This window comes from Suncus etruscus, chromosome X (genome assembly GCF_024139225.1).
Source record: "Suncus etruscus isolate mSunEtr1 chromosome X, mSunEtr1.pri.cur, whole genome shotgun sequence".
Lineage (NCBI taxonomy): Eukaryota > Metazoa > Chordata > Mammalia > Eulipotyphla > Soricidae > Suncus > Suncus etruscus.
The window spans coordinates 40,534,586-40,822,943 of record NC_064868.1 but is presented as its reverse complement, the minus strand read 5'-3'; the positions used below and the strand labels follow the sequence as shown (position 1 = coordinate 40,822,943).

The 288,358-nt window shown below is 38.2% G+C and overlaps 1 protein-coding gene and 1 pseudogene across 1 annotated transcript; one reads left to right on the top strand and one right to left on the bottom strand.

Moving 5' to 3' along the window:
* Positions 1-30,894: 30,894 nt before the first annotated feature.
* Positions 30,895-31,698, top strand: LOC125999131 (NADH dehydrogenase [ubiquinone] flavoprotein 2, mitochondrial-like; annotated as a pseudogene).
* A 40,455-nt stretch (positions 31,699-72,153) lies between these two features.
* TSPAN7 (tetraspanin 7) lies at positions 72,154-207,727 on the bottom strand. Its single transcript, XM_049767119.1, has 8 exons — positions 207,609-207,727; positions 96,279-96,467; positions 93,460-93,534; positions 89,122-89,217; positions 87,219-87,374; positions 81,243-81,326; positions 73,350-73,420; positions 72,154-73,113 (listed from the first exon to the last, which is right to left on the bottom strand). The coding sequence occupies exons 1-7, from the start codon at positions 207,687-207,689 to the stop codon at positions 73,352-73,354; spliced, it is 750 nt and encodes a 249-aa protein (XP_049623076.1). The 5' UTR covers positions 207,690-207,727; the 3' UTR covers positions 72,154-73,113; positions 73,350-73,351.
* Between the last annotated feature and the right edge of the window lie 80,631 nt (positions 207,728-288,358).

Sequence of the window (288,358 nt, the reverse complement as noted above, 5' to 3'; positions counted from 1 at the left end):
ATTCCTTCCAAATAAACTTCTGCTCTCACATTTTTGTTTCAAGTCTTATTTTGAGAGAATCTGACTTTAGACTGTTGGCATAATCCTTAAGATCAACCTCACACCCACTGAATCGGTATCTCAGGGGGATTGAGACACAGGAAACTCATAACTGTAACGTCAACAAGTGGTTCTCATATGTTTCCCACTGAACCATCTCACCATAATCCCTGTCACCCAGCAGAATTCCATATTGACAAGGGGAGATAGAAATGACTTCTAAATAAAAAAGAAATGACTTCTAGAACATGGCAGTCATCAGTGAAGTGTATTGTACTCACAGTATTAAAATACGGCTTTTACCTTCTTTCTCCTGCTGGGAGTCCCTAAGAAACTCTGAGAAATTGTATATGAAGATTGGATCAGGGTAACTTTCTCTCATATTTCCTTTCAGATGATCATTCTATTTAGTTTCCACTTGGATGACAGATTAAAAAGATTCTGGGTTGCCTACAGACAAAAAGTACTGTGAAGTACTCAAAATCTTACTGCATATTTAAAATTAAGCTTGGTTTCATTTTCCAGTCACCCCTGAACCAGGGAAGCCATTTACGAAACATCCAAAGTTGTCTGTGACATCACCTGGAAGCAATCCTCTACCAGGGAAGACCCTACTGCTGCTCTGACATCGATTTACTCAAGAGTCTTTCCTTAACACTGAGAAGATTTAAACAACAACAACAACCTGCATACTGGACAGGGCTTTCTGCATTGTCCTTCAATTGTGAGTTGAAATTAGATGCCACTCCATACCATTCAATGTAGGATATACAGATTCCAGGATCTTCAGTATAGAAACATGATACCAACAACAGAGACTGTGAAAAATATAACTGTATGGGCACTACAGACAATCGGGATTGGACAAACTAGTTTGCCTGGAGCCTAGAAATGGTCTTATGTCAGGAAACTTCTGGGGTAGGGTCTCCGTGTACTTAGGCCGAACTTTTTCCTTTCCATGACCCCCATACATGGGGTGGGCCCATGCAAACAATAATTACCACTCTAACATTGTTTTTACAGAGCTCCTTTGACTCTAAACCTTTAAGAAACCACTAGTAAAAATATCTGGAACTGCATATATGCTTTTAGTTACACTAGCATTCTGGGGGATAAAAGAGGGAGATAAGGGACATATGCTTGGGAACAGGGATGAAGGGAGGACAACACTGGTGGTGAAAAGGCCCTCATTTATTGTCACTGTGTACCTTAAATATCACTGTGTAAGATTTGTGAAAAAAATAAAAATGCCTCTAATAATGTAAGCCATTATGATAAAAAATTGTGTTTTAATCAGAAATGTTCTTTGACTTACATGTATTATTATACTATATTAATTATATTATATGTTATGTTATGCTACTATATTGTTATGTTAGTTCACCTCAATATGTTAATCAATTTTGTCTCTTGAACAAATTCTTACAATAAAAAATTAAGCCTGGTTGATCTAAAGAAATGGAATCATTTTATAACATGATTTTCAAGATAAACGCTTTTAGTGCTTAAAAATGCAGGAAAATTTTAAGAACCTCATTTATTGTGTCTCTTATTATTTTTAGTAACTAGAAGAGAAAACAATATAAAATGCCACTCTGCCCTAGCCTGTGACAGATCAGGAGAATTAAAGCAACCATATTCTGAATTCACTGAGGCCATTTCTGACCTCTATAACTTAAAAAAATTAAAAAAACATTTCAAGGCTCAGAGTGATAATAACATAATAAGGCTTACCTTGCATATGGGTTTGATCTCCAGTACCATATATGGTCTCCCGAATCTGCCAGGAATGATCTCTGAGCTCAGAGCCAGGAGTAAACTCTGAGCACCACTGGATGTGGTCCACAAACAAAAAAATATACAATAATTTCATGGTCCAGAAATATAGGAGATATGGTTAAGGTATGTGCCTTTTTAAAGGACCACCCTGTGTGGTCCAAACAAAACAAAATAAAAAAAATCAATTTTAGATGTCTCAAACAAAACCACTTTGAAACCTCACATTTTTTGAGAAAATGGCTAGTAGGAACGGTTATTGAACCTGGAAAAGGTCTTTCTAATAGTGGATAGAAATCAGGAGGCTTGTTTTTTTAGCATGTATTGGAAATAGTCATTAATTTAATTCAGTCCGTGTCTTTGTGTTTTTAATGGGCCAGGTGCGATGCTAGGAGACAGGGGTTACAATGGTGAGTCAGGTGTGACCCTGGCTTTCAGAAGCTCTCTGTTTAATAGACAAAATGAATATTGGGGGGTGTTTTGGAATATGAACTGATAGTCTGCCAAATATATGTAATGAACAGAGTGCTAGATAACTACAGAAGAGAGTGGTTAATTAAGATAATATATGTAAGAAAAGGTGGGTAATTGCTTTTAAACTGTAAAGTACTACATAAATATTATTATTTTTGTTATTGAGAAACAGCTGTGCCTGGGAAAGAATGAGACAGGGGGTCAAGGAAGATTTCAGAGAGAAAATGATTAGGAGCTTGAAGGCTGAGGAGGCTTCTTACAAGCTGGGCAGCTGCAAACACAGTGGATGCAGTGGGCTTAGAATGCTTGGAAGCTCTTGCTTGGCACCTATTGTTGTCATCAAACTCTGAATGTCCTAATCATTTTCCATTCTTCCCAAGCCACCATTGTTGTGAACTGCAACTTAGCCTAAGCAGTCTGGGAGGGGTGGAAAGAGAGAGGAGAAGGGGAGAGAGAGAGAGAGAGAGAGAGAGAGAGAGAGAGAGAGAGAGAGAGAGAGAGAGAGAGAGAGAGAGATGGAGAGGGAGAGGGAGAGGGAGAGGGAGAGGGAGAGGGAGAGGAAGAGGGAGAGAGAGAGGGAGAGAGAGGGAGAGGGAGAGAGAGATGGAGAGGGAGAGGGAGAGAGAGGGAAAGAGAGAGGGAAAGAGAGAGAGGGAGGGAGGGAGGAAAAGAGAGGGAGAGAGAGAGAAGAGAACAATGTTGCCTTTATTGCTAAATATCTCCTGAATTTTTCAGGGAGGGGAGTGGGGGGAGTGTTGAGCTAGAGAGAGAAAAATCACTGGTGTGAGAGTGCGGGGTGGGGGGGGGAGGCTTTGTAGCTCAGGTTTTTGAGAGAAAGAAAGAGAGAATAGAGCAAGTTGCATCTTGCTGATGCTGCATATCATCACCTGGCCAGGGGTGGGGGACTGGACCTCTGGCCCAGATGGGTTGGCGGGCTCTGCTCTGGCATTAACCTGTGCACCCCCCACCCCGTCCTAACTGCCAGGTTTTACCTTTTTAATACTAAGGCAGTTGTCCATTACAGGGGGAAGTGTCCCATCCAATTGCCTTGGGAGGGCATTATCATCTGTTAAAGATACATCGATAGTAATCCCCTTGAATAAATAAATACACCATCATCTTCTTGTCTCCAATCTCTCACCTCAATTGCTCTCAAGCACACACACATCCATAGAAGTCGCTCTATTTCCTTTGTAACATCTCTGCATTTGTTACTTCCCCCTCCTCTCTTCAAGGGTCTTAAGATCTGGCATGCTTTTCCCATCTGCTGATAACTTTTTGCTAACATACCAGGTGCTGGGGCTCTCTCCTTTGTATCCCTGATCTCCCCCATCTTGTGTGATTGTTGAACTTCGTATTTAGCCTTCGCTGACCTCCTAGAGTTTTCCCACTGCAATTACTTTGGGGGATTTTTCTTGAATTGTGTATTCCAATGGATGCTCTCTACTTAAAAATGAGCATCCGCCAACATACCTTAGCCTTCACCCTCCTCTCCTATGTAATGCTAGCACATCTCCCCTTCTTCCCCAGTCCTGTAGAAAGCTTAATCTACACCTGCTGCCTGGGCTTCAATACCCGCTCACTGTAATTTCTTGTAACCTAATTCCCCTTCCTCATAACCAGTCCCTCTTTCATACCACCCAGCTGCACATGCTTCAAGGGGTTACCAGGGTCTCCTGTGAGTGTTTCAGTCCCCATATCAATTGGTATTGCAGACATCTTGCTGGTTTCCTCTGGTTGTTTTTTTCCCTCTGCATTCAGGGGTGGAATTTACTTCTTTTAGTATCCTTTGTCTAGCCAGCACCTTGCTGGGTGCCAGCACCTTGCATATACAAATGAGGCCTATTTTTCCCTTTAGGTGATCACCCTCAGATACCAAATCTCATAAAAATCTACCCTAAGAAAACCAGGCACCAGGGACCCCGTTGGGACACAGTTGATTCAATGAGTCGGGGCAAGAGGGGGAGGGTTTGAAGAAATTTGGGGGGCGGCCCACAGGGCAATTGGAATCTAAATGGCAATTCATATAGCCATGCTCCAAAAAGAAGTGTGTCAGGCAGAAGAAATTCTAGTCCTTGAATGAAGATTCAGCCAAACTGAATGGGAGCAGGCAAAGTCAAAAGGGGATAGGGGGTGCAGTACAAGATGCAGACTAAAGAGGTAGGTTTGCTAATCACCTGCAGGGGAGTGTGGGTAGGGGTTGGGGGTGGGAACAGGTAGGGAAGTGGGTGAGCAGCTGACACTAGGAGACAAAGTGTTGGGGGTGAGGGAAGAGAAGAGAAAGGGGACAAAGCCTGGTGGTGAAAGTGGCATCTTACCTCCTTCCACATTCCCCACCAGGACATCAGCAAAGTGACCTGATGAGAGTACATCTGTTTTGGTCACTTGGCTTAAAATACCCAAGTCTCTCTCACACTACCTACAAAGAAAACAAAAGAGGAAAGCACACACAAATCTCTCTCCCACAAAACCATTTTATTCTAGTTCTGCTGTACTACCCCTCTAGAGCCAGTGGGCCAAAAGCAACCCAGAAGTTCTTGACATCTGACTCACCTAGCAGGGGAGGGGCGGGCTTGTTAACACACAGAGCTCAGCCCCCCCTGAAGTATTTCTCCACTACCAGACTGAAGTCTGATATCATGTACATTTGTAACAGCTCCCTAAGGGTACTAAATTGTTGGGTGCTCCAAACTCAAGGACATCTAACCCGGGGAAATTCTCCAGATCAGGACAGACTTCTCTCCCTTGTGTCTTTACTGATGAAACTCTATGCCCATAATTCATCATTGCCCATGGAGAAGTTCTAGAAAAGAATTCTGCCTCAATTCTCCTGGCTGGCTCAACACCGTGATTCTTCCCTCCCTCCTGCTAATAGTGATTCTGCACCTCTGATAAGGCAGGGACTCTGCTAGATTTGATTTACCCAGGCAATTCAGAGAGCAGCACAGACTCAGCCCTGAGCCCCTGCTGGATGGAGCCAGTCTTGATATGTTGATGTGCTGCCTGCCCTGGTCAGGACCCTGGGTGGTCTCAAAGCCTGCAGAGTGGGGGAAGGGAGAAGGGAATCAGCAGCTCTAACTGAAAGGCCCTGGAGAAAGAATGTTTCAGAAGCTGATGGTTGACAGTATTGGTGCATTTGTCTTTTGTCCCCCTGTGGAACACAGATTTCTTCAACGCCAGAGTAAAACTCTTTGTGTTTCATATTACATATAACTGTCCTGTATATAGAGGAGCTTATTCTTAAATGAATGAAATGAGGTCCAGCAGTGAGTCCAATTTATCCTTTGCTTGGTAGTTTATTTAAACAGGAGAGGCCAGGACAAGTCGACATCTGTGCCATATACATTCGTCACATTTATGTTAACATGGAGCTTTTGAAAGTACATTTCATACTATCTCCATTATCTTCTGTTGTCCTCCTGTTTTTATCTGATCAATTAGGAGGTAGCTTTTGACCAGCTGGCCATTAGGCATAAAAGACATGTATTCACACATCTAATAGAGCCTCCAAGAGAGGAACAATTCAAAACAAGGCATTTCTAAACAATTATTTAAAAAATTAAGGCATGAACTTCCCATAGAACCATATTTTTCAAAAATAAATCATTTCTTTTAAAGGACAGCTTAGTGGATATGGATTTGTGGGAGGACTTTTTCCACCTGGCTTTTTTCAGATCAGAACACAGTAATGTAGCACCATTTTGCCATCTAGTGTTGCCACTTAGTATTACCTGCGAAGCACCAAGCTGCTTACTTTAGGCTTTAGAAAAAGGCCTTAGAAAAGCTTCCCAAGACATTTATGGGTAGAGGTTGGAGCGACCTTACAGCTGGTAAGATTTGCATGTGTCTAACCCGGGTTCAAAACCCAGCATCCCATTTGGTCTCCCAAGGATTTCCAGGAGTATTTCCTGAGTGCAGAGACAGGAGTAAGCCTGAGTACCGCCTGTTGAGCCAAAAAGTTAAATAAAATAAAATAATGCCTAAATATTTAATACCTGGATCTACATCTACGGGCATTAAATATATCTTAGATTAAGGTTCCTAGCTTCTAAGAAGTCAGTCTTCTTCCTACACCTTCACTTCTAAAAATCTTTGGTAAAAACAACAGAGCTGAGCTTAAAGTCAGACCATGTTGCAAGTGTGTCTTATGGAATCACTCACATGCATCTGCTGGGCACTTACCTCCTCGAGGAGTGTGGATGATGGAGAGGACAGCACAGAAGCACTCAGCTTGAAGCACTCAGCTGAAGTCAGGACAACTGAAGAAGTTCAGAGGCAAGCTTACAAAGATATCAAGTAGTGCAGTCATACCCAGGATTCAAATTCATGTTCTGCTGTTTTTAATTGTGAGGCTTTGGGTGGGTTTATTTATTATCTTTGCACTTCAATTCCATCGTCCACAAAATGGAATGATGATACCATCCACTCATATGATTGGAATTAGTAGTAAATGAATTCTAGTGCTTTCTGCTGGCTAGATACAATATTTATTTGGAGCCTTTTTCTATTTTTGTGAGTTAAAGCAAATATCTTCATCAGTCTGACCCTTAATTTCTTTGTCAGAATTATTTTGGTTCTAAGCAGTAGCATATCTAGTATATGACATCCACAGCATATAATCTCTACTCTAAACTCCCCCCAATTTAAAAGAAGTGCAGAATTGGGGCCACACTGGCAGTGCTTGGAGACTACACTTAGTTCTGTGCTCAGGGGTCACTGTTAGTGATATTGAGGGTCTGAAGTGGAGCTGGGGATTGAGCCAGATTAGCGACAGTAATTAGGTGAACTGTTAATCTCTGTACTCTCTCTCTGACCCACCCCTGCCACTTTACAGAATCTTTTCCAGTAATAACCATGAAAGGAAACACATTATTATATTGATTGGCAAAAAAGTGAAAACATTTTATTGAACTTTTATTGTAGTAAAATGTAAAATAAAAAGATTAATATGGTCCAAAAGAGAGGAAAAAATTGGATTAATATATTCATTTATACAAATGTATTTTTTTGTTTTTTTTTTTTGGGGGTGGTGGTGGTGTTCACACCTGGCAGTGCTCCTGGCCCTATGCTCAGAAATCACTCCTGGTAGGCTCAGGGGACCATATGGGATGCCGGATTCGAACCACTGTCCTTCTGCATGAAACGCATGCCTTACCTCCATGCTATCTCTCTGGCCCCACAAATGTACTTTTCTCAGGAGGAAGAACTCCATGAAGAGATGTGGCCAATGGAATGAATGCCACATGTTTCAAAGAGTGATTTGCACCTAGAATGACAGAAGGAAGCTTCTCAAATTCTGTTTCTTTGTTTTCATCGTCACTGTTCTATCATTGTGTTTCCACATCTACCGTTTGTGTACAGAAATGTGTAGTACAATAGCACTGGAGACAAGCTGTACCCAATGTGAGCTCAAAGAACTCTGGACTTCCTCTAGAATTGAATGCATGTGTTTGAGTCCACATGTGTGGGGGATGTATTATATATAATTAGAGATTCTCTGCACCATCTTCCATGCAGGAAACTATTTTTATTAAGAGATAATTGATTAAAATGTGCCCATTTGAAGACCTTATATCTATATTATTTAAAACTCAAAAAGAACTTTTGATGATTTTAGGACTTTAACCAATAAATTTAAGTTATTTAGGAATGGGTAAGGGGTATGAACATTACATTCTTTATAATTATTTGCACATTTTAAAAATAAAACATACTACTGGAACCAGGAAGGTGGCGCTAGAGGTAAGGTGTCTGCCTTGCAAGCGCTAGAGTAGGACAGACAGTGGTTTGATCCCCCGGCGTCCCATATGGTCCCCCCAAGCCAGGGGCAATTTCTGAGGCATAGCCAGGAGTAACCCCTGAGCGTCAAATGGGTGTGGCCCAAAAAAACAAAAAAAATTAAATTAAATAAAACATACTGAGTTTTAATAGATGTATATTTTTATTTTTCATATACCTATTTATTTTGTAGTTTTGGTGCTCAAACCTAATGTCTCACATATGTGATATATGTACATACTCTACCACTAAGTTACATTCTTAGAATGAGCAAAATTTTAAAAAATATCTCTGCAAATAGTTTAACCCTTCCTTGCCTGCACCTGGAGTTGACTACTTTCACCTCCTTGTCCTTGGTAACCATTGCCTGCAACACTGAAAAGAGAAAATCTACAAGGACAATATATTTAATTATGCCTATTTAACATGTTGAGAAGTCTTTTTCTCTGAGTTATCTCTCCTGATTTTCTTCTTTGTACTTATTCAAAGAAAGCCGACAATCATCACAAGTGTGAAGAGTGCCCTACACAAGCACATGCATGAAATATGATTGTGAGACTTTAGATAACTAGAAAATAAATAAGAAGCAAACCAATAAATTCAGTGTTTGGCATTGTTTTATGAGATACAGCAAATACTCTAGGTCTTCCTTAAAGAAACATACCCTCTTCTGGATTTCTTCTTGAGACATTTCTCAACACCAATTGGTAGAGTTGTTTCCAGTTGCCTTGGTAATCAGGGTATGTTGGCACCAATTCAGGATTTGCCTTATAAAGTTGCTATTGCCTCTTAGTTCTCACATATATTCCCATCCCGGGTATCTTCAACTCTGTAGCACACAGCACTCCATTACCCCAGCTTCTGACTAGGTTAAGAGAAGGCACAGAGATGAGAGGGGGAAAGGAGGGGCAAAGCTTAGTGATTTTCCCATCTCAGTCTCCAGCAGCGTCTTTGCACGACCTCTATCGCCTCCTCAGAGACAAATTTTCTGAAAAGTTAATGAAGCTTAAGCTCCAGGGTCTCTCACTTGCACAGGCCCTTTCCAATGCCCTGTGTGAATAATTTTAACAGTTTTATTGAAATATCATTTACAAACCATAAAACTCACCCATTGTATGTATATGGGTCAATGGTTCTTAGTAAATTTATTGAGTTGGGCAACCATCACCACAATCCAATCTTAGAGCATTTCTATTACTCCCCCACTATTTTCTATTTTTCTATCAATTCTAGCCCCCACTGCCAAACCCTGACTAGTATTAACATACAGTCTATCTATGGATTTGCCTTACCCAGGTATTTCATATAAACAGAATCATAGAATATGTGGTCTTTTGTGACTAACTTCCTTAACTTAGCATAACATTTTGAAGGCTCATCCATGTTGAAACAAGAATCAATAATTTATGCCATTGTATTGCCAAATATTTTTTCCTTTTTTAGATAGTTCCCATTTTGTTTATTCACGAGTTGCTGGTCTGGTGTGATTGGGCATGTGTCATACTGTATTCTTTGTCTTAGAAAAGTTTCTGAGAAAAATAAATGTGGGTGCCCCTTGCCTGTGGGGAACACCAGTCAAGGTGTAGGTTATTCTTTCTCGGAGGGAGATCACGCATACACATAGACACAATAACAGACACGGAGACGACAAGAATGGGAAAAGGATTCCAGATCCAAATCCAAATCCGTTTATTGAAACACAAGGCCCTGCTTATATTCTTTTTGTGGGCACAGTTCTGCACATACACATGTCGATAAGGGATAGATACATTGAACAGGCTAGAATACCTATATAACAGGACCCATTGGTAAGTGGGTCAGAATGTACAGATAATGGGACCTTCAGATAAATTATACTCAGTTTTCCAGGGCTAAAATTCTATGCCTTCATTTTCCCTATGCAAGCCTTAAATGTATACATTTATTTCTCAGGGCTCCCTGCTTGTTGCAAAGGCCTGCTTTTAGCAAAGTTCTGTGCTTGTCACAAGGGCCTGTTTTTAGCTCATTACAAGGCCCCCCAGCAAATAAAATAAAAAGTAGCATAAAAGAAAGGGTCCCCAGGATTTTGTAAACTTGAAGTCCTCCAAACTTGAGCAGCTCTCTATGAGCACCTGACTCCCATCAATGGTCCTGCAACCTAGTATTCATGACCTTTAACCCCTTCTCCTGTAGTGTGCTCTGAACTTAGTGGTTTCATTATAGACAATAAGATATGGCTAAAGGTTGAGAAAGTCTTTTCTTTTTTTTAATTATCTTTGTTTAAACACCGTGATTACAAATATGATTATAGTTGTATGATTACAGTCATGTAAAGAACACCCCCCTTCACCAGTGCAACATTCCCACCACCAATTTCCCAGATCTCACTCCTCCCCACCCCACCCACAACTGTATTAGAGACAAGCTTTCTACTTCCCTCATTCATTCATATTGTTATGATAGTTTTCAGTGTAGTTACTTCTCTAACTGCACTCATCACTCTATGTGGTGAGCTTCATGTCATGAGCTGCACCTACCAGCCCTCATCTCTCTTGTCTCTGAGATACTGTTAAATGTCTGAGAAAGTCTTTTCCAAAGAACAAAAAGATGAATTATGCCACGTCTCTCTCTTTCTCTTTCTCTCTCTCTCCTTTATATTTCTATTTGTCTATCCTTTCTCTATGGAAGAAAGCTGCCAGATTGTGAGTGGGACTATGGAGAGACCCACATAGCATGTAACTGATGTTTTTAACCAATAGCCAGGAAAGAAAGACTTGAGACCTACCAACATCCATATGTGTGATCTTGGAAGCAGAACTTTTCCTATTTGAGTCTTGAGATAACTGTAGCCCTAATTGACACTTTGATTGCAGCCTTTTATGGGGTCCTATAATAGAACAATTCAGTGAGCCTGCTCCTAGATTCCTGTTCCACAAATGCAAAACTGTCCCTAGTAATCCCTTCTCTATAGTAACAGTACACACTGATACCCTTCATCATCTCTCTAATTCCTATATTATGATGTTGAATTAATCAGCCTTTACCCTAAAGTGTTATGGCATATCAGACTTTACACTAAACTATTATGGCTTCCCTTTTTATATGTCAAAACACATCTGGGTAGGGAAAACCTTCGAGATAGGCTCTTCACCCTAACCTATTCTTCACCCAAAGGGGTAGTCCTATCTTCACCTTTCCCCTCTGAATGAGGAACTATTCACGTTATGACTCTAGCTTCTGGTCTTAGGTAACACCTTCTTCACATGTACTCTGATCTGTAGAACTTTTCTGTTATTGCTGATCTTTTTTTTTTTTTTTTTGGTCTCGGGCCACACCCGTTTGATGCTCAGGGGTTACTCCTGGCTAAGCTCTCAGAAATTGCCCCTGGCTTGGGAGGACCATATGGGACACCGGGGATCCAACTGCAGTCCTTTCTTGGCTAGCGCTTGCAAGGTAGACACCTAACCTCTAGCACCACCTCACTGGCCCCTGTTATGGCTAATCTTAGTGTTTTCTTACCAAGCCCTCTTTGACTTCATACTTTCCATGACCATTAGGTCTGGCTGCTGATATTAACCCCCTTCTGTTGGAAATACGTAGAGTGGTTTCTGTTCCTAGCATTGCAAGGAAAAACATTTAATCTTCTATGACATGCAGCCTCACTTGAGCCTTCATAAGTCTGTTTAGAGAAAGAAAAAATTGGTGTGGGACCAAGAGTCTTGTAGGTCCTAGAATCAGTCTTCACAAATGAAATAGGTTAAGACAGAAAGCCACCCGCTGAGCTACCAGATAGCACAGCAACAGTTCTGCAAGGTGATGACAGAGTGACTGAGCGGCCCTTCTCACTATTCCACTCCACAATGAACCTTTTGGAACAGGGAGCAAGGGTGTGTGAACAAAACTGTGTGCTATCCAATGACTGCACCAGATTTAGAGTCTGCCTTTGCAGTCTCCTGAAGGCTACAGCAAGGTAATGGGAGGTCTAGGGGCTGCACAAGTGATGGAAATGAACTTAATAATAGAGAACCATGTTCACCTGCTTTGGGGAACACTGGCATGGCCTGTATTCTCTGGGATTGGAACTAAGCCCCAACATATTGAACCAGTAAAGATTGTGCATCTTACCCCTGGGAACTGTCCTTTCGTCAACGAACCCAGTAAAAAAAGGACATAAAAGAAGCTTCTGGATTTGATTCCTCATTTTTCAATATCTAGCTTAGTGGGGGAGGGGTGGTTGGCTGGAGAACAGTTTTCTTCTAAAACTCTTTTGGCTCTCAGCCCCTCTCACTGGTATTTCCTGCTCTAGGTAGGGGCCCAGGAAAAAACCAATCTATATAGATGGCCCAAGGTATCTTTAGGGACTTGGTGTCCTGCTCAACAAGCAATCATTCTTCATTACTTCTTGTAACCCATGATTCTCTCTCTAATGCTTCTGGCAGCTTCTTCTCTTCTCTTGTGTTACTTCATGGACCAGCACCTTTAGATCCACCCCCTTGAGTGAGGAATTGGCAAGTTCTTCTGACACAAATGGGCTCAGCAGATCTCTCAGCTCAGCAAAGGTGATGAATTGCCATCATACTCCTCTTAGCAGTGCAGACACCCAGCTGACAGAGGAACAGACAGAATGTTGGCAATAGGCAAGTCTAATGTCAGAAACCCTATGTGTAGTTTGTATCCCACGGTAAAATCTGAACAGAAAGACAGAGGGCAGACAAAGAGAGAAATTAGGAATAAAACAGCTAGGAGGATTATAAGATTGATCCACTCTAGTGGCAACTGTCAGCTGTTCAAGAAATCTGAGCCAAAGCCTCAGCTAGAGCTGAAGAGAAGTTAAAGAACAATGGCTCATAAGAAAGACAGTCATGCTACATGCTACCTTCCTTCCCTTTAACAGACCATGCTGATTTCTCTTGATGGAATAGATTGCACTAAGCAATTTCATATCAACTCTCATCATTTAGATCTTCATTAAATATTAATTTGATATTCTATAATTGTTCATTACTTTTCAATCCAGGCTAGGTTCTGTGAGCTACCGTGCTGATATGCTCTCCTCCCACTTGGGCCCAGGATCTCTTTGGTATGTCATCACCAAAGACTATTGGGCCCAGGGCTTATGTCCAATGCAGAGTTCAAATATATAGCTAAGGATTTTCTCCATACCTATCAACATATTTGATGATTATGACTCATGTGATGATTGGGAGGAATGAACATTATGCAAATCATGTTGTCCTTTAGCCTGTTAGCACTTCCATGAATTACAACTCAGTTCAGTCAGAGCTATTATGAAAAAAAAAAATCACCATTTCTGCTGATTCCTGCTGTGCACTTTGGCACACGGGAAGAGACATTTTGAACAGCCTCTGCTCTGCTCTGTGAGGTGGCAGTAAGCCACTCCACACAGACCAGCTCCAGAAGGCAATTATCAGAGGTGAGTTGTCCCCACCCAAGAAGGGCAGAGCCAGAAGAGCTGTAGTAGCACACATGTTCTAGCAATGAACTCCAGGACAACACAGAAAATACCACACTACAAGCATGACAATGGGGAAAATTTTCAGGATAACACCATGCACAGGGAATGAAAATAGCAGCTCTGACGACCAAAATAGACCCAACCACTTAAATAACCTCTCAGATAAGGTGTTGAGAGAAGAAATATAGAGTATGTTCACAGAACTCAAAGAAAAAATGGATCGAGCTGAACAACCACAAATAAGAACCAAGAGGATATGAAAATAGAAATGAGAAAATTACAAACTAAAGTAACAGGGTTTAAAAATTTTGAAGGCAAAGTGAAAATATTACTTGAAAGTTTCTCCAACTTTGCAACAGCAGCTGAGGACCGAATCAGTGAGCTGGAAGATGGGATGCATAACAACTTCATACAACAGAAGAGACTGGAATCAGACAGTGAAAAAGACCCTCAAGGAATGTAAACAAACGAAAATAGAAATTTTTTATAAACTCAACAAAGACAACATAAGAGTCATTGGAGTTCCAGAGACCCAGAAAGAAAATCACCAGGAAGAATCAATAGTCAAGGACAGTACTGCAGAGAATTCCCAGAGCTAAAGACTGTATGCGACCAAGTCCTGCATGCCTGAAAAACACCAGCTAAAAAAAAACCTGAAGAAAAGCACCGAAGACCCATCCTAGTCACAATGAGGAATCCCACAGATATGGATAGATTACTGAAAGTAGCAAGATCAAAAAGGGAAATTACATTCAAAGGAGCATCCTTAAGATTTACAGCAGATCTGTCACAGAAACCCTCAAGGCCAGAAGACAGTTGTGGGATAGAGTGACAAAACTCAATGAAATGAATACTTCACCAAGTCTGACTCACATTCAGGTTTGATGTTCAGGAACCATACATAGTAAACAACAGTTCAGAAACTTTACAGACACAAAAGCATCCTTACAAAAAAACTGAAAGGTCTACTTTGAGAGAAGACAGACCAAGAAACATATGAATGTCCTATATAAGTAAGACACTAAATTCTATGATAATTATCTCTCTCAAAGTCAATAGACTAAGTACACCAGTTAAGGGACATAGAGTAAAAAAATGAATAAAAATGCTGAACCCAACATTATACTGCTTACAAAGAAACACGTCTGAATACCCAGAACAAGCATAAACTCAAAAGCAAAGGTTGGAGGACAATCATCTAAGCAAACAACTCCCTTAAAAAATTTGAAGTGGCCAGATAAATATCAGTTGAAACAAACTTTAGACTTGTATATTTATAAGCAGGGTCAGAGAGATAGCACAGCTGTAGGGCATTTGCTTTGCACACAGCCGATCCAGGAAAAATGGTACTTTGAATCTTGGCAACCTATGTTTACATCATACCTGCCAGGAGCGATTTCTGAGTGCAGAGCCAAGAGTAACTCCTGAGTACCACAGAATGAGACCCAGCCCCCAAAAAAGGAAAAGAAAAAGTTATTAGCTACAAAGATGGACATTTCATAATAATCAAGGGATATGTACAACAGGAAGAAATAACACTCCTAAACATATATGCAACCAGGGAGGGGCCACAAAGTATTTAATACAATTGTTGACAAATCTGAAAAAAAGAAAGCAATAGCAGAGCAATAATAGTGGAAGACCTCAACATTGCCTTGTCACCCCCTGATACATCAACCAGGCTGAAAGCCAATGAGAATATACTATCTTTGAAAGGAGAAATGGATGAAAGGGCCATGTGTATATGGCATTCCATTCCCCACAAAACTGGCTACACATTCGTCTTTAATGCACATGGGTTATTCTCCAGAATAGAACACATGCTGGCTCATAAAATATACCTCCTAAAATCAAGAGGATAGAAATTGTACAGACTAACTTCTCAGATTCAATGCATTGAAATTAAAAGTGAACTACAAAGAGACACAAAATAAAAACTTGAACACCTGAAAATTAAACAGCTCATCACTAAACAACCAGTGGATCAGAGATGAACTCAGAAAGGAAATCAAAAGATTCCTGAAAACAAATGTGAATGAAGACACAAATGATCAGAATTTGTGGGGCACAGCAAAAGCAGTACTAAGAGGAATATTTATAGCTTTGCAAGCACACATCAGGGAGAAAGAAGGAGCCTACATAAATAGCCTAATGACACAGCTTATAAAATTAGAAAATGATCAACAATATGAACCAAAAAGAGGTAGGCAGAGGAAATAAAGATTAGAGCAGAAATTAATGAAGTAGCAATACAAAAAATTCAAATGATCAATGAAAGCAAAAGTTGGTTCTTTGAAAAAATAAACAAATTGAAAAACCACTAGTGGAACTTACAAAGAAAGGGAGAAAGAGAAACTTAATAAACCGGATTGGAAATTAAATATAAATGAAGTATCACTACAGATATTACAGAGATCCAAAGAGTTATCAGAGACTACTTTGGGAAACTCTGGCACAAAACATTAGAACCTTTAAGAAATGGATAAATTCTTGGACTCTTACAATCTTCCATAGTTGAATCAGGATGATCTACTATATCTAAACAGGCCGATCACCACTGAGGAAATTAAAATGGTAATCAAAAGTCTTCTGAAAAACAAAAGCCAAGTTCCAGGAAAGTGAAGAAACACAGATACTCCCATATAGTTTTTATTAACCTAACATCACCCTGATACCAAAACCAGACAGATGCTGCAAAAAGAAAAAAAAAAAACAAAAGAAAAAGAAAACCACAGACCAATATCCCTGATCAACACAGATGCAATATCTTCAACAAAATCCTAGCAAATAGGATCCAATGCCTCATCAAGAAGGTCATACATCATGACCAAGTAAGTTTCATTGCAGAGAAGCAATAATGTTTAACATACATGAATCAATCAACATAATACACTATATCAAGAAAAAATAAAAGCCATATGATCATATCTATAGATGCAGAGAAAGCATTTGATATGGTCCAACACCCATTTGTGAATAAAAACTCTCAATAAAATGAGAATGGAAGGAGCCTTTCTAATATAGTCAATGCCATCTATCACAAGCCAATGGCAAGTATTATTCTCAGTGGAGATAAACTAAAAAGTCATTCCTCTAAAATCTGGTACAGGACTAGGCTGCCCCCTCTCACCACTCCTATTTAAAATAGTACTGGAAGTACTTGTCATAGCAATTAGGCAAGAAAAAGATATGAAGGGCATTCAGATAGTAAAGGAAGGAGTCAAACTCTTAATGTTTGCAGAAGACATGCTACTATCTTTAGAATATCCTAAAGATTTTTACCAAAAAGATTGTAGAAACAAGATTTATATAGCAAAGTGACAGGCCACAAAATTAGCACGCAAAAATCAACGACTTTCTTATACAAAAATAATGATAGAGAAGAAATGGATATTAATAAAACAAATTCACATCAAAAATTCCATTCACATCAGTGCCACAGAAACTCAACTACCTTGGAGTCAACTTAAATAAAGAAGTGAAGGACCTATACAAAGGTAAGTATACGTTGCTTGTTTCTCTACTCTTCTGTCTCCTGAGAGGGCCAAGAAGGGCCCAGCAAAATTGCTCTCCTAGAGGTGTCCAAGCTGAAAAGCCAAGAAAGACTGAGTGAGTGAGTGAGTGAGTGAGTGAGTGAGTGAGTGAGTAAAAACCGGCTATCAGTGGTGCCCTGGCAGAAAGTTATATACTTTGTCTGTGAAGGCAGGAGAAAGAAATATGCCCCTGCTGTGAGATTGCCAACTGGGAGAGACTGGGGGGTCAGTTGCCTGTGCGTGTTTCTCTACTCATCTGTCTCCTGAACCTCTCCTGAGAGGGCTGAGAAGGGGCCAGCAAAATTGCTCTCTTAGAGGCTCCAGAAGAGCATGGCCACTCCACTTCACTTTGCGGTCATGTACTCTTTCTAATTAATGAAGTCCACCATAACATGCAGAAAAATCACAATACATGTGTGGCAATGGGGAAACCTCGCAGGCAAACACCATGCACAGAGAATGAAGATGATAGCTCTGATGACCCAAAAAATACCAACTATCTGATTAATCTCTCAGATAATGAGTTTAGAATAGAAATATGGAGGATCCTCATAGAAATCAAAGAAAACATATTGCTAACTGAACAGAACACAAAAAAAGAAATCAGAAAAACTCCAAACTGATAACAGATCTGACAAACATGCTACCTGATCTGAAAACCTCAATGGAATGCTTCTGCAACTGGGTAACAGCAGCTAAAAACAGATTCAATGAACTAGAAGATGAAATGAAGAACAACTCTATACAGCAGAAGAATTTGAAAAAGAACCTTAAAGCAAATGATCATACAATGGAAAAAGTACTCCAACAATGTGAACAGATGAAAATAGAAGTCTTTGATAAACTCAACAGAAACAATGTAAGAATCATTGTAGTCACAGAGGCCCAGGAAGGAGACTCCCAGGAAGAATCAACAGTCAGACATAATCACAGAGATACTCCCAGAGCTAAAGACTGCAATCAAATCCTGCATGCCAGAAGAGTACCAGCTAAAATAAATCCAAGAAAAAGCACTCCAAGACACATACTAGTCACAATGACAAATCCCACAGGTAGAGATAGAATACTAGAAGCACCAAGATAAAAACGGGAAATTATGTTCAAAGGAACATCCATAAGATTTACAGCAGACATGTCACAAGAAACTCTCAGGGCCTGAAGACAGTGGTGGGATATTGTGACAAGACTGAATGAAATGGAGGCTTCACTTAGAATACTGTACCCAGCCCGACTTACTTTCAGGTTTGAAGGAAGGACACATAGATTCAAGGTTAAGCAACAGCTCAGAAATTTTAAAGATGTAAAACCAACCTTAAAGAAAAAACATAAAGGTCTATTTTAAGACAAGACAGACCAACAAACACACCAAACTTATACACAAAGATGACATTAAATCCCATAACAATCATCTCCTTCAATGTCAATGGACTAAATGCACCAATTAAGAGATACAGAGTGGCTAAATGGATCCAAAAGATGAATCCAACCTTCTGCTGCTTACAAGAAAAACACCTGAATAGTCAGGAGAAACATAAACTCAAAATCAAAGGCTGGAGGAAAATCATCCAAGCAAACAACACCCATAAAAAATCTGGGTAGCCATATTAATATCAGATGACACAAACTGTAGATGCCGAAAAGTTGTAAGGGACAAAGATGGACACTGAAGTAATCAAGGGATATGTGCAACAGGAAGAAATCACACTACTACACATATAAACACCCAAATGAGAGATCAGCAAAATATCTAATAAAAATTATTGACAAATTTGAAAGAGGACATCAATAGCAACACAATAATTGTGGGAGACCTTAACACGGCCCTGTCAACACTTGATAGATCAATCAGACTGAAACCCAACAAAAATATACTAGCCCTGAAAAAAGAAATGGAAGAAAGAGGCCTCATATATGTATATAGGACACTGCGTCCCTAGAAACCTGGATACACATTCTTCTCTAATGTATATGGGTCATTCTCTAGAATATACCACATGCTGGTACATAAAATCAAGAGGATAGACATTTTTCAGGCTACCTTCGCTGACCACAAAGCTCTGAAATTAGATGTGAACTACAAAGGGACACAGAAGAAACTTTAGATACATAGAAAGCATTTGATATGGTCCAACACCCATTCTTGATCAAAACTCTCAGCAAGATGGGAATGGAAGGAACCTTTCTCGATCTACTTGAAGCCATCTACCACAAGCCAATGGTAAATATTATCTTAAATGAAGAAAAACTAAACGTTTTTCCTCTAAAATCTGGTACATGACAAGGCTGTCCTCTCTCAACACTCCTATTCAACATAGTACTGGAAGTACTTGCTATTGTGATTAGGCAAGAAAAAGATATCAAGGGCATCCAGATAGGAAAGGAAGAATGAAGCTTTCACTGTTTGCAGATGACATGATACTCTACTTAAGAAACCCTAAAGACTCTACAAAAAAGCTTCTAGAAACAAACGTTTCATATAGCAATGTGCAGGCTACAAAATTAACACACAAAATTCAATGGCTTTTTTATACACCAAGAATTATAGGGAAGAAATCGACATTTTAAAAAAACCTCATTCACATTAGTGCCACACAAACTCAAATATCTTGGAGTCAACTTGACTAAAGACATGAAGGACCTATACAAAGAAAACTATAAAACCCTTCTCCAAGAAACAAAAGAGAACACATTGGTAACACATACCCTGCTCATGGATTGGCAGGATTAACATCATTAAAATGGCAATACTCCCCAAAGCATTATAGAGATTTAATGCAATTCCTCTGAAGATACCCATGACATTCTTCAAAGAAGTGGATCAAACACTTCTAAAATTCATTTGGAACAGTAAGCACCCTCGAATAGCTAAAACACTTCTTTGGAAAAGGAACATGGGAGGCATTACTTTCTGCAACATTAAAATGTATTACATAGCAATAGTTATCGAAAACAACATGCTATCATGCTATGAATAATGTTAGACCCTCAGATCAGTGGAATAGGCTTGAGTACTTAGAGATTGTTCCCCAGACATACCTAATTTTTGATAAAGGAGCAACAAATCCTAAATAGAGCAAGGAAAGCCTCTTCAGTAAGCGGTGTTGGCAGAACTGGTTAGCCACTTGCAAAAAAGAGAACTCAGACCCCTAGCTAACACCATGTATGAAGGCAGAATCCAAATGAATTAAAGACCTTGTCTTCAGACCTGAAATCATAAGAACAATACGTAGGTAAAACACTCCATGACATTGAAACTAAAGGCATCTTCAAAGAGGAAACAGCACTGTCCATACAGGTGGAAGCGGAGATAAACAAATAGAATTATATTAAGCTGAGAAGCTTCTGCATCTCAAAGGAAATAGTGATGATAATACAAAGGCCACCACAGAATGGGATAAACTATTCACCAACAACCCATTAGATAAGGGGCTAATATCTAAGATATCCAAGGTACTGACACAACTTAACAAGAAAAACATCTAACACCATCAATAATTGGGAGAAGAAATGAACAGACACTTTCTCAAAGAAGAAATACAAATGGCTAAAAAGCACATGAAAAAATGTTCCACATCACTAATCATGGGGGAAATGCAAATCAAAACGAGATATCATCTCATGCCGCAGAGACTGGCTCATATCACAAGCAAACACAAAACAGTCAAACAAAATACAACAAGAACAATCATTGTTGGCTGAGATGTGAGGAGAAAGGAATTCTCATTCACTGCTGGTGGGAATGCCATCTAGTCCAGCCTTTATGGAAAATAATGTGGAGATTTCTTTAAAAACCTGGAAATTGAGCTCCCATATGATCTAGCTATAGCACTACTAAAGATTAACCTCGGAACACAAAAATATAATACAAGAATGACTTATACATACCTCTATTCATTGCAGTGTTATTTATAATAACCAGAATCTGGAATCAAACCAGATGTTTTTCAAGAAATGAGTGGCTAAAGAAGCTGTGGTATATATACACAAGGGCAAACTATTCAGCCATGGACGGACATGGAGAGAGATAGACACAGAATAGTCTCACTCATCTGTGTGATTTGATAAAAATATAAGACTTTATTGTAATAATACCCAGAGACATTGAAGATGAAGGTTTGGAAGGACCAGCCCATGATATGAATCTGACCACAACGAGTGGTGAGTGCAGTTAGAGAACTAACTACACTAACAACTATCATGACAATGGTAGTGAGTGAGAGAAATAGAATGCCTATCTAGAATACAGATAGGGGATTGGGGAGAACAGAGATGTGGGCATTGGTGGTGGGAATGTTGCATTGGTGAAGGTAGGTGTTCTCTTTTATGACTGAAACACAACTACAAACATGTTTGTAGACATGGTACTTAAATTATGGTAATTTTTTTTTAAAAAAGAAAGAAAGAGCATTTCTAAAAATTTACTCTGGTGACTTTAATTTGGGGGGGCAATAACCAATTAGATTTTCAGTCATCAAAAATATGTAATGAAGATATTGCAGCCAGGGAAATAGTATAGAAGTTAATGTGCATGCCTTGTATGTGTCCAACACAGGTTTGATTCCCCAGCACCCCACATGGATTCTTGAGCCCACCAAGTGTGACATGATACCCTGAGCATAGAGCTTCCCAGGAATAAGCGCTGAGATCAGCCAGAGTATGACCCAAAACATAAACAAAAATCACACAGGAAATCTATATACAGGAATTAGTTTGATTTTCTGCATGAGAAAGATTTGAGGTGATTGTGGAGTGGTAACTTTTTGTTGCACACTTTGTCAGGCACATTAAAAGAAAACTGAATTTAGATTCTATCAAGATATTTAAAAATTCTATCAAGATATTTAAAAATATCTGGGGCCAGAGTGATAGCAGTTGTAGGGCATTTTCCTTGCAGGCAGATGACCTGGGATGGACCTGGGTTCAATCCCTGGCATCCCATATGGTACCCCGAGCCTCCCAGGAGAATTTCTGAGCACAGAGTTAGGAATAACCCCTGAGCATTGCAAGGTTTGGTCCCCAAACAAAACAAACAAAGGAGTTCTTTCAAAGTGTTAGTTATAATGTCTTTCATTTTATACAGCTCAATATCCAACTATAATGAGTTCAACATTAGGATATTTTACACTTAATATACAAAAATAAAATAAAAACAGATGAAAGATGTCAGGGCTCATTAAATGACTGCCCGAACACATCACCAGACTCCCTCAATTTTTTCTATAAACCTAGACTTTTCTATAAACCTAGACTTGTGCCCTAGTTGTTGCAAAATGGGTGTCATTGTCCCAAGAATTGACTGTAAACTCAACAAGATTTTACAATTGAAGATGTTTCCCTGCACAAAGTATTTATTCCTATGGGGAGAACTTTCCCTAGAAGTACATCTCCTCAGTTCTCATTTGTTGGAACTTGGTCATTTACCCATCTATGTCTTAAATAAAAAGGAGACTGGAAAGTGAAAAGCTGGCATGTTTAATCTCTGAGATCAAAGATTCTCTTCCATCAAGAAAGGTGGAAAAACTGCCTTCTTGCATAGAACAACACTATTTTGACACTTAGATTTTGTTTTCATTGTGTTTTAGTATGTGTCTAGCACTGCTTGAGATGCCTCTATGGGTGTTACATTTTTTACACAATTAAGCTGTCAGACACTTAAAGTGATCAATATATTCTCTACTGGGGTCTTAGAAGTTATGTGCTTTTTATTTCTTCGGTCCTCAAATTAAATAAGTGAACTGAAATATCAGTCTTAATAATGGGTGGTGGGAAATGTGCACTGATGAAAGTTGTTGTACATTATATGAAATTGTCTTTGAAAAAATTGTGAAAAAACTTGTAACTATGGTGTTTATATAAAGTTTTTTTTTCAAAAATTAATACTGTAAAACCCTACCAACATATATTTCAAACAATCTGATTACTTGTACTTGTATTTTCAGTTGTTACTAGAGAAATAACATAAGTCCACACTCAATTTCTAGATTAAAAGGTGCAGCCTAAAAGGCCTTAATTTGGTTTCCTTAGCTTGGCAGACATTTTGGGGCTTCCCCAGGCATCCCCTGACGGCTTGCCTCGGCTGAGGTGAGTGTTTGGGGGCCGCAGTTGCGGATCAGGCTGACTGCTGGACCCCTAGGCCCGGCAGACATTTTGGGACCTCCCCCAGCCTGCATCAACCTGGGAACTTTGATCTCCTCCAGCATTAATCTCTTCAAGGTGTGTCTCGGCTGAGGCGTGTGTTTTCTGTTGGAGTTGTGGACAAGAGAATTTTGCTGGTTTCCTTAGCTTGGCAGACATTTGGGGGCTTCCCCAGGCATCCCCTGACAGCTTGCCTCGGCTGAGGTGAGTGTTTGGGGGCCGGAGCGCGGCCGCTCCGCTGCGCTTCGCGGCCACGCACTCCACCTAGCCAATGAGTACCACCACAACACGTAGAAAAACCCACAGCATAAGCGTGACAATGGGGAGATTACACAGACCAACTTCAACCATAGAGAATGAAGATGGAAACTCTGATGACCCAACAATGGCCAACTACCTAAGCAGTCTTTCAGAAATGGAGTTTAGAGACGAAATATGGAGGTTGCTAACAGAAATCAAAGAAAGTATAAATCAGAACACTAATAAAAATCAAGAGAATATGAAGATAGAAATCAGAAAACTCCAAACTGAAATATCAGATCAGATAACAGGTCTGAAAAGCTCAGTAGACGAATTGAAGAACATAATGGATGAGCTTTCCAACAGGTTAACAGCAGCTGAGGATAGAATTAGTGCTTTAGAAGACGAGATGCATAACAACTTTACACAGCAGAAGAGATTGGAAAAAAGCCTCAAATCAAATGATCAGACAATGGAAAATTTACTCAAAGAATATGAGCAAATGAAAATAGAAGACTTTGATAAGCTCAACAGAAACAACTTTAGAATCATTGGAGTTCCAGAGACCCAAGAAGAAAATCTTAAGGAAGAATCAATGGTTAAGAACATCATCACAGAGAAACTACCAGAGCTAAAGAAAACATGTGACCAAATCCTGCATGCCCGAAGAGTACCAGCTAAAAAAGACCCCAGTAGAAACACCCCAAGACACATCCTAGTCACCATGATGAAACCCACCAATAGAGATAGAATACTGCAAGTAGCAAGATCGAAAAGGAAAATTACATTCCAGGGAGCATCCTTGAAATTTAGAGCAGACCTGTCACCAGAAACACTCAAGGCCAGAAGGCAGTGGTGGGATGTAGTGGCAAAACTCAATGAAATAAATGCTTCGCCAAGAATACTGCACCCAGCAAAACTAAGTTTCAGGTTTGAAGGATGTATACACGGCTTCACAGATAAACAACAGCTCAAAATCTTTGCAGACTCAAAACCAGCCTTAAAAGAAAAACTGAAAGATCTACTCTAAAAACAAGACAGAACAAAAAACACACCAAACTTCTACACAAAGATGGCAATAAATCCCATGACAATTATTTCTCTCAATGTCAATGGACTAAATGCACCAGTTAAGAGGCACAGAGTGGCGAAATGGATCAAAAAACTGAAGCCAACCTTCTGCTGTCTACAAGAAACACACCTGAATAGTCAGAATAAACATAGACTCAAAATCAAAGGCTGGAGGAAAATCATTCAAGCAAACAACACCCTTAAAAAAGCGGGGGTGGCCATATTAATATCAGATGACACAAACTTTATACTCAGAAAAGTTGTAAGGGACAAAGATGGATATTATGTACTAATCAAGGGATTTGTACAGCAAGAAGAAATCACTCTCCTAAACATATACGCACCGAATGAGGGTCCAGCAAAGTATTTAATACAATTGTTGACAAATCTGAAGAAGGATATCAATAATAACACAATAATTGTGGGAGACCTCAACACAGGCTTGTCAACACTTGATAGGGCAACCAAATGGAAACCCAACAAAAATATACTAGACCTGCAAAGAGAAATGGATGAAAGAGGCCTAGTAGATATATATAGGGCACTCTATCCTCAGAAACCTGGATACACATTCTTTTCCAGTGTACATGGATCATTCTCCAGGATAGATCACGTGCTGGCACATAAAACATACCTCCATAAAATAAAAAAGATAGACATTTTGCAGGTTGCCTTTGCTGACCACAAGGCTCTGAAATTAGATGTGAACTGCAAAGGGACACAGAAGAAAAAATTTAACACCTGGAAGTTAAACAGCCGCATACTCAATAACCAGTGGGTCTGAGATGAAATCAAGGAGGAAATCAAAAGGTTCCTGGAAACAAATGACAATAAAGACACAAACTATCAGAACTTATGGGACACAGCAAAAGCAGTACTGAGAGGAAAATTTATAGCTTTGCAAGCACACATCAGGAAGGAAGAAGGAGCTTACCTGAGTAGCTTAATGACACAGCTAATAGAACTAGAAAGTGCTCAACAAAAGGACCCAAAAATAGGGAGACAGAAGGAAATAACAAAGCTGAGAGCAGAAATCAACGAAGTGGAAACCCAAAAAACAATCCGAAAGATCAACGAAAGCAGAAGTTGGTTCTTTGAAAAAATAAACAAGATTGATAGACCATTGGCAAAACTCACAAAGCAAAAGAAAGAGAGAAACTTGATAACGCGTATTAGAAATGAAAAGGGGGAGATCACTACAGATACTGCAGAGATTCAAAAGATATTCAGAGAATACTTTGAGAAACTCTATGCCACTAAATATGAGAACCTGGAAGAAATGGATAAATTTCTGAACTCATATAACCTTCCACGGTTGAATAAAGAAGAGGTAGCACATCTAAACACCCCCATCACTATTGAGGAAATTAAAACTGTAATCAAAAATTTACCCAAAAACAAAAACCCAGGCCCTGATGGATTCACGAATGAATTCTTTCAAACCTTTCAAGAGGAACTACTACCAATTCTGGCCAGGCTCTTTTATGAAATCGAAAAAACAGGAATACTTCCAAATAGCTTTTATGAAGCCAACATCACCTTAATACCAAAACCTGATAGAGATGCTGCCAAAAAAGAAAATTACAGACCAATATCCCTGATGAACACAGATGCAAAGATCCTCAACAAAATCCTGGCGAACAGGATCCAGTGCCTCATCAAGAAGATCATTCACTTTGATCAAGTAGGTTTCATCCCAGGAATGCAAGGCTGGTTTAACATCCGTAAATCTATCAATATAATACACAACATAAACAACAACAAAAATAAAAATCACATGGTCATATCAATAGATGCAGAAAAAGCATTTGATAAGGTTCAACACCCATTCTTGATGAAAACTCTCAGCAAGATAGGAATAAAAGGAACCTTTCTCAATATAGTCAAAGCCATCTACCAGAAGCCAGTGGCAAATATTATCCTCAATGGAGAAAAACTAAAAGCCGTCCCTCTAAATTCTGGTACAAGACAAGGCTGTCCTCTCTCACCACTCCTATTCAACATAGCACTGGAAGTACTTGCTATAGCGATTAGGCAAGAAAAAGATATCAAGGGAATCCAGATAGGAAAGGAAGAAGTCAAGCTCTCACTGTTTGCAGATGACATGATACTCTACTTAGAAAACCCTAAAGACTCTACCAAAAAGCTTCTAGAAATAATAGATTTGTATAGCAAAGTGGCAGGCTACAAAATTAACACACAAAAATCAATGGCCTTTTTATACACTAATAATGATAGGGAAGAAATGGACATTAAGAGAACAATCCCATTCACATTAGTTCCACACAAACTCAAATATCTTGGAGTCAACCTGACTAAAGATGTGAAGGATCTATACAAAGAAAACTACAAAACTCTGCTCCAAGAAATAAGAGAGGACATGCGGAAATGGAAACATACCATACTCATGGATTGGCAGGATCAACATCATTAAAATGGCAATACTTCCAAAAGCATTGTACAGATTTAACGCGATTCCTCTGAAGATACCCATGACATTCTTCAAAGAAGTGGATCAAATACTTCTGAAATTCATCTGGAACAACAAACAACCTCGAATAGCTAAAGCACTCCTTGGGAAAAGGAATATGGGAGGTATTACTTTCCCCAATTTTAAGTTGTATTACAAAACAACAGTTATAAAAACAGCATGGTATTGGAATAAATACAGACACTCAGATCAGTGGAATAGGCTTGAGTACTCAGAGAAGGTTCCTCAGACATATAACCACCTTGTTTTTGATAAAGGAGCAAGAAATCCTAAATGGAGCAGGGAAAGCCTATTCAACAAGTGGTGTTGGCACAACTGGTTAGCCACTTGCAAAAAAGCGAACTCAGACCCACAGCTAACACCATGTACAAAGGTAAAATCCAAATGGATTAAAGACCTTGATATCAGAACTGAAACTATAAGGTATATAGAACAACATGTAGGTGAAACACTCCAGGACATTGAGACTAAAGGCATCTTTAAGGAGGAGACAGCACTTTCCAAGCAAGTGGAAGCAGAGATAACAGATGGGACTATATTAAGCTGAAAAGCTTCTGCATCTCAAAGGAAATAGTGCCCAGAATAAAAAGGCCACCCACTGAGTGGGAGAAATTATTCACCCAATACACATCAGATAAAGGGCTAATATCCAAAATTTACAAGGTACTGACAGAACTATACAAGAAAAAAACAACTAACCCCATCAAAAACTGGGGAGAAGAAATGAACAGACACTTTGAAAAAGAAGAAAGGCAAATGGCCAAAAGGCACATGAAAAGATGTTCAACATCACTAATCGTCAGGGAGATGCAAATCAAAACTACAATGAGGTACCACCTCACGCCACTGAGATTGGCACACATCACAAAAAGGAAAACAAGCAGTGCTGGTGGGGATGTGGAGAGAAAGGAACTCTTTTTCACTGCTGGTGGGAATGCCGTCTAGTACAACCTTTATGGAAAGTGATATGGAGATTCCTTCACAAACTGGAAATTGAGCTTCCATACGATCCAGCTATACCACTCCTAGGAATATACCCAAGAAACACAAAAATACAATACAAAAATCCCTTCCTTACTCCTATATTCATTGCAGCGCTATTTACAATAGCCAGACTCTGGAAACAACCAAGATGCCCTTCAACAGATGAGTCGCTGAAGAAACTGTGGTACATATATAATGGAATACTATGCAGCCATCAGGAGAGATGAAGTCATGAAATTTTCCTATACATGAATGTACATGGAATCTATTATGCTGAGTGAAGTAAGTCAGAGGGAGAGAGAAAGATGCAGAATGGTTTCACTCATCTATGGGCTTTAAGAAAAATGAAGGACATTTTTAACAGTATCTCAGAGACAAGAGAGATGAGGGCTGGTAGGTGCAGCTCAGGACATGCAGCTCATCACATAGAGTGATGAGTACAGTTGCAGAGATGACTACACTGAAAACTATCATAAAATGTGAATGAATGAGGGAAGTAGAAAGCCTGTCTCGAGTACAGGTGTAGGGGGGTGGGGAGGAGGGAGATCTGGGAAATTGGTGGTGGGAATGTTGCACCGGTGAAGGGGGGTGCTCTTTACATGACTGTAATCATACAACTATAATCATGTTTGTAATCACGGTGTTTAAATAAAGATAAAGAAAATAAAAAGGTCTTAATTTTTCTTGTCTTAAAAACTGAGTAAGAACCAAAACTAACCACATATATAAATGAACTGCTATGATACTGTGACTAGGAATGACTCAGAAAGAAAAGACACAAACACTGCTGTGTTACAATTTATTAGCTAAAGTTGATCCCAGTGGCTGGGCTTACACATTTGAGCCTAGTGAGAATACATTGCTGTTTACCTATGTTTTTCATTGGCATTTCTGTCAACAAGTAATCAAGTCTCTCCAGATGTTTCACTTGCTATAACAAAGCTACTGTCACAAACAATAACGTACAGATGTTCCCTTTGAAAAGCAGCATAACATGTTTTTGTTAATGTTTTCAAAATATCAAATGAATTGCTCAGACTATGGATGCAAAATTGGTTCTAGGGGTATCTTTTTGAAACTGGATTAAAGGAATTAATTAACCATAACCACTTTGGTTAAGATTAATCAAACTTCAACAAATTAGGTAAAAAAAATAACCTGTAGTTGCTTTATCAAGTAAAATTCAAGTGATTAGAGACTATAAAATTTGTTTTTTACAGAAAGATCTTGAATTTTTTTCTTTACATGTTGGGCCATACCTGGCAGTTCTCAGGCCTTACTCCATGCTTCTGGATCAGTCATGGGACTATATGCAATGTAGGAGATCAAACCCTGGTTGACCACATTCTCATCAATTGCCTCACTGGCATTTTTCTGTACTCTACCTTATTGTATACACATAAATATATTAAATCTTGTGTAACATTGTAGATTTTGTTTCTGAAATAAATTTTTTGCTAATTTTCTCCTAAAACTGAAAAGCTCTTTTCACACCTTTCTGTTGGTTAGCCATGCTATTTCAGAACTTTGGCATTTCTGATTTATACATTTTCATAACTTTAGCATTTTCTTATATTCTTATTTTGTATTATTACAAAATAGGTTACATTTGCTTCTTTGCCACATTTTTCTGCTGTTCCTACATTATCTATTGATATGTTATTTGTTTCATTCCTCTTTTTCCTTATAATATATTTGTAAAGGTTTTGATCACAAACTGTTTCTATTGTTCATGTTTAAATGAGGTGGGTGTTCCAGTGCTTTTAGGAGAAATATCCTGAATAGGGGAGTGGGCAGATAATAAATACAGTAGTTGCTTGTTGATAGGTTGATTGATTCTTGAAAACTGGGAATTAAAGCAAATAGCATATAGAAAAACCAAGTTTCATATAGGCTATTGATATAAACTAGCGCTAAGTTCCAATGGAATTTTTCTTCCTTATTTTTGTGGGGCCTAACAAAGAGTTCTCAGAGAATCTTGGGATTATTCCTGACAGTTCTCAGCTAAACTGGTTGATAACTCAACGCAAGGACCTGAGGTTGTCATGGTTCTTGGTCTTGACTTTCCAACAGTACTGAGGGGTGATAGAATTTGAGGACTATATCTCATGATGCTTTAGGACTGCTAGGGCCACACCCAGCTGGGGGTGCAGATAGGTATGTGGATAAGGGCATCAAATCAGGGTTTGTTGCTTGCTAGGCATGCACATTAACCCTTGTATATCTCTTTTACCTAGTATTTTTTCAAGTCACAAATATATCACCAATTTTCTAAATAAAGACCAAAAGGTTTCTAAAATTAAAGTCATTTGTATTTACTCATTAAATCATTTAAAATACAGGGTGATGAGTCATCCAACTCTATACTAGCAATTTAGGGTTCAACTTGAGAACCAGTCCTGGGCAGGGCACTTTCATTGTAGGGAGCACTCATACACACTGACTATCACTTACACACACAAACACATACACTCTTATTCAGACTTGGAACATCGAATTATACCAGTGGGCCTAATATGCATATATTAGGGATGTGTGAAGAAACCAGAGTACCTGGAGTAAACCAAAGTATTCATGCATGCAAATACATAAACGCCATTCAAATGCCTCAGAAGGGAATCATGCTCCTTTTCTTTTTATCAACTTCAAAAAATGCCTCCTTGAAATGACATTGTTCAAAGACCTGCTTTATACAGTTAGTAGAATCGTTGTAACTTTCAGATAAGGGGTATCTAGACAAGGGGCATAGAAAGGGGAAGTAGGGAAGGACAGAATAGAAAAAGAATGGTCCTAATGAAGAAATTACTAGCATGCATCAGGAAGCTAGATCCATGATGTACCCAAGAACCTGGACTAGAAAATAATATCAAAATCCTGCCACCTGAAAGGCTCCGGGGAAAGGAAAGGTTCGGGCTGCCATGTTCCTCTCCATGACGCTCCAGGCCCGCACTACTCGCCGCCCAGTGGGGGAAGGCACATAAGGAGCTTTCGTAAGACTACTGTGCAAATGGAGCTGGAGGAGCCTTATTTGTGCACAGAGATACTCGAGAATAACCCAGATACTCCATTTGATTTTACACCAGAAAACTATAAGAGGATAGAAGCAATTGTGAAAAACTATCCAGAAGGACATAAAACATCAGCTGTGCTTCCAGTCCTGGATTTAGCACAGAGGCAACATGGATGGCTGCCCATCTCTGCCATGAACAAGGTTGCAGAAGTTTTACAAGTACCTCCAATGAGAGTGTATGAAGTTGCAACTTTTTATACAATGTATAACCGAAAACCAGTTGGAAAGTATCACATTCAGGTCTGCACTACTACACCTTGTATGCTTCGAAACTCCGATAGCATCCTGGAGGCTATTCAGACAAAACTTGGAATAAAGGTTGGGGAGACTATACCTGACAAACTTTTTACTCTTATAGAGGTGGAATGTTTGGGATGTATAAATGCACCAATGGTTCAAATAAATGACAAGTACTATGAGGATCTGACACCTAAGGATATTGAAGAAATTATTGAGGAGCTGAAAGCTGGCAAAGTTCCAAAAACTAGTCCAAGGAGTGAACGTTTCTCTTGTGAGCCAGCTCGTGGTCTAACCTCTTTGAGTGAACCACCCAAAGTTCCTGGCTTTGGTGTACAAGCAGGCCTATAATTTATATTCAACTGTAAATATGTCACTGGAAAAAATAAAATGTGAATTGCCTATCTAAAAAAAATCCTGCCTCCTGCTTTACCTGTTCACCTGTTTTAGATTCAGTTAAAATTGCTCATCCATGTGCCTAGTTAATAAGGTATTGAAGGAGAAAGGTTTCCACCTGCTCAGAGGACTGCTTCTCACTGTGGGAGGCTTCTTGTTTGTTTCCTTCCTTTCTATTCTCTTAACTTACATATTTTCTGGATTTGTCCATTTCATGTTGTTTCCTGTCTCTAATCCTGTCTGTTTGAAGATAAGAACTTGCACATGCTGTAAAAGAGTAAAATGCTAAGTCACCAGCTAGGTAGTCATGGCAGTTAGTGTCCACCAACTAATCTGTCTCATATCTACATATGCATTTTGTGTACAGTCTACATATTTGAGGCATGATAACTTTTTTATTAATTTTTATTGTGACTGAAATTCATTACACAGAATTATTTATGGTACATAGTGACAATGAATGAAGGGCATTCCCAGCACCAATGTTGTTCTCCCTCCACTCCTGTTCCCAGCATGTCTCCCATATCTCCCTCCTTTACCCCCCCACCCCAGAATACTAGTATTATTGGTCTCCACTTTACAGCTTGTTGTAGGTTGGGTATGTATTCTGTTTGGTGATCCAGTCTGGTCATTTTTTATTTACACTACATGTTCATATGACTGGTCCTGGCATCATCCTTTTCCCCCCTCAAGTTATAAGGCTGAATGATTCAAGTTATGCTATTCTGTTGGAGATAAAAAGGTTAAGGAAAAGAGAAGAAAAAATTGGTATCAACTACTAAAAAAAGAAAAGAAAAGAAAAAAAATCGCCGAATAATATCCACTAGAGTGAAAAAAAAGAAAAAGTGGAAGAAAAAATAGAAGGAAAATAATATCAAAAACAGGCAAAAACAAAACAAAACAAGAAAAAGGAATGCTGGAGTGGCAAGGTTTGGTGTTACCCCACTCTTTTTTTTATATAGGCACAGTAAGTATTGGGGAAGGAAGAAAATTTCCATGGCCTAAGAGATTGAGGGTTTCTCCACTCTTGAAGCATATTGTCATCGGAACAACCAACAACCACTGGCTCCATACCTTCTCATTGCCATATCCCAGTTTGTTTGTTTGTTTGTTTGTGGTGTCAGGAAAATTTTCTCTCGGTGTGGATGAGAAAATCAGGCCACTGAAGATAGCTTTTTATTGAATAACATTTGCTTGGACATAAGGGGATAGATGAGTGGCAATACTTATTCAAGAGAGAATACAAACTTCTTGAGAATGGAAAAAAGCAGAAAGAAAAGATGGAAAAAGATGGGCCGGAAAGATCAAGCCACATTTTGTGTACAGTATAATCATGTACTTTGTGTACAAACTGTTTATATTTTGTGTACAATATATACATGTATTTTGTGCATGGTTTTGTGTATAATCATCTATACATGTGTTTTATGTATTATTGTAGGTTGTTATTCTTGTTATACTCTCAGCTCAGACCAATGTTACAGATTTACAAGTCCTAATGTGTATTGATATTGTAAGCACTACATTGATATTCTAAAATTGGCTCAGTGATCTCAAGTGTTTTGGGACAGATTTATAGAATCTTTATCTTTACCTTTACTTTTAAACTTTACCTTTACCTGAATCTTTATCTTTCTGTAACATAACAAGATCTTTGATCCCAACCTCCAGTAATCTACAATTAGAATATTGTTTGGAAACTGGAACATCTGAAACTTTTTATAAAGACAAGACTAATTCTTAAGCTTGTCATACATGCAAGGCAGTAATCATAGGCTTTAGAACTATAGAATGCTTTATTGAGCTTAATGTAAAAAGAAATGAAAACAAAAACGTCTTTCTATTATATCAATGGGACATCTAAACTCATGATTAGAGACTAAGGTCAGACTCAATTTGTTATTTGTTTGCCGTCATTCTGCCAACACAGGTTCTGGTATGATGCTATATTCACAGAAATAAGATTAGGAAAATGTTCAATAAAGCAAAGGGTTTCTCTATATGTCTGCAATTTTCTTGTAAGACTATAAGGCTATTAAGAATGCTTAAATATGTTGATAAGAAAGGTACAAATTATATTTTAAATACATTTTTTTTTGGTTTTTGGGTCACACCTGGTAGTGCTCAGTGGGTACTCCTGGCGCTACACTCAGAAATCACTCCTGGCAGGCTCGGAGGATCATGTGGGATGCAGGGATTCGAACCACCATCCTTCTGCTCGCAAGGCAAACACCCTACCTCTATGCTATCTCTCTGGCCCTTAAATAAATTATTTGATTAAATCACTATGAGATACAGTTGCAAAGTTGTTCATAATTGAACTTCAGTCATTCATTGTCCAACACCTTTCACCTGTTCATATTTCCTGCCACTAATGTCCCCAGTTTCCTCCCATGCTCCTTTTTGCTTGCCTCTGTGGCAGACATTTTTATTCTCTCTTCCTTTTTCTCTTTTAGACACTGTAGTTTTCAATATTGACAAACAATATTTTTAAGAACTCTTGTCTTTATTTTCTTTTCCTATGTTTTATCCTGGCCACCATATCTCAGGTTGAGTTCAAGCTGAGGGCAGACAAATTTCTTTCGTAGATGTAATGAACAAGGGTTCCTGACAAACACCTTCTGACTGACATCTTAATGACACAATCAAAAGAACAGCATCATAAGAGACAAAATATTAAGCAAATAGTAAGAACTTCATTTTTTGTACATGAAGCATATTTTCTTCTGCTAATTGGGCTGGAATGATAGCCCAGTTCATGAATATTGTATATCCAGTTATATTTTCCTTTAGTTACCATGTAACTAACTATTCAATATCCAACAATGTCCTTTTGCCCTAAAATGTTTTTCATTTGCGACAAAGAATGCATGATTTCTTGCTATTTTTGCTTGACATATGTCTATTCCTCCTCCCTTGACTTTCAAGCACTTTTGCATTATATTTAAATAATCTTTGAACAAAATGTGATAGTTTATTACTTTTAAGTTGATATATTTTATCTGCTTACTTTAAAATATTTTAACACTTGAGGAGAGGGTTGAACCACACACAGTGGTTTGCAAGGGCTATTTCTGGCTCTGAGTTCAGAAGAGACCCCTGGCAGTGCTTGGAGGACAATATGTGGTGCTGAGAACCAAACTGGGGCTGGTAACACAAAAAACAATGACCTTATCTCCAGTATCATCTCTTTGGCCTTATTTACAACATCCTGATTGATATTTTTGAAACATACCTTATCTTGGTTTCCTAATTTCTTTTGGTTGATTTTTATTACTCCTTTTTTATATATGATGATGATAATAGTTGTCTTTCTTGATTTTGAAGTAAAATTGGATTTTATTTGGAAATTCTTAGTAGAGGGGAAAGAGAGTGTGTGTGAGAGAGTAATGTGCTCAAGAGAGAACATGGGCTTCTCCAAAGGCAGAAAGTGCCCCAGTACACATGCTAGCATGAAAGTAGGAAAGTACATCTCTCAAAAGGAGAGGTGCTGGTGACATATTTATGCAGGCAACATGTGATTGAACCAACAACACACAATGCCCAGGCAGCAAGTTTGTAATTAAGGTTATCTTAGCTTTCTATTTTTATAACTTTTAGGCATGCTTAAAATGTACAGTTGGTCTAAAATTAGCAGATCTCCCTCCCTCTACAAAATAATTATTTCTAAATATCACATTCTACTTTTACTGAAATTTGGATGGTATTAGAGGATTATGATAAGTGAAGTAAGCCAACAGAGGAAGGACAGATGTAGGATGAGGCAATGTCAGGTACTAAACAGGGAAAACTCAATCAACCCTGATTCCAGAATGCAGAGAGAGAAAGAAATCAAGAGGATAGCAAGAAGCAGTAGGAGTGAAGTAATGGGAGTGAGGGGCCAAGGGTATCAGATACATTGGTGGTGTAGAAGTATGGTTTAACTATATATACAACAGCATAGTTAAGAACACTGAAGTTTGGAAATACAAACTATAAAATCAAACTTAAAAATGTGCCTGTGAAGGCCAGCTTGGGTAGTGGGGTGGTAGTAGAGAACTTGGAGACACTGATGGAGGGAAGTTGACATTGGTGGTAGGACTGGTGTTGGAACATACTAAACTTAAAATTTAACTATGTGGGGCCAGTGAGGTGGCGCTAGAGGTAAGGTGTCTGTCTTGCAAGCGCTAGACAAGGAAGGACCACGGTTCGATCCCCCAGCGTCCCATATGGTCCCCCCAAGCCAGGGGCAATTTCTGAGCGCTAAACCAGGAGTAACCTCTGAGCATCAAATGGGTGTGGCCCGAAAAACCAAAAAAAAATTTTAACTATGTACAACTTTGTAGATTACAGTGACTTAGTCAAAAATAAAATTAAAATAAATTGAATTTTTTAATTAAAAATCATATATTTCTGATGTCCCATATGTCTTGAATTGTAGGATCCCTACAGGCTGCATTTCCATTTCCATCAACAGTGTGGCTCAGAGATTTTATTGCTCAGGAACAAGTTCTTACATTGATTTCCCAATGTGGAGGTTATCTCACGTCAAGTGGGTAATGAAAATTCATACTCCATACCCTCTGTGCCACAAACCTGCAAGTTTCATTTTCCAACAAGAAACAAAAAACATTCACCTACAACTGTGGGCAGAGAAAAATTCTTTGTTAAATTATTGAGTCAATCAGAAGAATTTTTCTAGTACACCTTCACCAAGGGGACAACTTTGGAGTTCTGGTTTTATGAAATTAAATAAATTTTAAGTGCTTGTCTGGCATACATTCCCTTGGGCCCTAAGTCTCATCTCCTATCCCTATATGAGCATTAAATCTCAACAGTTGGCCAGAAAGATATGCATCTGTATCTGAGGCTATAACCTTTCCACACCCTAAATCCCTGGGTCATCTTTATTTTGTAGTAAACTATATATTTAAAAGTTATTGCTGATTTAATCTATTCCATATCTCACTGTGTATGTAGTGGAAATATCTATAGCAATTCAGTTAGTCATGGTTCTAGCAGTCTTCAATTCTTAAACAATTTTTTGAGATTAAAAAAGGAGAATAGCCTCGCTTGTGGCCAATCTGGGTTTGATTCCCAGCACCCCCATAGAGTCTCCTAAGAGTGCCACGAATGATCCCTGAGTGGAGAGCCAGGAGTAAGCCCTGGGTACTGCAGGATGTAGCCCTCAAAATAAAAGAAAGGGGGAACGGGGCTGGACTGGTAATAGATGATGTAGAATCCTGGCTTTGGCTTGACCTGGGTTTAATCCTTTGCATTCCATTTGGTTCCCCCAAGCCAGCCAGGAGTAATCCCAGAAAGCAGAGCCAGGAGTCATCCCTGAGTATTGCTGGGTGTGCCCCCGCAAAAAATATGTAGCATGAATGAGTGAATTTCAACCCTTGAAAGTAAATTTAAGAGAACATTATTAGTGGGCAGGAATGAATGTTTTTACTAGGGATATATCTTTTTTATTTTCTTATCAGTATCAAAATCAGACACCATTTAGCCATCCCCAAATAGCAGCTGAAAGATGTGTAGTCACTGGTTTTTGCCATCCAGCACAGCTATTCTTCTTCTTGTTGATTTGGCAGAGTAATCAATAGAACCCAAATGGCAATCAATTTATTGTGATTGCACTTGGTGTCCCATCGATTTCAGTGCTGACTCTATGGCAGAATAATGAGAAAAATCTGATGCCAATCATTGCCTGTGAATGCCACTGCACATCTTTCTAGATGACTGAATGGCATCAAAGAGAAAGATAGAGGACAGAGCAAACAACAGTAAAGATAAAGAAAAAGATGTTAATGAAGATGTGAAAAAGGAAGTTTGAATTATAGTACTCTTCTGATACAGAACACTGCTGCAAAACCTTTTGGGCATGGAACAGTGGAGAATAAAATTAGCCCTGGGACTACATAGCTTGAACAAGTTTCTGTGGTGTTTCCTTAACAATCATGGTATTTAATGGCTTGATCTTAGCGAAGTATTTTGGGTTGTAAATTTCTACTTGGAAATGATCATTCTAATCCTTCTTTGACAACCACATGCCATCTTCTTTAAGCTAAGAATCACATTTTTAATGCACAAAATGATTCAAGAATCCTCTATAGTTTGCATTCTTGATGAGCATCTGTTGGACCGATACACACATACATATATGTTGTACCTGCTATAAATGTGCTTTCTTAATATATGGATGTAATTATATATTACTAGTATTCTCTAGATTTCTGATGACAATAATTTGTTCTTTTAACATATGGTAGAAACATCATACCAAGTGAAGAGTCACAGTAGATCCTAGTAAGGAGTTTAGAATACAATATGGGAAAAGAATACAATGAGGGAGTTGGAGAGATAGTACAGCAAGTAGGGCAATTGCCTTGCATACAGCCAATCTGGATCCTATCTCTTTCATCCCATGTGGACCTTCATGCCCTACCGGAAGTGATATTTGAGTGCAGAGCCATGAATAAGCCAGCTAAGTGTGGTCCCCCCATTTTTTTAACTTTAAAAAAAAACACAATAAATTAAATTTAACTTGGGCTTCTTCTAAAGCATAAAATTTATTCCTTAGTATTACCTATCTTCTTGAAAAAAGTTTTATGTATATATTAATTCTGTATTTCTAGTTTAGTAGAAAGTTAAATTTATATGGATAATAGATATTAAGATATTGACCTCTATATATGTCTCCACCACTAGTTTTTCTCTTGTCCCTTTCAGACATGAGTCAAAACATTTTGTTTCCTTATAGAAACAAAAAATGTTTTAATAGCCTCCATTTCTTTTTTTTAATATATTTTTATTTAAGTATCATGATCATAGTTGGGTTACAGTCATAACCAGAACACCCCCCTTCACCAGTGTAACATTACCCCCTCCCCCTTCCCATCCCCTACATGTATTCAAGACAGGCATTCTACTACAGTTATTTGTTTTTAAGTTAAGTTAGTTGTATTTTTTTCCTTAAAGGATAAGTGTAAAAAAATATAGTAAAGGTGTAGTAGTGGTAATCGCCATTGTTTGCATAGGTCCAGAAAATGGGAAAATGGAAAAAAAATTCTTGATCTGATTACAAAAAGGCCTCACTCCAGAAGTTTATTAGCATAAGACCGACTCTGGGTTCCAGGCATACCAGTTCGTCCAACTCGAGTCATTCTCAAGGTCCCGGTGAAACTTTTTCACACTTTAGCTATTGTTGGTATCAGATTCTTATATTTAAAGACTCTGGATTCTGTGCATTTCTTTAATCGATGTCAGGCTGATGTGGAGCATCCTCTAGTTTCAGCATACCATTAAATGCGGAGCGATCTGCCTGCGTGTAGACTGTTGCTGAGTCGTCTGGGTGTTGGGAGCACTCTTTAGAGTAAGTCAATGCCAAAGCAGTGGTAGGTCTTCCCTGGTAGAGGCTTGGATCCTAGTAATGTTATAGACAATTGTGGTTGTTTCCATAGATGGTATCCATTGCTCAGGTGTGTGGGGGTGATGCCCATTCTTCTGAGGCCTAAGCCAAATCATTATGCCAATGTTCAGGGTAAAAGGCCTAATTACATTACCAAATATGTGTTCCCATGTCTATTAGATAAGAACTTGTTTGCATATGTATTATTTTTCCCATGTTAATGTGCCTATGCAAAAGAGAAGCAATGCCACAAGATATTGTTGGTGCATCTGGGAGCCGACAAATAAAGTTCAACATTCCCCGTAACTTGGTTCAAACATGAAATCTATACAGAGATACTCTTCTACCAGTATTGCTTATAAAACAAATATCAAAGGGGGAAAATCAAACAATCAAATAACAAACCCAGTGGGCAAAATTGTCACTATATGAGGATGTTCAAAAAGAGTTATAGATGTTAAGGGAATACATCTGAGATATACAAAGGAGATACACGTATCCCTTTTGTGTTTTAGAAATAGTCAAGAGGGAGGGGGGTATTTCCGAGACACCGCTTTGGTCTGTGATTTGGACAAGTGAAGAGCACATGGAGTCATCTCCTCCCATTCTTTCCTGCTGAAGCTTCCGACTCCCCGAGATAGCCTCCATTTCTTATGAAAATTTCTTATATACAATGCTGAGCATCCTTTTAACTAATTATGCCTTAGAATAGACAATGGGTTGTATTCAGTATTTTGTGTTAATAAATGGCACTATGATGAGTCATTATTAACATTGTTATTTCTTTTTATTTGTTTGTTTGTTTTTTGGGCCACACCTGGTGACGCTCAGCAGTTACTCCTGACTATGCGCTCAGAAATCGCTCCTGGCTTGGGGGACCATATGGGATACAGGGGAATGTTCTATTGAAATTTTTATTTGCTAGTCTTATTACTGAGGTTAGGCATAATTTTATAGTTTTAGGGTAAATTTACATATTCCCTGTGTTGTCTGTGTTTATCCATGTTTTTTGAAATTTTTTTTAGCTTCTCATCCTTTTCTTTTTACATTAAGTTACCAGTTCATTTAGAGATTGTTCTAGTTTACAACCATTCTTGAGGTACAGATTCAACTTTCTATTTTTAGACTAACTTAGTTGAAAATCCTCATGAGCCAACCAATTCAATTAGTGATATCATTTTTATCATATGTAGTGAACATCATGTGTCTAGCTTATTTATGAACTTTATATTCTCTTTCAGATGTATCATTCTTGATTCAAACTTCCTTTTTCATTCCTGTGATATATTTTCATGTTTTAATTTCTGGTAAAATAAGTGACCATGTATTGGTTTTTCTTCTTTAAAAAGCTCATTGTGACTACACTTGTTTCTTTTTTGTTTTTTTTTTTTTGCGCCACACTCAGCAGCGCTCAGGCATTACTCCTGGCTCTGCACTTAGAAATGGCTCCTGGCAGGCTTGGGGGACCATATGGGATGCTGGGGATCTAACCAGGGTCTGTTCCAGTTGGCTGGGTTGGCCATGTGCAAAGCAAGTGCCCTACTGTTGTGCTATTGCTCCGGCCCTGACTATCCTTGTTTCTTTATAGTGATTAGTTTTTTGTAGGTTTTTTGTGATCATTTTAACCATAGATATGAGGATATGAGGGAAGAAGAAAATTGCATATTTCAGAAGAATTATTAAGAGATGCTTTATTTCTCATTGTTTAAAATGCTTAAAGAAGAATAAATTTGGGGCCAGTGCAATAATAGATAGTAGAGCTGGTAGAACATTTGACATGCACACAAGTAACCCTGATTTTATCCTCAGCATCCCATATGGTCTCCAAGTTCACCAGGAATCATTCCTGAGCCCAGAGTCAGTAGTAAACCCAGAGCACCACCAGGTGTGTTCTAGAAACAGACAAAATCGAGTGGATTTCCCAAGTTTAGATGGAGAGTTGATCAACATAATGCAATAGAAACTTGCTCCAAAGAATTAACTCATCTCATCAAATGAAATAATGTAAATTTTCTCATAATAGTCAAACCCCATATTTTCTGGTTCTAGGATAAACTAAACCAATAAGCCTCTGGCTTCAGGTCTAACTGCTTTCAGGATAAGAGCTCAGGAGGCAGGTATTTTATTTTGAAGAATCAACACTGAGTAAAACCTACACTCAGACTGCAGAAGATGTCTCTCCACACCCTATATTACACCATACTTAAGCTACAAAATGGTGGCCCAACAAGTTATTGGGCCCAACAAGTAATTACTCACAAACATCAGCTGAACTGTGAACAACAATCCCATAAAATGTGCATGTGAACAGACTTATCCAGGGAGGAACTCAGGTTTGAGAGTATCAGGAAAGATATCCAGTAAAAGAGTACATTTGAACGAGATCTTGAAGCATGAGAGGGTATTTAATGATACATGAGTTTAGAAAGAGCTTTCTGAAGAGAGAAAATAGCATAAAAATACAGATATTCAGAGTTGCATTTAAGCCCCTTGGATGGGTTTGGATGGTGGTGGATGGTGATGGAGGGTTACAGGTCTTACTCCTCCAGCCCAGGCCATGTGTTTCCAACTCCCTGCAGCTGGCAGTCTGCAATTTCAGGTAGTGGCAGGTAGAAAACTCACAGGTAGTCTTCATGGTATATCATCTTTATTCAGGCCTGGCCAACATGTGTGGCTTATCCTAACCATTTACGCTGGATCCTTATTCAGCCCTGCATTCTAACTTATCTTTCAGCCATCTCTCCTCCTGCTTCCTTCTCCATCCTCCATCCATGCAAAATTCCCTTTGCCCCTCAGGCCAAACCTTTCTGTTACCTACCAAAGACCCCGCCCAGAAATGTGCAGGTCTTTCTTGTAGGTAAGGTTACACAGGAAGAATGGGGGATGGGGTTACAATTCAGGAATTTTTCAGTGCATTCGGAAATAGCAAGTAGTTTGGTGAGACACACAGGGGCAAAGGTGGTGAATATCCAGGGGTCTCAAACTCAATTTACCTGGGGGCCGCAGGAGGCAAAGTCGGGGTAATCCTTGAGTGCAATGTCAGTAGTAAGCCTTGAACATTGGGGGTGTGTGACTCAAGCAACTAAAACAAAACAAAACTAAAAAGATTCCTCTAGGGGAGGGCCACAAAATGTTGTATGGAAGGCCGCAAAGACATTCTGCAGTATACTTTATATAACAATACTTGAACCATAATTTTTTGTTTTTGTTTTTGGGCCACACCTGTTTGATGCTCAGGGGTTACTCCTGGCTATGCGCTCAGAAATCACTGCTGGCTTGGGGGGACCATATGGGACGCCAGGGGATCGAACTGATGTCCGTCCTACTCTAGCGCTTGCAAGGCAGACACCTTACCTCTAGCGCCACCTTCCCGGCCCTTGAACCCTAATTTTAACCCTTACTCTAGTGTGAGGAAAATAACTAATGGATACTTTACTGCTTTTTAGATACTACTTCCATTTTCACAGAGTAAAATTTTAAATAATGTGCAAAATTCATTTTTAAAGAAATGCCCACTATTTTGTACACTGCTCTATCACCTACCATCTACTCTCAAGTTTTTGCTTTTAGGCAACAATGAATCCTCTCTATATACACACTTCGAAGCTGATTTTTATTACAGACACAAACTTGTTTTCATAGTTTAATTGCTTAATTTTTCTACATATAAAATATTTAAGGGGTATTTATGATGGCATAGAGCACAATATAATTTTGTTCATGAGATTAATGTGAGTTGTGTTTGAAGAAGCATTTCTTCACTTTATGACTGGGTTTTTAGAAACAAGCCAGAGCCTTTAAAGGAAGGCATGGGGGGGGGGCGGAGAAGTGGTGCTATAGGTAAGGTGTCTGCCTTGTAAGTGCTAGCCAAGGAAGGACTGTGGTTTCATCCCCACGGCGTCCCATATGGTCCCCCCAAGCCAGGGACGATTTCTGAGCACTTAGCCAGGAGTAACCCCTGAGCATCAAACGGGTGTGCCCCCCCCAAAAAAAGGAAGGTATAGGGGATATCTAAAGGTATAGCTAGATTATAGCCAAGGACACAAAAGGACACTCTGATCTCATCATTGGGCTCAGTCTATTATCTCCATATATAATAATGGCTTTAACCAGATCCCCTTATGATGACCTAGAGAGGAAAAAGATCTTTGAGGGAAAAAAGAATAATAAGCAATAAAAATGCAGCAATGAAAATTCTTTCATACATATCTTGAAACACTTGTGCAAGAATATCTGTAGGAGAAATTTCCAGGGGTGAAACTGCTTGGTCAAGGAGTGCATGCTTTTTAATGTGAAAGCCAATGCCAAATTATCTTTTCCAGAAGATACACCAATTTACACTGCCATTGCCATTGGGTCAGAATGCATATACTCGCCAACAGAAGAAGTTAGCCAACATCTTAAAATGTGAAAAGAAGTGGTTTATCAGTTCTTATTTGCATTAGATTCATTTCAAATGAGTAAAAAACTGTGAAGAGGAGAATTTTTGTATACTTGTGGCTATTTTAATTGTATTTCTTTGAGCTGCCTTTTTGTGTTTTTTTAAACCTATTTTTATATTAACTTGTCAGCTTTTCTTTTGTTAAATTGGAGGACATAGGGTTTTAAATACAGATGAAATACAATCACATTTTAGAAGATATTTTTTCTCTATATACCATTTGGATATAACAGTTTATTAACAACTTGCCTAATATACAATTTTAGTGATTTTTGAAGACTCTGGGCATAGATTTCTCTAAGGGTCTCTGAAAGATAAAAACAATAAAAACATAAAGTTTATAGAATCTCTGCGGCTGAGTCTCAGTGAAGTAGTACTTTATTCTTTTTTTTTTAAATTTGAGTTAGGCAGAAAGTAATAGTAACCAGGAAATTTGACAACATAAAGTAGAGAAACACTACCTTGTGAAAATAAAATTAAAATTTGATTTGTCAGACTCTTTCAAAAGTGGAAATAAAGGATACCCCAGCATTGTATTAATTTTTTTAAAACACCGCTTTCATTTCTCTCGGAAGTTCGGAAACATTTCTTCTGATTCCTCTTTGGAGAATACAAACTTGCCGATCGCTGTTAATGAAAGCAATCCTTTTCCGGCTCTGAACTTTCCATTTCTCCTATACTGAACCTGAACTGTCCAGGCCAGATTTCACACCCCATCAGAGCTGGCTTTGAGCTATCTTTCCAGTAGGATCTATTTCCCCTTACAAGGTGAAGTGGTGGCTTCATCCACAGTCAACATTACATTGTCTACTTCCGGGCCTTTATTGTTGTGTCCCCTTTCCATGTACAAGCATATTTCCCTTATGGCCCATCTGGCCCTCAAGGTCAGTCAGGCTCTGCTTTTCTCTAAAATCTTCATGATTTCCTGACTCCCATAGGTACCTCTAGATTCCATCTTCTTCGGGTATTTGTCTTTTCTTCAGACTTTCATTTAACCTCTTTGATGAATGACTTTTGTTTTCTCAGTTAAGATAATAAGGCTCTTGAGGGCAAGATACCTAGGGCAGACTTCTTTAACTTTCTCCATGAAAACTATGTCAAAGCCCAGCATTCAAATACTTATTAATTAAATATTATGATAAAAACTTGAGTCACTTTTAACTTATAGTTTGAGGGCCCTCACAAACTATTTAGCACAAGACACTTGCTATTGAGCATGTCATATATATTCAGACTGGTGAACACGGGCTCTACCTCTTTGTTGCTGAAATTCTATGTTCTGTTTTCCTTTGGGGTGGGGCATGTCTAGGAGTACTCAGTACCTATTCCCAGTGTTGCAGAGATCACTCATGGTAGGCTTGGAGATCATATGTAGTGCAGGGGATGGAGCCCAGATCACCTATTTGCAAGGGAATCATCCTACTACTATGGCTTCTGTTGCAAAAATTTTTAATTTTTGACCTATGTTCTATCTATCTCTGGGAAAATATTATCTAGCATGTATTCTGCCACCAATCACTTGAGATATCTAGGGGTAAACTGCAGTTAATATGGCTGATATTTTTATGTCTGCCAACTATTTGTCCCAGATACCTCTGAGGCATCTTAAGCCCTTGTAAACCCAGACACATTGCTATTTCCAAACCTTGCTCTTGCAAGAGTTCCACATTCTGGTGGCCACACAAACCATCCTATCATCTGAACAAGAATGATCCTTGGTTCATCCATTATTCACACCTCTATATTTAATCAATTAACCAGACCTTGCTAATTTGGACAAAAAATGTAAACCTACTTTCCCCTCAACTACCAGAGCTGTAAATCTTTTCTAGATAACTGTGGTTATTCTCAATACCCCTTAAATCTTTTTTAAAACAATCCATCTCCATTGCTCAAAAATAGTTTCCCTTCCTTGCCTTTTTTTGGCATGCAGGGTGAAATCTCGAGTTTTGTGTCTAGTATCTAAGAGCCATAGAAATTTAACTTTGTTTACTCCTATTTACAACTCTTACTTAACTCAGCAGCAGTACAGAAATAATTAGGATATCTTTTCATCCATTCACACCACAACCTTATCTTGCTTTTTATATGAAATGTCTGCTTTTGCTTTAATGTCCTTTATGTTCCCTTTACCTGCCCATCTCTATTCACCCTTTAACACTAAACTCAGAATTCTTTTCCTTGAGAATCAAAGCATTTTCTTCTGTATCTGATCCCTCCCATTTCAGACCCCTGCTCCACTCCTAGTTACCTCCATTTAAGTCACTCTTCTTTCACATATATTTTCTACTGATCTATTTTCCCCTTTTCTATTGGGCTTTCACTCTTAAGCTTCATGAACTCTACTAGCTCATTTTACACACCTATAGCTTAACACATATTAAAAGCTGACTGAAAAACTATCAGAATTTATTTCTTATCAACATCTGTAAGTACAATGATAATAAAGATGAATGATAATAACTACTTCATAATCCAAATTTGATTATCTTTATAAAAGGCATGTTTCTATGTGGGGTGAAAATTTCAACAAGTGGCATGGATGATGTGGATGGCATAAATGTCATCATCCACATATATTTTATCTTTGTTTGGCCTTTGAAACTTTTTTCTGATAAACACAATGTTAGTGAACAGAAGAGGTTGAACTCAATGCCTGTTATAAAATGACTGATCTAGATTAAATGTGTTTGGCAATTGGATATTGCCTTAAAAATAAGATTTGTTTGAATATTGCTTCTGGAATCAGACTATAAATTGCCAAGTTATAAGGGGAACCTCAAGCCTAAGAAGCTTGAATAAACCTAGTGGCAGACAGGATAAGAGGATTACAAAACTAAGGTTGAAGAGGAACTGAAAACAAAACAATATTGCCCTATATGATATGTAACTGCTACATGGCTGCTGGGTTATTACCAAATGGGGGACTTAGACATCAGAATAGAGACAAATAAATTTAATAGTCAATTTATCTTGCTTTTATTCTTAGTAAGGAAATGTAACAAAAATAAAAATTAACATATAGATTAATATATCAATTGAATATAACAGTATAAGCAGTTTAGCTTTAGCCAATCAAATCTTAATCAATACAAATGAATCATTTAGTTACCTTTTTGCTCAGTTGTTTTCTACTTCTTCCCTTTACAGTGCATTTGGAATTTTTTAAATAAATTTTACAATATACTCCATGTATGTTATGAAGTTACAATGAAATATTTTAGAATTATGTAACAATTATATGCTTGTGACTACATCTCAGATATATAAACACATATGCGAATAAATGTGATGTGTTATTTTTAGTTACATTATTTAAACACCATAGTTACAAATTTGTTCATGATTGAGTTTCAATCATACAATATACAACATCCTTGTCTACTCATATTTCCCTCCACCAGTGTCCGCAGTTTCCCCACCATCTGCCTCTGGGAAAGACATTTCACTTCTCTCTCTCTTCCTTTCTTCCCATTAGACACTGTGGTTTGCAGTAGTGTTACTGAAGGGGTACCATGAATATCACTTTATTTCCTTTCAGCACCCAGTTATTTTCCAGAGTAATCATTTACAACTATCATTGTCATAATGGTTCGTTCTCTGACCTAACTGCATTCCTTCACTATTTGTGGCAAGCTTCCAATCATGGATTGGTTCTCCTGGCCCTTATCTCTATTATTTCTAAATATTATGACCATATTACCTTTTTTATATCTCACAAATGAGTGAGATTGTTTTATGTGTATCTCTCTCTCTGTGGCTCATTTTGCTCAACATAATACTTTCCATATCCATCCAAGTATAAACAATTTTTATAACTTCATTGGGGGGGTTGGGCCACACCCAGTTACTCTCAGGGGTTACTCCTGGCTGTGAGCTCAGAAATCACTCCTGGCTCAGGGACCATATGGAATGCCAGGATCGAACCCAGGTCCATCCTGGGTCAGCTGCGTGCAAGGCAAATGCCCTACCACTGTTCTATTGTTCCGGCCACTCATGACTTCATTTTTTAACTCACTTAACCTTGAATAGTTTTGGCCTTTAGTGTAGGGAAAAAGATGATTTCCCTAGAATTGAAGAAAAGAGAGTATTTTGCATACAGGTTTAAGTATTTTTATTGTATTTTTTATATTAATAATTTTTTATTTTGACCAAAGTGGATTACAAATAATTCACAGTAGTATTTCAGGTATTTCTTAAGGATTGGGGTGTTGAAAGACCTGGTTGTGCTCAGGACTTAGTCCTGGCTCTGTGTTCCAGAGTCATACCTAGTGATACTAAGGGGACCATATGACAGGGCCTTTAATTTTTAATTAAAAATTTATGAAATGTATTTTATTTAGTTTGCAACCATTCAGCACCTTAAGTACCACCACCTCCTTAAACATTAGGTTAATCAATTTTTTAAAACTATGTCAACTTTTATCTTATATAAGTCTGTACATGTTCTCAAAAATATTGTAGCTTTGATTCTTGTAGAATTATTGACATATTGAATTTATTACCTTCATCCTATCCAGAATTATTCTGCTTGATCTTCCTTCCCTGCTAATCTTTGTGGTTTGTAATCATCTTGTGTCCAGCATTCTCATTGTATTTTCCTTTATTTTTTATTAATCTAAAATGGAATGCTATTGGGTAAAATACCCCTTAGGAGCATAATGAAAAGGACCCATTAATGTTCAGGGCAAGAGGGCTAATTACACCTCCACATACATTTATATTAATTGATAATAACCTTTTTCATTTGTTTTTTTGGGGGGTCACACCCGGCAGCACTCAGTCATTACTCCTGGCTCCACGCTCAAAAATCACTCCTGGCATGCTTGGGGGACCATATGGGATGCCGGGTTTCGAACCAATGACCTTCTGCATAAAAGGCAAACACCTTGCCTCCATGCTATCTCCCCGGCCCCAATTGATAATAACTTTTTACAGAATTGAATACATGAAATTAATTTTTATTTCTTCTTTCTAATGTACAGACCATCTGAAATATTTGGCCTGAACAGGAAAAGGAGCACTAGAATGATGGGTGCTTAATAAATATATTTTGTGATACTACAGGTAGAGTGAAAATTGAAAGAAATTTGGGGTACCATGGGAGAATACTCATGCTTTTTAATTAAAGAGAACTGTAATTGGGAGGTGGACATTTTACAAATGCACACATGTGCAGTTCCTCAAGGAGACATTTTGTAGTATCATTACAGAAGATAAAAAATATAGTCACCACAGCCTAGTTGTTTGTTGATTTGGGTACTAGTGATATGATTGTTTTAATTTTGTGAGATTTCCTCCAATACTTATTTGTAAGCACACTTCTGTACATATTACACTTCAATAAAAAGTTGAGGAGCTGGAGCAATTGCATAGTGGGTAAGGCACTGTTTTGCATATAGCCAACCTGGGTTCAATCCCTGGCACCCCATATGGCCCTCTGAGTCCCACCAGAAGTGTTTCCCCAGTAGCCAAAAGTAAGCCCTAAACATTAACAGTGTTGCCCAAAAACAAAATTTTTGAGGGCCAGATAGAGAGTACATACGGTGCTTGCCTTGTATGTGGCAAACCCTGAAATAATCTCTGGCATTACAGTCCTCCAAGCACTGCTAGAAGAGAATCCTAGAACAGAGCTCTAGATGTAGTCCCAGAACTATCTAATACTGCCCAAATGTTGAAAAATGGCAAGAAGTGGATTGAAAAGCAAATATATTAAGATTTCTTCCTTCAGTGAATCAAGTTCATAGCTTCATAGTCAGGAAAAGCACAAAATTATTTATAGAAAAAATATTCAAAATATTAACATATATAGAAACAATTATTCTGAAGCAAGCAGGAATACTAAGAATTCATGAAATTCAAGTATACTTCATATAATGTTACAACTAAATTGACTTTACTTTTGCAGATGTGGCACAATGCAATAGAGAACTGGAATTCCTGTTAACCTTCAAAAAATTTTTAACTTTTCTTTTGAGCAACACCACTTAGGGGAAGAATCAGAAGAACTCAGTGATGCAAGATATACCTCTTAAGATAATTAAAAAACAAGAATTCACATGCATATTTTGTAAGACTTATTAAGATATAATTCATTTACCATACTATTAACTCATTTAAATGGTACAATTTAGTGACTTTATTCAAAGAGTTGTGCAACCATCACCATTATCAATTGTATATCTTTTTTTTTTGCTTTTTCAGCCACACCCATTTGATGCTCAGGGGTTACTCCTGGCTAAGCGCTCAGAAATTGCCCCTGGCTTGGGGGGAACATATGGGAGGCCGGGGGATCGAACCACGGTCCTTCCTTGGCTAGCGCTTGCAAGACAGACACCTTACCTCTAGCACCACCTCACCAGCCCCACATAGTTAAATTTTAAATTTAGTATGTTCCAACACCAGTCCTACCACCAATGTCAACTTTTCTCCATCAGTGTCTCCAAGTTCCCTACTACCACCCCACTACCCAAGCTGGCCTTCACAGGCACATTTTTAAGTTTGATTTTATAGCTTGTATTTCCCAACTTCAGTGTTCTTGACTATGCTGTTGTATATATAGTTAAACCATACTTCTACACTACCAATGTATCTGATACCCTTACCTCTAGCACCACCTCACCGGCCCCCAATTGTATATCATTTTTATCACCTCACCTTTAAATGTCACTCTCCATTTCTCCTTAATATCAGTGTTCCTGGATCACCCCTAGGCAACTACTAATTATTTTCTGTCTTATTATGCCTATTATTTTATTTCATAGAAATAGTCATGAAACATATGATCTCTAACTTCATATTTTTGAGGCTCATTTGTATTTAATTTAATTATACAATATCATACTGCATGAATATTCCACATTTTTATCTATCCTTCCATTAGCCAGAAAAAGAGACAATACCAAAGAATGTCTATTTTTCTGCTATTATAAGGAATACTGTTGTGAACCTAAACATAGAAGTCTTTGTGTAAATAGCTATTTTCTTGTTGATGTTTTGAGGCCACTGTTAGCAGTGCTCAGGACTTACTTTATGCTAACTTTACACTAACTTTATGCTTTACACTTTATACTAACTTTATGTTCAGGGATCACTCCTAGTCATGCTCAAGAAGTCATATGTGGTGCCAAATGGAACTTGGGTTAACTGCATGCAAGGAAGCACCCTATCTGCTGTACTGGCCCTGCTGTTTTCATTTTTAACTGAGTAGAATCAATGGTCACTGATTTTACAGACAGTAAATAGTACACACTCAAAATTTTCTTTGTTGTTTTGACATACGCATATGTCAATGAAGACATTAACACAATTATATAACTCAATTCCACCTTAAAATATCCTGGTACCTCAGTGTCCCTCATGTGTGCCCTTTCTAGAATTATACTTCTGTCACTAAAGAGTTTGCATTTTAATAATTTTACATAAATGTAATCATCACATAATACTTTTCTTGTCTGGCTTCTTTCACTAAGAACTTTGAAATTTGTCAATGTTCTTGTGTCTATCAGCAGTTTATTCCCTTCTGTTAGCTAATGTTTTATCCAATGTATTATCCAATGCAATTTATTAAGCCTTTTAGTATCTAGTGCTGCAATTTGTTTATCTTTTTGGCTGCTGATAAACATTTGCATCAACTACAATTTTTTGACCATTTCCAATAAAACTGTTATGAGATTCATGTACAAATATTTGTATGAACCCATGCTTTTATTTCCTTTTGGTAAATAAATACCTAACGTTTAATGGCTAGACATATGGTAGATATTTCTTTAACATCTGAAGAAATTGATGAGATATTTTCTGGTGACCGCAATCTTTTACATTTCTTCCTGTATTACAGGAGAATGCCAATTAGTATGGTAGATCAACAATTGGTATGGTAAATCATTTTAACTTTACACTCTAAAATAGGTAAGTAGGGATATCTCATTGTAGTTTTAATTTCCATTTTTCTGATGAATAATGATATTGGACATGTTTTTATGCACATATCTGTCATCTGTACACTATAGCTTCTTAAAAGAATTCTTAAAGTGTTTTTTTCTGTTTATATAGGAAATGTTTTCTTACTGAGTTTATTCAGTTTCTAATATATTTGGTAGACAAGTCCGTGACTGGTTTCATACTTTGTAAAGATTCACTTCCAGACCATATCTCATTTTTTAATGTGTTTTGGCCCTGCCTTTTATTGTTGTTGGGATGATTAGAGGTAACACACTCTGTTGTGGTGCTCACATATTTTTGTTGCAGTAGTCTTTTGGAGTCACACACTTTTATTGTGGTGTTCACATGCACCTCATGTGGGGTGCCAGAAAACAGACATTCTTTGTTGCTCTAGTTGCATTCAGAAAGTAGAGCGGAGGACAGAACTGATAGTACAGCAGGCAGCGCATTTGCCTTTCATGCTGTTGAGCTGGGTTTGATCCTCAGTATCTCATATGTTCCCCGAGTCTGCCAAAAGTGATTTCTGAGAATAGCTCCAGGAGTAACTCCTGAGTGATGCAGGATGTGGCCCCAAACTCCCCACCCCCACCCCCGCCAAATGGGGCCAAATGAGCACTGCACTCTCAATTTCATGCCTAGAGGTCAATCACTGCCACTGAGATGTCCCTTTTTTCTTTCCAAATTCTTCTCTTAAATTAATATTTTCTTAATTTTTAAACTTGTGATTAGGACTAGATATATAGCACAAGTGGTAGAGGCCATGCAATGCCAGGAGTCAAAACTGGGCCTTTCACATGCAGAAGATGTTTAGGTTGTTACCTAGAAAAGACATGGTTATAATAATTGGCATTTATAATTTTCATGTACACTGTACATTCACTACCACAGTAATGTTCAAAACCTTCCACTTTAGTTTTTAATGTCACTTTTAGTCTGCCTCATCCTTCCCCTCCCAACTCTCTTCCCCAGTTCCTTTGAAAATCCACATTTGTGAGCCAAGGTCAAGGGTGTATCATTAATAGATACTGTCTATTTATTTACTTTGCTTTTCTATATAACACTATATATGAGTTAGATAATCTGGTTTTCTTACTCTGACTTACTTCACTTAACAGAATACTCCCCAGTTCCACTCTAGTTACAGCACGCTGTAAGATTTCACCTTTTATTTATTTGCAAAAACAATTTTTTTGGTGATGTTGGGCCATATCCTGAATTTGTCTTGCAGCTCTGCACTCAAGGATTGCTCCTGATGGACTCTGGGGTACATACATATAGAGTGCCTGGATCAAGCTCCAGCTGCTGCATACAAAGCACCCTGCTTTCTCCAGCCTTATGTCACAGGCCTGAGCTGCATATTGTTTAATTGTGTGTATCACAACTTTTTAATGCTTTTCCCCCTACAACCAATGGCTTATTCCTGCCACTGTGCTCAAGTGTCACTCCCAACAGTGTTCAGGGGACCACAGGTGGTGCCTGGGTTTGAACCAGGGTTAGCCACATGAAAAGTGCATACATTAATCCCTGAACTATCTTTCCAGCCCTATAACACAGCTTCTTTATCCATTCATCTTTTGTTGAACATTTGTGTTATTTCCATCTCCTGGCTATTTTACTAAGCAACGGCACATATGTATTTTCAATATAATGTATTTTTATTCTGGAGGTAGATGTCAAGAAATGGAATGGGGTCATATCCCTTCTTTCTCTCTCTGTGTGTATTTGTTTCCAGGGATGGAACCCAGGTTATCACACTTGTAAAGCTACTGCTTTTCTGTGAGCTATACCCAAGGATCCAAAAATCTGTCACATTTCTCTATGCAAGTAATAAACTTGAATAAAAATAACTTGAAGATAAAGTTTTTGCTCCATTCAAAATAGTGTCCCAAAATGTTTTTCTCTAATGTCTGAACAATTATTTCCTTTGTTTTGAAAGACATTATCTGAGTAAAGATTGTAGATGAATATTTTTCCATCTAGGAACACTTTCATGGTATTAATCTTAAGATATTTCAACTTCTATAACAAAAATATCACATGTAAGCACATTCTGATATTTTCAGTTGTTTTGAACATTGGTTTTGAAGTTTTTTGACTCGTAAAAGTCCTAGTACTTTCACTTACCAAGTGAAAATAATATACCTTTTTCTAGGTATCAGAGTGGAGTTTTTGTATGTTTTCATTGGCAAGTTTGTGTACCCTTTTCCCAAAAATTCAGTGTAGTTTTTTGAGTAAGAAATATAACCTCACAAACACTGTCTCCTTACTCAGAACCATACACTTCTCTTAGAACCCATATGCCTCTGGGACCATAGATATTTAATATATTGGAGTTTTAAAAATAGAATTTGCACATATTTCCACAATACATATATTTTTGTTTGTTTGGGGGCCATACCTGGTGATGCTCAGGGGTTACTCCTGGCTATGTGCTCAGAAGTCGCTCCTGGCTTGGGGGACCATATGGGACACTGAGGATCGAGATCAGGTCAATCCTGGGTCAGCTGCATGCAAGACATCGTGCTACTGCTGTGCTATTGCTCTGACCCCACCACAATTCATATTTTATTTTAAAAAACAAAAAATGCCTTATGTAGATCAAAATTTCTGAATCAAATATCTGTGAGATGGAGGAGGTGAAAGAAGGAAAAAGTGTCTTCCAGTGTCCTTCAAATATTTAGTCACTTTATCTCTTCTCTCTACAACCCACTGTTTGCTTTATGATTTAACAAATGTATAAAATCATTGGATTTATTATCCTCAGCAGTGTGAACTATCCACGTGGCTTCCTCCTCTGAAGGAATTCTACAGATAAATTATTGTATACATTTATATAAAATTTAAATTGGAAAGGGTGAGTAGCAGGGGGGCTAGTCTCTTTTTTCATTGGTTAAAATATCCCTAGTGAAGATGGAAAATCATGGCATATAAATGAGATCTCACTGCTTTCTGAACCAGCTGATAAATGATACCATCTGCTAGGAAGGAACTCTCAATGCCTTCCACATTCTCTTCACCCTCCTACAGGAATAGTCACTGTCCACAATGTGGTAGTTTTTATGTGCAAGAGTAGGGTGAGGTGGGGTGGCTTGGAAGGTCTGCAACTTCCCCTGTTATAAAAGGTTCTAATTGATTAACTTGCATTATAAATCTGGTCCTTCAGGTGGCCAAAAAGCCTAAATTTTCAGGAAACTAATCATCCTCAGGACTCACTCTATGGCCTAAATCAGTATTCTCAAACTTGGCTGCACATCAGAAGCTCCTCTGTGGAGTTTTTACTCCCAGGTGATTATGAGACACAGCCAAGATTGGAAACCAGTGGCCTAAATAGGCACTTCTCAAATTTCTGAGACGATGAATTCCCTGGAGATCTTGTTAAAATTCAGATTCTGATTCAAATTCTGGTAGAGACTGAGATTCTGCACCAACAAGCTCTCAGGTAATGCCCACATTGCTCATCTAGGTCACATTTTGTTTGGTTCTGTTTTCTCTCAGGAGGGGTATAATCTACTCAATGATTTCCACGCCTCTTTCTTAAAACTATAAAGCTGGTTCTTTACATCTAAGCTTATGGGAAAGGCTTATATCTCTAGAATTGTCTGATTCCAACGGTGACAATTCAGAGTCAATCAGCAAATCCTATCAGCCATGATTAGAGTATGCTCATTCCTTAATAAGGTAGGAATTAAAAAAGAAAGAGAAGACATACAATGGAGTCATTTTTACTAAACCCAACTTCAGCTAGCTGGTACTTACTACTACCTAACTTAGTTGCAGTTTCATCTTTCCCAACAATGTAATCTTAAACCAGTCAATCTGGAATTTCCTGGTCAGCAGTGGTGAGGTAATTTGCCTGATAAACAAGTTTCATTCCCCTCCAAAGGAAGATGGTTTTTCCTGAAGCAATGATCTCTTTCCTTATCTTGGTCCCCTTTTGCTATCAAAACTTTCCACTTCGTACAGCTCTTCAGAGCTCTTTTCTAAATCTTAGGTCTGAATCACTGAAAAAAGTCAGCAAGATCTTTAAAATGTACAGTTAATATCTTTTAAAATATCCAATACCACAGAGTCAATAGTAATGCAATCATGAGACCCAAACTTGAACAACTAAACTTAAAAAGTTGCCTGTGAAGATGGCTGGCTGGGGCCAGGGAAAGAAGGGGCCAAAATTGGAATCACTGATGGAGAGAAGTTGATAATGGTAGTGGGATTACTAGCTCTAGTTGTGGTATGGTAGTGCTGGAGCATTGCATTTCTAAAACTGAACTATGAATGACTTTATAAATCATGGTGCTTTACATTTTTTAAGGAAAACTAAATTTCAAATGAATGTTGCTATGTTCTTCCACATTAATTTCTTTGTAAGGGACTGTACTTAGGTATTAATTTCACATCTTAAAGTGTCATCAAGATTTTTTGCCATGCTTATATAACCATAGGTGGTTGGCTTCCAGATGAATATTTACCCATGATAGTGAATATGTAAAAGATGGAAAATATATAGAACTGGTTTAAAGGTCTTTAATAAGTACCATAAAGGATAATTCAGTCCTGATAGGTGTAACAATGTTTAGGAATTTGTTTCCAAATTGACAGTGGGGAGGTTCAAATTTCCCTCCTAGAGCCTTAGTGCTGGGTTCTAGGCTGCTAACTTGGGAAGCTGACATGCTCTGGCTGGGCGGGGGGGGGGGGGGGGAGGAGAAGAATACAGAAAGAGGCACAGAAAGAGGCCAAGGTACAGAGACAAGAAGGCTCTATCTAGTGCTCCAATTTAAAAGCATGCATGTGCCAGTGATGTGGGACTACTGGGAAGGATGACAGAGAAAAATAACAGGTGGAGTTATGAATGAAAAAAAGAAGGGAGTTCTGTGAAAGTCTAATCATTTAGTTGCAAATTGGAATGAAAAAATAAACTGTATGGTCAAACTGGATTGATATTAGTAATCTCTAAATTACAAATGATCTACTGTTTTTGTACAGAGAAGTCTATGAAAAAGGAGCTTAAATGCTCTAGACTCATGTTACAGTGCTCCTAGAAAATGGAACCTTTAGAAATTACAGGAAATTAAGGTTTTCCAAGTGGGATTTAAAATTAAATGCATATGCATAATGGTTGTTCTTTGTGTTCTGTAAATGGGGAAACATTGTCTTTTCTTTTTTCTTGGCACCTTTAGTACTTTTTGATGCTTCATGGCACTATGTTGTTTTGCATAAATACAGATGAGAAGTTTTCCTATCTGTAGTGGGGATTATTCTTCATGCAGACAGAAAATTTTAAAAGTCAGCTAGGGGACCCCAGCGCCCTCTTCCAGGCAAACAGAGTTAAACGGGGTTGATGTTAAATGCCAAGTAAGTCCACTATTGTTAATAAGTACTCTGCTCACTTCAGGGAGACCACAGAGGAGGATTGACCAAGGGAAATTGGAAATAATCTAGGAATGTCTAGATTTGCACTGACTGGCCAAAGCCTGGGTCCTGCTTTCAGCATCCAGAAAAGTTCTGTAGATGAGAAGCTCTTTCAAATGTGGAGATGAATGGGACAGATTTTCTCCTACCAGGATATTCCTAGAGAAGATTAGAGGCCCAAGGCCATCTCCAGCTCATCACATGACCTTTGTGTCTTTAGATAAGCAAAGCTTAGGTGACCGTGCTGTGACAGGTAAGGTATTAATGTCCTTATTGGCAATCTACCTACACTGTCCTTGACAAATCCCCAGAAATTATCTATAAATAATGAGGTGCCCCTAAGGGAGATTTCTCCAGTCTTTCTGGATTTATACAAAGGAAGTAGCCAAGTTTATTCAGCCATCTGGTAAGGTTCAAGAAGAATGCTTTGAGAAAAAAAACTATTTTGCTGTAGCTGACTGAATTAAATGCCTTATAGTGGGCTTCATTTAATGCCTACTCTTCTTATATAACCCATATAGAAGTATATTTACTGGTTGTAATAAACTGGTCAGCAAGGAACTGAAAGCTGTACATGCTATCATTAGTTTGGCTAGAGTAGTAGTAGCTGGAACTTTAGCAGGGAGAACTTAGGCTAAGCAGTATAAAGGGGCAAGTATGTTACGGAACCTAGTGGGAGTCCTTGGCTTCCTTTCCTGGCAACATCTGTATAGGACCAGGAGAGCTTATCCTGAGGAGGATTGGCAGTGAGACCTCATACAGATGCCCCAGTGCTCAGGAAAACAGATATAGTGCTATGATGCTTTGGTTTCTGTTGCTTAACTTTGGTGTCATCATCTCAGAGTGAGCATATTCTACTGCTCTGTCCTCCCAAAGATAGAGAGGACAAGTTGCTGTCCTGGGGCCTGATTGATTTAAGTAATATCTCTCTGTCTAATTAATCTGATCTTTTTTTCAGATCTTGATAACTGCAAACTCAACCCAGTCAATTGCCTGCACCCTCAGTAAGAGTTAAGGTAGCATGAAAGTTCACCCCCTTCCTATAGGTAAAGCCAACAGTCCCTTTCCAGCCTGAAGAAGTTACAGAAGATGGACCTTCACCCACATTCCCCTATAATGATTTCTAAGGTGGTGAAATCTTTAGGGAAAATGTGAAACAGGAAGGTCAGCAGGAAAGCTGCCAGGATAATAAGGGCATAAGAGGCTGAAGGAATGCAACTGGCTAAGACCATTAACATCAATTAGAAATTACACTATGCCTATCTACCTGCGGTTGGGACAAATGAAAAGAATGAGCCAGACATTAACATTTAAAGAGGCTGGGTGATGGAAAGAAAGGAGAAAAGATTGTGGCTTCCACTAGTAATGCTAAGGGTAAAAAAAATTATCACCAGGTGTGGTAGGTATTTCTGTCTGACTCAGTGCAGGAAAGGCAACAAACTTCAGTTGTCTCTCCAGGCAATTGGATTTTATGGCCAATATTCTCTCCACCCCAACAGCTGTTTAAGTTGCAGTATTGAAGAAGACAAAGAAACTTCCTGTTCTTTGATGTGAAGAGATCTAATGAGATCACAGATCTAATGAGAAGGACCCCCCTGCAGATTCAGCTAACTCAGCTTCCAGAACCAGGACAGGATGCAAATCATCCTGGTGATCCTGCTGATGGAGGTGACTGCAGGACACCCAATTTGTTTGTGGACTATACTTGGACTTACCCAGACTGTGGATGGAGGATTTGTGGGCCAAACTGTCACCCCAGAGATCGTCCCCTAAACTTTCCCTTATGCAATTTGTCTGAAGTTTCTGATGATGCTCCACAAGCTCTCCCACTACTGAAGTGCATTTTAAAAAAGGAGTGGGTACTATCCCATGGGAGTGAGTTCCTGGATAGAGAAGTTCTTCTAGAGCATTCTCATTTATGACTGTCCAGAAGAGAGTCCTCCAAAATGTGGGGGAGAGGCTGACTTTCAATGCAGGGTATAGGAATGCTTCAGGGAAGCCACCTGGCAGCATACACTCATATTACAGAGGGAGCCAGATGCTGAGGCTAAGGCTGGATGTCTCATGTAAAGTTTGGGGAGTGCTGTTTACTTTGCAGAAAATCAGAGCTGACTCCACCCAGATAGGATCAGTAGGGCCTTTAAGAGAATGTACCCAGAATTACTTCGTAGTTGAGAAGCATAATTTAAGGCAAAGAATGAGCTATTCAGCAGTTCAACACTGCCTACAGTACCAGTGTAAGCTCCACCATCAAGCATGGAGTAGAAGAGTGACTAGGATCAGACTTCCTCAGAAGTTACCAAAGACTGTTGATTGTGCATACATCTAGAGCACTCTCTGGACCCCTTAACAGAATTTCTGGCCCACTGGAAGAATTTGGATTTAAAACAAGGTAGACTGTGTGTTACTCAAGGAAAACAGATCAGGGGTCGGTCATTGGGGGGATACTGCAGGCAGGTGAAGACCTGTTTGAAAGGTTCTGCCTCCTGGTATGAACAGTGTTTTTACTCAATCACCCTGAATAATAGTTCTCGCTAGGCTATTGTTTATTTTTGTTATGCTTTTAATAGCTTCTTACATAATTAATTTCCTCAGCCGATTTATTCATGCACACATAGGTACAGTTAAGATGTTTGTGCTAACTGCCAGAATCTATGGGACAAAGCAAAAGTGGTCCTGAGAGGAAAATCTATAGCTCTACAAGCACACATCAGGAAGGAAGAAGGGGCATACCTGAATAACTTAATGACGCAGCTCAAAAAACTAGAAAATGATCAACAAAAGGAACCAAACATAGGGAGACAGAAGGAAAAAACACAGCTGAAAGCAGAAATCAATGAAGTGAAAAACCAAAAAACAATTTTAAAGATCATAGAAAGCAGAAGTTGGTTCTTTGAAAAAATAAAAAAGATTGATAGACCATTGGCAAAACTCACAAAGAGAGAGAGAGAGAAATCTGATAACCCATATTAGAAATGAAAAGGGGGAGATCACGACAGATACTGCAGAAATCCAAATGGTAATCAGAGACTTCGTATGCTACGAAACATGAGAACCTAGAAGAAATGGAAAAATTCTTGGACACATAACCTTCCACATTTAAGGAGGATATAGCATATCTAAACACCCCCATCACTACTGAGGATATTGAAACTGTAATCAAACATCTGCCCCAAAAGAAAAGCCCAGGCCCAAATGGATTTCCTAATAAATTTTTTCAAATCTTTCAAGAGGAGCTACTACCAATCCTTGCCAGGCTCTTCCATGAAATTGAAAAAATGGGAACACTCCCAAACATCTTTTATCAAGCCAACATCACCTTGATACCAAAACCAGACAAAGATGCTGCCAAAAAAGAAAATTACAGACCAATATCCCTGATGAATGCTGATGCAAAGATCTTCAACAAAATCCTGGCAAATAGGATCCAATGCATCATCAAGAAGATTACACACTACGACCAAGTAGGTTTCATCCCAAGAAATGAAGGATTGTTTAACATCCATAAATCTATCAACATCATACACAACATCAACAAGAAGAAAAATAAAAATCACATGATCATATTAATAGATGCAGAGAAGCATTTGATAAGGTCCAACACCCATTCTTGATCAAAACTCTCAACAAGATGGGAATGGAAGAAACCTTTCTCAATCTAGTTGAAGCCATCTACCACAAGCCAATGGCAAATATTATCCTCAATGGAGAAAAACTAAAAGCCTTCCCTCTAAATTCTGGTACAAGACAAGGCTGTTTGCTCTCACCACTCCTCTTCAACATAGTACTGGAAGTTCTTGCTATAGCGATCAGGCAAGAAAAAGATATCAAGGGAATCCAGATAAGAAAGGAAGAAGTCAAGCTCTCATTGTTTGCAGATGACATGATACTCTACTAAGAAACCCTAAAGACTCTACCAAAAAACTTCTAAAAACAATAGACACATATAGCAAGGTGGCAGGCTACAAAATTAACACACAGAAATCAATGCCCTTTTTATACACCAATGATAGGGAAGAGAAGGAAGTCAAGAAAGCAATTCCATTCATATTAGTGCCACATAAACTCAAATATCTTGAAGTCAACTTGACCAAAGACGTGAAGAACCTATACAAAGAAAATTATAAAGCCCTGATCCAAGAAATAAGAGAGGACACACGGAAATGGAAACACATACCCTGCTCATGGATTGGCAGGATTAACATAATTAAAATGGCAATACTCCCCAAAGCATTGTACAGATTTAATGCGATCCCTCTAAAGATACACACGACATTCTTCAAAGAAGTGTATCAGGCACTTTTGAAATTCATTTGGAGCAATAAACACCCTAGAATAGCTAAAGCAATCATTGGGAAAAAGAATATGGGAAGCATTACTTTCCCCAACTTTAGACTGTAGTACAAAGCAATAGTTATCAAAACAGCATGGTATTGGAATAAAGACAGACCCTCAGATCAGTGGAATAGGCTTGAGTGTTCAGACAATGTTCCCCAGACATACAATTACCTAATTTTGACAAAGAAGCAAGAAATCCTAAGTGGAGCAGGGGAAACCTCTTCAACAATTGGTTGAACTGGTTAGCCACTTGCAAAAAAAAAAAAGCGAACATAGACCCACAGTTAACATCATGTATGAAAGTAAAATCCAAATGGATTAAAGACTTTGATATCAGACCTGACACCATAAGGTATATAGAACAACACGTGGGTAAAACACTCCATGACATTGAGACTAAAGGCATCTTCAAGGAGGAAACTGTACTTTCCCAACAAGTGGAAGCAGAGATCAACAGATGGGAATACATTAAGCTGAGAAGCTTCTGCACCTCAAAAGAGCCACCCACCGAGTGGGAGAAACTATTCACCCAACACCCATCAAATAAGGGGCTAATATCCAAAATATACAGGGCACTGATAGAACTTTACAAGTAAAAACATCTAATCCTATCAAAAAATGGGGAAAAGAAATGAACAGACGCTTTGATAAAAAAAGAAATACAAATGGCCAAAAGGCACATGAAAAAATGCTCCTCATCACTAATCATAAGGGAGACGCAAATCAGAAAAATGATGAGATACCATCTCACACCACAGGGATTGGCATACATCACAAAGAATGAGAACAATCAGTGATGGCAGGGATGTGGAGAGAAAGGAACTCTTATCTACTGCTGGTGGGAATGCTGTCTAGTCCAACCTTTATGGAAAGCGATATGGAGATTTCTCCAAAATCTGGAAATTGAGCTCCCATTCAACCCAGCTATTCCACTCTAGGGATATACCCTAAGAACACAAAATACAAAAATCCCTTCCTCACACCTATATTTATTTCAGCACTATTCATAATAGCCAGGCTCTGGAAACAACCAAGATGCCCTTCAACAGACGAATGGCTAAAGAAACTGTGGTACATATACACAATGGAATAATATTATGCAGCCGTCAGGAGAGATGAAGTCATGAAATTTTCCTATACATGGATATACATGGAATCTATCATGCTGAATGAAATAAGTCAGAGGGGGAGAAAGAGACTCAGAATAGTCTCACTCATCTATGGGTTTTAAGAAAAATAAAACTCCTTTTTGCAACAATCCTCAGAGACAATGAGAGGAGGGCCGGAACTTCCAGCTCACTTCATGAAGCTCACCACAAAGAGTTATGAGTGCAGTTATAGAAATAACTACACAGAGAACTACCATAATCATGTGAATGAATGAGGGAACTGGAAAGACTGTCTGGAGTACAGGTGGGGTTGGGGTGGGATGGAGGGAGATTTGGGACATTGGTGATGGGAATGTTGCACTGGTGAAGGGGGTGTTCTTTACATGACTGAAACCTAATCACAATCATATATGTAATCAATGTGTTTAAATAAAGGAAAAAATATAAAAAAATAAAAAAATGTTTGTGCTAAGTTCCCATAACCAGGGGAGTGGCCAATGAACCTCAAGGAGAGACAAGGATTTGACCATAAGAAGAGGAGGGAACATAGGGCGCTACATTCTGAACTAGGAGAGATGCCATTTTGTCAGGCTTCTCAGGTTTTGAACAAGGAGGGTTGCCATTTTCTAAAGGGCCATATGTTATAGACACTTTCGGATTCTCATTCTCAGGCCTAAGTTTCCATTAGATACCTGGCCCCAAGTTTCCCCAAGATATCTGGCCATACCAGGTAGCCTATCTGGAAAGGTCATAAGGGAGCAGTAGGAAGGTAACTTAGACAAAAGCCAATTGTCTTAAATATCATCAGAAGCAAATAAATGCCTCATCCCCTTCCTATATAAACTGGCTGTGAACTTTGCAGGAGTTGCTTCTTCTGGGAGACAGCCCTGCCTAGCCAATTTGGGGCTGTGACTGATGGAATAAAGTCTTGCTTTGCTTTATTTCAATTGTGCAGTCTCATCCTTTGACTCCAGACACTAACACATTTTAGGTAGATTTACCAGTTTATTAATGTCCTGTGGAAAATGTAATCTTTTTGCTGCACAAAAATGACATATAAAACAAATATCAACTGCAACACTACATTTGCTCACTGCACTAATCAATATTGAAAGCAATCATCCTAAAAAGTTAATGGAAGAAACAGGTAAAATATCAGGCAATTTTTTTTAATTTTTTGTGCCACACCAGGTGACACCCAGGGGTTACTCCTGGCTATGCGCTCAGAAATTGCTCCTAGTTTGGGGGACCATATGGGACGCCAGAGGATCAAACCATGGTTTGTCCTGGGTTAGCCCTGTGCAAGGCAAACGCCCTACTGCTGAGCCATCATTCCAGCCCTAGGCCATTTTTTTATTTTGATCAAAATGGCTTACATATCTTTCACAGTAATATTTTAGGTACATATCAACATTGAATCAGGGGAATACCCATCACCAAATTTGTCCTCCCCCCATCCCAGTTCCCCTTCTGAAACAATATACCCCACCATCACCCCCCGGACTGCTAGAGTAGGTGGTCCCCTCTTTGTCCAGCTCACTATTAGTGATCATATATCTGTTGGGTCCTGGTACTCTCCTCTGTTTCCCCCTTTATTTAAGAAGTGGAGCTAGGGGCCGGGCGGTGGCGCTAGAGGTAAGGTGCCTGCCTTGCCTGCATTAGCATTGGATGGACCGCGGTTCTATCCCACGGTGTCCCATATGGTCCCCCAAGCCAGGAGCAACTTCTGAGCGCATAGCCTGGAGTAACTCTTGAGCGTTACCGGGTGTGCCCCCCCCCCAAAAAAAAAGAAGTGGAGCTAGATAAATCGAGTTATGTGGCTTTGTTTGAAGGAAAGAGAAGCAATAGATTGGGGTACAAAATAAGAAAAAAAAAAAGAAGTCAAATATGCTGAAAATAGGCGGAGTCCTTCTAGAGGATTTCAACCTCAGTTTGAGAGAGGATGTGAAAAAGGCAATTGAAACACAACCACTATACAGAAAGAAATATCAAATTAAATATCCAGTGAGCACCACAGCAATAAAGACAAGCACCACACAACAGTCTCGGTTCTGAAATCAACTCATGCCGGAATGCAAAAAGAAAAAGATAAGATAAAATAAAATAAAATAATATTGGAGACATCAACTTCAATCTCTACACTAATATAAAGACGTCAAAAAATTGATCAATCGATAAATAAATATGTGGAAAATGATTGTTTTGTGCTTTTTTTTCTTTTTCCCCCTGCATAGGCACAGTAACTATTGGGGATATTATAGAGGGAATTCCCTTGCTAGGCCAATTTTTTTTAAATTATTTTTTTAAAGATTATTTTACCAATAGGTGTGTGATAGTACAATGTTAGTTTATTACATTCAAATGACTCCAAAGCTGCCGTGCCTATCTTAAGCAAGATGAAAGCTAAGTATGTAAGTAAGTATGTACAGGTTAGAGTGACCACATTTAGGGATAACCGATCACAAGCAGTCAACTGGGTTTTTTTTTTTGTTTTGTTTTGTTTTTTGGTTTTTGGGCCACACCCGGTGACGCTCAGGGGTTACTCCTGGCTATGCGCTCAGAAGTCGCTCCTGGCTTGGGGGACCATATGGGACGCCAGGGGATCGAACCGCGGTCCGTCTCCTAGGCTAGCGCAGGTAAGGCAGGCACCTTACCTCGAGCGCCACCGCCCGGCCCCCTCAACTGGGTTTTAGGCTATAGCCAACTAAAAGTTTTCCTACTTTGCTACTTGTCTTTTTCTTCTTAATTTATTTTGTGTTTATTGGGCTATACCTTGCTGTTATCAAGGCTTACTCCTGACTTTGCAATCATGTATCACTCATGGCAGGGTGGGCGGGCAATATAGGGTGCTGAGTACTGAACTCAGTCAGCTTTGTGCAAGGCAAGTGCCCTATCTTATGTGCTATCATTCTGACCCCACTTTGTTTTTTCTTTATAAAGGTTTTTCCCCCTAGTTCCTGTCAGTGGAACACCTATACTTACAGTTTAGTGCTGCCTGATTCCAATTAGCTTTTATCTAAATAAATTACTAAAATGTTGATAAGCTTCACTTTCTATTTTATCAACAGAAATTATATAATAGTTTTTGAGGGAAGGCATATAGAAATTTGATCTTCAAAGATAATGTACAAATGGGGCTGGAGTGATAGAGCAGCAGTAGTGCATTTGCCTTGCACGCAGCTGACCCAGGACAGACCTCGGTTCAATCTCTGGCATCCCAAATGGTCCCCCATGCCAGGAGCAATTTCTGAGCGAATAGCCAGGAGTGTCCCCTGAGTGCCAACAGGTGTGGCCACCCCCTCCGCCCCAAAAAGATAATGTACAAATGATGTTGGTAACTTTGAAAACTTATAGCACTCGATTTTGCTAATTATCAGGAATTTTAACTTCTAAAGAGAAATATTTGAGGCAGTAGAGACAAAAGAAGGCAAAATAAAAGTCAAACCAGCCTTGGCTAATTTACATACAAAATGGATAACACCTGGGAAGATCCACGAACATAGAGTGTATACTTCTTTGCCAAATAGGTCCCTTCCTTAGTTGATATTCCCTATTAACACTATTTGAAACATTCAATAAGTCCCAAGAGGAAGCAAATCAAGTATTGTAGCAGCAGACAACCTGTAAAGTGGCACATGGTGATCTAGTGGATATTTACCCTTTTGGGTAAAGTATTTCCCTTCTGCATAGGCTAGACAAAGTCACTGACTTCTAACAAAAAATTGCAGAAATACTAACACTGCACTTATACCATTAAATGAAGGACCAAGATCTGTAAACAAACACCTAAATGATTTCAGAAACTGATTTTCCTCCTTCAAGATGAACTTTCACAGAGGATGATAGCCTCAACCAATAGGTCAACTATAACTTCATCATGGGATATCTTGAGTTATATGCACACAGCTAAGTCACACCTGTACTCCCAATCCAAAGAAAATGTGATAGTAAATATTATCTTGATATGTTGGCAGTAGAATGTACCCCCGTAGCTTACACTCAATGTGGCTTAATTAACACAAATTGAAGCACTTATGTCAATATGTTAAATTAGCTGATGGCATAATTTGTTATAAAACAATTGATAACCAATGTGTTTGAGGACAGAAACTTTCAATGACACAAAAGTTCCAAAGACCTTTTCACAATCATCTATTCTAATCTGAACTATTTTAATAGAAACTTGCAACAGATGTTCACATAAAAATTAATAAATATTGAAGATAGATATTTATTTTATTTTTGTTTTTGGACCATACCCAGTGATGCTCAGCGGTTACTCCTGGCTATGCGCTCAGAAATCGCTCCTGGCTTGGGGGACCATATGGAATGCCAGGGGATTGAACTGTGGTCCATTCTGGGTCAGCCGCATGTAAGGCAAACACCCTACCACTGCGCCATCGCTCTGGCCCCGAAGATAGATACTTCTTAATCACATGGTTATGGTTTAAATCTGGTAAGTTTTCAACTAATCTACTTTGAGTGAAATCCTACCACTCCATAGAAATATCATACAATAGGTCAAAAGGATCTGATAACAGGTGCATGAGCTCCTATCTCTGCTAGCTTTCTACAATAAACCATATTGGTTAACTGGTCAAACTTTATAGTTATAAGAAAATGTCCAAATATTTGTTGTAGAGATTTTTTAGGCTCAAAGTTATTTATTCATTCTTGAATCATTTTAAGGTTTATTAACCTATTAATACAAATTATGTTATAAGCTTTATTAATAGAGGTCACCACCACATTTTCTCCTTCAAGAAAAAAATCAAGAATTCTTGCTATAGTTATAACAAGAATATAAGTTAGATTATACTAATATTGTTTAAGACATTATAGTTATTTATTTAGAGGCCAGTGTAAGAAATGGCATAGCCACAAGATAAAAATGATGATGTACTAAATGAAAAAGACACAAAACAAAATAGAATGCCACAACATTTTAGAGATATAGTGATTAGTAGGACTTCAAGTCTTACGTTGGATCTCCAGCACCACATGATCCTCCAGCACCACATGATCCCCAAGCACCACTAGGTATAGCCCTGATGGTCACTGAATACTTCTAGGTCTGAGCAGCATTGCATTGCTGTTCATTATTATAGAACCATAAGACCGACACAGTGCCAAGTATTGCTGGGTATAATCCTCAGGTATAGTTGGGGAGGCCATTATAAAAAATTGAAAATAGAAATACTATGTGATTCATCAGCCTTAAATATAAATATTTAACCAAAGGAAATTACAAAAAAATTTTGAAGAGATATCTGTATTCACATGTTTACTGCAGCATTACCCACAATTGCCAAGATATATAAAGAACAAATATCCATCATAGATGATATATCTATATGATACAGATATGTTACATATACTAGAGTATCATATATAAAAAATATTCAGCTAAGAGAAGGAAATTGTGCCATTTGCAACAATATGGATATTCCTTGAGAACTTCATGCTACATTAAATAAATTAGGAAAAAACCAAACTCTATATTCTATATCTTACATGGGAAATCTGAAAAAGATCCAACTCACTAAAACAGGTAGAAACATATTTATCAGGGATTAGGGACAGGAGAAATGGAATGATGTTAGTGAAAGGGTATAAAATTTCAGTTATTAAAACGAGGACAAGTTCCAGAGACCTAACATATATAATTCTGCTTATAGTTAACATTACTGTTATATATTTGAAAGTAGGTAAAAAAAATAGATATTGGGGCCGGAGAGATAGCATGGAGGTAAGGCATTTGCTTTGCATGCAGAAGGTTGGTGGTTCGAATTCCTGCATCCCATATGGTCCCCTGAGCCTGCCAAGAGTGATTTCTGAGCATAGATCCAGGAGTAACCTCTGAGCACTGCCAGGTGTGACCCAAAAACAAAACAAAACAAAAAAGAAAATAGATATTAATGTTCTTATCACACAAAAAGGAAATTATATGAGGTGATGAAAAAGTTAACTAACTCTACAGTGGTAATTATTTTCTAAGACATATGTGCATCAAGCCAATATTATTTCAGTAGTTGGAACATCTACCTGACTTGTTAAGTCACAAGGTATGGGAAAATATTTGTCATACAACTTTAAGAAGGATTTTTTATCTATAAAACTTTATAAAGTAATTTAAATCAGGAAATACAACTGTTTTTAATAAACAAAAACTTAAACAATTCCCAAGAGAATATCAAACTTACCAATGTCTAATGAGTGTTATCATTAATAAGGTGAAGGGAAATTAAAAGATAGTCACATAATGGCTCAATTAAAACATTCTAAGTAGGCCCTGAGTACTGCTGGGTGTATCCCCAAAACAAACAAATAAAAAACATTCTGAGAGTAGCAAGAATTGGTAAGGATGTGGGGAGATTAGGCATTTTTTTCACAATGCTGGTGGGAAAATGTGTTAGCATAATTTCCTTTGGAAAACATTAGGCAAATATATGTTTAAATTAATATAACTTATTTTCCACATCCAATCAAAGTGTATAAAAAGGTGTATATTTTACAAAGCACTGACAGAAATTTACAAGAAAAAAACATCTAATCCCATCAAAAAATGGGAAGAAATGGACAGACACTTTGACAAAGAAGAAATACAAATGGCCAAAAGACACATGAAAAAATGCTCCACATCACTAATCATCAGGGAAATGCAAATCAAAACAACTATGAGGTACCACCTCACACCACAGAGATTGGCACACATCACAAAGAATGAGAATAAACAGTGTTGGCGGGGATGTGGAGAGAAAGAAACTCTTATCCACTGCTGGTGGGAATGCCGTCTAGTTCAACCTTTATGTAAAGCGATATGGAGATTCCTCCAAAAACTGGAAATCGAGCTCCCATACAATCCAGCTATACCACTCCTAGCAATATACCCTAGGAACACAAAAATACAATACAAAAACCCCTTCCTTACACCTGTATTCATTGCAGCACTACTTACCATAGCAAGACTCTGGAAACAACCAAGATGCCCTTCAACAGACGAATGGCTCAAGAAACGTGGTACATATACACAATGGAATATTATGCAGCTGTCAGGAGAGATGAAGTCATGAAATTTTCCTATACATGGATGTACACAGAATCTATTATGCTGAGTGAAATAAGTCAGAGAGAGAAAAACGCAGAATGGTCTCACTCATCTATGGGTTTTAAGAAAAATGAAAGACATTCTTGCAATAATAATTTTCAGACACAAAAGAGAAAAGAGCTGAAAGTTCCAGCTCACCTCAGGAAGCTCACCACAAAGAGTGATGAGTTTAGTTAGAGAAATAACTACATTTTGAACTGTCCTAATAATGAGAATGTATGAGGGAAATGGAAAGCCTGTCTAGAGTACTGGTGGGGGTCGGGTGGGGAGATTTGGGACACTGGTGATGGGAAAGTTGCACTGGTGATGGGTGGTGTTCTTTACATGACTGAAACCCAAACACAATCATCTATGTAATCAAGGTGTTTAAATTAAAAAAAAATATATAAAAAGGTGTATATTTGCTCATTGCAATTCTTTTGTAGTAGTGCAAATGTGAAAACAAGTCTAGCAATAGAATTTATCAGTGTGCTATATTCATGGTTGTATCCTATACAATGTTGAGGATTAAATCTCCACGTGCCCTCTATCTCTTGCAGAATGTTGAAAGTACATGAAAAACCTTATGATTCTATTAATATTAAACCTAAATACAGAAAAACACTATAGGTATAGAAAAATGATAGCAATAGATTTCAGAGTAGTGGTTACTTTTCCTGTGGTGGAGGCAGTTATTGAGGGGTGAAGGAAGGAACCTTCAGAGACGCTGAAAATATTCTTAATTGTCTTGCTGTTATACTGGTGTATACAAATATAAAAGTTCAAGCTATATGCTTACATTTGCATAATTTACCATATGTAAATATTATGTCTTAAAAATAAAAACTACATATCTGTGCTTTTCATTTGAATGCAGAATATATATTTTTATGTCAAAATGAAAATAAAGTTGTAAACCCAAAACCAACTCAATCTGAATGGTTCACATAGAATGGTGAAATCTTAATCTAGAGAATGTATTTCCTAATAAAATAGACCAATATGAATATTAATAATACTACTCATTAGCACTTACAAAAATGAACCAAGACTGATAGATCTACCTGATATATCATATTTAACATATATATTTTATTTTCAGGTCTTACCTAGAGGTGGTTAGGGTTTATTCCTGGCTCTGGGAATCACTCCTGGTGGGGCACAGGGCATGACATGGGATGTTGGGGATAGAACATGCAAGGAAATGCCCCTCCTTGCTTGACCCTATAACATACAAATTTTAAAATTTCGAAAAGTTTTGAGAAACATGGTTCCATGAAAGAAATCTTCTAAATTAAGTGTTGACCTTTAGAAGAGAAACTATCTGAAGGTTTGGGATCATGCCCTTTATAAGCCTATTATAATTTAACCTCCAATAGAGTTGAGGCTAATAAATAATATAGTTGCAACACTATCTCTATAGTTTCTTCTATAAAGCTGCTTGGATTGCTACTTTGAGAATAAGTCCTTAGAAACTAGATAATAGATTTATGCTATTGCTAAAATACTCTAAATTAAGGGTAAGGCTTTATTTATTTTATTTATATATTTTGTAAAAACCAGGGAGCTAGGTGAATATGTGTTGTGATGCCATCTTCTCTATATATTGAATTTAGTCTATGCAGAAATGAAATGGAGGAATATACTTATTTCCTCACTCTTTCTTCTCCATTTTGATTTGTTTCTGAATCACAGCCTGGGTCACTCCTGGCAGTGCTTGGGGGATAATCCCAGGGATGCTGGGAATCAAGTACAGGTTGGCCAAGAGCAAGGCAAATGCGCTAACCACTGTATTGTCACTCTCACATTCCTTCTCCCTTCTTAAATGACTTTAAAACAGTGCTAAATTTATTCTGCTCCTGGCCCAAAATAATGCGAAGGTCCTATGTTTGCCATCAACAATATATTCTATTCATGAAAAGTAATGCAAATTGCTTATATGTCCATAAAATACCTTATTTTCCAGCGTATAAGGCGACCCCTAATTTTACAGTTAAAACATAGGTTTAGGCCTATATTTGCTGTATAAGACAGAATGTTCCTGTGCTGCAACTGTATCTTCTACAGTGAGCCAATCACAAGCAAAGGTCTAAAGGCTATACTGTACTAGACGTCCTGACTCTGGCCAATCTGAGCAGGCTTTTTACAGTATAGATTCTGGTACAAAACACTGTATAATTTGCATGCATAAAAAGCCTGCTTGGATTGGCTGAGTTAGAGAGGTGGTCCGAGCAGCCTGGCAGTGATTGGTGCAGGATTGAGTTGGAAAATACGTTTTGTGGCAATATTCAAACGATTTTTGTTTAGCGGTATATTGAAACATTTTTCGGGATATACTCTGCATATAAGATGACCCCCGATTTTCAGTTGACTTTTTTTTTGTTTCAAAAATCATCTTATATGCAAGAAAATACGGTAACCTAATCCTTCAGCTGTTACACTGGTCCAATTTGTATGGGATTGTGTTCAAGTGTAAGGCGATCCATTTTCCATTCCCTGTGGAACATGGAAATATGGGTTTATAAACTTACATAATAATGGGGCCGGGTAGGTGGCGCTGGAGGTAAGGTGTCTGCCTTGCAAGCGCTAGCCAAGGAAGGACCGCGGTTCGATCCCCCGGCGTCCCATATGGTCCCCCCAAGCCAGGGGCGATTTCTGAGCACATAGCCAGGAGTAACCCCTGAGTGTCAAACGGGTGTGGCCCAAAAACCAAAAAAAAAATTACATAATAATTGAAGAACAAAACAAGGACACTGCAATTTGTTATGATTCTATTTATTAATACATGTATCACAAATGTTCACAATATCAATGCATTCTTGTTGGCATGCTAGACAGAGGCAATAGTTTTACAGAGCTTTTGAAAATAACTTGACTTTTGTTTCCCCTTCATTCTCCATTTCAAAATTGACTTGACAAGACCCTCGATGTCTGTAGTGTCATTGCACAGAAAAAAATTACAGAAAGAAGTAAAATAACACTCTAGCAGTCAATTGGGAAAAATAGAATAGCATTGCCCTCACAGGAAGCAACAAAACAGATTTGTAACAATGATTATACATTTTCAACTTAGAGGCATAAGTACACTGAAGTGTCTATATGTAACCAACAAAGAACAATCAAATTTCCATCATGTGTGAAACATGCTTTTTTTTCTCCTCAGAACTATTATTGATGTACTTCTTTATATGTTCTAGGCAGCCTGAAGGCAGGAAAGAGAAAAGAGTAAAGGGAAAACCAAACCAAAGATAAAATGGAAAGAACAGAAAGCTATCTGCTTATCTACATCAAGGGGGGGGGCAGCATTTATCAATCTTGATGAAGGGCTAACAGGAGCCTCCCACACTACATGCAAGGCCCAGTGAGGCCAATGATGATGTGATAACCTGTCACCTACAATGAGCTGTAGTTGAACCAAATGCAGATGGAGGAGCTGGAACTCTCAAGGTCCTGGGTGGGATCCACTAGGACTAGATGCAGGGAACTGGCTACACTCTGGCACAGGGAAGTTTCACAAAATGTTAACGCTAACACATGATGTGGGCTGAAAGGTGGAGCAGAGACTTGTGGGACTGTCAGTTGCACTTAGGGAAGGGGGTTAAGGGGGAGCGGGAGAGAGTGGATTATGCACTGTGCTCTAATATTCTTTGGAAGTCTTTCAAGGATTGCTGCAGTTCCATTTTAAAACAGGTCTTTTACTCCGCCATTCCTGAAAGACTGAAAGAGAAACAAACATTTGTGATTCATCATTTGTAAGTACATAAACAAGGTAACAAGATGAAGAGAGCACTCATAAATTTTCCACAATAATGATGGCCACTTTTTCTCCCGGGGACCACAGAAGTGAGATTCCAACACCTAGAAAAGTGCCACCAAGGTCAGTGTCACTGGAGGGCACCATGTGTCAAAAGGTAAGAAACTCAATATGAAATGATCCCATTGCCACTCACCTTCTTCTTACACCATCTCATACTGGTTGGCTGTGATGAATCGGGACAGACAGCAAGCCAGCAGCATGCCAATCAGCTGTTCCCAGGAAAACAATAAAAAGAAGTGAGGAATGGACATGACAGAAAATAGCAAACCTGATTCCAAGCATGAGATTTAAGATTTAGGAGGTCTAACTGCTAAGATAGGACAAATGAGCTTTTTCAAACTGTATAAGGAACCAGAACAAACTTGCTTTACCCATTTTAACACAATATTTTAACACATTCTGTGCTGGTATATGTTGAAGGTAATGAAAAAAATAAGTACCACAGAATTAGCTAGTTCTTCTTTTTTTTTGGTGGATTTTGGGTCACACCTGGCAGTGCTCAGGGGTTATTCCTGGCTCCCTGCTGAGAAATTGCTCCTGGCAGGCACTAGGGACCATATGGGATGCCGGGATTCAAACCGATGACCTTCTGCATGAAAGGCAAATGCCCTACCTCCATGCTATCTCTCCGGCCCCAGAATTAGCTAGTTCTTAATACAAAGGCCAATATTGAGTTCAAACTGCAACCATTGGGAAGAAATCTCACCACAGTGTGATAACCTACTTATACCCAGGTGACAGATTGTTCCAGACAAGAAGACACTATTTTTGATATTTTTGGTGTCTTCCAATGAAGTAAGGATGTCATAGTTTGTCAAAGATTGGAAGGGGGAGTGGATAAGTAATGCTTGAATTTCTCTCATGGAGTTATCATAGACCTAAATGGGTCCATCTAGACATAAGGCTCAGGCTCTTGCTTTTGCAGTGGCCCTTATAACTAATGGTAGATTAGCTCTCATGTTCTCAGAAGTCATCTACCTTAATTCCTAGCATGGCTCAATCTGATAACATTTATTATAGCAATGCATTCTCATTTACATCAAGATATGCTCATTAGAATCTCAAACTCTCCTTTCCTGAGTCTGGTAGATTAGCATACTCTCTGGGTGGACAGAAAATGAGCTGTAGACTTGAGTCTAGAGATCTGCAACTCCTAGTCCCCACTGATATTCCTTCTTAAACTATTAGCTATGTTATACTGGCTCAGAGGAGGCAATGATCTTTAGATATTGTCTGGTGCAGGCCCCTACATGTCATCTGGGACATTGTTAGAAATGTAAATACTCAGACCCCATCTCAGACCTGTTCAATCACTCCGAGGTTGAGGCCATGTACTTAGTGTTTTAAAAAGTCATCCAAGTAAGATGACCACTCACCCAGTCCATCTGGTTATATTTGTATTAGGTGAAAGCCATATACCTAACTGGGGCCTTTATTGGTGTGGCAATATGTGATCTCTATTTACTCTATGCAGGTTCTAGTCCAACAAAAATGAAGGGAGAATTGCTCATCCTTATCTTCTTAAAATTAAAATTGAACGTGAATTAAGAAAACTCTAACCACTATCATGTAAGAAAAAAGATCACCCACCTTCTTGGACTTACCCTATCTCTAAATAAGGCTCTGGTAAAAAAATGAGACAATCATTATGTGCTACAAAATATATAGTTTCATGCATTTATCAAATAGCCTAAGGATCACAGCTATAATTTCCAAATGTGTGTGCCAAAGCAAAAGTTAAGTTCTTCCCCATAAAGACATTGACTACAAACCATGCCTATACTTCATTGCCAATTTCCAGATAAGCATCAGCCAAAACACAAGTGCTATTCTCAAAACTCTGGATTTAGCCTCAAATAAATATCAGAGGCATATAAAATATTTGGATACTTCAAATGACTTAATATGACATCCCTGAACAATATAACTCTCAATTTTGTTGTAAGAATTGGGTTCCGGGGCCTGGGCTGTGGCACTAGAGGTAAGGTGCCTGCCTTGCCTGCGCTAGCCTTGGACAGATTGCGGTTTGATCCCCCGGCGACCCATATGGTCCCCCAAGCCAGGAGCAATTTCTGAGTGCATAGCCAGGAGTAACCCCTGAGCATTACCGGGTGTGGCCCAAAGAACCAAAAAAAAAAAAAAAAAAAAGAAATGGGTTCGAGGAAGTTAAAGAATCTCTTCCAAACCACACAGGTAATCTACAGGTAAGGAGTTTCAGCTTCTACTCTCTGCCACAAGATCCAAATAGCCACCTTCTCTATGCCATCCCAGAGATAAAATTTTTCATGTACTGAAGATTCCCATTGTTTCACACTGTCAGGCAATCAATCCTTCCTGTGTCTTGTACTATAAACTTTATTTAGGGTAAGTGTTTTCACTGGGCATCTCTTTATTTGTATCTGACTTCCTACATTATCCTTCTTCTGTAAAGATTATCAATTTATTTTTTGTATTGACTTCAATATGTTTTAAGCACTTAGAATAGTAACTAATCCACTTTCTATTTTGCAATGCTCCTAGGCTCCATGGTATTTCAAGAGCTGCACAGAGAGTTTGATAGAACATGGAAACAGATCTTATATCTAAAGTCCCTGCTTTCCAGGAAATAATGCATACCTCCTTCTCTATCCTAAATAGGAGGCCCCACAACTCTTAACCATTGAACAAACCATCACAGGAATAGGAACATTTCAAAACATAGGTAAATATAAAGCTATTTGCTTTAAACTTTGTGTATCGCTGGCATGAGAACATGTATTCTATTTGCACACAGATGACAAAAATAAATATTTGAGTTACTATTACATTTGAAGGAACTTTATTTTCCTAATAACTTTCTGAAAAGAGGTCATATAAGGTATATGAAAATAATACATTACATCCATTGGCTTTCACTTCTTTCAAATATAACAACATTTGGGATGTGGTAGATGTTCTGAACTATACACAAGACTAAACTTTCAAATGTGATGCAATTTTTCCTCACATTTGAGATTTTCTCTCATGTCCCTAAGTACCAAGTCAAGGGAAAGTGAGGAAATCACCCTATAATTACACTGTTATCAGGTTGTTTTACATATATAACAGAAAAGGACAGATCAGACTAAAAACATTTTTCCTCAGTCTGAATCAGAACAATATACTCACCATTAGTCCCAATTAATCTGTAGACAGAAAAATCCATTTCTATTTAGACGAAACCTTTGTTCATGTTAAATATATGAAAAAGTGCCCCCCCCCCCAAAAAGAGCGGTATTTCTCTCTGATTCTGGGCACCCTTCAGAAGCTCACAGCTGATGTGTATTAAGGCACCAAGATTGAAGGCATTTGGATATTTTCCTGCTTTGAACTCCACAGAGACACAGGAGAGAGTTTGTCTCTGATGCTGAAAACCCCATAACCAGCACTCACCTTTCCCAGGTGGCTAGTTAATGCCTCATTCCAGATATATGGTACATTAGGTAAGTTATATTTGATTGATTAAGACTTTGCAATTAGCCTTCACCTGTATTTTGAAGCAGCACTTTATTTTTTTTTTTTACCACGCTTGTCTTGTCAGTAGTACACTACATTTTCTTTGTCATGAAAACCACTGGGAACAAGTGGAAAGCAAATAACACAGAGGGCAGAAAGGCTCTCTGCTTCCTAAAAACCCGCTCCAGGCTTTCTCAGGGCAGCCTCCATGAAAAGAATTGGAAGTCTGGGTAATCCAAACTCTGATAGCATGGCGTTCCTCATAGGGACTCTGAAAATTACCACCAAGAGACTCCAAGAGGTGTGGCCAAAGTCAGCAAAGACACAAAATATAAAAGAAGACAAAGAAAGCCTCTTATTCCCTACTCATGGTCCCAAGAGGCAAAGACGACCCAATCACCAATTCCTAAAGATCAGAGAGGACAGCAAGATGGTAAAGGGAATTTTCTTAACATGAAAGTGAAAATCAAGTCAAGAATTTAGTTCCATACCATGCTTGTGGGGACTATATGTTAAGGACCTCATTCAAAAAAATAAATTAAACTTCCCTATCTTTGGGGAAAGATCAAGAGTTTGCTGTTAAAATAAACCTGAATAAATGCTCTTAGGTAGAAAAGATTCTGCATCAGTCATGATTCATCTCAGCAGCCAGTAGGTCCTAGGGGTGTGGGTCAGGGGATGAATGAGTAGGAAGAAGATATGAATATTTATATGTGTTTTAACAGTACTGGGTATTGAATCTGGTGTCATGCAAACAAGATTATCTGATTTTCCACTAATTGACATCCCAAGGCCCCGAACTTTTTTTTTTACTAATACCTTTTATTCCTTCCAGTTCCACATTATTTAAATCCTTGTGTTATTCAGGAACAGGTTTTTCTTATTTAACATCTGAAGCAAGAATAGGGGTAGTCTTTGGCCTAAATGTTTAATATAGTAGCTCAGGAAAGGAGTTCACTATTGTATCCTGGATCTATGGTAGTTGCTCATACAGAAAGAAGCAACTCTAAAAATAGCTCTTCTCTTTCCACTCAAAGCTATAATATGTGGTGATGTGGAGGCTTATTTAAGATTAACAGGTAGTAAGTATAGCAAGGCCCTGTGTCTGTTTATATTTGAGATAGAAGTGCTATATACAATGGACCACAAAATATTCTCTATCTATGGTCCACACAGAGCAGAAGGCCAAGCAAGGTGAGAATTGGTACCACCAATAGAGCAATCAAAGTGTATAAACTGAATCATATCCTGAGTTTTGACTTCTATATCATGTTATGGACAGGGAAAGGTAATGCTTCAGTCTGTGTATGTCTCCATAAGCCATCTTGAGTAAAGCAGAGCTGCCATAATGCAGGAATGAGATATCCCATCAAAATACACTCCCTCAAACTCTTGCAATACATTTCTGGGGTAGCAGGACCTAGCCATCAAGCCCAGATAAGTAGACTTTTCTTTGTAGAGACAAAAACATGGAGAATTTATGGAGAGAAGCATTAAATGCTTACCCAAATTGTACTGTCCAAAAGCATAAGTCATCTACTTTAAATAGGCTAACAGAGGAGAAATTTCTTAGTCTATTGAAAAGCTAGACTTGGCTTAGTTTTCCTTGCACATTATACCTACTTCAATTTCTGAGACAACACATGTTGAAGATCAGTTTGTTCTATACAGATGACAGCACAGAGGTAACAAGAGTGGGGGGTTGGGTGGGCAAAGGCAAAGAGAAAGTGTACAGCAATATGGAAAGAAAGGGAGTTTTGTTCTTTCCTACCAACTACTTGGGTCTCAAAGTAGCCTCTACTTCAGAAAAGCCCGCTTTTATTAAAGTAAGACCAAGACATCTGTCAATATTATTGATTTATCAGTATCAGCAAACATTTGCTAACTTTTACGTGGACATTGGTCCAATAGTATTGAACATACAAAGGCTAATGCTTTGCTTGGTTCCAGGTCACTGACCCTGATCATTAGGGTTGGATCTTCTTGAACAGGCATCCCATCTTGTAAGTGGCCCCCATTATCCCAAGGAGGCCCTAATTCTACTGATATCTGGAAGTCAATCCCACCTTCCAGGGAGCTGCGATCGCTGCCAGTCCATGAAAAAGTTATTGCCGCTAAACACACAGTATACCTAGACAGTGTAGCAGCTACAATAACTTTTTTGCAGACTTGCAGGTAATTTCTGTGGTCTGGCCCAGGTCCAGGGATGATCAGTCGCGAACCTAGTGCATCTGGCTAGTGAAAACCCACCATGTCCACCCCTCTCCCTTTTCCCAGCTGAGCATGAAGGTCTCACATCTTGGTCCTACTATACCAGCCTGCTTATGTGAGTGAATGGACCCACCCATGGCATCACACTGATGCCGCCATGCTTTGTGCTTTGTTTACTTATTGCACCAATGCACTGATGAAAACTAAAATGTCTGAAGTTTGTTTGGCGGTCTGGGGGCAGGGCAGGGGAGTGGCTCAAGCTCCTTTGTCACTGTCCTGAAGTTCACAGAGCAGATTCAACATGCCCCAGTCAGAAGTTCTTTGAGGTAACAAGAAAGATTAGCATTTACTCTATTAGATATTCATGAGGAGAGAAGGACAGAGATATCAGATTCTTTCTGATTTGGTTCATCTCACCGATGAAAATAAGGCAGTGTTCTCACTCCCTAAAGGCCACATGGCTATATTCTTAGATGCTAAAATGTATCATCTATGCAAATTCAGGCTCTTTGCGGCTTGGCATAGTGTTTCTTTGAGGTTCTTGGATTGACATTTGGGGAAATATTCCTTCCTTCAAAAGGACAGCCTCCAAAAATGTCACCCACAAGTCTGGCTGGCCCATCAATGAGTATTTTACCTGATGTTGCACTTATGTAAAGTCAACTCTATGTACAGTCTGCCAAATGTATCCTGTACATTTGCATCAGACCTGAGGTCCAGGATCCTCTAAATGTCCCCTGACCATTACAGATATATCATGGCAGTGTTATTACTGAAATATGATAGCAACCAGAATAAAGTTCAGGGCAAACACTGTACTTGAAATGTCTCTGGATATTGAGTTAATTGGCACTGTTTTGATACCACTCTGGTTTGACCATGTGTTTGCATGTTGAGGGTTTAATTAAATTTATTAGCTGCAAAGAAAAAGCATAGTAAGAGTATTGAAACTGCCACCCAAAATATAGATACATGTTGACTGAGTTCACATACTCTTGTGAGAGGAAAAGTTATTGATTTCTGTATCTACTTGGAAAGAAAAAATTTTTATTTTCAACTATTTGCAAAATCTGCTGGGCCTATGTTGGTCTCTAAATGATGGCTATACAGGTATATTCATTTTGTGATAATCTATTAGGCTGTGATTATAATTTACACATTTGTCTACATATGTCATATTTAAATTCCAAAAGTTCCAGGGGAAAAATTGAATAATATTATAGTGCATCTGCATTGCTATGCTGGAAGGAAAGAGGTACAGAAAAAGAAGGAAAAGTAATTATAGTTCAAAAGAGCCAAAACAGAATCCAGGCAAGGTAACATAGAGGCACAGATATGTTACTGAGATAACATTGGACTTTGTTGGAAAACAACCTGTTGGTCTAAAAAACTCTGGGTTGAGCATAATTGTGAGAACTGCTAAGAATTCATGCCCATCCTTTTGCCCACACCAACATTATAGCCAAGCTATATAACTGACCAGGAGATCAAAGGCCTATAGATTATCTACTGCTTGTTGAGAGTAGGCAAAATTTCAGATTAAGCTGTTTACATTTCACTCTCGAAGGTGTGTTGGTCACTCAACTTGAAAAATTACCTCTCCCACATATTTTAAAGGTTAGGAGGAGATAGAGAAATATAAAATTTAAAATACTGGGGTCAAAGAGATACTACAGCTTGCTTTGCATGTGACTGACCAGGGTTTGATCTCCAGTGCCCCATATGGTTTCCCAAATCTACCAGAAGTGATTCCTGAGTGAAGAGCCAGGAGTAACCACTGAGCACTGACAAGTGTGGCACAAAGACAAAACAATACATAAATTTTAATATACAAAAATTCAGCTGTCTTTTAATACGAGTCACCTCTAGAGGTTAAAATAAAGATGACAAAGATGAAGTTTATTAAATTTAGGCTTCCTTTAAAGGGAAAGCTCTCTGGAATAATGCACAGAAACTAAGAACAAAAAAGGGGGACAGGTCAACCAAAAGGGACTCCCCCAAATCCCGATCAGCCATTTAATGTTGGGAGTTGTTTATGCTCCAATTAAGCCAGCACTTTGTTCAGTTAACCTCCATTTGACCTACAGAAGAAGCAAGTTGTTTTTCTGCAGCTAGTCATTAGTTGAACTGTAACCGATATTCCCTTGATGGCAAAACTTCATTTAAGTTGAAAAAGGAAAATCAATAAACAGATGACCTGAGGACTAATGAGCAAGGCGCTTTGACCCTCATATATCAGCCTTTCCTAAGGCACAAGAAGGCGGGCAGAAAAGCTGGAGACCAGGAAGGAAATAAGTGTAGGAGACAGGAAAAGGTTGGAGTAGAGCACACAATTACAGAGGTTACCTGGGAGAATGCAATTCCAAACGCCACTCCAGCGATGATTCCCATGTTAGTCTCCATGAAACTGGTCACCAGATCATAACAACCCTGGAAAAAGTTAGAGCTTGTTTGAGAGACATATATTACCCAGGTAAGAATGTGTTGTATTAATTTATAACATTCCCACATAAATTTCAATCTTAATAAATACAATTGTGGGCCAGAGCAGTGGCGTAGGCAGTAGGATGTTTGCCTTGCATGCGCTAACCAGGGACAGACCGAGGTTCAATCCCCGGCATCCCATATGATCCCCCAAGCCAGGGGTGATTTCTGAGTACATAGCCAGGAGTAACCCCTGAGTGTCACTGGGTGTGGCCCCAAAACCAAACCAAACAAATAAACAAATAAATGCAACTGTAACTCACCATAGGAATTTGCTAGCATTCTTTTTCAAACACTAAAATATTCACCAAAAAGGTATATAAGGAACCACAAAGTGGCACTTTCTTTAAGATAAAGCACCCAAATTTATTTGGACTACCATTTCCTTTTCAAGAAAAATAATCACTAAGTGACCATTCCCATCACACCCCCCCAGGACAATGTTCTAGCATCTAAATTAATCTATGCAAGATCTTGTTTCATTTCAATCTCCCCTACTCTCTTCTCACTGAATTAGTTTTAAAGCAATTCCCAAATATATACATTTATAGACAAATGGTTCAGTTGTAGGATTAAATATTGGAGAACGTAAAATCATTTTAGAAGAAGTTTGAATGCCTGACAACTTCATAGAATTTTAGGGCTCTTCCTAAGGAATCCATTCGTTTTTTGTTTTGGGATCATACCTGACAGTGCTCAGGGCTTACTCCTGACTCAGTGCTTGGGGAATCACACTTGGCAGGTTCAAGTGACTACAGTACTGAAGATCAAAACAGTTTGCCATGTACAAAGATAAGTGTCCTACACACTGAAGACATGAAACCATTAGATTTTTTTAAACTGAAGTAAAGTCATCTTTGCTACAAATTTACTATTTGATCTGGATAAGCTATGCTCCCTTCCTGAATATCAATGGCATGGGAATCCCCCCTCCCCAACAACAAAAACAACCAAGAATGTTTTATGTCCCTGGGTAAAATAATTTAGGTCTGAGAATGCAAAGTGTTTGCAAAAATACACCCAGGAAAGAGTAACATAGGAGGAAATAATAGAATAGGTAACAAATATATGCTGTCACAAAAATGCACCAAGTACATGCAGAATAAGACTGGTAGGTTCTTTGAGATGCAGGGACTATATGGACAAAAAATAGAATAGGGAACTGTTAGGACTTTAGTCTATATTTCAAGGGCCTGCTGATAGCTCTGATCTTCATGTATCTGCTGAATGTTGATGTGCATACTAACTGCCTTTAATGTCTTTGTCAACAATGGTTTACTTGTTGGGAACCTGGAGGAGTGTTAGGAGAGGACACTGTCATGAGCTGATGGCCTGCCTGTAGTGCCACTGGTAGCTGACCAGGTGATAGAATGAAATCTTGTACAGTCCATATGTGTTTATCTAACTTCTTATGTGCTTCCCTATCTTTTTTTTTTTTTGGTTTTTCGGGCCACACCTGTTTGATGCTCAGGGGTTACTCCTGGCTTAGCATTCAGAAATTGCCCCTGGCTTGGGGGGACCATATGGGACGCCAGGGGATTGAACCACGGTCCTTCCTTGGCTAGCGCTTGCAAGGCAGACACCTTACCTCTAGCGCCACCTCGCTGGCCCCAGTGTTTCCCGATCTTATTCTCTACAAATGACCCTTGCTAGATGGAGGTTGAAGGTGCCAATCCAATTGACTTTTGACAAGTGGGATATAACCTTATAACTTAATGTATAAAAGGAAGTAAAATTTCCTTTAGAATAATATGAAATCTCCAAATGCTAGGATTAAAACATATTTTTTTAATCAGAAACAATCAACATATTTAAATCTGTGAAAATTCCATCAGTACTATATATCCACAAAAAGTCATATCCTGTGCGTTCAGTAGAGTTGTAGAAATAAAAGCACATGTTTTCAATACTGTCGACACACTTTAGTACTTAGTTACCTGAGGCAAATATGAAAGTCAGAACAAGGGTAGGAAAGGAAATACATTATAGCTCTGAGAAAGTTTTGAAATTTGATTCTCTGTAGGTAATTTTGTTTTCTAATTTAATTTTTTACTTGTAATGCTACATATCCTACTATTATTTTTTTAAATTGGAAGAAAAGTTTGGATTAGGGAAAGAAGTGAGGAGAAGTGGATATTCTAACATATTCCAAATGATAGTAACTAAGATGTTCAGTTTCATGGTTGTAGCTTAGACATTCTAATGCCAAAGATAAAAATAAAGGGTAATTTTTTCACTCTCCTTGCATGTCAAATAGCATTGTCACCAATGAAAAACACCACTGTAAATGGTAAAATTTCAATAGCAGTAATATGTGACTTGCCCCATATTTGTTCTGTGAAGAAGTAACTCAACCAGAATATCTCTCTATTTCTTCTTTCCTTTCTTAAAAACGTATCAAGTTCTTAAGGAGTTGGCTATTAGCCATCCAAACCTCTAGAGAGGCCATCATTATGCAAGTAAAACCAAAATAAAATCTGTCTCAAAACAAAACTGTCAATATCCTGCTTGCTTAGTTTCACTTTCTCCTTTTTTCTTCCAGGTATTTGTACAAGTTGGTCTCCCAGGTTTCCAGGTAAGAGCCAAGATTCAACTTTTTGTGTTAGCAGAATATGGAATTCTACGTCTACAGAACATCTACAGAATGTATCTATTGTATGTATTATAATTCCATGTAGCTAGACTATGCCAGTAGTTATGCCTTTTGAGGAAGAAGTCATATGAGTGTCTGCTAATCTTATGAGCAATTACTATCTTCATCTCATTTCTGTCGGATTTATTCAAAAACAAGGCATCTGAGATGTAGATTCCAGAAATGATTTTTCTCAGAAGGTCACGTGGAAATTAACTCTGAATAGCTAATAATACTTAATATAAAATTTCACTTTTGGTTCACTTTTTCTTCTTTGAGGGAGCCATGTTAAAGAAGTGGGAAAGAAGTTAAGCACCTACAAGTATTTGACATATTGAAGAAATTGTGAAGAAGGATTGTGGGTGGAGGTGGGGCAGGAGGTCCACATAGTAAATTATCAACAAAACAACAAAGGTGACATTATCTTTCTTTCTGGCAATTACTGAGATTATAAATATGCTCTTTTAAATATGGCCACAAACTTGATTCTCTATACTAACAAAAGTTCCTATAAGGACCTGCTACATAATGTCTAATAAAAGACACTATTTGGTACAGAGAAAGATGAATTTACCAATATTTATCACATATTTATCATGTACCAGGAACTGTGCTTTGGAAATTTATCTCAATTAAACCTCACATCAATCAATCCAAATGACAGGGCCCTTTATTATTTCTATTTAACAGATAATAACACAGGACAGATAAAATAAAATAACTTAATGGCAATTAGATAACCAGAATGTAAACTATAGTCTGACTCTAAATCATGCACTGCTGACTTCTAGATTCTCAACTTACACAAAAGAGGAGTAAGTGTGGGTGTAAAAACAATAAAACTTTGTCAGAGGGTTGTAGCTTCTACAACTCAACTCCTGAGACTCAGTCAATATATACAGCTATAAAGCACTTGTTTTTACAAATAAATATATCCACCAAAAGCTAGGTATGCTTTACACTTCAAAAGTGGTAATGTAATGACTAGTATGGGAGCACTGGTGATGAAAGTTGATATTGTTGGTGGGATGGGTGTTGAAATATTAATACCTAAAACTCAACTATAGACAACTTTGTAAATTATAATTCTTTAAATTTTTTTAAAAATTAACCAGAAGCTGCATAATTACAGGCACACTCAATAGTATGTTTTATCTTTTTCATTTTAAAAACATATTTTCTATCTTGTACTTTTCTAAATATTTAAGAATATATATTATATTATATAATGACTTCTTGGTATTCATCATAGTTTTAATGAAGTAGAATACAGAATTAAAATTCCTTTCTCTGCTGAAATTTCATTCTATTGATTTCCACAATGTACTTTCTTTTTCATTTAAGCAATAATATCTTTATTTAAGCGCCATGATTATGGACATGTTTATAGTTGGGTTTTGGTCATAAAAAAGAACACTTCTTTCACCAGTGCAACATTCCCACCACCAATGCCCCCCATCTCCCTACTCTCCACTTCCCCTGCCTGTATTTGAAGCAGGCATTCAATTTCTCTCACTCACAACCATTGTCATGGTAGTTGTTAGTGTAGTTATTTCTCTTACTGAACTAACCACTCTTTGTGGTATGCTTCATATTATGAGTCAGTCCTTCCAACCCTCATCTCTATTTTCTCTGGTTATTATTACTATACTGTCTTTCATTTTTCTTAAATCCCACAGATGAATGAGATTATTCTGTGTCTATCTCCCTCTGACTTATTTCACCCAGCATAATAGTTTCCATGTCCATTCAGGTATAGGAAAATTTTATGACTTTACTTTTCCTGGAAGCTGCATAGTATTCCATTGTATATATGTACCACAATTCCTTCAGCTATTCATCTGTTGAAGGACATCTGGTTTGTTTCCAGATTCTGGCTATTGTAAATAGAGCAACAATGAGTATGGGTGTGCAGAAGGCATTTTTGTATTGAGTTTTTGTATTCCTTGGGTATATCCTAGGAGTGGTATAGTTGGATCCTATGGAATCTCAATTTTCCATGTTTCCGAGGAATCTACATATTGTTTACCATAAAGGCTGGACTACACAGCATTCTCACCGGCAATGAATGAGACTTCCTTTCTCTTCACATCCCCGCCAGCACTGACTGTTGTTCTTTGTGATGTGTGCCAGTCTCTGTGATGGGAGATGGCCCCTCATTGTTATTTAATTTGCATCTCCCTGATGATTAGTGAAGTGGATCACATTTTTATGTGCATCTTGGCCATTTGTATTTATTCTTTGAGGAAGTGTCTGTTCATTTCTTCTCCCCACTTTTTTTTTTTTGGTTTTTGGGCCACACCCAAGGTGCTCAGGGGTTACTCCTGGCTGTCTGCTCAGAAATAGCTCCTGGCAGGCAAGGGGGACCATATGGGACACCAGGATTTGAACCAACCACCTTTGGTTCTGGATCGGTTGCTTGCAAGGCAAACGCCGCTGTGCTATCTCTCCGGGCCCTCTCCCCACTTTTTGATGGGGTTAGCTGTACTTTTAAATTTCTCTTAGCCAATTCTTTTCTCTAATTTCTTTTGGAGACTGAGTGTTTCCAATGAGTTGAACTACTGATTTCTTTTCCGAAATCAATATATGCCCTAAACAGTAGTCCTCAAACTATGGCCCACGGGCCACATATTGTATTTGTATCTGTTTTGTTTCTTCATTGCAAAATAAGATATATGCAGTGTGCATAAGAATTCGTTCATAAGTTTTGTTTTTACTATAGTCAGACCCTCCAATGGTCTGAGGGACAGTGAACTGGCCCCCTGTTTAAAAAGTTTAAGGACCCCTGCCCTAAAATAAAGGCTGCTTTCTTAGCAGAAGCATGTGTCTGTCAACTCTACCTCCACTTCCTGCTAAAGACTGGCACCCAGCTGTGAACAATTTTATGATTAGAAAGTATGTGAAACAGCAGGCACACATCTAGAAAGAAGATCTAGAGTTTGCTGCCTGACCTCAGCATTGGTGTTAACAGAAACCACTTGCAGAACCTTTCTAACAGTGAATATGATAGAGAGATATGAAGTTTACTTGACTCACTGATGTCTCCAAAAGTGGGTTCCTTTATCACACAATTAGGACCCACAAAAGACAATTCTTGGGTCCCTCCAAGACTACCAGTTCCAAAAGACTTGTAAATTTCACAGAAACAAACAAAAAGGGGCCTCCAAACATTCACAATGATTTTGTCATGACTGAGAAGCCAGTACCTTCTGGTTAACCTTGGTGGCAGCCACAGTCAGATTGTGAAGATCCCGGGGATCACAATCAGTATCATTCATGCAGCAACTTGGTGGGATGCCATGCTCCAGGAAGTAAGGGCTGGTGCTCCAGTTGGTGTAGTTCTGCACGCCACAGCAGCTCAGCTGTTCACAGGAAAAGGAAAAGAACCAAAGTTTGGCAATCTAAGATATATGGTGTCCTCATTCAATTTTAAGGAGAAACTTGGGCCAAATCCCTAAGACAACATGCCTGGCATTGTTAAATAAAGAACTAAAGCATCACTAACATTTTTATTCACTGAGAATCTGATTCAAACTGAAAAAGGGTAGATCCTTAATTTTGTATTGTTTGACTATTTTTTGGTTTTGTTGTTTTGTTTTGGTTTGGTTTTAGGGTCACACACTCAGTGGTGTCAGGACTTACTCATAGCTCTGTGCACTGGTACCATTCCTGGTGTGCTCATGACTTATTCACCTGACAGTGTTCAGTTGACCATATGTGGTGCTGGTGACAGAACCGGGGTTGATCGCAGTTAAGGCAAGCATCTTACACCATTAATTCTTTCTTGTGTTCCTGTGCTAGCTTTCTTACATCTTGCCAAAACAAATCAGTGACTCTCTGATCTGACTAAGTACCAGAGTCACTTGTGTTCTTAATTTTTATTTTTTATATAACTAAAATCCAACTACAAACACACTTGTTGCTTAAATAAATAAATATATATATATAAAAGAATCACTTGTGTGAGTTGGGTGCTGTTGAAAATATAAATGCAGAGGTCAACTAAATTGAGACAGCCATTTTGGGAGCTGAAACAATACAGTGGTTTGGAGCCCACACCCAGTTGTGCTCAGGACTTAGCCTGGCTCTGCACTCAGGAATCACTCCTGGAAGACTCAGGAATCACTCCTGGAAGACACAGGAATCATATGCAGTGACCAGTATCAAATTCAGGTTGGTCATGTGCAAGGCAAGCTCCCTACTGCTGTTCTACTGCTCCAGATAGTAAATATGGTTTTAACATGATCTTCAAACAATCAATATTAATAAGTAAGTGAACTGTTTATTGATAAAATAGATACAGAGGAAGACAAAGCTAGTTTTGGCAACCTACATCCACCTGTTGTATGTTCTTGATCAAATTCAGAGATAGAACTATGTTTATGGTTTTATCTACTGTCTATAAATTTTCAAACTACCATGGTAGAATTTAATAGTTGTAACAGGTATTCTATGGCTTTCAAATCCTAAAATAGTTACTATTTGTATCCAAATAGCAAAGACTTGCTGGGTATTAATATAGAAATAATAAAATAAGATTAGTTGAAACAGAATGAATGAATTGCGGTAGAATGTATACATATCCTTGAACTAAAAACTTTTCGGTAAAAGTCTGGGATTTTCCAAAAATTGATTATCTCTTCTCCAAATACAATTTCTGAGGTAAATAAACTTTACTCAGATGCATTACCTGACCTATCCAGGAAGGAAATTTTTTTTACTCATAATCCTTTAAAAAGCTCGAGGCAGCCTTTGTAGTAGCCCAGATGCTACAGTTGGACAACTCTCAGTGAGGTTGTCATTCACTGCTCACCTCCTGTGCAACAGTTTAGATTTTAAAGGCAAACTAGCAATCCTTGGGATCTTGGGATGTTTATCCTCCTTACTGATGAATAGCACATCCCAGCCAGTGGTACTTCATGACACTGATTACCTAACTAGTACTGGGACAAGTACTGAAAAATCAACTCTTGAAAAAAGAAAACAGGCTGAGAGCATTCTCATGGGAAGCAGCAATAAATGCTCAGATCCCAACCTCACAGGCAGCCTACAGTCCTAAGGCCAGATGCTAAATGTAGTTGCCCATCCAACTCCTTCCCTGACACTTACACTGCGCTGCACATGATCCACAGCCCGGCTCTTCTCATCATTGCCATTGTAGTTCTGCATGGCATCAGTGTAGGTCCGCAGGAAGGTGTCCTTGATCTATGGGAGACAAAGAGAAATGGAATTCCATTCTATTTCAGCCCAAGTGATCCCTGACTCACAATAATATCTACCCCCAAGTAAATTCTTCTTAAAGGTCCTGTATCAATGCAGTCCAGGGTGGGAGCTTCTGGGTCTCTGTGATTAAAGTGACCTAAAACTTTGACAAGAATGTTAGCAGGAATTTAAAAAAAATGTCCCCTTTACACCCAATCCAGAGGAATTTTGCCTTGATTAATGCCCACTAAAGTGTCTTCCCTGTATCGGAAAGGATGAATATTGAGTTGCCAAATTTCAGGCTTAGATTATCTTGGCAATATTTTGAAAATGATTAATTCCCTTTTCATAATTTTTTTGGTTTTTGGGTCAAACCTAGTGGTGCTCAGGGGTTACTCCTGAAAGCACTCAGAAATCACACCTGGCAGGCATGGGGGACCATATGGGTTGCCAGAATTTGAACCATCGTCCATCCTGGATAGGCTGTGTGCAAGGCAAATGTTCTATCACTGTGCTATCTCTCTGCCCCCCACTTTATAATTGTATGTGCTTTTACGCAGGAGGATGTAGTTGGGAAATGAAAAAGCTGACCTAATTTTTGATCAGAAACAACTCACTGTTCAACTTTATAAGAGTGAGGTGAAACCAATGTAACTTACCAGTCTTTATTGAGAACTCCAAAAAGAAGCTAAAAGTCACCAACTTCTTATAATAAATAGTTAACAAGGCACTTTTTTTCTCCTTCTCTGTGAGTGAGACACTTGGTCTTAGGTTAACATTCAAGCTGTGGAAATCTGCTGCAGGAGGGAGTGTTAGGTGAGCTACCAGGCAATTCTGCTTATGCCAAAACTGTCCCTGATTAGTCAAATTCCTCAGAACTGGAAAGACAGCACAGAACATAAATTGGTGGGAAGCTTAGGGCTAACTGAGATGATTCTCCCAATATGGCATGCTCCTTGCTGAGAGACTAAGTGCTATGTTGATGAGATGGTGAAAATAAATTAAAAAAGCCATAAGAAGAATAAAACCAAGATGATGTCACTTATATGTGTTATCTAGAATAGCTGCTTAAAGGACTGCAATGGTCTAAATGGGGTTGTTTAGAATATTCTTGGATCCAGAGTATAGTGAGAATAAAGAGAGGGGGAGAAAGACATGTTAAATAATGGGGAACAAGGGTACAGGGGATTCAGGTGCATTGGTGGTATAAGAAAGGACAGAACTAATTATCCAAACCATGTAGTCAACAACAATGAAATCATGAAACCCAAACTTTAACAACCAAACTTAAAATGCTGTCTGTTAAGATGTCTGGCTGGTAGAAGTGTATGGGATGGATTTGGGGCACATGGTGGAAGGATGTTGACACTGGTGGCAGAATTGGTGGTGAAACATTGTATATCTAAAACTCAACAATGAATAACTTTGTAAATATGGTGCTTTAAATATTATATATGTATATGCTATTTACAGAATTTTCTAAGCCAAGGTGGGTGCCACACAAATCAAAGTGACCTCTTATTTCACCACACCTGTACTGTCTCTGCGTGGAGGGCAGGTAACATAGAATAGACCATGGACAACTGTGAGTACACTCACTAGAGAAACTAGGACCCCTGCTTCACTGTCAGGGATTTGCATTTTTTACTCTGTGTTTTGTAATGGATGATACCATGTCCGCTATATTGTCTTCATGTGTAGATGACCATTCCTTTTGTAAAATTTTGTTTTATTGCAACCATTATGATTTACAAAGCTCCTCATAGTTGGATTTCAACCATACAATATTTCAGGGCCAATCTCACCACCAGTGTGGATTTCCCTCAACCAATGTTCTCAGAGTGCATACCATGGCTCCCCCTACCCCAGCCTGTCAACATGACACGCCCACTTTAAGTTTTGATTGATAAAGTTTTGATCTCATGATTTCATTATTGTTGACTTCAGCTTGGATAATAGTCCTGTAACACCATCTGATACTATTTGGACCCTGGCCTCCATCCTTTCATATTTGTGTTTCTCTCCTCCATTCAATTTCTTTCCTTCTTGATAAACTCTGGGGCAAAGGAAGCATTCCCACCAGCAGTAAATGAGAGTTCCCTTCTCACTACATCCCATCAACAGAGATTGTTCCTTTTATTAGTTGTTTATTATTATTATTATTACTATTATTATTATTATTATTATTATTTGGTTTTTGGGTTACACCTGGTGATGCTCAGGGATTACTTCTGGCTCTGTGCTCAGAAATCACTCCTGGCAGGCACGGGGGACCAGATGGGATGCTGGGATTCAAACCATAGTCCAGCCTGGATCGGCTGCACGAGAGGCAAACACCCTACCCGCTGTGCTATCTCTCTGGCCCCATGTTCCCATTGTTTTTGATATGTGCCATCCTCACTGGTGTAAGATGATTATCTCATTGGATTTCTCTAATAATAAGTGATGATGAGCATTTTTTCATGGGCCATTGATCTTTCTCAGAGAAGTATCCATTTCCTCTCCCTAGTTTTGATGGGGTTTTTAGTTTTTGTGGAATTAACCTTTGTGAGTAACTAGAAAACAAAAATGTATCTGATGTGTTGAGTTCAAACACTCAGCTGTCTTCTAATTTTAGCCCGTGTTTCTTTTGCCATATAGAAACTTTTTTGTTTGATGTAGTTCCATTTATTCAGATTTGATTCTGTAGTCCTAACCATTGGCATTGGAGACTTATTTAAAGTCTAAATCTTAGAGTGTTCTGCCTATGTTCTCCTCAGTGAACTTTTTGGATTCATGTCCAATCTCTAGGTCTTTGATATACTTTGATATACTTTGAATTGACTTTTGTGTAAGGTGTGAGATATGGGTATCAATCTTTAATTTCTTATAGTGTAAGGTCAATTGAGGAGGTAGTCAAAGAATGGCAACCCCATCCACTGCTTGCCTAAGTGTCTAAGGAAAAGAGGTGAACTAGATGAGAACCTATCAGGAGCCATTAGGAGAAATCCCCCCTTACATGGAGTCAGACACATTAGAAAGTAAATGGAAATGGGTTCTAGGAGAAGAAAGCATGGATAATCCTGGAAGCAGTATCGAGGCCCCTTTGAGCTATTTAGGCTATGACCTCGAGTTTCATCCTCAGCTAAAAATAAGGAGAGGAGATGAATTCCAGATGTACTGCAGATATGCTCTAGAAGTCAGCCTTTGCATCTGCTATAAACCTCTGCAAAGGAAAATTTCTGGGCAATAGGGAAATGAGCAGCAAATTTTCTGGGAACTAAGCTTTGCCAAGTACAAACACAGGGCCTGGGAAAGATGAGACCACAGTAACAAATCTAAGAGTCATTGTAACACTGAACTTCACATAATTTCCCACCTATTCCTTATAATTTTTCCATTCTAACACATGTGTGTCTAGTACTGGCATTGTTGCTCTCTTTTGAGGTACAATAATAAATAGGTTTAGGGGTGACCATCTTAATTAGAATGTTATTAGTGAGTGCAGACTATTAGATCCTATTATCAACAAACAGCTGAAAAGTTACTGCCACAGCAGCTTCTAACAGCCTGATAGTTGCTGGTCTTTGTATTAGCATCTACCATTGTCTAAACAGAGAAACTATAAAGACAGTCCATCGGACAGCCACAAAGGCTACATGATAGTGATAGTATCTTCAAAATTAACAATTCCAATCAGAGACCATAATTAAAATTGGTCCTCCCCCTGCTTTCAGATAACTAAAACTTGTCATAGACATTTAAAATGAAGTAAGGTACTGATTTCAGATTATGATATTCTCCTCTTTTTCTCCCTCAATACCACCCAAAGCAGCAAGAGTCCTCATTATGAGAAGTTTTTTTTTTTAACTCTAGATGGCTAGGATGGCATGGATATGGGGGTAGGCTCCAGGGAGAGATAAGAGTAATACTGTGGGTGAAATTTAGCTTGCTGCCTTTGATGTTTCATAAATGCAGATATTTATTCCTGAAGCACATGTAAAGTCGTCCATTGACAAAGGTCATCACTTTAAAATAAGGTGAGTGATCCTTATATGCTCTGCAAGAAAAGAGACTGAGGGTCCTAGCTAAATTCCTGCCTTTGAGGTTTTATTGACATTCCAGCTTATAGTACATGAGCTGTAGAAAATGTCAATTCCACTACAGTGGCCAATTGGTCACTAATGCCTCCTTTCTACATTTTAAGTGAGTTTTCTAAAATTGACCCCCAAGACCTTTTGAGTTATCTACTTGGTATGTACTCACCTCATGGCGAAACACAAACCCAGAAATGCCAGCTACAAGCTCAGCCAGGAATACCAAGGACAGAAACATGGCATACTGAAAACCAAAGGGAAAAAAACAAAGTCAGATACATCAAGGTTAAACAGAATGTGTCTTTGGGGCAGGTCACTTTTTTAAGGAAGAACTGAATACACCTTCATAGTTGCTAGAAAGAGTTTAGAAAAGAACTTCAAATTATGACCCCAGTTTTGTCTCCCAGCCTCAGTTCAGGGATGAATCTGTTTCACATGGTAAGCAACGTGGAACACCATGCTGAATAACTTCATTGAAAGACTCACATTGTATATGTCAATCCTATTCAACCAAAAAAAACTGGGAAGGGATTTTCCCAACTAAGATATCTGTTATTTTTTTTACATGAAGACCCCAAACTTAAGAGGATCTGGGAGGACCTAGGCACAATTACGTTATAGCTAGGAATCTTTCTTGATGCCTTATTCAGGATGGTCATCTCGCTTCTGTGTGACCACTCACTCCATCCTCTTCTCTTTGAAGCTCATTCAATTTTCAAATGAGTCCAATTATCAGGTAGGATTCATTTCCTTTCCCTTGCTCACCATTTGTCCCCTTATACTTTCCCTTCTCCAGTGTTGAATTTGCTTTCAGAAAACATAAGAAGTAGCCAGTGGGTTCTTTATGTGTGTGGAAATAATCATGGTTGAGAATCTGCTCCTTTTCTTTACCCTGGTAACTCCCCTTCAGTCTCCTTAAGAATTTCCCATATGCAACAAATTCACAAGATCTTCATTTGGAACTCTAGTCTTCTCCATTCTGGTAGTAAAAACTAGAATGAACTAGAATGTATGCAAGAAATTATTCGGGTTTTTTTTTTTTTTTGGATTTTGGGTCACACATGGTGGCACTCAGGGGGTTACTCCTGGCTCTGCACTAAGAAATCACCCTTGGCAGGCTCGGGGACCATAAGAGATGCCGGGATTCGAACCACTGTTTGTCCTGGGTTGGCTGTGTGCAAGAAAAATGCCCTACCACTGTAACAAGCAATTATTCTCACAGCGTGGAGGTCAGGCTTTGAAGTGGCAGTCAGATCAGTGACCATTTCTGCCTCTAAGAAAAATTTACTGCTTTTGGACGGGTGAGAGTTTGTCGTAAAATTAGAGTAAATGAATATTAAGGTTTGGGGGTCTTCATGTAAGTAGCTGCTCTTTTGCCCACTTTGAGGTGTTTTGGTAGGTAGAAATCTTGGTGACATATCCTAAATCATTCTTTCATTAAATGATCAAAGAAGTAAAATTCTTACTATTAAAGATTTAGGCAAGGTTGTATTTGATCCAGTAGAGTTCCAACATCAAGACTCTAGCCTTCATTAGGAGAGATCCTGAGCAGTCTTTGTTGTCTAAGCTCCTGAAATTAATTCTTGTCTCTCTACTCATTATATTAAAGATGTTTCTAAGCAGTGGCAGAAAATTCACAGAAAAGCTTTTAAAAACCGTGCTGCCAGGGTCTCACTACCTGTAATTCTGGTTCGTTTGGAAGTAGACCCTGGGAAAAGGGTTTTTACAATGTTACCTTGGTGGTTTATGCATCCATATAGATAGAGTTCAGGATCACAGCAAATGGCTAAAGACCTGCTTTGTAGCAGTTCTCAACAGTCAATTCAAGGTACCAGCACAGTAACTATGTGGTAACAGTAACAAAAATTCTACAATATGGCACCATTATGGTCTTTTCATCAACCCAGAAGAATAAGTGGTGGTCAATGCCTTTGTTTCCTGTAGGTTCTGCAATTGAGAAAGTAGCCAAATCCAGCCCTAGTTTATAGAGTTTTCCAAATGTAACTACAACCCGGGATTAAACAAGGCTAGGCCTTTGAGCATCAATCAAACTACATTTCCCCTTCTATGGACTACAACATCTGAAATAAATCATTTGAGAAAAAAATTTTCTTTGAAGAGAGGCTCTTTCTATCTTTTATCTCTGTAATCCTTTTTGTGTGGAGGGATGGTAGTGGGAAATGAACTCAGGGTCCCATATAAAGCATATTTTTTACCTCTCAGTTTAATCTCCAGCCCTAAAGTCAACTCTCATTAATAGCATAATGACAGCAAATTTAAGACAGAGAACTAGGCTACAAAAATGTTAGGAGCCACAGCTATATCCTGTCAATAGCCTCTCTTCTCTTTTGGAAAACATCACTGGTAGGTCTATCTGAATAAATAAATAAATAAATAAATAAATAAATAAATAAATAAATAAATAGACACAAGCAGTGTTATGGCCACTTGGCAATGAGCAACCTTTTGTTGAGTTAGAAAGGTCTTCCATAGCTCAATTCCCAGAGCACTCGGCTAAGGATTGTAGGTTAAGAGAAGATCATATATGTGTATCTAAGCATAGCCAAGCTGAAGGAGTCAGGAAGTATTTCTTCAAAGGGTGCTTGGAGACAAAGGCTGCTTTGTTTGGGGTGCCTGTTTGCTGACCATAATTTTATATCATATGCTTGAGAATATTTTCAAGACAGATCAAAACTGCATCAGATCATCTCTCCAGGAGGACACAAAGGGCTTCTTGGAGGCACCAGCCACTGTTTCCTTGCTGTCGACCTCAAGGGATCAGGACTCAATTTTTGTGCCAGTCTCTGTTTTGGGTTTTTTTTTTCTGATGGGAGAAAAAGAGTGGGTTATGACTGAGACTGGATAAAAATTAAAGTCAATGAATAGTAATATCTTCTCTGTGACTTCAAGGAGAGCCACTGTATTTCCCAGTGATATTCTCTGCACAAATAGGAACTAAAATGCAGTGCACTATGTTAAAATACTCACCAGTTTCAGCATCCATGGGCTACCACGGCATGTAGCAAAGCACCCAAACAGGCCAAAGATGACAATAGTGGTGCCAGTTCCGATGAGTACATAGGGAGCATTTGTGGAGTTCTCAGCAATAAGGGAGATGTAGGTGCCAAGAGTGAGTTTGCCCCAGACTCCAACAGCCAACAGGATCACCCCAGTGATCTGCAAAAGAGAGTAGGGGGACATGAGAATATGAAACTGCAGCTCAGAATCAGCCCAGAGGGGCCAGAGTGATAGCTTGGAGGTAGGGAGTTTGCCTTTCATGCAGATGGATGGTGGTTCGAATCCTGGCATCCCATATGGTCCCCTGTGTCTGCCAGGGGCGATTTCTGAGCATAGAGCCAGGAGTAACCCCTGAGCGCTGCTGGGTGTGACCCAGAAACAAACAAAAATAAGAATCAGCCCAGAGCTACATGCCTGTATCTAAATATACAAATATCTATGGTACCAGCTGTAGAATGGAATATGTTAGAGACCATTTACCCAAACCATCAAATAGTAAGGACATAAATTTTATACAATTTAATCCCTCCCTTACACAATCACTTCATCAGTTACTATACTAATTGGAAGCTGGGCTCACAATGAAAACCTTTTTCTGAAGAAACTATTTAAAATGTTCATCTCAACACAGGCCTGTGCATCTCTTAAAGGTGGGTCTGAGAATCTTTCCCCAATGCAGAGTTAGGTACAACCCGAGAAGTGATATCTGCCACCGTTTTCTTTATTTATAAATTAGGTATTAGGATGTTGAGATACTAGGACTGTCATAGGAATTAAGTTTATGATATTATGTATAAAATTACTGTCACTAAATTGCCATTGCTCCTCCACCTCTCTTTATACATTACCTCTGGTCTGATTTTCTTTCTTCCCCACATGATATGTTAAGGAACATGAGATTTTCTCTCACTATTATCATAAAATCTCTACAAAACAAAACAGTCTACATATTCTGAAATCTACATATTGATGTTCTGCCTTTTGGTGATGGCATTTTATTCAGAATAAGACAACAGAAGAATCTTCAGAATTCTTGTAATTAGCTATAGTTTGAATTATCAAATTATGTTGCCCTTTTCAAAGCAAATCCCTAAAGCAGTCTAAACTCTAGAATCTTGCATAAATCAGGTGATGAATTTAGTAAATAAACATGGAGTCTCATTGTTCATCCCTTTTAGCTACAAAGCTTTACCTACTGAAATTTTTTGATCTAGTAATCCCCCCAGGCTACCAAAAAATAAGATCATATAAGAGAGCTCTTCCTCAGTTTTGCCCCTCCCTGTACTGGAGAAAATCAGTCAACACCCACCTCACCCAGGTTTGTCCTGTCAACAGTAAAATATTTCTTTTTTTATATAAAATATTTATTTAAGAATCATGATTACAAACATGATTTTAGTTGGGTTTCAGTCATAAAAGAACACCTCCAAGCCGGAGAGATAGCATGGAGGCAAGGTGTTTGCCTTGCATGCAGAAGGATGGTGGTTCGAATCCTGGTATCCCATATGGTCCCCCAAGCCTGCCGGGGGCGATTTCTGGGCGTAGAACCAGGAGAAGCCCCTGAGTGCTGCCGGTGTGATCCAAAAACCAAAAACCAAAAAAAAAAAAATAAAAATAAAAATAAAAATAAAAGAAAGAAGAGAAAAGAAAAAAAGAACACCCCCTTCACAAGTGCAATATTTCCATCACCAGAGTACCCCATCTCCCCCTTCCCTCCCTAGCCTGTGTTCAAGACAGGCATTCTACTTCTCTCATTGACATTGTCATGATAGTTGTCAGTGTAGCTATTTCTCTAACTGCACTCACCACTCTTGGTGGTGAGCTTCACATTATGAGCCAGTCCTTCCAGCCCTCTTCTCTATTGTCTTTGGGCATTATTATAATAATGTCTTTTATTTTTCTTAAAACTCAGATGAGTGAGACTATTCTGTGTCTATATCTCTCTCCCTCTGACTTATTTCACTCAGCATAATAGATTCCATGTACATCCATGTATAGGAAAATTTCATGACTTCATCTCTCCTGATGTCTGCATAATATTCCATTGTATATATGTACCACAGTTTCTTTAGTCATTAAATTCTGTAAGCTCATGCTATTTGTTTCTGTGTGCAATGAAAAGAATGGATGGAGCAAACTTTCCCATATCACATAAAAGAGAACGCCAACGATTTTGGCGAACAGGTCAGTGAAAACAACAACAGTTTGCTAACGATCTCTTATCTTCACTTAACTTAGTTACTCTACTTTGTACAATCATCACCATGAAAGGTATCATAAGCTTGAAATGAAAAAATATAGCAAGGAAGTAGTGCTACTTTTATAAAGGAAATATGAATGAAAGTAACATTACCTTGATGCTAATATTTCTAACTCTAATATTTCTAATTCTAATACTTAAACAAAGATGGCACATTCAAGGCTGATTGATTTTGAAACGTTACTAAGAGGACAACTTTAGTTAAGAAAATCAAATATTTAAGATATAAATTTCTCACAAATCTAAACAACAGCAACAAAAAAAAAAACAACTTCACAAAAATGAGGAAAAGAACTTAGCAGAAAGTATATAGTTGTATAAAAGTTGTATATAGTTGTATGAAAAAGTGGTATGCATCACTTATCAGGTAAATACAAATCAAAACAATGAGTTATTTCACACCAATGAAACTCGTGCACAACAAAAAGTAGAAATAACCAGTGCTGGTACAGATATGGGGAAAAAAGAGCCCTTATCTACAGTTGAAGAGACTGTCATTTGATTCAGCTGTTATGGAAAAGAGTATGAAAACATCACAAAAATTATTAACTAAATTTCTATGAGATCCAGAAATTTTACGTCTTGACATCTATCCCAGGAGCTCCAAAAATATATTATGAAAAGATATTGGCCCTCCTCTATTCAATGAGGTGCTAATACCAATAGTCCAAATATGGAAACAACCCAAGTAAACCCAGTAAATATAAATGAGTGTGTAAAGAAACAATGATACATAATTTTGCTAGATGTGGGTGAATCCAGGGAATAGTATGATGAGTAAAGCCAATTAGAGAGAGAGGGACAGATACAGAATAATATCTCTTGGGGCCGGAGAGATAGCATGGAGGTAAGGCGTCTCTCTTGCATGCAGAAGGTTGGTGGTTCAAATTCCGGCATCCCATATGATCCCCTGTGCCTGCCAGGGGCGATTTCTGAGCATAGAGCCAGGAGTAACCCCTGAGCTCTGCTGGGTATGACCCCCCCAAAAAAAAATCAAAGCAAAACAACAACAACAAAAAAGAATAATATCTCATATGTGGGATATAAAGAAACATAGTAAGGAAATAACAAATGGTCACTGGCAATGGACTTTGAGAGTCATCCCAAAAGACTGATATTACCAAAGAAGTGGGGCAGGAAGATAGGATTGGAGTTAGAGATTGTGGAGGAGGGAATTTGACACTCGAATGTTGAATGTGGTTTATCAACACTTCCAAGTCCTCTGCTGACACCTGGTGGTTGGTACAGGAAGAATCTCTGCCTTTTCTGCTGTGATCCTCCAAAAAAAAAGTGAACTGCTTGCTTCTCATCCACCAAAACTAAAATTTATGAATGAACTCATCCGGGCCGGAGAGATAGCACAGCGGCGTTTGTCTTGCAAGCAGTCGATCCAGGACCAAAGGTGGTTGGTTCGAATCCCGGTGTCCCATATGGTCCCCCGTGCCTGCCAGGAGCTATTTCTGAGCAGACAGCCAGGAGTAACCCCTGAGCACCGCCGGGTGTGACCCAAAAACCAAAAAAAAAAAAAAAAAAAAAAAAAAAAAGAATGAACTCTCCCACCCATCAGGGGTTGGAGACAATATTAGAATAAAATGCTAGTACCTAAATATAGTTTATTATTCAACACCAAGAACAATTCCAGGTGTAGAATATAAATAATATTCATCGACACTTAAATACATGACATTTCTTTCTTGGATCTTAGAACTTCTATTGTATAAAAATTGTATCTTGCAAATGCTTAATACTTAAAAAAATTCTCCATAATGTATACAATGCCAGGTTATTTGAAATAAAAATTGGAGTGAATGTTCTGCCCAGTCAGGATTCCACTCTAGGATTATTATCTGCATAAAGGTACCTTAAAGCAAATTTATTGAACAACTCCTGAATGCTTATTAATTGTTTATGCTGAATATGTTTAGAAAATCTCTGCATCATGCAACTACCCCAGTGATTCAATAACCTTTTTGGAGGATGGAGCAATAGTACAGTAGGTACGGTGCTTACCATGAATGAGGCCAAAATGGGTTAGCTCTCTGGCATCCCATATGGTCCACCGAGTCTCACCAAAAGTAATTCCTGAGTTCAGAGTTAGGAGTAACTTCTGAGCATCACTATGTGTGGCTCAAAAACAAATTAACAAAACAAAACAAAAAATTTTTGCGGCATACATCATCAGCTACAGACTCTACCAATGCCACATCCTTGACCTGCATACCAGGCCACTGAGAGGTAGTATAATCAAGGCAGTAGACCAGCAGTTTCAACCTTTATATAACTACAGACCAGCCCATAGACGGCTATTTGAAGACCATTGCTATCTACTACTTTTGCCAGTCATTACCAGAATGAGATTGCTTTAATGCAGGGGTCTCAAACTTGCGGCCCTCCGTAAATTTGTGGCCCTGCCCTAGAGGAATCTTTTTTTTTATTTTGTTTTGTTTTAGTTGTTTGGGTCACACACCCCCAATGTTCAAGGCTTACTACTGACTTTGCACTCAAGGATCACCCTAACTTTGCCTCCTGTGGCCCCCAGGTAAATTGAGTTTGAGACCCCTTCTCTAATGTAAATGTAGGCCATTGCCCAAGTGCTAACAGTCTGATATTATAACACTGTGGCAATGCTTTTATGCAGTTCAATTACCACCATAACAAATACATGTAGTATCTGAGAGTTGACAGAAATTGTGACTTTCGGGTAACCAAATTTTAAGAACATTTTTTTACCTTTCCTCTGAACTAAAGATAATTTCTTCAATTACAGTGGCTTTTTACATGAAGTTTCTTCTTATAAAAAGTACAAGGCCTAATATTTTGGTTCTACCTAGTATAAAAACCAACAAAAAATACTTGCCTGGGATAAAAGCTCAGGTCAAAACCAGGGCACAGAGATTGTGTAGCCTGATGTTCTTACCCCCCAAATTCACCAGCAATATAACATGGCACTATTCCTTTTTGCAAAGACATAGTAGTAAAGGGGAAATTTTTACGTATAGAAACAAGCTCTTATCTACTAGGGATAAGAACTCATACATTTTATAATACATGGTGCCTCCCACCCTGAACATGTACCATGTGGGCCCAACTTAGACTCCATGTGATCAGAGACCGTCCAATCCCAAGCCCTAGAGCCCAGACATAGAATGGACACAGTTCCCTGCAACAGCACCAGGAACCAAACTCCTCCCTGGGAAATTTCTAATTTCTAATTTCTAGCACCAACTTGTACCAGTTTTGATATGACATCCTGACAATGAGGAAACAGCAACAACTTGATTGAAGAGCAGGTTGTCCTATCTAATCACCTAACCGGTAAGATAAAATCAGAAGACATGTCATCCTTTGATCTGTGCAAAAACCAAGATTGCTAAGTACAGAAGACTGACCTGGACAACCATGACTGGGCAGAACTTATCTTGGGACCAATAAGAAAGACCCTAGCCTAGGCTTCAGCCTAGGATTTGTACAATAACCAAGATATCCAATTCCAGAGGTCTGACTTTGACAACTGTGACAGAGCAGATCTTCTGGAATATCCAATTCCAGAGGTCTGACTTTGACAACTGTGACAGAGCAGATCTTCTGGAAACATAATGAAGGTATCTATGCTAGGCTCGTTCTAGGATCTGTGCAAAAACAAAGACCACTGGGGTGGAGCAGTGGCACAGGACATAAGCCTTGCACACTAGCCTAGGACGTTCAATCCCCTGATGTCCCATATGGTCCTCCATGCCAGGAACGATTTCTGAGCGCAAAGCCAAGAGTAACCCCTGAGTGTCACAGGATATGGCCCCAAAACCAAAAACAAATAAACAAAAAACAAACCCCCCCAAGACCACCAATTACACAAGACTGATTATAACAACAGTGATGGAACAGATCTGCTAGAACCTTAAAGAAAGATGCTGTCCTAGGCTTCATCCTACACTTTGTGCAAATACCAAGATCTCTAGTTAGAGGCCTGATTCTATCAGCCACAACTGAGTGGAAAGTTTCCTGGCTCCATAATAATTCCTTGGGGTGTGAAAAGGAGCATGTACGGAGCCTGTAGTTATTCCCATGACAGGGCAGAGAAACCCTGTATCTTTTAGGCCAAGGGAATTCCCTTTCTAATTTCCCCAATATTTACTGTGCCTATGCAAAAGAAACTCCCCCCCCCAAAAAATAAAACTTTGCCACACCAGCCCTCCTTCCTTTTTTCTTTGCTTTTCTTCTTTTTTTTTTCCTTTCGGTCTCATGGTTATTGTTTCATTGTTGTATTTATTGCTGTAGTGCTTTTTTGTAGTTGATGGTTTTGATCTTTGATTTTTGTTTTGTCTATTTGGTTGTTGTTGTTGGTTTTTGTTTTTTGTGAGTTTTTTTTTTTGCTTTTTTTATGATTTTCTTTTTTTCCCTTTCTTCTTTTTAAATTAATATTCATACCTTCTAAACAGACTCCTCCTAGTTTTTGTTTGTTTAGTTTTTTATTTTTTGTTTTTTTTTTCATTTTCTTCTTTTTCAAACAGAACTACATAAATTGAGTCATCTTGTCCTACCTCAAAATTGAGGGGAAACAAATATATGGTACCAGAATCAAACAGTCATATGAGCATTGAGTAGAAATTTAAAAAAATGATCAGACTTAAATACCAAACCCAAACTTAATGACAACAGAATCGATACCCAATCTTCAACAGCTATACACAGAGGGGACCAGTTACCAGTTATACTCACAGTCTGGGGGGGGGGGGCAAAGGAGGATGCTAGGAACAGGGTTGGAGGGAGAACAACATTGGTGGTGGGAATACCTCTAATTCAATGTCACTATGTACCTATGTACCTTAAATATTACTATGAAAGACTTGTAATTCACGTTGGTCACAATAAAAATTATTTTAAAAAAAGTACAAGAGCTGGGCCATAGAGATATCACAGCAGAAGGGCATTTGCCTTGCATGCGGCAACCTGGGATGGACCCAGATTCAATTCCTGGCATCCCATATGGTCCTCCAAGCCTGCTAGGAGTAAATCCTGAGTGTTGGCTGTGTGTGGCGCACCCCCTCCCCAAAGTACAAGGCCTATAGTAACTTATTAAGATAGCCACACAATTCAAATGTTATTACATGTCTCATCAAGGCTGTCATTTGACTAAGGCTGTCATCCTCTAGTGAACCCCTTTTTATTAGAGGGAAGAGAGAGAAGCCCTTTCACACCTGATTGCTAAGGAAAACCCAGAGAGAGAAGTTCTTATCCCAATGCAGCTCTTTTCTTCTTCAAACTAGACTGATGGACCCACTGTTTGAGACCTTTTTTATTGTTTTGTTTTGTTTTGGGGCCACACCTGGTGATGCTCAGGGGTTACTCCTGGCTATGCACTCAGAAATCACTCCTGGCTTGGGGGAACATATGGGACACTGGGGGATCGAACTGTAGTCTGTCCTAGGTCAGCCATGTGCAATGCAAACACCCTACCGCTGCACCACAGCTCCAGCCTCGCCAGGAGCGATGAGTGCATAGCCAGGAGTGGCCCCGGAAGGTCACTGGGTATGGCCCAAAATCAAAACAAACAAACAAACAAAACACAAAGGAGAAAAAACTGGGTTGCCTGCCCCAAGGTGAATTGGTATTGGAATTTGGTGGTGAACTTTGAATTAGAGTTGAAAGAATTTATCAGTCAGCTGAGAGGAAAAAATAAACCTTAAAAGCAAAGGGCTGAAGATCCAAAACCAAAACACAATACTCTGGTATTTTCTGATATTTTTCCTACTACAGTCAGGGTTATCATCAAGGATAAGAAACATACAAAGGCAAGCTAAGACCAAAACAAATTGTTATCTGTATATTCTTTTCTTGGTTCCTGTCATCACACACACACACACACACACACACACACACACACACACACACACACACACACACACACACACACACACACACACACACACTCTTATATGCTTGGGCCTTTAAAAGCACCCACGAGGGTTTAAAACCAGGGCCAGATGTCTCTTGACATCTCTCTTCTGCTTTCAGGCAATGTGAGTATGTTTAAAGCTCAAAGCCATTTCGTGACTAAGTGCCTCAGAGACTTCAAACTTTGAAATCAATCACTGTGACAGCTTTTCTGAAAACTTTCTTTTTCTCAGAACAACCATCATGAGCAGCCATGACTATGGCTGAGGAAGGGACAGATCAGAGTCCAAAGATAAATCACTGATGGCCTCATGAAAATGACGTCACCACGATCTTAGTGCATGTGACCATGTCAACCCCTAGCCAAGAGGGCAGATGCGGTACACTCCAGCAGTAGCAGGTTAAGCTATTCATTATCTTGTTATTTCTGGCAGCTCCAGTTTCCTGTGTGCCTACAGCAAAGTTTCACATGTATAGATGATGGCTACCTCTAATTTAAGCTACTACTAATTTAGGCCTGGTGTTGAGACTGAACATCTATCAAGGACAACATCAGAAAAGGAAACAAGGGATCAGATATATTGTACAGGAGGTAGCTTACTTGCCTTATATGTGGATGACCTGGGTTAGATCTTTAGCATCCCATATAGTCCCCTGAGCATCTCCAGTAGTGATCCATGAACATAAAATTGAGGAATAAGTCCTGAGTACTGCTAAGTGTGGCCCCAAACAAACATAAAAGCTTAACAAATGAAGTCAAAGCAGCACTTAGAAGCTTTTTATGATAGTTCAAATTATTTTACTTTATTTTTATTTGGGGGGAGGTGCCACACTTGGTGATGCTCAGGGGTTACTCCTAGCTATGTGCTCAGAAATCGCTCTTGGCTTGGGAGACCACTTAGGACGCCAGGGATTGAACTGAGGTCCGTCCAGGTAGGAAATGCCCTACCACTGCACTATCATTCCGGCTCCAGTTCAAACTATTTTAAAATACCTGAAAGACTTGACAGTATAAGCCTTCCATTCACAATGCTCTGTAAGAGAATTTAAAACCCAAACTTTGCCATTAAGGCCTTAATCCACTGCATAGGCTGGTTCTTTAAGTAGAAAGTTATATAATGAAACCAAGCCTATAAGTAATGTCATTTTCTCCAATGTCACACAAGGTTTCTTTTTCTTGTGGACATTAAACTGAAACAATGGAGCCAGGGCAATGGCTCAGAGTTAGACCTCAGGTCTTGCCTGTGCATGGCCCTTGTGATCCCTTGCATGCTGAAACATGACTGCAAGCATTGATCCATCAATGCTACAATGCCAGGCATCAGTAGGATCTATGAAAAAGTAAACTGATGTTAAATAAAATGGTAGTACTTGAGTTCCTATTATTACTTTTCCCTGTGGTTACTGGTAGAGGAGAATGGAGAAATAAATGATTCCTCTGGCTTCTTACCAGGTCAAGCCACCTATGCAATGCTGGGAAGTCTCCTTATGACCTCTGCATCACCCTGATCCTTAGAGAAGATGCTGGAGTGTCTCACTTACCCAGGGATATTTCTTTCCCTTGAACCAATTTCTTTTCTGTGCACAAAGCACAGACCCCCTGGCTAAACTGCAGCTCTTTCAGGCTCATGAGAAGCTGAGCTGGGTTTGGGTCTGACACAGTAACATCTCTTTTTCTTCAACTGTGTGCTATACTAAACAAGAATATGCTATCAGGAGGGAACTATATGTTTAGTGATGTTGGAGGCAGATGTCATGAACCATGTATTCTGCAATAAAGGGGGAAAAAAGAGAGCAAACTTAAATTTAAGAAGCACAGGCTATTTACAGTAGAACTTTTTAAGCATTTCCTCCTCAGAATCCTTTACCCCTAAGATATATTTAGATTATCTTTGGAATCAAAAGATATAAAAATGGCATCCAAACCCAGCCATTATTGACTATTAATCATAAAAAATGTGTGAAAGCCAATTTTGAAGATTCTCCTTAATTCCCTACATTTATAGAGATTTCTGACTAATCAAGTCTGCTGTGAGCCCCTGTACAGTAAGGATGCTCACTTCCTGTCAGCTCTATGGGCAGCCTTCAAGCAGCACCTGAAGTCCCATCATTCTACCTGGTGTGGGAAAATGATCCCTGCCACCCAATTCCTCAAGAAGCCAGAGACTCAGGTTGGAGCAAGTAATCTCTTTTTGTAGGAAAGGGAAAGTCAGTTCTAATCTTACCCAGGTGTTTTGAATTCATCGCTCTTTGCACCAAAAATAGGGGGTCTGAATGATAATACAGTGGGTAGGGCATTTGCCTTGCATGCAGTTGACCAGGGTTCAATTCCTGGCATCCCATATGGTCCCCCAAACTTGCCAGGAGTGATTTCTGAACACAGAGCCAGGATTAACTCCTGAGCTCTGCTAGGTGTGGCCCAAACACAAAACAAACAAGAAAAAGAATTTTAGAAGGATACTACAGTGAAGGGAAAGAGGAAACTAAGGGAGGTAACAAGAGAGGTAAATTAAGTTATAGACACTTTTCCAAATCTCCTCACAAGTCTTTGCTAGAGTGGTTGCCAAGGGGGAGTCTTGAGCAGTTGATGGTCTTTTGATAACTCTTCGCATGGCCTTGCTGGAACCTTCCCTTCCAGAATCATCAGCCACTTCTCTCCAAAATTCATCTATGCTTGGACGTGGAATTCTATGTCTCGATGGTTTTCTTGGCTACAGAGATGATCCTTTGTGTTAAATGCCTCTGTTCTTTCAGAATGGTTCAGGCTTCAGACCCTGCTTTTTCCAAAGTACATTACCAGGAACTCTGTCTTCCTGCCTGTAAATCTCTTCTATTTAAACTTAATGTGAAGGCCATATTCATAACTTCTGAATTTATTATGGATTATGTGTGTACATACTTCATGCAAGAAAGCAGACAGGACTCCAGAATAGCAGCACTAGAAGACCAAATTTATTTAAAGGGCCATCATCTGGTAGTTAGGAAACCAGGGCTTCCACTTATGTTTGGGCAGAAATGAGCCTTGGGACTTTAGGCATCTCACCTAATCTTTCTGGGCCTGTTCCCTCTTCAGTATAATTGTAGATAAAAAAAATCTAATTTCCATATTTTCCCTCTCCTTGTTCTAATAGTCTTAGACAACAAATCTAAAATTTGAGGCTGGGGCCAAAAAATAGCACACTGATTGGGCATTTGCCTTACACATGGTCAACCCAGGATGGACCTGAGTTTGATTCCCAGCATCCCATATGTTCCCTGGAGCCTGCCAGGAGCGATTTCTAAGTGCAGAGCCAGGAGTAATCCCTGAGCACCACTGGGTGTGGCCCAAAAAAGAAGCACTAGTTGTGGGCCAGAGTGATAGCACAGTGGTAGGGCATTTACCTTGCATGCAGCTGACCTGGGACAAACCCGGATTCTATCCCTGGCATCCCATATGGTCCCCAGAGCCTTCCAGGAGCGATTTCTGAGCACAAAGCCAGGAGTAACCTGAGTGCTGCCAGGTGTGCCCCCCAAATATAGTTGACAAACATAGTTATGTATTTATAGATTTGCCAGCAAGCAAATAAATATAAGAATGTTTATTTGTGATTGTCTCTCTGTCAAACTGTCAGCAGTAGGAGTAGAAAAATCAGATTGTTTCTGAACATAAAGCTCATTGCTCTGCCAGATTTGTGATGTGGCAAGTGGTTTCTATGAAAAGAGGAAAAAACAATATGGGTGGGGTGTCTTGTAGTTTTACAGGAGCATCCACAAATTCATCTGCCTATTGGCATAGCAGTGAGATTTACATTTTTGGGATTTTTTGGGGCAACATCCAGCAGTGCTCAGGGATTACTCCTGGCTCTGCACTCAGAAATCGCTCCTGAAGGCTCTGGTGACCACATGGGATGCCAGAAATTGAACCTGGGTCCATCCTGGGTCAGCTGCATGCAAGGCAAACACCCTACCACTGTGCTACTGCTCTGGCTCCAAGATTTACTTTGTAAATGAATATAATACTGATATATTCAGAGCAGTAAAACATTCAATGAGCTGATTTTTTTTCTAAGCAAGGATACTTAGCAATGTATTGTCCATTTGTTGTTGTATTTTTTTTAAAAAGTGGGAATTGTTTTTGTTTTTGTATTTGTATTTGCATTCATTTTTATTTTTAATTTTTTAAATTTTATTTGTATTGTCCATTTGTATATGTGTGGAAGATAATGCAGGTGTTAGAGAAAGAGTGTGGGGAAATTTGGCAGGGGAATCATGGTATTACAAAAAAGAGACAATAGTGGATTTGAGAGGCTCTTGCCTTGAATGTAGCTGACTTGAGTTTGATCCCCAGTATCCCATATGGTCCCAAGAGCACTGCCAGGAGTAATTCCTGAGTGTGATGCCATCAGTAATCCCTGAGTATTATCAGAAGTTGCTCCAAAACTCAAACAAATAAAAAACAGGGGAATGGGTCCAGAGAGACAGTATAGGGGTTAAAGGAATATTGCCATTAGAATAAAGATGATTTCAGATGATGATTTATTAAAGCTGAGTTTGAGAGTTGGTAGGATATCCAAAAAACATCTGTACTGTTTTCTGTTGACTTTAAAATAAGCAGAGGTAACATTGTGGCATGTTCAGAAGGCCAATGTGGAACTGGTGATCAGTAGCAACTCACAGGTATAGATGACTACAGGAGTGTATGGGAAAATGTGTCTTCAGAAGCATAGTGGGAAGGACAAAAATGAAGATTTGAGGAAGATTATCTTTAGAATATGGGAGCAACATATTAGAAAGTGGGTGACTATGAAGAGAGGCAGAATAAAATAGACAAATCTAAGGTAAATGCCATGGAAGGAGATATGGAAAGAAAGGAACTTTTTCTCCTCTAAAGAGTTCAAGAAAAAAAAAACACTAGTGCAGCTCACTGACCCCAGATATACAAAAGTATAGACATGGCAATCTTATTTTATATACGTAGTAAGATACACTGTGATTATATTTTATATTTAAAGGTGATTTCATCTGGTAACTACTTTCAGAATTTAAGTTTTAGGAGTTAACTCCTGAGCCAAGGACAATTTGTCACAAAATCTAACTTCTATGTGAATTTATCAGTGCCTGTATGGTCAGGTACTGCAATACAGATGGTCTAGAAAAGCATAGATGCTTTTTGACAATATGAAAGGGGCTTTGAATGACACTCTGAGGAATTCAGAATACCAACTTGGCTGTGGGTTCACCAGAGATTCTGAATCTAAAGATACAGTAAAACTACTGAACATTTCAGAGAAAATGGCTCCCAGTTTGTATCATGTCCAGCAAACAATGCTTCCTTTGGGGGGGTTGTAAAACACATTTAACAGTGGTCAAGGCTTACTCCTGGCTCAGCTCTTAGGGATTTCTTCTGGAAAGGTTCAGGGGACCATGTAGGGTGCCAAGGATTGTACCCAGATCAGTGTTGTGCAAGGCAAGCACCATGCCCAATGTACTATCACTCTGGTCCATATTCTTGCAGATGTTTTCCAGCTGTGATCACCAGCTGGCACCAGTTATGCTGTTTATCTATGAAATGACAGGACTGGTCCTCCAAACAACTGCATGAGCCCATCCAGTGCCAAATTATATGTGGGTTTTTGGGGGGGTTTTGGGCCACACCCATTTGATGCTCAGGGGTTACTCCTGGCTAAGTGCTCAGAAATTGCCCCTGGCTTGGGGGGACCATATGGGACGCTGGGGGATCAAGCTTCGGTCCTTCCTTGGCTAGCACTTGCAAGGCAGACACCTTACCTCTAGTGCCGCTTCACCGGCCCCTATATGTGTTTTTTATTTCAATTGTCTAGTGTCCTTAGACGAGCCAAAATAAAATCCATTTGTCAGCCAGGAGACTGACTATGTGGGCCAATACAATTAATCACGGGCCTCTGTACTCAGCGTGGTGGAGTATGTCTGGGGAATATCTCAAGCCAGAAGCTGGCTGGAGACTGAACAATTGTCAATGTCCTAAAGGCACAGGAAGTCATAGAAATGGAACAATATGGTAAGAGTATTTTCTGAATTACAAGCGGTGGGAATATGACAGAGGCTTATGGTAGAAATCAGGATACACAGCTGCTCAAATAATAAGGAACATTTTATTAAGATAGCCTTTTATCCTCGAATGACTTACCCCTTTTGAACAAGGTCCAAGCTGATCCACCTTACATTGCGTTCTTTTTTATTTGACAAATAGGGCCACAGGAAATGTCCAAGCATTTATTATGAACTCTGTATGTTCTAGGACTACACTAGGAAATGAGAAAGAATGGACAGCCGTGATTGCTTTCTCATTTCCTTTGTATTACCGTAAAGAGATTCTGTATGTCAGGTGTCCTCCCTCTTTAAAACACAGGGGAAACATCCATGACATCAGAGAGAGAAGGGAACTTTCCTTGTGCCTCTCTGACCTTTTATTTATAAAAGTCCTATGGTGTTCACCTTAACAAAAACTTAAAATTAGAATTAGGTTTTTGATTTGCTCTAATCGGGAGTCCAGCTTCAATATCAAGTCTCCACAAGCATAAGAAAGGAAGTAGTGAGCCAAGCACAGGTTAAGACTGTTTGCAGGAAGCCTGCACCCCTGGTTTTCCTGGTGACCCAGATATACAAATAGACAACACGGGGAAATGCCTATCAGAAATTGGGGACAGCAAAGCCACTTACGTGGAGATTTATGTACTTTGAAACTGGTACCTGCTGAAGTGGCAAAGAGAGTGAAGCTCAATGTTTGAGAGATTCCCACATTGGCACATCTCCTTCCAGTAACCCCCAGGATAAATATGCTCCTATTTAAAAATCTCTTGACCCAGTTACAACTCAGAAAAGCAAGTGTCAAGAATGTCAAGAGTGTTAGTGTCCTTAGCAGGTGGTTGACCAACATTGAAGGGAGGTAGAGCTGCATTCTGGGAAAAAACTTTTCCCTTGCATCCACTCCTCAGATGACCCAGAAGCACAGCTGCACTGTGAAAAGAGAGATCAAGTTCCACACTAATAAGAAAAGATATTTTATAAGAACAACGTTGTCAGTATAAGCTGAAAAAACAAGGGCTCTATGTTAATTATGCATGTTGACAGAAGTGTTCTGCTGACCACACATTCACCCTGTTCTGTATTGTTAACTGTGTGTATATCAAGATTTGAAGAGTCTTGTGGGAGGAAATACGGTCCTTTTCCTCCTTTGTATCCACCAAAGCCTCACCCACATCCTGTGCCTGATTTCCTGAGACAAGTCATCCAGACATTCTGTCCTAATACCCAGTTAAGCAGAATCCCTTACTGGGATTCCTAATTTTTTTTAATTTGAAAGCCAGCTACTGGTTTGCTAATAAACCCACAGTGGGAGCTCAGCCAATGCAGGAAGAATCTTGATGGTAGATGGTGATCGATTATATCTTCAAATTCAGCTACTCACAGTAACATTGGGTGAGAATGAACCTGAATATGCTGGTCTGCATATCACTCCATAAATGTGAATTTAAACTCTAATCAAGCATCACACACCTCATGATCATTTTCTTGAACATATTTAGCTTTCCTGGAATTCCACTGTTTTCAAAAGGGAGAATTAGTATCATTTCTGTAGAGGATTATCGACTGCAAAATGCAAAGAAAAACAAAATCAACCTGCCACAGGCCATAGTCTTCCTAGAAATGCTTTACATGTAGATATTAAAGAAACAGCAATATACTAAGAAGCTAAAACTCAGGTGAAGAATCCCAGTATGGTTGTGCTCTAAATATCACATATCAATATGTACTACTTATTGATGGGGAGTGTAAGGGGTTAGAAAATCCCAAGCATCATTTGAGATGGCAACTGAACTGAGAAGATATAACATCAGAAAACCTACTATTAAATGAATAAAACTAATTGGTGAAAGGCCTCCATACCATAAGCAATGACAAAATTTTTCTACAAAGTGAGATGCTGCTGTCCTTCTTCAGTTTTAACTGTCTCCTGAGATGGTCGATGAAGGAATAATATCACTTGTTAGTGATCTAATTAAATTCTCTGTAATGTTTAAATATGTACACTGTGCTCATTTTTGTTTGTTCTGGGGACACTCAGCAGTGCTCAGGTCTTACCCTTGGCACTGTGTTCAATGACCAGGGCTCAAGGGGCCTTATGTGTAAGATTGCAAGGCATGTGCCTTTAATACCATACTATCTGTCTCAGTTTTATTTTTGCTTTTATATCTACACTATACTCTTACAGGAGTATCTTACATGAGTATCTTTTCTTGAGTATGACACTCAGGGAAAATTCACATGTCTAGTGCTGACAGTATTGTAAAGAAACACTAGTTTTAGGGCAACATGTTCGTGGGGTAAGGGAAGGAGGCATTTCAGAAAAGCATAACAAGCATTTTTTGCCACTGTACTCAATACCATGCAGGCCAAGCCATCAACTTCAAAATTAACCCTATCTATGGTAATGTTTTCAACAGGACAGCCAGGGCAATGCTGTTCCAATCTAGTCTGATAATATCTCACCTTGGCTCAAAATTCTTCCCCCCACATTTCATCTATCAAAGAGCAAGTACATATTCTCAAATGGCCTGCAATGTGACCTGCATCCCTTACTGGCTTGACTGCTGCTGGCTATCCCTATGTTGACTTTGCTACAGCTTCATGGCCTCTCTGCTACCTCCATAACAACCTACTACCTAGTCCTACCTTGTGCTTTCATAGTTGCTCTATTCTCTGTCTGGATGTCAGAGATTGATTTTAGTCCCATGTCATCTTTCCCTGGGAGTTTTACCTCAGCCCTACTGAAAGCTTGTGCCGTCCTTCAGCAGTTCTTACCCCCATGCCTGCTTTGCCTTTTTGCACTGATCACCTTTGAATACTATTTGACTTACTTGGTTTCCTGAAAAGAATTCAAGCTCTATGAGGCCAAGGAATTTTGCCCAATGCATTGATATATTTCAAGGACCAAGACAAATTCTGACTCTGTCTATATACTAGGTGCTCAGCAAATAACTGCTAAATGATTAAACAAAAGATGATAGGCAGGAAAGTAAACATGAGCTTCAGAGTCCATAAAATATACTATTCCTAGCACCACATCAAGGAATCCAGAGAGTATCTACTTGACAAATAAATACTAAAGAGTGGGATTCAGATTTTAAAAACAATTGTTCTTAGACAAACACGCAGCTTTGTCAATTTCTGCTTTTGACCACAAGGGGGACTGAGAAAACAAGAGAATGGTTTCAGCTAATCCATCACCACTGAAACTCATAGTTCGAAGCTCTAACTGTTAACATCCTGTAACTCCACGAGGTCAGCAATGAATGGTTTGGAGGCTAAAGAATGGAGTCCTGCTTGAACGAACAAGATTTCTTTCTGTTTTTAAATGTACAACTCGGGAGTGCTAAAATGTGCTGGACCCTATGCTAACTAAGTGCTTTAATATTTGATTTAGCTCAATGCTCTTAACACAACAAAGCTTGTGTGAGCTCATTACCACTAAGTAGTAGAATAGGTATTCAAAGCCCTGCCCCTGAACCACTTCCTTTCCTTCATGTTTTCTAGTTTTGTTTTGGGACCAAGTAGAATTCAAGGACTCTATGTGATGCCAGGATCAAACCTGGTAAACCAAATACACTGCATGTTCTACTATTGCTCCGAGGAAGCCAACATGTTCTCTTAAGTAGCCTGCTCTGGAGAAAAACTCTTTCCATCATTCTCTATGCCAAACTCTTCTAAATGACAAGCTCAGAAGAGTCCTTTACTCTGGCACGGAATTGACCCTGAAACAACTCTGAGAATTTGGATCCCACAGTTTAGAACAGGAAAATCTGTAGACATATTCACTAATTCATTTACTTTAAACAATAGTCCTTGGAAATTACTGTACAGGAGGTATCTCAATCGCCTTGCATTATGTCCAAAAAAGGTTCAATGTCCAGCACCCCATATGGTACTTACAGCCCTTCCAGAAGTGATTCCTGAGTGCAGAGCCAGAAGTAACTCTTGAGCACAATGGGGTGTGGTCCCCACCAAGCAAAACAATCACCCAAACACACTATTCCTAGAGAAGTGGAAACATGCTCTGCTCTCGGCAATCACTTGCTACTCCCAGGAGAAAAAATAAATACCCTGTTGCATGTATGGGGATACACTCAAAATTTTAACCAGCACAAACAGCAAACACAAATAGGCATGAGGACTAATCAGGAGAGTCAAAAAAGCTTGACAGACAAACAGCCAAAAAGGTAGCTTCTTGAATCCTGTTTTGCTAACAATCATCTTCAGGGAAAAATTCAAGGAACTTAAAAACCTTGGCTTGATCTTGAGAACAGAAATAAGAAGTCATGTTTGAGTGAAATAAATATGAGGCTAACCTACTTTAAAAGTACAGAATTTGATTTAAAAGTACAGTGGTGTTTGCCATGCAAGCAGCCGATCCAGGACCTAAGGTGGTTGGTTCTAATCCCGGTGTCCCATATGGTCCCCCGTGCCTGCCAGGAGCTATTTCTGAGCAGACAGCCAGGAGTAACCCCTGAGCACTGCCAGGTGTGGCCCCCCCCCAAAAAAAAAAAGTACAGGAGCTCTGACCTTCAGCAATTAGCTGTATCACTAGCTAAAAATAGTGACAAGGGATCTCTCTACCCCACAGTCTGGAAGTAGATATGGGCTTAGTCCTTCACGAAACAACATCCCAGTCCAGACATGCCATTAACTCCCTATTCATTTGTGATCAATGGCATTTATTGAGTGATGCTCTGCTCCTATTCCCTTGATGCTCAATCTCTGCTTTGCAGATGAAAAACAGCCTTTAAAAAGAGGCTTTAAAAGGTTTGTCAACTTGCTCAATGTTATGAAGTAACTAATTTATGTAAGTACTATGATATAGATATGATATAGCTGAAGTCATCTCTGCCTGATTCTTTTCTTCCTTTCCTTTCCTTTTCTTTTCTTTTTATTTACTTTTTAAAATAATTTTTATTGTGACCAATGTTAATAACAGATCTTTCACAATAATATTTAAGGTACATAGTGACATTGAATCAGGGCCATTCCCACCAACAGGGTTGTCCTCCCTCCACCCCTTTTTCCTAGCACGTGTCCCATATCTTGTTCTTTGCCCTCCTAAATGCTAGTGTAACTGTTCTCCTCTCTGTGTAGCTTATTGTAGATAGGGTATCAATTCTGTTGTTGTTGACTTTGAATTTGGTGTTTAAGTCTGATCATTTTTTATTTCCATTCAATCAATGTTCAAACTGCTATTTGGTCCTGATACCATTCATTTATTATTTTCCTTCTCAGTTCATGAGACAGAACAAAATGATTCAAGTTGTGTGGTTCTGTTGGAAGAAGACAGAAAAAGGCAAAAAAAAGAAGAAGAACAAAACAACAACAAAGAAGGAACTATCAAAAATATCTAGCAACAAAAAAAGCCACCAAATAATAACAAGAGTGAAAAAGAAAGAAAAGAAAGAAAAAAGAAGAAAAGAAAAAAAGAAAAAAGGAAGGAGTGCTGGTGTGGCAAGGTTTTGTGCCTCCTTTTTTCTGCATAGTTACAGTAAGCATTGTGGGAAATAAGAAAGGAAGTTCCATTGGCCTAAGAGATTCAGGGTTTCTTCACCCCTGAAACATACTGCCATAGGAACAACTACTGGCTCCACACATCTCTGCCTGATTCTTGAAAGCAGTTTTCTTAAACATCAAAGGTCTGCCTCCTGTGGTGGCACTGGGAACAAAACCTAGTGTTATGCTAGGTCTTCAGGTTCTGTATTACTCTTACCCCCCAACTCTTCTCTCCAGGAAGGGGACTAATGTAAAGAGGATGGTTTGTTGGAGACTACATATTTGAGTTATGAAAAAATGAGCATTATGTGCCAACTCAATTATTAAGTTATCATCAAGGTAAATTTTTACTGAAAATATGCAGGAAACATGGGTGAACGAAGGGCTGGTAAGAAGCAGGTAACAGTCTGACTGTCTAAAGCACTGTTCTTCTCCCTTCTCTCCTATAGCAATGCCTCTCAGGCCTTCTCTTGGCCATGTGCTGGGGTTATTCCAGAATATGGTTTAGTTATACATGTTTGGAACTCTGAATGACTTTTCTTTTGGAACAGTATTAGGCATAATGGTTGTGTTTCTAAGCCAGTCCTTAAAAGTCTAGATTTTCAGCCAGTATTGGAGAAAGTTGGAGAGAAACAGGTTTTTTTTCGCTCAATACAAGGAAGAATTTTCTAATAATAGGTTTTGCCTGGAATGGACAGGATTGCCTTGGGAAGTAGGATAAGGGTAGGTTAGTAGCTTTCTGGGCATTTCTATGGAATCTAGGAAGGCAATCCAGGGGAAGAAGTCCTATGGATGGGAAGCCAGCAGGAAAGGAAGAATAATGTACTGATTCTGAAAAGTCATTCTGATCCTACCTATTTTCCTGGATGTCTTGTACTTTTCCTAGCCAATTATTTCCTTGGCTTTTCATATAGGATGAACAGGAACTTTCAGTGATGAAAGAACCAGGGAATTCAGACATTTTCCTGGATACTGAATTTTATTTCCTTTGATTTGTTTCAAGGAAATGGCAGGTCACATACTTTTCCAACAAGTACAACAACAGAAATGCCTACTTGGTATAATGAAATGGTGACTACAGGGAGCTGTAATTTTTAATAGGGGAGTGGAAGAATGGCATAGAAAAAGAGTATTCATGCCATGTTATAATAGCCCAACTTTCCCTTCACAAATAGAAACATATGTCTCAGCTAGAGTCAAAAATCCTGGTTGACCTTAAGAATAACTAAAGTCATTAGTTAACAATAAGTTTACAAAAAGGACAGGAACACTCTTTAACAGTTTATACATGAAGAGTCTGCCCCAAACCTGCCATATATTTGAAGTAAATAGAGAAAGTGTCAAGTAAGGTGCTTCTGTGAATACTGTACATTGCAGCTAATATGTATTTCCTATAAAAATAATCAGGACTAGAGAGATAATACAACAGGTAGGTTTTTCCACATGTGGCTAACCTGTGTTCAGTACCCAGGACTCCATATGGTTTCCTGTGCACCACCAGAAGTAATCCCTCAGCAAAGAGCCAGGAATAAGCAAGCTCTCAGAACCACCAGTTGTGACCCAAAAACTTAAAAGAAAAAAAGAAAAAAATCATATAGCTCTTAGAACTACGGAGGTTATGGGGACAAAAAACAACACCAATTTTGAGGGTACATACCAAGCAGTATTTAGGACTTAATCCTGGCTCTGTGCTCAGAAATCACTCCTGGCAGGGTTCAGAGAACATAGTCAATGATGGGATTGAACTCAAGTTGGCTGTCTACGAGGTAAATGCCTTATCACCATAATCTCTCTTTGATTAAAACCCCCCCCCACATATTTTACTCTAAGATGACACCTTTGTGCTAATTTCTGCATGACACTTGCTGGTTCAACCTGCTCAATCTTCTGTCTAGGTGCTTTAGCCATCCAGAGGCTTTTTCTGACACAAATCTCTAGCTCCTCTACATGTTCACATATCTCATATGAATAGCTGAGCACCTTTGTGAATACTGAGATAAATACTACATGAGACAGTACCTTAAGTTCTCTGTGACAATCCTGTGACAATGGATATTCTGTGCACTAAACCTGATCATAATGAGAATTTTGATATCAAATTGGTATCATCTAGGATATCATCTTCAACCCACATTGTCCCAGAAAAAAGATTAAGAGGATGTAGGACAGAAGTGAATCAGGTGGCTGACAGGTTAAAATAGGCTAAAGAATCCAAACATCAAATGTGGCACCAGAATTGGAAGTTACTGTTCAGCTTCATTTTCTCTAGAAATACTTCCCACTACTATGATATCAGGCAAACCAGAAGTTCAGACAGGCACAACTTGATCACCAGTTCAAGCAGACCACAAATGTCAGTCTACATCCCTAACATCATTGTCAGTAACTTAATTTGGAAGTGTGGGATTTTTAGAAAAAAAAAAAAGGCAGAAATTCTAACCCAGTGACAATGTCCACTAAAATTGTCTCATTGATCATTAATTATTTTTAGAAGTGTGGAAGAGGTCAAAATTGCTGCCCACAAAAGGATCCACCCACTGGCAGAATATAGGGGAAGCCAGTGAAGATTACTAAATATTGTACTCAAAACCAACTGATCTGAAGACCTGGAAAATGCTGTCAGACTATAACTGAAGGCAAGAGGGGTCAGCAAGCTACCCTGAGTGCATGTTGACCTCTGAAATGAAGGCTGTTGGAGTCTGGGCTGAACTCTTCTAACTCATTCTTCCTAGTATTGATAAAGTTAGAAAATACTAAACCCATAGACCAGGGGTCTCAAACTCACAGCCCACAGACCATTTGCAGCCCTCCATACAACATTTTGTGGCCCGTGGCTGGTCTTCAAATATCGCAATATTCGTGATTATTTGCTTACCGAATAATCACAATAAAAATAACATTAGTAAGAAAAACTGCATTAAACATTCACATACTCTGAGCAGTTCCATTCGGGGTATGCAAATGTTAATGCAATTTTTCTCTTATTAATGTGATTTTTATTGCAAATATTCGGTAAGCGAATAATCGTGAATACTTTGCACCTAGCACAGATGTCATTTCCGCTGCTCCTGCCCAATGTCCCTTGCATTATCAGAGGCCTAAGGGAGAGAGAAGTTTATTACAGAATTAGATTTTGTCATACCTTCATCATGACTTCATCAAAGCCTGCAGTGAAGAGAAAGATTGATGACAAGCACAGATAATTTTAGGAAAAGTGGGAGACACAGTATCTTTGTTGAGCACAGGGGCATCCCCACATGTCTTATTTGCTCAGAGAAAGTTGCAGTGCACAAGGAATACAACTTGAAACGCTATTATTCAACTAAACATGCTGAGGAATATGCCAAATATCAAGGAAATGAGAGAGCCAAGCGGGTTGCCAGTCTTAAAGCATGTCTAATGAGGCAACAAGATTTCTTCAAGAAATAAACCAAAGAGAATGTTGTATCAGTCGAAGCTAGTTATATGGTTAGTGAGATGATTGCTAAGGCAGGGAAACCATTCACAGAAGGAGAGTTTGTTAAAAAATGCATGTTACAGGCTGCAAGTATTATCTGTCTGGAAAAAAAAAAGGTCAGTTTAGCAAAATCAGCCTTTCTTCCAACACTGTGGCAGAGCGCATTTCTGACATGTCAAGTGACAGTTATCATCAACTGTGTGAGAAAGCAAATGTTTTGATTCATACTCAGTTGCTCTTGATGAAGACACAGATATAACAGACACTGCACAGCTCACAATTTATGTCCGTGGTGTTGATTGCAATTTTGAATTGACAGAGGAGCTGCTCACAATAATTCCAATGCATGGCCAGACCACTGCTAATGAGAAATTTCAGCATCTGTGTAATGCCATTGAGAATCAGGTTTGCGATGGAAGAGGTTTGTTGGAATAAAACTGATGGAGCGCCATCAATGACAGGGAGGAAAAATGGACTGGTGACACTTGTTAAAAAAACTTGAAGAGGAGGATGTAGAAAAGGCCATTGCTCTTCACTGCATTATACATCAGCAGGCCCTTTGCAGTAAATGCCTGCCGTGTGACAGTGTGATGTCTGTTGTTGTGAAATGCATCAACCAAATCAGATTTAGGGGCTTAAAGCACAGGAGGTTCCGTGCTTTTTTAGAGGAAATGGAGTCAGAATATGGAGATGTGCTCTATTTCACTGAGGTACATTGGCTCAGCAGGGGAAATATACTGAAAAGATTTTTTGAGTTGAGAGAAGAAGTGAAAGCCTTCATGGAGAAGGCTTTTTTTCTGTTTGCTGTTTCTAAGTTGAGTGATCACAAATACTTAGCTTTTCTTGTTGACATCACACATAAGCTGAATGTACTAAACAAGATGTTACAAGGCCCGGGGCAGCTTATCAGTGCTGCCTATGACAATGTGAGAGCATTCTCCACAAAACTTGTGTTATGGAAATCCCAACTCTCTCAGACAAACCTTTGCCATGTCCCAGCATGTGAGGAACTTGTGGATGCAGGCATACCATTCAGTGGTGAGAAATATGTTGATGCTATTTTTAAACTAGAGAAGGATTTGATCACAGATTTGCAGACTTTAAAAAGCACAGAGCCACTTTCCAAATTTTTGTGGACCCCTTTTCCTTTGATGTACAAGATGCCCCTCCTGTGCTTCAAATGGAGCTCATTGACCTGCAATGTAACTCTGATCTCAAAGCCAAGTTCGGGGAGATTAGTGGAAAAGCAGGCATGCATGGGAATTTTTGAGAGAATTGCCCCCCAGCTTCCCTGAGCTTTTCCGAATGTTCAAGTGCACCATGTGCCTTTTTGGGAGCACATATTTGTGTGACGTTATTCTCCACAATGAACTTCAATAAGTCAAAGTACAGGTCTAGACTTAATGATTATCATGTTCAAGCCATATTGAGGGTCTCAACTTTTTCCTCTCTAAAGCCAAATGTGGTTCAGATTTGTGAGAAGTGCTGTCAAGTCTCTAGCAGCAAGGAATAGGCATAAGATGCCATGTTCAGAAGAACTGTTCATGATCTTCACTCAATGTTCTATTAATGTTCAGAAGAAATAATTAAAACTGTTAATAATGATGTGTGAGGACTTTTTTGTGAAATCCCTTATGCAGCCCTGCCTCACCCTGACTTTGCCTCCTGAGGGCCCCAGGTAAATTGAGTTTGAGACCCCTGCCATAGACTACGTAGCTTCAGGGAAAAGCCATACAGATCCCTTGAAATGAAATGGGGATTCTGAAAACTGTAAGAACTTTGTGCTGGGAAGTCCCTCTTACTCTCCCCAATGGCAAGAGTTCCATGCTATATTTCTCTTGTATATATTCCCTCTTCTATGTCTGTGTACTTTCTCCTTAGGAACATGGCCTCCCAATGCAAACAGAAATTGAAAAACAGTGACAGATGGGCACAGACTTCAAATTCCAGGAACAGGAACTAAATGATCCACCTCGGGTCCAGATAACTCGTTGATACAATCAGCCAGGCATAGACCAGGACCAGGTCCCTATGGCCCACCTTATCAGTAGGTATGAAGAGAACAGATGTTCAGCAAAAGATTGAACCCTGTAGCCTACAGTCCACCATGTCTGTCTTTGAGAAACAAAGGGTATGCAGAACAGTTTCCCTTTAAACACTGTAGACTGCGGTCACAGAAGATCTGAGTATAAACAAGTAAGTGCCTCTTGAGGTAGCACTGTCACCAGCACCACTTGAAGTGGCCCTAGAAACACCTCCATTTAAGCAGAAAGAACCAGCTCACATAAGCAAAAACCCTGGCCACCTAATCAGTGTGTCAAGCAAAGGGTAAAACTCCTGCAAATGTGCCTCAGACTTTACTTGAGGCTTGGTGTCAATTGGCCTCAGTGGAACCATGTCACTATACTAAAGAAAGCAGCTTACTCCCAGAACTTACTCTAAATATGGAAAAAGTAGTGCTGTCTTAAGTGATCTAAATGATAGGATCCTCTGGATACCCTCCCACTCACATTGGACCTTTGGTCACATCTGATCACACACCATCCAAATGTTGGCTTGCACACACAGCCAACAGTGACTTCTACCACTGCAGCAAGTACTCCCTTCACCAGTGTGAGAACCCTAGGATGGGGAGAGAAACATTGGGTATATATAAACAACATAGTATAAAAAGAGATGTCACAGCATGTCAAGATCTAGTCACATACTCATCTGGACAGTAGATAGAACCTAAGGATCAAACAGCTTCCAAAATGGCAGGAGCCTAATAATAAAATGTCTAAAGTAATTGATATGTTAAATTTACAGTAAGTCTGGAATTGTACCAGGTAACAATTGACCTTAGACAATGAGAATAATATTGTCATCTGCTAGTTAAGTCATGATAAATTTCAAAAGTCTGAATTACTCTATAGCCACAAACATCTCAAAAAGATGAACCATGGAGGGTTTGAAACTGAGAGGAAGGAGCAGTGATGGCTTTATTTTTCAATGTTTTCATTTCTTCTGAGTATAACTAGAAGAAGCTCTATAGCCAGAACTGCCCTTTTCAAACTTGGATTATCATTTTCTTTTCCAGAGCACAAAAACCCTTAAATTTCCCCCAAAGGTCAGGTTCTTTTCTGGTTGAGTCATCACATCAGTACTGTTCTTTCTAAGTGGAGCAGAGAGAATCTAAGTATTGGCTTCTGCATGTCAACCAAGAACCATGTTAACCTACTCACCCATAGCCACCAATCTCTGGCAACCAAAAGACAAATATTCCTGAAGTCAAGATGAAAGCAATGGAATTGCTTCCTTCTACATGTGCCTGCTCCTTTGAAGCACAATTTTAAAAGCTGATGAGCAGCTTGTATCACTTTAACACAATTTTTTCAAATTTGGGGCTATTTTACTCTACATGAATGTTTATACTTGCAGCATATAAATCACACATTATACACTTGAGCTGTGAACACCTTGGCTTCAAAACACAACCCACTCTTTTTAAATAGTGAAAAGTTCGTGTCTATCTTGAAAATTCTGAATTCTAGACAAAGGAAATAGTAAACAGTTTCTCCACTGGTGACTTTTTCTCTCATCTGGTTTCTGGTATTTCTTCTGGAGAACCCCTATCTTACATGCATCCACAGACTTTCCACAGCAAGTGCTATCTGCGTGAAATTCCAGAATTTTATGTGATGCTATTTGAGCCAAACTGCCCAAAACAATAATTACTAGTTAAAGTCTCAGGCTTATCCCGTTTGTTACAAAATCCCACAGGTTTCTCTGGTTTTCCCTTTCTTTAGTGAACTTGTAAATTCTCTTATAGATAGCTTCAGTGGCACTTTCTTTTTCCAGAAGACTTTCCAAAGTTAACTTTCCCCTAAGTTAGTGCACTAATCTTTTCTAAATGCAAATGCACAGTTTTTAAATAAAAGTCTTGCGCTTGCCAGGTCTAACTCACTTCCAAGTGACGGACAGAAACTACTCTCTAACTTGAAATGGGCAGTCTAAAAAAGGCAACCTTACACTTGTAAGTTCTTCATATGTAAAATGGCTCCTTTATTATTTCATAGGGTTGATGGGTGGTTTAAATAATATCTGATGCATTCAGCAGACCTTTAGGCCTGGTAAACAGGAAACGTGAAACAAAAACTGTGCTGCCACATTGTTATTTCATTACTAATACATTATTATTAAGTTCTTCCAAGTAATTCCACAGCCATAAAAAAAGCTACAAAGAATCTGTCCTGCTAAAACGTTTAACAGTCATAAGAGCACCTCAGGAGAGTCCTTTATTTTGTTTTTCATTCTAGATAGTAATGAAACTAGAGGTCAGTTATGGATTTTCAAGAAAACAAACCATATTTTCTTGCAGCTAGAGAATACAGATTTTATTTTAGACACAGCCATTGTTTTCTTACTTTTTAAGAAAATGCTTACTTTCTATTAAATCCATGACAAACATTTTAAATTGAGCTATTAACAGATCATTGAGCTTTTCATTCAGTGTTTTATCTGTAGGTCTGCCAAGGATTATTGGGGGAAGCCTGGTCAAGGGAGTCAGGCTGGGAATTCCTAGGGAACTGGCAAGGGTGCCAAGTTAGCCCCATATTCCTACTCTTGCCATCTCAGCAAGTGGGCTCTATATGCTATTGTCATATATGGGGTGACTTCATTAGAAACACCGAGTTGGTAACATTGTCAGTATCCCACCAGATAACATATTAGAAATGTGTGCTCACTCTGTGAGCACAGAGTGAACAGTAGAAGGCAGCAAAGAGCATCAGTAGACTCTGAGACCATCTTCCTAAGTAAAAATAACCTTGTCTACATCATTTCCAAGCTAGAAGCCCTTTGAAAAGCTCTTTGTGTCCCTTATCTGGAAAATGAGGCCCTTGGTGATGGTACCTTTCTGACAGGGCTGATTGAAAATTAATGATGTTAATATATGTAAAATATTAGGAGTAGCACCTGGTGCATCAGAAGGAATCAATCAGTCAATACAGCTATTATGTTCAACATCATCAAGCTCATCAAAACGCAAAAGTTTGGCCAATGAAAAAGCTCAGTCCCATAAAAGGGCCTAAGATTACACAGCTAATCAGAGCCAGAGCCAATGCTAGAATCTGGACTCATTTTTTTTGGTTTTTGGGTCACAGCTGGCAGCGCTCAGGGGTTACTCCTGGCTCTATGCTCAGAAATTGCTCCTGACAGGCTCGAGGGACCATATGGGATGCCGGGATTCGAACCACCATCCTTCTGCATGCAAGGCAAATGCTCTACCTCCATGCTATCTCTCTGGACCCCTGAAGAATCTTTTTTTTTTTTTTTGGTTTTTGGGCCACACCTGGCAGTGCTCAGGAGTCACTCCTGGTTGTCTGCTCAGAAATAGCTCCTGGCAGGCATGGGGGACCATATGGGACACCGGGATTCGAACCAAACACCTTTGGTCCTGGAGAATCATTTTTTATTAATGCAGAAACCTTCAAAATCTTCAGTGTCTTCTTGAAAAGGCCTTTAAACGAGTCATCAAGAAACTTTCTAGAGAACATGGGCAGCTTTCTCAGCACTGTTTATAGAGACAATACTTAACATATTCTGAAATTCAAAACACATTAAGTAAATGCAAAAACTATCAATCAAAATGGATACATCTTAATTGACTTGAAAACCAAATTATGGAATAGTGTACGATTTATTTTGATACCCAGCACTATTTCTCCTCTCTCTTAATCAACATTGTCGCATAACACAAGGTTGCTAAAAAGAGCAAACACTGCAAAACTCTGTCAGAACAACAGTGTTGCTGCTGCTGAAATTCAAGGGCAGATACAAGAGCACCGCTCAGCAAAATAGTCCTCCAAACAGGTGACTCAGAATAATTTCAGTCTATACATCACCCTCATGAATTGCAATCTCTTTTTGTTTACTGAGGTCAGCAGAGTTTGAAAACAGGGAAGTGTAGGCTCCACTAACTTTTGATCACACTCAAAAGGATCATCCATCCTATGTTAAAAGTCAAAACCTATATTTGGAGGAGTAAGAGAAACACCAAGATTAATGAGATACTAAGAACTCCGGAGGGTTACCTTGCTCGCATTTCACAGCCTGGACACAAAGTTTTCTGCCCTTCTTGTTATCATCTTTCAGTCATCACCACCCAAGCCAAAAGGTTTAAATGCTAAGATCTTTGCCACCCCCCATTTTTTTGGGGTTTTTGGGCCACACACGTTTGACGCTCAGGGGTTACTCCTGGCTATGCACTCAGAAATCGCCCCTGGCTTGGGGGGACCATATGGGACACCGGGGGATCGAACTGCGGTCCGTCTGCTTGCAAGGCAGACACCTTACATCTAGCGCCACCTTCCCGGCTCGCCCCCCATTTTAACCTATGCTTCATTCCTGTTATTTACTGTCATGTCCAGTGTAGACCCCTAATAAATTTGCTTTCCTTTGCAAATGCAAGAAAACTATGGTTTCACATAAGATAAACTTCAAATACATGTTTTGCATTGCATGCTTTCCCCTCATGTCTCAGTAACCAATCACTTTGCCAAGTATGTCCCTTTACCTTCTTGGATAATTGCAAATTTATTTAGACACACAACTTGACAAAAGTTTGAATTGGGCCCCAGAATTTTTCTATATTTTAAACCTGTATTCAAATATGATGTTTTCACAATAGCCAACCAGCTGCAGCATGATTATTTTTGAATATTTGTTGTCTGCTTGGACATACCTTAAACATTTTATCACTTGCCCAGTCATCATCTACCCTTTCCTTCCCCAGCAGTTTCTCTTGCCCTTATGAATTATTCATTATGATCATATACAGAAAATAGCCTTATGCCAGGAACTCTTTTATGTATATATGTATGTGTGTGTATTAAATAGTGAGTTCTGAAAACAATCCTATCTCCTATAAGGTATAGGGCAGCTAAGTAAATAGTTCAGGGTGGTTAAAGTTACCCCAAATCACAGAATCAGTCGATGGCAAAAACAGGTTTTATATCCAAACAGTTTTCTCCTAGTGTATGCTTTTTATCCACTGCCCTCCTACTGAGGACTCTAAACTGTCTTCCATTACATGACTACACTATATTTTAATCATTTATAAATGTACCTTAGCAGGAGAGACCTCCAAAGATAATAGAGAGTCCTTTCCATTTTTTTTCCTGCATTTGAACCAATTTCTCTATTATCTGGATTCCAGAGACCATTCTGTTTGCATTTGCAACAAAATGTTTATTCTTCCGAAATTTGTTTCATGTTCTCCAAGTGAACAGATAAAAGGTAGAGAAAAACTCCCTATCTTTTTCAATTCTGCCACAGTAATGAGCCCAGTGGTGAAGAATGAATATGAAATCATCCTATTTATATCCAAAGAAAGGTTCGGTGGTCTCCCCCCAAAGTGCCCAATATGATATTATCTATTTGCCCTTATACAAAATCTCAATACTGGATTCTTCAATTAGTCATGGCTAACCCTAATCATAATTTTATTCTTGGGATGTTTTAACCCAATATAATGGCAGTTATAACCTTGAAATATATTTCCTTTAATCCTCTAAGAATTGCTGTAGATAGGGCTGAAGATAAATCACAAATTCACTCTTTAAAACAAAATTTTTATTTTGTCACACAAAAATTTTTCTTGCTGTGGAGTTTTCTTAAACATTATCTTTTTTAAATTAAGATTTATAGAAATTTATGCACAGGCATATAAAAGTATCCATCTTCATTTTTTTGGTAGCAGCTTAGAATGCTGTTGTATAGATAAGCTACAATTGTCCTAAGTGGCCCATTTCTAATTTATAACAACTCAGACATTTTCCCCCTATAAATGATGATAAAAACACGTAATATAATGCATTTTCATGTATATGTCAGTTATATTCTCAGAAGTGGAAAAGCTGAGTCAAGGGTTATGTTTATTTGAAATTTTAAAAATTTGCAAAATGTCTCCAATAAGTGTAATGTTAATTTATATTTCCTTAAGATAAGTAACATTTTTATTATATTAACAATAAATCATTTTAATTTTTAGGGATTTTATTAATATACTGAGTAAAATATGGGGCTCTATCTTATTATTTAGAACAGGGGTCCTCAAACGTTTTAAACAGGAGGCCAGTTCACTGTCCCTCAGACCATTGGAGGGTCTGACTATAGTAAAAACAAAACTTATGAACGAATTCTTATGCACACTGCATATATCTTATTTTGCAATGAAGAAACAAAACAGATACAAATACAATATGTGGCCCGCGGGCCATAGTTTGAGGACCACTGATTTAGAAAAATATTTACCACATGCTATAATTAAACTTTTTTGTATTTAATTTTCTAATAGCTCTATAATAATATATTTTATGACTTTCTATTGTATCTACATGTTCCAATTAGTTTTTATGTTTTCTTTAATATTGTGAAGCTTAATTTTCAATATAATTTATATTAAGTTAATTCCCAGATTGTCACTGGTTTTACTTTGGTGTGAAAGTTTTTAAAAAAATGATATTCAGGCTCATCTCCTAGGAGGGGTGGTGGCCCTGGCTACCAGTGTGGGGGTCTTGTTGGCAGATGGATTAAAATATTAAATTAAAAAAAAAGAATGATATTCAATAAAATACACCAATATCTGATTTAAAAAATTCACACACCAGGGCATGCCAGACACAGAACAAAAGAAAGTGCTGATGGCTTTCAGGAGGGGAAATGCAAAATAAATATATTTCATAATAGATGATTTTTTTCCACCTAATGGAAATGAGAATTTAAGGCTTTGTAATGGAAATTACGGGGCAGTAACTGCAATGAAGTGACAGCTAGTGGGTAAAGGCCTCATGAATGAATCCCAAGAGAACATGACAAGGGTCTCTTTCCAAAGGGGCTAGATGATGATTGAGAAGGGGCACACTTCTTTTCAGTTTGCTTGCTTTTGATCCCATAGTCTTGCATCCTATCTTGGCCATTTTTGTTGGCACCTCAACCTGGCATCCATAGATGAAAGATCTTATCTTTTTCCGTGGAATAGCACAGTGGGGAATGTACTGAACCAAAATGGGAAATCATCCTGCAGTTTATCAAGAAAATAATGTCAAAAAAATTTCTGTTTTGGGGAAGATCTAGCAAGGGAGCAGCTACTACTTTTGGAAGGTCTGTGAGCATGGTTTTCCTTCAAGCTTGTGCTGTTGTCACCCTGAAGCAAAAAAAATTCAGATATTTGGATTTAGCAAGTTAAGAATGCCTTATATGCCTTCACAAAAGTGCCAGCATTAATTGTTTTACAGTTTTCTTTGTTCAATGCCAAGGATCAGATTTCCTCTTGAAAAGTTCAAGGCTGCCCTGCAGAATTGAAGTGAAAGTATGGAGTGAAGTCTGTATTCTGGGTAGCAATCAAGCTGTAAATATATTTGAGATCTCTTTTTCTGGGGTGCTTTCTCAGGGCCAAAATTTACATACAAATCTTCAGGATCAAAGTTCAAAGGCTTTACCTTTCACCTAACCAGATAAAACTAAACTATATATGTTGGGGCCTTGGGCAAAGTCTCCCTTGTTTCATGTGCCAAATGGAGCTAATACACTGATTTCACCTGTACAGTGTTCCATAAACATATTGCTCATCACTGCTCAGTTTCAGCCTCAGCCCCCAGGCTGATGTCTCTTATTTAATGTCATTTGCAAAGTATGAGGTGATATTGTTCTAATCTTCCCATATAAATGTCAAAGTTGCTGAGATTTCCCTTGAAAGGCCCATCTTGTACTTAACTGCTAACATTTCCAGAGAGAAAAATGCCTTTAACAGGCAATAAAATAGCAATTCACCTCACTGTGCAAACAATCTAATCAAGTTTGTTTTAGCAAAGAGAAGCAGGATGGAGAGATAGTTCAGGAAAGCAACTAATAGAAATGGTATCTCTTTGTCTCTAAGAATTGCAGGGTTTCTTTTTAAATGTCAAATACTGTAGACAAAGAGCTTTTGAGTATGATAGGGCCTGGGTTCCAATTCAAGTTTTATCAGAAAAGAATTGTTGCAGCCTTGAACAGAATCTCACTAAGCCTATTTCCATGTCTGTGCAAGCAGTGATAAGATGCAATCTTTCAAATTGCCCTTTTCTTTTCTGTTGCTGTTAAGCATCTTTGAAGGGGGTCAGGAGGAGCAAATTAAGTCAGATGTGTAGCCCCCATAAAACAGGAGTTCAACAAAAATGAATAGCTTCCTATAAATATATGGAAGGAATATTTCCTATTTTAATAACTTACTGTTGGTTTGGAGGATATACTCATTGATGCTCAAATGTTACTGCTGGCTCTGCACTACGGACTTATTCCTGGCAGGGCTCAGAGGATCATATGGGATACCAAGGATTCAACTCATGGCAGATGGTACAAGGCAAGTGATCTACCCACAGTACTCTCTCCAGCCCAATTTTTAATAATACAGTAGTAATCATCTAGGCATCCACTCTGTGTAAACCAAACATCAGTTACCATCTATGTAACCAAAGATGTATCCAAAATCTGGTTTTGATCCCAGTATAAGTTACTTTACTAATTTGGAAGGGAGGAACCCAGCAGAGCTTAGAATTTACACCTGGATCTGTGCTCAGTGACTACTCCTGCTGGTGCTAGGCAGGCTATTTGTGGTATTGGTAATCAAACAAGGGTGGACAACATGCAAGATAAGTGCTTTAAACCCTATCCTCTCTCTAGAACCCAAAATACCATCATATTTAAACAGATTTCATTTCCTCTCAAATTCCTCCCACCCCCTTTCAAAAATCGTGAAGGAACATAAAAGCAAAATATGAAGCAGAAACACTGTAAGCTGATTTTCACTTTTGCATCTTACATTTTTAAAAGCCTGTCAAATTTGTGGCTGAGGATTCTAAGGGAATCACTCTACCGAATGCAGTCACACTTAAAAAACAAATGAGACTCAGAGAAAATGACATCCTAGTTGTTTGCATTAAAAATGCAGAAAATTCTCATCCCTCAAGTCAAAAAAATCATTGTTCTAAGATAAGGAAAAGTTGGAGCCTGAACCCGAAACTGTCACATCAGGTTCCTCTGATGAAGACAGTGGGCTGATTTCCTCCTCACTAAAACCAAAGCAACAACAACAGAACTTAGTTGCTGGGACCTGCAACCCAAGAACAGGTCAGAGTCACATCTGACAACAGTGAGTCCTATATGCTTGATGGGGCACATGGATGGGAAGAACAGAAAAATCAATTCTGGGTAAGTATACATAAAGTGCTTAGAGCTGGGTAAGGAGGATAGAAAGCTCCAGGGAAGAAGGAGGCCAAATGTTATCATGCACAAAGATACTGTGAAGGGGCAGCTCACATACAAAGTTGTTATGCTCATAGAAAAACTGTAACTGGGGTCCAGAGAGACAGCAGAGCAGTAGGGCGTTTGCCTTGCATGCAGCCGATCCTGGACAAACTGGGTTTGATTCCCAGCATCCCATATGGTCCCTGAGCCTGCCAGGAGCAATTTTTGAGAGCAGAACCAGCAGTGACCCCTGAGTACCACTGGGTTTGGACCCCCCCCAAAAAATTCTTGGGGTTGGAGCTACAGCACAGTGGTAAGGCATTTGCCTTGCATGCAGCCAATACAGGATGGACCCCGGTTCAAATCCTGGCATCCCATATGGTCCCTAAGCATGCCAGGAGTGACTTCAGAGCACAGAGCCAGGAGTAACCCTTCAGTGCCACCGGGTGTGATCCAAACCCCCTCCAAAAAAAAAAAAAAGAAATAAGCCCTGTAACTGTGTGACTGGCTAAGGTACAGAACTTACAAGAGACCCAGCTTTCTTCTTTATAAAAGGGGGATCATTGCCATCTGGGAGTTGCTAAATGATAAGATGAGATCATGCAAATGGAATCATGCCTTAAGATCAATGATGGATAAACTCTAGCTCCTACTACACTAACCTTGCGGAAAAAGACTAAATAAATACACCTTTGAGGAGATTTGCTAGGACAATTCATTTTCCCACATAATGGGTCAGAGTCAAAAGGTGTTGCTCTCCTGGGACACTAGGGAGCTCCTCTTTAGTAAAGCACAAAAACAAAACATTCCAGACCCGGCTCTTTTTCCAGTGTAGGTCCCTGTTTACTAACCTGCATTCTAGAGAAAGGCCTCCATAAGCCAGATACTTTTAGAGTGTCACACTGGGGCTCTTATTAACTGAGAATTAATAGAAAGTCAATTTGTTTTAACTCATTTTTTTAAAAAAAACTTAAGCCAATAAATTTATTTTTAGCTTCAGAAAGTGCAGTGTGGCCACTATTTAATCTGTCTTTGATAATTTAAGACCCAGCAGTGCCCTCAAGAACACATAATTAGAGTGTGTCACATAGTTAAGGTTTTGCAAAGTAAGAGCTGGGCCAAAAGTGAAAGAAAGTTGAACAAAAGCAAGCTGATGGAATGAGAAGACAGCTTGATACAGCAGAAGAAAGGGTCTCCACTTCCGTCATTCATGTCATGAGCTGCACTTACCAGTCCTCATCTCTCTTGTCTCTGAGATACTGCTAAAATGTCTTTCATTTTTCTTAAAACCCATAGATGAGTGAAACTATTCTGCATCTTTCTCTTTCCCTCTGTAGAAAACCTGTCTCAAGTACAGGTGAGGGGAGAGGAGGGAGATCTGGGCAATTGGTAGTGGGAATCTTGCACTGGTGAAGGGGGGTGTTCTTTATATGACTGTAATCATACAACTGCAATCATGTTTGTAATCATGGTGTTTGAATAAAGATAATTAAAAAGAAAAGAAAGGATCTCCAAATCCAGGAATCATGGTCAATCTACATAAAAAAGGTTTCTATGTAACTTATTTATGCCTGTAAATATGTCACATCTCCCAAGGCCTCACAAAGTGATGCTTATCCCTATTCTAGAAACATTGTGACATTTCTTACTCCGTTGAAAGCTTTTATTGAAGGTCTTACACAACTGCTCCCTAGACTGCCTGTCCTGCGTTTTGACATAGTCTTAGAGAGTGAAAGAGGTTAGTTAAGTCCACACGATTTTTGATCCTGAAAAAATGGACAGAAGGTGGAAATGCACACATGGCTTCTAAAGAAACACATCCTTGGGAGACTTGACCTGCATAGTTTGGAGGGTATTCTGGATCAAGTGAAAAGCAAGTCATTTTTTGAGCATCCCTAAGGTTTGTACACTGGAAGAGAAAAAGTCTGTGCCAAACAACAGGACTGGACACAGGATCAGTGATCCCAAAAAGAGTAAAATATTTTACCACATGTGCATGAAAATGCAGATTCATGTTATTCTTAAGGGTTAAGAAGTAGTTTCTTTATATCTCATTGAGTATATCCCAGTAAAGAAAGACCCACAAGAGTTGCAGAAGTTGGGCCGGGCGGTGGCGCAAGAGGTAAGGTGCCTGCCTTGCCTGCGCTAGCCTTGGACGGACCGCGGTTCGATCCCCAGGCATCCCATATGGTCCCCCAAGCCAGGAGCGACTTCTGAGCGCATAGCCAGGAGTAACCCCTGAGTGTTACTGGGTGTGGCCCAAAAACCAAAAAAAAAAAAAAAAGGAGTTGCAGAAGTTACAAAGTTCATAGTTGGATCAAGCCCACATGAATTCTTCCTGTCACGTGGACATGATCCTTACAGAAAAAGGGCAGGCTGCTTCTCAACCAGAAGAGGAAGTTTGCACAGAAAAAAGGATATTTGGGAAGAAGCTAAAGAAGCAAAAGCACATGGCACAAGAATATACTAGACATAAAGTGATAGAATTGTAATTAAAAAAAATGGCCAGAAGATTAAAGGCTGAAGCATCATATCAGAATTTGGAAGAAGGAATAAACTGCTCTCTGAGGGGTAATTCTAGGGAGATTCCATACTTCCCCTGCCAGAATTAGCCAGTGGCTCATGTCCTGCAAAATTGGGGAACACAGTGGGAACTTTAAAACTTGCATTTCATAGGAAAATCCAAGGCAGTGTGCGCAAGTAGGTTCTAGTTCTTCCAAGACTGATATAATATTCTCCCAGCCCTCTTGAGACTGGTGCAACCCTATTGTCTATTGACAATAGGGCCTATAGATAGCATGTTTCACTTTTGACATATCTTTCCACTTCATGGTAAACTCAAATTAATTGCCACATATATTGCTTGCCACATGCATTAACTGCCATATGCACTTATTTTTGCATTGCTCACTTTTGCAAATGTCTGGGCAACCCAAGCATGCCAAAGGGTCTTCTCCACAAAGCCACTTCTAACAACAAGGAGTCTGTTGTGTAGTGGACCACTTGTGTGGCAAAATACTGCTATCCAGGGTAAACTCCCTGCAACTAGAGGAAAATCACTGGCAGCCACTTCCCATGGTACTCTGCCATGTGCATGTGCACATGGAAATATTGATGACCATCAGGGGCTTGTTTTCTCATGAGGAAGCATGGTTATGATTCAAGAAGTATGGGGCAAGAAAAACGAAGCATTACCAACAATAAGGAAGCATCACTGAAATCCAAGCAAGCTTTTCTGGTCCAGATCACCCATGCAGTCCAAGATGCCATTGAAGTGCTGCCTGCCATGAAAAACCACCTCTAGAACCAAGAACACAGAGATCAACACCTCTTAGATAAGGGCATGGCCTTGAACATGTACAAAGGAAGCCAAGTAGAGAAGAAGTTTTGAAGGAAGCAAATGTGTGCTAAGTTGGACATGGTTAAAGTGGCAGTATCAGACTGTGTTTGTGGGAATATACAGGCCAAACAAATTGAAAAAGGCATTTTAGAACTGTACAGGATGGAGATCTTCCTACTAGTATACAGAATGGCCAATCTGATGGATTTGGAAAGCATCAGTAAGCTGAAATCATAGCAGGACACAGGAACTTCCAGCATGGCCAGCAAAGGGAAAACTTCCCAGAAAGCTTGGATGCAACAATGAAATGGATGACAGAAGGGTCATTCTAAATTGCCATGTGTTTATGGTACTCTGGCAATTTGCCCTATGATGTTTGTTTCACCAGGACCAAGTATCATTAGAGATATGTGGTAAAAATTCCTGTCCACCCCTCAGACTGACTTCTTATTACAAGGGGCATAATGGACATAAGGGAAGGGCACCAGCCTGGCCCATCTCCCAGGTAGCTCAGCCCGGTCCTTTTATTATTGGCATCAACTTCAGCTCTGCTCAACTTGATGACCTTGGGGCTAGAATTCCAAGTTTTCCCATGCTGTTTCACTCTTTTGCACCAATATGTATCCAAAAATTTCCTTAGATGGAACCAGAGATATAGCACAAATTAGTGTACCGCATGTGGCCAACTTACATCAATCTCCAGCACTACATATGGTTTCTTGAGTACCACCAGGAGTGATTGCAGATCAGTCAGTAGTAATCCCTTACCATTACTGAGTGTACCCATTCCTCCCAAAAATTATCATGGAGATTTACTTGGTGGCCTCTCTGACATGACATGAAATACAAAACAAAATGATTGTGATAAGGTAAAACTGTTCAGAACAAAGGAAAATTAGTCATCTAATTTATTAGCCAACACTAAATGTTTTTCTATAAGAAAAAAATAAAAACTAGTCATTTGGATTTAATTGGAGCAAAGGGAAAGAATGAAAGAGCCAGCTTTTGCTGGGATCCTATAACAAGAAGGTAAGAATTGTAAAGTGTTGAGAGGGCAGATAGAGTTAACTTTTCTAATCATTAACAGCAATTTGAGTTTTTGCATGATTTGGTGCAAATATGACCTCTCCATGGCTGGGATTCAAGCCAGGTAAATTTGGTTTTTAAAAAATTTCTCAGAGACAGTACAAGAGTTGAGGAATTTTCTTTGCATATAATATTCCCAGTGATCCATATTGTACCTAACCACTGCCAGGAGTAAATACTGAGCACAGATCCAATGGTAGGTCCCACTGTGAATGGAGTCTCAAAACACAAATCCTTAATCAGCAAGTGCATAAAAATTAGTGGAACACTTCAAAATTTCAAGCTATTTTTCCCTAAAAAAAATCAAATCTTTTGCCAGAAACCAGAGACTACAATATATTTCATGGGGTCCTAGTAATAAACTATGGCCTGTGTGGCATCCTCCAGAATTTGGTATGGTATGACTTGCTGACTCCCAGCCATTGCTACCAGGAAGAGCCCATACAAATAGTGCAACTGTATTTTTGAAGATGGGGAAGTGACTCATTCTGCAATTAACTGCTGTGTTGCTTTAGGCAAGTTCCTTATTCTCCACCTCAGCTTCTTAATCTGTGAAATGAAGATGATATTATGGTTTTATTCATGAGGCATCACAGTGCGGGGCATATGGTAAGTGCTCAATAAACAGTAAGTAGCAGCTTTACTAGTTTAAATTATTTTAAAGCTTGCTTTTATTTCTCTTTCTGGCACAGCATTTCCAAAAAGCAGTATCATCAATCCTCATCAATGCATAATGGGAAGTGGTGTACATTTTATAAGCAATTTAACCAGAGATCAACATCACCATCCTCAGGAAACGGAAAGACTACAGAAACAGATCCTGTAATATAGTCTCTGTCCCTCTCCAATTTTGCCAAAATGTAACAAGAGCTTCTTCCTTCAAAAGCATTATCTCATAGGAAAGCCTTCTTGCCCAAGTTTGTGTAGAAAATTCAAGGTAGATTTTGGACTTTAATTCCATTAAAATTCCTTGGAAATTCATTTCATTAACTAGACAAGCTAGTGCATTTCTCACCAAGTTTCCTCAGAGTTTCAGATAAATAAATGTACATTTTTTCCACAGGTACTAGTCAAAACCTCTTATTAGAAACTACTCAATCTCCATGACAATTCTGCTGAAGACTGCTATGAAACAAGAAGAGCAAGACTAATCTCTAATGATAGTAAGTGGGTTTATATAGGCTCCATCCAGTTAGTAGATATTCAAAGTTCCCAGCTAAGGCCAAATTCACTGCCTGACAGTTCACTAGGAAGTCAAACCACAGTTAATGCCTGCTCAGGAGGGATAGCTACATTCTGTTTAGTTTGGGGGGACACTATGGGAAGCCAGGGATTGAATCCAGGCTGAATGCTTAAAAGGTTATAATATAGGCCACACATGTGGTGGATAGGGCATGAATAAAGTTGATGCTTCCTGATGCCTGTCTCTGGATGAGTCTGATTCCGCCGTTCACCAAAACCTGGGACCTGGTGAATGGGGATTGTGGAGCCACGTAGCCTGGGATGGCAGAGAAAAATCCCTCCATCCCACCTCTATCCATCACTAATTATTTAATTCTACAGTCCACCTTTTTTTTTTTTTTTTGGTTTTTGGGCCACACCCGGTGACGCTCAGGGGTTACTCCTGGCTATGCGCTCAGAAGTCGCTCCTGGCTTGGGGGACCATATGGGACACCAGGGGATCGAACCGCGGTCCGTTCTAGGCTAGCGCAGGTAAGGCAGGCACCTTACCTTTAGCGCCACCGCCCGGCCCCTACAGTCCACCTTTAAGGCAAGTACCTTACCCCTGTACTAATACTCTGGCCCCCAGGAGCCCCATTCTGGTTCTCTTGTAGCCTCTGTTCTTGAGAAGTGGTGTGTGTGTGTGTGTGTGTGGCTTATTCTCAAGATTTCTTCTAACTAAGGCTTCTCAGCAGCCTATATATACAGGCAGCAGAGATTTAGATATAATTATCCAGTCAAGGCTCAAAAGCTAGACCTTGCCCCTCTGAGTCTCTGTTCTTGACCTATCTCACAAGGCATTGAGGGTCTGGATAAAAGTGTTAGAAAGGCTTTGAGATGCTTCATTATCATGTAAATAAATGTGAGGCCACACCCAAAGGAAAATGGACAAAACAGGGGAAAGATTTAGATGCTGAGAAAACCTGAAGCTAAAATAATAATTGGTAATGCTACTTTCACAGTGGCTCTCTCGTGTCTACTTTCATGAATCAGAAACAGGTGGGGCAGAGCTAACTCTAACCTTTACCCTAACACTAACCCAGCAAGAATAAATGAGACTACATATGACTACAAAGCTTCTGCACTGTGAAATAAACGATCACTGAAATGGAAAGACATCTGAATGACAAAGGAGTAAAATCGACATATAAACAATTCACAAAACAAGCTGCTTAGAATGGGGCATGATGGCAGAGTGCTTGTGTGGTATTAGTAAGGCCCTGGGTTCAATTCCCAGTACTAACTCACAAGAAAACAAATTCAAAAGTTAGTGAGAAAAGCTGAATAGATACTTTGCCAAAGGAAACAGATGACCAGCACATTAAAAAATGCTTACTATCACATATTCTCATGGAAAAGCAAATCAAAATAACATTGAGTTATCACCTCACACCAGTAAGAATGGTAAATAAAAACAAGACCAGAAATAATTGCTCACAGGGACATGAAAAAAATAAAAATCACTACTAAACTTTTGTTAGGAAGAGAAACTGGTCCAGAGCTAGAAAAAACATTATGGTCTATCCCTCAAATATTAAAAGTACAACTGTCATATAATTCAGGAATTCCATATCTAGATATCTTTCTGAAAATTAAACCATTAAATTGGAAAAATATTTGCACACCAATATTCACTGCAGCTCTATTTACAGCAGCCAATATAAAAAACAACTGATGTTCAATAACAAATGCATGAATACAGAAGATACTGTATATAGTGAAACACAACTAGTTATAAGACGAAATAGTCATTGTGATAACATGGCTGAACCTAGTTTAGGTTAGAAATAAGGAGAAAAATACCACATGGTTTCACTCTTGTGTAGAATATAAAGAATCAAAGCAAAGAAACAAAAAAGGCCAAACAGAAACAAACCATTGAATTCTGAAATAAGGAACAGAAGGGTACATGCTTGTATGTGTAAATGTGTTGTGTGTAGGTTTCAGTGGGCTGGAAGCTATCAATGGGCTGGGGTGGACACATATGTGACGTAATGTGGGAATAATGTAGTAGCAATCATTTGTTGAGAAGTGAAACTATACTCCTAAAAACTTACATAGAGATGTATATCACTTTCACAGCAACAAAAATAAAGTTAAAAGAATAAAGATGGTGCTATAGCGATAGCATGGTAGGTAGGGCATTTGACTTGCATGCAGTGAACTTGGATTTGATATCTGACATCCCCTCTAGTCCCCCGAGCTGTCAGGAATGATTTCTGAGCACAGAGCCAGGAGTAACCCCTGAGCACTACCAGGTGTGACCCAAAATCCCACAAAAAAAGAGAGAAAAGAATAGAAGATGAACAAAAATGCAATGACAGACGAGTGAATCTTGAAGATGTATTCTCTATACACAATGGAATACTAAACATCTGTTAAGGAGTGATGCAATCAGGCAATTCATAGCAACATGAATAAAACTGGAAGATATCATGCAAAATGAAGCCAAAAGAAGAAGGATAAATACACAATATTTTATAAACACTTATATGTGGTATTTAGAATAACTGGAAGAAGAAATCTAATGGTTTAAAAGAGGAATACCTAGATCACACTTGGTCCCACAGTATAGGGGAAAGGAAAGAAATAGCGTGGAGGGGAAGGGGGAAAAGGCAGATGAGAAATAACAGGAGTTGGAGTAAAGGGTGTATAAGTACATTTGATGATATTAAGGAGTGATAGACCTAAATATCATAACCATAAAGTCAACAACACACACCCAATGTGATTCAAAAATCACCAACTTGTGGCCAGTAAATAGATGATCTGTGTGATAATTAAGGAAGCAACTGAAGCCATTTAAGCACAGTTTTAACCAACATGATATTTTAGCAACCACAAAACATAGGAGGTGTGGCAACAGATTCTGCAGAGGCAATCGCATCACCCAATTAGTGCCAGGATCCATTATCCTTCACAGAGACCCTGAGTTCTACTGGTTGCTGGGAGCACATTGAAAAGTTCTGTAAGTGCAAAATATACACCGAGTTTCAAAGAGGAAGAATAAAAAATAAAGAATGTAACACATTTCACCACATAAACATTTTGTTTGTTCATATTTTAGGTCATGCATGGCATGCTCAGGGTTTACTCCTTGGCTCTGCACTCAGGAATCACTTCTGGCAATGTTCCAGGACCATATGGAATGCTGAGGATTGAATCCTGATGGGCAATATGCAAGACAAATACTATACTCACTGCATTATCATCCAGCTTCACTAGAACATTTTAAAATGGATATCAGGCTAATATTGCCTCCCTGTTGGATAAATCTATTGTCTATATTTTGATTGTTTGTTTGTTTAATGGGCCAGACCCTGCGGTGCTCAGGCTCAGGGGCTCTGTGCTCCTGGATCTGTGCTCCTGGCTCTGTGCTCAGAAATCATTTCCTGGCAGGCTCAAGGGACCATATGGAATGCCAGGGATCAAACCTGGGTCTGACCTGGATCAGCGGCATGCAAGGCAAATAAATGCCCTAATGCTGTGTTATCACTCTGACCCCCTATAGTCAACTTGCGTTTTCAGAAAACAAAAATATCAAAGGATGAATATATTTGAAATACATGATCTGGTTCTTAGCCTCATCCATATCTATGCTACTTAGCCTAAGATCAGAGATGATCCAAAGAATCAAAACTTACTGGTTATTAAAATACTCATTATAAATATACAAAACTTCAAAGCAGCCTATAACTGCACTAATTTCCTTTGGTCAAAGATTCTCATTTTTCCTTGGAAAAACACAAGAGATGCTCTTGACATTTTTCTCTCAGTATAACCCCCCTCTCATTATTCTTAGCCTTATATCCCAAGACAGCCACTAGGCAGGTGGAAGCAGGTAGGGGCAAAAAAGGGGTTACATAGCTTAGGAAAAAAATACCTAGGTTAAAGTCAATATAGGTCAGGCTAATAATAATCTCAGCAGAGGATTGCGGTGGAGAGAGTGACAGAATAACGATTCACCATGACAAGTTCCCAGGGCAAGGGATAATGCTTTAATTTCACTAGAACAACGATCATTTATTTAACAGTGGCCTGGCAGTCTCCAACCTGATTTCAACAAACCCTGCTCTAGAGAGCAATGCTCAGAGCTATGTCTCTAAACAAACTGGCAAAGAATAGGCTCATTATAATCAGAGACTTCTGAAACAGCTTGCCTTTCTCTAAAATATCAGTATTCAAGTAACTTTATAAACAAGTTGTCTCTGGCCACAATTAAAACTTCGTAGCAGGAGCTCACATTGTCAACTCTGGGTTAATATTAAGCCACACTGCTAATTTCTTAAATGGCCAAGGGCCAGAGAGTGTACAGGGTTTAAAGAATTTTCCTACAATGTGACCAACTCTGGTTCAATTCCCAACATTGAAGGAGTAATTGCTGAGCACAGAGCCGGGAAAAAACTCTGAGCATCATTGGGTATGTTCCCCAAATAAAAATTAATATAAAATAGACATTATTTTCTTTACACATTTCCATATATCCTAGGGGTCAGTTTTACAAATAAAATCTAAAAATACCCTGGTGAATGGAGTTGCTTTAAATGATGCCCCCCTTAAATTTCCAGCATGTAAGAAGTGAAATGCAGGTGGATAAGTCAATAAAAGTAGAAATTCTGAGTTCACTGCACTTTTCAAAACCACCAGGGAATGATCAAGAGGGAAGAACAATCTGGATAGTTATGTGGCAGCTCAAAATGAAAACAAGCAGTTTTTAATGACAGATATGTGCAGCATGGTTATAAATCAATATTACTTTAAAAAATGTTTCACATAAAAACATTTGGCTTTAATGCACCTGAAATAAAACATAAACGATTAAGGCAGATAATTCTTTGCATGAATTGTATAATCATGCTACTTAAGTCAAGACTGAAAGTCTAGAAACCTCCACACAGAAGCATAAGGCATGTGGCCAGATCAGACATGAATCAATGATCTTTCCCTTTTTGGTCAAAGGACAAGACTCTTAAAACATAACTGATCCTGCAAGTGCCCTCAGGATAAAGCCTCATTTTGATTATGTTCATAGTCATCATGGACGCTTACTTGATATGGGGCCTGTAAGACACTCATTGGAATCAGTATACCACATTATGCCTCATGGTGCGTTCTGGGGAAGGGCATGGGAAGAGTGCTTGGGATCAATCCATGAACCTCTATTTCCTCTATTTCTGCATACTAATTGGGAAAAGGCCATTCTACTTAGATCCTTAAGACTATCATATACCACAGGTAAGTTCACCTTTAGCGAAAAGTAGTCTTGGAAAGTCAGTTCAAGGAGTTAGCCAGTCTTTCAGTCCAGAGGACTCTGGGTAGGTTTTCTGAATAAAGCTACCAATCCAACTGGCCATTTAGCAGAGGCTGGGTGGAGGGCACTGCCCTCTAGAGGAGGTATGCATTATTACTATTTTAGAGTTTTTCTGTGACACTTGAAAGCCTTTCCTCCTCCCCACTGGTAAAAGCTAACTATTTGATTGTCTGTTAATAATAAAAGAAGAATAAACTCCTCATCCTTATAAGGAGACCTGTTGTTGTATTTTCTGAAGTATTGGTATGGGGTGAAGATACTTGCTGTCTCAAAATGGCTCTTATGATCATGGTTGAGCTTACTCTCATGCTAGAGGTCATTTGTCAACTGATCTATGCACACAAACATCAATGTCCTAAGTTAATCATTCATGAAATATTTTTCCCAAATTATCTCACTGTATTATAAGCATCTGAAAGTGTTGGGACTGGCATTTACTCATAGAGAAACAAAGATTAAGATGATGAGTAGATCAAGTATTTCCTGAGAGAGCTCAGGTTTCCCGTCCCCAAGCCATCAGAAGTCAATCTTTGTACTCCCCACATGCTACAGCTGCTTTACTTATAGGTCATCTTTCCTATACTTAGAAACACTTGCAGTCACATCTCTGTGATACACATGGCCAACTCTTCTAAAGTCAACACAGTTCCTTTCCTCTATCCTCTTCTCTGAATGTTCCTTTTGATTTTGGCCCTTTATAGAATTTAGGTATCCACTGTAGGTGGACACTACATAGTTGGTGTTCATTTATATCTCACTAACACACTCATGAGCAAGAGTATGGTTAGTCTTTTTCTTGTGATCCAACGTCACTTCCAAAAGTATGTCCTTTCCACCCACCAGTAGTCAGCCTTTCTCCCCTAATGTTTTGACCATATGACTCTACTATTAACACACTGTGTGCTATCTTATTGAAGTTCTAATTCCTTTACATTTTTGGAGATGTATAGCTAGTGGATAATTAAACTATTCACATTATTCCTGACTATTTATGTGGTTTTACTTGGTATTTCAGTACTTATAAGTTCCTAATACAGGAATGTTTGACCCCTGCCTGCAAGTTAGAATCACTTAGGGATGTTCTAAAATTCCTGATGCCTGGATAACACCTAAAACCAACTGAATTGTACTCTCTTGGACACCAATCTTCCTAAAATATCCAGCTAATAACAACAAGCTGCTAAGTTTGAAATAAATGCCTCTAAGGAATGGACACTGAATATTTTATTTTGCTTTTTAATTTGAGCAAGATACAAAAAGATAAAATACACTATTTGTAATCAGGGAAAATAATTGCTCCATCATTTACTTATACTTGCCTTTATCTTTAAGTCTCCATGAGCTATTTCTAAGAAATGTATCTTACTGTGGAAATCATTAATAATGAAACCTATTTCTAAGGACCTGTGATTTTATTAAACCCTATTAAGAATCTACAAGGAAGGGGCCAAAGAGATCGTACAGTGAATTGAGTATTTGCTTTGCATGTGTCTAACTCAACTTTGATCCCATACGCTGCTCCCTTAAACCATCCAAGAGCAACCCAAGACTCCCTTAACCTCTCCAGGAGCAATTCCTGATAGAGAAGCAGGAGTAACACCTGAGCACCACTCTTTTGACCCAAAAAAAACCTACAATAAGTCAACATTAATCAAAATGCAGATAATTTACTGCCAGTGTAAATAATATATTAAAATAAATACAATAACTTGCCTCTCCATAGAATCTGCCATGTGTATCTGGTTCTAATGGTCTTAAGAGATTTACGTGGTCTGAACCAATTTGGCCGCAACATTTTACTAGCTGGTTGGCTTGATAAAACTTTAAGATTCAAAATTCTAAGTAACGGCACTTTAGAGGCTAGAGGATTATAGATTACTGAGTAGAAAAAGAAATGCTAAATGTAAAATTATGGTTTTACCTCTTGCCTAAAGCCAGCTTGAGATAATCCATCTTAATAAATGATTGCACTAGCTTTGAAAAAACACACAGAGCTAATACAATAATTTTCTAAGAGAAAAAGAATCTATGCAATCAAGCTATGAGTATGAGACCATGAGCATTTGTCCTCAATCTTAAAAAAATTGACGTAGATGACACCATATTTCAGTTCTGGCATCAAAATATTTGTTTCTTCTTCATATGATTGTACTACAAGTACTGGATAGAGAAAAGCAGAATATTAAGAAGTATCTAGAACATAATTTGGGAGAAAAAATCATTAGAAACTTGAGAGGGTGCAGTTGGGAGTAGAAGTGTTTTGTTTTCATTTCTAATGAAAATGGGATGACATCACCAAGGGAGTGAAGACAGGAAAAAGAGACAGACTGAGTTGTGGGGTCTGCCAACAGTAAGAGACTGGGGAGAGAAAGACTAATGAAGGCTGGAAACAGAAAAAGACAGGCAGAGAAGCAGAAGGAAAGCCAGAAGAATGGAGTCCTTTCAAAATCAGGCGATTGAAGTTTAAGCCTCCGCTTAATTGGGGGAACAGCAGCTGAGCTCCAGGAAGGGCTTTGATCTCACTTACCACGTGACATTTGCTTCAGGAGCTAGTCTAACCATTGAGACTAATGCAGAGCATCAGAAACCAGACAGTCTGCCAGAGACAGGAGAGAGAATAAATAAAACTGACGATCACAGTCAGTGTTTATAAAGTATTGCGTAGGCTCTGTATCATGCTGCACTCTTTTAGAACTCCACAGTCTTGCCAAGACAGGAGGAGGGTTGTACCAAATGTGAAGATTAAGGGGGAAAATACAATGCAAACGAGATTTGATGAAGGGCAACCATCTCAGGTTGACAAAGAGCTAGATGAGAACTTGGCTCTTCTAACCTCAAGTCTTTGGCTCTCTCGCCCACACCATATTGCCTGTGTTGTAAATAGGGACAAACCAGCTCATTATCCTCACTAGGCAAGGCTATTCCCGATGCAAGAAGTGCACAACTAATATTTGTCTACTGCTTTCTGGATCACACTGTCTCATGCTCATCTCTAGCCAAAGGAAAAAAAAACTAAACCTGCATGGAATGAGTAATGGAAAGCAAAATTCAACAATATACAAATGAAGCACGGAAAATTTTGGCTATCAATATCAGATAGAAAAGGCTAGCAATTTCTAAACAAAGAACTCAAAGACCAAGACAGAATTCTTCTATGATAGTGTTAGTGGAGTGAAATAATGGTCAGGGGAGTAAGATGCAGGAAGAGGTTTCTTACAGCTTACCATCTTTGGCAGACGGGCAGGAGACACAACTGACAGGCAAAGAGAATGTCAGAACTGGGCACTTCTCTTGCAGAAGTAAGTCCCCTTCACTAGTGAATCCCCTAGCTGCTTTTCTTCCAGGTCCCATCTATTCATCTCTTAAAATCAGGCTTCCACCCTCTACAGGGCAGGTAAGTCCATTCACACTTGTCATGTTCCTCCAGACTTCCAAAATAATAAATGCATCACGCTCATCTCCTAGAACAGAATATGCCGCATTCTGTAAGATTAGACAATTTGGAAGATCTAGGTAAGTAGCATCACTTGCAGTTTGAAGAGCTCATTGTATTTGTGATATTTCTCCTTCATTCATCTTCCAATGCAAGATGTTAAAAGAGACGTAAGCTGTTTAAACTTCTGCATTGTTTTCTAAGTACAATCTCTCAAACAAAAATAGGACATATATACATTCAAGCAAAACTCTTTTTTGGTTCTTGAGCCCCATCTGGCTAAGGTCAGGGCTTACTGCTGGCTATTATGCACTCAGGGATCACTCCTGGCAGTGCTCAGATGCCTGAGATGGAAGCCAAGTCAGCTACCTGGAAGATAAGCACCTGACACATTGCATTCTTTCTCTAGCCCCTAAAATTCCATTCTCAAATTTTATACAAGTCTGTAGCCTAGTTAGTGTGCTGTGTGTTGGCAACCACAAATACAAAGCGCGGTGGGGTGGTGTTGATGGGGTTAAGCACAGAGCATCTCAGATTACCAGTCTAAATTAGGAAGGAAGGTTTTGAATCTAAAATGGTATGACTTTGTCCTGCCTGAAAGTAGGTTCTAGCCCTTTATGTATTTATTAGCCCACCAACCGATCATCCCCGAGGGTTCTGTAGCTCCTGCTGAAAGCAATCAGTGAATGATCCCTTCAGAAAAAAAATACAGACCTTTGAGCTAGTTTTCCCAGAGGGGCTCAGACTGAAGCCATGCCTTATAGCCTCCTAAAAACCTTCCTCATGGCAGGTGCCCTTTGGAGTGTAAACAAAAGGCAAAGAGAGAACAGTGTATTTGTTCTATTTTTGGAAGAGACAACAATTTCTCCAAGCAGAGTGAACATGGCAGGGGCTGGACAGCACTGCTCGGTTTGTACACAGTCTTTCCGAGTTCAGCAGGGTAGTCTCTCATACTACATTCCTGGTACAAGTGAAACCTGAAAATTGTCCCAATTGTGCCACCTCTGCCACCTTTTCAAGCAGGCTGCCTGGATATCATTAAGATAGTTGTGGTCATCATCTGTACATTCTTATTAATTAGTTTCTTGGCAGTAGCAGAAATGTGAATCTGTTTTCTTTTTCTGTGTTTGGGCCCACACCTGGCAGTAGTCAGAGTTTACTACTGGCTTTGTTCAGAAATCACTCCTGGAGGTATACACATGGTTCCAGGGATCAAATCCACATTAGCCACATGCAAGACAAATATCCTATCCACTATACTATCTCTCTGGTGTAGACATATGTATTTCTGGTCCAAGAATTAAGAAAGAATTGGTTAGATGACATCACAGCATCACTAGAAGATTATAATTCTCATGTTCTGAATATCAAATTTTGATATTCAGATAATCTTAGGACAAAGACAAGATGTGGATTGATTCCTAAGTAAGATTAGTCAAAGGAACACAACATGCCCAAAACCAGCATTTCAGTGCAGGGAAGTCAAGTCAGCCAGCTTTCAACACTGGCTGGTACAGTCTGTGCCCTCAAACATGCTTTTCTATCAACTATAACCCAGCGAGAGAATCCAGAACACTCTCTCTTAATTCCACCAAGTTGGGCTTTGGGGCAACTGTCCCCAGAAGACACCAGACTTAGCACAGTATCTTTCAGAAAACTGGCAGATGAAAAAGAAGTCTGCCTTTTAAGTTGCTGAACTCATTGAGCAAGTGAATTAGAATGAAGGTGCTCTTGCTAGAATGAAGTGGATCCTTTCTTAATGTGGTTCTGCAACTAGGAGTATATCTGATAATCATTGAAGGGAATGACTTGGGGCAAATCAAATCGTCCTTATTTCTCCAACCTCATGATCAGATACAAAGGACTGCATGTCAGTGAGCAATCCAGAAAAAATTGTGCCTCAACAATTGATTTTTTTCCCATTTGTCCAAGCAAACCTCTTAATCCACAAATTTGTCGTTTTGATTTTTCTCAGAGAGCGAGAGAGAGAGAAAGAGAGAAAACCTAGTGATAAGAAAATCAGCTGGCTGACATTTGGGGTATTTTCTGAACTTCCCCATTCCCTGGAAATGCACAAGACAGGTTGCTTGGCAGTTCTTTTCAGGGAACAGTGGCTTTTGCCAGGGTAGAAGAGCTATTTTCCTTCAAGACCTGCAAGAAACTGTACAATGGATTGCCAACTGAATATATTTGACTTCCCTAACTTACTTTCTGAGGCTTTTGCATGCATGCTTGCTTGAAAATCATGATTCCTGCTTATCTGATCTGTGGCCATTGTACAAATACTACCCCAACCCCTACTCCCCATGCAGGCCCAGTTCTCCTGGTCCTTCTCCACTACAGCAGCACCCAGAGCTTTCCATTTTAAGCTGCCCTCATCTTCTGCTGTAAACATCTATCTTGAATCTGTAAACACTATTTTTATGATCAGCTTAAGTCTCCCTCACCCTTTGGTCTTTCTTCCAGACATAAGTGATCACTCAAGATATAAAATTTTTCTATCTTGAAGACTGTCCAAGTAGCTGGAGCAAAAGTACAGTGGGTAGGGTGTTTGCCTGACTCAGTTCCAACCCCCAGCATCCCATATAGTCCCTTGAGCCTGCCAGGAGTGTTCCCTGAGTACAGAGTTAGATGTAATCCCTGAGTAAAGTCTGGTATGTCCCCACCCCCCCAAAAAAAACTCCCACCAAAATAGAAGATTAATAATAGGTTCTACCCAATATCCAATGTCTACGGCACAGCTTACAACTCAGATACTATTTGCTACCAGTCTGATCAAATGAGTAATTGAACCTCAAATTGAGATTGATTTACTAAAATCAGTGAAGTATTTTGTAGAGTGGAGTAATAACATACTAACAAGGGGCCTCAAACACCCGATAGTGCTCGATCTAGTGTGGTAGGAAGGAAGCCAACCTGCTAGACCTCAACTTTGCAGATCTATTCAGGATGTAGTCTGCCAAGTCTCACATTAGATTCACAGAGGCATCTCTGTGATGCATAACTGTGTCAAAGGAAAAGTCAGCATAGTCTAGCCTGCAGGGGTCCTCAAACTTTTTAAACAGGGGGCCAGTTCACTGTCCTTCAGACTGTTGGAGGGCCAGATTATAGTAAAAACAAAAATTATGAACAAATTTCTATGCACACGGCATATATCTTATTTAGAAGTGAAGAAACAAAATGGGAATAAATACAATATGTGGCCCGCGGGCCATAGTTTGAAGACCATTGGTCTAGAGGCACATTTATCTTGACTTTCCAGTTCCACATTTCATTAGCCTTAAGCTGTTTTGTGATTTTCTAAGATGTAGGCAACCAAGAACCATAAATCTCCTGGTGTGTTTTCTCTCTCCTGCTCAGAGGAGAATAAGTAATTTTGTCTCCATTTTAATTTAAGTGCCTTAATTCCATAGAAATGAAGGTTTCTGGATTGTTTTCCTGTTCAACCAGGTTCCCTCACAGGAGTACATAAAAATTGTTCACAAGTTCTATATTTTATCTATATGGAAGAAATCAGTTTTCCCCTTTCCAAATACAATTCTGTAATAGTACTATAGGAATCTGTTTTAAAACAACTGTGCCTGACATAATTCTGCAGCACTACAAAGTGGGCAAAGTAGCCGACTGTAGAGGGGTGGACTACCATGGCCAGCCAGTTTTATTTGGTAAGTAAAGTTGTCCTGGTACACATATTTTTTAGTCTGTGGCTACTTTGGAGCTACAGTGGTTTGATCATGACAGAGACCCTCTTATACTTTTGAGTCAAAACTGTTCTACCTGGATCAGAAGATGGATCAGAGGGTTGAGAACATGCTTTGCATGTGGGAGCATAGGTCAAAAAACAAAATAAAGGAAAATTTCCCTCTATGGTTCTTTACAACAACATGGCTTCAAACTATTTACATAGTAGTTGCTATACTAAATCTCATATACCAGGCAAGTCTCCCATACCTGACAAAAATCATTCATGTTGGAAATCATTCTTGTTTTTACTGCTACAGATATAGGGCAACATGACGAAGTCAATGAGTTTTCCAAGGTATGGGCAGAGCTTAAACCTGCAACCAACTCTAAAGTTCAGGCTTTTCTAATGGCATACACTTAAGCAAGGTCAAAAACAATACTGCCCTGGAAACTGCAGCTGGCTGTTGGCCTGGTCTTAAAAAGCTCTCTTCTGAGCCCAAATTTAGTTTGGGCAGAGCAGATTTTTCTCATGTATATAATTATTTTCCTTTGGATAATAAGAAGGAAAGAGATAGTGTGTCCTGATTATAAAATGCTGAATGTAAATTAAAGTATAAGGTAAAGTACTTAAGACAAACCATCACTTTCCTTGCTAGGTAAAGGTCTACTTAACATGGCAAGCCACTACTCTGAAGCAGTTTACAGAGCATTCATAAAATGATTCTTTTCTTTAGAAATTGAAGGAACAAAAAAAGAAAGAAAAAGAAAAAGAAATTGAAGGAACATAAAAAAAGGCCCCAAATGTGCATTTTAAAGCAACTGAAATTGGTCCAGCACTCTTTAATCCTTTCAGATGAAAAGGATCTCTCCACTGAGACTAAAAATAATTTGGCTCACAACTGTATGAAAATGAGAAATCACTAATTTCAAGGGTTCATAGGCAGAGGCAGGTTGATATTACTTTGCATTTTTAAAGAATGTATCTTCAGCTATTTGTGTTTTATATTTCATTTTTCTAATCCAAGTATTAGCTATAGTCATTGGAAAGAATATAAATTGAATCTTGGTCTTAACAAACCAGTCATGCTTAGAAAACTCACTGAACCTGAAACATGTTCTAAAGAATACTGTCAGTATTCAGAAAATGGTCGAATTATTTACAAATATTTTAATACACTAATAGCTAACCCTAACAAGTCTGTACTGGAAGTTACAGGAAACATATTAGCTCTGAATTATATATATTGCACACATACTTTAATTTGTAAAGGATTCCTAATAAAAAGCTATAAAGATACTAAGGTTTATGATTATTCTGCAAATCACTGGTTTCATACTGTTTCTCAAAAAAACATTAAACTATAGTTAGGGAACTAAGGTTCTGAAGCTAATAACATTGAATAGGTAATATGTTGTGGCCAGATGAAAACAAGTCCTTTCTTATAGTACAGTCTTACCAGTTTCCACTGGCCCAATTTCTATTGGCTGGACCAGAGAAACATGCCCGCTTTGCTATTATGGACCAAATAGCCCAGCAGTTTCATCAATGACCATCAGTCACACAATCAGCAAGCAGGGAAGTGCATGGAAGTGCAGCTGGGGAAAGCAGGTGCCTCTCATGCTTTGTGGGTGCCACATTTCCCTTTTCAAAGCCCAGGCAAAGTTGTTCAACTCAATAAAGATCAGCATACTTTTCTCCTTCAAAGTCCAATTAACTCAGAGAGCTCACAGAATTCAGAGGCATTAGTTCAAATCAGCTCCTGGTGTAAGGAAAGCTTTGAGCTTATTAAAAACTTTCAAAACCGAGGTCTTGGATGGGATCCAGACATCTCCACACTATCACTTTTTAGTGCTAACCTTGGGAGCACTGCTTAGCTTGAATGTCATTTTCCTCTTTCATACACTGAGGAGAAACTCTATTCCTACTACATGCATGCACAGGGCTCCCAAGTACCTAACATAATGGTGTTTGATAAATGGTCAGAAACTTCCTAAATAAACTTTATCTTTGACTTCAAATCATCAAAGGTGTACCAGCCCCAGTGACAGAATAAAGAAAAGAAGCTTCCGCTTTCAGGTTAAGTTGATGGATTATACCCGTGCACCTAACTCACAATTTCAGATCAAATGAAGGAAATGATTTTTGAAAAGACAAAGCCAGTAGGAAAAGAGAAGGCAACAACCACCACAGTTTGGAAGCTACAGAGCAGCGAGATGAGTAGTAGCCAGCACACCAGGTGAGGGAAGCAATGACCTCATACCAGGAGGAGTTAATATGAAAATAGGCATGAGGTATCTCTGGAAATAATGAAATGGAAAAATAAGAAATGTAAAGAGCTGGAAAGAAAAATGTCTTAAAACTGTAATATTGAGGGGGCTGGAACAATAGCATAGCAGCAAGACATTTGCCTTGCATACATCCAACCAGGATGGACCCGGGTTCTATTCCTGGCATCTCATATAGTCCCCTGAGTCTGCCAGGGGCAATTTCTGACCACATAAGTAACCTCTGAGTGCCACCGGGTGTGGCCCTTCCTCCCCCCAAATAACTGTAACACTGAGCTCCTTGCTCCATTCTGCTGAGTGACCACCCAGTCCGTGTCTACACAAACTTCAATAGGAGTATTTGGGTAAGATGGGCCATCTAGAGCTTTTCACTTGAGAGGCAAAGTTGGGTGGTGGTTGCTCTGATGAAAAAGAAAAAGGGGTGAGTGTTAAGTGACCAGATGCACGTAGGATCCCAAAGCAGAGGCACCTTAGTTCTCTTCCCCAAAGAGCTGCCAGACTCAAAAGTAGGCTCCATCCCTTCCAGTAGCCTTCTCTAGGGATTTCTAGGGATCTATCATGGTGGGAAATCTCACAAAAGTCATTGGAAGCTCTCGATAAATTCCCAACCAGATTACCCTCCAGTAAAACTAATCTGAAATGCTCCATCTGCTCAGAGCTTTGCCAACAGCTCTCTAGTCCCCAAGCAACCAAAGATTACCACACATTTGTGAAAAGCCTAAAGAGAGATCACAACAAGAAAAGCAGCAAAAATGCAGAGGACGCAAAAGACATGAGGAGCTCGCAGAGAATCTAAACAGACATATATCAATGATAGCTTTAGAGGGAAAGGAGAAAAAAACGATAGCCTTAGAAGATATGAAATCAAACCATGGCTTTAAAAATCATACCATTTTTTAAAAACAAAGAAAAATAATAAATGTTCACATAATCAATATCATAGTGAAAAGTATATAAAATACATTAGTAGCTTCCATAATTTATTGAATAGGAATTAAAATAGGAGATATGAAAAATAACCTATATAGAGTCCAGTCCCTAAATTTTGTAGAATGTGAATTAAAAAATAAGGGCATATTCAAAAAATGTAAAATGGAGAAAGGGGTTCCTTCTGTGTGGTCAGTAAAAAAATAACATATTGCATATGGCAGACTAGCACAGCAGATTAAAAACAAATCCATGTGTCAAGCCATTTATGTGACATGGAAGGTCACTGAAGACACAACTTTATAAGCTTCCAAAGGGGTAAATCATGTCACAAGAAGTATCATATCAAGAATCAGAACACCTTTACAATTTTTACAGCAATAATAGGAAAAGAGTGCTCCATTTCTTTTCTTTTTTAAATTCTAAATAATATCTGTATTTAAACACAGCGATTACAAACATAACTGTATTTGGGTTTCAGTCATAAACAGAACACCCCCTTCACCAGTGCAACATTTCCATCACCAATGCTCCCACCTACTCCCCCATGCCTGTATTCGAGAAAGGATTTCTACTTCACTGAGAGTGCTCCATTTCTATTGGAACTCTAATTTCCATTTCTAAACTGCTGATCAATGCAATGATTAAAGAGCCATTTACAGACATATAAGGCCTCACACAATTTTCTTCTCATCTCTTTTTCAGTCCCTTTCTGGATAATGTATCTCACTAAAACAGACCATGTAAACAGGACAGAAGGAAAAGTAGCTCAAAGAAAGGAATGGAGAGGTTAGAAGAAGCTCTGGATGAGCTGAGTGGCAGCTGAAAGAGGATGGCAAATCCCATTCAGAGCAGGGTGACTCCAGGAAAAGTCACACAGATGCTTTGTCACAAGACATTCACTGCTACTAAACCTGAGCACAGAAAGACTGATGAGCTGGGCTCAGATCCTTCCTGTTTCTTTTCCTGACCACAGGCTGATACTAGCACATCCCCTGACCATGCTCTGACCATGCTCTGCTTTCCTCCTCAGCAGTGGACTCTCATTTCACTCCTCATTTCAAAATGGCATTTCACTTTGACCCACTCCTGAGAGCAGGAGATAGGCTCCCAATGTGCAGAGCTATCCTGGACTCCAGGTCTCTTTCCTGTCAGCCAACTAAAACTTGACTTTATATTTCAACTGTCTAGATTATTTTGTTTGCTCAGTGGTTACTCCTGGCTCTGCACTCATGAATCAGACTTCTGGTGGTGCTAATGGGACCATACAGAATGCAGGGGATCACACCCAGGCCATCTGTGTACAAGGCAAATGCTCTATCAACTGTACTATTACTCTGGCCCCTACCATAAGTATCTTGAGGACAGGTTATTCTATTTATGCAGCAGGCTTGCACATCAAATCCCCTGAATAACTGCATGGAAACTCAATCAGACTTCTCCCACAAACATGCTTTGGCATCCCTACACTTGACTTTCCTCAAGTAAAAGCAATAGCTCACTTAAAAATGTTATTGATTTAGATTTTGTGGTTTATAATCGTATTAAAAGGTTTCTCATGCTCATAATCCATTATGAAGCTAGGTCCATCCATTGTAAATTACAAATAAAATTTCTATTTTGTTATTTTTAATTAAATTTAAATTTAATTTAAATCAATTAAATTACAAATGAGAAGAGAAGAAAATAAGCAGCACAACTTTGGGCAGTAGTCATCTTGTGAAAGAGGATTGAAATATCACAAAACTGCGGATGGGGATATGTGAGGGAAGATCTTTAAAAGGTTGTACTATCAAGGACAGAGGTAGGATGTTTGTCTTCCAAGCAGCTGACCTGGGTCAATGCCTGGCATCCCATAGCACTAATTTCTAAGTGCATAGTCAGGAAGTAACTGTTGAGCACCTCCAGGTGTGAACAAAAATAAAAATAAAAAATGTTTACTACAGTGTTTAAGTAAAGTAATATTACTTTAAAAATGGTTCTAGTACTGTACAGTATATTAAAGAGAAGAGGCAATGGGTACATGGTGCTCTTTATTAGTGTCATTTGCATAACGCTGATTTTGTAGTACTAAACATTTCTGGTTTTGAATCTACTTTGCACTTTAGAAAATAACTTAGATGACAATTTAAATCCCATAGAATCTGCCATTTGTTTCTGTTGCTCCCCTAAATAATAGTAGATAGTCCATTCCAGTCAACATATTCCTCTTTTATGTCCCCAAACAGCAGTCACAGAAGCAGTTTTAAAAGAAACTTATCAGCTGGAACCAAGAGAAACAGAAATGTCTGTACTTAGCTTCCACCCAGAGGCATAATGACAAGTGTCCTAGTTCTCCTCTACCATTAGGCTTCCCAATAGCCCACAGGCTCCTGAGACAAATTCGAGTGTCTAGTCTTTTGACTGGACTATGATCATCGTTTCCCTGACATGGTTTTTGTCTTGGTTAAAAAGACTGACAACTACAGACTAAATACTCCAAACAAGAGAATGACATGATTCAGATGAAATAGCATAAATGTGCGCCATTAAATTTAATCCCTGTTTGATAGGTTTCTTTTTTTTCTTTCGGTTTTGGGCCACACCCGGTGATGCCCAGGGGTTACTACTGGCTATATGTTCAGAAATCGCTCCTGGCTTGGGTGGACCATATGGGGCGCCAGGGGATAGAACCACGGACGGTCCATCCTACGCCAGTGCTTGTAAGGCAGACACCTTACCTCTAGCACCACCTTCCGGCCCCTTGATAGGTTTTCTTAAAAATCTGACTAGACACCATTTTTTCTTGAAAGGCATTTTGCTGTTGAATGGTAGGGAACTGCTCCAACAAAAAATCTTTCCACAGTATCACATACCCAACATTTTTCTTTTATGTAGAAAGAAAAGAAGAGAAAAAGAAAGGGAAAAGAAAGAGAGATATACTGTGACTTAATTCTCTCATAACAATTCAGCCATCTAACTCAGACATGGCTTTCCTTCCCTGCTGACTTTCAACAATCTTTTTTTTTTTTTTTTTTTTTAATTTTTTTTTTTTTTTTTTGGTTTTTGGGCCACACCCGGCGGTGCTCAGGGGTTACTCTTGGCTGTCTGCTCAGAAATAGCTCCTGGCAGGCACGGGGGACCATATGGGACACCGGGATTCGAACCAACCACCTTTGGTCCTGGATTGGCTGCTTGCAAGGCAAACACCGCTGTACTATCTCTCCGGGCCCGACTTTCAACAATCTTTTACGGGACTTTGCTGGAAATTTGGATGTAAAATACCAAAAAACAAGTGGGCTATGATTTGAGGAAGAAACACCATTATTCTCACCTAAGAAACAAAGTCAAACAGCTAGCAAAATTACAAAAAAAAAAATCCTCACACCCCTGAATATTTTCTAAAATGCTGTCAGAGCCAGAATCTTCAGAAGGAACCATTGTTACCCACACTTCAAGCACTTCCTCTTGGAAACAAAATTGTTCTTTTATGAATAAACTCACCTCTTGGGAATTGTATCAATCATTGTATCACTGTGATCTTTTCCACCAAATGTTTCTGAGAAAATGAGGATAGGTAATAAATACTGTATCATCTAGATCTGAGCGGGAGCTTCTCCACCTTGGCTGCACATGCAAATCATCTGGGAAACTTTCAAAAACTAGTTGCACCCAGAGCCCACAATTTTCTAAATCAGGGATGCTTCATTTGTAAAGTTCACAGATTACTCAAAAGTGTAGTCAAGGTTGAGAAGGTGATTCATAAACATATGCAATGTTCCTTTTTCATGTATTTTGGACACTGCTCCCACGTATATGTTGACTATTACAGTGATCGGAGTTTCTACCCTGTTAAACCCTGTTATATGATTGTTAGGTATTAGTTGTGTATAAAATATATGTTCTAGGTGTTTCAGAATAGTGCTACCATTCTGTATTTATCTTTTGTCTTCTGGCTTACTTCATTTAACATAACATGATCTAGGTCCATCCACGTTGCTGCAAAGTCTGTGATTGTATCATTTCTAACTGCCATGTAATATTCCATTGTGTATATGTACCACATCTTAATGATCCATTCATCCGTTGTTGGACACCTAGGTTGGTTCCAAGATTTGGCTATTATACTGAGTGCTGCGATAAATAGTGGGGTGCATACGTATTTTGGAATGAATGTCCTTCCATCTTGTGGGTATATGCCTAGGAGAGCAATTGCTGGATCAAATGGCAGCTCAATTCTGAGTTCTTTGAGCACTCTCCAGACTTTTCTCCATAGGTGTTGGACTAGGGGACATTCCCACCAGCAGTGGATGAGAGTTCCTTTCATACCGCATCCCCGCCAACAAAGGTTGTTTCCATTATTTTTGATGTGGGCCATCCTCACTGGTGTAAGGTGGTATCTCATTGTTGTCTTGATTTGGATCTCCCTGATGATGAGTGAAGGTGAGCATGTTTTCATGTGTTTGTTGGCCATCCTTCTGTCTTCCTCAGAGAAGTGTCTATTCATTTCATCTCCCCATTTTTTTTATAGCTTTGTTTGGTTTTGGGGGGCTCAGCTTTCTGAGTGCTTTGTATGTTCTAGATATCAGCCCTTTATCTGATATGTCGAGTGAAAAGATTTTTTCCCATTCTGTTAGCTGTCTTCTTGCATTAAGCAGGGTTTCATATATTTTATACACAACTAATACCTAACAATCATATAACAGGCTTTAACAGGGTAGAAACTCCGATCACTGTAATAGTCAACATATACATGGGAGCAGTGTCCAAAATACATGAAAAAGGAACAATGCAAACTCTTGACTGCACATTATACCACAAAGAAAACAGCAACAACAGAAACAGCAACATGGAGAGAACAGGTATGTAACCAGACTCCTACAACAAAGGCCCACAATAATCCCTTAGAGATCGTAAACAGGAACACAAGTATAGAACACCGCGGGAAATCACGTAATGCAATGGCAACATACCATAACACTACGTTTTAATCCCTTTACCTTACTATATTTTAAAAATAACCTCTCAGCTTTTCTTTCCACAGGCGCCCTTAGATACAAAGGGCGGACAAACTAAGATGGCAACTCGGGATACCACACGAGATACCATACCTTGCTTGCACTATGAGATGGCCACGAGAAAACTCTTTAACATACACTTTATCTCTAGGTTAAACCTTCTTTTAGGAATCGAAGCACGTGACCAGTCAGACCACCAAAGCAGTACCTGCGACGTACAGACCTAAACTACAGGCCCTATTCACCGAACACATTCAACCAAACCAGCATTCCCTTGCTATTCTCTCCTTTCTTCTCTCTATTTTTTTTCTCTTTTCTTTTTCTCTTCTACTCTTCTCTTTACTTTTTTCCCTTTCTCTTCTCCCTTTCTTTCTATGGTATTTTCTCTTTTCTCTTCCTTCATACCCCTCCCATATACCTTCCCCTCTCTCCCCCCCCGGAAATCCAACTATCCCTTCACCCCTCAATCCCATCCAGATCTCCCACCATATTAAAACTCTCCACCCTCAGTCCTTAATCTTTTAGGCATCAAGATCGACCTCCTACCCAATGAACCAGTACCCAGCACCCAGGCGAGGGGACACCCAACCGAACCCACACATCGTCTCCTGCAAGAAAAGACAGCCAACTCCCCTGTGGACACATGCTGCGAGACCCTCCCTACCAACTCCCCCTAACGTGGACTGTTTCTTGAAACCGGACTTAGGTCCAATAGTATCCCCAATGCAAGAACTCTTCCAAGACCTCCCAGCTGCAAATTTTTACCAATCTGAAGGGGGTCAGGGGATGTGATTGGAAGATGCCTGGGAACCCACACACCACAAGAAAAATCCAAAAGACAATGGGAAAACTGTACTTCCAACATAGGCATAAGACCTGTAATACACCAACTCTTTACCTGTTCTCCCCCAAATGCAAAGTAGTCTTTTGCACCACGTTGGTCCTTTAAAAACTTCGCTAACTCATTTTATTTTGTTTTATTTTTTTTAATTAACTTATTTATTTAAATGTTTGCCTTACATATACATTTGTGGGCACATACACTTTTATTTCCTTTTTTTTTTTTTTAAATCGTCTTTGGGTATGTGACCTATTTCTGTTACCCACTCTGTCCACCCCAAATACTCCGACATATAATGGAGCACCACTTCCCCCTGCAAAGGCACACTAAATAAAGGGGAAATCTTACATATTTAAAAAAAAGAGCTCTTATCTACTAGAGATAGGAACTCATATTTGTTTACAATACAGGGATATCTCCTACCTTGAAAATATGTCATGTGGAATCAACTTAGACCTCAGGTGATTAGATATCATCCATCCAGCCTTGAACCCTGGATCCCAGACATAGAAATGGCACAGCTCTTCACAACAGCTGCAAGAAACAAACTCCATCTGGGACAGCCTTAATACTGCAGGGTCAACAACAAGGGCCAGCTCTAACATGATATCCCGACAATGAGGAAAATGTGAACAACTTGACCTTAGAACAGTTTAGCCTACCTTACCAGCTAACGACAAGACAAAACCAGAAGACGTGGCACCCTTTGGTAGGTACAAAAGCCAAGATCGTGATTTACAAATGATTGGCTGCTAGAACCACGACCAGACTGTATACATCTTGGGACCAACATAAAAGCCCTAGTCTAGGGTTTGAACTAAGACCTGCACAATAAACATGATCCCCAGTTCCAAAGGTCCGGCAGAGACAATTGTAACGGAAAGGGGCTTCTGGAAGAACAAAGAAAGACGCTATCCTAGATGCCTTCCTAGGTTCAGCGCAAAGACCAAGATCACCAACCACAGAAGATGGATTAAAATGACACTGAGGTAACAGAACCTCTAGATTCACAAAGACTGACTTCACCATAAGTCCCACCTTAGGATATGTACAGATACTGAGACTGCTAAACACAGAGCTCTGACGGTATCACACTGGACAGAGCAGAAGCCTTCCACATACCAAAAAAAAAAAAAAAACACAACCTGGAGAGTAATGATCCTGAGCAAAGACTAGAGCTGATCCCATGACAGTATACTCCAAGGACAGAGAAACCCCATATCTTATAGGGCAAGTGAATTCCTTTTTGAATGACCCCAATATTTACTGTGCCAGGGCAGGAGGGAAAAAAATACAAAAAACACAAAACCTTGGTTATTTATATATATATCTTACCTTCATTTATTATTGTTATTATTATTTTTATTTACCTAGCTATTTTGGTCGATTTCTCAGTTTGGATGTAATTATTGAAATTGTTGTCCCCAATTATTCTTTTTTTTTTTCTTTTCTTTCTCTTCCTTTCTTTTCTTTCGTTATGTGCTACGCCATGTTTCTTATTTCAAGACCACGGCGTGTTTTTTTGTTTGTTTGTGTTTGTTTTTTGTTTGTTTCGTTTTGTTTTTTATCTTTTTTTGTGGTGCTTATCGTTATAGCTGGAGTCCTCACTGGATATTTGACATTTCTTTTGGTACTGGTGGAGTGTTTCAACTTCTTTTTCTCCTTCATTTCCCAAATCGATGATGAGAACCTCTAGAAGGATTCTGCCCATTTTCGGGGTATTAAACTCTTACCCCAGTTTATTTATTTTCTCTTTTTCAGGCAAAACCACGCAACTTGAACTAGCTACCCCTGCCCCTACTTAGAGGGGGAAATAAGGGAGGCATCAAGACCAAACTGATGCAAGACTACTAAGTAGTTGGTTAGAGACAGAGGGGACCACATATTCTAGCCGCCCTGGGGTTGAGGAAAGAGGAAATGGGAGGTAAGACAGAAACGGGGGTGTAGGGAGGACAATTTGGGGATGGGAATCCCCCCTGATTTTATGTAAATATGTACCTAAAATATTATTGTCAACAATATGTAAGCCACTATGATCAAAATAAAAATTATATTAAAAAAAAACATATGCAAATATTTCCTACAACCCATCACTGTTATACCAAAGTGCATATGCTTATTTCTATTTGCTGGGACCACTACAAGAACATTATGAGACGGATTAAAACTGCTGAGTTTGACAACTAGCTTTGTCATTCACAAACTGAGACTTCTTGGGTACAAAGTACCCTGTGCCTCAATTTATTTATTTGTGAAAATGCTAACATCTATATCCATAACTTATAGGATTGTGGATATTAAATTAGATGCTTTAAAAAGTATTTATTTAAGCACCATGGGTACAAACATGTTCCTTTTGTTGATATGGTGTATTATGTTGATTGATTTCTGTATGTTAAACCATTCTTGCATTCCTGGAATGAAACCTACTTGGTCATGGTGTATGATCTTTTTGTTTTGTTTTTGTTCTGGGGTTTTTTTTGGGGGGGGATACACCCGGTGACCCTCAGGGGTTACTCCTGGTTATGCACTCAGAAAATGCTACTGGCTTGGGAGACAATATAGGACACCAGGTGATCAAATCGTGGTCTGTCCTGGGTCAGCTGCATGCAAGGCAAATGCCCTACAGCTGTGCCATCGATCTGATCCCATTTGAACTTTTGTTTTGGGGGGACACACCCGATGATGCTCAGGGATTACTCCTGGCTATGCGCTCAGAAATCGTCCCTGGCTTGGGGGACTCTATGGGATGCTGGGGGATCGAATCACAGTCCATCCAAGGCTAGTGCATGCAAGGCTGATGCCTTATGCCCTGAGCCACCGCTCCAGCCCCTAATCTTCTTGATGAGGCGTTGAATCCTACTTGCTAGTATTTTGTTGAGGATCTTTGCATCTTTGTTCATCAGGGATATTGATCTGTAGTTTTCTCCTTTTTGCAATATCTCTCTGGTTTTGGTATCAGGGTGATGTTAGCTTCATAAAAACTATTTCTGAGTGTTTCTGTTTCTTCTACTTCCTGGAAAAACCTGAAAAGGATTCGTAGTAGATACCCTTGAAAGGTATGAAATAATTCATTAGTGAATCCATCTGGGCCTGGGCTTTTGCTTTTCACAATTTTTAATTACCATTTTAATTCCCCCCAAAATGATGAGTCTGTTTAGATATACCCAACCTGGTTCAATTGTGGAAAATTATGAGTCCAAGAACTTATCCATTTCTTCCAAGTTCTCATGTTTTGTGGCATAATGTTTCTCAAAGTAGTCTCTGATTACCCTTTGAATCTCTGTTGTAGCTGTAGTGATCTCCCCCGCTTTCATTTCTAATTTGATTTATTACGTTTCTCTCCTTTTCTTTGTGAGTTTTGCTAGTGGTTTGTCAATTTTTGTTTATTTTTTCAAAGAACCAACATTTGCTTTTGTTGATATTTCAGATTGTTTTTCAGATTTTCACTTCATTTATTTCTGCTCTAAGCTTTGTTATTTCCTTCTGTCTACCTATTTTTGGCTCATTTTGTTGATCATTTTCTAATTTTATAAGCTTTGTCACTAAGCTATTTATGTAGCTTAGTGTAGCTTCCTGTAGCTTCTTCCTTCCGGATATGTGCTTGCAAAGCTATATACATTTTCCTCTTAGTTTCGATTTTGCTGTGTCCCATAAATTCTGATAATTTGTGTCTTCTTTTGCATTTGTTTCCAGGAATATTTTGATTTCATCTATGAATCACTGGTTGTTCAGTAGTGAGCTGTTTAATTTCCAATTGTTAAAGTTTTTCTTCTGTGTCCCTTTGTAGTTCACTTCTACTTTCAGTATATTGAGATCTGAGAAGGTAATCTGTACAATTTCTATCCTCTTGATTTTCTGGAGGTATGTTTTATGGGACTGCACATGGTCTATCCTGGAGAATGAACCATGTGCATTGGTGAAGAAAATGTATTCAATTTTCTGGGGATGGTGTGCCATATGTGTGTGTGTGTGGATATATATATATATATATATGGAATAGAGTGGCCTAGTATATATGTATATGTATATGTATACTAGGCCACTTTATTCCATTTCTCCTTTCAGAACTAGTATATTTTTGTTGATTTTCAGCCTGGTTGGCTATTCAAGGGGAGAAAGAGTGGTATTGAGCTTTCTCACTATTATTGTGTTGCTATTGATGTCTTCTTTCAGATTTGTCAACAATTGTTGTAAATATTTTGATGGCCCCTCCCTCATTGGGTGTTTGCATGTTTAGGAGATTTCTTCCAGTTGTACATATGCCGTCATTGTTACAAAATGTCCAACTTTGTCCCTTATAACTTTTTTAAGTCTAACGTTGTGTCATCTGATATTAATATGGCCACTCCAGCTTTTTTAAGTAGTTGTTTTCTTGGACGATTATCCTCCAACATTTGATTTTTAGTCTATATTTATTCTGTCTATTCAGATGTGTTTCTTGTAGGCAGCAGAATTTTGGATTTAGCTTTTTGATCCATTTTGCCACTCTGTGTCTCTTAACTGATGCACTTAGTCCACTGATGTTGAGAGAGATACTTGTCATGGAATTTAGTGTAATCTTTGTGCAGAAGTTTGGTGTGCCTGTTGGTTTGGCTTTTCTTAAAGTAGACCTTTCAGTTATTCCTTGGTTTTGAGTCTGTGAGGTTTCTGAGATGTTGTTTGTCCATGAAGCTATGTACACTTCCTTTAAACCTGAACCGTAGTCTGGCTGGGTGCAGTATTCTAGACAAAGCATTCATTTGACTGAATTTTGTCACTACATCCCACCACTGCCTTCTGGCCTTGAGGGATTTTTGTGACAAATCTGCTGTAAATCTTAAGGATTTACCATTAAATGTAAATTATCTTTTTCATTTTGCTGCTTTCCTTTTATATCACTATCTATATGATTCATCATTGTAACTAGGATGTGTCTTGGGTGATTTTTTTCTAATCTCTTTTAGCTGGTACTCTTTGGGCATGCAGGATTTGGTTGCATGCAGTCTTTAGCTCTGGGGGTTTCTCTGCAATGGTGTCCTTGACTGTTGGTTCTTCCTGAGAATTTTCTTCCTGGGACTCTGGGACCCCAATAATTCTTATGTTGTTTCTGTTGAGTTTATCAAAGACTTCCCTATTTTATTCCATTAACATTATTTGAAGATATTTTACATTGTCTGATGTTTTGCTTTAAGGCTCTTTTCTAACTTCTTCTGTTGTACAGGATTGTTATGCATCTCATCTTGCATCTCACTGACTCAGTCCTCCATTGCAGAGGATTTCCAGTGAGGTGTTCATTTTGCCTACCTAGTTTTTCAGTCTTGTTGCTTCAGTTTGGAGATTTCTTATTACGATTTTCATATACTCTTCTTTCTTATTTGTGGTTCGTTTAGCCCTAATCTATGCTTTCTTTGTGTTCTATGAGGATCCTCTACATTTCTTCTTTAAACTCCTTACTGAAATGGCACTTTTTGCATCATCAGAGCTGCCATGTTCACTGTCTATGCATGTTGTTGGCCTGCATTGCCTCCCCATTGTCACACTTGTAGCATGGTGTTTTCTACATGATATGCTGGGCTTCATTGGCTAGAAGCTGTGCCAACAAACATGTTTTTAATTGGGTTTCAGCCATAAAATGCACACCACTTTCACCTTTCCCACCACTAATGCCCCCATTTTAAATTGGATACTGTTTACAGGATAATATATGTTCATATATAATAATGATCATAGTACAAAATATGTCCTGGGCATATTTTTAAAGGGATATCAAATCTTTATCAACCCCACAGAGAAATTAAAAAAGGGAAATTGGCAGTTTTGTTCACTTCCTAATCCCAGAATTAGATCAAACTTTCAGATAAAACTTTCATTGAAATACCAATTGCACATTTGGTAGACAAAATGATTCCTCAACTTTTTTTTTGCAATCTCTTCTTTTTTAGAAAGGAACTTTATCCATCTCTGGCAAAGGAGGTATTTCGAGACCTAAGAGGGAAATTTTACATCATATAGAAACATTCTTCCTAGTGTGTACACCCTTCTAGTCAGCACTTCAGATATCCAGGTCTTTGCAAATAACCCGATGTGAAATCTGAGTGCTGTTATATGCAGGAACTGGCAAGAATATCTTTTGAATTTCAAGTTTTTCTCTTCAAAGAAACATGTCCTGTCTCATTCAGAAGATAAAAGAGCACTTACTCAAAGGATTTTCTGTGTAGGAAACAGAGGTCCCTAAATTTTTCTATTTTTTTTCTTTTTGAGCCACACACCCTGTGACATTCAGGGGTTACTCCTGGGTATGTGCTCAGAAATTGCTCCTGGCTTGGGGGACCATATGGGACACTGGGGAATGGAACCGGAGTCCGCACTACATCAGCTGCAGGAAAGGTAAATGCCCCACCACTGTCTATCGCTCAAGCCTCATAATTTGTTTTTTTTTTAAGGCTATATGCCAAGAACTATGTTCAGAAATCTATTAATTCAGAGATATTTAAAATAGAATATCAAACAGAATACAGTCTTGAAATAGATATATGAAAAGATATTTGGCTGCATAAACTTCAAAAGATAAATATAGAATAGTACTTGAGGAAAGATATTTTCATAGACGCAGCTTCTAAACAGAGAGGAAGCCAATGGTAAATGTGTCTGATCCTCACCCACTGTCTCTCACTAATAATAGAAGTCGTTCATCGTGCAGTGTAAAAAGCCTGTAGAGAAATTTTGTGAATTTATTCAACAGCAACACTATAGACATTCAGCTTGCGAATGCTTTCATTCAAATTTCAATACTTAAAATCTCTTAATGGTATGAAGCAGCTTCTTAAAATTAAGAAAAGAACCTCATCATGTGGCATGCAATGACTAAGCAGACATTGCTGAGTGTGTAGAAACAGGCAAGAGATTCTTACAGTAGGTATTTCAATCACTTGTGGAGAAGAGTTAACTCTTGAACACAGATCTCAACTGGGTAAGTCTACTTATATGCAGCTTTCTTTTTCTAGTCATAGACAACCAATCTCAGAATCATAACTCAGAGGACAGACTAAACAGGACCTGAGTATCCATTAGGGTAGTTCGGAAACCAACCTCTATGAATACCCGAGGGCCACTGCAATTAACTTTGGGGTGATTCAAAATTTGTATGTGGATATTTAACTGCATAGATGGCTACATCCCTCCCACCATCCTTGTTCAAAGTTCAGCCATCTACATCCTCTGACCCAGCATTCAGCATCCAAGATCTTTCCAAAGAAATTAGCTGGACACAAGTGTAGCAAGACAAGAGATGTCATCCCATTGTTTAATAACAAGAAGGGCAATAAAATTATCATTGGTCACCAGGGGAGAGGCATAAGCATGCAATGGAATGTTGTGATATAGGAAGGCATTGCATGAAATGGAAAAAAAAAACAGCAATAATGTTGGGGGAAAGTGTTGAAATTATTTGGCTGGTAGGATCCCAACTGTGTGGAAAATAAAGGTGCTAATTAGAAAAAGTATCAGAAAGACTGTATATTCAAATGCTGAAGGATGTCATCTCTGATTAATGAGATAATGAGAACTTTTCTTTGAGGCAGCATTTTTATTAATTATATGTGGTACAACTAAACAAATATGAGAAAGGAATAATTGAATAATAAAATTCATGTAAAGAAAAGAATACCACTTTTTAACTTTTGTTTCATTTCTCAGGAGCAGAATATGAAAAGCATCAGGAACTACTACTTAGGAAATTAAAGATAGCACACTGCTTTTATCCATTAAAAATGGTCAAAGAGGCCTGATACTAGCAGCCACAACTGAGCGGAAAGTTTCCTGGCACTAAAACAATTCCTTAGGGTATGAAAAGGAACATGTATGGAGCCTGTAGCTATTCCCATGACACTATGCTTCAAGGGCAGAGAAACCCTGTATCTTTGAGGCCAAGGGACTTCCCTTTCTAATTTCCCCAATATTTACTATTTAATATTTACTATTGCCTATGCAAAACAAACAAAAGCAAAACAAAACAAAACTTGCGACATTAGCCCTACTTCCTTTCTTTTATTTTCTTTTTTCTTTTTCTTTCTTTTTTTTTTTGGGCCACACCCATTTGATGCTCAGGGGTTACTCCTGGCTAAGTGCTCAGAAGGCTAGGGGGAAACATATGGGACGTAGGGGGATCGAGCCACGGTCCTTCCTTGGCTAGCGCTTGCAAGGCAGACACCTTACCTCTAGCACCATCTCGCCGGCCCCCCTTTCTTTTATTTTCTTTCTTATATTTCTCCCTTCCTTCCTTCCTTCCTTCCTTCCTTCCTTCCTTCCTTCCTTCCTTCCTTCCTTCCTTCCTTCCTTCCTCCCTCCCTCCCTCCCTCCCTCCCTCCCTCCCTCCCTCCCTCCTTCCTTCCTTCCTCCCTCCCTCCCTCCCTCCCTCCCTCCCTCCTTCCTTCCTTCCTTCCTCTCTCTATTTCAATTTTTCTCTTTCTTTTGGTTTCATTGTTATTCTTTGGTTGTTTTATTTGTTGCTGTGGTGCTTTTTTGTAGTAGCTGGTTTTGATCTTTTGTTTGAATTTTACTTTTTTATGTGTGTGTTTTATCTATTTGGTTGTTGTTGGTGATTTTTGTTTTTTTTTTGTGTTTTTTTGGGGTTGTTGTTGGGTTTTTTTTTTTTTGCTTTCTTTGTTATGATTTTCTTGTTTTTCAATCGATATTTGTAACCTCTAGACAGACTCTTTTCAGTTTTTTTGTTTGTTGGTTTTGTTTTTATATATTTGTTTTTGGTTTTTTATTTTTCATCTTTTCTTTCTTTTTTTCAAACAGAACCACATAACTTGAATCATCTTGTTCTACCTCATAAATTGAGGGGGAAAATGTATGGTACCAGAATCAAACAGTGGTATAAACATTGAATAGAAATAAAAAAAAATGATGAGACTTAAAACACCATACCCAAAGTCAATGACAACAGAATCAATTCCCAATCTTCAACAAGCTATACACAGAGGGGACCAGTTATACTAATAGACCAGGGGCAAAGGAGGGGGATACTGGGAACAGGGTTGAAGGGAGGACAAAACTGGTGGTGGAATACCCCTGATTCAATGTCAATATGTACTTTAAATATTACTGTGAAAGACCTATAATTCAGGTTGATCACAATAAAAATTATTTCTAAAAACGGGGGGAAAAGTAGTCAAAAAACAGGCAGTGGGGCTGAAGACTTTATAAACAAACTGTCTTCAAGTGTGAGAAGTGCCCATACTGAATTCTTCTGTCAAGTGCTTAAGACTCTAACTTTGGTATGTGTTATCACGTCAGCTACACTCACTTTGTTCTCTTTAAATAACATCCCTGAAATTGTGAATTGCCAATATGAATGTTGAATGCAACTAAACACGTATGTCCTCAATTTATTTCATTTCTTTTTACAAAGCTCCTAATTCCTTGGCTTAATTCAGTTCTTTCAAACTTCATAAAATAGGAGTCCTTCTCCACCAAAAGCCAGGCTAAAATTCAGAGGTTCGGGTTGACAGGATTGGGCCATGTCAAGCAGCCAAAAGACAGAGCTGTGAAATCATTCCAGATTCACTTGGTAATTTCTATTGCAATTCAGAATTCTCTGCTGGTTTTTTCCTCTCAAAGCTAAATCATGCAAGACCACAGTCTATGACCAAGAATGGCTATGATCTTATGTGGAATCAAAGAAAGTGAGTCCTGAGGATTGCTGAGTAAGTTGCTAACCCTTGCTCACTTCTGATCCCAGGTACATGTTTTAGATGTCAAGATACAGAAGCACAAGATTGCAGAAAATAAAGAGTTGAGAGTAGTTTTTAAAATTTTATAGATGGACTATACCAATGACATAGTTCCAGGATAATGCATTGTGCACTTTAGAGATATAAATTCTCTGATCCGACTACAGATCCAAACTCCCAGAAGCTCTAGGGCTGGGCTTCAGTTATCTGAATGATTATTACTTCTCAGTAGCTTTAAGCTAATTGAAGTGAAAAATATTATTTTATGCTAAGAAACTGAAGCTCAGTGATGGTACAATTCTACCTGCAAATTTCTGGATAAACTTTACTTTTCCTTTTACATCACTGCACTTGGAGAAACTGTAGCAACCAATACAAAGCAGGCTAGCGCAGTCTCTGGAGCATAAAGCGTTTAATTCAAACTCTTTTTACAAATCACTGGATTAATGAAATTCATCATACACAGGAGTTCTAAAATGCTAGCTGCATGCAAATCACATTTAACCAACTAAAGTGAAGGCTACTATTTAGCTCCTAGAAAATCACAAGAATAGAAGGAATTTGAATATGCAGGAACCTACAAGAAAGGGAGTGATTTATCTTATTTTCTCCTTTCCATCCACATCAAAACAAAGAGAGAAGCTCTAAAATATAGGCAATTCTTTTTCACAAGAGGAGGCTCTCAAAAGGTTATTTATAAATCATCTGTATGATTCTAAATCATCTCCTCATACATCTAAACCATTTACTCATTTACTATTAGAAATGGTCTTAGATAACCAGGCACAACAAATTTAGAATAAATTTGTTATAATATATATAATATATATAATAATATATATATAATCCCCTAATAATTTAGGGGATAGATGATTAAGTCAATAGGCTGAGTATATGCTTTACATGCAGAAGACCTGTGTTCGATCCCTATCCCCACATGGTTCCTAGAAGGATCCACAATCACTAATCTGGAAGTAGCCTCTGAGCAAACCAAAATAATAAATTACCCAAATAACTTGAAAACACTTGCACTAAGCCAAAAAATAAAGTTGCCTCCTTGGTGCCAAAGCCATAGCATTTGCCTTGCATGTGGCTGAACAAGGTTAAATTCCTGGCATCTCATATGGTTTCTCAAGCACACCAGAGCGCGCAGAGCGAGGAGTAACCCCTGAGCACCACCACATATGGCCAAAAAGCAAAAAAAAAAAGTTTTCAAGCTCTAATTTCTGTTGTATCTTCACACAAAAAACGATTTCTTGTGATAGTAGATGAGGCAGGAATTTGGGGGCAGATCTTTTTCTAGAGTCCTCTTCAAGGTTGTAGACTCCAAATATTACTGAATTCAGGTTTTCAGGAGACTAGTATTCAAGATATGAACTTACTACATGAGCTATAAGAAACTATAAATAATAACTTGAAGGGTTCAGGTCTGTCTTTTACAGATAGCAAGTCAAGTGATGCTATATCTTGAACATTCTCCTGCCTCTGCCCTTCCTTAGCTAGGTCGTGTCATTCTATTCTCTATCCATCACTAATTTGTTTTCAAAATTCCCCATTTATAGTCCAAATTTCTTTATACCTATCCTATTCTTACTCATTTTTAAAGAAGATTAAATGCTGACATTTTTAAGCAACAGTAACTGTGGTAAAAAACAAACAACAAAAAAAAAAAACTCCCCATTATCCACTTTCTGGTTTTAGAAAATATCCTAAATATCCTCAATCACACAAGCATATTGCCAAAGTTTACCCATATTTTAGCATGCGTCATTCCTTTTAATTGCCAAATTATATTTCACTGTATAGGAATTATGTATTCAACCAATAATGGGGCATTTTGGGATGTCTCCACTATTTTGAATAAAGCTACAATGAACATTCATTTATAAGTTTCTGTGTGGAAGTTCACTTTCATTTCTTTGGCATATGCACTTAAGAGTGGAGTTACTTGATTATGTGATAACTGGTCTAAGCATTAAAGGAACTGCAGACAGTTTTCCGAAACACTTGCACAACCATGCATTCTCACCAGCAGTGCGTGAAGGTTAAAGTATCCACACCTTTGCAATACTCAATATTTCTGTCATTTTAATTATTTTTGGATTATAGTTTGATTATTCTAGTGGGTATAAACTTATATCTGAATTTAATTTTCATTTTCTAATTGCTGATATCAAGTCCCTTTCATATATCTATTGGCCTTTTTTGTATTTGTTTTGGAGTCTTATTTATACTCTTCACCCATTTTAATTTTAATTGTCTTTGATGCTACTACATTTCAAAAGGTATTTATTTATTCTGAATACAATTCCTTTTAGTTGTACAATTCTGTTTCAGATACATGATTTGTAAAATGTATGTTAAGATATCTGATTTTATGCCTACCACACTGCCTAATTATATCTATCTATGAACCTTTCTACTACTCCTCAACTCAGCTGGTTATAACAGTCACATACTAGCTGCCTTTCCTATTGCATGGTTCCATTCAGGGCCTCACCAAGGACATAAAGTACGTTAGGTATTATACATAAAACACTTTTCATAAAGCTCCCTTGCCAACCTGTCAGAAGATTTCTCTTTCAGAAGCCATGTTCATCAGACCACTATAGAAAATTGCCTTCCCTTCATCCTCAACTGTCTCCTGCCTCATCTCAGCAACCAGAAGTACTGCTTCCATTTCACTAAAATTATCTGGCAATTCAAAAGTCCACTGTGAAACACTATTACATTAATACGCTCAGTAAGTCATAACTACCTTTATCCAAGCCTTCATGTAGTTTCGCCTCCTACAAAGCTCTGGGCTTTGTGATAGGGCTTGCATTGTCCAATGGGACACTGGCACGCATACAAATAGAGGAAGAACAAGTGTGTTTGCATTACTTATGGGACTTCTTGTGACAATAGGTAAAAAAGCACAGGCTGGCCCCTGGAGAATGAGAGAGACTGAGAAGAAAATGCCAACTACTATTAAAAAGAACACTAAGTACTTTCCTGCCATTGAAAGAAAAGACCACCACTTTTGGTTAAAATTATACTAATTCAATCAAGCAAGGAACTAATGGTGCTTGCTAGCTATATAAGCATGAAGCTTAGGAAACACAGAATCATTTCCAAGTTATACTTACTTGGGCCTCCTATTTATAGGTTGTCAGAAAAGTAAGATTCTACTCTGTTGAGCTGGACAGATATGACAGAAACAGCATGTCTCTTGAAGTTACAAACAACAGACATTGCTTCAGAGTTTCTCTTAAATACAAAGAAGAAAAAAAATGAAAAGAGCTAACAGACAAAATGCCAGCCAGTAAGTTCTAAGGTATTTTATATAAGTGGTCCTTTAATTTCTGTGTTTTACAATGAAAATAAATTTTGGGGGAGGATAAAATTAAGGAAAACTTAAGACTCTTTTTCTGCTTGATTAGAAACACATCTTACAAAATATGCATCTTCTCCTATTTTTATGGAAAATACAGGGATTTGTTATTCTAAGAAGAAAATGGTCATGTCACCCAGGAGACGGGGCACACTTATGCCAGGGTTATAAAAACTACTTCAGAGTACAAGTAATACTTGATTTCTCTCTCTGAGCTACTATGAACGGATGCTCCTGCCTAAAGGGGGAACTGTAGTCATAAGCAGAATTTTGTCTATTCACATCTGATCCTGGGAAATGCTTAAATCTACAGTGCCTTAATAAAAGTAGCTCATTGTGAAGGCAGACATTCTGGCATAAAATGAGAAAAGGCTGCCATCAAAATAAATGCACATTGTCTTGTACCAATTGCTACTCGAAAGATATTTAGAAGATTCTACCAGAATAGGGAATGTAGAGTGACAGAAAACTGTCACAGAAATGTAAAACAAACTATTTTCAAATGAAGTTTTTTTTTCATAAAAGTATCTTATAAGGATCTCTTTTCACTGGCACACAGCATAGAAGACAGAGGAAGTATTTTCTCATGAGCCTCATGTGTTGCTCTTTGAATGGCTGACGCCCTTTGCATTTTTCCTGCTGCCATGAAAATGTAGGGGAAGCCACAAATACCACAAAATGGAGTCTCCACTAAAGCTGGTTGGAATCCATCTCTACATCTTCAGTGCTTGACTGACTTTATGTTTGATCACTTTATTCACCTTCTTCCCTATACAAAAGACTTAATATTCTTCTGTATATGCTTAACTCACATAGAAAAGAGGAGAAAAAGAGTTGAAGATTTCTCTAGCACTTACAAAGAGTGCTAATTTCAGAGAGAAATTCACATAGATAATTGGATAAATCATGGGAATAAAAATTCTTGACTCATATAACCATTCATTATGGCCTTTTTAACCATTAACAAGCACATACACACTTATCTACTAAAACTGAGGCTAGAACATGAGGCTAGATAACATGTTATCTTAGATATTCCTCCATAGTTGTCCACCCCAAGCATCTTCAGACAAGAAGTACTACTATCTGGAATATTTTGTGGAACTTTGATGTATTTCAATCATGTATTAGTAAGATTCCATTACAAATTCCAGACATTCCACATTCATTCATTTTGACTGTTGCACATTACTGAATCTGAGTCAGGAAAAGGAGTTAAAATTTTAGTATATTATAACTTTATTATTTCATTCTGTTCTTCACTATTTCTTAGTACTACCTTAAACATTATTTTTCTTGACACAACTGACCATATAATACAAGTTGCTATTGTTTCAATCATCTTTTATAATGAATTTCTTTAGCATGGATTTTTTGTGAGCATATTTTCCAGAAACAAATTCTCCTTCTATATTCTATGCTAGGTTTCCTTGAAGCTTGCTGATATTCAGAAATGGTGTAAAGTCAGTCTCTTATGGCACTGATAACATTATACTCACCACTAAATTATAATTCCATCACTATGCCCAGTCATCTCATGATCAGACAAACTATAAAAGGCATTGGTGATGCTAAGCTGATCAAAACCACTCCACTTCATTTCATTCTAACAGAGGATGGGAGAATCAACTATCTCAACCTTTAGTGTTTTTAGACTAGATGGCTGGTATATACAGAAAAAAAGGCAAATCATGCATCAAAAGTATCAAGTGGTCAAATATCAGAGCACCTTGAACTTCATCCCAAGGTCATTGCAGGCTATTGAGATATTTAATACTCTGGAGAGATAGGATCAGGTTTATTCTAGAACAGTGTTTCTGAGTTTTTACTGATCATTCCCCTCTCCTGACATTGCTTCCTCCCTATGTACCCCATACTACTGGTTGCCTTCCTAATCTCATGCTATGATCCACCATTGATGCATTTTGGTCCCTGCATCTCCCCAGGAATGCCCTGGGAACCATAGGAGGCATATGGCCTCTGATTGATAACTACTGCTCAAGAGTGCACTGAAGAGTGAGCTCTAGTTAAGAACAATTAGAATATTAGTTTTATGACATAGGAAATAAAGTGTGTTAATTTGAATGAAGCAAGAAATGACATGTTTTTTTGTGATAACATTTCTGCAGTGAAAAGAGTTATACCGAACAGAAAATAAACCTAATACACAAATGACAGCCTAAACATACCTGCAGTGCACTTTTCTTTTCTGCACTGCAGAAAAGAGTACAATAATAAAAGAATTAAAATCTCCATGACATATTCATTAGTGCTCCCAGGAAAGCCTATAAATGCTCTTAAACCACATCATAGTAAATTGCAAACACTGCTTGAAGTTGTGCTCACAGACCTCAACTTAAAACTGTTTGTTGTTTTTGGGCCACGCACAGCAGTGCTCAGGGGTTACTCTTAGCTCAGTGCTCAGAAATTGCTCCTAGAAGACTCAGGGGACCATATGGGATGTTGGTGGTCAAACCCAGGTCATCTGCGTACAGGGCAAATGCCCTAACTGCTGTGCTTTCATTCTGGCTCCATCAACTTAAAACTTTTATAACAATTTAGTCTCACCATCATCCATACATGAGAAAATGATGTCCATTTGGAATCCCTGTCTTACTGCTTTTTAAGCATATTGTTAGTTCTCATTATTTGCAGCAGTTATGTTTATAAATATTGAATTAACATATATTGGCCCATACTTCCCATAAAATTAGATTCCCAGGAACATCAACTAACATTTTATTATGCAATTTGTACATAATCTTGTGTGTTACTATTTAAAAACTTCTATTAAATATAGATATATAAGAAGATACAGTGACTTCATTAATATTATCTCACTGCCTGAAGGAAGCTTATCTAACACATTTTCTTCATAAAGCTTTAACACAGCCTTCCGACATTTAGCAACACTAGCCAGCTCTTTGGCACTAGACGTGGGGGTCATTTTAAATATGGAAATCTCCACCACCCCTCAAAAAAGCACAAAGGTGTAATGTGGCACTATATTGACTGTAAAGGATCCTTGTTTATAGGAAGAGAGTTGATACAATATGGCAGTGTCACCTTGTTCAACCTCAGCTAGGAAGAAATGTGTCAGGTGACTCAAATCATTCACTTCTTTGTGTCTACCTCTCAGTGAGAGCAAAAGCAACGTAAGTGTTGATATCAGAATTTCAAACTGATTTTGTTTAGGAGGCAAAATCTTTTTGTCATCAACCCTGTACCTGGAAAATAGCTTTTAAATGTTTTTAACACGTGAAAACAAAGATTTGAAAAATTAATAGCAGTCCTGTTTTTAAAAATAAAAGTGTCCGGGGCCGAAGAGATAGCATGAAGGTAGGGCATTTGCTTTGCGTGCAGAAGGACGGTTGTTCGAATCCCAGCATCCCATATGGTTTCCCGAGTTTGCCAGGAGCAATTTCTGAGTGTAGAGCCAGGAGTAACCCCTGAGCGCTGCCAGGTGTGACTCAAAAAGAAAAAAAATTAAAATTAAAATTAAATACATATGTCCAAAAATAGATTCTTTTTTTTTTTTTTTGGTTTTTGGGCCACACCCTGTGACGCTCAGGGGTTACTCCTGGCTATGCGCTCAGAAGTTGCTCCCGGCTTCTTGGGGGACCATATGGGACGCCGGGGGATCGAACCGCGGTCTGTCCTAGGCTAGCGCAGGCAAGGCAGGCACCTTACCTCCAGCGCCACTGCCTGGCCCCCAAAAATAGATTCTAGAAGCCTATCTTTATGCTGATGCCTCTGAAATTTTATGGTGCTCCTAAATCTCTTGGGCATGTTGTGAATAATGAAAATTCTTATTCAGGAGGACAAGGGTGAGGACTGGGAATTCTCTTTTTCTAGCAACTGGAAGATGATGCTGATGAGGCACAGACTTTGAGTAGGAAAAACTGTTCAAAATGCTCAAAAGCTACTAATTTATCCATACAACACAGACTGCCATTTAATAGATGGCAAGCACTTGAGTGCAAACACGCCCTTCCATTTTAAGATTATATGTAAGATACTAAAAAAAAGTAGTTAAACTTTGATAATATCAACAGTTCCACATGGAATGTAGACTGGAGTAGACAACACTTTCCTTGTTCTATCCAAACCTATTATTTTTTTTAAAGAAATAGAAATAAAGTCTATCAGGTTATCAATACCACTTTACAAATAGGAACACGGATTGATGTATATATTTTTTGTCCCATGAACATTAGCATAAAGAAAGTAAAGGAATGATCATCTGAGAGGCACTGAATGCTTCATTTCAGGCAGCTGACACAAGTAGACAAAGCACCACTTGTCCATTTTAACATGCAGATAAGGACCAGGATTATTAGGAAGCTGTTATCTACAAATAAATGTATGTGTTTTTTATTGCTTTGTGCCAGCAGCCCATATACATACTATAAATCAAAGACAATTTGGTGAAATAAAGGGTCATATACGTGCAGCTCTGACACCCTGTCATTTGAGAATATCTGGCATAGAAATCCTGTTAGAACAGTTTGATGCAAAAACTCCTGTAAAAATTTAACTTTCAACCTACGATTCACTGGTCCTCTGAAAAGACTTACGAAGCTCCAATTATAACTACAAAGTATAGAAAAGAAAATATGTTTTCACTGGGGATCCAGATGGGCAGCAATTTGTGCAAGGTACAGAGAAATCTGGGCCTTTAGAATGCTCAGTTCTGATGCTTCCAGGTCACTGATTCCAACTTGATGATTTGTATTTACAATTTAAAAATTTTAAGTTCTATTTGAGACCAAGCATAGAATTTTCCACCCATTAAGTAAGTCTTATTTTCCTGACCATTTGAAAACTGTCTACCACCTGTTTTATTCCTTAAAACCAAATTTCTCTGGGCACAAATGGTATCAATTATAGTTAAAAATGAAAAACTGCGATAGTACAGTAGGTAGGGTACTTTCCTTGCATGTAGCCAATCCAGTTTTGATCCTAGGCATCTCATATGGTCACCTAAGCACTGCCAGGAATATTTCCTAAAAGTATTTCCAGGAGTAATCCTAAGCACCTCTAGGTATTGCCCCAAACCAAAATGAATTAATAAGTGAATAACTGTTGGGATTAACTATATTATAATGAGTAGGGTACTTTTCTTGAATGCAGCCAATCTAGGTTCAATATATTGTCTCTGAGCCCTCAAGAAGTAGGTCCTGAATTCCACCATGTGTGGCCCCAAAACAAACAAACAAACAAACAAAAAACCTGTCTTCAGTTGGCTAGGTATCTCTAATGTAACCCCAATTTTATTGCAGATCTTACCTCCAAGAAAAAGTGAAGAAAATATCAACTCAAACTCTGCATCTAAAGACATTTCAAAAGCACACATAAGAGAATTCTATGAGAAGTAGTACTTAAAGAAGGAGTTTAAAAGATATGAGCCCAAGATTTAAAAGATGAACATTAGATATTAGGAGTGCTCTTGAAATACCACAGACAGAAACATAAATTCCTTTATAAATTTTGTGACTTTTTCTCTTTTTTAATTTTATTTAAACACCTTGATTGCATACATGATTGTGTTTGGGTTTCAGTCATGTAAAGAACACCACCCATCACCAGTGCAACATTCCCATCACCAATGTTCCAAATCTCCCTCCTCCCCACCCGACCCCCGCCTGTACTCTAAACAGGCTCTCCATTTCCCTCATGCATTCTCATTATTAGGACAGTTCAAAATGTAGTTATTTCTCTAACTAAACTCATCACTCTGTGGTGAGCTTCCTGAGGTGAGCTGGAACTTCCAGCTCTTTTCTCTTTTTTGTCTGAAAATTATTATTGCAAGAATGTCTTTCATTTTTCTTAAAACCCATAGATGAGTGAGACCATTCTGCGTTTTGCTCTCTCTCTCTCTGACTTATTTCACTCAGCATAATAGATTCCATGTACATCCATGTATAGGAAAATTTCATGACTTCATCTCTCCTGACAGCTGCATAATATTCCATTGTGTATATGTACCACAGTTTCTTTAGCCATTCGTCTGTTGAAGGGCATCTTGGTTGTTTCCAGAGTCTTGCTATGGTAAATAGTGCTGCAATGAATATAGGTGTAAGGAAGGGGTGACTTTTTCTTAATTTAAGCTATGGGCAAAAAGGAATACAAAGAAACTCACTATTTTCTGATAGAAATCTGAAAAATTTTAAAAGGGGCTCTTTCACCCAGAAATTACTTGTTTAGTTATTGTAACTAAGGAAATAATTCCAGTAGAATATACATATACTCAAGATCATTACAAAACTGAAATCAAAACATTGGAAACAGCCTGAGTGAAAATCTATGGAAAGTGGTTAAACAAACTGTAATACAGGCACATGGGATAGTACTATGTTACTGTACAAAAAAAAAAAAAAAAAAGAACAAGAGCTCTATGAACTACTATAGAAATGGTTTGTAGGTTTGTTCAGTGGGAAAAAAAGAACTGTAAAAACTGTATCTATGTATACTACCACATGTACATAGAAAAGGAAGGATATAAAAACATTGAGGCATCTTCTCATTTGTATATAAAATACTGATTTTTTTATAAACTAAAGAAATTGAGTAAGTGGGCTAGCTATGGAGGTGGGTATAAAAGAAAGCACAATGTATGAGAATATTAATGACAGGAGAGAATGAGCCATCCAAGTATACATTCTATAGAGCTCTGAATCTGAGAATCATTGTAATTTTTAATGTAAAGAAATATAAGTGAAATTATTAAAATATCACAATATGTGTGAGTTGGGGAGAGTGAACAGAATAGACTATAAACACTAAAGAACCCAAGTGAATAATGAGTGAAATACATAATCATACCAAAGGGGAAGATTGTACCCTATAAGAATGAAATACAATGCTGTCTCCCCTCTGGTGAAGCTGAGATTTCTCTATGTTCTTCCCTCTTTCTCTTTTATATTTCCCAAATGAAAAGAAATTCAATTACATTTTACAAAGACAAAAATACATATCATTTTTAGCATACATGGAACTTGGCCAACACCACAATCTGGGATATTACACAAATCTCAATGAATTTAAAATAGATTCAAGTCAGATAAAGTATGTTCTTCCCAAAAATAAATTAACTTAGAAATCAGTAAGAGAAAGTAAAACAATACTTTATGACCAATTTGTCTGTTTCTAGAAAACTTAAATACCAACCAGCCATTCTATTTCTAGTTATATACATAAGATAACTGAAAGCTTATATAGAAGTAACATATATAGAGAAATCTATAGAAGCACTTGTACATGTACAGTTTTATCAGTAGTTGCCCCAAATTATAAAAACACAAAAATCTGTCAATCAAGTAATAGGTAAATGAACTAAGAGACATCCATTTAATGGGGGAAAAAAACCAACAACGGGAGCCATTCATTTAAAATGAAAGTGAAATATATAATTACATGAATCATTTAAATAAAAATAAAAGTGAAATATATATTACATGAATAAGTTTAAATAAAACTGTGCTAAGTGAAAAATCAGATTTAAAAAATGCATGCTGTATGATGCCATGTCTATAAGATTCTAGAACATGCAACTATTGTGCTGAAAAGCTGATCAGTTGTTTGTAAGTGGGGACAGATAAATAAAGGGCATAGCAACCTTTTGGCATGATGAAAAGTTTTCACTTTTTTTTTAACTGTGGGAACAATTGTTAAGTATCCAAAATTATACAAGCAGAAAATGGGGGGGGGGCAAAATCAGCAGTGCTCAGGGCTTTCTCCTGGTTCTGTGCTCAGGGATCATTCTTAGAGGGGGCCAGCGCACTAAATGGGGATTTGTGATCAAACCTATACCAGTCATATCCAAGATTAGCATCTTACACACTATACTGTTGTTTGTCCCCAAAATGCCAAAATTTAAATTGCACATTTAAGTTGTTCATATAATAACACATCAATTATATTACAATAGAACTGTTAACACTGGCAAGCCAATCAACATTTGATGCTATGTGTGACAAAATATATTTATTTACACACTTATTGTTTTCCTCCTATACCTGGAACAGGATTTCCTATCTTTGATAATTATGGCAAGGGTAACAGATACAAACTATTGTCAAGAAATATGTCTTGGGGCCGGAGAGATAGCATGAAGGTAAGGCATTTGCCTTTCATGCAGAAGGATGGTGGTTCGATTCCTGGCATCCCATATGGTCCCCCGTGCCTGCCAGGAGCGATTTCTGAGTGCAGAGCCAGGAGGAACCCCTGAGCGCTGCTGGGTGTAACCAAGTAACCAAAAAAAAAGGAATATGTCTTATTTCACTCAGCATAATAGATTCCATGTACATCATGTATAGGAAAATTTCATGACTTCATTTCTCCTGACGGCTGCATAGAGAGATAAATGCAGAATAGTTTCACTCATCTATGGGTTTTAAGGAAAATGAAAGACATTTTTGGAATAATTCTTAGAGACAAAAGAGATGAGGGCTGGAAGGTGCAGCTCATGACATGAAGCTCACCACAGTGATGAGTGCAGTTAGAGAAATAACTACACTGAGAACTATCCTAACAATGTGAATGAATGAGGGAAGTAGAAAGCCTGTCTCGAGTACAGGTGTGGGTGGGGTGGGGAGGAGGGAGAAAGAAAATGTCTGACATTTTTGGTTTTGCTTTTGGGTCGAAGCCAAGAGTGCTTAGGGCTTACTCCTGGCTCTATGCTCAGGAATCACAGCTGGTGGGCTTGGAGGACTATATACTGTACAAGGGATCAAACCTGGGTGTCACGTGCAACGTAAATACCCTATCTGCTTTACTATCTTTCCTGCTCCCAAATGTCCTATATTTTAGTCTATGTTTAGATCATTATCAAGAATAAACAAAAATCATTCTAATGGCTTTTTTCACATACAGATATAAGGTTTTCAATACATCATTTCTGGGCTTGCAATTTGGTCACCAATGGACGAGATGACACCCTAACATTAGAGACCAAGGAAGAAAAGAGCAAGGACAATCATCCCCACAGGTACCTTTTTTATTATTGTTCTTGAAATATTGTCCAAAAGTCCTGATTTTATCACTTTATAAGAAACTTTTCATTGTAAGTGTACTTTGAAACACCAAGGTTACCATAGTACAAATGATTCCAAGATCACATGGTAGAACTAGTAGAGTTCTACATGACATTTTTCTCTTGCAAATGATTGAATTCCTTTCCAAGAAAGGAAACCCAGAAAAAAAAGCATTTTAACTTTGTGGGCACCTTTCCCCCTTTCCTTTCATAGAATATCATTTCAGTATTGTTGGTATTATGCCTAAATAAACCCACAAATAAAACCAGAAAAATATGCCTATTTTAAGTCATAAACTATATAATATATATATTTGCTTTTTCTTTTGGGGGACACACCCAGCAACGCTCAGGGCTACTCCTGACTCTGCACTCAGAAATCACTCCTGGCAGGCTCGAGGGACCATATGGGATGCTGGGGATCAAACCCGGGTCCGTCCCAGGTTGGCTGCATGCAAGGCAAACACTCTACCACTCTGCTATTGCTCTGCCCCCCCTGACCTATAATATTAAAATGTAGTTGAATAACTATAAATTTATTCCTGTGTTCCAACTCATTTCATTTTTAACCCATTACTTAATAAATTAAGAGTTACTTTTGACTGTCACCCAAAAATGAACAATTTTATAACCATGATGATTAAATAAAACAATGAAAAATTTAAAAAACACGATAAAATTTAATAATTAAAATGATTTTTAAAAGCCTGATACATAGATAAAAAAGAGTTACTACTGAGCATTTTTCTACCTAACATTTTTAAACATATGTTTAAAAACCTCTGTGAAATTTAGAATACAATTAACACCTGGATTAGAAAATGAATTTAAGTGAGATTATGGGAAGGAAGCACTAAGACTCACATCTCCAAGTCCAATATAATCTCATAGGTTCCAATCACAGCAATTAGTGGTCAAAGCAAAGCTCTACTTCTAAGAATGTGGTTCTGCAGTATAAGTAAGTAATTCCATTCACTTCACCACAGACAACAAACTGAGACCACATACTGAGGTTAAATTCAACTGCCAAAAGTAGCCAAAAATCTGAAAATTATCTTTTAGAAATGAGTATATATTGTGTGTTTTCAAATATCACTTTTGTTCAATTTGCATGAACACGTAAAATCTAGAAAATGCCAAGGAAATCCAGAAGTTTATGGACAGGTCAATTGGTTAGAGGTCTAATTTTGACCTATAAGTAAAAAACCGAGTATAAAAATAGCTAGATAGGGAGAAATAACAGAAAAGGGGTGAGAGGGTTAAAGGATAGAAAAGGAATTGTAAATTAGTAAGCACAGAAGGGGAAAATGAAAGGGTTATAAAAACAGGGGAAGGATTATATACAACATATAGATATTATATACAATACAGTTGGACATTAGACAGACATAGGGATGTCCACCACACATACACTCACAAGCAAACATAGACATAGAAGATCATCAGGGAGATGCAAATCAAAACAACGATGAGATACCACCTCACACCCCAGAGAATGGCACACATCACAAAGAATGAGAATAAACAGTGTTGGCGGGGATGTGGAGAGAAAGGAACTCTTATCCACTGCTGGTGGGAATGCTGTCTAGTTCAACCTTTATGGAAAGCGATATGGAGATTCCTCCAAAAACTGGAAATCGAGCTCCCATACGATCCAGCTATACCACTCCTAGGAATATACCCTAGGAACACAAAAATACAATACAAAAACCCCTTCCTTACACCTATATTCATTGCAGCTCTATTTACCATAGCAAGACTCTGGAAACAACCAAGATGCCCTTCAACAGACGAATGGCTAAAGAAACTGTGGTACATATACACAATAGAATATTATGCAGCTGTCAGGAGAGATGAAGTCATGAAATTTTCCTATACATGGATGTACATGGAATCTATTATGCTGAGTGAAATAAGTCAGAGAGAGAGAGCAAAACGCAGAATGGTCTCACTCATCTATGGGTTTTAAGAAAAATGAAAGACACCCTTGTAATAATAATTTTCAGACACAAAAGAGAAAAGAGCTGGAAGTTCCAGCTCACCTCAGGAAGCTCACCACAAAGAGTGATGAGTTTACTTAGAGAAATAACTACATTTTGAACTGTCCTAATATTGAGAATGTATGAGGGAAATGTAGAGCCTGTTTAGGGTACAGGCGGGGGTTGGGGGGGGAGGAGGGAGATTTGGGACTTGGGTGATGGGAATGTTGCACTGGTGATGGGTGGTGTTCCTTTTATGACTGAAACCCAAACACAATCATGTATGTAATCAAGGTGTTTAAATAAAAAAAAATTAAAAAAAAAAAAGAAGATCAATCTATAATATGCAGTTGAAAAACTCACGCAGATGGAATGGGTCAGAGAGCTTAAAAAACATAAAGCTGGCAAATAAGATGGAAAGGTTTTCCAGTTCCTAAGCAATTCATCATTGGTGAGGGTAAACTTTGCTGAAGAAAGGCTTCCTGGATTAGACTGTGCACAAAGCATTTTTTAAAAAGTCATAATTTTCAAGTCTAGAATGTTAAGCAATATGGTAATGAGCACTGTAAAAGGAGTCTACATCATGAATAGGTCTTGAGCATCCAGGTTCCTTTTTTGGAAGCAAACTGAAAACATGGGTATTATGATATAATAATATTCTAGCTTGAATTGAAAATAAATTGCAATGGGGCTGGAAAGATAGCACAGCAGTAGGACATTTGTCTTACACATAGCCAATCCAGATTTGAATCCTAGCATCCCATATAGTTACCTGAGCCTGCCAGGAGGCATTTCTGAGTGCAGAGCCTGGGGTAACCCCTGAACACCACTGGGTGTGACGCAAAAACAAACAAAAAATAGAGAGAAAAAGAAAAATTTGCAAGAACATACTTAATGAATAAGCACTGTAGCAAGAGTCTATGGAATGCAATTGCCTATTCCAATGGTATCTATGGACATAAACATTAGATCACATTAGCAGGTCTAATCAAATGAAAAATGAATGGATTGTATTTGTCAAGACATTACCATAATGAACACTACATTTGGAGTCTAATATAGCACTGTAATATGAATCTAGGGCAACCAACATATATCTACAAGAACCACTGTGAACAAAAAGATTTAAGAGTTATTATAAACATTAAAATAAGACATTAAAATATTCTTATAGTGAACACTGTAGTGGGAGTCCATGTCTTTCAAACACATTCTTTACCTGGTTCTGTGGATAAAAGCATTAGAATGTATATTTTCATGTCTGTGTGGATATATATATATACATATATATAAGCTCCCCAATAAGGCTGATTAAATATTACTAATATCAGTATTCCATAAAACATCGGTGGGAATTATTAATTTTCTCCAAAAACATAAAATTAATAGTAGGAGGAAGAAGAGTGTAAGGAAGAAACTCATTTATACTAGAGCAGAGTTTCACAATCTCACCACCACTAATGCTGCTGGTAAGATATTTAGTTGTGGGGTACTCTCCTGGGAATTACAGGATATTTAACAGCATTCTCTGGCTCACTGGATGCCAGTTACTCCTTCACACTTCAGTTGTGACATCCCAAAATGTTTCCAGATATTACCAAATATCCCATAGGGGCAAAATCAACCTCAGTTGAGAACCCCTGAATTAGATCTTCATAACAAGGTCTGTTATGTGAATTCAGATAAAGCTAGCCATAAATAACTGCAGGGAGGGAAACAGACAAAGATGATGACAGAATTTTAATGCAATTTCAAACATAGGTTATCAATGCAATCAATGCTTCTCTTCACAGCTAATGAACATAGGTAAATAATCTGGAAGTACATTTCTCCAAGAGTCATCATTAAACTAGATTCTACAGGCATAAATCATCACTATTGACCTTCTCTTTTAATAAATTCATAAATCAGTCATTTTTTTCCAGTGGAACAGAAAAGAATCAAATAATTGATCATATATTTTGAGGACAGTATACAAGTCTGAATTCAACATTTAATACAAAACTTTCTACAATGAAAGTTTCCAAGTTTAATATTTAGTTAAAAGAAAAACCTATACAACTTCATTTCATTAAGCTAACAAAATGCATATTAAAGAAAAGGGTGTGTGGAACAGAATGTGGATAAAAAAAATTATACCTACTCATCTCTTCACATTGAAATACCAGGTTAAATAAAGAAACTGTTTTAAAAATCCATATATGAAAATATAATCTGAGGAAATGTTATAATATTTAGATTAAAAACATTTGAAGGTACTTTCCCATTCTCACTTGCATTTCACTTTGAGATATATAATTCCTTTATTTTACTTTAAGGGGCACTCTCTGCTCTATCCCCTCTGGAATAGCCAGTGTTCCTGTGAATGTCATACTTACTCTTTTTCCCTCATATATTTTGTTTGTTTGTTTGTATTTTGAGGGGTTACTCCTGGCTATACGCTCAGAAATCACTCCTGGCTTGGGGGACCATATGAGATGCCGGGGATCAAACTGGGGTCCATCCTGTGTCAGATGCGTGCAAGGCAAGCACCCTACCACTGCACTACCGCTTCGTCCCCCTTTATATTTCTAAATAAAACTACTTTACATCAAAAATATTTGAAATACCTCTTATATATAATATTACACAAATCCTAACTCTGATCCAAGGCAAAGAAGCAGATATTAACACTTTATCTAGAGAGAGGCGACAGTTTCAAAGAACCTGAGTTTCTAAAACAATGTCAGAAAGGAGAACACATTGGGCTTTCCTGATGCTTTTTAAAATAGAGCCTAGGTCTTGCTCCAAGTAGTGGTGCTGAACTGTTTGGTTCAGAACCACACACAGTCAAGGTGCAGCAATGCCACAATTAACACTTATTTATTTCTGTGTTGTTCACAAGTTAGATATAAATATATTTAAATATTTAAAAATATTGAATAGTTAATTCATAAAATGTTCTTTAAAATATAATTTGTTAACCAAAAAACTTTCAAAACAGAGAGCTAGGGAAAAATTAAATGTATCTTTATTGGAAAATAACACGGTTACTAAATTGAGCTAAGAATGCGCAACCAACATTTGAAAATATACATTTTCTCACTTTGTTTAATTAACTTGGGAACATTAATTAAAAACATCATGATACGGGCCCAGAGAGATAGCACAGCGGTGCTTGCCTTGCAAGCAGCTGATCCAGAACCTAAGGTGGTTGGTTGGAATCCCGGTGTCCCATATGGTCCCCCGTGCCTGCCAGGAGCTATTTCTGAGCAGACAGCCAGGAGTAACCCCTGACCACCGCCAGGTGTGACCCAAAAACCAAAAAAAAAAACAAAAAAAAAACAAAACTACCATAATACTAGTAAACATTTATCAGACTGGAAAAGTAGGGAGAAGTTTAACAAAATTAAGAGTAAGTCAGGCTTACTCCTGGCTCGATGTGAAACCGAATTCTTACCAATTGACAACCACTTCAAAAAAGTTCAGGATACACCTACCTAATCAAAATTATTCATGAAAGCAAATTGAATTCTACCCAAATGTCCAATAACAAAGGTCAAGTTGTAGTATAGTCACACAATGGAATACTACCCAGTACTGAGAAGGAACAAATAGAGCACCCCAACAGCAACATGGATGGATCACATACAAGGTTGAACATCACAGAATAGAGTACTATCCAATTTACATAATGTTCAAACCTCAAAAAAATTTAAAAAGGTTATAAAATAAGAAATCTGAGAGTGTATTCATTTCAACTATAATTTAAGGCAAGGGGATAGCAATAGATATGTACAATATCCCTCAGAGGCCAGAGGGGAAAGGGAAGGATGTAACAGAAAAAGGTTACTCTGGAGGCTGAAGTGTACATACCAATGGTGGCTCACACATGGATATGGCCTAAGTAATGCAAATTGCAGTGCCAGCATCATGTTAAGCTTATGCTAGTTCCATAGGAAAATGCCTGATGATTCCTACATCTTTCAGTTTTGCTTCTCTAAAGCTAAGAAAAAACTGCAACTTTAGCAGCTTAAAAGCCTTGGCTTCTATCATTAATGCCCTGTTCGAAGTGGTTGGGGGCTTCTAACCATAGGAGACAAAGTCACATTTATATTATATTTCATATCAAGTAGGAAAAATGTATACCCACATAGTTCATGTTAGCAATATTGTGTCTTAGAGGCATCAAATTTTTTAAATGACAGAGCAGCAAAGCTATTCATTCCCCTGAAATTCAGAATTTCTTACCACATCAACCACAAGTAGAAGTGGAAATAATATTTATGTAGACTAAATTTTGGAAGGAAATAGGCAGTTGCCCAGTTGCTCAGGGGAAGCACTGACATGAGGATCTATTATTAATTATTATTATTAATACTATTATTATTACTACTAAACAATGTGGTTACAAGGTTGTCTATACTACAGGTGTTTTGTTTTTGTTCTTTCACAGATAAAGCTGTATGTGATTGAATTAAAGCCATACAATGCATAGCAATCTTCACCAGCACATTTCTTGCCACCAATATTTCCCTTTCACCTTCCCCAATGCCCTCTCAACTTCCTGTCTGTGGTTTACGTTTTTCTTCTTTCTATCTCTCTTTGACATGAGTATCTCTTGAGCAATCTTCAGTTTCCACTATTAATCTCACTTGGGGGAGGAAAGGAAATCATGTAAAAAGATGGTCCTACCCTTCATTTTCTACAAAGAAACCATGTGTGATAATTACTGGCACTGAAGTTCCACAGAAACTTTGATCCTTCTGCATTGCTTTTGTGTGTGAAGCTTTGGCAAGCTTATAGAGGCAAAGAGCGCATGCCTCCAGGCAATGTAGATTGAGCGTACACACTAATCAGGGTTTGCAATTGACAGTCCTGCTCTGCTGCTGGTCCAAGCAAAAGTTATTACCATTAATGCAGGGTTTGCAATATATTTTAGATTTTTAAACTAGCACTAAATGCTACTATGATTAATGAGTGCTATTTCTGCTTAATGGATTGTGAAACATTTCTTTTTTAATTACTTTATTTAAACACTGTGGTTACAAAATCATTCAGAATACATTTTTTTTTCACAATTGCAAAGTTGTTCAGGATTTTCAGTATGTATAATGCCCTTCACTAGTGCCAAGTCCCACCAACAATGTCCCCAGTTTCCCTCCCACTCTTCCTCTCCTGTTTTTGTGGCAGACTTTTTTGGGGGAAGCCACACCTGGTTACTCCTTGCTCTCAGCTCAGAAATCACACTTGGCAGACTTGATGGACCATTTGGAATTTCAGGGATTGAACCTGAATTGGCAACGTGCAAGGCAAATGCCCTATCCACTGTGCTATCACTTTGGCATGAGGCAGATATTTTTCTTTTCTCTTTCTTCATTTTTCTTTATTTTAGACACTATTGTTTGCAATATTGTTGCTGAAGTGTTATCATGTCTATCACTTTATCTCCCTTCAGCACCCAGTTCATGTCCAGAGTGATCATTTCCAAATACTGTAAAATATGTCTATCTATACTAGTCTTCAGGTATGAAAAGGTTTAAAACTACCATTCTAACCCATGGAAAAATCCCTCTAACCACGGAGAAGGGTGGCCCTGAGACATTGAGATAACTAGGAGGTGAGAAGGTACAAATTGAAACTTAAACATAAGCTTAAGCCAAAGACAAAGTCTCAGCTGCCTCTTCTCCAAATGAGGATCAGTAATTACTACTTCAACAGGTTGTTATGAAAATTTATCTAGGTAATGTGTGTGAAGTGCTTAATACTATCCTTGTCCTTTAGTACATGCTCAATAATCACTGTAGCAGCTAATGACAGGATGCAGTAACATCATGATCTTCTTCTACACTAATATACTTTGACAAAAAGACATCTAAATCAACAATAAAAATAACTTCTTGGGGCCAAGCAGTGGGTAGGATGTGTGCATTGCATGCTCCTAACCCAGGTTTGATTACCAGCATCCCATATGTTCCCCAAATCCCCACTAGAAGTGATCCCTGAACAAAGATCCAGGAGAAAGCCCTGAGCACCACTGGTTATGACACAAAAACAATGAAAAGAGCTGAACTGTCACTCAGAGCTGCCTGTTCTAAGCCAATATAAAAACTGGTAGACAAACTTCCCCCTTGTGCACTATAACTATCTTAGGAGGAGTACAACATGTAAAGCAGTTATATTATTTGTTTGTCCTTTAAACATCTCTGAAGGATATAAACTAAAACAATGATCAAACTCACTTCACAAACCAAGCAGCTGTTAAGGAAATTAATAAGTAACTTGCCTGAATAACTTGTTCCCACCCTGTAGGAACCTTACATCCCTTCAGCAAGACTTACTGGAAACTCAGGTTTCTATGAGTGCTGCTAGTTGTATACATCACAACACCTATTTTCCTCAAGCAATTTAGCATCACCAGCACTTAGATTTCTGAGCTTACTGAGCAGTTGTAAAGAATATATTGATAATTTCATGCTTTTTATATTAAACAAATAAGTCCTCAACTCTCCATCTCCACACCAACCTTGTCTTTTAAATTTTAAATCTGCCTTTTTAACCACTTCAAATATCACCCATCTCAAGTAGCCAAAGATACTTTACTATTAAGCAGGAAGGACTATGGACAAGAATCACATCCATATGACCATGAAAAGTCATCCTTCCATACCAGAACACAGTCCAGTGACAAAGACAAAGTCCCATTTAGCTCTATCACCCCGATATAGGTTTTCTCTGTCCTTGCTAATTGCCCCTGCAATTCTCCTTATGATCCTCTATCAATCATGACTTTTGCACCTCAAATTTGAATGTGTGGGAAAGAACCACTCTATTTATATCTCACCAGACTGATCAACTCAAGTTCCAATGCCCAACAAACAAACAAATACCAAGGGTCAGGTACTCTTTTTTTTGTTTTCATTATTTTTTGGCCACACCCCATGACACCCACAGTTACTTCTGGCTATGTACTCAGAAATCGTTCCTGGCTTGGGGGATCATATGGGATGCCAGGGAATCTAACCGTGGTCCGTCCTAGGCTAGCACGGGTAAGGCCTGTGCCACTGGTCCAGCCCCAAGGGTCAGGTACTCTTTATAGAGCAACTAGTTGTGATTTTGGTGGACTGTTAGAAATATCAGAAGAAAAAGAATGCTACAGTATGCAATTTCCTAGAGCTATTTTTGTCATCACAAAACACAAGTGAACAACCTGAGAGCTGGTCTCCCTTTCAAATGCATATGTGTATCAAACTAACCATTTGTTTAATGGAACACATATTAACATTTTCTAAGGTCTATTTTTTCCATGAGGTCTATTTTATATGATACAGATTCTTCAAGGTGCAACTCACTTGTCTACAAATACCTTATCATAAAGTGGCATTCCATTGTCCTTTATTCTTCAGTCCCAACCTATATGGGACTTATTTTTGTTCTCATCTAGTTAATGCTTTCATAAATTCCTGCCTTTTTATTCCAAAACAACCAATTTATTTCTTCTAGTTTATAACTGCTAAGCATAGATCTTAAAACTACCACAACCTACTAAAAATATGGACAGGTCACCTTGTCTCTGCCAGCCAAAGTAGATTCTAAATCTTAAACAAGGCAGTCAATCCACAATTATGTCCTCATTTAGATTCATCACATGGTTCATCTTCTAAGCAACTAAACTCACTTTTTTTCCTGTTTCAAACAGATACCATTCTGCTTTCTCTAACTCTTTACATATGTTACTTTCTCTATCCAACATCCCTCATTATTCTCTTAAAGCACTGCTTGTCAAAATTTCATAATTCTCCAAGGTCAACTCTATCCCTATGACCTTTCCAAAATATCCAGCTGTATGAGCTGGGTGGGATCAAGGGATCTCATAACATAAAACTTAAATTTCCAGTCTCCTCAACCCAGGGCTGTCAAACAGACATAAATTAGCAAGCATGTTATCTAACTTTAAATTTTCTAGCAGTCAAAATAAAATAAAGTATATAATTTTGGCTTTAATGTTTTATTTACTCAGTATATCCAAAAAATACTTCAAAATGTAATTAATATAGCATTTACATTTTCCATAAACTCCTCAAAATATGGTATGTATTGCATTTAGAGCATGACTTGATTTCCAACATTCATGTGAGAAGTAACTGTCTTACTGGATAGTACATGCTAGGCTTTTAATCTAAAATTTTTGAAGAATGATTCCTTCTCACTACTAAACACTCGCAGAAACTTTGGACTATGAAAATAGAAATCTAATTCTTAAGTCTAAATATGACAGCTTCCTTGCATTGGCACACTCAGTAACAGGATTAATAAGACTATCTAGGCCATGGGTAAAACCTGACTGTCCACTTGTTTTATGAAAATAATAAAGTTTTACTGCAAAATAGTTTTGTTGATTCACTTAAATATTGTCTACAAGGCTTTCAATCAAAAATGGCAGAGTTGAGCAATTGTGACCAATATTAACTATCTGGTGATACATGGAAATTTCTAATCCCTTCACCAGTATCAGTATTAGTTAGCACACTGTACTATCAGTCTAAAATGAGGAGCTAACAGCAGAATGTTAATAGTTCTTTGGTTAACAAAACTTAAGGAAGACAAAGAATATTAACTAAGAGATGACACTATCTCCTTATATCACCTATCTTGATAGAGTACAACTGATATTATTATAACTTTTGCCATATAATTAAATTTATAATAAACAAATACACTCATTATTTTTAAAACCTAATTACTTCTGTGTCTCCAGCTTGGCTAGGGTAGTCTGGCTCCTGTTTTGTACAAATTATATTTTTCTTTACAAGAGGATTTAATTAATATTTAAGCATTGAAACCAGCAAGAAGTTTTAATATAAGACTCCAGTTGAATTTCCTTTCATATAGTAGTAACAGTATAACTTAAGCCTAGATTTCCCTATTTAAAATAAATATTCCTTCTCATTTATACTAAACCATATAGACTAAAACTTAGTTTTCTACATTATTTAACTCATACTAAATCATATGTAATTAATGACCTTATCATGGTATCACTTATAATGACATACATCTGTTCTTTTTTTGGTTCAGTACTCTGGGCACAGCCTAGATACATCATCTTTTCCAGTGTCTTTAAAAGCTTCAATCAAAAGGTCAGGAGACTACAATCTCATCTGAGACTTAAAGCAGGAGGATATGTTTCCACATCATCTGCTTGTTGGCATCACTTCATTTCTCCCTGACGGCCACACTGAGGGCCTCAGTTTTCTATGTGGCTATCAGCCAAAAACTACCCTCAGTTCTTGCCATGCAGCCCTCTCTCTAGAGAAGATGGTATTATAGAAGCTTCTTCAAAAGCAAGGGAGTCAACAAGATATACATTATATTCTTAATGCAATTATGCCCATAATTTCATATACATCTAGGAACCTTTGTTGTCTTCTAATAGATGAAAGTCACAGGTCCTTGCCAACACCCATGTGGAAAGAATTCACCAGGGTATACGCACCAAAATGAGAACCAGAGATTCCATTAGTTTGTTTGTACAAGAGAATACTATAATAACTATTAAGACACACCCTTTCCCCTCCAAATTCATTGACTTCAGTTATCTTAATCTAAAAAAAATATTTTGTGTAAGTTCTTAACCCTCCCTCAAAAATTTCTTTTGGAGGACAGGAGAGGATAAGGTTCTAGTGCTTGCACTACGAGTAGTTTATACAGGTTCAATTCCTAGTAGTGCATATGTTCCCCCAATAATGATCTCTGAGTATAGAGCCGGCAGTAAGCCCTAAGCACTGCCAAGTATAGGCCCAAACTGGAAATAAATTTGGAAGAATTTAATTAAAATATTAATATATTTTCAGGAAAGTGATAGCTTTTTATTAAATCTCATCACTCACAAAGATATCCTTGAATTGATAGAGATCTTATTTTATGACAGTAATATTTTGGTTTTATTCACACTTAGAGAGCCTGTTTTTCCTGTTTGCTTTATTCTGAAGTACTTATGACTCCTATTGCTACTGAGAATTTAATGTTCTCTTTTCCTTTCTGAGGCTATTGCTAAATTACTAAAAGTACCCATTTTTTTTACTTTTTAATAATCTACAAATTTCTCTTAGTACTTTCAGTTATAACCTATTGGTTATTTTTAATACAAAAACTGCATTTGTGTAAAGATAATCTGCCTCTTCTTATTCCAATGGTATTTATTATATAATTGCATATCCTAGCTAAAGTAAAAATCATAATTCTGAAAATCCTTGTCTAGTTCCCAACTTAATTAAATGTTTTCAGTGTTTACTACTTGTCTAACAACTATGTATTTACTATTGGCTTTAATATGTTCAATGGAAATAATTTTTGTTAATAAAAATAATGGTAGCTACTGTACCATTAAGGAAACAATACAACATTTAGTTCCTTAAACGTGAACAACACAAAGTGTCTTTTGTTTCCATGAGTGCCACATGGGTAGGTTGTTTTTTTTATTTTATTTTACTTTATTTTATTTTAAATACCTATATTTAAGCACGATGATTACAAACATATTTGTTGTTCAGTTTCAGTTATAGAAAAGGACAGTCCCCTTCACCATTGCAACATTCCCACCACCAATGTCCCCCATCTCCCTCCTCCTCACCCCCGTCTGTATTCAAGACAGACATTCTACTTCTCTCACTCGCTATCATTATCATGACAGTTGTTGTGTAGTTATTTCTCAATAGTAGCTCACAGTAGAGGAAACTGATTACCTCCAAATAAATAAGGTCAATATAAACAATAGTAAATCATAATTATTTTATGTATGATTGGCAAAATGTGATGAGAATGACACTTTATTTTCCCAGGAGTAAAACATTCTTCCACTGAACACACACAACTTCAGTTTACTCATGAGAAACAGACAAATCACAGTTGAGAGACAGGGCAAAGTTCACAAGTACTAAAGTATGGACTCTAACAATAATTTATCAGTATTGGTCCACTAACTCTAAGAAGTTTGGCAAACTAATATATTAGGAGATCTATCTTAGACTCTGTATGTATTGCCATAATTTTCTATATATTAACTAGTTTTAATTAAGTTTTTAAAAGTCATAAAATAACTCATTTTATTTATAACAAAAGGCTTATATTTATTCTTCATGTAGAATACTCCACAACAGAGGTAATGTCAGCAGTCCAAACTTACCATATTTTTGGTATCCATTCAAATCCTGCTGCAATCCCAGATCTCTTTGGTAGAAAACTCTAAAACCTGAAATGTTACTCATCTATGATTTTCAGAAATTTGAAAGTTCTGATCAATGTATCATGATTTTCATGTAATCATTTAACAAACATTGGCATAATACCAGGCTAGTGCAACCCATTAAAATGGTGTATGCCATAAAGAGTAAAGTTGTTGAAGCTATAAAATACATTTCAAACTTCACAAAACAGGGGAATGTCTCATTTAACTTCATCATTGAGGTGGGTGTACATATATACCACAAGTTTTAAAGGGGAAATTGAGATTCAGAGAGATCAAGTGACTTGTCTGAAGACATACAGCAAATGTCCAAGGCAAGATTTCCACACAGTTCTAATTTCAAATACCCTGCAACAAAAGAAAACAATTAAAAAGAATTTCAAGTGAGTTATACAGTTTAGAATAGGAAAAAGAAATTGTGAAACCTTCAAAGTCTTCAAAAACTTCATCAGTAATAGAAACAGTGGAACTGGAAATATAGTACAATGGCTAAGGTGCCTGCCTTGCATATGGTGAGGTTTGATCTCCAGCATCCCATTTGGTCTCCCAAGTACCACCAGAAGTTATCCAGTAATAACACCCAGGAAGAAGAAAGAAAGGGAAGGGAAGGGAAGGGAAGGGAAGGGAAGGGAAGGGAAGGGAAGGGAAGGGAAGGGAAGGGAAGGGTAGGGAAGGGAAGGGAAGGGAAGGGTAGGGTAGGGTAGGGAAGGGTAGGGAAGGGAAGGGAAGGAGAAAGGAAAAAGGAAAAAGGGAAGGGAAGGAGAAAGGAAAAAGGAAAGTAAAGGAAGAGAAAAAAGGAAAGAAAGAAAGAAAGAAAGAAAGAAAGAAAGAAAGAAAGAAAGAAAGAAAGAAAGAAAGAAAGAAAGAAAGAAAGAAAGAAAGAAAGAAAGAAAGAAAGAAAGAAAGAAAGAAAGAAAGAAAAGGGAAGAAAGAAAGAAAGGGAAAGAAAGAAAGAAAGAAAGAAAGAAAGAAAGAAAGAAAGAAAGAAAGAAAGAAAGAAAGAAAGAAAGAAAGAAAGAAAGAAAGAAAGAAAGGAAGGAAGGAAGGAAGGAAGGAAGGAAGGAAGGAAGGAAGGAAGGAAGGAAGGAAGGAAGGAAGAAAGAAAGAAAGAAAGAAAGAAAGAAAAAAAGAAAGAAAGAAAGAAAGAAAGAGAAAGAAAGAAAGAAAGAAAGAAAGAAAGAAAGAAAGAAAGAAAGAAAGAAAGAAAGAAAGAAAGAAAGAAAGAAAGAAAGAAAGAAAGAAAGAAAGAAAGAAAGAAAGAAAGAAAGAAAGAAAGAAAGAAAGAAAGAAAGGAAAGAAGGAGGAAAGAAAGGAGGAAAGAAAGAAAAAGAAAGGAAAGAAAGAGAAAAGAAAGAAGAAAGAAAGAAAGAAAGAAAGAAAGAAAGAAAGAAAGAAAGAAAGAAAGAAAGAAAGAAAGAAAGAAGGAAAGAAAGAAAGAAAGGAGGAAAGAAAGAAAGAAAAAGAAAGGAAAGAAAGAGAAAGAAAAAAATACAAGAGATGATGAGGGTATGAAAGACATATTTCGGAGCATTTGCCACCCAGTCTCTTGATCAACTTTGGGTTAATTTTCAACCCAAATTGTCTGCCTCTGTGATTTAATTAAGACAAAGAAGCAACAATTTCACTAACAAGAAGTGAAAGCTTACAGCACGAATAAAAGTATCAAAGTCTCTTCACTCTTAGGAGTGGAAAGTAGATTGATCATTCAATAGCCATGGTAGCTAGTAACTAGCAGAACTCACTTCTTTTTTTAGAATCAACTTTATTCTACTTGATCAATAATAAACCATCTCAGTTTGATTTTCAAGGACAATTCAACTTTTTCCACAGAACTCACTTTTCAGAAAACAAATTATAATTCTACCCCTACAAAATTGAAAGTAAACCAACCTTACTTGCTAAGGTAAAATACTTTCAGAGACAATTCACAACATTTTCACCTAAACAGTCAAGGTGAATTACTCATGCCTCTTTAATCAAAGCAACCCACTATCATGCATCATTAATAAACTGTGCTTGACTAACACAGCTTTCATTCTGGAGAGAACTGAATTCAGCCTTTTGTTCTTCATACTGAATGATGCATCTTTAAGCAGAGGGCAAAGTAAATCTTCCTAAATTCTCAGAGCAAATGTAAATGGCAATAGACTTCCCCACCAGAATAGTAACTACCTCAAACTCCAAGATTTTCGTCAAAAATCTTGCCAGAAACTAGTTTCATGGTGAGAAGGGTACTAGAGATTGGTTATATATTCCTTAAAGAACTTTTTCCCCAAACTAGTTTGATACTGTAAATCATATCACAGGAAAACACTCATTTTAAGAATTTATTTACAACAAACTGCATCATAAACCACATAGTTACATATCAGGAATAAAAATCACTTTTTTGGGGTGGGGGCATGCTGATAGTACAGCAAGTACGAAGCTTGCCTTGCACATGACTGACCTGGTTTCATCCTCTGCATCCCATGTGGTCCCAGGAGCCTTGCCAGGAGTAATTCCTAAGTGTGGAGCCAGGAGTAACCCCTGAGAACCACTGGGTGTGGCCCCTCAAAATCACTCTGAGAAGTTTATTATAATGTATTCTCATAAACCTTTTAGTCTTTTACTAATGAGTATTTCCCTAGTCAGAGATGACATATAATACTAGCCTCATTGCTGAGCTCACTTGTATCCTTTGGGGAGAGAAAAATTTCCGTCAACCTCCTCCCCACCCTGAGGAATACATACATAGATTTGCCTTACAACTGCTGCCACACCAAAGGCAGGACTTTCTCGTTTCTAAAGAAATACTTAGCCACCCAAAACCCCAGATAGTCCAGATTTGGGTTTGTGGCTGACATCTCCAAGGACCTTTGGAGCCAAGTCAGGCTACATCCCTACATATTTCTGTACTTCCAGAAGTCCCTGACAGCCATACATGTTCTACCATTTCTGCACAAGTTGCCAACCCCATCAACTCATCTACCTCTTGAAAGGGAGTCCGAACTAGCAGGAAAAACTCATGGACATACTGGCCTTGCAACTGATTGCACTGGGCCATTCTGAGAGTTCCTACATAGCACCACTATAACCATATAAGCTCATCAGGACAGCTTCACAGATCCTTAAATTTGTGGACTGCTTGGCCATTTATGTGGCCCTATGACACCCCTATAATTTTAATATTGAATTCCAAGTATAAATATACCAAATTAGGTATGAAATTATCATAGAAGCCACATAACTTCAAACAAAATCAACAACAGAATGCTCAGCTTATGATAAACAGCTTAACAGACATTTAATACCTCATTTAAGAGATGACAATGTTCACAAATTTTCTTTTCTATAATTCCATTACCATTTAGTCATCCCAAGCAATATTAAGCAATTTTTTTCCTACCTGCCAAGGAGCAAGCTTCAGGGAGATTGGGAAACTGATGACCAGGGTAGAGGAACTACTGTTGGAATATTGAATGCCACAAATAACTATATTATGAACAACTCTATAGATCAGTGTCTAAAATAAAGAAATATAATTTTTATTTTCTTTTTGAGAGTGCTCAGGGGTTACTCCTGATAGACTTGTGAACCAATTTAGATACTGGAAATCAAATCTGGGTTCATCCTGGTCAGCCAAGTGCAAGGCAAATGCCCTACTACTGTGCTATTGCTCCAGCCCCAATAAATTTAAAATTTAAATGACATATAAATTATCCTTAGAATTACGTGAGTCTATTAAGAGATACTGGAGACCTAACCTCTTATTTCTAGCAAAGCATAACCAAATCAACAATCCAATGCTAGACACTAATTAGCTAGATAAGTAAAAAGCTTTCTCCAAATCCAGGAGATTCAAGATTAACCACGTCTGTTCTTGTAAACTGAAAACATTCAGAATCAGTGGTTCTCAGGACTACTTGCATAGTTGAATCACTTGGGAGATTAGTGGAGAATCTCTTAATGTGCAATCTAAGCATCATAAGTAGTATTAATCAGCAAACAGGACAAAATATAACTCACCTAATTTTTCAACAAGTACCTGCATATGATTCAACTTGTGTTTTCATATAAAACACCTGGTAATTTCTTCTAAAATGGAAGCTGATTTTAAAAAATGCCATACATTACAAAAAGCACTAAAATTCTTCCCCACTATAAACCATGATTCTTAATTTTAACAACAAACTATTAAATTACATGTCCAGCTGATCAAATAACCAAGAAGGGAAAGTAAACAAAAGACAACTTTCCTACATTTTGCTCTATGTCCCTTTCTGAATAAATAATGAGGCTCTTCAAGAAAGATTTTTAAAATATTCAACCCAGAATGAAATGCATTTCATACTGACAAGAGAGATTAAATAGACAAAATAAAAATTTAGAGGCAGCCATCCAATGTTTTACTTGAGGCAATTCAATGCTTAAGAAAATAATCAAATTGGAATCTACCCCTATAAGACCAAAAGAGAAAAACATAAAAAATATTTGTTAATGCTTCACATTGGCTCAGTAGGATTTTAGCAATCTATGTCAAGGCTTTTATATATTTAAAGTCATAAATGACTTTCAATTCTTACCACCTTCTGAGATGCTAACTTAAAACTGTTTATAATGCTGAGCAATGAATGAGTCATAAATGATGTGGCACTCATGGTAGCATCAAATTAAAATTCTATCACCTATAATTAAAATTGAGAAATATCATTTCATTTGGATAAAAACTCAGAGGTAGTTTCAAAGCAACTACTATTTGGTACTTAATGCATTTCAAATGATATAAAAAGTAGTAAGCATACCTAGAGACATATTGAATATGGAAGTGAAGTTGATCAAATGGGAAGTTTTAGATTATTGAGCATAAACATGAAAGGATATCATAGTAGAAATAGAAAAAATTAATCAGTAACATACATCCTATTGACATTAGTGACCCACTCAATAACAAACCTTGAACTTCGTTGCTTCTAATACAAAAAGTCCTGAAATAAGTCAGAAGACACACCTGATAAAAATAAATTAGAAGAATAGAAAAAATTGGCAGCATCCTTCAAAGACTCATTCTCATTTTTTCCAACTCTTGTCCCTGATGACCAAATGACCCTAAAAGGAAGTAAACCTACTACAACCATGAACACTTATATTTTTGGTGTTCGGGTCACACCCAGCAGCGCTCAGGGGCTACTCCTGGCTCTACACTCAAAATTTGCTCCCGGTAGGCTAGGGGGAACATATGGGATGCCGGGATTCGAATCACCATCCTTCTGAATGCAAGCCCTACCTCTGCGCTATCTTTCTGGCCCCAACTTCTTGAGAGTCAAAAGAATTGGGGGATTAGACCATTACTAGTGGTTTTCAGCACTTGAGCTTGTGCCCAGGGATCACTCTTGGTAGTGCTCAGGATCATATCTGGTGTCAGGAATTGAAGTAGGGTCAACTATATGCAAGACAAGCATTTTACATCCTTCAATATTCCTCTTGTCCCAAAGGATTTAATTTAAAAGTATATGTCAAAATCTATTAGGATATGCCAACTATACCATTTTATATGATCTATTAAATAATTCATAATCAAGTATATATTTTATTAGTACAATGCATTGTAGAAATGCAGAACTTCCATTTAAAGATGATAGATTGAACACATCCACATATCTTGGCTATCTCCCAAAACTCCACTAAACACCACCAAAGAAAGTTTTGTAACCGACAATAACAAAGAAAATGAAAAAGAAGAACACCTCAATGACAATTAGAAATCTGAGAAAAATGTCAAATCTTATGGCAGCTCTGAGAAAGAGCCAAGAATGAAATATTTGCACCAAAGTCCCCCTAAAGGAGCTTCTTGTACAACTGGAACTAGAAATTACCGACTGTTTTAGAAAGCAACTAAATTATATTTAACTTTCTGTCTCTTGACTCTCCCTAATTCTTCATAGATTCAGATATTTTGTAGGATGGTTGAAGCAATGAGTAGTAAATATGGATTCAGTGCTTGAAATATGAATTTAGAAAAGCTTATATACTATAAGTATATAACATGAGAGAATACATACTCCCAGCCAAAATGCCTTTCTCCCTAATATTTATCCATAGAAAAGACTGAAATATTCTTCTGTACAATGACAGCTCAGACCAAAGAAAAATACATAGGTAACTGACCTTGATTAGAAACTCAATTACCTAGCCATATAATAAAATTTACAGTTAACAGAAAAACTGTTGATGATAGTAGTTTCCAATATATTCTGGTGCTCTACTTAAATATGTACATAATATATATCAAATGGTTATCAAAATTGTAAAGCCTGTAATTCTTCAGAAAACAAAGAAATCTGGAGGAAATTGCATAAGGAAACATTTTTATAAATCACTGATATTGAGAGGTATTTTAAAATAATAAAGTTATGAAAATGAGAAAAATGCTATAGGAGCTGGAGAAATATTATTGCATGGAAGGTGGTTACCTTGCATGAAGCCAACACAAGCTTGATTCCTGGCTTCCCATACAGTCCCTTGAATATTGCCAGAGATAATTCCTGACCGCAGAGCCAAGGGTAGTCCCAGAGTATTGCTGGGGGTGTCCCCAAAGCAAAGGAAAAAAGGAAGGAGGAAAGGAAGGAAGAAAGATAGGAAGAAAGGAAGTAAGGGGCCACATAAATAAACATTCATGGGACCATAGTGATATCACAGCAGATAGGCCATTTGCCTTGCATGCAGTTGACCTGGGTCTGATTCTCAGGATCCCCTGAGCCTGCCAGGCATAACCCCTGATCAATGACCCCCCCAAAAAAAGAACATTCAGAGATAGGGTGGTAAAATAATTATAAATTAAAGGTAGAAAACTAATTTAAAATTAAATAATCCAAGATAAATTGGGAGTGATCTGTTAAAAAGTAGAACTAAAATATTCAAATAGAAAATAGAAAGGAAGAAAATTATAGAGAATCTGTTTAAAATCCAACTAAACATCAAAACAAAGAACAGAGAAAATAATGTAAAATAAATTAAAAAGAAACAATTCAAGAAAATATTTCTAAATGGAAGGACATGATATTAAAAATTTCAGAGTGCTAAGTATAAAAATATCCAAAATATTACAAAAAGAAAAACAGCATTTAAGAAGAATCTGGGGCCCGGAGAGATAGCACAGCGGCGTTTGCCTTGCAAGCAGCCGATCCAGGACCAAAGGTGGTTGGTTTGAATCCCGTTGTCCCATATGGTCACCCGTGCCTGCCAGGAGCTACTTCTGAGCAGATAGCCAGGAGTAACCCCTGAGCACCACCGGGTGTGGCCGAAAAAAAAAAAAAAGAAGAATCTGAATAACATTAAATGTATCTATACTGCAATTAAGAAAGCAAGAAGACTGGTACAAAACAGATAGCAAAATTTCAAGAATTGGTCATTTAAAATAAATTTCTAGGGACTAGAACAGCCCCTAGCACAGTGGTAGGGTGTTTGCCTTGCACACAGCTGGTCCAGGATGGACACTGGTTCAATCCCTGGTGTCCCATATGGTCTCCTGAGTTAGGTCCAATTTCTAAGCGCACAGCCAGTAGTAACCTCTGAGCATTACAGGGTGTGGCCCAAAAATAAAAAAAAAAACTTCTATACCCAGCCAAACTATCTAGGTGCATACATAATGTAAGATTTTCATACTTACAAGGCATCAACTAGAAAATGTATGCTATTAAAATTAAAGAATATATCAAGAAAGAAAACAACAGAATATCAAAGAAAAAAATGTCAGGTATCACTCCTAGTGGAGCTCAGAGAACCATTGTGATGCCAGGAATCAAACCCAGGTTGGTCAATCCAACCAAGGCAAGAACACTAACTATTACAGTTCCTAAAAATAAGAAATTTCTTAACTAAAGGGCAAACAAAAAGCTGTATAAGTAATTATACAGACTACTTAACTCAACTATGAATAGGCTTACCTACTCACAGTGTAATCACAGACTACTGCTCTTAACAAAATGATATATGATAAAAAGATATATAACTATATACAATGATAAATTATAGATATAGTTCCCAATACAGAACAGATATAATGAATCAGTAGGAAAAAAAGATAAAGCTTCATCTTCCATAGTAAGAATATATAGTACTAATTTTGAAATGTAAAGACATACAGATTTTCCCACAATTCAAAGTAGGATGTTCCTATTTGGTAGGCTATTTTAGGATTTGAGAAACAATGAAATATTATTGCATAAAAATAAGTGATAATGCTACTTCTAGACCTCCCAAATAACCTATCAAATTGAGACTAATAGAGTGTCTCTAAAATAGGATAGTGGGAAAAACCTATATTAGAATAAGTATGCTACTTAGAAATGAAGGCAATGTGTTAAAAGCAGCAAGCAGTAAAGTTTGCATGCTTTATAGGGAAAGACTCAACATAAAATATATTTAACAAATACTAGATCATTTTGTACTTTGAAAAAATTATAAAGAGTAGAGACATTTCTCTCATTTTTCACCTTAGATTTAACACAAATCTAAGGTTGCTGGATGAAAAAATAAAAATTAACTTAAATTTGTATATATTCTCCCCAATTAAAAATTAGTACTGTTCACTAATATATGATCAAAGAATAGTAAGTAGTTCTATCAATAATCTAATTATCTCTTTGTACAATCAAAGAATTCAAATGTTTGTGAAATTCAATTTTTCAGTGAAATGAAAAATATATCTCCACAGAATATTGTTTTAACAAATGTAGATGTTCACTTCAAATTCAGTATTTAAAATGAGAAAGGGAATATTTTTACATTTAATATCACATTTTGCAAGATTTTGGTTCTTAACAGAAAGCATAAATTGTAAATACAAAAAACTAACAGCATATTTAAGAATGCAACTTAATGGGGCCAGAGCAGTAGTGCTAAAGGTAAGGTGTATGCCTTGCAAGTGCTAGCCTAAGACAGACCGAGGTTTGATCTCCAGGTTGTCCCCTAAGCCAGAGGCGATTTCTGAGAGCTTAGCCAGGAGTAATTTCTGAGCATCAACGGGTGTGCTCCCCCCCTAAAAAAAGGAGTGCAACTTAACTATAAACAACTTTATAAAGCATAGTGCCTAAATAACGAAAAATAAAAAATATTAAATTATTTTGCTTGTTTAAAAATTACTACTGGTTTAGCATGGGATATAGGAGTTAAAGCACTTGCCTTGCATAGTCAACTCTAGTTTGATACTCATCATTGCATATAGTGTGCAAGCACTGACAAAAGTGATTCCTGAGCACAGGGCCAAGCATAGAATGAGACCTAAGCATAGCTGAGTGTGGTCTAAAACTCCTGCCTGAAATTCTCCTTGTCAGCAAAAAATTTACCCCAGATAGGGCCAGAGAGATAGCATGGAAGTTAAGTGTTTGCCTTGCATGGAGGAGGACGGTGGTTCGAATCCCGGATCCCAATGGTCCCCCGAGCCTGCCAGGAGCAATTTCTGAGCGTAGAGCCAGGAGCAACCCCTGAGTGTGCCGGGTGTGACCCAAAAGCAAAAAAAAAAAAAAAAATTACCACAGAGTAGAGATAATTTTTCTTCCTTCTCTTTATTATACTCTTTACTACCATGATGGTGGTAGAAGAAAATTATACATACTTGAAGTGCTTCCATATTTGATGTTCACCAGCGTTTGCACACTAGGTTGCAGCACTCGATCAATTGCACACATTGCTGTGGCACCAGGATACCCAAATGGTTGTGTGGCCAGGATCACACTAGGTATTTGGGGGTAGTTTCAGGATTTGAACTTGCATTCTCATGCCTACAAGGAAGACATCATCTACCACTGAGCTAATCCTGAGCACAAAATACCTCTTTTGTTTTTTAGATGCCTGTACTATCACTAAGGTACCAAAATATCTCTTTTATTCAAGTTTAACAAATGAAAATTAAAAATAATCTATACATCAAAATATATGGCAAATTAACTGGTCATAAAATATCAAAATAAATCATTAATACAAACAAGTCTTCATACAGTAATCTAGTTTGTCTTTCCATACTTCAGTGTCAGGAACACCTTAAATCACCACCAGTAGAGTAGAAATAACACTTGTTAAAAAAAAAAAACCTCCAATTTAAGGTGAGTTGAAATAAATAATGGAGCCCAAGACTAGTTAACAAAATTGTATTTATTCATATACACATTAGGTAAATATTTACAGATTACTATACTAGGCATTGTCTGCTAGTACATAAGGCATAGGATAACTTACTCCTATGTGTGCTTTGCCTTCCTCTTCTATGAACCTGAAAATAAAACATACAAATTAAGGAAAAGAAAGGATCCATTCCTAGGAGCTGTCATTTAACTGGAAAATCATTTTAAATATTTATTTTACACAAGGAACTACCTACCTTTCATTTTCAAAGAAATGATGGCACGCTACACAGAATGTTTTTCTTCTTTTGATTCATATGGTGGTTCCAAATTCCAGTAAAGGTGTGAATACTACAAGTGACTAATTCTCTTCATATGTAAAGCTGGATGGTGCAAAGGAGGCACTGTTGACCTTTTAATTCTTTCTTATAAGAAGCTTTCCTTTGCCTTGTAGAATGCTTAGTGGTTTCTATGGTCTCTATCATTTAGATGTCAGCAACATCCTATCCCCAGATAAAATATAAATTCTTCAAAGTCTGCCAAATGTGGTGGTAGTGCTCATGGCAAAACTCCCCTGTTAAAATCACCATTTCAGAGGAACACTTTAAAGAGAGAGACTGTACACAGAAGGAAAGGCTAACTAAAATAACCCCAAGACTTGTTTTGTTAACAGAATAATTCCACAAGTTGTGACTAATGTTTAAATACTTCTATATACCATATATAATTCTGGGTGAAACGGTAAGTGTCTTGTTGCATTACTGATGAGTTACACTTGCAAATAGCATTAATAGGTACATTTTAATGACCATAGATTTGGTAAAGGATCTTAGACAAAAGCATGAGCTACAAAAGAAAAAATACATGAAATGAATTACAAGTAAACATAAAAGAAAGTATACTTCAAAGGACAACATTAAGAGAGTAAAAAAGGTTGACCACAAAATTGAATAAAATAATTGCAAATGATATGTCTGAAGAGACCTAAATCAAGAATATATAAAGAACAGGAACTAAATAATTTTTTTAAAAAAGCAAGCCAAAAATTTTAAATGGGCCAAGGATATGAATAGGCATTTTGTCAGGGAAGATAAACAAATGACCAATAAGCATATGCTTGGCATCATTACTCATCAAGGAAATGAAAATCAAAATTACAATAAAATTTCTACTAAAAGGGCTAGAAATAAAATTCAGAGCAACAATTATTTGCAGGATAATTAGAGAAATTAGAAGTTTTCCATAGGGAATGGTTAAAGGTACTATTGCATAAAAAATGTCTAAAAGTTCTTTCAAGGAGTTAAATAGAGATACCATGTGATCAAGTAATCCCAATCCTCAGTATATGCTCTTGGGAGAAAGAAAACATATATCCACACTAGAACTTGTATATGAATTTTATAGCATTATTACTCATACAGCAAAAAGGTAGAAATAATTCAAATATCCAAGAAACATATAGATAAAAGAAGTATGATATATTCATACAATGTAGTATCAGTCAAGGGCAAAGAGGAATGAACATGGATGAATCTTTAAAATATGGATGAATAAAGTAGCTTTTAATAAAAGACCACATACCATATGATATAATTTATTTGCAATAATAAGAACCAAGAAATCTAAAAACACAGAAAATATAGATTGGCAATTGCATAGAGCTCAAGGGCCCATTACTAACAAAAATTTGAGTATGAGAGCTAAGATAATAAAAGGTTTAGTTTTCAAAGATGTTTCTTTTTTGAATATTTAGGAAATGCTTTAAAATTGAGTAGGCATTGGTTGCACAGATCTATGAATTTACCCAAAACCACAGAATCTTTATAAAAGGATGGCATAAAGGCAATGTTTCACATGATTTTTCAACAGTTGCCCCCTTCTAATCCTGTTTCCTGTTTGACCCCCTCATCTCAAGACATGACCTCCATTTAATGGGATTTTCACCTGTGATCCCTTGAAAAAATATCCTGGGGACTCCAGTTGAGAAACCCTGACATAAATCAGTTATGTAAATTACATCTTAAGAAATCTGTTATAAAAAAAGAAATGTTATTTTTTAAAATGGTATTTAAGGTAAAAATGAAAGCATGACATTTAGACTATAGATTCATAAAGAGATGATCCTATTTCTTTCACACTAGTGATTATTGAATGCTATTGGAATTAGTAATAATGCTCCAATTGAACATGTATTAAAGACTATGAAACCTTAAAAGTAGAAAAAATCAAAATTCAGTCAACAAGGAGCTTCAGGGGACATAAAAAGCAGTGGTTGGTTTACGATGTATTACCGGGTATTAAGTAATCGGCTTACACGGGTGGAAAAAGGTTAGAGTGCCTATGGAAAGCCTCCGCTTTGCAGGCGCCCTTTCTTACCAGCCCCTGGAGATGCTAAAGGAACAGCACTCCTTCAGGTATACAGTGTAAACCTAATTTTTCAGGAAGCTAAAAATAATTACCCATCTGACTTATTCCAGTCACAAATACGAAATACAGCAAATAGAATAGGACCAAACATAAAGAAATTTACAGAAATAAATACAATGCTATACCACTTCCCAGGAATGGCTGCTGGGAAGTTTTGGAACTAGCAGGCATTATTGCTTCTTCTAGACGGAACCGAAGATGTGATCAGTGCATAGCTCCCAATTCCTTTATTAAATTTTTTCAATCTGCGTCGTTTTTCAGGGCAAACTGTAAAGCCAATCTCCGTATTTGTTTTGCCCGAGATATACCAGTTAATCTTTCCTATCTTACTGCAAAGCTTCTGATATGCCTGGTCCCCAGAGTCCTGTTTCCCTGACCTGAAGATTCATCAATGCCCGTGGGGTCTGTAGAGGAGACACTGGGGGGTTTGGGGCTTGGTTTGTATTTTTATTTTTAAGACATCTCGCCTCCTATCTTGGTCATTGCAAGATTTACCATAAAGTAGATCTGGATGCCTCCTTTATACAGCATTCTGCTCCATTTTCATACCAAAATTAGGGCTAATTTGGGGTGGGGGGAAGAGAGAAACTAAAGGGGGGACTGTTTTCTTTTTCTTCCCAATGGAGTCTCAGATTTCAAATTACTGTCTTGGAAGCTGAAATGACCCAGATTATTGGGGTGGGGGGTTAACAAACATTCATTCTCTAGAAGAATGCCTGTGGTTTGATGTGGAGATGAGGAACTTGGGGAGGGGGGCTCGTCGACATGGAAAGAAAAATAACGGGGGATGGTTTTTAGGTACCACCCACCTCTCCCAAAGAATCCCTGCAGTGTCAGTCCTGCACTGATTGCAGGAATTGCCAAACAGGATGAGGTAAGGCTCCAGCCTACAGCCCCCCCACCCCCGCCATCTCCTTCTCCTCCAGCGCGCGTGCAAGGGCGCATCCCTCTGCGAGGTGCACCACGCAGCCCCCCGAGGCCTTGGATGAGGGGCTGACGTCACCCTTCTGCATCGAGCTTCAGGGATCCATAACAGCACCGGTTAGCTGGGGAGTGGAGTTAGAGTTCAATTGCTGTCACCAAGTGGTGGGGGTCTTTCCTCAGGGCTCTGCGGATTGGGTTGATGCAATGAGAAAAAGACCAGAAGATAGACGGGAGCAAGGAAAGGGTCTTACGCCCCCATTATTTGAGTCCTCTAGAAAGCGCATAGATGCCTCTGGTTTACATAAGACCCTCTCCCCCATCCTGTGTCTCTGCGCCACAGCGGCGCCCACCCTCCAACCCCCATTCCAATCCCGCCAGTTTTTTTTTTTCAGGGCACAGTTCGCTCTCGTTCCCTTCGCCTGCCAAGTAGGCACAAGGCTCCCGGCGCGTCCCTCTTGCAGCCCCTCAAGTTCGGGAATCGCCAGTAATTAGGAATCTAATCCTGAGCTCCCTCACCCACTTCCAACCGGCCACAGGTTAGTTGGAAGAGACGCTAAGAACCTGCTAGTAAAGGAGGCTTGGGAAGGGGGTGTCCAAAGAGGAAAATAGACGAAGCAACCCATAACTTTCCCCTGAGGTTCACCCAATCCCGAAAGCTTTAAAAAAAAAAAAAAAGAATAGAAAAGAAAGAAATCAATGCTTTTTGTCCCCCCCCCCCCCGAAAGGTCGACAATCCGCGGTCACCACCACCAGGCAGCCCCTTTGCAGCCGGTGCCGATTGGGGTGCAGTTCTAAGCACTCCCGAACCTCTACCTAGTCATCCTGCAGTTCTGGCCCAGCACCATGCCTCTTAGGGAAGGGGCTAAGATTTGGTGTGGGTTTGGATTTTTCCCCCCTTTGCCTTTCTCTGAGCATCACTACACCCACTGCTGGACGGTGGCCCGGCCACCGGCCAGGCGCGGCCACTCACCCAGAAGACGAAGGAGTAGATGATGAGAAGGGTTTTGAGACAGGTTATCACAGGTTTGGTCTCCATTCTCCTCGATGCCATACTACAGGGCTCCGGCGGCGGCGGCGGCAGCGGCGGCGGGCGGGCGCGCGGGAGGAGGGAGGAGGTGGGGCGGGGCGGGGCGTGGGCGCGGGCGCGTGCTCCCGAGCCCCCGTGCGCGCGCAAGCGAAGCCGAGCTGCGTGAGCGCGCAACGCGCGGGATCCAGTGCAAGGAATGGGGGCTTGCAGCGACTGCGCATGCCGCACAGGCCTCCCTTCGGCCCCAAGCGAGCCCGCGCTGGCTCAGACACCCCAGCAGCTGAGACAGACAGGCTCTTTTTTGGGGGGGAGAGGGGGATAAGAAAGCCCTCAAGAGGCTGGGTTAGAGGTCAAGGATTTACCTATAGGTTTCAGCTTCGTACAAGATAAAAGGGCATTTCAATTTGCTGTGCTGTCTGCTCAGTGAGGTTTATTGATATCCCACACGTTTCTGAATTTGCACGCCCCACAAAGGCCATCTCAGATAAAAATGGCCCAATAGTCCTTGGAACAAGTAGGCCTGTGTGTTAGGCTCAGACTGACAGGTGGCTGAAGAAACAGCTGGAAGGACCGTCAGGAACCTGAGAACTCAGACAGATCCCAAATCCTTGCCTCTGCCAAGAGCTTCATTTCTTAATTTCCTCACATTCTGAAGTGCTGAAGTAAAATGACCTAAATTTCTGCGTAGTGATACCTTTTTACCCTCCCTGTCTCTGTCACACAAAACGTTTAATCCATTTATTGGGGGATATGCTTCAAGTTGCCTGCATCTTTTCCCTATCTAAGAAGTATGCATCACCACAGACCCAAGACATAACATAGACTCAAATAAACTAGCCATGGGGGATATTGCAGAAGTTCCTTCAAAAACTAAACATTGTTATACAGGAATTCCATTCCTAGAAATAAAATCATATGTTCACATAGAAACTTATAGAAGAATGTTGACTATTGTTTTAGTCATATAGCTATAACCTGGACACCACAATATCCATCAATGATTAATAAGCAGACGGCTGTGTACCCTTACAATAGAACATGATTTGGCCACAAATGGAATGAAGTACTGTCACATGCCGTAACATGGAAGAACTTTCAGAATATGCTGACTAAAAATGTTGGATACCAAAAAAAAAAAAAAAGAAAAGAAAGAAAAAACACCACATATTGAATGATCCAATCTAGTCAACATGATTGAAATAAATTAGTTGTTGCAAGAAGCAAGCACATTGAGAGGTGAGTTACTGAGCAAAAGGGTTTCTTTTGGTGCAGCAAAAGTGTTTGGAGTACTATAGTGGTGATGGTGGCATAATTTTGTGAATATACTAAAAGCTGCCAAATGATAAACAGTTTCAAAATTTGACTTCCATGCATGTGGATTACATCCCAATAAAAGATTTTTGTCTACCCTCACCAAAGTTCCTGTGTGTAGAGGAACTACAATATAGATCCTTTAGGAGATATAGCTTGATTCCCAAGACATTTCAGTCAAACCAGCAACATTGACACAGGTGAATACTGTTGTAAATCATGGTAAGGATACCTTTTGTGAATGACTAAAAGAGTCCATTAGGTTTGGGTAAAGACTGCCAAGGTCAGTTGTTGCCGGAGTAATTATTACCTCCAATGATTTGTACATGGTCCCAAGGTCAGTGAGGTCATTGCATAAACAAGCTGTAAATATGTGGAAGAGGAGAGCCCAGCTAAGAAACTAAGCAAGCTATCATAGCAAAAGTGCATGTGGGCATTGAGAAAAATATGGGTACACTTGAAAAAATTAAGAAAAGATGCCAAGGTTTCTGTTGTGAAGGAAAACCTAACACTATGATTCTCGACTCTTAATTGCTCATTTGTCTCACATGGAGAACTCATAAAGCAAAACAAGCTGCGACTCTTCCTGCCCAATACCAAGTAGCCTGAGTCATTTGCTGTGGGGTGAAGGATCAAAGTTTTTTTCTGTCTTCAAGTGGTCTTAACAGAATTCACAAACTAAGAGACACTGTTCTTTAGAAATCAGCCCTGCTCCACCCACACATATACTTTTACAGAACCTAACTTGAATCCTCCTGTTTTAGCAACAGGAAAAGGATGCGAACAGTTTTAAATTCAGTGGCTCGAGAGATAGTTAGGGAAGTAAGGTGCTTGACTTGCATGGGGCTGACCCAGGTTCTATCCTAGCACCACATATGGTTGACTGAGCACAGAGCCAGGAATAGACCCACGAGTTTTGCCAGGTGTGGCCAAAAAGCCAAACAAAATCCTATTGGGTACTCTTTGTTCCCAAAGGTCTTTTCCATGCATAATTATTTTGTCAAGGTCTCGGCAACTTCCATTTCACACCAGCAAGGATATTGCTGAACATCATTGATCATTTCCTCTGAGTTTGTAATAGTCACAGATGGCCCATCATCTTAACCAGTTCACCATTTTACAATTTCTCTGGAGCTTTGGGGAGATATCTATTAGGTTAGCTTCTTCCGAATTTGAACTGCCCTTGTAAAAAAATAAATTACTTAAGTGTAACAATAAATAAATATTTAGTAATGTAGGTAATGGGCCGATTAATATAGTTTGTAGCTAGATCTTCACTTCTTTAGTTGTAGTCTGTGATATAATAGACAAACCATCTTACTTTTTCTAGTTATCACAGGTTTCCTTGTGCTCTGGAGCTTTGTTTTTATGGGCTTGGGGAGGCATACTTTCTGCTGCTTTGTACTCAGGAGTCATTCCTGCTGGTGCTAGAGGAGACCTTATGTGGAGATGGAAAACACAAGTCAATCACATGCAAAACAAATGCCTTAAGCCCTGAACTATCACACTGGTGAGCTTTGTTGGTTAAACCAGGAACACCTTGACTAAACTAGAATATCACTAAACTAGCATTCTTAGCATCCATTTGGAAAACTTATTAAAAACGTGTAACCTTTGGCCCCACCTGAAGCCCAAGTAACAAGATCCCCTGGAGCTTTAAACTTTCAATAATAACTGTCTGTCTCAAAAGATATGTCAGAAGATCCAACCCTCTCAAAATATAACTAAAATGACCATATTGCCCAGATAAATATATTTACTGATAAATATATATCCCAAATAAACCAAAACAGGTATTCAGTTAAACTTGTTTGAACTTTTACATGAATGTTCATAGCAGCATAGTAGCTGAAAAGTAAAAACAATATAATTGATGAATTGAAAAACAAGATGTATATCCATACAATGGTCTCGTACTTAGTCATAAATAGGGATGGAATACTGTTATATGTTATAATGTGAGTGAGTCTAGGAAACCTGCAGACTGATGAAAAAGCTAGGCACAAAGAACACATATTGTATTTTCCCATTTTCTAAACTATTCACAATAGACAAATCTGCGGAGACAGAAAGCTATGGCTGTTTGGTGGCTGGGAAAAAGGAGAATGAGAAGTAGCAACGTAGTGTATAAAGAGTTTCCTCTTGAGATGAACCAAACATTTTGTCTTTAGATAGTGGTAAACTTGCAAAACTTTGTGAATGCTCCTGAGTTATAAAATAATTACAAAATTTAATAAAATGATTCAAACATTACATTTTAGTTTCCCTATATTTTATCATATACATAAAAAAAATTTTATAGCATGCCAAAAGGCCCTGTGTCTCAAAGCAATGATGTTTTAAGGGAGCAGAAAGAAGGCCGACAGGAATCAATAGTGGGTGGCAAAGATGTCACACTGGAGAGAAATCAGTTGAGTCAGGTCCTAGTAGATGATAGCAAGAATTTTACTGTTTTTCCAAAAAGCAAGGAAAGCTTTTGATTTTTGTTTATGTTGAATACAAGAAGTACGAACTGAACTGCCAACAAAGCACTGGCCCTGACCAGATTTCTGTCCTACTATTGACTTCCTCGATGTGATGTCCACACAGAAACTAGAGTAATCTTGTTCAAACATAAACTATTTCATGTCATTTCTTTGTTTAAAATCTCCCAGAAGCTTCCCATCACTGTACATAGTGGAAAATTTCCACTCTTGAACCTGCGGTAGAAATCCTACATGAGCTTATTGCAACTTCCTCTCTCACCATTCTTACTTTGTCCCTGTTGCTTCCCAGGCCTTGTTTCTGTGCCTCAAGCAGTCAGACTTGGCTTCACCTGAAAGCCTTCACACTGGCTTGTTCTATCTTTGAAAAAAAATTGCACCTAAGCACTAAATGGTTGGTCCCTTTCCTTTTGTCACTCAGATCTCTGTAAAGATGTCATTTTATTGGAAAAGCCAATTTAGATGAAAATACCACCCAGACTAAAATAGCCATCCAGGCCCTATCATTTTTAATTTTCTGCATTACACTTAGCTAACGCTGTCTTAGTCCTGTTTGAGTGTTGTAGTCCACCTCTCCCCCTAAATACCACACAGGTTCTTTTTGTTCTCTGTTGTATTCACAGCTGCTAGATACAATAGCAACTCAAATAATTTGTTGAACAGATGAATAGTATATAGTAGTGATTTTCAACTACCAATCCACAGCAGCTAAAAAGGTTTGGGGCCAGGCCCAGAGTGATTAGCATAATGGGTAGCGTATTTACCTTGAGCACAACTGATGTGGATTTAAACTCAGCATCCCATATGGTCCCCTAAGCTCTACCAGGAGTGATGCCTGAGTGAGAATCCAGGAGTAGACCCCAAGCATTGCCGGGTGTAGTCCAATAACCAAAGAAAGAACTTTGGGGCCAGAGTTCAATTTTGGGTTCAATTTCCAGCACTCAGTAAGTTCCCTTGAGCATCACCAGGAGTGATCCCCAAGTGCAAAGTCAGGTGTATGTCCTGAGCACTGCCTGGTGTGGACAAAAACCAAACAAAGAAACAATGGTTGAAAACCACTGGTCTACTGAAGAGGTGCTGCCAGCCCATAAGCACATTGTTGAGTGATTGAAAAGGATATTTGAAATGGACCTTGGAGAGGGAATCAACAAAGAAAGATACCGTAAACAGGAAAAGTAAGAAAGTACAAAAATTCAATTGGCAATTGATGAAGGATAGATATGAAGTAAATGATGATACACATTCTCAAAATCTTACTCTTCAGCTTTTCTCCCCAAATCTTGCGGGAATGCAAATGTGTGTGCATTTTTTAAAACTTGATGAGAAAAACAATGTCACAAAGAGGCTAGAACACTTAGTATTGTTGACAAGATAGCCTGCTTAACAAAAATAGCAGGGACAAAGGGTACTGTTCCCATTTCAGCAAAATGACAGTTGAATGTCTCAGAACATGGAGTGGAAACATAAGAGTCTCAGACAACTTTCCCCAAACAACTTGAAATAAATGGAAAAGACTAAATTCTAGAGTGGCAATCTAGAGCAGCAGCTTTAAATGATAGCTAGCGACTAGATTGATAAACAGAAATGCTATTCCCTTCAGACTGGGGACTTGCTGATCAAGCTGGGTAGAACTGAGGAGGGTTTGATGTTCTCCAATAGTTTTTGGTCTTCAACCTAGGAATTCGTTCCCTGTGTATTTGTCCTACAAAAATAAATAAATGTACAGAATATGTCTGTAAGATTACTAGTGGCACAAGTTACAATTAGTACAATGAAAGATGCAATAAATTTAAAAATTAACTTAAAGTACTAATCAGCGGTGTTTTATCATTATTAATTCTTCAAAATTTTTGAGAATGTCTTATTTACTAGTCATTTTCTAAACATGGCTATATTACTGAGTACAACAAACAAGGTCCTTTTACTCAGAGAGCTTGCATTTGTACTAGGGAAGAAAATCAATTCTATCTAGAATTCTATGTTGTTAATTTTACTAGTAGTAAAACAAAAAATAGGTCAATATATAATCTGTAATATAAAATTTTACACATAAAATAAGTTACAGAATAGCATATTATTTTAATTTTATAAATGTAAAATATCAGGAAGAACATAGATTTTAAAATTTTGAATTATATTAGGATGGAATGTCTCCTCAAAACTCTCACTAGATTATTTTGCTTTGTTATTTACAATTTATTTTTTTTTGTATTTCATGTAACATGACTATAATAATATTTCTGCTTAAGTGATATTACATATAATAAAAATGAAGTATTAAAAACAAACTGTATAGGTCTGGAGAGATAGCATGGGGGTAAGGTGTTTGTCTTGCATGCAGAAGGTCGGTGGTTCAAATCCCGGCATCTCATATGGTCCCCCAAGCCTGCCAGAAGCGATTTCAGAGCATAGAGCCAGGAGTAATCCTGAGCACTGCCGGGTGTGACCCCGCCCCTCAAATATACTGTATGCCTGTATAAACCCCCAAAATATTTTTGAACATTTGTTTTATGGTCTTATATTTATCCTGTGACTTTGAACATAAATTCAGCTATGATCCATGTGTTTGAGAATGCAAAAATTGGGGCCGGAGCAATAGAACAGCGGGTAGGGCGCTTGCCTTGCACGCGCTCGACCTGAGTTCGGTCACCGGCATCCCACATGGCCCCCGTGCATGCCAGGAAGGCATCCTGAGCAAAGCTAGGAATAGCCCTTGAGCATAGCCGGGTGTGGTTAAAAAAAAAGATAAAAAATAAGAGAGAATGCAAAAATTAAAGTTATTACTTAAGAACCATCCTATCAATGCCCCCATCTCCGAATATTGTACTGGTAAAGGGGAAGGTGTTCTTTTTGTGACTGAAACCCAACTACAGTCATGTTTGTAATCATAGTGTTTAAATATACTATTAAAAATAAAACTCTTATCAACAAGAAAGAAACATCCTATCAAATCACAAACATAGAGCAATAATATGTGAAGACAAACTATAAATTCTAGAACCATGTAGACAGAATTTCAAAATGTTCTCTTTTTATTTGTGGGTGGGGAACTCACCTAGTGGTGATCAGGACTTATTCCTGGTTCTGCACTCAGGGATTACTACTAGCAGGGTTCAGGAACCCTCATAAAATGCCATTGATCAAACGTGGTAGACTACATGTAAGGCAAGCACCCCTATCCACTGTACTATGACTCCCACCCTGTTCTTTAAAAATACAGTATTAGAGACCCACTTTAGAGGTACATAACAAACCTAGTTAAATCTGCTCCACCTTACATGCCTAGGAAGACATAAAGCCCTTTGTAAATACCTTTCTTAAAAAAATAAGTATTATCGTCCATAGTCTTCAAAAGCTATCCAATTAATGACTTTGATATCTATATGTATATTGTAGTTCAAAACATCTAAATATCTAGCAATGAGGGATTAGTTAAATACACAATGCTATTGTACAGTTATTTTTCACTTGGCCTCAGCTCTACTGTCAATGCTATTCTCTGTATCACAGGGGGTTACAAATCTGCAAAATACATTTTTCACATTCCCTTCCCAGCTGGCTTCCTGTTAGATTTTCCAAGGGAGCCACTGAATAGGAGACCATAAGATGGAAAAAGAGGCCTTTGTCTGTCTTTAGTGTTTCCTCCAGCAGCAGTAGTAGCAGCAGAGACTATAAGCAACTATTTGTTCCCCAAACATCTGTGCTGTTTAACAGCATTAGTAAGGCTATGGTCTCCTGGGTTAATATTAATATTCACTGGCATCAGCAACTTCAAAAGAAGCAATCATGGTACCTCATACAGATCAGCATCAAATACAAACTTATGGACTCTAATCCAAATATGATAGCTGCTTTCTCATCTCCAAGAAAGAGTTGTAATCATTTGCTTTTAGACTTTTTTGCAATGTGACTTTGGGACTCTTATAAAGTGAAATTTCTTTCTCTATTTTTTGAAGTTAGTCTGATTATTTTCCTTACATTAACAAATAAGATGCAGTGAATATGGAATTATGATAGCTCCAAACAGATATCAATTGGATTAACCAAGCTTTCTTTTTGCTCACTCCCTTGGAACCCAAATGACTGTCAGGAGCAAGATACCAGATACAGAACCTATGAGAAACAATGTGTATTAGAGTTTTATGAACCATGGACATAAATGGTCCTAGCTGAGCCCTACCATCACCACTTCAAAATAAGGGACCTGGCCAATATTAAAAAAACCAACCTACCATGAACTACAGATGCTTGACAATGTTCAACTGAAGTAAGATAAATGCCTGGATGAGCCTAACCATTGATCACAGACATTTTGTATAACATTAATTCTGGTTTTCTCTGAATATGTTTATGGTTATTTATGACATAGCAATAACTAATTAATACAAACCTTTAATCATTTTTATAGTGTTTAAAGCAAATTACTAGCAACAAAAATGTACAACTCTTGTATACTACAAACCAACTATTATGAAATCACCACAATCAAATATGGGAACTCTGTAACCAAATGTGTATGATCATTGGGCACTGAAACAATACAGCACATCAGGTAAGGTGCTTACTTTGTATACAGCAACTTGGATTTGATCCCAACACTGCTATATGGTCCCCCCCGCCCAACAGTGAGTGGTCTCTGAGTGTAGCAGGGAGTAAATCTTGAGTAGCTCCAGGTGTGACCCCAAATCAAAATAAAACAAAACAAATGTGTATGATATAAAACCATTGTAATAACAATAGTAAGTAAAATGAAGGGAGAAAAATAAAATTAAAATTTTGAAAGAATTAAAATATGGATGTAAACTATGTTAGGGATAAAGATGAAATATTTCTGAAAAGAACATACTAATTGGAGAGGTGCTGATAGGATGGGTGACTTGGAGGACACCTCAGTATAAATAATACAAGTGGAATAAAATCCAATATTTGTGATTATTAAAATAAAAAATGCTGTTTGTACATGCCCAGGTATGCATATATTCATAATTAACTATGTAATCTCATCAACTATAAGAGGACCACATGACCAGAATAAGCCAACCACCATTCTTTATACCTAGTTTGGGTGAGAGAAAGAGAAGCCAAGTCCATCAAATTAAGACTTGTTCTCACATCAGTGATGGTCCTGGTAGAAAATGAGGGTGATGAAAATGATTGTTAGATGTTTGTGCCAAATTCTGTTGCTCTAATTATGAATCTCATAGTTTGTGTATAAATTTTCCTGTGATCTCTGTATGTAGCAGAAGAACTAACACAGTAGTAGTATATCATCAGGCTCATAAGCACTGGAAAAGGCAAGTTATCCATCTCTTGCCCAGATGAAGGGAAATACTGGAAACTATTCAAGCATCACAAGAGAAGTGAGAAGAGGTCTTAAAATAGAAGAGCAGAATAATACTGAAACTTCATTGGCAGAGTTCCAAATCTATCTTTCCATTGATATGGGAAAATTCAAGAATCCCTTTCTGAAATCCTGCAAAAGATAAAAATGAATCTCTCCCCTAATGCACTCCTCTCTCATTTTGCTACCAGGCAGGGTACTGGCCATATTCATTTCCTTCTGAACATACTGAAGAATATCAGGCAGACACCTCCCAAAAGCAGAGGCACATGTGAAGCTAGGCAACTCTTGGAATATTTAAGATATATAATGTGTTAATAATTGAAGAACACTGTTTTTGTTTTATACTCTTTGCAAGCCCTCTGGCAAGTGAATGTATTAGGAATTTACTATTTTCTATCTTCCTTTGTGGACTCAGTCAAAACTGAGGCAAAATGAGTTTCATTCTTATTTCTTTCTTCTTATACAATTCTTCTCTTCACTAGCAGAATATAAAATTGAGCATGTCAGTGAAAACCAATAGCACTGTGTTACACCTCACCACTTTGGATATTGGCTGCCTCATTTAGTAAATCTTATTTAAGCAATTATCTTCCTCTCTATATGCCCAGACATACCTAGCACAAGTCTTCATTTAACAAATGCTAAATAATTGTTTTCCGAATTGAGTCATCTTTTCTCTTTATATTGATAAATTGACCAGATGCAGATAAAATGATGAAAATGATTTATATTTAAGTTGAAGAATTAAAATCTGAAATTAGTGACTTCCTTTTGAACATTTAATCCCATCCAAAAATGGGGAAAAGAAATGAACAGACACTTTGATAAAGAAGAAATACAAATGGCCAAAAGGCACATGAAAAAATGCTCCACACTCTATTGAGCTGGAGGCTAGCTCTAGCCGGCATGGGGTTTGGGGAGACCCCATGTGGAAGGCCTTTTCCCCAACTTGGGTGCGCTGGGAGCCTTGATAGCCCCCAGCCTTCCCCTCTTATGTCCCCGGCCTCCAGGCCTTCTAGGGTGGCATACCTGGCGGCCAGACAAGGTGGTTGTTGGGGGGGTCCCTCCTGGATGGGGTCCCAAGCTTTCCCCACCCTTCCCCCAGCTCTAGGGTGGGAAGGGCACAGGGTGTAGGGCACGCAGATCCTGGCGTCCTGCTCTCTCTCGATCCTCTCTTGAGCTGGAGGCTAGCTCTAGCCGGCATGGGGTTTGAGGAGACCCCATGTGGAAGGTCTCCCTAACTTGGGTGCGCTGGGAGCCTTGATAGGCCCCCAGCCTTCCCCTCTTCTGCTCCTGGCCTCCAGGCCTTCTGGGGTGGCAGCCCAGGCGGCCAGAAATGGTTGGTCCTAACTTGGGGTGTGCTGAGATTTGCTCAGTTGCGCTAAGTTTGTCACTGGCAATTTCTGACCACTCTGCATATGGAAAACCGCGCGCACTGCATGTATTAAGAGTATTTCTTATCTTTATGTTATGTTTTACGTATTCAGAATGTCCATTTTGTATTCTGCTTTTTCCCACACCCCTACAAAGCTCATTTTTATTCATTAACTCTCTCACCCCCCAAACATCACTAACCACATTACTCTTTTTAACTTCAGTACTGCACAATCCTAATCACAGACCAAAGCCGTGCATTGTGTGTAACAACCCCAAACTGTTTCAAAAGACATAAAATGGACACGTATTTCTTTAAAACATTTTGTTTTTTCTCTGACAGCTATAAGTCTTACTAAATATTCTCTTATACAGTGATGATTCTAACCACTTTTTATCTTCTCTTTATGAGCTGTTCAACAAGGAATTTTGGTGAAATAGTCCCCCAGTTTAATGCTTATGATTGAACCATGCCATGGGGATTGTTGGACTTGTTCTTATGGCCCCCATATGCACCAATAACGCCACGTGGCATTGATCCTTTTTTGCATAGGCACATTAAAATGGAAAAATACTATGCATACAAATAAGATCCTATCTAATAGAGATTGGAACACACAAATCTTGTAGTGCAAAGGGACCTTACACCCTGATCATTGACATAATGACCTGGCACAGGTCTCAGAAGAAAGGGAATTTTCCATTCACCCCTGAACCAGGGAAGCCATCCACGAAACATCCAGGTTTGTCTATAACATCACCTGGAAGAAATCATCTACCATGGAAGACCCTACCACTGTTCAGACATCGACCTGCTCAAAAGAGACTTCCGTTAACACTGAGAAGACTTAACAACAATGACCTGCTCATAGGGCAGGGCTTCCTGCATTGCCCTTTAATGGTGAAGTGAAACGAGAGGACGCTCCACATCCTGACTTCAATGTAGGATATGCAGATTCCAGGATCTTTAATACAGAAACATGATACCAACAACAGAGAATGTGTGAAAAGTGTGTTGGCACTACAGACAATGTCTTGGATTGGACGATCTAGCTTGCCTGGAGCCTAGAGTTGGTCTTATGCCAGGAAACTTCAGGGTAGGGTCTCTTTGTATTTAGGCCAAGGTTATTCCTTTCCATGCCCCTCATATTTTTGTGGGCCTATGCAAACAACAATTGCCATTCTAAAACCGTTTTTACTGTGCTCCTTTGACTCTAATTCTTAAAAAAAAACACTTAAAATTTGAGGTTAACTTAAGCTAATATGCATGTACATGGAAATGTAAAAAATACTATGCCTATAATATTTAAGGAGTTACTTATGTATTATGGCTTTAGGTTGCCTTGTGTGCTGTTAAGAAATATTATAATGTGTTACAATCTGGAGACTTGAGGGACAAAGTAATTGTACATGGATTCTGTCTTATTTATCTTAATGTTCTTTGGCTGAAAGTTCAAAGTTAAGTTATCAGCAAGGGGAATTCTTCTGAGAATTATGTTATGGGTGATTGTCCTTCCACTATAACTTTACCTTGTCCTCTTTCTTTGCATCTGTTCTCATAATTAAAAATAAAAAAAATTAAAAAAAAGAAAAAATGCTCCACATCACTAATAATCAGGGAGATACAAATCAAAACAACTATGAGGTACCATCTCACACCACAGAGATTGGTGCACATCACAAACAATGAGAACAAGCAGTGCTGGCAGGGATGTGGAGAGAAAGGAACTCTTATTCACTGCTGATGGGAATGATGTCTAGTCCAACCTTTATGGAAAGCGATATGGAGATTCCTCCAAAAACTGGAAATTAAGCTTCCATATGATCCAGCTATACCACTTATAGGGATATACCCTAGGAACACAAAAATACAATACAAAAATTCCTTCCTCACATCTATATTCATTGCCACACCATTTACAATTGCCAGACTCTGGAAACAACCAAGACGCCCTTCAACAGATGAATGGCTAAAGAAACTGTGGTACATATACACAATGGAATATTATGCAGCTGTCAGGAGAGATGAAGTCATAAAATATTCCTATACGTGGATGTACATGGAATCTATTATGCTGAGTGAAATAAGTCAGAGGGAAAGAGATAAGACACAGAATAGTCTCACTCATCTATGGGTTTTAAGAAAAATAGAAGACAGTTTTGCAATAATCTCAGAGGCAAAGAGAGGAGGGCTGGAAGGTCCAGCTCATGACATGAAGCTCACCACAAAGAGTGGTGAGTGTAGTTAGAGAAAGAACTACACTAAGAACTATCATAACAATGTGAATAAATGAGGGAAGTGGATAGCCTGTCTAGAGTACAGGTGGGAGTGGGGAGTGGGAGGAGGTAGATTTGGGACATTGGTGGTGGAAATGTTGCACTCGTGAAGGGGGGTGTTCTTTACGTGACTGAAACCCTACTACAATCATATTTGTAATCAAGGTGTTTAAATAAAGATATTAATATAAATGAAAAAGAAAAAAGAAAAAGGATTATCGTTTAAAAATTTAGATTTTTTTTTTGGAAAATGGGCTTATAGTTTTATTTCCAATACCTGTACCTCTGAGGCAAAATAAATTTCAATGCTCCTGAAATTTAAACAAGTGTTAGAGATGTGCATTAAATGCATTGATTTGCTTTTTCAGGATATATTTATTTATTTATTCTTTACTTTTTTCTCCTGATTCAAGTAGGTTATAAAGATGTAATTTTACAAAATTTCTAAAGCAAATAAAATAGTCTCAGCTGTTGAACAACTGCAAATAAGTGCTATTTTTAAACAGAGCTCTGAAAAAGAAAACCTTCTCAATTTTTCAATTTGTTTCAAATCCAATGTTTTCAGTTAATAAAAACAAAAAAATTGTGGTAATCATACTATGGAAAGAAGAAATCTGGGAACTTTAATATTTGGAAAAATATGTTCAAATCATATATCAAATAAAAGACAACACCAAAATCTATAAAGAAACCTGGGGACTATAATATTTGGAAAAAGATTTTCAAATCACGAATCAAATAAATCTCCAGAATCTATAAAGAACACAGTAATAGGACAACCGAATTAAGTTGAAAATAGATTCAAAAACTTCTTTATTTTCTTTTTTTGTTTTGTTTTTTGGCGGCCATGTTCGTTGATGCTCTGGGGATCTGCACTCGGGAATCACTCTTGGTAGTGCTCAGGGGACTATAAAGGATGTTGGGGTATCGAATCCTGGTCAGCTTCATGAAAGTCAAGAACCTTAGGAATTGTATAACCTATCACTCTGGCTCCCCAAAAGAATCGAATAACTACTTTAACAAAGAGGCATGGAAATAATGAAAAAATACATAATAAAAAGCTAAAGTAAACAAAATTAAATTCCACTTTATATCAACAAGAATGACTAAAATCAGAAAGATATTATGAAGTGTTAGGGAAGATATGGAGATAAAGGAACATTTTAACACCGGTGATGGGTATATAAAATTCTAGCTACTTTGAAGAAAGTTTGACAGTATCTTAAAAATGTAAGCATAGAGGATGGAGAGAAAGTACAGGGAACTGGTATTGTGTGCAGCCAATCTGGACTCCAACATTTGATATGGTTTATGGTCTCACAAATCCTGCCATGAACCATTCTGAGCACAAAGCCAGGAGTAAAATCTGAGTACCGCCTAGTGTGGCAAAAACAAAATGAAGTCTAGGTCTGAGGACAACAGTAAAAATTATTTCACCAGAAGGTATATTTTTATCCATCTATATGGCATTGCTAAGGACTACTATCTATTTAGATCACACAATAATTTTCCTAAGTCAGTGTTACTTTTTTGTTTTAAAGTGTATTGTTTTTGTATGAAACTAAAATAAGTGAAATGATAGATATTACTTTATTATTGTTGTTAGCAGAAGGACCTCAGATTAAGTTAAGAGATCTGTTTTATATCAGTGAAGCAAGGAAACCTCAAATGAAAACTCTGTTAATCTCAATGATACTTCTATTTTATTTTACTCATTTGATAGTAGCAAAGAAAAATCTTAATGAATTTATCTTTTTAAAGGGAAAACCATAACATTGTTATCTCCTGAGACTTCATTTAGAAAAATTGATACACAAAAGTAATGGAATATTGTCACATCATTTGCTGTGACTGGAGATTCTGTAGTCTATGCCTAAAAAGAGACTGGTTTCTGCAGACCCCCAATCTTGACTTTTGGTGTGGCCAAAAAAAAAAAAAAAAAACAAAAAAAAATAACTTTAGTGAGAGGAATTACATATTAATTAGTGAGAGGTATTATATACATATAATAGTGAGAGGTAGTATATACATATAATTAGTGAGAGGTAGTATATACATATAATTAGTGAGAGGTATTATATAGTAGTATATATACTAACTATACCTATTTTGATCCAAGGCAACATTTGGAAGAAAGTATTATGTTCATTATATAGATGTGTAATAAGAGTCTTATAAACTAACAAGTATATAGTCTATACTATTATATACTAATTTTTTAAAGTAACACAAGTGAGTATTTGGGGGATCCAAATTTGGAATCTATATTGTTTAGTACAAAGTGATTTTCTTGATTTATATCTCCATGAAGATTTGTGTGTGGAACATTTTTTCATGTGCCTTTTGGCCATCTTTATTTCTTATTTAACAAAATGTCAATGAGGTTCCATCTCATGTCACAGAGACTGGCACACATCACAAAAATCAAGAGATGATGGGGATGTGAGGAGAAAGGAACTCTTATTCACTGCTGGTGCGAATGCCATCTAGTCCAGCCTTTATGGAAAATAATATAGAGATTACTCAAAAAACTGGAAACTGAGCTCCCATATGATCCAGCAATACCACTCATAGGAACATGCCCTAGGAACACAAAAAACACAGTACAAAAATGCTCTCTGTATGCTTATTTTCATTGCAGCTCTATTTATAATAGCCAGAATCTGGAAACAACCTAGATGTGTGGCTAAAGAAACTGTTGTGCATTTACACAATAGAATACTATGCAGCTGTCAGGAAATATGAAGTCAAGACATTTTTCTATACATGGATGGACATGGAGACGATTTTTTTCAGACCAGACTCTTTAATAAACATTGAAGGAAAAAAGTCCTCAATAAATTCTTAGCAAACCGAATCAACAGCACATCAAAAAATGATACAGCATGATTGACTGGGGAATTCATCACAGGGATGCAAGTATAGTTCAATATATGCAAGTCAATTAGCATAATACACCATATCAGTAAGAGGCAATAAAACATATAAATATATTGATTCAGATAAAGCATACTGACAAGATGTAACACTAATTCATAATTAAAAAATCTCAGTAAAATGGTGGTAGAAGGAACCTTCCTCAACTTCCTCAACATAGTAGCAGCTGTATATAAAATCCCATAGTCATATTATATTTTCCCTCTTTGAAAAATCAATTTATTTAATGATTCAACAACAATCCCACTAACACCATATCATTCCATCCACCATTGTTCTCATTTTCCCAGCCACTACCAAGCCTGCCCCCTTGGCAGGTACAAAATAATTCACCGTATTTTCCAGTGTATAAGGAGACCCCTAATTTTACAGTTAAAACAGATTCAAAGGTTATACTGTAGTAGACTTCCTCTCTGACTCTGGCCAATCTGAGCAGGCTTGGATTGGCTGAGTTAGAGAGTCGGTCTGATCAACCTTTCAGTGATTGGTGCAGGATGAAGTTGAAAAATTTGTTTCGTGGCAATATCCAGATGATTTTCAGTTATTGGCATAGTGAAATATTTTTCGGTATATACTCGGCGTATAAGACGACCCTTGATTTTCAGTTGACTTTTTTTTTCGTTTCAGAAGTCGTCTATACGCCGGAAAATACAGTACTATATATTCCTTGTTACAATGAAATGGTAATGTAATTATAAAAAATCTTAATAAATATAAAATTTTTGAGACTGGTTTTATCTCAGAATAGGGTTATTAAATTATTGAAGGTTTATTAAATTGTTTGTAGTTGTGCATTCTAAGTCATTTTTGTTTACTGGGCTTAGGTGTCATCTGTGTTACTTTCTAATCTAATTTTAACCATTTTTTCTAAGGTGTTAGTATTGAAGAATTTGGAGGTGTTGCTCCAGAAAGCTCCAGATCTTTGGAGCTGGGCTTGATGAGCTGACATAGCGCCAAGATGTGTAATGTGTCTCTGGCTGTCAGGGATTCCAGAAGCATGGATGTGGTGGGTAGGCTCCCTGCCATCACTCTGAGAAGATCCCAGAATTTTTAGCCCCCAAACCAGCATAGTCAGTTTTGTCAGTTAGGTGTCTGATAGAGGAGAGGTAAAGTTAGACTCTTGACAAGGTGGCAATTGTTGGGTGAGGATGCAGCTTCCAAGGCTTTGATAGGGCAGGGACTTGGTTCACTCCTCTGCCCTGAGAGTGTCCCAGAGTATTCTGCTGCAAGATTGGTGTACTCATGAATTTACATAGGTTGGTTAGCATGTCAATTATAAAATAAATCTATGGAGTTGACATGGTGGTGGCTGTGAGATGTGTCACTGACTGTTGAGGCTTCTGGATTATGTGCATTCTGGAAAGAGGCTGTCTACTCTTACTCAGCGAAGACCCTAGAGTTCTCAGCCCACAAAGCAGCATACCTAAAGTTCTTATTAGTTAGGTGTCTCTACAGAGATCAAGATACAAGAGTGGTCAAGTATTTTTCTTAGTGGTGAAAAATAAAGCATTTCTTCAATGATCAGACCTACATGGTATGTATGCCCACTGTCTCCACTTTTAAACTTTGTGTTAGAAGTCTTAGCAATGATAAGGCAAGAAAAGGAAATCAGAGGAATCCAAAATGTAAAAGAGTCAGATGATCTCTGTTTGCCAGTTATATAATGATATGCATTGAAGACTCTAATAAAGAGTCCTCAAAAAAAAAGCTAGAAACAGTGAACCAATACAGAAAAGTGGCATGATGCAAAGTCAATACTTAAAAGTTAGCTACATTCCTATATACAAACAATGAATTTGACATAAAAGAGTCTATTCCACTTAAATTAATGTCCCAAAATCTCAAGTACCTAGGAATCACCATAACAATAGAGGTAAGAGACTGATACCATGAAGACTTAAAAACACTTAAGAAAAATAGAAGACCACTTTAGGAAACAGAAAAACATTGTGTGCTTGTGGATTGGAAGAATCAATATTGCCAAAATGACCAGTCTACCTAAACTGCTATGTAGATTGAATGCAATTCCTATCCAAATTAAGACAATATTCTTCAAGGGCGTATAAAATTTGTGTGGAATAATAAGAGGCCTTGAATAGAGAAGACCATGTTGAAAAAATAAGAAACAGATAGAATCACAGTACCCACTTTGATGGTGTATTACAAAATCGTAGTGATCAATGTAGTGTGGTGATGGAATATAATATCCAAGATCAAACACCAATTTTATGGCCAACTAATTTTTAACAAATAAGCTGAGAAAATGAAATATAATTAAGATAGCCCTTTCAATAAATGGTGTTGGGAGAATTGGATAGCCACCTGTAAGAAATGAAATCTGGACCCTTATCTCACGTCTTACATAAAAGTCAACACTACGTGGATCAAGGATCTTGGGATCAGACCTGGATCCATAAAGTAATTGAAGAAAATTTTGGAAGAATGCACCAAGACTTAAAACTCAAAGGAATCTTCCAATAATGCGATTTAACAAAGGCTACAGAATCAAAACTAAACAAATGAGATTATAAAAATCTAAAAAGTTTGTCATGGGAATGTTGCACTGGTGCAGGGGTGTTCTTTATATAACTGATATTCAGCTACAATTATGTCTGTAAGAACATGGAAACTATTATGCTAATTGAAAAAATGAGGAGGGAGCGATAGACACAGAATCTCACCCATCTGTGGAATATAGAAAAAGAAAACAAAGGGGCTGAAGAGATAGCAAAGCTGTAGGATGTTTGCTTTACATGTGACTAACCCAGGATGGACATGGGTTAGATACCAGACTTCCCATATGGTCCTCCAAGCCTGCCAGGAGTTCTTTCTGAGCTCAGAGCTGGGAGTAACCGATGAGCGCCTCTGGGTGTGGACCAAAACAACAATATCAACAAGCACACAAAGAAAAAAAAGAAAAAAGAAAGAATGTTGTTTGCTCTTCAAGTGTTGGATTTTCTCCACAGCTTCTTTTTACAGTCAATCTTGATATCTGTTGCATAATAGTCTGAAAGGGTACTTCTAATAATCCTTACATTTTTGACTTTGTGCAAGTTAGATTTATATCCTAAGGCATGGTCTATTCTAGAGAAGATTCCATATGCACTTGAGAAGAATGTGTATTCTGCTTTATTTGAGTGGAGACTCATGTATAAGTCCATTAGCCCCATTTCCTCTAAACTCTTATTTAGGGTTCTTATGTCTTTGCTAATTTTCTGCCTGGCAGATCTGCCTCATGGTCATAGTAGCAGGTTAAAATCTCCTACTACTATCATGTTACCTTTCATCTGTTTCTCTAGGTTTGTGAGTGAATTCCTTACATATTCTTCTGGCTCTACCGTTGGTGCATAAATATTGATTAGAGTTAGTACTTCTTGGTCTAATGTTCCCCTGATCAATAGGTAGTGACGCTCTTGGTCTCTGATCACTTTCTTGACATTAAATGCTATTTTATTTGATATAAGGATAGCTGTTCCAGCTTCTTTTTGTTTTTCATTGGCTTAGATGATTGATTTCCAACCTTTTATTCTAAAACTGTGCTAATCCTGTTCTTTTAGGTGTCTTCCCTGCAGGCAGCAGATACCTGGTTTTTGTCTTCTGATCCAACTCTCTATTCTGTGTACTTTAATGGGATCATTAGACCATTGAAATTTAATAAGATTATTGACATAGTGGATTGTTCTGCTACTGTATTGAATAGAGTGGTTGTTGTTACAAATGGGGGTTTGGATTTTTTAATACATCTTTGAGTAGTTCATTTAGAGTTGGTTTGGTTAGTGCAAATAATATGAGTTCTTTCTTGTCGAAGAATATTTTCAGTTCTCCCTCCCATATGAATGAGAGTTTTGCCATGTAGTGGACTCTAAGTTGAAAGTTTCTGTCATTTAATAGTTTGAATATGTCATTCCACTGTCTTCTTGCTTGAATTATTTCAAATGGAAAATCTGTTTTGATTCTTATGCTTCTTACTTTGTACCTGAGGATTTTTTCTCTCTTATTGCTTTAAGGAATTCATCTTTCTCTTTTTTGCCATTTGCATTATTATATGTCTTGGTGTTGGTGTATTAGTATCTATTTTATTAGGGACTCTATTTACCTTTTAGATTTGCACCAGAACCTCATTCCTGAGGGTGGAAAACTTTTCTGTTGTTATTTTCCTTACCACTTGTTCTTCCCCTTTCCCTATTTCCTCCCCTTCTGGTATTCCTACAATCTATAGACTATTTCTTTTGTATTTTTAAATTAAATATCTTACATTTTCTTCCAATGATTTACCTCTTATTTCCTTATTGGCTTCTGTGTCAATTTTGGTTTGTAGTTTTCCTTCAAATTGTTCCATGCAATTCTCCAGCTGTGTATTTCTACTATTTTGGCTTGCTAAGAAGTTTTTTATTTTATTTAAATCCATTTGTATGAATTTACTCATCTACTGTAAAAGTTCATCTTTGAGTTGGTTGACTTGTTCATCTATGGATTTCTTGAACTCACTATCAAGTGATTCCTAGATTTCTATTTCCATGGCTATCAATGCCACTTTTAGGTCCTCATCTATTGGGCCTGTGCATTTTGGTGGACTTGGAAACTTGCTAGGATTTCTCTCCATATCCCTGGCTGCTGGTGTCTTCCTTATTTTCCCCATATTTCTTCGCATTTGGTGGCTTGAAGTGTTCTGCCCTTGTTCTCAGCCTTCCTTTGTCTGACATGTGGCAGAGTCCCTAGTCTGGCATCCTGACATAGGTGGAGCTAATGACATGGCTGCTGAGGTTTGGACCAGCCCCCAGCCCTCCTTCCTTCCAATACCTGTGAGAATATGCAGACCCCAAGTGACCGCTGATAGTCCAGCTTCAGCCCTTCCCTGTACCTGGGAAAGGTGCTTGCCACTTCCCTCCTTGGTTCCCAAGTATGAGCAGACTATGGCAATCCAGTAGTCTGGCCTCAGCCCTTCCTCAGCACTTGGGAAAGGTGCGCTGCTCCCCACCTGGGTCCCCAAGAGCACACACTATGGTGACCTGGTAGTCTGGCCTCAGCACTCCCCTGGTACCTGGAAAAAGTACATCCTGCCCCTTACCTAGGTCCCTAAGTGTGAGTAGACTATGGCAACCTGTGGTAGTCTAGCCTCAACCCTTCCCTGGCACCTAGGAAAGGTGCATGCCGAATCCCACCTGGGTCCCCAAGCATGCATAGACTATGACGGCCAGGTAGTCTGGCCTCAGCCCTCCCTCAGCACCTGGAAAAGATGCATCCTGTCTGGGTTCCCAAGCACACACAGACTATGGCGACTGTTGGTAGTCAGCCTCAGCCTTCCCCAGTGCCTAGGTGTTGCAAATCAGCCCCTGATAAGGTTGACTGATGAAGGGATGGAGGATGAGGCCTTTCTCCTCCAGCTAGGACCACATATCTGTTACCCTGTTCAGCCAGTGTTTCTGAGGTGAATGCGGCAGGAAGAAAGCCAACTGGCAGTCAGGCTTCTGAAGAAAACAGCTCTTTATTCTGTGAAGAGGCCGAAGCCAAAAGGCCTAAGAATAGGCCCCAGAAAAAAGCCCCTCACCTTATACAGATCCTTGCTTTTATGCTCCAGAATCAGGTACCACCCAATGGTGGGATCAGATCCCACCCAATGGTGGGAGCAGAATCAGGTATTACCCTAGGGTGGGAGCAGAATGCCAGGTCATACCCTAGGGTAGGGCACAATCACCGATCAGGGTAGGGTCAGTAACATAATAATCCCATAAAAATGTTTACATACACAACAGTAGATGAGACCTTGTTCCTATACATAAGATTTTCTTTGTTTTTAGAATGCCTATGCAAAGGGAAAAGTGACATATTATATTGTTGGTGCATATGGGGGTAAAAATGATAGGACATAGAGAAATGAACAATGTTCACAGAACTCAAAGAAAGCATATATCAAGTTGAATGTAACACTAATAAGAATCAAAAGGATATGAAGATAGAAATCACAAAACTTCAAACTGAAATAACAGGTCTAAAAAACTTAGTAGATGAATTGAAAACCTCAATGGAAAGTTTTTCCAATAGGGTAACAGCAGCTGAGGATAGAATTAGTGAGCTGGAAGAACAACTCCATACAGCAGAAGAGATTGTGAAAAAGCATTAATGCAAATGATCAAAGAATGGAAAAATTACTCAAAGAATGTGAAAAGATGAAAATAGAAGTCTTTGATAAGCTCAACAGAAACAACTTAAGAATCATTGGAGTCCCAGAGACCCAGGAAGGAAATTCCCTGCAAGAATCAACTGCCAAGGACATGATTACAGAGAAATTACCAGAACTAAAAACTACATGCAAACAAATCCTACATGCCAAAAAAGTACCAGCTATAAGATTCTCAAAGAAAAGCACCCTAAGACATATCCTAGTCACAATGACAAATCCCACAGATAGGGATAAAATACTAAAATCAGAAAGATCAAAAAAGGAAATTACATTCAAATGAGCATCCTTGAGATTTACAGCAGACCTGTCATAAGAAACCCTTAAGGCCAGAAGGCAGTAGTGGGACATAGTGACAAAACTCAATGAAATAAATGCTTCACCCAGAATAGTGCACTCAGCCAGACTCACTTTAAGGTTTGAAGGAAGTATAGATAGCTTCATGAATAAACAACAACTTAGAAACTTTGCAGACTAAAAACCAGCCTTAAAAGAAAAACTGAAAGTTCTACTTTAAGACAAAACTGACCAACAGAGACACCAAACCTTTACACAGAGATGGCATTACATCCTATGACAATTATGTATCTCAATGTCAATGGACTAAATGCACCAGCTAATAGACACAGAGTGGCTAAATTAATCAAAAAACGAAATCCAACCTTCTGCTGCCTACAAAAAACACACCTGAATCGTCAGAACAAACATAGACTCAAAATAAAAGGCTGAAGGAAAATCATCCAAGCAAACAACACCCATAAAAAAGCTGGAGTGGCCATACTAATATCAGGTGACACAGATTTAAACTCAGAAAAGTTTTAAGGGACAAAGATGAGCATTTTGTACTAATCAAGGGATATATAACATGAAGAATTCACTCTCTTAAACATATACACACCCAATGAAGAACCAGCAAAGTATTTAATACAATTGTTGACAAATCTTTTTTAAAAAAGGTATCAATAACAACACAATAATTGTGGTAGATCTCAACACTGTGATTTCACCCCTTGATAGTTCAACCAGACTGAAACCCAATAAAAATATACTAGCTCTAAAAAGAGAAATGGAAGAAAGTGGATTAGTAGATATATAGGGCACTTCATCCTCAGAAAACTGGATACACATTCTTCTCCAATGCACATGGGTCATTCTCCAGGACAGACTACATGCTAACCCATAAAACATATCTTCATAAAATCAAGAGAATAGAAATAGTGTAGACTATCTACACTGATCACAAGGCACTAAAATTAGATGTAAACTACAAAGGGATACAGAAGAAAAATTTTAACACCTGGAAATTAAACATCTTAATACTGAAAACTAGTAGGTCAGAGATAAAATCAAAGAGAAAATCAAAACATTCTTGGAAACAAATGACAATAAAGACACAAATTACCAGAATTTATGGGACAAAGCAAAAGCAGTACTGAGAGGAAAATTTATAGTTTTTCAAGCACACATCAGTAAGGAATAAGGGGCCTACATGAACAGCTTAATGACACAGCTTATAAAATTAGAAAATGATCAACATGTGAAACCAAAATAGGTAGGCAGAAGGAAATATAAAGCTTAGAGCAGAAATCAATGAAGTGAAAATCCAGAAAACAATCTGAAAGATCAAAGAAAGCAAAAGTTGGTTCTTTAAAAAAAACAAACAAGATTAATAAACATCTGGCAAAATTCACAAAGAAATCAAGAGAGAAACTTGATAAACTGGATTATAAATGAAAAGAGGGAAATTACTACAGATATTGTGGAGATTCAAATGGTAATCAGAGACTACCTTGAGAAACTCTATGCCACGAAACATGAGAACTTGGCAGAAATGGACAAATTCTTGTATTCTTATAACGTCCCATGGTTAAATAAGGATGAGGTAGCATATCTGAACAGCCCCATCACTATTGAGGAAATTAAAATGGTGATCAAAAATCTTCCCCAAAACAAAAGCCTTGGACCAGGTGGATTCACTAATAACTTCTTCCAAACCTTTCAAGAGGAACTTCTACCAATCCTATTCAGGGCTTTTCATAAAATTGAAGAAACAAGAACACTTCCAAATAGATTCTATGCAGCTCACATGACCTTGATACCAAAACCAGGCAGAGACGCTGCCAAAAAAGAAAATTACAGACCAATAACCCTGATAAATACAGATGCAAAGATCCTCAACAAAATTCTGGCAAATAGAATACAATTCATCGTCACATAGGTCATTCACCATGACCACATTGGTTTCATCCCAGGAAGATGGTTTAATACTCATAAATCAATCAACATAATACATCATATCAACAAAAAGAGAAATAAAAATTACATGATCATATAAATTGATGCAGAAAAAGCATTCGATATGTCCAACACCCATTTTTGATATAAAAAATCCTCATCAAGATTGAAAGGAAAGGAACCTTTCTCAATATATTCAAGGCCATCTACCACAAGCCAATGACAAATATTATTATTAATGTAGATAATTTAAAAGCCTTTCCCCTAAACTCTGGCACAATACAAGGCATCTGTTACCACTCTTATTCAATATAATACTGAAAGTACTTGACATTGTGATTAGGCAAGAAAAAGATATCAAGGGCATCCAGATAGGTAAGGAAGAAGTCAAGTTCTCACTGTTTGCAGATGACTTGATAATATATTTAGAAAACCCTAAAAATTCTGCAAAAAAACTTCTAGAAACCATAGGTTCATAAATCAAGATGGCAGGCTACAAAATTTACATGCAAAATTCAATGGTCTTTTTATACACTAATAATAATAGAGAAGAAATGGACATTAAGAAAACAAGCCCATTCATATTAGTGCCCCACAAATTAAATATCTTGGGGTCAACTTAACTAAAAAGATGAAGGACTGGTACAAAGAAAATTACAAAACCCTACTTCAAGAAATAAGAGAGGACATGCGGAAATGGAGACACATACCCTGCTCATGGATGGGCAGGATTAATGCCATTAAAATGACAATACTCCCCAAAGCATTGTACAGATTTAATGCAATCCCTCTAAAATACCCATGATGCTTTACAAAGAAGTGGATCAACACTTTTGAAATTCATGTGAAACAATAAACACCCACGAATAACTAAAGCAATCCTTGGGAAAAGGAATGTGGAAACCAATACTTTCCCCATTTTTAAACTGTATTTCAAAGCAATCTTTATCAAAACAGCATAGTATTTGAATACAGACAGATTCACAAATCAGTGGAATAGACTTGAGTACTCAGAGAATATTCCCCAGACATACAATCCACTAATTTTTGATAAAGGGGCAATAAATGCAAAATGGAGCAAGGAAAGCATTTCCATAAGTGATGTTGGCACAACTGGTTAGCCACTTTCAAAAAAGCGAACTCAGACCCCCATCTAAAACCATGCACAAAGATCAAATCCAAATAGATTAAAGACCTTGATATCAGGCCTGAAACCATAATGTATATAGAATAACATATAGGTAAAACAGTATATGACATTGAGACTAAAGGCATCGTCAAGGAGGAATCAGCACTCTCAAAACAAGTGGAAACTGATAAACAGATGGGACTATATTAAGCTGAGAATTTTCTGTGCTTCAAAGGAAATAGTGCCTAAGACACGAAAGCCACCTACAGAATGGGAGAAACTATTCACCCAATCCCCATCAGACAAGGGGCTAATATCTAAGATATACAAGGTACTGACAGAATTTAAGAAGAAAAAAATATAACACCATCAAAAATGGGGAGAAGAAATGAAGACACTTCCTCAAAGAAGAAATACAAATGGCCAATAAACACATGTAAAAATGCTCCACATCACTAATCATGAGGGAGTTGCAAATCGAAACTACAATGAGTCACCATCTCCCACCACAGAGACTGGCACACATCACAAAGAACAAGAACAATCTGTGCTGGTGGGGATTTGGAGAAAAAGGAACTCTTATTCACTGCTGATGGGAATGCCATCTACTCCAGCCTTAATGGAAAACAAAATGGAGATTACTCAGAAAACTGAAAATTAAACTCCCATATGATCCAGCTATTCTACTCCTAGGGATATACCCTAGGAACACAAAAATACAATTCAAAAATCCCTTCGTCACATCTATATTCATTGCCGTGCTATTTACAATAGGCAGACTCTGGAAACAACCAAGTTGCCCTTCAACAGGTACATATACACAATGGAATATTATGCAGCCGTCAGGAGAGATAAAGTCATGAAATTTTTCTATACATGGATGAACATGGAATCTATTTTGTTAAGTGAAATAAGTCAGAGGGAGAGAGATAGACACAGAATAGTTTCACTTATCTATGGGTTTTAAAAAAATTAATCATTACTGTAATAAGGCCCAGAGACAATATTAAGGGCTAGAAGGGCTGGAAAAACCAGCTCACAACTTGAAGCTCACCACAAGAGTGGTGAACTCTGTTAGGGAAATAACTACAGTCCAGTGGTCCTCAGACTATGGCCTGTGGGCCACATATTGAATTTGTATCTGTTTTGTTTCTTCATTGCAAAATAAGATATATGCAGTGTGCATAAGAATTTGTTCATAAGTTTTGTTTTTACTATAGTCAGACCCCCCAATGGTCTGAGGGACAGTAAACTGGCCCCCTGTTTAAAAAGTTTGAGGACCCCTGAACTACACTAAAAACTAACATGACAATGTTAAAGAATGAGAGAAGTAGAATATTCACCTGTCACGAATATATGCAGGGGGAGGGGGAATTGGTGTTGGGAATGTTGCACTGGTGATGGGGAGTGTTCTCTTTATAAGTGAAGCCCAATTACAAACATGCTTGTAATCATGGTACTTAAAGATTTATTAAAAATATTAAAGGAAGTAGAAGCCAAAAAAAAAGACTCAGAGGGTATGACTTCAAGAAAATGGTAAGAGGCTCATTTGTTTTATTTTAGCATCTGTTTGGGAGGATTAGCAAAAACTAAGGCTAGTATTATTCATAAACTCACCCTATTTAATTGTATGATGTTAGCTGGATGAGTCTGAAGTCAACTACAAAATCTGCATGTGACCTCTCCACAAGGGTAGGTCTTCCTTAAAACATGGCAACTGAATGAGACACTCCAGAGATACAAAGCCTGATGAAACTTTTATGACCTAGCCCTCAGAAGTCTTACAGCATTATTATTTAAGAACGTGAGCAGAAATGGAACAGAAAATGAGGAGGAAGGAGGCAGTCTTCTAATGTAGCATGTTAGTTGCCCTAATTTGCAACATGTACTTTGGCTATCTTAAAGAACTCATTTGCAGCCAAGATAAACTTACATGTCCATTTTTAAGAACACGTGTAATCTGATTGGTTATCCTCCAGAACTTATTTGCATAAGGGCAGACAGCATTACCTTATAAACTCATATAATGGTATGTGCAATCTTATTGACTATCCCACTATCACCTCCATTAATTTTTATATGTACCCAGATTGTTTATTTTAATTAGATGATCTCATGTGGTGTAACCAATCAGATAGAAGAAACAACTAAAGGATGGAAATAAAGAGGGTTTATTTTGTTTTGTTTTGAGCAGTGCTTATTCATGGCTCTGTGCTTAGTGATTTCTCTTGGAGAGCTGGAGAATTATATGTGATAACAGATCAAACCCTGGTTGGCCACATGCAAGGCAAGTGCCCTATCCTCTGTCCTTTCATTCTGGTCCCTTTTTTGGGGATGAGTGTGGGAATTTGTAATGTATATAATGCAGCTTGTTATATAGAAAGGGTCACCTTTTCTCCACTAGCTTCTGATTCTGCTACTTTACTGCAATCTACCTGCTTTCCTGTATGTCTGCTTGTAGCAATACACCAATTTGGACTGTTAAATGAGCTGTAATAACACAGAGCTCCAATGGTCACTGTGTGGTCAGCATCTACAAGAATCCAGAGCATCTGTGTACCTCCTATAAAAGCTTTACCATGGTCACAGTCCAGCACAGATTAACAAAGCATGAACATAGGTTACCTCTCTTCATGTAGGGATTTCAACATCATAGTGTAAACAAACATGTTGGAATGGATATTGGTAAAATCATCTTTGAAAAACAAAATTTAGTAAGGTTCTTATAGACAAAATACACAGCATACATTTTATTTATTTTGGTTTTCCCAAACCCAGAAGTGTTCAGGGCTTACAGCTGTTTCTGTGTTCAGGTGGTGCTCAGGGATCAAACACAGGCCAACTGTGTGAAAGACAAGCACCTTATCCATTGTGCTATTTCTTTGGCACAATAACGCACATTTTTTTTTCCTTTTGGTTTTTGGGTCACACCTGGCAGCACACAGAGGTTACTCCTGGCTCTACGCTCAGAAATATCTAATGGCAGGCTTGGGGAACCATATGAGATGATGGGTTCGAACCACCATCCTTCTGCATGCAAGGCAAATGCCCTACCTCCATGCTATCTCTCCAGCCCCAATAATGCACATTTTTTACTATATTAATAATATTTATTTTGACCAAAGTGGATTACAAATCGTTCACAGTAGTATTTCAGGTACATAGTGACATTGAATCAGGGCCATTTCCACCACCAGTGTTGTTCTCCCTCCACCCCTATTTCCAGCATGCATCCCATATCGCCCCTCCTTTGCCCCCTGGGCTACTAGTATAACTGATCCCTTCTGTGTCTAGCCTATTGTATAATGCACATTTTTAATGAATCGAAGGAAGAAAGATGACTAGCATCATGTGCTTAAAGAATCATTCCTAGCAGCACAGGCTTGGGGGACCACTGGGATGCTGGGGAATCGAACCCTGTCAGCCGCGTGCAAGGCAAACACCCTAACCCTCTGTGTTATTCTGCTGCAATGACTAGTATACCTGCCCTCTTTCTGCCCTACAGCGTTCTTGCTTTTTGATACTCAGGGCTCTGTTCTCAGAAATCTATTGTTTCCCCTCCAGATTAAATTTATTAATATGGTGACTTTGTATAGTGCCAGCTTGATGAAGCTGCACTATATCTTCCAAACCTCCTTCCTATACGGTCTGATTATGGTGAGTCACGGGATTTTTGTTTTTGGTTTTGTTTTTGTTTTGGGGGGGCCACACCTGGTGACGCTCAGGGGTTATTCCTGGCTATGAGCTCAGAAATCACTCCTGGCTTGGGGGACAATATGGGATGCTGGGGGAATCGAACCACAGTCCATCCTAGGCTGCGTGGGTAAGGCAAACACCCTACCACTTGCGCCACCGCTCTTGCCCCGAGGATTTTTTTTTTTTTTTGTGGTTTTTGGGTCACACCCGGCAGTGCTCAGGGGTTATTCCTGGCTCCAGGCTCAGAAATTGTTCCTGGCAGGCACGGGGGACCATATGGGACGCCGGGATTCGAACAGATGACCTCCTGCATGAAAGGCAAACGCCTTACCTCCATGCTATCTCTCCGGCCCCGCCCCGAGGATTTTTAATAACTACTTTATTTAAGCACTGTGGTTAGAAAATTGTTTATGACTGTATTTCAGTCATACAGTGTATACCACCCTTTACCAGTGCATATTTCCCAACACCAATGCCTCAGTTTCCCTCCTTCACTCTCATCCATCTCTGCCTGCAGAGCTTCCCTTGGAAGCTTTTAATCTCTCTTGCAGGAGAGATTCTTTTTTTTGAATATATGCAATTTATTTAATAAATTAATGTCATTCAAAATACAGTGCCAGAACATTATGCAGTTGAACATGCTAGTGATGTTTGTCATGAAGCACCTGTGCTCAGGTTAGCTTGGCGACGCCCGCCACTGCTAGTGGTTCCTGGGTTAATGCCGGAGCAGTACTGCTTAGCTGCTCTTCTACACAGCTAGTGCAGAGAATTCCTGAACAGTTCACCATTCTCATCCTACCCACCCCCCACACATATACACAACAGGCTAAAGAAACATACCCTGACAGCTAATGGATATCTATACACAATCACTCTACAGTAATGCTTGTTATTAAATTAAGATGTGAATGACCTGGTTAACCCACTCTAACTCTTGAAGATGGAGAAATACATCAGCAGCAGGTAGGTATATGCATGAATCAATGTTAATGTAATACAGAAAGTGGAGCATTTAGGTTAAAGCTCCACCCTGACCCACACAATGAAGGACTCACAATTCTTACTGCAAGCCCAGCAACTTAAGCCCACACCTGGCAAATGACCAGCTGATTGGAAGACCTGTATTCTAGATAGACAAGTATAAGTTAGTGAAAAGTGAATACATGCACCTAATAGTATAGACTGATCCTGCAGTCTTAGCTGTCCCTGTAATATTATGAAATGGAAGATCTTCCTCAACTCTAAGATTTAAACAATTCTATACTGACATGGACATTAGTATTAAGTGCAGCTGAATTAATTACACTGAAAAAATTATTCCAGGACTTCAGAACAGAAGCACAAGAATGAAATACATATACTAAAAAAACTTTAGCACAATTTGTGATATACCACACTAGGAACAGGAAGCTACTTTAATAAGTGACTTTTTTGAACTGTACATACACAGGGTTAACAATGTTATTAGATAATCCAGATTCTTATGTTCTCATGATACACATAAAAGTTTCTCAATTATTGGAGAATCTATTTTCTATTATGGAAGAATATCTTTCTGTAAGACTCACTGATATATATTATAATGATGCAAATATTAAGTAAGGCATAAAAATAAAATTTATCAAAGATAGACTTTTATGTCTATTTAGTCCTTTCATAGCCTTTCTTATTTAGCAAAGTAAATGACAAAGCACATTAAACAGGCGTGAACTCCTTAAACTATACAGGAGGCAACGGAACCATTTCTCCATCTAGTTCAAACTCCTCTGTCCCATCTGGTGAAAAAAGGTAAGTTGGTGGTTTCCATGGGGATTCTTCAAGGCAGGATGGATAAAGTTTCCCCACAGTGCATCGAAAATCTCTCCCAATGTCCCACAGAACACGTTCAGATATATGCTGCCGTAAAGACCACCGGTCCAGGAGAGATTCTTAACGTGACATTTAGAGAAAGAAAGAGAACAGCAACCATTTGTTGCTTAATTAACTGCACTTATTAACTGCACTTAACTGTCAACTGTTATTTGAGGAAAAGATAGCAGCTGGAGTTTTGTTTTCTCTGTAGTCCCCAGCAGCTGGGATTTTTTAACTCGTACCTCTTTAGCGATTTCTAACTTGGATTAGGGGTGTGGTTTTGATTCTGTGAAAAAGAAAATTGATTCAAGTTACAACCCATTTTTATAGTCTTGAGTTTATATTTTTGGTTGCTACTTTGCTTTGCATAACTTCATGCCCATCCCTTTGTCCTCCCCAAGCACTTATAAGAATCCATATCAGAAGCAAACACCTCATAGAAACTTATTAACTACAAAAGTATGATAAAAATCCTGGGAGCAAATCCCTTTTGAAATTGTTTGCATGTGTGTGTCCATGTGTGGCAGGCTCTCTGATTCTATCCTTCATTAAAATGTGAAAATTCCTAAAAATTAATTTATAATACCTTTGAATATATACCTTAGAATAATAAATGGCATACAGTCTTTCCTTCTTCATTCATCTAACATTCACAACAAGCATGTTGAGCCTTTTCTCTTTATACATGTAGTATTTTTCTTTTTCAGTGGAGACTCATTCTTTCCAATAACAGTGATTTAATTTTCAATATTTATGAAAGCTTTGTTAAATAAACAAGGTAATTAATTTTTGTAACAAAAGTAGACCTAGTATTCTATTAATATAAAAGAAGTATGGATTATTATGAGGGATAATCTTGTTTCCCTTGGAAGCTTTTAAAGATACCTATAAAGTGATAGAATTTCAAATTGTGGGTGAGTTGTTTCAATTTTACATAGGTACAAAGATGTAACATTTCTGTAGATCATATATTTAAGCTTTCATATAGCACCTCCTGGGGGAGCTTACAAGAGAAAAATGGACAGAGATAATCTATGGCCTATCACCCCAAATGCATCCAATCTCATCCAAATGAGAGAACAAAGTCTCTTTACACAAAAAACCCTATCCACTCCTGATTTGGTCATTCCTTACTCTTCCCTGAGGAAGGGGAATTGAGTTGATTAGATAATTTGTACAAAGTGCTCTCCATCAAGAAATCCTATGATAATCTTACTGACAAGGGCTACTTAGCTGATTTAAGCCACACAAATTACAATTTAAAATCTGTTGCACAGTGGGAAGCATTGATACAACTCACTTTTTCTTGAAAAAAGTTAAGCATGAATTTTTAAAGAGCTCACATATCTGTGTAGATGTGTCTATGATGCAATGTGAGTATTTCATTTTTAGAACAGTTATTAATAAACTGCAGCTCTCTAATTCCACTGGATGTCTGAGATCCCAAGACTTTACTTATTATGCATAATTTTAGGGTACTTGGAGGTTATTTTCTTGATGCCTACATTTTGAGAGATTTAAAGCCTATCACATTGCCAGACTCTTTCTGAAACTTTATACATCAAAACATCCCAACAAAGAAAAACCACATGCCTGATTTTTTTTTTATCTAAATTAGACTAAAGATTTAGATAGGCACAAATGATGCACAGGGATACATAGGGATAACTGTATCAGTTCTTGATATATTAAAATAATTCCATATTTATAGTGCAAGTTATACTGTTGTAAGCTTCACATGCCCTATTATGTACCCTACCATCCCAGTCAATTTTGTCAACACTTGACACTTGAGTTGGGTCTCAGAAATAAAATTCTAAAATGTTAAATATTTTCTGCAAAGAAGGAAATATGGATGAGAGACATAAGTTGATGTCTTAACTGTGTTGGGCTTTAGTTAATTCCATTTTTAAAGTTAGGGATTTGGACAAGATTATGTCTCAGGAGCCACTGAATTTTACACTGAAATCCCATGATTTATAAACAATAGACCATTTTACATTTTATTTTTATTTATTTATTTATTTATTATTATTTATTATTTTTTATTTTTTTATTTTTTATTTTTATTATATTATTTTATATATATATTAATATTATTATTTATGTATTATTTATTATTTATTTATTATTACTTTGAGGTTCGCTTTCTTTTTCAGGGAAATGATTGGTTAAAACAAGTTGTGTAGCTTGTTCCAAAAGTAAATTACAATTATTTATTTTGGGGAAGTTTGGGCCACAACCAGTGGTGTTCAGGGGTTACTCCTGGCTCTTCACTCAGAAATCACCTCTGGAAGGCTCGAGAGACCATATGGGATACGAGGAATTGAACCCAGGTCTGTACTGGGTCGGCTACTTGTAAGGCAAATGAGCGCAGAATTTAAAATTCTGATTTTGAAATCTCTCAAAAATTTTATATAAGGTTGGAAAGTACTCACAGAAGGATGTCTAAATTGACATGGAAAAATGAGACCTCTCTGAAGACAAACAAAAGACTTCTTACCTGCAAATTCAGAGTTGAATATGAGATAGAGTCACTTAATAGTAAACACCAACTTATTATATCTTATAAGCAGTTCTTTAAGAATAAAGGACTAAAATTAAACCATTCTCCCCTCTGTACCTCTGAAAGACTATGCAGGTTTGAAGTAGGAGGGGTGAGTTTATTATATTTGTAACCCCTAAAATTTACTATGAACTGATTGATACTAGTTCAAGTAGGACAGATTATTTCATCGCAATGAATCTACAGCATATTCTAAGAACACAGATATCAAGATCACAGGAGCAAAGGTAAATCCAGCCTCTTCTTTTTTAAATTTATTTTAAACTTATTTTAATTTTTATTGTGAACAAAGTTAATTACAAATCTTTTTTTAATTTAATTTTTATTTTGATCATAGTGGCTTACATATCGTTGACAATAATATTTTAGGTACATATTTACATAGAATCAGGGGGGATTTCCATCACCAATTTGTCCTCCCTACACCTCCGTTTTTGTCCTACCTCCCATATGCTCTTCCCTCACCCCCAGGGCTGCCAGAATATGTTGTCCCCTCTGTATCTAGCCTACTACTTAGTAGTCTTGCACCTATTTGGTCCTGGTGCCTCCCTTATTTCCCCCTCTAACTGGGGGGCAGGACTAGCTAGTTCAAGTTATGTGGTTTTGTTTGAAGAAGAGAAAAGTAGTAAACTGGTGTAAAAGTCTAATACGCAGAAAATAAGCGGAATTCTTCTAGAGGCTCTCATCATCAGTTTGAGAGACGAAGGAGAAAAAGGTGAAACACTCCACCAGTACAAAAAGAAGTGTCAAATATCCAGTGAGGACTCCAACAATAATGCTAAGCACCATCACCGTCACCACCATCACCACCACCACAACAACAACAAAAAAAACGCCACTGTCTTGAGATAAGAAACATGGCAGAGCACATAAAGAAAGAAAAGAAAAGAAAAGAAAAGAAAAGAAAAGAAAAGAAAAGAAAAGAAAAGAAAAAAGAAGTGTAAATGGGGGCAACAGCTTCAATAACCACACCAAAACAAAGAAATCAACCAAAAATAGATAGGTAAATAAAAATAATAATGATAATAAATGAAGATAAAAATGATATATAAAAAGAAAAACAATATTTTGTGTTCTTTTTTTTCCCTCCTGCCCTGGCACAGTAAATATTGGGGTCATTCGAAAAGGAATTCACTTGGCCTAAGAGATATGGGGTTTCTCCGCCCTTGGAGTATATTGTCACGGAATCAACTATAGACTCTGTTCAGGATCCTTTACTCTCCCGGTGGTGCTTTTGTGTTTTTGGAAGACTTCTGTTCCATCCTAGGTGATACAATCAGACCTCTGTATCTATCAATCTCAGTATCTGCACAGTTCCAGGGATGGGACTTATGATGAAGTCAGTCTTTGTGGTTCTAGAAGTGTCATTTTAATCCATCTTCTGTGGTTGGTGGTCTTGGTCTTTGCACTAAACCTAGGATGGCACCTAGGATAGCATCTTTCTTTGTGTTTCCAGGAGCCCCATTCCGTTACAATTGTCTCTGCCGGACCTTTGGAACTGGGGATCATGGTGGTTGTGCAGATCGTAGTTCAAACCCTAGACTAGGGCTTTTTTATTGGTCCCAAGATATATAGACTGGTCATGGTTCTAGCAGCCAGTCATCTGTAACTCGCGATCTTGGTTTTTGGACCTACCAATGAATGACAAGTCTTCTGATTTTGTCTTGTCGTTAGCTGGTAGGTAGGGTAATCTGCTCTTAGGTCAAGTCGTTTCACTTTTCCTTGATGACAGGATATCGTATTAGAGTTGGCACTTGTTGGTGTTCTATCAGTATTAAGGCTGTCCCGGATGGGATTTGTTTCCTGCAGCTGTTGTGAAGAACTGTGCTGTTTCTATGTCCTGGATCCAGGGTTCAAGGCTGGATGGATGGGATCTAATCTCCTGAGGTCTAAGTTGATTCCACATGACATATTTTCAAAGTAGGAGTTATCCCTGTATTGTAAACAACTCTGAGTTTCTATCTCTAGTAGATAAGAGCTCTTTTTTATGTGAAAGATTTCCTCTTTTTTTAGTGTGCCTTTGCAGAGAGAAATGGTGCTACGTTATATTGTTGGTGTATTTGGGGGTGGACAGAGCGGAAAACAGAAACAGGTCACATACTCAAAAAAGATACAAAAAATAGGATTAAAAATGTATGTGCTCACATATGTATGTGTCGAACAGACAATTTTTTAAAGAAGGAATGAATTAACAAAGTACTTAAAGGACCAAAGTGATGTAAAAGACTACCTTACATTTGGGGAAAAGCAGGTAAAGAGGGGGTGTAATACAGGTCTTATGTTTATGTTGGAAGTACAGGTTTTCCCATTGTCTTTTGGGTTTTCCTTATGGTGTGTGGGTTCCCAGGCACCTTTCCATCACACCCCCTGACCTTCTTCAGATTGGCAAAAGATTTGCAGCAGGGAGGTCTTGGAAGAGTTCTTGCATTGGGGATACTTTTGGAGCTAAGTCCAGTTTCAAGTAACAGTCCACATTAGGGGGAGTTAGTAGGGAGGGCTGCGCTACATGAGTCCGCAGGGGAGTTGGCTGCCTTTTCTTGCAGGTGATGAGGTGTGGATTTGACTAGGTGTCCCTTCTCTTGGGTGCTAGGTACTGGTTCGTTGGGGTAGGAGGTCAATCTTGATGCCTAATAGATTAAGGACTGTGGGTGAAGAGTTTTAATACACTGGGAGGTTTAGATGGGATTGAGGGGCGAAGGGATAGTTGGATTTCCAAAGGGGGTAAAGGGGAGGGTATGTGGTAGGGGTAGGAAGGGAGGAAAGAGAAAATACATTAGAAAGAAAGAGAGAAGAGAAAAGGAGAAAATTAAAGAGAAGAATAGAAAAGAAAAAATAAAAAGAAAGTAGTGAGAAGAGAGGAGAAAGTAGCAAGGGAATGCTAGTTTGCTTGAGTGTGTTCGATGAGTAGAGCCTGTAGTTTATGTCTGTACATCGCAGTTACTGCTTCGGTGGTCTGATAGGTCACGTGCTTCAATTCCTAAAAGAAGGTGTAACCTTGAGATAAAGTGTATATTAAAGAGTTTTCTCGGGACCATCTCATAATACCAGCTAGGTATGGTATCTCGTGTGGTATCCTGAGCTGCCATCTTAGTTTGTCTGCCCTTTGTATCCAAGAACGCCTGTGGACAGAAAAGCTGAGAGATTGTTTTAAATATAGTAAGATAAAGGCATTAAGACATAGTGTTTTGGGATGTTTCCATTGGAGTCAGTGATTTTCCATGGTATTTTTTACCTGTGATCCTGTATAATATCCCTAATGGATTATTATGGGCCTTTGTTTTAGAAGGATGATTACATACCTGTTCTCTCTATGCTGCTGTTGCTGGTGTTGCTGTTTTCTTTGTGGTATAATGTAGACTGTTGCATTAAATAATTAACAATGGGGCTGGATGGCGGTGGATTTCTCTCCGTGCCATTTCAGTCCACGTGGCTCTGCAACCTCCATGCAGTCGGCGAGTCCCAGGCCCAGGTGAAATCACTCACTCACAGTCAGGCGTCAGGAAGCAACAACTTTATTTAAGCCCTAGCCACCACGTGTGTGTGACCTATTCATAACCTTTTAAGCACAGCAATATTTTGCTAGCCCTGCATCTTATTTCCTGTTAGCCATCTTCCCTTTGGGCTCCATGCTGGTCAAAGACCAGAACACAGAAACCCAAAAGCCAGAGCGCACAGCAGCGCAGAAAGGGTAAGGAGCCAAAAGGGCAAAAAGCCAAAAGGGGCGAAGAGCCAAAAAGGGCCGAATTCCCTTGGTCCAAGCCTTATCTAACATTTCCAAGACCCCTCCCAGGAATGGGAGGGTCTCGCAGGTAAGGTTACACCTACTATCCGGTTCCCAAGACCCCTCCCAGAAATGGGTGGGTTTCAGGGTCTTAAAAAGGTACACCCACATTTCCTCCTTTTCTTAATATTTTTATGCACCAACGTAATAGAGTGAAAATTAATATACCAGCCCTTTTTAAAAACATATTTTTGCAAAATATATTTTACACCTGTAACCAAAAACTCTATTAATGCTTTTTTACCAAGCACTATTTTGGAACTTTTATGTTTCTATACTTTTAAACTATATTGGGGGAACTTCATTGTTCCTATACCTTTTCTATACACAAGTACTGCAGCATACATGCATAACATACATTTTAAAAACAGGCTAAGTACATTAAAATACACAGTAAAACATTTTGCAATTGAAAATATTAACTTTGAAAAACAACAAAACACATTTAAATCATAAAGAAAATGACTAAGACAAAGATGCAGGTGGTTAGAAATTAGATGTTAAACTGTATTACCTCCCTATTTTTATTTTTTAACCACTAACTAACTAAAACTTATTCCATTACCAACTATGAGTAAACTATAAGATTACCCGCTAAGTTCCTACACCTAAAATTATAGTTTAAATGATTAATTTGTTCCACGCTGATCTCACCACGTTGATTTTACCACGTGGCTTCTGTAAACTTTTAAAGTTCAGATGTTGGTTTGTTCCACGCTGATTTCACTACGTGGCTTCCTTTCATGGTTTCAGGCCCCGCAGACGATTCTGTTGACCATGAGGTCGCAGGTTCCGCTGCCCGCTGCCGGTTTGCTCCTGCTGTTTTACCTTAGTGATCTGGAGGATGGATTTCAGGCTTGCCGCGGAGCAAAAGCTGAGCTGAGCTGAGCCGAGGCGTTTCTGCTTTTGGGCTGATAGGAGCTTTTCGCCGCTTTTTTCCTCTGGGCAGCACTTAGCAAGCCAGTTTTTGGCCACACCTCACAGGGCGCTTTTGGATGTTCAAAGTTTAAAGTTATTTAAACTAAAAGTTCAGTCCGAAATTTTCAAAGTTGAAATCCAAATTCAAGCTGCAGGTCATTTTCAGAAAATCAGTCCACTTTAAATACAGTCTTTTTTCTCCTCCGTTTCCAATTTAGACTTTTAATTAGTTTTTGTACAGGCTGAGGTTTTTGTTTCTTGTAACAAAGTTTCAGTTCTGGGCCTGGGCTGGAGGTAATGCAAGCTTCCACCTTTCTTTTTTCAGTTGCCCTTCTTTTCCTAGAAGGGGTTATGGCCATATTTGAACATTGTTGCACGTGGCCCAGGGTTTTGGGCTCAGTGCACCCGAAAAGAGCCAAAATGAAACTGAAAAGCAGAAATTTTACCATACTTGCTGTTTTTTTGGGTCCAGGATTTAGGTCAAAGTTCGGAGCGCCAGATGTTGCATTAAATAATTAACGATGGGGCTGGATGGCGGTGGATTTCTCTCCGTGCCATTTCAGTCCACGTGGCTCTGCAACCTCCATGCAGTCGGCGAGTCCCAGGCCCAGGTGAAATCACTCACTCACAGTCAGGCGTCAGGAAGCAACAACTTTATTTAAGCCCTAGCCACCACGTGTGTGTGGCCTATTCATAACCTTTTAAGCACAGCAATATTTTGCTAGCCCTGCATCTTATTTCCTGTTAGCCATCTTCCCTTTGGGCTCCATGCTGGTCAAAGACCAGAACACAGAAACCCAAAAGCCAGAGCGCACAGCAGCGCAGAAAGGGCAAGGAGCCAAAAGGGCAAAAAGCCAAAAGGGGCGAAGAGCCAAAAAGGGCCGAATTCCCTTGGTCCAAGCCTTATCTAACATTTCCAAGACCCCTCCCAGGAATGGGAGGGTCTCGCAGGTAAGGTTACACCTACTATCCGGTTCCCAAGACCCCTCCCAGAAATGGGTGGGTTTCAGGGTCTTAAAAAGGTACACCCACAGTAGACAAGAGTTTGTGTTGTTCCTTTTTCATGTATTTTGGGCACTGCTCCCGAGTATATATTGACTATTACAGGGTTTAGACTTTCTACCCTGTTAAACCCTGTTATTTGACTGTTGAGTAAAAGTTGTTATAGGATGTATGTTCTAGGCGCTTCAGAATAGTGCTACCATTCTGTGTTTATCTTTTGTCTTCTGACTTACTTCGTTTAACATAACATGTTCTAGATCCATCCACGTTGCTGCGAAGTCTGTGATTGTATCATTTCTGACTGCCATGTAGTATTCCATTGTGCATAGATACCACATCTTAATGATCCATTCATCTGTTGTTGGACATTGAGGTTGGTTCCAGGGCTTGGCTATTATACTGAGTGCTGCGATAAATAGTGGGGTGCATACATATTTTGGAATGAATGTCCTTCCACCTTGGAGATATATACCTAGGAGAGTAATTGCTGGGTCAAATGGCAGCTCAATTCTGAGTTCTTTGAGCACTCTCCAGACTGTTCTCCATAGGTGTTGGACTAGGCGGCATTCTCACCAGCAGTGGATGAGAGTTCCTTTCATACCACATCCCCACCAACAGAGATTGTTCCCATTATTTTTGATGTGAGCCATCCTCACTGGTGTAAGGTGGTATCTCATTGTCTTGATTTGGATCTCTCTGATGATGAGTGAAGGTGAGCATGTTTTCATGTGTTTGTTGGCCATCCTTCTATCTTCCTCAGAGAAGTGTCTATTCATTTCTTTTCCCCATTTTTTATGGCTTTATTTGGTTTTGGGGGCTCAGTTTTCTGAGTGCTCCATAAGTTCTAAATATCAGGCTTTATCTGATATGTCTAGTGAAAAGATTTTTTCCCATTCTGTTAACTGTCTTCTTGCATTAAGTAAGGTTTCTTTCGCTATGCAGAAGCTTTTTAGTTTGATGTAGTCCCATTTGTTTATGTTTGATGGTTCTTGCCATTGATGCTCCATTCTCGAAGACCATTTATATATATAGGTCTTTGAGTGTTCTGCCTATTTTATTCTTGATAAACTTTATAGATTCGGGTCTGATTTCAAGGTCTTTGATCCATTTTGAGTTGACTTTTGTATAAGGAGTGAGGTATGGGTCGATTTTCACTTTCGTACATGTGGTTTTTCAGTTGTACCAACACCATTTGTTGAATAGGCTTTCTTTGTTCCGTTTCAAGTTCTTGCCTCTTTTATCAAATATTAGTTGGCTGTATATCTGTGGGTTTATGTCTGAGAATTCTGTTCTGACCCACTGGTCTGAGGTCTTGTCTCTGTTCCAGTACCATGCTGTTTTGATTACTATGGCTTTATAGTATAATTTCAAGTTAGGTAAGGAGATGCCACCCAGTTTCTTGTTTTTCAGTATGTGTTTGGCTACCCTGGGTCTTTTGTGGTTCCAGATGAATTTTGTGATTGATTGTTCTATTTCTTTAAAGAATGGTGTCTGAATTTGGATAGGGATTGCATTAAATCTATATAGTATTTTGGGTAGGATAGTCATTTTGACTATGCTAATTCTACCTATCCATGACATGGGATGTTCTTCCATTTCTTTAGATTATCTTCAATTTCTTTCTGAAGTGTTTTGAAGTTTCCCTGGTATAGGTCTTTCACTTCCCTTGTAAGGTTGATTCCTAGGTACCTGATATTTTTCGAAACTATTTTGAATGGAATTGTATTTTTAAGCTTTCTCTCCTCGACTTTGTTGTTTGTATATAGAAACGCTACTGTCTTTTGTGTATTGACTTTGTATCCACTTTGCTGTATTGGCTAATTGTTCCTAGGAGTTTTACTGTGGACTCTTTAGGGTTTTCTATGTATATCATCATATCGTCTGCAAATAGAGATAGTTTGTGTTCATTTTTCCCAATTTGGATTCCTTTGATTCCCTTCTTTTGTCGGATTGCTATTGCAAGGGCTTCTAAGGTTATATTGAATAAGAGTGGAGAGTGTGGACAGCCTTGCCTAGTTCCTGACCTTAGTGGGAATGCTTCTAGTTTCTCGCCATTAAGGATTATGTTGGCTGTAGTTTTTTCATAGACAGCTGTAACTATCTTGAGGAAGGTTCCTTCTAACCCTATTTTACTGAGTGTCTTTAACATGAAAGGGTGTTGGATTTTTTCAAATGCTTTCTCTGAATCAATTGATATGATCATGTGGTTTTTGTCTTTCTTGCTGTTGATGTGATGTATAATGTTGATTGATTTTCGTATGTTAAACCAACCTTGCATTCCTGGTATAAAACCTATTTGGTCATGATGTATGATCTTTTTGATGAAGTGCTGGATTCGGTTTGCTAAGATTTTTTTGAGTATCTTTGCATCTATGTACATTAGTGAGATTGGTCTGTAGTTTTCTTTCTTGGTGGTGTCTTTGCCATCTTTGGGAATGAGTGTGATATTGGCCTCATAAAAGGAATTGGGGAGGATTCCTGTTTTTTCTATGGTTTGGACGAGCCTATGGAAAAGTGGTAGTAGGTCTTCTCAAAATGTTTGGTAGAATTCATCTGTAAATCCATCTGGGCCTGGACTTTTGTTCTTAGAGAGTTTCTTAATTACTTCTTCAATTTCCTCCATGTTGATTGGTCTATTTCGGCTTTCTAGATCTTCCTTTTCCAGTCTCGGAAGATGTCGATTTCTACTGGGTTCTCTAGCCTAGTTGAGTATAGTTGTTCATAATATGATCTCATGATATGTTGTATTTCTTGGGGTTCTGTTGTAATCTCTCCCCTTTCATTTGTGATCCTACTGATTTGCGTGTTTTCCCTCTTTTTTTTGGTGAGTTTTGCCAGTGGTTTGTCTATCTTGTTTATTTTTTCGAAAAACCAACTACTGGTCTCATTTATTTTTTGTATTGTTTTCTTAGTTTCTATGTTGTTTATTTCTGCTCTGGTTTTTATTATTTCTTGCCTTCTGGTTGTGGTTGGATTTCTCTGCTGCTGTTGTTCCAATTCCTTGAGGTACTCGTTTAAACTGTTGATTTTGTTATTTTCCTGTTTCTTGACAAAGGCCTGTATTGCTATGCGTTTCCCCCTAATTACTGCTTTTGCTGTGTCCCACAAATTTTGGCAAGTTGTCTCTTTATTATCGTTTGTCTGAAGGAATCTTTATATTTCTTCCTTGAGTTGTTCTTTGATCCAGCTGTTGTTGAGCAGCATGTTGTTTAATCTCCAGGTATTAGTTTTTCTCCATTGTTTTTTCTTGAAGTCAATTTTGACCTCTATTGCATAGTGATCTGATAGGCTAGTTCTAATGATCCTTACATTTGTGGTCTTATATAGGTTGGCTTTGTATCCTAAGACATGGTCTATTCTGGAGAAGGTTCCATGTGGGCTTGAGAAGAATGTGTATTCTGCTTTCTGGGGATGGAGGGCTCTATATAAGTCTATTAGCCCTAGTTCTTCTAGTTTTTCATTTAGGGGTCTTATTTCTTTGCTAATTTTTTGTTTGTTGGATCTGTCTAGTGGTGATAGTGGAGTATTGAGGTCCCCTACTATTATCACATTTCCCTTCATGTGTCTCTCCAGGTTTGTGAGCAGTTGCCTCACATATTTTGCTGGCTCTGCATTAGGTGCATATATATTGACCAGGGTTAGTACTTCTTGATCTACTGTTCCCCTGATCAGTAGATAGTGACCCTCTTTGTCTCTGATCACTTTCTTGAGATTGAATGCAATTTGATCTGATATAAGAATGCTGACTCTGCTCTTTTTTGTTTTCCATTGGCCTGTATAATTACTTTCCAACCTTTTATTCTAAGCCTGTGCTTGTCCTGTAGTTGTAGGTGTGTTTCTTGCAGACAGCAGAAGTCCGGTTTATTTTTCCTAATCCAGTTCTCTACTATGTGTCTTTTAATTGGAGAGTTTAGTCCGTTAACATTTAGGGAGATTATTGAGAGAGAGGACTGTTGTGCAGTTGTGTTTTGTGGAGTGGTTGTTGTTACAATCGGGGGTGTGAATTGTGTAATTCTTCTCTAAGTAGGTCATATAGGATCACTTTGTTTGCACAAATAGTTCAAGTTCGTTCATGTTTGAGAATGTTTTTAGTCTGCCTTCCCATATGAATGATAGTTTTACTGGGTATTGGACCCTGGGTTGGAAATTTCTTTCATTCAGTCGTTTAAATATGTCGTTCCACTGTCTTCTTGCTTGAATTATTTCAAATGGGAGATCTGATTCGATTCTTATGTTCCTTCCTTTTGTACTTGAGGTTTTTTTCTCCCTTATTGCTTTAAGGAGCTCCTGTTTCTCTTTGTTTTTTGCCATCCGGATTAGTATATGTCTTGGTGTTGGTTTATTAGGGTCTATTTTATTAGGGACTCTCATCACTTCTTGGATTTGCCCTGAAGTTTCTTTCCAGAGGGTGGGAAAATTCTCTGCTATTATCTCTCTGACTATTTGTTCTTCCCCCTTCCCTATTTCCTCCCCTTCTGGTATACCCACAATTCTTAGATTGTTTCTTTTGTCCTTTTTCATTAGATATTGGATTTTTCCTTCCAGTGCTTTGCCTTTTATTTCTTTGTTGGTTTCTTGATCATTTTTTGTTTGCAGTTTTCCTTCGAGTTCCTCAATGTGCTTTTCCAACTCTGTATTTCTGCTCGTAATGCTTGTTACTTTGTCTTTTAATTACTTCATTTCTTTTTGTATGGAATCTCTCATGTTCTTTAACATTTCTTCTTTAATTTGGCTGATGCGTTCATCCATAGATTTCTTATACTCAGTAGCTAGGGTTTCTTTCATTTCTTTGATTAATTCTTGCATTTCCTTCCTCATGGCTGCTTTTAGCTCTTCTTCACATGGATCTGTGCATTTTGGTGGACTTGAAAACTTGCTAGGTTTTGTCACCATATCTCCAGTTATTAGGGTTCTCCTTGATTTACCCATATTTCTTTGCATTTATTGGTGTGTGTTGGGGTGCTGTGCCTTCTAAATTCAGCCTGTTTTGATCCCCTGTGGTGTGGGAATGGGTCACCTCCATGAGGGTGATTCTAAAGGGACTGTTGGGTGAGCTCGCTGAGGTTTGGCTCCTCCTGTGCTCTTTATGTGGCCTGATTCATTGCTTTGCCCTTTTGTTGGCACATTTTTTCTGGTCCTCTTCTAGCCACAATGATGGAGGGCACTGTTGGGTCTAGCTCTTCCTCCTCCCTTTTGTTACCTAGAGGTCAGCCTTCCTTCAGTGGGTCTTGTCAATTTCTTTCTCCTTATTCCTGTCAGCGGTGCAGTTCCGCTCCTGGCCACAATGGTTGCTGGCACTGTTGAGCCTAGCTCTCTATCCTCCCTTCTCTCTCTGGGAGTCAATGGAGCTCTGCCCCCTCCGAGCCTCTGCTAAAAAAATTCCCTCAGCCAAACCCTGCCGGCTGCTGCCCTCAGCCCTTGTGGGGTCCCAGGTCTGCTCAGGGGCTCAGGGGGATGGGCTGCTTTAGGTCACCCAAGGGTCCAGGTGGCTGGCCCTATCTCCCCCCATCTATTGGTCCTAGCCTGTCCCAGCGGCACAGTCAGGTGCAGGGTTCTCCTCACCCCTCCTATCTTCCATTCGGGCTTGGGGTCCCAGAGCGGCTTGCTCGGCTTGCCAGTCTAGGCGCCCACCTGGGGGAAGGGACTCACCCGGTCCACTCTCCACCTGCGCTTGGGGTCCGGGGGGGGGCTTGCCGGTCTAGGTGCCCACCTGGGGGAAGGGACTCACCCAGTCCACTCTCCGCCTGTGCTTGGGGTCCTGGGGAGGCTTGCTGGTCTAGGCGCCCATGTGGGGGGAAAGGGGACTCACCCAGTTCGCTCTCCGCCTGTGTTTGGGGTCCCGGGGGGGGGGGCTTGCCAGTCAAGGCGCCCACCTGGGGGAAGGGACTCACCCAGTCCGCTCTCCGCCTGCGCTTGGGGTCCTGGGGAGGCTTGTAATTACAAATCTTTTACAGTAATTTTTAATGTATATAGTGAAAATGAATCTGGGCCATTCCCACCACTAGTGTTGTCCTCCCTCCACCCATGTTCCCAGTATACATCCCATATCTCCCTCCTTTGCCCCCAAGACTGCTAGTGTAACTGGTTCCTCTGTGTATAGCTTGTTGTAGATTGGGTATTGATTTTGTTGTCATTAACTTTGGGTTTGATGTTTAAGTCTGATCATTTCCTTTTATTTCTACTCAATGTTCATACGACTATTTGGTCCTGTACGATTCATTCCCCCCCTCAATTAATGAGGCAGAAAAAGATAATTCAAGTTATGTAGTTTTATTTGAAAAAAAAGAAAAGAAAAAAGAAAAAAACCTGGGAGGAGTTCATCTAGAGGTTATAAATAGCAATTCAAAAAAAGAAAGGGAAAAAGGAAGAAAAGCAACAACAAAAATTATAAACAAAACAAAACAAGAAAAAATAAGCAAAAACCCAAAGCCATCGACTACAGAAAAAGCACAACAGTAAACAATAAAACAACAACCAAATAGTAACCATAAGAACGAAAAAAAAGAAAACAAAAGGAAGGAGGGTGGGTGTGGCAAGATTATGTGCTTATTTCTCTCTTTCGCATAGGCACAGTAATAATTAGGAAAATTATAAAGAGAATCCCTTTGGCCTAAAAGATCAAGGTTTCTCCATCCTTGAAACATAATGTCATGGGAACAACTACAGGCTCTTTACATGCTCATTTTCATATCCCAAGGTATTTTATATGGTGTCAGGAAACTTACTGCTCAGTTGTGGATGATAAAATCAGGTCTCTGCTACTAGAGATCTTGGTATTTGCACAGGTCATAGGATGAAGCCTAGGATAGAGTCTTTCTTTATGGTTCTAGAAGTTTTGTTCCATCATTTTTTTGTTGTAATCAGTCTTCTGTAATTAGTGGCCTTGGATTTTGCACAAATACTAAGATAAAGCCTAGAATAGAATCTTTCATTATAATTCCACAAGTTCTGCTCTGTTACAGTTGTCAAAGTCAGACCTCTGAAATTAAAGATCTTGGTTATTGTACAAATCATAAGCTAAATTAGCTTAGGCTAGGTTCTTTCTCATTGGTCCCAATATATGTTCTGCCTAGTCATGGTTGTCAAGTCAGTCCTCTGTAGTTAGCAATCTTGGTTTTTGCACAGATCAAAGGATGTGTCTTCTGATTTCATCTTACTGTAAGGTGATGAGATAAGACAACCTGCTCTTAGATCAAATTGTTGCCATTTTCTTCTTGTCAGGATGTCATAGCAAAACCGGTTCAAATTGGTGCCAGTATTAGGAATTTCCCAGGAGTTTGGTTCCTGAAGCCTTTTCAGGGAAATATGTTGATTCTATTTCTGGGATCTAGGGTTCAAAATTGGACGGTCACTGTCTGATCACATGGTATCTATGAAATCCAACCTCTTTCAACCTCTAACCCAGTATTACCACTGTTAAAGGGCCAATGCTGGCCAAACTATATCTAAGCTTTGAAAAGAACAATTCACATAGCTTTTCCTTTGTATGTGTCTTTGTCTTGTTATTAATATATTTTGGTCAACACCTAGAAGTGCTCAATACTTACTCTTGGCTCCATGCTCAGGATTCAAGAGAATAATATGGGACACGGGGGATCAAACCCAGATCAGTCACAGATAAGGCAAATGTCCAACTTGCTATACTGTTTATCCAGGCCCCTGTTATTAGTATTTTATAGAAGTAGTCATTTGTAAAAATAAGAACACAAACCCCTCAGAAGACAAATTAAAAGTATTTTTATCTTATTTCCATTCTTTTTACCAGAGATAACTACAGAAATAGGTGACTATTTTTCTCTCTAAAACTAGATGAACTATAGTATACATTAGCTTAATATAATGTCTTGGGTAACTTTCTGTATCATATATACATATATCTTAACTTAATTCTTAATGATTATCATTCTTGAGTGAATAAGCCATTTCTTATTTTACCTACAACAAATATTTAAGATGTTTTTAGCAATTGCTACATTTGTACTATTACAATTAATAGGTTGCTTCATATATGTATATGCATAGGTATGCCTATGCATATATATGCTTATTAGGGTTCTCTATATAATATTTTCTGTGAAAGTACTGCTACATCAAGTGCTACCACATGTTACTTTTTGATAAAATGGCCAAATATGTCCCCCAAACTCCAATATATTATTTGTGCTGTACTCATTCCTACACTGTGATAACATGGAAATTCTTATGTTTCTATGTATTAATGCATTTTTTCCCAGTTAAATAGGGAAGTGTTGAATGACATATTTCTACACTTTTGAGAGTACAGATGTTATGTGGATAGCAAAGTGACATAAGTAAGTTTGAGGATTTGGAGAAATTCCATATAACACTAACTTTACTGACCAAGTGGATAAAATTATGAAGAGTTTTTCATGATTTTCATTACCAGATTCTCAAATGGGGTATGTAATATGACTTAAAATTTTTGTAGGAGTTCTGCTGTGTCTCTACAGCACAGCAGGCATCTTTGGACTTTTCTCTGCTTGCTTCAACCTAAGAACTGATCCTGAGTGTCATTCTTCTGAGGGCTTCTCTTCTTTGGAGGAGAGTCGGCCCGCCCAAAAAGGGTGAAGCCAGCTGAGTTCTGCTGTGACTCTGCAGCACAGCAGACATCTTTGGACTTTTCTCTGTTTGCTTCAGCCTAGGAACTGATCCTGTGCAGCATTCTTCCCTGAGGGCTTCTCTTCCTTGGTGGTAAGTCGATCTGCCCACAAAGCATGAAACCAGCTGGGTTTTGCTGTGTCTCTGAAGAATAGCAGACATCTCTGGACTTTTATCTGCTTGCATTGGACTAGGACTTAATCCTGAGTGGCATTCTCCCCTGAGGGCTTCTCTTTCTTGGAGGTGAGTTGACCTGCACACAAAGGGTGGAGACAGAGGAGCACATCCAATCCACTTCACTTCATGGCCACGCACATCAGCTAAAAAATGAATACCACCACAACATGTAGAAAAACCCGCAGTACAAGTGTGACAATGGGGAAACAACACTATAGAGAATGAAGATGACAACTCTAATGACCCCAAAATGACCAGCCACCTATTTAGTTTCTCCAATGTGGAGTTTAGAGAAGAAATATGAAGGATGTTTACAAAACTCAAAGAAAGCATAAATCGAGTTGAACAGAACACTAATAAGAATCAAGAGAAAATGAAAATAGAAATGAAAAACACCAAATTGAAACAACAGGTCAAATAACAGGCCTGAAAAACTCAGCAGATGAATTGAAAAACTCAATGAAAGCATCTCCAACAGGGTAACAGCAATTGAGGATATAATTTATAAGCTGGAAGATGAGATGTGTAATAACTCCATAAAGCAGACGAGATTGGAAAAATTGCCTTAAAGCAAATGATCAGACAATGAAAAAGTTACTCAAAGAATGTGAACAGATGAAAATAGAAGACTTTGATAAGAAACAACTTAAGAATCATTGGAGTCCCAGAGACCCAGGAAGAAAATCTCCAGGAAGAATCAATAGTCAAGAGCATCATTACAAAGAAATGACCAGAGTTAAAGAATACATGCGATCAAATCCTGCATACTCTAAGAGTACCAGCTAAAAAAGACCTCAGGAAAAACACCCCAAGATACATCCTGGTCACAATGACAATCCAGGGGCTGGAGAGATAGAGTGGAGGGTAAGGCGTTTGCCTTGCAAACGGAAGGATGGTGGTTCGAATCCTGGCATCCCATATGGTCTCCCGAGCCTGCCAGTAGCGATTACTGAGCATAGATTCTGGAGTAGCCCCTGAGTGCTGCCTGGTGTGACCCACCCAAAAAACAAACAAAAAAAACCCACCAATGACAATCCAACAGATAGAGACAGAATACTGAAAGCAGCAAGATCAAAAAGGAAAATTACATTCAAACGAGCATCATTGAGATTTACAGCAGACCTGTCACAAGAAACACTCAAGACTAGAAGACAGTGGTGGAACATAGTGACAAAACTCAATGAAATAAATTCTTGTCTAGAATACTGCACTCAGCAAAATTCACTTTCAGGTTTGAAGGAAGTATACAGAGCTTTACAGATAAACAACAGATCATAAACTTCACAGACTCAAAACCAGCCTTAAAAAAACCTAAAAGCTCTACTTTAAGACAAGACTGACCAACAGACACCAAACATCTACACAAACATTAAATCCCATTACAATTGTCTCTTTCAATATTAGTGGAATAAATGCATAAGTTAAAGGACACAGAGTGGCTAAATGGATGAAAAAACTGAATCCCACCTTCTTCTACCTACAAGAAACACACCTGAATAGTCAGAACAAACATAGACTCAAAATCAAAGGCTGAAGGAAAATTATCCAAGCAAACAATACCCTTAAAAAAGCTCGAGTGGCCATAGTAATATCAGATGACACAAACTTTACACTCAGAAAAGTTGTAAGGGACAAAGATGGACATTTTGTATTAATCAAGGGGTATGTAGAGCAGGAAGAAATCACTCTCCTAAACATATATGCACCCAATGAGGGACCAGCAAAGTAATTAATACAATTAATACAATTGTTAACAAATCTGTAAAAGGATATTAATAAGCACACAATAATTGTGGGAGACTTCAACACAGTACTGTCAATACTTAATGGGTCAACCAGACTGAAACCCACCAAAATACACTAGCCCCGAAAAGAGAAATGGAAGAAGGATGCCTAGTGTGTGTGTGTGTGTGTGTGTGTGTGTGTGTAATATGACACTCTGTAGCAAGTCAGCCCCTGAAGAGGTTGACTGATTGAGGGATGGAGGATGAGGTCTTTCCCTTCCAGCTCGGTGCACGCATCTGCCACCCTGTCTAGCCGACGGTTCTGAGTTGAAACGGCGGGTAAACAGCTCGCAGACAGTCAGGCTCAGGGAGATAATAGCTTTATTCGGTGGACAAGACTGAAGTCCAAAGACTCAGCTGCAGTTCCAGCCAAAAAGCCCTGGCCTTCCACAGACCCTTGTTTTTATCCTCCAGAATCAGGTACCACCCAATGATGTGATCAGATACCAACCAATGGTGAAAGCAGAATCAGGTACTACCCTAGGGTGGGGGCAGAATGCAAGGTCACACCCTAGGGTAGGGCACAATCACCAATCAGTTTAGGGTGAGTAACATAGTAATCCCCTAAAATATTTACATACACAACAACACTCCACCCCCAGAAACCTGGATATACATTATTCTCCAATGTACATGGGTCATTTTCCAGGATAAACCACATGCTGACACATAAAACATACCTGCATAAAATCAAGAGGATAGAAATTTTGCAGGCTACCTTTGCTGACCACAAGGCTATGAAATTAGATGTGAAGTATAAAGGAACACAAAAGAAACACTTTAACAACTGGAAATTAAATAGCCTACTATTGAACAAGCAATGAGTCCGAGATAAAACCAAAGAGGAAATCAAATTTCCTGGAAACAATGAAGACACAAACTATCAGAAACAATAGGGCACAGCAAAAACAGTTCTAAGTGGAAAATTAATAGCTTTGGAACACACATCAGGAAGGAAGAAGAGGCATACCCGAAATATCAACAAAAGCATAAGTTGGTTCCATAAAAAAATAAAAAAGATTGATAAAACATTGGGAAAACTAAAAAATAAAGAGAGAGAAACTTGATAACCAGTATAAGAAGTGAAAAGGAGAATATCATTACAGATATTGCAGAGATTTAAAGGGTTAATCAGAGACTACTTTGAGAAACTCTATGCCACTAAACATGAGAATCTGGAAGACATGGATAAATTCCTGACTCTTACAACCTTCAACAGTTGAGTAAGGAGGTTGTAGCATGTATAAACACTCCCATACCTGTTGAGGAAATTAAAACAGTAATCAAATATCTGCGCAAATACAAAATCCCAGGCCCAGATGAATTCACTTATGAATTCTTTCAAACCTTTCAAGAGGAATTACTACCAATCCTGGTCAGACTCTTTCATGAAACTGAAAAAAAAGGGAACACTTCCAAATAGCTTTTATGAAGCCAACATCACCTTGATACCTAAATCAGACAGAGATGCTGCCAGAAAAGAAAATTACAGACCAATATCTCTAATGAACACAGATGCAAAGATCCTCAACAAAATCCTGGCAAATAGGATTCAATGCCTCATCAAGAAGATCATTCACTATGATCAAATAGGTTTCATCCCAGGAATGCAAGGATGGTTTCACATCCATAAATCTATCAACATAATACACAACATCAACAAAAGATAAATTATAATCACATGATCATGTCAATAGATGCTTAGAAAGCGTTTGATAAGGTCCAACACCCATTCTTGATCAAAACTCGCAGCAAGATGGGAATGGAAGGAACCTTTCTCAATATAGTTAAGGCTATCTACCACAAGCCAATGGCAAATAATCTCCTCAATGGAGAAAACTAAAAGCCTTTTCTCTAAATTCTGGTACAAGACAAGGCTGTCTTCATTCACCACTCCTATTCAACATAGTACTGATAGTACTTGTTATATTGATAAGGCAAGAAAAAGATATTAAGGGCATCCAGATAGGTAAGGAAGAAGTCAAGCTCTCACTGTTTGCAGACGACATGATACTCTACTTAGAAAACCATAAAGACTTCAACAGTAAGCGTCTAGAAACAATATATTCATATAGCAATGTGACAGGCTACAAAATTAACACACAAAAGTCAATGGCCTTTTTATACACCAATAATTATAGGGAAGAAATGGACATTAAGAAAACAACCCTGTTCACATTAGTGCCACACAAACTCAAATATCTTGGGGTCAACTTAACTAAAAAGAGGAAGGACCTGTACAAAGAAAACTATAAAATCCTGCTCCAAGAAATAATAGAGCACACACAGAAATGGAAACGCATACCTTGTTCATGGATTGGCAGGATTAACGTCATTAGAATGGCAATACTTCCCAAAGTGTTGTACATATTTAATACGATCCCTATAAAGATACCCATGACATTCTTCAAAGAAGTGGGTCAATCGCTTCTGAAATTCATTTGGAACAATAAACACCCTCCAATAGCTAAAGCATTTTTTGGGAAAGGAATATGGAAGGCATTACTTTCCCCAACTTTAAACTGTATTACAATGCAATAGTTATCAAAACAGCATGGTATTGGAATAAAGACAGACCCTCAGATCAGTGTAATAGGCTTGAGTACTCAGAGAATGTTCCCCAGAAATATAATTACCTAGTTTTTTATAAAGGAGCAAGAAATTCTAATTGGAGCAAGGAAAGCCTCTTCAACAACTAGTGTTGGCACAACTAGTTAGATACTTGCAAAAAAAGTGAACTCTGATCCCCAGCTAATACCATGTATGAATGTAAAATTCAAGTGGATTAAAGACCTTGATATCAGACCTGAAACCATAAGTATATAGAACAACACGTAGGTAAAACACTCCATGACACTGAGACTAAAGACATCTTCAAGGAGGAAACAGCACTCTCCAAACAAGTGGAAACAGAGATAGACAGATGGGAATATATTAAGCTCAGAAGCTTTTTCACCTCAAAGGAAAGTTTCCTTTGAAGAAGAACTAGAGCCACTCACTGAGTTGGAGAAACTATTCACCCAGTACCCATCAGTTAAGGGGCTAATATCCAAAATATACAAGGCACTGACAGAATTTTACAATAAATAAAACATCTAATCCCATCAAAAATGGGGAGAAGAAATGAAAGACACCTTGCTAAAGAAAAAATACAAATGGCCAGAAGGCACATAAAAGTGCTCCACATCACTAATCATCAGGGAGATGCAAATCAAGACAACTATGAGGTACCGTCTCAGGCCACAGAGATTGGTGCACATCACATAGAATGAGAACAAGCAGTGCTGGCAGAGACGTGGAGAGAAAGAAACTCTTATTCACTGCTCGTGGGAATGCCGTCTATTCCAACCTTTATGAAAACTGATATGGAGATTCCTCCAAAAATTGGTAATTGAGCTCCATATATCTAAGAATATGCCCTAGGAACACAAAAATACAATATAAAAGTCCCTTCCTCACACTGATATTCATTGCAGCACTATTCACAATAGCCAGACTCTGAAAACAACCAAGATGCTCTTCAACAGATGAGTGGCTAAAAAAATTGTGGTATATATACCCTATGGAATATTATGCAGCCATCAGGAGAGATGAAGTCATGAAATTTTCCTATACATGGATGTACATGGAATCTTTTATGCGGGGTGAAATAAGTCAGAGGGAGAGAGATAGACACAGAATAGTCTCACTGTTTTAAGAATATTAAATGATATTTTTGCAATAATTCCCAGAGAAAAAAGAGAAGAGGGATGGAATGTCCAGCTCAAGACATGAAGCTCACCACAGATTGATGAGTGCAGTTAGATAAATATCTACATTGAGAACTATCATAACAATGTGAATGAATGAGTGAAGTAGAAAGCCTGTCTAGAGTACAGGTGGGGGTTATGGTGGGGAGGAGGGAGATTGGGACATTGGTGATAGGATTGTTGCATTGGTGAAGTGGGGTGTTCTTTACATGACTGAAACCCAACTGAAATCATATTTATAATCAAGGTGTTTAAATAAATATATATATTAATTAACAAAATAAATAAAATTGTAGAAGGAAAATTTTTGGAATGATTCATTCACAAAATAGAATATACCTTAGTTAGGATAAAGAATGAATACTTAGAATCTCTTTTAAGGTAATGAGAACTTGGGTTGAATAGAATAATGGCAGTTTTCATTTCCATCAACTTAATCATTATTGAGTTCACACAGTGTCCTAATCTTGTATCCTTGCTTGATAATCTTCCACCTACAGATGAATTGAATTATAGAACATGTTCATCTTTGTTGTGTTATTGTTTGAAAAAACTTAATTTGATTAAATATTGCAGATTTTTTAAACTCAAATGCTAGGCAGCTAAGGAGCTATTTATTACCAGATTATACTATATTTATCTATCTGGTTTTTAAAAAGCTTTCATCCTAGGAATATTTGTGAACATTTCAGCATTGAAAAGCAGATGGATATGCGTGTGATATAATGGGATTTGGCAGGAGACTTTGGTGAATGCACATATGTGTGCATTCAGGAGGTGGAACAGTGATCCATATGCTTCTGAAATACACCTGCAGTTCTCAGTTATGCAAATTATTGAAAAATGCCAGAGCTGGAATGCTAGCTGATGAGGTGAAAAAAAAATCGTACATTGTACAGCATTTTGATAATTCCCATTTTAAAAGGCATTTTGCAGTACCTAATTCTTATACTAAACAAACAAATAAAAATAACTTTCTTTTCTAAGTTTGCCAACTCCCTTTCTTCCAGGGGTAATTATGTCAACTGCAAAAAATAACCCCACTGATATATAATCTCCTAGTATTTGAATTTGAAAATGAAACTCTCTATAGGGTTAGGCTTAGAAAGAGCCAGTGACAGCTTACTTTGCTGGATGCAGGCTTAATTTAAAATATTAATTTTAATATATAAAACCTATGTTATTTTTATTTTGGAATGAAGGGGAGAAAATAATAATGAAAGAGGGTTGACTTAACTTAGTAATTAGGTCATCTCAGTGGATTAAACTTGGTAATAAAAGTCCAATTAAAATATATTTTTAAAAAGGGGATTTTGGTAGAACTTGTAAACATCCCAGAATTTGTTCTATAAGGTCAGCTTTTTTTTCTTTTTAGCTTGCAATTATTTTTCTTTGGATGTTACTTACCATGTAAAAAGTCCTATTAATCAACATTTTAGACAGTACACAAGATATGGCTTCATAATTTTCATGTCATTCACTTATCATGGTTCTATACTTTTATTAGAGAATCTTGTCATCAAAAGAATATACCTTGCTTCATGTATGTATGAGGATCTAAAAGTGCTGTACTTAGAAAGTTCATAGCTTCACTGCCAAGAGGCAAGCACCTGCCAGGTTGAGAGGGTGCTGCCATCTGGAACATCATAGAACAAGATGAGGAAAGTTTTTTAAATTTGCAAAGAAAAAAATTACTCCATAAATGAGCAAGATGGGATCAAAAATGAATTCCCTGTCTAGCTACTTACTGTTATTGATCTAGAAATAATTCATTCCTTTGTTTATTTTCAAGGAGCTTTGGCAAATAAATCTATTGTGCCATCCCCATGACTACACATATTGTTGCAGTGGTTATAATCTTACCCAATGCTCCTGGATTCCTATGGACTATTACAGAGTTCAGCTGATTCTGAGTCACTGACTCATGCTGCTGTGAGAGACCTTGATGTCGTTCTCACCACTCAACACGGTATGAGATTTTGAGAATAACGGAGCCAAGAAGATAAAATGACTGTTGTGAGCTCTTTTCAGGTGTTAATACTGAGTGTTATCTGGGGTAAAAGTTAGAAGACTAGGATGGTAAATGTTATACTTGTAATCCTTTGTGCCTCCTTCTGGCTGATTTAGGTTTCAGACTTGATTTTTCTCCAAACTACATTACCAGGGCCTCTTAACTTTCTGCCTGAAACAAATACAAGAGGTTGGCTTTCCTTGGGCTTCAATTTCCCATCATTTGCAACTTGCACTGCAGCATAATCAGGTACTAGGAATTAATTCCATTAAAACATTAATTTTCTGAATAAATTCTTACAATAAAAAAGAAAAAACCATTAATTTTTAACATCAAATGATACAATTTAATATTTTCCTAAACATGAAAGTGTTCATTTTGTTAATTCCTATTTCTCTAAATATATTTTGAAGAAAGTTGTTTCAATATGAGCTCAAAAACAAAGAATAAATTAAATGTATCTTCCCTTGTCCCAAGCTTAGATTAGATTAAGCAATTTAATCAATTGTACAGAACATTAGGTTCAAACTCTGTTGCCTCTGTTTAGCAGGTCTTGTTCTTTACAGTATAATTTTGTGATCAACAACAATCCATGATAGCAGTTACATTCATTGGGTCTGTGAATATCTTCTAATATGTCATTTTTTTCAAGTAGATAGAATTATATCAAAACCTACCTGGAGATTAAGTTATATTTTTCACTTTGTACTCACAATAAATTACTTTTAAGTAACTGAAATGGATGAAAGATAAATATAGTGAGTTTTCCAAGTAATGGCAAAGCTATGTTGACATTTGCTAAGATGAGAAATTGACATTTGCTAAGACTTGGGTACATTTCCCAACATGATACATCCCTGGAACAGGTGCTTTTTAATGTGGTCTAAACTTAGCCAATTTCATAGTCTTTTGCAATTAATCTATTCAGAGGGCCAAACACAAAATTAAATTCTCTATATCTACAAATGCAAATATCAACACCACCAAAATCCAAAATGAACTATCCAGAAAAAATACTTGAAAATAAATCAGTTTCTTATTCAAAAACTAATTAAGGTTTCCATCATAACTAAATTTAAGTAGTTGGTCCCTCCATTTCTGTTAGTAAACTCACCAGACTTTTGTATGATGCTTATTCTGCTATTACTGGTATACTGGTAAGCAGTAAAAAGCCTATTTTTCCAACCCCAGACTCAAAGTCAGAACAAACCACAATTTAATTATATGTGCACGATCTGCCTTTTTCATGCTTGCATGAAAACTCCCAAATTAAGTGCTGCCAGATTTCTTCAAGGCTGAGTAAACTTGTCTATAATTTGAAGGTTAACTTCCTGTATCAAGCTTCTCCCACTGACAAACCTCCCGTGCAAAGCTATCACAGGTTTCCTGTTGTAGGAGGAGGACTGATGATAGCAGGGTAGGAAATAACTAATCTTATCTTCATTTGGCTTGCTTCTATTTTCTGGCTTTGCTGTATCTATTTTTCCAAAAGCAGGAAAATTTCCTCCAATTTTTAAGGTAGTCCCCCTAATTCCACTCATTAGCTTGATAAGTCTCTGAGTTTTAATAGTATGTCAGCAATAGATCTTTAGATACCCCTACCAACTTAGCCCCAACTACCATACACACAGAAATTTGATCATTTCAGATAAAGCACATGAAGAAAAAGTAATGTATGTTTTATGATGAAATATTCCACAATATCACAGCCACGAGGACCTCACCATAATTCTGTACAAATTTAGGTGGTAGAATGGGACTGTATGTGTTGACACCAAACATGAAAAAATTGTGTTGAATTCTCTGAAAGAGCTCTTTGAGAAACCAAAGTTATTTTACCAGTGAGATTTATCTTCTGGACTCTGAAGACAATTAGGCAGCTGAACAGGCAATGGATATCAGAATAAATAAGCTAGTAAGCATGTAAGAGGATGGTTCTAGCTAAAACTTCAGCAATACAGCCTTATGGTTAACAAGTTAGCTCTGGAAATAGGTGACAAATATAGTTTAACTTTATGACTAGAGAATCAATTTCATAATCAATGTTAGAAGACATTTATCTGTGATATACATTATACCAAGCAGGATGATATATGATGCTGACAAAGTTTCACTTCTTTTTATCTCTATCATATAAATTATACCTATATGCTTCCCTTTGGATTCCAACTTTAGATTTTTGATTTGCAAAATATTTATCTATTTTTATTGTACCAGTTTAGGTATTTTCCTCTTCTTTTTTAATAGGGGGAGACAGGTCATTTTGTTGCAAGTCTGTTTACTTATACATCAAGAAATGCCTACATTAATCAAGAACTTACTAAACATTCTGACCATGACTTAATGACCTCATTGAGAGATACAGTAATTTACACAAATTTTCTTTTTTGTTGTACTCTATTTTATTTTTGATCTTAAACATTGTTTTTGGTTTTTGGTTCATACCCGGTGGCACTCAGGGTTTACTTGTGGCTCTGTGCTCAGAAATTGCTCCTGGCAGGCTCAGGGGACTATATGGGATGCCAGGATTTGAACCGGATTCCGTCCTGTATTGACCACATGCAAGGCAAATACCTTCCTGCCATGGTATTGCTCTGGTCTCTCTTTTTAACATGTTTTTTAAAATAATTTTTATTACAACAATAAATCACATTATATTAATAAGATAATTCAAGTATTTCAGTTATCTTTAAGGTACATAGTGACAGTGAATTGGGGAAATTTTCATGACCAGTATTGACCTCCCTCTGCCACTGTTCCCAGCATGCATCCTTTAACTCCAACCATAGCCACTTGGACTGCTAGTGTAACATGTCCCTTTTGTATATAGCTTGTAGTTTGGTCTCTTGATTCTATTGTTGTTGACTTTGGGTTGGGTATTTAAGTCTGATCTTTTTTTTATTTAATGAGACCACTTTGCCCCAGGTACCACCCACTTTTATTTACTTAATTTGTAGGAAGCCATATAAATATGATGCTGAAAATATGATTCATGTTCTATGGTTCTGTTACAAAAAGTAAAAAGAAAGCTGTAGAGAGTCCCTATCTAGAAGCTATAAATATAAATTTAAAAGATGAATAAAAGAAAAAGAGAAAAAAGGAGGGCTGATGTGGCAGGTTTTTTTTTTTTTTTGCATAGGCACAGTAAGTATTGGGGGGAAATTAGAAAGAAAATTCCATTGGCCTAAGTCTTAGGCCCTAAGAAATACAAGGTGTCTCCACTCTTGAAGCATACTGTCATAGGACTGACTACAGGGTCTGGAAAAATTCACTGTCAAATGCCTAGATCTTCTTTATGGTGCCAGGAAATGATCTGCTCAATCGTGGTGTCAAAGTTAATCCTCTATAATTAGATATATTGTTTTTTGCACAGATCCTAGGATGAAGTCTAGAATAGAATCTTTATGGTCCCAGGGATAGAGTCTTTTTTATGGTCCCAGGAAAATTTCTGCTCAGTGAAAATTGGTATAGTCATTCTTCTGTAATAAGTCATCTTGGTTTTTGCATATATTCTAGGACAGAGTGTCTTTTGATTTCATCTCACCATTAGGTGATGAGGTAGGGAAATCTGCCATTAGATCAAGTTGTTGCCGTTTCCTCATCATCAGGATGTCGTATGAACCTACCCTGGTGCAAGTTGGTGCCAGAGAGGTATTAGGGACTCCCCCAGGGGAAGTCTTGGTGCTGGTGGAGGAAACAGTGCCAGTTCTTAGGTTGGAATCCGAGGTTTGGGGTTAGATGACAGATATCTGATCAAATGAAGTCTAAATTGAGTCCCCATAACTAATGTTTAGGTAGAAGGCACCCTTGTATTATAAAATTCATGAGTTCTTATCACCATTAGACAAGAACTTGTATCTTTACATAAGATTCCCCCATTTTATTGTGCCTATGCATAAAGGAAAAATGACATATTATATGTCACGACATATAACAAGACAAGCTGTACAATCAGTCTCTGTGCCCTGGTTTTAACCTGAGCTCTTATCCCAAGCAAGACTTTTCTACTAGAATTTCTTACGAAGCAGAACCAAAATAAGCAAAAGAAAAAAGAGGATGGAGGAGGATACCTCTACGTTTCGAAATAAACACACTAAGAGCTATAACTATTAAGTAAATACGCATACAAAGAAAGTATAGATATCCCCATTTGTTACCCACCCCCATTCTTCGTGTTTCCTTACCTACAAGAAAGACTGGAAAAGGCTAAGACGCAGGGCAAGCTGAGAATAGCAAGCGAAAATGGTTATGGTAGGCCACACATGTGGTGGCTAGGGCATGAATAAAGCTGATATTTCTTGGAACCTGTTTGCAGATGATTTCCTCGCCTCTACCTGAAACTGCAGACCTGCCGGGGTTGGAAACACGTGGCCCTGGGCTGGAGGAGAAAGGCCTCCATCATAACCACCACCACCATTACCACCATCACCACCACCCAAGCCCATCCTAAGTCTTAATGCAGCACCCATTAAGTATTTTTGAGATAGTTTTGGGAGTGGATAAGATCCAGGGCACATTTTTTCACGCACCATGGTCTTATTGAGCCTGAAAAATGGTTTGCAGAAGTAAGGGATCAGGTAGTGTACTCTAACTGGAGGTCCCTCTGGAGCTGAATCTGGTAGCAAGCAACAGTCCACACTTAGGGGAAGTGGGAGAAAAAGGGCTTCATAGAATGAGTCAGCAGGAGTGGTGGTTTAATATCTTGCCTGGGCAAGAGATGTGGGGCTGAGGGGGTGTTCTTTTGCTTTGGGAGCTGGGTGGCAGCTTACTGGGGCAGGGGAAGAGTCTTGTTTCCTAAGGAGTTAAGAATTGAGGGTTATGAAGGTTGAATAGGAAGAGATTGAGGCGGTGAGAGGATAGAAGAAGCTTAGAATTGGGCAGGGATGAGGAATAGAAGCATGGAATGTTTACAATACATATTAGACATACATAGAGGAGTCCACTGCATACATTCTCACACCCACTTATATACAGGCATTAGAGATCTAGTCATAGGTTTTAGTTGGAGGCCTGACCCTTATGGGATGGTTCAAAGCGCTTGAAAAATAAATACATTAAAACATAAATAAACAAAATAGAATAAAAAATTAAATATATATTGGCCTGCACTTTAGAGGGAAAGGTTTCTCTATTTCTAGGCACTTCATAAATGGTGGGGTAAATTTTAGGATAAACATAATTTTCACGTCTAGAGTACTAAGCAATATGGTAGTGAGCACTAAAAGAGGAGTCTACCCTATTTAGTATCATCTACCATGTCCTGTGCATCAAGGTTCCTTTCCTGAAAGGAAACTGACAGTATGGGCATTATGATATAACAATAACTTAGCTTGAACTGAAAAGAGAAAAAAAGGAGAGATGGAAAATAAATGAACAAACAACAGCAACAACAACAAAAGGATAATAGTAATTTGCAAAAACATAATGATTGGGGCCTGTAACAAATTTCCACATTTAAGTAGTCTCAATTGTCATAAGATTTACGTTATAGTAGCAGACACAATCAAAATGAAATGAGTAAATTGGAGTATTTCTTAAGGCATTGCCATAATGAGCACTGTATTTGGAGTCCAGTATGATAGAACACTGAATTGGGAAATTATGGTGTGCAACCTCTATCTCCAAGAACCTCTGTGAACAAAGAAGTTGAAGAGTTATTTTGTAAAGGCTTTGTGTTTCTCATCTTCTGCTTGACTTGTTCCCTTCTCCCCACTATCCCCTGGCACCTATGGTGTTTAGAGTATCTACCATTTAGATCATTGTGTTTCTTAGTGGAGTTATTTTACAGAGCACATATCAATGATATCATTCTGTTTTTATCCTCCTTCTGCTTACTTCATTTAGCATAATATTTTCTAGTTCCATCCATGTTGCTGCAAACTTCATGATTGTATTATTTCTTTTTTTGATTGTATTATTTTTAGTGCTATGTAGTATTCCATTGTGTATATATACCACATCTTTATGATCCAATCATATGTTGTTGGACGTCTAGGCTGATTCCAAGTCTTGGCTATTGTACTGAGTGCTACATTAAATAGTGGTGTGCATACATACTTTTGGATGAATGTCTTTTATTCCTGGAGCTAGATACCCAAAAGAGGGATTGCTTGGTCATATGGAAGCTCAATTTTGAGTTTACTGAGAACCCCTCATACTGTTTTCCATAGGGGTTTGACCAGGCAGCATTCCCACCAGCAGTGATGAGAGTTTCTTTGTTACCACATCCCCACCAACAGAGATTGGTCCCATTGTTTTTGATATGTGCCATCCTCACTGGTGTAAGATGGTACCTTATTGTCATCTTGATTTGGATTTCCCTAATGATATGTGATAATGAACATGTTTTCATGTGTCTGTTCATTTATTCTCCACATTTCTTGATGTTTTTTTAAGGTTTTGTTGAGCTAACCTTTGTGATTTCTTTATATATCCTAGATATCAACCTTTTATGTGAAGTTTGGATGCAAAATAACTTCCTATTCCACTAGCTTTTTTAGCCCATGTTTCCTTTGTCATACAGAAGCTTTTTTGTTTGATGTAGTCCCATTTATTTAGGTTTGATGATATAGCTTTGGCTATTGGTATTCTATCAACAAAGTCGTTTTTAAGGTATAAGTCTTGGAGTGTTCTGCCTATGTTTTCTTCAATAGCTTCAGGTCTTATTTCAGAGTCTTTAATGCATTTTGAGTTGACTTTTGTGTAAGATGTGATGTCCGATTAGATCTTTATTTTCTTATGGGTGTTTATCTAGTTTTTCCCAAGCCATTTGTTAAAGAGACTCTGTTCCATTTTAAGTTCTTGGCTCCTTTGTCAAATATTAGTTGACTGTATATTTGGGGGTATGTCAGTGGATATTCTATTCTGGCCCACTGATCTGAGACTTGTGTCTTTGTTCAAGTAACATGATTTTTTGATCACTATGACTTTATAGTAAAGCTTCATATTAGGTAAAGAAATGCCACTTAGTTTCTTGTATTTCAATATGGATTTAGCTAACCTAGGTCTTTTGTAGTTCCATACTAACTTTATAATTGATTGTTCTAAGTCCTTAAAAATTTATGTATGAATTTGGACAGGGATTGCACTGAACCTATATAGTAGTATAGGTAAAATAGTTATCCTGATGATGTTGATTCTTCCTACCCATGAACATGGCATGGTCTTCCAATTCCTTAGGTCTTCTTCAAAGGCTTTATGAAATATTTTGATGGTATAGGACTTTCATCTTTCTTGTTAGGTTTAATTTTAGGTACTTTATATTTTTAGATACTATTTTAAATGGGATCAACTCCTTTATCTCTTTCTCCTCTGCTTCATTATAAAGGAATGCTACTATCTTTTGAGTATTGACTTTGTAGCTGGCCACTTTGCTGTATTGGTTTATTGTTTCTAGGAGCTTTTCTGTGGACTCTTTAGAGTTTTCTATGTATGTCATCATATCGTTTGCAAATAAAGATAGTTTGACTTCTGCTTTCCCTATTTGAATTCCTTTGATTTCCTTATCTTATCTGAATGCTATTGCTAGGACTTCTATTACTATGTTGAATAAGATTGGAGACAGTGGATAGTCTTGCCTATTGCCTGACCTTAGTGGAAATGCTTTCAGAATTCACTGTTAAGGATAATGTTGGCTGTGGGATTCTTATAGATAGCTATGACTATCTTGAGGGAGGTTTACTCAAACCATATTTTTCTGCGAGTTTCATCATAAATGAATGTTGTTTTTTGTCAAATGACTTCTCTGCTTTGATTGATATGATCATGTGTTTTTAATCTTTTTTTTTGTTGATGTGGTGTATGATGTTGATTGCTTTGTGTATGGGAAACCATCCCTGCATCCCTGGAATGAAGCCCTCTTGGTCAAAGATTATAATGTTTTTGATGTGTTGATGGATTCTGTTTGCTAAAATTTTGAGAAGTACTTTTGTATTCATATTCATTAGTGAGATTGGTCTAGTTTCTTTTTCTTGTTGGTATCTTTGCCATCTTTGATAATGAGCATGATATTAGCTTCACAAAAAGAATTAGGGAGGTTTTTTTGTTTTGGAAAAATTTGAGGATCAATAGTAGTAATTCATCTCTAAATTTTTTTAATAGAATTCACCTATAAAACAATCTGGTCCTGTGGGTGGGGTGGGGAGTAGGTAGATCTGGGAAATTGGTGGTGGGAATCCTGCACTGGTGAAGGGGGGTGTTCTTTACATGACTGTAATCTTACAAGTACAATGATATTTGTAATCACGGTGTTTAAATAAAGATAATTAAAAAAAAACAATCTGGTCCTGGAGCCGGAGAGATAGCACAGTGGTAGGGTGTTTGCCTTGCACTAAGCTGATTCAAACAGGTAGAGGTTTGAATCCTGGCATCCCATGATATGGGATCCCATATGAGTGCAGAGCCAGGAGTAATTCCTGAGCGCCACCGAGTGTGACCCAAAAACCAACCAACCAAACAAACAAAAAACCAATCTGGTCCTGAACTTTTACACTTGGAGAGTTTATTCTTTACTCTTTCAATTTCTTTTGATGTGATTGACCTGTTTAGGCCTTTTACTTCCTCTTATTAAGACTTGAGAGGTAAATTTTTTCCCAGAAATCTGTCCATTTTTTCTGTGTTCTCTAACTTAACTGAGTACAGTTGTTCATAATGAGCCCTCATGATGTTTTGGATTTCTTGAGTTTCTGTTGTAATCTTTCCTCTTTTATTTGTGATCCAATTTATTTGGGTGTTTTTCCTTTTTATTCTTGTTAGTCTCGTCAGTGGTTTGTCTATTTTTTTGATTTCAAAAAAAAAAAAAAACAAAACAACTCCTGGGGCCGGAGCGATAGAATAGCGGGTAGGGTGCTTGCCTTGCATGCATTCGACCTGAGTTCGGTCACCGGCATCCCACATGGCCCCCTGAGCATGCCAGGAAGGCGTCCTGAGCAAAGCTAGGAATAGCCCTTGAGCATTGCTGGGTGTGGTTAAAAAAGACAAAAAAAAAAAACAACAACAACTCCTGGTCCCATTGATTCTTTATATTGTTTTCTTTGTTGTTTATTCTGTTTGTTGTTTATTTTTGCTCTGATTTTTATTATATCCTGTCTTCTACCTGTGTTTGAGTTTCTTTGCCACTGGTTTTCCTGATACTTAAGGAGTCCCTTTAAGCTGTTGATTTTGTCATGTTCCTCTTTCCTAACATAGGACTGTATTGCTATGAATTTCCCCCTAACTACTGCTTTTGCTGTGTCCCATAGGTTTTGGCAATTTATTTCTTCATTGTCATTCATCTCAAGGAATTTTGTTTATTTCTTTCTTGATTTCCTCTCTGATCCAGCTGTTGTTGAGCAGCATTTTGTCTAGTCTCCACGTATTAGATTTTCTCCACATCTTTTTGCAGTCAGTCTTGATTTCTATTACATTGTAGTTCTATATGGTGCATGGCATAATTTATATATTTGTGATTTTATGCAAATGAGATTTGTGTCCTTAGGTGTGGTCTATCATAGAAAAGGTTTCATGTGCACTTCAGAAGAACATATATTCCGTTTTCTGAGCATGAGGCCCTGTATAAGTCCATTAGTCCTAGTTCTTCTAGTTTCTCATTTAGGGTTCTTATGTCCTTGCTAGTTTTCTGCCTAGTGGATTTGTCTAGGACAATAATGCTTTGTTAAAATCTCCCATTACTATCACATTTATATGTCCATATGTTTCTCCAGATTTGTGAGCAAAAGCATTATATACTTTGCTGGCATTACATTTGGTCCGTACATATCTTGATTGTCTTCTACTCTGTGGCTCTGACATTTTTTGCCACACCCATTTGACACTCAGGGATTACTCCTGGCTATGTGCTCGGAAATCGCCCCTGGCTTGGGGGATCATATGGGACTCCAGGGGATTGAACTGCAGTCCATCCTAGGCTAGTGCTTGCAAGGCAGATGCCTTACCTCTAGTGCCACCTCTCTGGCCCCATACTTTGTGTCCTTTAATGGGAGAGTTTAGTCTATTGATATTTAAGGAAATTATTATCGTGGAGGGTTGTTGTGCAATGATATTGTGTAGGATTGTTGTTGTTATAAATTAGGGATTTGGTTTGTGTAATTGATTTCTGAGTATTCATTTAGAGTCATTTTTGGTAACACAAATATTGTAAGTTCTTTTTTGTCTGAGAATGTTTTTAACCCTCCCTCCCATGTAAATGAGAGGTTTGCTGGGTATTGGACTCTAGGTTGAAAGTTCCTTTCATTTAGTAGTTTAAATATGTCATTCTACTGTCTTGTTGCCTAATTTGTTTCAAATGGAAGATCTGGTTTAATTCTTTTGTTCCTTCCTTTGTACTTGAGATTTTTTTCTCCCTTATTGCTTTGAAGACTTCATCTCTCTCTTTATGTTTTTGCCATTTGGATTACTATATGTTTTGGTATTGATCTGTTAGAGTCTGTTTTGTTTGCTACACTTTTTGCCTTTTTGATTTGTACAGCTATCTCTTTCTAGTGAGAGGGAAAATTCTCTGCTATTATTTCCCTCACCACTTGCTTTTCCCCTTTCCCTTTCTCCTCCCCTTCTGGTATTCCTATAACTCACAGATTATTTCTTTTGTCTTTGTTCACATTAAGTACCTTACTTATTCTTTCAGTTTTATTCTCCCATTTCTTTATTGACTTCTTTGTTGTTTTGGGCTTGTATTTTGTCTTCAAGTTCATCCATTCAATTCTCTATGTGTGTAATTCTTCTAATATGGCTTGCTAGCATGATTTTTAGCCCCTTATTACCATTCCATTTGTATGGATTATCTCATCTTCTGATAGAATTCTTCTTTGAGTTTGTTGAATTGTTTTTCTTTTCTTTTCTTTTTCTTTTCTTTTCTTTTTTTTTTTTTTTTTTTTTTGGTTTTTGGGTCACACTGGCAGTGCTCAGAGGTTACTCCTGGCTCTACGCTCAGATCTCACTCCTGGCAGGCTCGAAGGACCATATGGTATGCCAGGATTTGAAGCACCATCTTTCTGCATGTAAGACAAATGCCTTGCCTCCATGCTACCTCTCCTGCCCCTGTTTATAGATTTCTTAATTTTTGTTTAATGATTCCTTAAATTCCATTGCTAAGAAATTAAATGCTGCTGTTAGGTCCTCATATATAGGGTTTGTGTGCTTTGGAGGACTTAGAAATTTGCTAGAATTTCTCTCCATATATCCAGCTACTGGTGTCTTCCTTAGTTTTCCCACTGTTCTTTGCACTGGGTGGACTGGAATGTTGGAGTTTCAGGTGTTTTTTTTTAAATTAGTCTATTTAATTGTGTAAGAGGTGGTTGGAGGTATATCTGTTTAGGGGTTCATTTATTCTAGCTAAGTTTTGCTTCCCAAGTAAGAAAAAGTTTTGTACACTAGTTTGATGGGTTGTTCTTCTGGTTTTTATTTTTTTGGCTAAATATTTTCTTTGTGGGCTTGAGGCTTTTGTGATGGGGGAACGGAAGTTCTAAGACGGAAGAGTGAGGGGCTGTTGTGTGCATGATATCTCCAATATCACAGATGCATCAGAGTACTAAAATATAACATTATCTTTTATTATTTTTATTATACTCTATTATTACATATCATGAATAGCAAACAACTATTAAACATACTCTACTTTTTCATCCTGCTAAGGTAAGCATTGCTAATAAAATACAGTCTTCAGAATAAAACTTCAGAATATTTCTGAACATAAAACTTAGGGACCCTCTATCACGATTTGCCATTCTCGGTATATTAGAATATGAATCCTGTTCTTAAGAGTTAATATCAAAAAAATTACTTCTGAGATAGGTTTGAGCTAGTTTTTAATTTGAGAGGGATGAAAAGAAAGAATGAGAAGAGCAAATAGGAGCATTGTTCAAATAAAGAAATGGTTTTCCAAGGAGAATGCTTATTGGATTTAATTTTCTTTTCAGAAGATGCATTCTAATGTTTAAACAGAATCTCTTGGGTCGAAGGTACCTCTCATGGGTCATTTAGTTCAATATCTCAGCACTAGCACAAGATAGATCTTATTGTTTTCTTAAAACCAATCTTAAAAATGAATTGGTATCTAATACGTGTTTATATAATGATTTTTACTCACGATCTCTGGATGCATGTGCCATAACTTGTAAATTTTAATAGCTTCATAAGTTCTTTATTTTAAAGCTATTATTTCTTTTCTTTTATTCTTTCTTTTTGTTTTTTAGTCAGATCCGGCAATTCAGTGGTTAATCCTAGCTCTGTGCTCAGAAATTGCTCCTGGCAGATTAAGGAGGGCCATATGGGATGTCGGGGATTGAACCTGGGTCCGTCCCAGGTCAGCAGCGTGCAAGGCAAATGACCTACTGCTGTGGTCTCGCTCTGGGTCCTCAATTTCTTTTCTAATATTTAGTTTAAATTTACTTCCTTTTAAAAAATATATTTAAACACCGTGAATACATGTATGATTGCAGTTGGGTTTCAATCATGTAAAGAACACCCCCCATTACCAGTGCAACATTCTCATCACCAATGTCCCAAATCTCCCTCCTCCCCACCCCCACCCCACCTGTACTCTAGACAGGTTTTCCACTTCCCTCATTCATTCACATTTTTATGATAGTTATCAGTGTAGTTATTTCTCTGACTGCACACTCCACTCTTTGTGGTGAGCTTTATATCATGAGCTGGAGCTTCCAGCCCTCCTCTCTTTTGTATCGAAGAACTATTGCAAAAATGTCATTTATTTTTCTTAAAACCCACAGATGAGTGAGACTATTTTGCATCTATCACTCTCCCTCTGACTTATTTCAATCAGTATAATTTATTTTATGTACATTCATGTATAGGAAAATTTCATGACTTCATCTCTCCTGACAGCTGCATAATATTCCATTGCATATATGTACAACAGTTCCTTTAGCCATTCATCTGTTGAAGGGCATCTTGGCTGTTTCGAGTCTGGCTATAGTAAATAGTGCTGCAATAAAAATTGGTGTGAGGAAGGGATTTTTGTATTGTATTTTTGTGTTCCTAGGGCATATCTCTAGGAATGGTATAGCTAGATCATATGGGAACTTGATTTCCAGTTTTTTGAGGAATCTCCATATTGCTTTCCATAAAGGTTGGACTAGATGGCATTCTCACCAGCAGTGAATAACGCACCAGCACAGCTTGTTCTCGTTTTTTGTGATGTGCACCAATCTCTGGGGTGTGAGAGAGTACCTCATAGTTGTTTTGATTTGCATCTCCCTGATGATTAATGATGTGAAACATTTTTTATGTATCTTTTGGCCATTTGCGTTTCTTCTTTGACAAATTGTTTATTTCTTCTCTCCATTTATTGATGGGATTAGATGTTTTTTTCTTGTAAAGTTCTGTCAATGCCTTCTCTATTTTGGATATTAGCCCCTTATCTGATGGGTATTGGCTGAATAGTTTCTCCCACTCAGTGGGTGGCTGGGCACTATTTTATTTTAAATTTACTTTCTTTATATATTTGTTTTTTGTTTGTTTGGTTTTGGGCCACAACCGATGGGACTCAGGGGTTATTCCTGGCTCTGCACTCAGGAGTCGCTCCTGGTAAGATCATGGGATCATATGGAGATCCAAGAATCAAACCCGGGTCTGTCTCAGTTTGGGAGCATGCAAGCCAAATGCCCTACCAATATGCTATCTCTGGCCCCGCCTTCCTTTTTTCTTTTCTTTTTTTTTTTAAATTTGGACTCCTCTTACCTAGAAATAAATGTATTATCAATATGTGATACATGCTTTTATAAACAAAGTGAATTATACTTTAAAATATTGTTGGTTTTTATCTTTTTTTCTTACTTGTTTGCTCCTCCTTTTCATTGTATGCAGTATTGTTTCAGCCAAGAAAATAACCAGTGTTGGCATGGATGTGGAGTAAAAATAATTTTCATTCACTGCTAGTGGAAATTTTCAATGGTTTAACTTTATTTCAGAAAACTGTATGCTTATCAAAAACCTAGGAATTAAGGGCACCAGACAAATAGTACTTGCCTTGTAGAGCACTTGCCTTGCAGATGGCTGAACTGCAGTCCTATACCTAACATCCCATGTGATCCCATGAGTGCAATCGGGAATAAATCCTGAATACCACCAGGCGTGGCACCAAAATAACAACAACAACAAAAAAAACCCAACAACAACCCATCTTTTCAAACTGATCTTTTATATAATCCAACAATTTCACTTGTTGGCATCTACTCCAAAAGTTCAAAACTTATATTTAGAAAAGACATGTGTGCTCCTCTGTTCATTGTTGTACTATTCATAATCACCAAAATCTAGAAACAACCCAAGTGTTCAAGAACAGATGAGTGGATAACAAAATTATGGTACATATATGCAATGGAATATTGCTTATCTATAAAACAAAACTATGTAATTTATGTAGATGGATCTGAAGAGCACCATGTTAAGGGAAGTTAGAAGGGGAGCGACAGATACATAACGATCTCTCTCATATGTGGTATATAAAAACACGTAAGAAAATAACAAATGCTGAAGACAAGTAGGACGCTTATGGTAGAAGGGGAGGGGTAGGAAATAGGATGGGGAGTGGGGAAACTGTGGCAATGGTCAAGGTACTCTGGTGGAGGTGTGGTGCTAGAATATTTTTTGCATGAAGCCCTTCAATTAAAATATTGTAAATCATGATCCCTAAAATAACTTGTTTATAAAATTATATATAACATCAATTTAAAATAAAATATAAATAATAAAAATAAACTTTTCAGCAGCAACAACAAAAAAAGTACTTCTGTAGCACTTTCCCCTGACACTAATGCAGGGGAAATTCAGATAACTTCTTGAGACTCACTTAAAATGTTGACATTAATGCACAGTTATGTCTAGATTTATGTCTAGATTTATTTATGTCTATATTTATTAATTTGGGTTCTTATCACACATAGATGGAATAGAAAGTTAATTCTTGTGGGATAATTTGAGTAGGTAGTTTTCTATAATCAAAAAAATACTTCCCTACTCAGTAGAAGTGCTGGAAATTCAATCACTGAATAGCTTTATGCTTGATTGAAGCAACCCAATATTTTCTTTAAAAATTCTGATAACAGGGGGCCAGAGCAGTGGTGCAGGTGGTAGACATTTGCCTTGCATGTGCTAACCTAGAACGGACCGCAGTTGGATCTCCTGGCATTCGATATGGTCCCCCAAGTCAGGGGTGATTTCTGAGTGCATAGCATGACCCCTGAGCATCACCAGGTGTAAACCAAAAAAAAAAAACCCTGACAACCTAGAAATTTGAACATACTAAGTCAAAAATTATTTAGTATGAAATAGATATTTTCAAAGCCTACTTTATTCAAATTGATGATAGTTGAACATAAGTATAATAATGGAATACTTGGAAGTAGAAATGCTGAAACCTGAGGATAGTCATGATGGTGCAGGGCTAGAGAGAGAACACAGGAGCTAAGGCTTTTAACTTATATGCAACTGACGCTAGTTTGAATCACCTGCACTTCTGAACACAGAGGTAGAAACATCCCCTAAGCACATGGGGTTTTCGCCTCCCTCAAAGAAAAACACCATGTGATAATTTTGCCTACTTCACCACTTGGCCAAGCTGAAGTAAATTCTTATATCCACACAAGTTGTTTCCTTAAGGCTGTTTCAAATCAATATCTCTCTTCTTTGCCAAGTGCTCTTTATCTATTGTGCCTTTGGCTTCCTATGACTTAGAAGATTAACTTTATGTCATCTATTACAAGTTCCTAGAAGGCCTTTCTTGCTTTTCATTGTCCTTTAAATCTGGCTTCCTCTCAATGACAAGACTGTACAAATGCTCTATAAAATCTTCAAATCCAGCATGATATTGCTTCACTGTCTCTATAGCAAAAATTGTCCTAGGGCCCAGAGACATAGCACAGCGGCGTTTGCCTTGCAAGCAGCTGATCCAGGACCAAAGGTGGTTGGTTCAAATCCCGGTGTCCCATATGGTCCCCCGTGCCTGCCAGGAGCTATTTCTGAGCAGACAGCCAGGAGTAACCCCTGAGCACCGCCGGGTGTGGCCCAAAAAACAGAAAAATTTGTCCTAGGAAATAAAAATTTAAGGTATGCATTCCAAAAGACAAAAATGACGATTTGAATAAACAAAGCATCAAAACTAGACATGGCAATGTAAAATAACTCTGCCCCAAAAGGTAATGAATAAAAACTGCATAAAGAGTATATGTATGATACAAAACATTGTATATAAAATACATACAGTTAAACAATGCCTTTGTTAGTACACTAGACATAACTAAGACTAAAATTTGAACTAGAGGTTGTATTAATATCTCTGGAATCTGAAAATCCAATGAAATATAGATTTTTATAAAACACCCTGAGTTCAGGATGGACAGTGTTCCATCCCATAATTTAGATTTGAAACATTTGATCTTTGGTTCAGGGTCAGATCTATATGAGTACAGATAAAAATAAACCTCAGAATTAATAGATATTTGTATTTAACCTGAAACACAAACCTATTCAAAGTTCACCATTGCTTTTCCTTTCCTGAGGCTTATATTTCAACCTCTATTCCCATAGCTATTGCACTGTGCTCTTTACTTCCCATAATTATACAATTGGGAATCAAGTAGCATCGGGGAAAAGGGAGAAAAACATGGCTTGTCTCATGTTCTTGGGACAAAATTCTTCCAACCACACATAAGGTTTTCCTTCCTTTAGGTTTTTAGACATCCATAGGCTTCCATTGCTGATGCTATTTCTTCTGTTGTTGCCACTACAGGATTTCCTGGCATGTAAAAAGGGGGGATTCAGGATTTCTACACTTTCTCTAAGCCCCAAGACATCTCTTTCCTGCCCTTTGAAAATGAGCTAAAGGGCTTCTGGACTTCTCTCTATCTGTATCCACTTCTGGATTTGGATCCAGGCTGTCTTGAATCTAGGCCAAGGATAGCAAAAGTGACATAAGTAACAAACTCAGCACCAGACTTTAGTATTTGGGATTTTGGTCTGTCTTTCCCAATCTGTATGCTACTGTTTATATTTCAGCATCCTCAAATAGCTGCCCTATGTTAAGTCCAGATTTTATACTTGCATTGCATAGGATAAACTGTGGATAGTTACCTATATCGCTTGGAACCACAACCTCTCATATATTTTCTATCTTGTTACAGATACAAGGTAATGAAACCATCTCCACTGATAAATAATACTCTTAGGTGGAGTAACTTAAAATCAGTAAACAAAGCAGAATTCTATTTTTTTTTCTTTTTGCTATACCTGGTACTACTCAGGGTCTTCTGGATCTCTGTGCTCAGGGATCACTCCTAGAAGAAATACAGGGATCAATCCCAGGTTTGGCTGCATGCAAGGCTAGTATCTTATACACTGTATTATATCCCTGGCCCTGAAACAGAGATACATATTGAGGGAGAGTCCTAAGGAGATATCTTTCCGGAAGGTCTGGGGTGGAAGCAGGAAAGGAAAAATAAGTTAAGTCGATACAGTTTCTAAAAAAGTCTTGCCTCAGCCTAATTTCACAGAGACTAGAGAGGAAAGATGGCATCACAGAAATAACTCCCTTGTGGCAAGGGTTCTGCATTTTCAGACCAGTCAGCCATTGAGTATACTGGTTGGTGAAGAACATCATAGTCATCTCTGGAGGGGGTAACTCTGGTCAACTGAGAATAATTCCTTAGAGAAAAAAGTGCAGCTGTGATTTGCTAGAGGCCAACATTCTGAGCTGCTAAATATAACACAAATAGAGATGGGTTTAGTTCTGTGTATGATAGAGTCAGAAGCTGGGGGATGGGTATACTAGTCCACTAATTGGTAAAAGAGCTCCGTGGAGGACTTCAGTCTACCACTGATAAATCATTTCAGTGGTGATAGTCTACTGGATGCTGTTGTTTCTTTCCAAAACACTGAAAACCAATAACTAGTAGTTATGTTTCAAGAACCATGCCTAGAATGAAATAATCAGCCACTAGGGCATGTTTATCAGCGACTGCTGTGTCTGAGAACCATCTGGGGAGCTTGTTAAATATCCAAATTCCATCACCAAATCCACAGATTCTTATTCAATCTATCTGCAATGAAAACTGCATTTTAACAAGAACCCTTATGAGTCACTGTGAGATGTGGGTGGCCACACAATCAAAAACTACCTTAAGAAAGACAAACTTCACTGATAAAGTTTCATCTCTCCACATAAACCTAAATCTTCTATGCCTAGATAGTAGACAACAATAATTTCATATAGATGTTAACTATATGTATAAATTGACTCTTGTTGATCCCATAGTCACTTAATGAGGGATATATAATGAGGTGGTCATACATATGCGGGGCACAAAAATCAAATCTCTGTGCATTATCCATAGGAAATATTGAATGTTAGGAGACAATAGAGACAGCTAACACATCAACACTGAATCATAAATCTTAAAAAATAATCTTCAGAGAGACCATGTAAAACAAAATCTATATGGCACAAAATGACAACTTCTGGGACCGGAGAGATAGCATGGAGGTAAGGCGTTTGCCTTTCATGCAGGAGGTCATCGGTTCGAATCCCGGCATCCCATTTGGTCCCCCGTGCCTGCCAGGAGCAATTTCTGAGCCTGGAGCCAGGAATAACCCCTGAGCACTGCCGGGTGTGACCCAAAAACCATAAAAAAATGACAACTTCCTAGTACTATGGATCAAAACATATGGCTGAGATGAGACTGGGGGAGGAGCTTCTGTTTTTTTTAAAATTATCTTTATTTAAAACACCATGATTACAAATATGATTGTAGTTGTATGATTACAGTCATGTAAAGAACACCCCCCTTCACCACCAGTGCAAGATTCCCACCACCAATTGCCCAGATCTCCCTCCTCCCCAACCCACCCACACCTGTACTCGAGACAGGCTTTCTATTTCCCTCATTCATTCACATTGTTATGATAGTTTCAGTGTAGTTATTGCTCTAACTGCACTCATCACTCTATGTGTTGAGCTTCATGTCATGAGCTGCACCTACATGGTAAATGGGGGGAAATAATGGTTGGGACTGAGGCAGTAAATGATAGGATCTTCTGCTTTTACAGTTTCAATTGTTTATAGAGATTGGGGTCAGCATCAATCACAGCATCATATTTTTCTATTAAGGACAGAATGTTGATCAGGCTGCCTAACAATATCAACTCCACTTTGGATCTATAAGTAGTATTTAATATTTTACGTGAAACAATTTATACAAAGGATATAAACATCAAAAATTATAATAAGCATCCAATAGATGATACAGTGTTTCTGCCATTCCTTTGTGGAATTATTCTGCATGCTATTAGAGCTAAGTATTTATTTAGGAAGTTCTTAGTAATTAGATAAAAATACCTTCTCAGAGAAGTTATTAAAGTAAGTAAAATTATTCATTATTTTGATTCCTTGCTGATCTAAACCATCCTTTTGTAGTGTATTAGTTTATTATCACTCAGGATAGAATACCTAAATAGGGCAGTTATTTGACCTATTCTTGAGGATCAAATATAAGTATGAGATTCTTCCATTTGTAATTTAGGAAATTTGACATTTAAGAGGGAGCATGTATGTTATAAACCATTAAAATAAAGATATTTCAATAATTACTCAGATCAAAATGTCGTCTAGGGACATAACAAATATGTGGTTTGGGACTTGTTATTTTCAAAGTGGAATATCCTTGAGTTTGGCTTTCAGCCAATAGCTTGATTATAAATATATCAGCCTTACAGAACAGGTAAAGCACCTAGTTGTCTATATTCCCTTAGTGAATAACTGTTTCTGACGATAGTTAAATAAACTTGTTGATTGCTGATAAATACTCCAGAAGGATGTAGGAGGTCAAAGTAAAGAACAAATGTTGCATGGCAACCTATAATCATCTATCTTGTTTCCCAAAGACAGAGAAGGTCTGAGCTGAAGCAATGAACAACAGACAAACCTATTACTAGGCTTGCTTTTTTGGATTCATTATATACAAGTGAGCAGGCTAACTTAGCATGCCTCTGAGAGAAGGGATAAAATGATTGGGAGGAGTTGGGAGACTAGTTAGGGAATGGGGGAAGGGATATTTCATTTACTATATTTAATAGCTTCTGGAGAAACCCAGAGAACCAGGTGTGTGAGTAAATTGAATCAGATCTTATGCTTTATTCTGGGTTTTCTAAAATGCTAACTTTTAGATAGAGCAAATATATACATATTTCTCAACATTTTTCTTCCTCTGTCCCTGCCTTACCTATTGTCTTTCTAGTCTCATACCATGGCACCCCATTTCTGTAATGTCATCTTTAGACCCCCTTGAATAACGTGGGGCTCACTAGGGAGCCCACACCACCTTTTCCCTGTTGAGAAATTCGGACATAGAGGAGTATGTGTCATGACTCCATTTGGTGACCAACACTTGGAGAAAGCAAAAAGGACAAAAAAGAGGAGTTAGTAGTGAGATTGTGTTACAGATCAATCAACAACCCAGGTCAAACTATGGAAAGCTCTGGAGATAAAAAAAAATAACCCTTAAGTGTTACCCTAATTTGGACCATATTCTTGGTACTTTTGCATTTTTACAGTGATCTTTCTTTGAATATATGTTACTGCAAAATGTCATCCAGGAAACTATCCCATGGTGGCTCTCTGCATCTTAAACAGTCTCACAAGTGACAACTCTGGTTTCTGGTTGTCTCCCACCAAAATTCTAAGAAACTATGCCAATAATTCCCCAATGTAAGGATTATCTCAACAGTACAGCAGAAAAATCACCACACCTGGTAAAATTTAGACTGTAGTTTATCTGAATGATAAGATGGGTAGGAAATGGGAACCCTAGAGAATTGGCAGGCTAGTCATAAATGGGAAGTCATGTTATCTGAATTGTTTTTTTTTCTGTCTCACAGAATCATTTTATAATAAAAATATCAGGGAAAGTATTTGTATTCCTGAAGAGCCATGGAGGTGGTACTTTATAGCTTCCACCACCCAGACTCTGTGTGTGTGTGTGTGTGTGTGTGTGTGTGTGTGTGTGTGTGTATGTGTATGCTTCTGTTGCTTGTTTTACTTAACTTACTATTGGGCAAAAATTTTGCCCTCAAAGAATATTCTGGGGCCAGAGTACAAAGTTTAGGGCATTTGCCTTTCATATTGCCAACCAGAGTTCGAAATCTGGCATTTCATATGGTCCCTGGAGCTCACCGGGACTGATTTCTGAGTACAGAACAATGAATAACCCCTGAGCAACATTGTGATCCAAAAAGAAACAACAACAACAAAAGAACATTCTGAAAAAATTTGCAAAGCTCATCAAAGTTCCTGTACAAAAGTACAAAAGTTGAAATATTACTTTGGATATCAGTCACAATAAAGATAAGATAAATATTGGTACATTGATTCCTAAATAAACTAGAGGAAAGAGCAACAGTATAAATTTAAATTTTCTTTGGAAGAACTACCTGCTTTTTGGGAAATTTGCTTTTGGCATTTTTTGTTTGATTGTTTTTGCATCTCCAGGAATTGAACCCAGGGAATCACACCTGTGCTGTACGGTATGAGTCATATCCCTAGTCTTAATTCTTCTCAACTTAGATTCACCAAATGAAAGGCTAACTAAGTTCTTAAGGCAACTAGCAATAGATATGTGGAGAAAGATCTATAGCAAGACAATACTACTGGAATATTTTTACACCCCATTCCTCACTACTGAACTTAACAATAAGACAGAAAGTCAATAAGGAAATAACAGTGCTAAATGAAGAATATGAGGAACTGAAATTAATAGACATGTACAATGCTCTCCATATCTCAACAGTCAAGTTAGCATTCTTTTTCACTGTACATGGAGCAGATATAGGATAGGCTGCATGCTCTAGCACAAATAAAGTGTTCATAAAGTCATGGAAACAAAAATCATAACAAATATCTTCTTTGTCTTAGTGCTGTGAGAAAAAATGATCATAAAAATAAAGCTGGGGAAAAACTCAAATATTGGAGATTAAATAATATTTTGTTGAACACCATTGGGTCAAAGAGAAATTCATAGAAAAAAATAAATGGCCCCCTCCACCAACTGCTGGACTGCATGGACTACCAGGTGGGACCTCCAGCCAGGTGCAGCACTGCCCAGCCCCCTTCGCCAACTGCCCTACAAGTGGACTGCCATGCGGATCTCCAGCCTGGTATAGCAATGCTCCACACCCTCTGCGGACCGCCCAACTGTGGGACTAATGCGTAGTCTCTCCAGCCAGGTGTGACAAAGCCACGCCTCTCTGCCTACCGCCCAACTGTGCAGACTACCAGCCAGGACCTTCGGCCAGGTGCTGGAAAGACCCACCCCCTTTGCCAACTGCCTGAAATGTAGACAATGCCAGACCTCCCTTCAGGTGCTGCAACACCCCACCTCCTTAGGATGATGCCCTGGACTACACAGCAACACCCTGCCTTCTCCAGCTGCTGTCTAGACCTTGTAAACAACTGTCCTATAACCTGGAATTGGATGCTCTCTACCCATAGTTCCCTGAGGGCTCTTTTTCAGAGGTGAGCTGTCCTACCCACAAACAGGAGAGCCAGAGGAGCTTTTGCAACCACACACACCTTCTAGCCAATAAACAACAGCATAACAAGTAGAAAAATTCACACTACAAGTGTGACAATGGGGAAATAATGCAGTCCAGCACAAAGCATAGAGAATGAAGATGGCAGCTCAAATGACCCCAAAATAGCCAACTATGTAGGTAGTCTATCAAAGAAGAAGTATAAAGAAGAAATATGAAGGATGTTCATAGAACTCAAAGAAAACATTAGATCGAGTTGAAAGAAATACAAACAAGATTCAGGAGGATATGCAGATAGAAATCAGTAAACTCCAAACTGAAATAACAGGTCTGAAAAACTTGGTAGATGAAATGAAAAATTCTATGGACAGTCTCTCCAACAGAGTAACAGCAACTAAGGATAGAATCAGTGAGCTGGAAAATGAGATGCATAACAACTCCATACAATAGAAGACATTGGAAAGAGCCTCAAAGCAAATGATTAGACAATGGAAAAATTACTCTAAGAATGTGAACAGATAAAAATAGAAGTCTTCAATTAACTCAACAGAAACTACATAAAAGTCATTGGCCATCTAGAGACCCAGGAAGAAACTCCCCCAGGAAGATTCAACAGTCAAGGACATCCTTATCCTAGAGATAAGGACTGCATGCAACCAAATCATGAGTGCCTGAAGAGTATCAGCTAGAAGAGACCCGAAGAAAAGCACCCCAAGACACATTATATTCACAATGACGAATCCCAGAGACAGGGATAAGATACTGAAAACAGTAAGGTATAAAAGTGAAGTTACATTCAAAGGATCATCCTTAAGATTTACAGCAGACCTGTCACAAGAAACCCTCAAGGTCAAAAGGCAATGGTGGGATATAGCGACAAATCTCAATGAAATGAATGCATTCCCTAAAATACTGCACCCAGTCAGACTCACTTTCAGGTTTGAAGAAAGTATACAAAGCTCCATGGATAAAAACACAGCTCAGAAACTTTACAGATTCAAAACCAGCCTTAAAATAAAAACTGAAAGGTCTCCTTTAAGACAAGACTGACAAACAGACACACCAAACTTCTACACAAAGATGGCACTAAATTCCATGACAATTATCTCTCTCAATATCAATGGACTTAATGTATCTGCTAAGAGACACAGAGTGGATAATGGATCAAAAAGCTAAAGCTGAAACCAACCTTCTGCTGCCTAAAAGAAACACACCTGAATAGTTAGAACAAACATAGACTAAAAATCAAAGACTGGAGAAAAATTATCCAAGCAAACAATACCCTTAGAAAGCTAGAGTGTTGAGCTGTAGTGGTGGTATAAGTGATAGGGATTTTGCCTTGCAAGCACTAATTTAGGGTGGACCATTATCCTCTGGCATCCCATATGGTCCCCCACACCAGGAACGATTTATGAGCTCAAAGCCAGGAGTAACTACTGAGCATCACTGGGTGTATCCCACCCCCAGAAAAACAGGAGTGGCCATATTAATATCAGATAACAAACTTTACACTCAGAAAAGTTGTAAGGAAGAAAGATGGACATTTTGTACTAATCAAAGTATATGTGCAACAGGAAGAAATGATAACACTAAACATATACACACCCAATGAGATACCAGCAAAATATTTAATACAACTACTGGCAAATTTGAAGGAAGATATCAATAGTAACACAATAATTGTGGAAGATCTCAACATTGACCTGTCACCATTTGATAGGTCAACCAGACTGAAACCCAACAAAAATATACTAGCCCTGAAAAGTAAAATGGAATAAAGTTGCCTAATAGATTATATATCATATATTTTATATATTTATATATTATATATTTTATACATATATATTTGGCACTACATCCCCAGAAACCTGGATACACATTCTTCTCCAACGTACATGAGTCATTCTCCAGGATAGACCACATGTTGGCCCATAAAACATGCCTACATAAAATCAAGAGGATAGAAATTGTGCAGACTACCTTCGCTGATCACAAGGCTCTAAAATTATATGTGAACTACAAAAAGACACAGATAAAAAAACTTTACCACCTGGAAATTAAACAGCTTACAGTTGAACAGCTGAAATCAAAGAGGAAATCAAAAGATTTCTGGAAACAAATTTCAATGAAGACACAAATTATCAGAATCTATGTGACACAGCAAAGGTGATACTGAGAGGAAAATTTATAGCTTTTCAAGCACACATCAGGAATGAAAAAGGGGTCTACCTTCTTAATGACACAGTTTATAAAATTAGAAAACGATCAACCAAAGCAACCAAAAATATGTAGACAGAAGGAAATAACAAAGCTTAGAGCAGAAATCAATGAAGTGGAAAACCAATAAACAATCTGGAAGATCAACAAAAGCATATGTTTCTTCGAAAAAATAAACAAGATTGATAAACCACTGGCAAAACTCACAAAGAAAGAGAAACATGAAAGACCAGATTAGAAATGAAAAGGGGGAAACCATGACAGATATTGCAGAGATTCAAAGGTTAAGCAGAGAACACATTGAAAAACTCTGAGCCTCAAAATATGAGAACCTGGACAAAATGGATAAATTCTTGGACTCTTATAACATTCCACGGTTGAATCAGGATATTATTACTATATCTAAACACCCCCATCACTATTGAAGAAATTAAAATGGTAATCAAATGTCTTTGCAAATACAAAAGAACAGGCCAAAATGGATTTACTAATGAATTCTTTCAAACCTTTGAAGAGGAACT

Excerpts from the sequence above, each read along its gene's own strand:
- TSPAN7 (XM_049767119.1), bottom strand. The coding sequence starts at position 207,689 with ATGGCATCGAGGAGAATGGAGACCAAACCTGTGATAACCTGTCTCAAA. Across the intron at positions 81,327-87,218 it reads CCACCAAGGTTAACCAGAAG|GGTTGTTATGATCTGGTGAC; the intron begins GTACTGGCTTCT and ends AACTTTTTCCAG. Across the intron at positions 73,421-81,242 it reads TTGGAATTGCATTCTCCCAG|CTGATTGGCATGCTGCTGGC; the intron begins GTAACCTCTGTA and ends TCCTGGGAACAG.